The following is a 288,358-nucleotide window of genomic DNA, read 5'->3' as shown; positions in this document are numbered from 1 at the left end:
AGGAGTTCCTACTTGTCAATTGCTGGTCTTAATTCCTGGGCAAATGGAATCCTATTTAGCATCTTTTGTAGGGTGCTGCCTGTATTTTCTTTTTTTTTAAATTTATTTATTTTTTATTGAAAATCTCCACCCCCTCTCCTCCTCCCACTTTCTTCCACTCCCCCACCCCTCCCTCTCAATTCCAAGGAGCAGTCAGGGTTCCCTACCCTCTGGGTAGTCCAAGGTCCTCCCCCCTCCACCCAGGTCCAGGAAGGTGAGCATCCAAACAGACTAGGCTCCCACAAAGCCCGTCCATGCGGTAGACTCAAAACCTAGCGCCATTGTCCTTGACTTCTCTGTCAGCCTCCACCATCAGCCACATTCAGAGAGTCCGGTTTGATCACATGCTCCATCAGTTCCAGTTTAACTGGCCTTGGTGAGCTCCCATTAGATCAGTCCCGCTGTCTCATGGATGGACGCTCCCCTCGCGGTCCTGTCTTCCTTGCTCAAGTTCTCCCTCCTTCTACTCTTCCTATGGACGGTGGGAGCTCAGTCCAGTGCTCCAATGTGGGTTTCTGTCTCTATCCCCATCTGTCGCTGGATGAAGGTTCTGTGGTGTATGCAAGATATTCATCAGTGTGGCCAGTTCAGGCACCCTCTCCTCTGCTGCCCAAGGAACAAGCTGGGGACATCTCCTTGGACACGTGGGAACCCCTCCAGAATCAAGTCTCTTGTCAACCTTAAAATGGCTCCCTTAATTAAGATATCTACTTCCCTGCTCCCTCATCCACCCCTCCTCCATCCCAACCATCCCATTCTCTCAAGCTCTCCTCATCCTCCCCTTCTCCCTTCTCTCTCCCCATCTCCCCTTATCCCCACCCCACCCCCATGCTCCCAACCCCTGTCCCGCAATCTTGTCCATTTCTAATATCCAGGAGGACAACTATATGTTATTCTTTAGATTTACCTTCTTATTTACCTTCTCTAGAATCACGAATTATAGGCTCAGTGATGCTGCCTGTATTTTCATCTGTCAGGTTTTGTGTTTCAGGTTTCCCATTGAGGTCTTTGATCTACCTTGGAGCTGATTTTGTGAACTGTGATGGATATTATCCTAATTCCATTATTATAAAAGTACACATTCAGTTTTCCTAATACTATTTGTCAAATTATTCCATTTTGTAGCTAATATGATAACATACGACATTGCAAAATTCCACCAGAATATTTTTTTTAGGATTGATCAACAATTTCATCACAGCACCAGATTACAAAATCTATTTATAAAAATTAGTGGCATTTCTTTATATTAACAACAAACAGGTTGTGCAAGAGATCATGGAGACACATTCACAATAGCCTCAAAAATGTCTAGGAATAAACTGAACCAAGGGGCTGAAAGTACTACAATGAAAAATTTAAATCTCTGAAGCAAGAGATAGCAGAAGACACTGGAGATGGGAAGACCTCCATATTCGCGGGTTATAGAATTTTTGTGGTAAAATTGTCCATTCTACCAAAAGCAGTTTACGGGTTTCAATGTCATCCCAATCCAAATCCCCTTGTTTACATTCAATCTGAATAGAGATGTTTTTCTCAATTAAGATTCCTTTGCCCCAGTATATCTAGGTTTCTGTTAACAAAAATCCAAACAGCATACCAGGTTCTTGAATCCCATGACAAAGAAGTAAACCTGGAACCCATGTTTACAAATAGGAATCAGAACATTTTTCCAGACAGCAACATCATTTCCAAGAATGGTGGCAGGCTAGCAAGCTGAGGGTACAGCTCCCAAAGCCCTGTAGCACTTCTGAAAAGTACCACCGTGTTGTAATATAATATTTAGGACAACCTGAATTTATGTTCCCAAGCCATAGTCATTCATGTTTGCCTTCAAAATAAATTATCTTACATCCCCTTTGAAGCATGAGCTGTGTTTTGTGTTGAAAATAACTTCATGTAAGTTCTCTCTTTGGATTTGCACAGTCACCATATGAGAGTCCTTTCCCTCTGAAGGCAATATCCACCTTAAATCTTTGAATGTTCAAAGGGCCAAAAGAAAAAAAAACAACTAACTGAACATCATAAGTGTTACCAGAAATCTTATGGAGTTCTATTAAAGTAACCATATGATACTGAGATAATTATGATCTCTTTCTAGCATTTTTAGCCTTCTTGATTTAAAAAAAAAGCATTTAAGAATAGATGCAAAAAGAAGTTTGAGGACAAACAAGAAACACCAGGGTACACAAGCTGTAGATCTTGGCAGTTGCCAGAGGAGGAAAAAATAAATTAAAAGCCATGCCATTTAATTTAAGCCAGCATGAAAGTCAGCCACATGGCAGACAATCATCAGGAGAAGAATTAGAGAGAGACTGGGGGACAAAAGCCTAAAGTACCAGAAAACACAAACTTAGGCTTTTCTTTGAACTCAAACCAAAAAGACAGGTAGGGAGAAAAGCAAAGGTTCTGAGTGTTGGACAGTGAAAATTCTGGGAAGGAAAAATACATTATATTATTAAAGGGACAATTATTCTGCATATCTCTTTAGCACAGCTTAAGGTAAACTTGCTTTCCTAAGGAGTGATGTAAGGGACTAGGGTTTGGCTGAAGCTCAGGCAGTATTGATCAGAATACCAAGAGGCAAGTATGTATCCATGCAAAGCCTAGAGATAAAAAAAAGGTTGGAAAGATTAGTTCATAGCCCTGGTTTTCTAAGCAAGGCTAGATCTTGCAGGTTAGGAAAAGGCTTAGATTGTTGAAGTTAGGGCTTTTCACTATATTAGAATCTGGAAGAGGATATGTGAAGTCAGGACACCAAGAAGAATGGTAGAAATGATGCAAAACGGCCATGAATGAGGTTATGGGGAGGGTCATTCTGACTGAATCCCACAGCTTATCTGACACACATGTGGTCATGGTCAGACGAGGTGGGTGTTAACAATCATCTCTTTTCCCCAAACTCTTCTGTGCCTAACCAAGATAGAAGAAATTCCTAAGCCCTCATCTCCTCACAAACACCAACAGTATGAGAGATCAAGTCAGCACCTCCACTCCAAACCCTACCAGTCTTGCAGAAATGCATGGCAGCAAGAATTACATAAATGAACTCCAACACAGAAGTTAAAGAACAACCATAATCTTCATTAAATGATTCAAGGAAAACACAAAGATACAGCTCAATAAAATTAAGGAGACTAAACACCTAACTGTTGCCTAAGAAAACACAAACATAACACAGTTGTGGATGAAAGGATAATCCAAGACTAACGAACAGAATCCAGTCAGTATGTAGAAGCATAAAGACTCAAGCTGAAATAAAGATGGAATTGAAAAACCCAATAAGTGAACTAGAAATTTCAAAGAAAAGCTTTACAAGTATATTGAATCAGCAGATATAGAATATAAGGACTCAAAGATAGAGGGTCTAAAACAAATATGCAAATAAAGTGAAAAAGAAGTACAAAAATTCCATTTATAAGCTCCCCACCCTTTAAGCCTTCAGAATCCTAATTACCTCTGAAGGATCTACAATTTATTTATTTGTTTGTTACTTCATTTATTTTATTATTTATACAGGATTTCATTATCAAGCTTCAGTGGCCTAGACCTCACTAAGTAAACCAAGCTCACTGCCTTGAGTGAATAAACTTCTCTTATCTTTGACTCAGGAGTGCTGGGGGATTAGAGGTGAGCTTACCACACACTTGGAGGTCCCTTATAATGCCATCTCATCAGTGAGTTGGGCACAACTCTGAACTTTAAAAACACCAATACACTATAACAATCCTTTACATGGAACAAAAACTATCTCAGCTCCTAGCATTCTGGATTCTGAGGCTGAGGGTATGTGGAGGGGATTGGTGACTAAGGAGACACAGACACTTGAGGAAGGCCCACAATACCAAGGAGCATTGGCAACAGAGAACCTGCCTGAGGCAGACAGCTAGAGGGAACAGCATGTGACAATCCTCCTCTGTGACTGAGAAGCAAGTGCTGGGGGACGGGTGTCTCTTCAGATACTGTGGGCAGCAGATCACACACCCAAGCTCCTTCTGGCTTCAGTGGCTCCCCCATTCTTACTGGGGCAGGCTTGCTGTTGATCCCTGACACAGTATAAGGAGAGGGTATTGGTCGCAGAGGCAGATGGAACCCGGTTGCGGAGGCAGACCGAGGACGCCCCCCGAAGCCAGTAGGGACCAGCTGGGACCCGAGCGGCAGCAGAGGACACAGGACGCAGGTGGCGGGAACTGTCATGGTAGCAGATACAGGCTGCAGGGACCGCACACCGAGACCGGATCGCCCCACTACAATTAAATCAAAAAGGTAGGCCTTTGGTTGGCAAAGTCCCTGGCAAAGGAGGAGCCAGGCCCTATTACTGAAGATCCTTCTGAGGGGTGAGAGGGAACTTTCCCCCACTCCACCCCCCACAGGAACCAGGAAACAGCTCAAGGGCATTTTGTAAGAGGAGCTCCTGGCCAGCAGGGAAATCTGAACCAGTTATAAAAGGCTCATTAGATAGCATCCATAGGAGGAGATGGGCAGTGCCAAGGCAAGAATTCACACAATAATCCGAAAAACAGCATAAAAACACCAAAACCCAACGATCTTACAACAGGATGTCTTCACACCCTAACAGAGAAGAAGTGGAAAAAATGACTTTATGAATGTAATAGAGTCCCTTAAACAACATGTGAAAAATGCCCTCATAGAAATGGATGAAGAAGTATAACCAAAAGTTTGATGAAATGAGTAAATATGTACATAATACCCTGGGAAACCAAGAAAGAATGATCGAACAGGTAATGGAAACAGTTCAAGAAATGAAAACTGTAATGGAAGCAAGGAAGAAAACACAAACGGAGGACCTGCTGGATATGGAAAATCTAGGTCAACGAGCAGAGCCTACAGAAACAAGCATAATCAATAGAATACAAGAAATAGAAGACAGAATCTCAGATTCTGAGGACAAAATAGAGAAAATAGATTCGATGGTCAAAGAAAACTGCAAAGCCAACAAATTCTCATCACAAAACATTCAGGAATTATGGGACACAATAAAAAGACCAAACCTAAGAATAATAGGAATAGAAGAAGGAGAAGAGTCACAGCTCAAAGGGCCAGAAATAATTTTTTTTTATCAGAAGAAACAATAAGTGTATTTATTTGGGAACTGGGTGGCAGACCCCTTAAAGACAAAGAGTATAAAACAACCCACTCCAGAAGCTGAGTCCTTACTATCACATCTCTTTAACTACAGCCGGCAAGGGGATTTTATAGCTTTTTTTTCTTTCTTTTTTTTTTAAATTTTTTTATTGATAAAAGGAGAATAAAGAAAAGAAAAAAAAAACAAATTTCCACCTCCTCCCACCAGCCTCCCATTTCCCTCCCCCTCCTCCCACTCTTCTCCCCCTCCTCCCACTCTTCTCCCCCTCCTCCCACCCCTCTCCCCTTCCCCCCACTCCTCTCCCCCTCTCTCTCCAGTCCAAAGAGCTGTCAGGGTTCCCTGCCCTGTGGTAAGTCCTAGGTCCTCCCCCCTCCATCCATATCTAGGAAGGTGAACATCCAGACTGGCTAGGCTCCCACCAAGCCAGCAGATTGTGTAGGATCAAAACCGTGTGCCATTGTCCTTGGCGTCTCATCAGCCCTCATTGTTCGCCATGTTCCGAGAGTCCAGTTTTATCCCATGCTTTTTTTTGGTAACAGTCCAGCTGGCCTTGGTGAGCTCCCAGTAAATCATCTCCACTGTCTCAGTGGGTGGGTGCACCCCTCGTGGTCCCGACTTCTTTGCTCATGTTCTCACTCCTTCTGCTCCTCATTGGGACCTTGGGAGCTCAGTCCAGTGCTCCAGTGTGGGTCTCTGTCTCTATCTCCATCCATCGCCAGATGAAGGTTCTATGATGATATGCAATATATTAGTCAGTATTGCTCTAGGGTAGGGTCATTTCAGGTTCCCTATCCTCAGCTGCCCAGGGAACTAACTGGGGACCTCAGCTTGGGCACCTGGGAGCCCCTCTAGGGTCAAGTCTCCTGCCCACCCTAAAGTGGGTCCCTTAACTAAGAATTGTGGTTCCGTGCTCCCCTATCCAACCTTCCTTTATCCCGATACTCCTGTTTCCCCAAGTCCCGCCTCCTTCCCTTCTACCTTTTCTCTCCCCATCTCCCCTAACCCCCATCCCACCCCACCCCAAAGATCCCACTTTTCTCCCCGGCAATTTTGTCTACTTCCCTTATCCAAGAGGATAACTATATGTTTTTCCTTGGGTTCACCTTCTTACTTAGCTTCTTTAGATTCGCCTATTGTAGACTCCATGAACCCTATTTATGGCTAGAAACCAATTATGAGTGAGTACATCCCATGTTCATCTTTTTGGGTCTGGGATACCTCACTCAGGATAGTGTTTTCTATTTCCATCCATTTGCATGCAAAATTCGAGAAGTCATTGTTTTTTACCGCAGCGTAGTACTCTAGTGTGTATATATTCCATACTTTCTTCATCCATTCTTCCATTGAAGGGCATCTAGGTTGTTTCCAGGTTCTGGCTATTACAAATAATACTGCTATGAACATAGTTGAACAAATGCTTTTGACATGTGATAGAGCATCTCTTGGGTAAATTCCCAAGAGTGGTATTGCTGGGTCCAGGGGTAGGTTGATCCCGAATTTCCTGAGAAACCGAAACACTGACTTCCACAGTGGTTGCACAAGATTGCATTCCCACCAGCAATGGATGAGGGTACTCCTTCCTCCAAAGCCTCTCCAGCAAAGGCTATCCTTGGTGTTTTTGACTTTAGCCAATCTTACAGGTGTAAGATGATATCTCAAAGTTGTTTTGATTTGCATTTCCCTGATCGCTAAGGAGGTTGAGCATGACCTTAAGTGTCTTTTGGCCATTTGAAGTTCTTCTGTTGAGAATTCTCTGTTCAGTTCAGCGCCCCATTTTTTAATTGGGTTAATTAGCATTTTAAAGTCTAGTTTCTTGAGTTCTCTATATATTTTGGAGATCAGACCTTTGTCTGTTGTGGGGTTGGTGAAGATCTTCTCCCAGTCAGTAGGTTGCCTTTGTGTCTTAGTGACAGTGTCCTTTGCTTTACAGAAGCTTCTCAGTTTTAGTAGGTCCCATTTATTCAATGTTTCCCTTAATGTCTGTGCTTCTGGGGTTATACCTAAGAAGCGATCACCTGTGCCCATCTGTTGTAGGGTATTTCCCACTTTCTCTTCTATCAGATTTGGTGTTTTCGGGCTGATATTGAGGTCTTTAATCCATTTGGACTTGAGTTTTGTGCACGGTGATAGATATGGGTCTATTTTCATTCTTCTACAGGTTGACATCCAGTTGTGCCAGCACCATTTGTTGAAGATGCTTTCTTTCTTCCAATGTATACTTTTAGCTCCTTTATCGAAAATGAGGTGTTCATAAGTTTGGGGGATAAAATCCAGGTCTTCTATATGAATCCATTGGTCGACTTCTCTGTTTTTATGCCAGTACCACCCTGTTTTCATTACTGTAGCTCTGTAATAGAGTTTGAAGTCAGGGATTGTAATGCCGCCAGAAGATCCTTTATTGTATAGGATTGTTTTGGCTATCCTGGGTTTTTTGTTTTTCCATATAAAGTTGATTATTTTCCTCTCCAGATCTGTAAAGAATTTTGATGGGATCTTGATGGGGATTGCATTGAATCTATAAATTGCCTTTGGTAGAATTGCCATTTTTACTATGTTGATCCTCCCAATCCAAGAGCAAGGGATGTCCATCCATTTTTTGGTATCCTCTTCAATTTCTTTCTTCAATGCCTTAATGTTCTTGTCAAATAGATCTTTCACTTCCTTGGTTAGATTTACCCCAAGATATTTTATGCTGTTTGTGGCTATCGTGAATGGAGAAGCTTCTCTGATTTCCCTCTCTGCTTCCATATCCTTTGAGTATAGGAGGGTGACTGATTTTTTGGAGTTGATCTTGTATCCTGCCACATTACTAAAGCTGTTTATCAGCTGTAAAAGTTCTTTGGTGGAATTTTGGGGGTCGCTTATGTACACTATCATATCATCTGCTAATAACAAAAGTTTAACTTCTTCCCTTCCAATTCGAATCCCCTTGATCCCATTATGCTGTCTTATTGCTATTGCTAGAACTTCCAGCACTATATTGAAGAGGTATGGTGAAAGTGGGCAGCCTTGTCGTGTTCCTGAGTTAAGCGGGATGGCTTTGAGTTTCTCTCCGTTTAATTTGATGTTAGCTGTCGGCTTGCTGTATATAGCTTTTATTATATTTAGGTATGACCCTTGTATCCCTAATCTCTCCAAGACTTTTAACATAAATGGATGTTGAATTTTGTCGAATGCTTTTTCAGCATCTAATGAAATGATCATATGGTTTTTTTCTTTCAGTTTATTTATGTGCTGGATTACATTGATAGATTTTCGTATGTTGAACCAGCCCTGCATTTCAGGAATGAAGCCTACTTGATCATAATGGATAATTTTTCGGATGTGTTCTTGGATTCGGTTTGCCAGTATTTTGTTGAGGATTTTTGCGTCGATATTCATGAGTGAGATCGGCCTGTAATTCTCTTTCCTGGTTGAGTCTTTGTGTGGTTTTGGTATCAGAATAACTGTAGCTTCATAAAAGTAATTAGGTAATGACCCTTCTGTTTCTATATTGTGAAATACATTGAGGAGTATAGGTGTTAGGTCTTCTTGGAAGTTCTGGTAGAATTCCGCATTGAAACCATCTGGCCCTGGGCTTTTTTTGGTAGGGAGGTTTTTGATAACAGCTTCTAGTTCTTCGCGACTGACAGGTCTGTTTAGATTGTTCACCTGGTCCTGATTTAATTTTGGTAAATCGTATTTATCTAAAAAAGCGTCCATTTCTTTTACATTTTCCAGTTTAGTGGCCTACAAGCTTTTGTAGTAAGATCTAATGACTCTCTGAATTTCCTCTGTGTTTGTGGTTATGTCCCCCTTTTCATTTCTGATCTTATTAATTTGCAAATTTTCTCTCTGCCGTTTGACTAGTTTGGATAGGGGTTTGTCAATCTTGTTGATTTTCTCCAGGAACCAGCTTCTTGATTCATTGATTCTTTGGATTGTTTTCTGTGTTTCTATTTTGTTGATTTCAGCCCTCAGTTTGATTATTTCCAGTCTTCTACTCCTCTTAGGTGAGTCTGCTTCTTTTTTTCTAGAGCTTTCAGGTGGGCTGTTAAGTCTCCAATATGTGCTTTCTCTGTTTTCTTTAAGTGGGCACTTAGTGCTATGAACTTTCCTCTTAGGACTGCTTTCATAGTGTCCCATAAGTTCGAGTATGTTGTTTCCTTATTTTCATTGAATTCAAGGAAGACTTTAATTTCTTTCTTTATTTCTTCCTTAATGCAGGTATGGTTCAGTAGTTGACTGTTCAGTTTCCATGAGTTTGTAGGCTTTCTGGGGGTAGCATTGTTGTTGAATTCTAACTTTAATCCATGGTGGTCTGATAAAACACAGGTGGTTAGTAATATTTTTTTGTAGCTGTGTATGTTAGCTTTGTTACCCAGTATGTGGTCAATTTTCGAGAACGTTCCATAAGCTGCAGAGATAAAGGTATATTCTTTCCTCTTTGGGTGGAATATTCTATAGATGTCTGTTAAGTCCATTTGCTTCATTACCTCCATTAATTCTCTAATTTCTCTGTTAGGTTTCTGTCTGATTGACCTGTCCATTGGTGAGAGAGGAGTGTTGAAGTCTCCTACTATTAGTGTGTGCGGTTTGATGGCTGCCTTGAATTTTAGCAATGTTTCTTTTACATACATGGGTGCTTTTATATTAGGGGCATAGATATTCAGGATTGAGACTTCTTCCTGCTGAATTTTTCCTGTTATGAGTATAAAATGTCCCTTTCCATCTCTTCTGAATGAATTAAGTTTGAAGTCAACTTTGTTAGAAATTAGTATGGCCACACCTACTTGTTTCTTAGGTCCATTTGCTTGATAAGCCTTTTCCCAGCCCTTTACTCTGAGTAGGTGCCTGTCTTTGTGGTTGAGGTGTGTTTCTTGTAGACAGCAGAATGTTGGATCCTGTTTTCGTTTCCAGTCTCTTAGCCTGTGCCTTTTTATAGGTGAGTTGAGTCCATTAACATTAAGTGATATTAATGACCAGTGGTTGTTAACTCCGGTCACTTTTTTAGTAGTAGGGTTTGTGTGTTTCCCTTCTTTGAGTTGCGCTGGTGAATGGTCTCTAGATGTCTGAGTTATTGAGGTCTTTGTTGGACTCCTTGGTTAGTCATTTTCCTTCTATTATTTTCTGTAAGGCTGGATTTGTAGCTACGTATTGCTTAAATTTGTTTTTATCCTGGAAAATTTTGTTTTCTCCATTTATGGTGAACAAAAGCTTGGCTGGATATAGTAGTCTGGGCTTGCATCCATGGTCTCTTAGTTTTTGCAGTACATCTATCCACGACCTTCTGGCTTTTAGGGTTTCCATAGAGAAGTCAGGTGCAAGTCTGATAGGTTTACCTTTATAAGTAAATTGGCCTTTTTCCTTTGCGGCTCTTAATATTCTTTCTTTATTCTGTATATTTTGTGTTTTGATTATTATATGGTGAGGGGATGTTTTTTTTTTATCCAGCCTATTTGGGGTTCTGTATGCCTCTTGCACCTTCATAGGTACATCCTTCTTCAGGTTGGGAAAGTTTTCTTCTATAATTTTGTTAAGTATATTTTCTGGACCGTTGAGCTGCACTTCTTCTCCTTCTTCTACTCCAATTATTCTTAGCTAGGTCTTTTTCTTGTGTCCCATATTTTCTGAATGTTTTGTGATGAGAGTTTGTTGGACTTGCTGTTTTCTTTGATCAGTGCGTTTATTTTCTCTATGTTATCCTCAGACTCTGAGATTCTTTCTTCTATCTCTTGTATTCTGCTGGTTATGCTTGTTTCTGTAGTCTCTATTCGTTTACCTAGATTTTCCATGTCCAGCCGGCACTCTGTGTTTTCTTCTTTGCCTCCATTTCATTTTTCAAATCCTGAACTGTTTCCATTATCTGCTTGATTGTTTTTCCTTGCTTTCCTAGGGTATCATTCACTGATTTACTCAATTCCTCGAACTTTCTGTTATACTTCTCATCCTTTTCTATAAGCACGTTTTTAATATGCTGTTTAAGGGCCTCTATCACTTTCATAAAGTCAGTTTTTTCTACTTCTTGATTAAGGTGTTCATGTCCTCCTGTTGTGAGGTCGCTGGCTTCTGGTGGTTTCGTGTTGTTTTTCAGATTGTTGGGTGAATTCTTGCATTGGCGTCTCCCCATCTCTTACTCCCAACATTCTACACTGGATCTTCTTTTACAGGATCAAGTCTTCTTGCCAACTGATGTACCTTCCCAGTGATGTCACTCCCCCTTGATGTTTGTCCTGGAGTCCAGTTCGGATCTCCTTGCTGCTTGGTTAGCTCACAAACAAAGGGCCCACCCTGCTTGCTGCAGGCAGGTTATGGAGACAAAGGAGCTACCACCTTCCCCTTTGCACTCACCTTCGGGTTCAGTCCCAGTGCCCAGGCAGGCTGAGCAGGGAGGCGCTCTGCCCCAAGAAGGGACGGATGAAGGGAGACAGGGGGTAGGGAGATCTGGATGTAAGCTGGATGGGATAGGAAGAGAGAGGAGGTACAGGGCAGTGTAGCCCTGTAGGTTGATCAGGAAGTGTAGGCGGGCTCTTCCCGGGTGCCGCAGCACTCACTCACCACAATGATGTATCACTGTGTGCCCTGATCGCAAATCCGTGCTGCTTGGTTCGCTCGCAGACAAAGGGCCCACCGTGCTTGCTGCAGGCGGGCTCACAATGAGACATCATTGTGAACAGAAATTATTTTTAACAAAATTATGGAAGAAAACTTTCCCAACATACAGAAAAATATTCCTTTGAATATTCAAAAAGCATACAGAACACCAAACAGATTGGATCAAAGAAAAACATCCCCTCGCCATATATTAACCAAAACACAAAATATACAGATTAAAGAGAGAATGTTAAGAGCTGCAAAGGAAAAAGGCCACGTAACTTATAAAGTAAACCGATCAGACTTACACCTGACTTCTCTATGGAAACAATGAAAGCCAGAAGGTCCTGGATAGAAGTACTGCAAAAGCTAAGAGACCATGGATGCAAGCCCAGACTACTATACCCAGCCAAGCTTTCATTCACTATAAATGGAGAAAAAAAGACATTCCAGGATAAGAACAAATTTAAGCAATACATAGCCACAAAGGCAGCCATACAGAAAGTAATAGAAGGAAAATCGCAACCCAAGGAATCCAACATTGCCAACACTGCCTACAATAACTGAGGCATCTAGCGACCCTTCACCAGCACAACTCAAAGAAGGAAGACACACAAATTCTACTTCCAAAAACAATAAGAATATCCGGAGTAAACAAAAACAGGTCATTAATATCACTTAATATTAATGGTCTCAATTCACCTATAAAACAGCACAGGCTAAGAGATTGGATAAAAAAACAGGATCCAACATTCTGCTGTTTACAAGAAACACATCTCAACCATGTGGGGAGCCGTTCCCACATACTCCATTGCAAGATGGCACTATCAGCCCCACCAAGCCAGTGCGCATGTGCATGGTAAATGACAGCTTACCTTGTCAAGCCAGGGCGCATGCAAATAGTAACTTTCCATCCCTTGCTCTTTGCTTCTCCCAAGGCATCATAGGGTTTGAAAGGCTGCAGCCAGTCAGAGTTTGACACGTCCGAGGCGAGGACTGTTAAGGCATATAAGGGCCGGGTTTTCGACCCTTGAAGTCTTCGCTCTATATATTTATGCTCTCCCTCTCAAGACACATAAAGCTTTTCTGCAGAAGGATCCTGAATATGCTGCATCATTCTTGCTGGCGAGACAGTAGCACGGGACATCTGGGGCCGAAATCCCAGGAATCTTAACATCATCAGCACCGCCAGAGACCCCTTGGACTCAAGGAGGATTCAGAACTGCAGGTGAGTACGTTCAGAGAGGCATGTCTTTTTTGGATTTCAGATTGGACCTTTCATCGCCCTGAAGAGTAGCGTGGAGGCCTTAGTGATCTTCTGAGAGCACTTTTGATCATCGTTTTGGGACCACCGTTATAACTGTTAGGTACGGTAAGTCCAACGTAGATAAGCGGCAGTACCTTACTGTGCGCTTCAGTCTCTTGTAGATAAAAGAGGCGCATGCAGATACTTTCGTTTTTGGATACTTTCATTTTCGCCACACTTGTAAGATGGACGTAGATAAGCCGCGGGTGCCTGCTTGTCATCATGGGCTCCTTGCAGTCCATTATCACAGCACTAGAGCCGGTGTTATAACAAAGAGACATAAAAATTGCCCATCGGACGATGAAAAACTTCTTAAAAGAGATTGATCGAGGGGTTCCCTGGTATGTTTGCTCCGCATCATTCACTCTTGCCTCGTGAAACAAACTAGGTAAAGACCTCGATAAAAAACTAATTGAGGGAGACTTAAGGCAAGGAACAAAGGCCAATTGGAAGTTGGTTAAAACTCTCTGGAGGATGTGCCACGTCGTTCTTGCTGGCGAGATGGTAGCGCAGGACACAACCACAAAGACAGACATCTACTTAGAGTAAAATGTTGGATAAAGGTCTTTAAAGCAAATGGTCCTAAGAAAAAAGCTGGTGTGGCCATATTAATTTCTAACAAAACTGACTTCAAACTAAAATCAATCAGAAGAGATCAAGATGGACACTTTATACTCATAACAGGAACAATTCGTCAGGATGACGTCTCAATCCTGAATATCTACACCTCTAATATAAAGGCTCCCACATATGTAAAAGAAATATTACTAAAACTCAAGCAGACATCACACTACACACACTAGTAGTAGGAGACTTCAATACAATTCTCTCAGCAATGGACAGGTCAATCAGACAGAAACCTAGTAGAGAATTAAGAGAATTACTGGAGGTAATGAAGCAAATGGACTTAACAGACATCTATAGAACATTCCACCCAAATAGGAAAGAATATACCTTCTTCTCTGCAGCTCATGGAAAATTCTCAAAAATTTACCACATACAACGAAACAAAGGAAACCTCCACAGATACAAAAAAATATTACTAACCACCTGTGTCTTATCAGATCAACACGGATTAAAGTTAGAAGGCAACAACCACGCTTGTTACGGGAGGTCCTCCCACTCCTCCAGCCTATCACCGCCGATATACCAGCCCATTGGGGCGTGGTCTCTCTCACTTTAAAAAAGCGGCCACTTCCCTCTCCTCACACTCTTCACTTCCTGCTCCGCCAGCGACTAGACTTCCTTCCTGTTTTCACAGAGGGCTGACGGTGATCTGTAAGTTTTTTTCCCCTTTAAATAAATACGACCCTATTAATCATAATTCCAAACTGGTGTGGCATTGTTTATGACTTACGTCTTCAATTGGCACCCAACGTTTGGTTTTAGAACCTCTCCTTTCCCCGCTCGGCTGACGGCCGCGGCTTGTCGGGAGCCCTCCCTTCCTCAGCCTCCGCCTGTGCCTTGCAGCGGTGGCCTTGGCCTCCCCATGTGGATTTAAACTCCACAGGCCTGCTTAGAGTCTGCCCGCGTAGTTTGCTCTTTTCTGAGTCGTTTTTAAATCTCCCTTGCAAGCACAGCTCTTAAGTGGCGTGAACCAGAGTTCGTGGTTGCTGAAAGCTGCAACCCCTCAGGGTGACTCTGTCACGTGGAGGCATAAGTGGCTTCCAGGTTGCTCTTCTCTACCCCTGGATTCTGGTTTCTGGTTCCATCTCTGGAATTGATCTAATTACACTTACTTTGTTGAGCAACTTACATTTTCCAGTTTTTAACAAATACTAGGCGGACTCTGAAACAGGAACCTGTTTTCATCGAGACTTGGCAACAGTGCCACTTGCTGGATAATAGGTAATATGGCAGTTCTCGTTTCCAACACGAATTTTACTGTTCGGGTTACTAATACAATGGGTTATATCATGCAAGGTTTATATGACTATGGGGATAACTTAATTTACTGGTTACTAGGTTTCAGTATTCTTTTGAATATCCTATCATTTAGGAAGATCATGGCACTCCAAAGAACCATACAATCTTTACTAGAAACTCATGCAGGTCAGGAGATTCAGGATTCAAAAGAGACAATAATAAAGACAATAATAAGAAGACTTGAAATGATTGAAGAAATGATTGGAGCTGGTGAACAGAGTAATAAGGCACAAGGACAGGATACAATGCCAACACCAGCTATTAGAACTGGCTTACCCAAGGTTTTAGCGGCATACGCTATACTTAATTCTGACAAAGCGTCAACTTCTAAAGGCTCAAAGGGAGTCAGAGAAGCTAGATGGATGCCAATAGCAATGAATGATCTAAAAGAAATTAAGCAAGCTATTGTTAATTTTGGCTTGCACTCTGCATATGTAAAGGAAATGATAAGGACTTGGGCTTCTAATGCTAGAGCTACCCCCCATGATTTCCATCAGTTAGTGTCTGCAGTTTTAGATAATGGACCTTCCTTGATGTTTGGAATTTATTTCAGAGAAGAATCCAAACATATGGAACAGCAAGGAAGAGCAAAAGATATTGAGGTTTCCCAAGATCAAGTTCTTGGTGCAGAAGAATATGCTGATCCACAGGTCCAAGCTCTTTATGACGATGAAGTACTGTGTCTATGTCACCAAGCAGCTTTAAATGCTTGGAATAGGATACAAGATCCAGCAAAAAGGGTTGAATCATATACCAGAATTAGGCAGGGACAGAGAGAACCCTTTATTGACTTTTTGCAAAGATTAATTAAGGCTCTGGACATAGGGGTAACAGACCCAGAAGCTAGACGAATACTTCTTGAATCTCTAGCTTCTGAGAATGCAAACATAGAATGCAAAAAGATAATTGTGCCTTACAGTCTAGATTAGCACCTATGGATGAATGGATTCAGCATACGATGAGTGTTGAGACGTTTAGCTATAACGATGAAACTTGGGTAGGAGAAGCAATTTCCACAGCAATGAGGAGACATCAAACTGCCAGGTGTTTTAATTGTGGTAAATTAGGACATCTAAAAAGGGATTGCAGGCAAAAATTTCTAGGAATAATATCTCCTATGGGAATGACAAAAATAGGAGACCTAGGCCTTCAGATATATGTAGGAGATGCGGTAAAGGCCGACATTGGTCCAACGAATTTGGGTCAACAACAGACAAACAAGGCAACCCGATACCGTCGGGAAACTCCTTGACGGGCCTATCGCAGGCCCCCAAGCCAACAGTGGCCCAGTCATTCCCAGTCACAGTGGAGAATGTGCCTCACCAAGAAAATTAAAAGCTCCAATTTCTGCTGTAAAAAGTAATACTGGTTTAAATGATGAAATCCGCGTGGAGGTTGAGTCCAAAAACCTAGTTGGACAGAGTAAACGTATATTTTGGCAGACTTCTATTAAAGATCAAAGACCAACGCTAAGAGTCTGTATAAATGGCACTTTTATTGAAGGCTTATTAGACACAGGTGTGGATGTAAGTATCATTACGCCAGAATCTTGGCATCCAAATTGGCCTCTTCAAGAGGTAGACGTGAGTCCTCCCGGCGCCCGGGCGGGCTCCACTGCCTTTGTTTCTGTGGCCTGCCTGCACCAAGGAGGGTAGGCGCTATGTTTGTGAGCTGCCCAACCAGCGCGGAGGCCTGATCTCTCGGCCCCAGGAGAACCAGGGTTGGGGTGAGTTTCTGGCCCGCGGTGCCAGCCAGGGACGGGGATCTCGGGGGTCCCTTGGCCTCCTGTCTTTCTTGGGCTCTCTGCAGGACCTCTATTCCCTGGTTACTGCCTCTTTCTTCCTGGCCCACCCAGCTTCTGTCCAGAGCCCTCCCCACTTGGGCCCCCCGCCCTCTTTTGGCGCGAGGCATTGGGAGCTGGGTCCCAGTCCTCCCGGCGCCCGGGCAGGCTCCACTGCCTTTGTTTCTGTGGCCTGCCTGCACCAAGGAGGGTAGGCGCTTTGTTTGCGAGCTGCCCAACCAGCACGGAGGCCTGATCTCTCGGCCCCAGGAGAACCAGCGTTGGGGTGAGTTTCTGGCCCGCGGTGCCAGCCAGGGACAGGGATCTCGGGGGTCCCTTGGCCTCCTGTCTTTCTTGGGCTCTCTGCAGGACCTCTATTCCCTGGTTACTGCCTCTTTCTTCCTGGCCCACCCAGCTTCCGTCCAGAGCCCTCCCCACTTGGGCCCCCCGCCCTCTTTTGGCGTGTGGCATTGATAGCTGGATCCCAGTCCTTGGGGCACCCGGGCGGGCTCCACTGCCTTTGTTTCTATGGCCTGCCTGCACCAAGGAGAGTAGGCGCTTTGTTTGCGAGCTGCCCAACCAGCACGGAGGCCTGATCTCTCGGCCCCAGGAGAACCAGCGTTGGGCTTCCGTCCAGAGCCCTCCCCACTTGGGCCCCCCGCCCGCTTTTGGCGCGAGGCATTGGGAGCTGGGTCCCAGTCCTCCCGGCGCCCGGGCGGGCTCCACTGCCTTTGTTTCTGTGGCCTGCCTGCACCAAGGAGGGTAGGCGCTTTGTTTGCGAGCTGCCTAACCAGCAGGGAGGCCTGATCTCTCGGCCCCAGGAGAACCAGCATTGGGGTGAGTTTCTGGCCCACGGCGCCAGCCAGGGACGGGGATCTAGGGGGTCCCTTGGCCTCCTGTCTTTCTTGGGCTCTCTGCAGGACCTCTATTCCCTGGTTACTGCCTCTTTCTTCCTGGCCCACCCAGCTTCCGTCCAGAGCCCTCCCCACTTGGGCCCCCCCGCCCTCTTTTGGCGTGTGGCATTGGGAGCTGGATCCCAGTCCTCGGGGCGCCCGGGCGGGCCCCACTGCCTTTGTTTCTATGGCCTGCCTGCACCAAGGAGAGTAGGCACTTTGTTTGCGAGCTGCCCAACCAGCACGGAGGCCTGATCTCTCGGCCCCAGGAGAACCAGCGTTGGGGAGAACCAGCATTGGGGAGAACCAGCGTTGGGACAAGCCAGGGTTGGGCACGGAGACCTGATCCCTTGTTGCCAGGAGAGCCAACATTGGGGAGACCGCGTTGGGTAGGCAAGGAGACCTGATCTGGTAAAAGAAGACCCATAAGGGAGTATTTGGAAGAAGAGATGGGCAGACGCCAAGGCAAGAATTCGCCCAACAAACTGAAAAGCAACATGAAGCCACCAGAATCCAGCGACCTCACAACGGAAGGACATGAACACCTTAATCAAGAAGGAGAAAAGTTTGACTTCATGAAAGTGATTGACGCCCTTAAACAACATGTAAAAAATGCCCTTATAGAAATGGATGAGAAATATAACAGAAAGTTTGAAGAATTGAATAAATCAGTGAATGATACCCTAGAAAACCAAGGAAAAACAATCAAACAGATAATGGAAACAGTTCAAGACTTGAAAACTGAAATAGAGGCAAAGAAGAAAACACAAACAGAGGGCCAGCTGGACATGGAAAATCTAGGTAAACGAATAGAGACTACAGAAACAAGCATAACCAGCAGAATACAAGAGATAGAAGAAAGACTCTCAGATTCTGAAGATACCATAGAGAAAATAAACACTATGATCAAAGAAAACAGCAAGTCCAACAATCTCTCATCACAAAACATTCAGGAAATATGGGACACAATAAAAAGACCAAACCTAAGAATAATAGGAGTAGAAGAAGGAGAAGAAGTGCAGCTCAATGGTCCAGAAAATATATTTAATAAAATTATAGAAGAAAACTTTCCCAACCTAAAGAAAGATATACCTATGAAGGTGCAAGAAGCATACAGAACACCGAATAGGCTGGATCAAAAAAAAACATCCCCTCGCCATATAATTATCAAAACACAAAGCATTCAGAATAAGGAAAAAATATTAAGAGCGGCAAAGGAAAAAGGCCAAATTACTTACAAAGGTAAACCTATCAGACTTACACCTGACTTTTCCATGGAAACCATGAAAGCAAGAAGGTCCTGGATAGATGTACTGCAGAAACTGAGAGACCATGGATGCAAGCCCAGATTACTATACCCAGCCAAGCTTTCGTTCACTATAAATGGAGAAAATAAAATTTTCCAGGATAAAAACAAATTCAAACAATATGCAGCCACAAATCCAGCCTTACAGAAAGTAATAGAAGGAAAATCACTAACCAAGGAATCCAATAATGAACACAATAACTCAGACATCTAGAGACCCTTCATCAACACAAACCAAAGAAGGGATACACACAAACTCTACGACTAAAAAAAAAATGACCGGAGTTAACAACCACTGGTCATTAATATCACTTAATGTCAATGGTCTCAACTCACCTATAAAAAGGCACAGGCTAAGAGATTGGATAAGAAAACAGGATCCAACATTCTGCTGTTTACAAGAAACACACCTCACCCACAAAGACAGGCACCTACTCAGAGTAAAGGGTTGGGAAAAGGCCTATCAAGCAAATGGACCTAAGAAACAAGCAGGTGTGGCCATACTAATCTCTAACAAAGTTGACTTCAAACTTAAATCAATCAGAAGAGATGGAGAGGGGCATTTTATATTCATAACAGGAACAGTTCATCAGGATGAAGTCTCAATCCTGAACATCTATGCCCCTAATATAAAAGCACCCACGTACATAAAAGAAACATTGCTAAAATTCAAGGCAGCCATCAAACCGCACACACTAATAGTAGGAGATTTCAACACTCCTCTCTCACCAATGGACAGGTCAATCAGACAGAAACCTAACAGAGAAATAAGACAACTAATGGAGGTAATGAAACAAATGGACTTAACAGACATCTATAGAACATTCCACCCAAATAGGAAAGAATACACCTTCTTCTCTGCAGCTCATGGAACCTTCTCGAAAATCGACCACATAGTCGGTAACAAAGCAAACATCCACAGTTACAAAAAATTATTACTAACCACCTGTGTCTTATCAGATCACCAGGGATTAAAGTTAGAATTCAACAACAAGGCTACCCCCGGAAAGCCCACAAAGTCATGGAAACTGAACATCCAACTACTGAACGACACCTGGATTAAGGAAGAAATAAAGAAAGAAATTAAAGTCTTCCTGGAATTCAATGAAAATAAAGAAACAACATACTCAAACTTATGGGACACTATTAAAGCAGTCCTAAGAGGAAAGTTCATAGCACTAAGTGCCCACTTAAAGAAAACAGAGAAAGCTCACATTGGAGACTTAACAGCCCACCTGAAAGCTCTAGAAAAAAAAGAAGCAGACTCACCTAGGAGGAGTAGGAGACTGGAAATAATCAAACTGAGGGCTGAAATCAACAAAATAGAAACACAGAGAACAATCCAAAGAATCAATGAAACAAAAAGCTGGTTCCTGGAGAAAATCAACAAGATTGACAAACCCCTATCCAAACTAATCAAACGGCAGAGAGAGAATTTGCAAATTAATAAGATCAGAAATGAAAAGGGGGACATAACCACAGACACAGAGGAAATTCAGAGAATCATTAGATCTTACTACAAAAGCCTATATGCCACAAAACAGGAAAATGTAAAGGAAATGGATACTTTCTTAGATAAATATCATTTACCAAAGTTAAATCAGGACCAGGTGAACAATCTAAATAGACCTGTTAGTCGAGAAGAATTAGAAGAGGTTATCAAAAACCTCCCTACCAAAAAAAGCCCAGGACCAGATGGTTTCAATGCGGAATTCTACCAGAACTTCCAAGAAGTGTATTTCACAATATAGAAACAGAAGGGTCATTACCAAATTCCTTTTATGAAGCTACAGTTACTCTGATACCAAAACCACACAAAGACTCAACCAGGAAAGAGAATTACAGGCCGATCTCACTCATGAATATCGATGCAAAAATCCTCAACAAAATACTGGCAAACCGAATCCAAGAACACATCCGAAAAATTATCCATTATGATCAAGTAGGCTTCATTCCTGAGATGCAGGGCTGGTTCAACATACGAAAATCTATCAATGTAATCCAGCATATAAATAAACTGAAAGAAAAAAAACATATGATCATTTCATTAGATGCTGAAAAAGCATTCGACAAAATTCAACATCCATTTATGTTAAAAGTCTTGGAGAGATTAGGGATACAAGGGTCATACCTAAATATAATAAAAGCTATATACAGCAAGCCGACTGCTAACATCAAATTAAACGGAGAGAAACTCAAAGCCATCCCGCTTAACTCAGGAACACGACAAGGCTGTCCACTTTCGCCATACCTCTTCAATATAGTGCTGGAAGTTCTAGCAATAGCAATAAGACAGCATAATGGGATCAAGGGGATTCGAATTGGAAAGGAAGAAGTTAAACTTTCGTTATTCGCAGATGATATGATAGTGTACATAAGCGATCCCCAAAACTCCACCAAAGAACTTTTACAGCTGATAAACAGCTTTAGTAATGTGGCAGGATACAAGATCAACTCCAAAAAATCAGTCGCCCTCTTATACACAAAGGATATGGAAGCAGAGAGGGAAATCAGAGAAGCTTCTCCATTCACGATAGCCACAAACAGCATAAAATATCTTGGGGTAAATCTAACCAAGGAAGTGAAAGATCTATTTGACAAGAACTTTAAGGCATTGAAGAAAGAAATTGATGAGGATACCAAAAAATGGATGGACATCCCTTGCTCTTGGATTGGGAGGATCAACATAGTAAAAATGGCAATTCTACCTAAGGCAATTTATAGATTCAATGCAATCCCCATCAAGATCCCATCAAAATTCTTCACAGATCTGGAGAGGACAATAATCAACTTTATATGGAAAAGCAAAAAACCCAGGATAGCCAAAACAATCCTATACAATAAAGGATCTTCTGGAGGCATTACCATCCCTGACTTCAAACTCTATTACAGAGCTACAGTAATGAAAACAGGGTGGTACTGGCATAAAAACAGAGAAGTCGACCAATGGAATCGTATAGAAGACCCGGATTTTACCCCACAAACCTATGAACACCTCATTTTCGATAAAGGAGCTAAAAGTATACAATGGAAGAAAGAAAGCATCTTCAACAAATGGTGCTGGCACAACTGGATGTCAACCTGTAGAAGAATGAAAATAGACCCATATCTATCACCGTGCACAAAACTCAAGTCCAAATGGATTAAAGACCTCATTATCAGCCCGAAAACACTGAACCTGATAGAAGAGAAAGTGGGAAATACCCTACAACAGATGGGCACAGGTGATCGCTTCTTAGGTATAACCCCAGAAGCACAGGCATTAAGGGCAACATTGAATAAATGGGACCTACTAAAACTGAGAAGCTTCTGTAAAGCAAAGGACACTGTCACTAAGACACAAAGGGAACCTACTGACTGGGAGAAGATCTTCACCAACCCCGCAACAGACAAAGGTCTGATCAAAATATATAGAGAACTCAAGAAACTAGACTTTAAAATGCTAATTAACCCAATTAAAAAATGGGGCACTAAACTGAACAGAGAATTCTCAACAGAAGAACTTCAAATGGCCAAAAGATACTTAAGGTCGTGCTCAATTTCGTTAGCAATCAGGGAAATGCAAATCAAAACAACTTTGAGATACCATCTTACACCTGTCAGAATGGCTAAAGTCAAAAACAACAAGGATAGCCTTTGCTGGAGAGGCTGTGGAGGAAGGGGTACCCTCATCCATTGCTGGTGGGAATGCAATCTTGTGCAACCACTGTGGAAGTCAGTGTTTCGGTTTCTCAGGAAATTCGGGATCAACCTACCCCTGGACCCAGCAATACCACTCTTGGGAATTTACCCAAGAGATGCTCTATCACATGTCAAAAGCATTTGTTCAACTATGTTCATAGCAGTATTATTTGTAATAGCCAGAACCTGGAAACAACCTAGATGCCCTTCAATGGAAGAATGGATGAAGAAAGTATGGAATATATACACACTAGATTACTACGCTGCGTGAAAAAACAATGACTTCTCGAATTTTGCATGCAAATGGATGGAAATAGAAAACACTATCCTGAGTGAGGTATCCCAGACCCAAAAAGAAGAACATGGGATGTACTCACTCATAATTGGTTTCTAGCCATAAATAGGGGTCACAGAATCTACAATTGGCGAACCTAAAGAAGCTTAGTAAGAAGGTGAACACAAGGAAAAACATATCGTTATCGTCTTGGTTAAGGGAAGTAGACAAAATTGCCGGGGAGAAAAGTGGGATCTTGGGGGTGGGGTGGGAAGGGGGTAAGGGGAGAAGGGGAGAGAAAAGGTAGAAGGGAAGGAGGGGGGACTTGGGGAAATAGGAGGATCGGGATAAAGGAAGGTTGGATAGGGGAGCACGGAACCACAATCCTTAGTTAAGGGACCCACTTTAGGGTGGGCAGGAGAATTGACCCTAGAGGGGCTCCCAGGTGCCCAAGCTGAGGTCCCCAGTTAGTTCCCTGGGCAGCTGAGGATAGGGAACCTGAAATGACCCCATCCTAGCGCAATACTGACGAATATCTTGCATATCATCTTAGAACTTTCATCTGGGGAGGGATGGAGATAGAGACAGAGACCCACACTGGAGCACTGGACTGAGCTCCCAAGGTCCCAATGAGGAGCAGAAGGAGGGAGAACATGAGCAAAGAAGTCGGGACCACGAGGGGTGCACCCACCCACTGAGACAGTGGAGATGATTTACTGGGAGCTCACCAAGGCCAGCTGAACTATTACCAAAAAAAGCATGGGATAAAACTGAACTCTCTGATCATGACGAACAATGAGGGCTGATGAGACGCCAAGGACAATGGCACGCAGTTTTGATCCTACGCAATCTGCTGGCTTTGTGGGAGCCTAGCCAGTTTGGATGTTCACCTTCCTAGATATGGACGGAGGGGGGAGGACCTAGGACTTACCACAGGGCAGGGAACCCTGACTGCTCTTTGGACTGGAGATAGAGGGGGAGAGGAGTGGGGGGAAGGGGAGAGGGGTGGGAGGAGGGGGAGAAGAGTGGGAGGAGGGGGAGGGAAAGGGGAGGCTGGGAGGAGGTGGAAATTTGTTTTTTTTGCCTTTATTCTTTTATCAATAAAAAAAAATAAAAAAAAAGAGGTAGACGTTCAGTTCCTGGGAATTGGAACCCTATCTCGTGTAAAACAAAGTACAAGTTGGGTGAATGCATAGGGCCTGAAGGGCAAATAGGAAGACTAAGGCCATATATAGCCAATATTGTCATAAATTTACGGGGCCGTGACCTGCTATAGCAATGGAATATTCAGATTAACATTCCTGTAGTTCCAGGAACTCATAATTCTGGGAGGGATATGATGAGGTATTATGGAAAAAGGTCACCAGCCATTCAGGCTGTACAAGAACATACAGCAAATACCAAACCTTTAGAGGTACCAACAGCCCTACCTTTAAAATGGCTAACTGAGAAGCCAATATGAATCAAACAGTGGCCTCTAGCTGAAGATAAACTACAGGCATTGGAACAGCTGGTGCAGGAGCAACTAGATGCTCACCACATTGAAGAATCAACCAGCCCTTGGAATTCTCCTGTGTTTGTTGTAAAAAAGAAATCTGTTAAATGGAGAATGGTGACAGATCTAAGAGCTGTCAACAAAGTAATTCAACCTATGGGTCCACTACAGTCTGGAATTCCTTTGCCTTCTCTGTTAACAAAAGGATGGCCTCTTATAGTTATTGATTTGAAAGTTTATTTTTTCACTATAGCGTTACAAGAAAAGGATAGAGAAAAATTTGCCTTCACAGTGCCTACTTATAATAATTCTCAGCCTAATAAGAGATATCAGTGGACTGTCCTCCCACAGGATATGCTCAATAGTCCTACACTGTGCCAATATTTTGTAAGTAAGCCATTGGAAATAATTCGTAAACAATTCCCCAAGTCCATCATTTATCATTACATGGATGACATCTTGTTATCTGATTAAAATAAAGATACTTTAGAAAGGATGTTTGAAGAAGTAAAGAAAGTCTTGCTTAGGTGGGGATTACAAATTGCCCCTGAAAAGATTCAAAGAGGAAATTCTATTAATTACCTAGGTTACAGAATAGGGTTAGAGAAAATTAAAACGCAAAAGGCACAAATTAGGAGAGACCGGTTAAAGACTCTTAATGACTTCCAAAGATTGTTAGGAGACATTTCCAGTCTACGACCAGCTGTTGGGATAACACCTGATCTAATAGTTCATTTAAACAAAACATTAGATGGTGATAAAGATTTGAATAGTCTAAGAGAACTGACAGCTGCAGCAGAAAAGGAACTGACAATGATTGAGGAAAAATTACAGGAGGCACATGTGGATAGGGTGAACCCAAACCTTAGCTGCATCCTAGTCACATTGCCTTCCAGAATTTCTCCTACAGGGATTCTAATGCAGAGGGAAGTTATTATTTTAGAGTGGATATTTATACCTAGTAAACCAAGTAAAAAATTAAAAACTTATGTGGAAAAAGTCTCTGAATTAATTATAAAAGGTAAGCTGAGACTTCGTCAACTAGCAGGTATAGACCCAGCAGAAATTATAGTGCCTTTTACTACTGAAGAAATAAAAAAAGTTATGGGAAGACACTGAACCGTGGCAAAGAGCTTGTGCTAATTGTTTGGGAGAAATTAATAGCAACTATCCCAAAAGTGGTAGACAACCTTATAAAAAGAACTTCTTTGATTCTTCCTAGAATTGTACGTGATGCTCCAATAACTGGAGGCCGTACGTTCTATACTGATGCAAATAAATCAGGGAAAGCAGGTTACAAGTCAGATGAATTGAGTAAGGTGGAACAAAGCCCTTATAATTCTGTCCAGAAGGCAGAATTATATGCCATTCTTATGGCGCTAAGGGATTTTAAAGAACCTCTTATTATAGTTACAGATTCACAATATGCAGAAAGAGTTATCTTGCATATTGAAACCTCTGAATTTATACCAGATGAAACAGAGTTGACTTCATTGTTTATCCAGGTACAAGACATAATCAGGAACAGGCTTTGTCTTATGTACATAACACACATCCGTTCCCATACAGGTCTGCCTGGTCCTCTAGCCCAAGGCAACGCTGAAATTGATCAATTATTGATTGGAAGTGTGTTGCAGGCCTCAGAATTTCATAAGAAGCATCATGTCAATAGGAAAGGCCTAAAGAAAGAATTTTCCATTACTTGGCAACAAGCTAAGGACATTATAAAGAGATGTCCTACTTGTTCTTTCTATAATCAAACACCGTTGCATACAGGGAGTAACCCAAAGGGCACTAAGAGAAATGAAATCTGGCAGATGGATGTGTTCCACTTTATGGAATTTGGTAAATTAAAATATGTACACCACACCATAGACACATATTCAGGTTTTCAATGGGCTACTGCCCTGAGCTCAGAAAAGGCTGATTCAGTAATCACACATTTATTGGAAGTTATGGCCATCATGGGTATACCTGAACAAATAAAGACAGATAATGGTCAGGCATATGTATCTAAGAAAATGAAACGCTTTTTTGATTATTATAATATAAAACACATTACAGGTATAACAAATAATCCTACAGGTCAGGCAGTTATAGAAAGATCAAATCGTACTATAAAGGATATGCTGAACAAACAGAAAGGGACCGAAAATACCCCCAGACATAGATTACATAATGCTTTATTAACCTTGAATTTTCTTAACGCTAATGAGAAAGGAACGACCGCAGCAGAAAGACATTAGATAATGGAAAAGTCTGCTGAACTAAATCAACCAATTTATTTCAAAGATGTGCTGACCTCTCAGTGGAAGCCAGGAGATGTGCTACGTTGGGGAAGGGGTTTTGCTCTTGTTTCCACAGGAGAAGAAAATTTATGGATACCATCAAAATTAATAAAGTTTCGATTTGAAGAGGAGAAACCTCTTGGAAAGGAGAAATGACAACTCATCCACAATGATGATATTCATACAGGTGGTAAGAAAAACATATAGAATGGGGGCAGGGTTCTGTTCTTATCTCCACAGGAAAACACTCATCTTTGAGAAATTCAAGGGACCCTGGATGTTTGGATACTGACAGATGGAAAAATACCTGCCCAATATCAAGAAAACTGAATGGGTTGTGTAAGTAATATTAAACCATATTTCTAAATTTATAAAGCTGGTTTTGAAGTTGGACTCTGGCTCAGTCCCTCTTCAATTCCAAGCCTGTTAGTAAGATAAAATCCCAGGGTTTCTGGAGTTTCTGTCTCATGTCAAGGGCCATGATATGGGACAGAAAGAAATATGAGTTTAGAAAACATCTTTGCTTTTCTTCATATTATCATACTTTTCATTGAACATATCTATCATGCCTTTTGGTGAATATGTATATATATGTCTATATGATTAATGTTTAAGTTTTTCACAATGAACAATGAGTTTTTCCTGAAGTGGCATTTGAAGTTTCCAGGAAGAAGATGGGGCCCCATAACAACAACTCCACCTGGTTGATATGATGTCATGATACTGATAGCGCTACTACAAGACCTGCTTTGGGTACCAGCTGCACAAGACAGTTCCAACTTGGTTAGCTGAAATGGTGAACATCTTATACAACATTTTGGCCAGACCTGCACAAAATACTCAGAGACTATTGGCAGTTTTAAAAGACATTGATCTTGAAATTTAACCATCATTTTACTTTCACAGGATCCCCCAGAAAGAACGTCTCCCCCATGACAGCTGAAAGTAATTCTAGAGGATGACGTCCCCTCTCCCAGTAAAGTTTGCCCTTGTGTTTAGGGACATCATTTAGGGGTTGATTATAATTAGTATACAATTGAGGGTTGGGGGATGAATTTTATAAGCTCAGGGATCATTTTGAAAAAAAAGAGGGATGATGGGATAATAGATTTGTAATTGTGAGTTACTGTTTTTAGACAAATATATTGGTATAGATTCTTGTATATTGATACAAAGTTAAATTATATTGACTATTGTATGCATGCATGTTTCTACCTTGTTTAAAACATTTTTATGTATTGACATATATTGTATTGTATATATTTAGCATATTGCAGTGTACATTTCTACCTCTGATTAAGATACTTATATAATGTTTGTGTATTGATATATATTTACCCACTGCCATGTATATTTGTACATTGTTTGTATTTGGAGGTCATTGTCCTCATTTGTTTCACAGTTGTTTATTGTCTTAATATTTAAGTTAGATAGATATTGAGAATTATATAGACTAATAGTCATCTAAGTTTGTCATTTATAATTAGACTAATCAGGTTCTTTAGATATATAGAGATTATACTCAGAATAGATAGATAATCTTCAACTTCTTCAAAGAGCTGTAGAAAATGGCCTTTAATCTAACTCAGAGTTTTGTGGTAGTGAGACACAATTGCTCCTGGCAACACCACTCTATTCCCGAGAGAATGTTGAGCACCAAAGACACTCCACCTGGAGCCTTTCTTTTTGGCAGAACTGGCCTTGGGGCAAAGAAATGCCCGTACCTCAACCACTGACAAAGATACAGAACATGCATCAATGGATAAAACAGGACAGTCATATCCTGCCAAGACAGGGTAAGATAGTTTTGAAAAGTTGATTGACTTTGAAAATGGTATGTCAGTTATGTTAGGCCTTAGCCAAAGTTGGTTGTTTCAACGCTGCTAAAGTGACTTTGGGTGATTGCCTAGGTAGCTAGTTGTCTCTGTGATCTGTTGCATGTTTTGGAAGTTGTTTTACTGAACTTCTTAATTAACCAGGTAACATTATTTCCCTTCTCAGATCTTTGATGGGGTTGAAGACTATATAGATGTAGTTACTTTTCTCTCATGACTTGGCCAAGTTATTTATTATACAAGACCTAAGCTAGTTAGAATAGGATATTTGTACTTATTGTATATAATTTCATAGTAGGTTTAGAACTCTCTTATTTAAACAAAAAGGATGAGGTGTTACGGGAGGTCCTCCCACTCCTCCAGCCTATCACTGCTGAGATACCAGTCCATTGGGGCGTGGTCTCTCTCCCTTTAAAAAAGCAGCCACTTCCCTCTCCTCGCACTCTTCACTTCCTGCTCTGCCAGCGACTAGACTTCCTTCCTGGTTGCGCAGAGGGCTGACGGTGATTTGTAAGTTTTTTCCCCTTTAAATAAATACGACCCTATTAATCATAATTCCAAACTGGTGTGGCATTGTTTATGACTTACGTCTTCACACGCTACCCCCTGAAAACCGACAAACTCATGGAAACTGAACAATCAACTTCTGAACCACATCAGGGTCAAGTAAGAAATCAAGTAAGAAATTAAAGTCTTCCTTGAATTTAATGAAAATAAAGGGACAACATACTCAAACCTATGGGACACCATGAAAGCAGTCCTGAGAGGACAGTTCATAGCACTAAGTGCCCACTTAAAGAAAATGGAGAAAGCATACATTGGAGACTTAACAGCACACCTGAAAGCTTTAGAAAAAAAGAAGCAGATGCACCCAGGAGGAGTAGGAGACTGGAAATAATCAAACTGAAGGCTGAAATCAACAAAATAGAAACACAGAAAACAATCCAAAGAATCAATGAAACAAAAAGTTGGTTCCTGGAGAAAATCAACAAGATTGACATACACCTATCCAAACTAATTAAACGACAGAGAGAGAACACGCAAATAAATAAGATCAGAAATGAAAAGGGGGACATAACCACAGACACAGAGGAAATTCAGAGACTCATTACATTTTACTACGAAAGGCTGTATGCCACAAAACTAGAAAATACAAAAGAAATGGACATTGTTTAGATAAGTAACATATACCAAAGCTAAACCAAGACCAGGTGAACGATCTAAATAGACCGGTTAGTCGCAAAGAACTAGAAACTTATGAAAAATCTCCCCTCCTAAAAGAGCCCAGGACCAGACGGTTTCAATGCGGGATTCTACCGGAACTTCCAAGAAGATTGACAAACCCCTATCCAAACTAATCAAATGGCAGAGAGAGAATATGCAAATTAATAAGATCAGAAATGAAAAGGGGGACATAACCACAGACACTGAGGAAATTCAGAGAATCATTAGATCTTACTACAAAAGCCTATATGCCACAAAACTGGAAAATGTAAAGGAAATGGATACTTTCTTAGATAAATATCATTTACCAAAGTTAAATCAGGACCAGGTGAACAATCTAAATAGACCTGTTAGTCGAGAAGAATTAGAAGAGGTTATCAAAAACCTCCCTACCAAAAAAAGCCCAGGACCAGATGGTTTCAATGCGGAATTCTACCAGAACTTCCAAGAAGACCTAATACCTATACTCCTTAATGTATTTCACAATATAGAAACAGAAGGGTCATTACCAAATTCCTTTTATGAAGCTACAGTTACTCTGATACCAAAACCACACAAAGACTCAACCAGGAAAGAGAATTACAGGCCGATCTCACTCATGAATATCGATGCAAAAATCCTCAACAAAATACTGGCAAACCGAATCCAAGAACACATCCGAAAAATTATCCATTATGATCAAGTAGGCTTCATTCCTGAGATGCAGGGCTGGTTCAACATACGAAAATCTATCAATGTAATCCAGCATATAAATAAACTGAAAGAAAAAAAACATATGATCATTTCATTAGATGCTGAAAAAGCATTCGACAAAATTCAACATCCATTTATGTTAAAAGTCTTGGAGAGATTAGGGATACAAGGGTCATACCTAAATATAATAAAAGCTATATACAGCAAGCCGACAGCTAACATCAAATTAAACGGAGAGAAACTCAAAGCCATCCCGCTTAACTCAGGAACACGACAAGGCTGTCCACTTTCGCCATACCTCTTCAATATAGTGCTGGAAGTTCTAGCAATAGCAATAAGACCACATAATGGGATCAAGGGGATTCGAATTGGAAAGGAAGAAGTTAAACTTTCGTTATTCGCAGATGATATGATAGTGTACATAAGCGACCCCCAAAACTCCACCAAAGAACTTTTACAGCTGATAAACAGCTTTAGTAATGTGGCAGGATACAAGATCAACTCCAAAAAATCAGTCGCCCTCTTATACACAAAGGATATGGAAGCAGAGAGGGAAATCAGAGAAGCTTCTCCATTCACGATAGCCACAAACAGCATAAAATATCTTAGGGTAAACCTAACCAAGGAAGTGAAAGATCTATTTGACAAGAACTTTAAGGCATTGAAGAAAGAAATTGATGAGGATATTAAAAAATGGATGGACATCCCTTGCTCTTGGATTGGGAGGATCAACATAGTAAAAATGGCAATTCTACAAAAGGCAATTTATAGATTCAATGCAATCCCCATCAAGATCCCATCAAAATTCTTTACAGATCTGGAGAGGACAATAATCAACTTTATATGGAAAAACAAAAAACCCAGGATAGCCAAAACAATCCTATACAATAAAGGATCTTCTGGAGGCATTACCATCCCTGACTTCAAACTCTATTACAGAGCTACAGTAATGAAAACAGGGTGGTACTGGCATAAAAACAGAGAAGTCGACCAATGGAATCGTATAGAAGACCCGGATTTTACCCCACAAACCTATGAACACCTCATTTTCGATAAAGGAGCTAAAAGTATACAATGGAAGAAAGAAAGCATCTTCAACAAATGGTGCTGGCACAACTGGATGTCAACCTGTAGAAGAATGAAAATAGACCCATATCTATCACCGTGCACAAAACTCAAGTCCAAATGGATTAAAGACCTCATTATCAGCCCGAAAACACTGAACCTGATAGAAGAGAAAGTGGGAAATACCCTACAACAGATGGGCACAGGTGATCGCTTCTTAGGTATAACCCCAGAAGCACAGGCATTAAGGGCAACATTGAATAAATGGGACCTACTAAAACTGAGAAGCTTCTGTAAAGCAAAGGACACTGTCACTAAGACACAAAGGGAACCTACTGACTGGGAGAAGATCTTCACCAACCCCGCAACAGACAAAGGTCTGATCTCCAAAATATATAGAGAACTCAAGAACCTAGACTTTAAAATGCTAATTAACCCAATTAAAAAATGGGGCACTGAACTGAACAGAGAATTCTCAACAGAAGAACTTCAAATGGCCAAAAGATACTTAAGGTCGTGCTCAATTTCGTTAGCAATCAGGGAAATGCAAATCAAAACAACTTTGAGATACCATCTTACACCTGTCAGAATGGCTAAAGTCAAAAACAACAAGGATAGCCTTTGCTGGAGAGGCTGTGGAGGAAGGGGTACCCTCATCCATTGCTGGTGGGAATGCAATCTTGTGCAACCACTGTGGAAGTCAGTGTTTCGGTTTCTCAGGAAATTCGGGATCAACCTACCCCTGGACCCAGCAATACCACTCTTGGGAATTTACCCAAGAGATGCTCTATCACATGTCAAAAGCATTTGTTCAACTATGTTCATAGCAGTATTATTTGTAATAGCCAGAACCTGGAAACAACCTAGATGCCCTTCAATGGAAGAATGGATGAAGAAAGTATGGAATATATACACACTAGAGTACTACGCTGCGGTAAAAAACAATGACTTCTCGAATTTTGCATGCAAATGGATGGAAATAGAAAACACTATCCTGAGTGAGGTATCCCAGACCCAAAAAGAAGAACATGGGATGTACTCACTCATAATTGGTTTCTAGCCATAAATAGGGGTCACAGAATCTACAATTGGCGAACCTAAAGAAGCTAAGTAAGAAGGTGAACACAAGGAAAAACATATCGTTATCCTCTTGAATAAGGGAAGTAGACAAAATTGCCGGGGAGAAAAGTGGGATCTTGGGGGTGGGGTGGGAAGGGGGTAAGGGGAGAAGGGGAGAGAAAAGGTAGAAGGGAAGGAGGGGGGACTTGGGGAAATAGGAGGATCGGGATAAAGGAAGGTTGGATAGGGGAGCACGGAACCACAATCCTTAGTTAAGGGACCCACTTTAGGGTGGGCAGGAGAATTGACCCTAGAGGGGCTCCCAGGTGCCCAAGCTGAGGTCCCCAGTTAGTTCCCTGGGCAGCTGAGGATAGGGAACCTGAAATGACCCCATCCTAGCGCAATACTGACGAATATCTTGCATATCATCTTAGAACTTTCATCTGGGGAGGGATGGAGATAGAGACAGAGACCCACACTGGAACACTGGACTGAGCTCCCAAGGTCCCAATGAGGAGCAGAAGGAGGGAGAACATGAGCAAAGAAGTCGGGACCACGAGGGGTGCACCCACCCACTGAGACAGTGGAGATGATCTACTGGGAGCTCACCAAGGCCAGCTGAACTATTACCAAAAAAAGCATGGGATAAAACTGAACTCTCTGATCATGACGAACAATGAGGGCTGATGAGACGCCAAGGACAATGGCACGCAGTTTTGATCCTACGCAATCTGCTGGCTTGGTGGGAGCCTAGCCAGTTTGGATGTTCACCTTCCTAGATATGGACGGAGTGGGGAGTACCTAGGACTTACCACATGGCAGGGAACCCTGACTGCTCTTTGGACTGGAGATAAAGGGGGAGAGGAGTGGGGGGAAGGGGAGAGGGGTGGGAGGAGGGGGAGAAGAGTGGGAGGAGGGGGAGAAGAGTGGGAGGAGGGGGAGGGAAAGGGGAGGCTGGGAGGAGGTGGAAATTTGTTTTTTTTTTCTTTATTCTTTTATCAATAAAAAAATGTTTAAAAAAAATTTAAAAATGAGAGTGTATTAAGGAAATCATACGTGCTATTGTTCTGAGCAGTAGTCAGAATGCTGGCACCAGCAGAGCTGTCACCATGGTTACCGTGAGATTGCTTTCTATCAGGAGAAGAGTGACTCATGTAGTGAATTCTGTAGATGTCAGTGGGCACATCGTGCTCCATAAGGAACTCTGGCAGATTTGTCTTTAGGATCTGGGTATTGATTGTCATTAACAAGCTGTTAATGACTGGTGTGCACAGACCAGTCAAATCTTCAGTAGACTGCAAGTACTGCTGTACACACCCCGGGAGGATTCCAGGTTCTGGGGCATTGGCCATGCCTTTCGCACCTTAGGAACCCAGTGATTGGATTTGTAGGTAGTCTTTTTTCCTGCCAGTCAGTTCCCAAATAACCACACAGAGACTTATTATTAATTATAAATGCACGGCCAATAGCTCAGTTCCTTGCTAACTCTTACATTTTAAATTAACCTATATTTATCATCTAGGCTCTGCCACATGTCTCAGCACCTTTTCTCAGTTTGGTAATTTTATTTTCTGCTTCCTCTGCATCTCCTCCTGAATTCCAAGACTACTCTTCTTCTTCTTCACCCTCTCTTATTGTCTACCAGTCCTGCCTAAACTCTCCCTGTCCAGCTACTGGTTGGTCAACTTTTTTATTGCACCAATTATAGTGACATATATTTACACAGTGTAAATGAGTATTCTACATTTGCCCTTTATTATCTAATTAAAAGGAAGGTTTTAACTTTACCGTAGTAAAATTATATGCAACAAAACCAATTATCAAGTAAGAATTACAGTTACAATACCTAGTCCTTTTGTATTAGGCAAATTTGGAGAAAATATTATTTATCTTATTTCTATGAGCCTAAAGATTTTAACCTAATATAAACCTTTCTCCTATAACTACAGAAAACTTTAAGTGTAATTATTTCGTCCTTAATTCCCTCAAAGACACCATTAGTGTCTGATGTTACCTAACAGGGAAATCTGGATACCAGGACAGTCACCAAAATTTCTTCTGTAATGTTGGGGCATCCAACTTTGGAATTCATGCCTAGTATACCTGACAGACATTTTTGATAGAAAACCAACAACAGGACAAAGTACAGATAACACCAATGTCCAAGTTAGTGAATCAATGAGTTTTATTGCAGTTTCTTACAGAAATACTAGTGAGGGGACGCTTACCAGAGCAGAAATGACTCAAAGACACAGCTGTATCCACATAGCCTATTCCACCATGAGTGACTGACTGCTTACAAAAGTGCTGGGATATCTGGAGCACACTGCACAGCTTGCCGGAAGCTCAAAGGCATAGAAAGTGTTCTTTCCAAGGGACTCAGTTGGTCTCAAGTTCTACCAACTAGTTTTGCTGATCTCTGGTTTTTCCAGGCATCTGGTCTTATCTCAGAGTCTTTTTGGATAAAAGTAGGCTTTTCAGAGAGTAACTCACAGAATTCTTTGTTGTTTACTCTTGGGAGAGAGCGGCCTAGTGGATCTGGTCAGCTTCTGGGACTTAAACTATTTGACGTTATTTACTTATGATTTAAGAAGGTCCTCTGCAGGATTAAATGTTTCAATCCCTGAGGACCTGCTACACAAAAAGATCCGAGTTGTATTTGGATTGAGGCATGAACCAAACAGAGATCAAGACTATACAAAAGAAAGGAAATTTCTTTAGTGATTCTAGGGTTTGTGACTTGGGAGACTGGCTGGAAAACTATCTGGGAAAGTTTTTTAAATCTCAGGCACAAGAAGGAAATGGAAATTTGGAGCAGGGTGTGGATCAGGAGTGAGGTTGTGGAAGAGCTGATGAGCTTCCATTAGCTCAAGTACACTGTTTCAGTGAATGTCCCCATTATAGTCCTCACCTCTTTGCTCATATTCTCACTCCTCCCACTCTTCTACTGGGCTTTAGGACCCCAGCTCAGTGCTCCACTGTGGATCTTTGCCTCTGTATCCATTAGTGGCTAAATGAAGATTCTTTAGTGACATTTAAGACATTTAAGATATTCTGAATCTGACAAGGCCAGTTTGGGTACCCTCTCCACTATTGCTTAGGGTGCTCGCTGGGGTCATGCTTGTGGATTCCTGGGAATTTCTCTCATGTCAGGTTTTTTGCTTAACCCCATAATGGCTCCCTCAATCAGAATATCTCTTCCCTTGCTCTGATCTTTGTCCTTCCCCCATCTCGACCATTCCATTCCCTCAAGTTCTCCTCACCCCTCGCCTTCTCCCCTACTTTTCCCCTTCTGCTCTCACTTCTCTTTCCAACCCCATGCCCCAAATTGTGGCAGTCAATATTGTCTATTTTCCCTTTCCAGGTGAATCTGTATATTCTTTCCTTATGGTTGACGTTGTTACTTAGCTTCTCTAGGGTCATGGTCTATAGGCTTGTTACTCTTTGCTTTACAGAGAGTATCTTCTGGGTCTGGCTTACCTCACTCAGGATGTTTTTTTTTCTAGTTCTGTCCATTTGCATGCAATTTTCATTGTTTTTTCCTGCTGAGTAGTACTCCATTGTACAAATATAGCACATTTCCTATATCCATTTTTGTGTTGAGGGGCATATAAGTTGTTTCCAGATTCTCCCAATTACAAATAATGCTGCTATGATCATACTTGAACAAATATCCTTGTAGTATGGTTGAATATCCTTTAGATATTGTTGAGTCCTGAGGTGGTGTGAGACAATTCTGTATTTTGTCAATTAAGTTTTAAATAAACACTGATTGACCAGTAGCCAGTCTGGAAGTATAGGCGGGACAACCAGACAGGAAGTAGAGGTAGTTCAATACTAACAGGAGAATTCTGGGAAGGAGGAAGCCCTTTTCTCCCCAGTCCTGTCCAGACACCAAAGAAGCAAGATGTGATCCACCCTGCTGAAAAAGGTACTGAGCCATGTGGCTAACACATACTAGAATAATGGGTGAAGCAGTGTTTAATAAATACAGTTTCTGTGTTATTATTTCGGGGCTAAACTAGCCCAGTGGCCAGAACAAACAAGCAGACCCTCATGTTACAATGAGTAAGGTGATTCCCAATTAGCTGACTAGTTGCATACCAATTTGCATAGTGTTTGTACAAGTTTGCATTCCCACCTGCAATGCAGGACTGTTGCTCTTACTTCACATCCTCTCCAACACAAACTATCATTGGTGGTTTTGATCTTAACCATTCTGACTGTTGTAAGATGAAATCTCAGGGTTTTTTTGATTTGCGTTTCCATGATGGCTAAGGATGTTGAACATTTCTTTAGGTGTCTTTCAGCAAGTTAAGATTCTTCTGTTGAGAATTCTGTTTAGTTTTGTACCCCATATTTTCATTGGATTATGTGGAATTTTGATGTCTAATTACTTGGGTTCTTTATATATTTTGGAGATCAGTCCTCTGTCTGATGTGGGGTTGGTGAAGATATTTTCCCATTTAGTATTCTGCCTTTTTGTCTTATTGACTGTGTTCTTGGCTTTACACAAGCTTCTCAGTTTCAGGAGGTCCCATTTATTTATTGTTGTTCTCAGTGTCTGTGCTTCTGGGGTTATATTTAGGAAGTGGTCTCCTGTGCACATACATTGAAGGCTACATCCCCCTTTCTCTTCTATGAGTTTCAGTTGGATTTATATTAGGTCTTTAATCTATTTGGATTTGAGTTTTGTGCATGGAGAAAGATATGGATCTATTTGCATTCTTCTACATGATGACATCAAGTTATGCCAGCACCATTTGTTGAATATGCTTTCTTTTTTTCTATTGTATAATTTTAGCTTCTTTATAAAAAATCAGGTGTTCATAGGTGTGTGGGTTAATAATTGGGTCTTCAGTTCCATTGGTCAACCTGTTTATTTTTATGCCAATATCAAGCTGCTTTCATTACTGTAACTCTAAAATAGAGTTTAATGTCAGAGATGGTGATAACTCTGGAAGTTCCTTTATTGTACAAGATTGTTTTGGCTATCCTTGTTTTTTTGTTTTTTCTTATGAAGTTGATAATTGTTTTTTCAAGGTCTGTGAAGAACTGTGTTGGGATTTTGATGAGAACTGCATTGAATCTATAGATTGCTTTTGGTTGGATTGCCATTTTTATTATGTTGATTCTATGTATCCAAGAGCATGGGAGATCCTTCCATTTTCTGGTATCTTCTTCAATTTCTTTTTTGAAAACTTAACATTTTTGTCAAATGGGACTTTCACTTCCGTGGTTAGTGTTGCCCTAAGATTTTTTATGTTATTTGTGGCTATTGTGAAAGGTGATGTTTCTCTGATTTCCCTCTCAGCTTCTTTATCATTTGTGTATAAGGGTGCTACTGGGTTTTTTTGTTTTGCTTTGCTTTTGTTTAGTTGATCTTGCATCCTTCAACATTACTGAAGGTATTTAGTAGCTGTAGGAGTTTTCTGGTAGGATTTTTTAGGTCACTATCATATCATCTGCAAATAGCAAATATTCAGCTTCTTCTTTTCCAATTTTTATCCCCTTGATCTCCTTTTGTTGTCTTATTACTCTAGCCAGAACTTCAAGAATTATGTTGAATAGATATGGAGACAGTGGACAGCCTTGTCTTGTGCCTGATTTTGGTGGGTTCACTTTGGGTTTCTTTGTTACAGAGTGTGTAGTCAATTTTAGAGAAGATTTCATGAGGTGCCGATTAGAAGATATTTTTTGTGTGTGTGTTTGGGTGAAATGTTCTGTAGATTTCTGTTAAGTCCGTTTGAGGCTTCCTTGGGTTGAGGTTTTCATTCTACTACTTTCTGTAAGGCTGGGTTTGTGGCTACATATTGTTTAAATCTTTTTTTTTGCCCCAGAATATCTTGTTTTCTCCATCAATGATGAAAGAAACCTTCACTGGGTCTAGTAGTCAGAGATTGTATTCATGGTATCTTATTTTCTGTAGCACTTCTGGCTTTCATCGTTTCCAATGGGAAGTCAGGTGTAATTCTGTTAAGTCTGCCTTTATATGTTACTTGGGATTTTTCCTTTGCAGTTCTTAATATTCTTTCTTTATTCTGTATGTTTCACATTTTGATTATTATATCTTGAGGGGACTTTTTTTTTGTCCAGTCTATTTGGTGATCTGTAAGCTTCTTGTACCTTTATAGGATATCCTTCTTTAGGTTGGGAAAGTTTTCTTCTATGATTTTGTTGAATATATATTCGGTACCTTTGAGATGTAGTTCTTTTTCTATCCACATTATACTTTGGGTTTTTTTTTCATGATGTCCCAGATTTCCTGGGTGTTTTGTCTTAAGAATTTGTTGGATTTAATGTTTTCTTTGACTAATGAATCTATTTCTTCTATAGTATCTTCAGTGCTTGAGATTCTCTTTTCCATCTCTTGTATTTTTTTTTTTTTGGTTATGATTGCCTCTGTAGATCTCATTCCTTTACCCAGATTTTCCATTTCCAGAATTCCCTTGGTTTGTGAATTCTTTATTTTCCCCCTTTTCAGTCTTTAAGTCTTGCATATTTTGAACTGTTTGCTTTACATGTTTGATTGCTTTTTCTTGAGTTTCTTTAAGTGATTTGTTGATTTCTTCCAATTTTTGGTTTGTCTTTTCCTCCATTTCTTTAAGGAAATTTTTCATTTCATCTTTAATGGTCTCCATCATCCTCATAAAGTTACATTTAAAATCATTTACTTCTGCTTCTTATGGGCTAGGATGATCAAGTCTTCCTGTTGTATGACGACTGAGTTCTGTTGTTACCATGTTGCTTTTTAGGTTGTTGGATGAATTCTTGCATTGGCACCAACCCATCTCTTCCTTCATTGATGCTGTCAGTGTCTTTGTCTCATGGTCCAATCCTCGAAGTTGCTGTATGAGTCTTTGGGAACTGTTCTTGGTCTGCCCAGTGCTATTGTTGTCTTTGTCTCACAGAGTTTCTGAGGTCTCTCTTGACCAGCTAGCTCTCTTGGTCCACTTCTTTTGTTCTGCTTTCTTGGTCTGCTCTATTGGTCCTCTCTGTGCAGTCACAGCCTGTGCTTCAGAGATCCTCTAAGGCAGTGGGGGATAGGAGGGTTTGGGGGCAAAATGTGACTTGTAGCTTGCAGGGTCCAATGAATGGGATGGGGTATTGGAGCAGCCTACCTGTAGGAGGCCAGCTGACTGAATAGAGAAGTTGAGACAGGTGGAGGAAGGGCCTTGGGTTTTGCCCTAGTATGGAGGGCCTGAAGAGTGGGGTGCCTTGCTGAGTGGGTGATCTCTTACCCCTTGGTTGTCTCTGGGTGGTTCCAGCCTGTGATTCAGCATCCCTTTGAGGTCAGGCAGGGAACATGGGGTTTTGAAGACAGAGTGGGACCTGAAGCTTGCAAGGTCCAAATGATGGGATAAGTGTGTTGGAACAGCCTATCTGCAGGAGGCATGCATGCTGGCTGGCTAGAGAAGCTGATACAGGTGGAGGAGAGGCCCTAGGTTTTGCTCTGCTATGGAGGACATAGAGAGTGGAGTGCCCCACCAAGTTGGTGGGTGGTAACCAACTTCTTGGTCCTCTCTGTGCAGTTGCAGCCTGTGTTTCAGAATTCCTCTGTGGTTGCAGGGGATAGGAGGGTTTGGGGGCAAAGTGTGACTTGTAACTTACAGGGTCTGATCAATAGGATGGGGAATGCGAACAGCTTATCTGCAGGAAGCTTGCCTGCTGACTGGCTAGAGAAGATGACACAGGTGGGTGAGGGGTCCTCGGTTTTGCCTTCCTATGGAGGGACTAGAAAGTGGGGTGCCCACCTGGATGAGTGATCACTCACCTTTTGGTCCTCCTATGTGTTGTTTTTATTGGTTGATGAATAAAATTGTTTGGGCCAATGGCTTAGCAAACCAAGGTCAGGCAGGAAACCTGAACAGATAGAGAGAAAGAGTAGGCAGAGTCAGGAAGATGCCATTTAGCTGCTGAAGTAGAAGGATGCCTGAGAGAACCTTACTGGTAGTCCCCAGGCTCGTGGTGATACATAGATTAACAGAAATGGTTTAAGAAACAAGAGTTAGCTAGAAATATGCATGATCCAGTGGCCAAATGTTGTTGTAATTAATAGTTTGTATGTGCACATTCAGGTCTGGGCTGCCAGGAAACAAATGAACAATCTCCATTTACACACATGCAGACTAAACGACTTAGGCTTATTATGCTATTTTATATTATCAATCCTTTCTTCTTATGGACATCTAGGAATCAGGGTATAAACCTGTCCTTGTGCTTGTACAAGGAAATGTCAATAAAATACACTATATTTCCTTCAAGTAATGGACAGTATATGTTTTGAGTATATTATCACAAATATGTTAAGGTGATCAATATGTTAAATTGACTTCATTTAACTATTTCATATTGTATCCACATTTCAATCCATATATGCAAACAATTTTAAACAATACCAAAACAAGTAAAAGATAATAGTTTGATATTTGAAAATGGGGTGAAATTTGAGTTACTGATGCCACAAACAATATCTGACAAACACTGAATTCCTTGCTCATTTTGTGATAGTCAGTAAATAGACAAAAACCATTGTGTAAAAATAACTTGAGCATTTGTCATTGCGCATGCCTATCACTAAGAGATTGGTGGGCTTTGAGAAGTCATGACAGACACCGCACCAGATAAGAAGGCCCAACTCACACAATCTGCATGTAAAAAGGATGAAAAACATGACAGAGTCTATCCTGTATGGGTGTGGGCCTGACATGGCCCATACCGCCAACTTTCAAAGACAGTCTTTGGTAAATTTTATTGTATTAATGTCTGCATTTACTGTATGTATACATGAAGATAGACGAAACTTCTTCTGTTTGAAAAAAATAAACTGGCTTATACTCTCTTGTAAAATGCCCTGTCATTTTAAAATATGAGAACCTACTAAGTGATAAAATATGTTAATATTTAGTTATCAAAAACTAGTTCAATGTTACTATTAAGATTAATCAAGGAAACATTGAGAGCTATTTGTCTCATTTTAGTTGATGGAGAGTTCTTTTCTGAGACATGAAAACAATTAAGTAAAATCTACCTGGTTTTGAAAGAACTGCAGTTTATTTAAAATAGTTCCATAGTCATTTGATAAACAAAGGCAAATCTGTAAAACAAAAACATAAAACTTGCATACATATACACATTAATAAAATAACTGGATGTATAAGGAACCTTAAGTATACAAAATATTTTTAAATTAATACAGACAAGGCAAAGCATACACAGAAATTTTGGGTATATATACTATTACATACATGAAAGCAATACTCTTCTTTTAGAATAATCAAAACTGACTAATAAAATAAGCAATAAGAGTGGCTACCATTTGAATTGCTAAGAGCTGTTGGTAAATATTACATCAATACTACTGACAGGAAGTGATCTATCGCACCCCAGGGGTGGAAGTTGGAATATGTACAATCTTTAACACTCATCATGATAGCTTTGACATGGTCATTATCTTTATGGAAAAGAAGATTCGACTTAAAAGACTGAGGCAGGTGATTTTGACTATTTGAGTGAGGTCACCTTCAACACTATAGTGTGACTCGTTTAGAAACCATGGAAGAAAAGGAGGGGGCAGAGGAAAGGAGAAGGAGAATGGGGAAAGGAAAAGAAGAAAGGAAAGAAAGAAGAAAATTAGGTAGAAGGGAAGGGAGGGAAGGAGGATAGGAGAGAGGAAGGAGAAGGAGGGAAGCTGAAGAAGGGGAGAAGCTAAATTACACTTCATAGTTTTAAAGGGGCCTGTTACCAGAGGGCGGGGCCACTGCTCCAGAAGGGCAATTGTAGACAATGATTAATGAGTGCCTGTCTGCTCTGTGACGTTTGAGCCTGAGCTAGAGAAATTCAGTTAGCCAAGGCAGTACTGGCTGACACAGACCTTTCAGCAATGCCATGGCAGATAAGCTTCTGCGAGTCTCTTTGAGAGGTGCTGGGTGACTTCATCAATGGGGCTTCTAAACAGCCACAGCAGTTTGAGAAGCAGTGATTCCGGCTTGGCAGAGTCAGCTCAGCCAGAAAACAACGCAGGACCAGGTCCCAGTTACATCTCTGGCAGTCGGAAGCGCAAATGGGGCATTTGGGACTGTGTGGCACCAACCCCTAACATCCACGGATCTCGGAACCAGGCAGTCAACCTACAGCAACTTTTTGGCATCGTCTACAGGAAAAAACCGAAGCTATCATCTAAGTATGCATACGAAAATTTATTTTTGGACGGGAAGGATACCGACATTCGAATCCGTGCACTTGAAGTAGAATGGCCTCTACACAAATCATTTTTGTGTCAGTCGGCCTTCTTTGCTAAGATGCTAAAAGATACTTGGAAAGAATCCAACAGCGGTGTTGTTGACCTGCAGATTAAGAACAAGGATATAGATGTCGGCTCCTTGCACTTTGTGTTTGGGTCATTTTACAGGGACGAGGACTTGCCAATAACACCCCATCGAGCTCCTCACATTTTGGCAGCAGCATGCCTGCTTCAGGTGGAGCATGTCATCCGACAATGTAAAGAGATCATGAACAGCAGCATCACTAGGGAAACCGTGTGCTCATACTACACAGCAGCAGAAACATATGGACTGAAATCTGTAAAGACACGCTGCTTTGACTGGCTTCTCTGCAACGTGATGACTCATCCAACTGTTGAACTTTACAGGGATATTGATACAAAGCTCATGTATCTTCTTATTTGTTCAGCTGATTTACTAGTTTTGCAAAAGGAAATGGACATCTACACCGCCCTGAAAGAGTGGATATTTCTTTGTCTTAATCCCTCCTGGAAAGGTCCAGTGAAGAACATCTTAATTAGTGCCAACAGGTGGCTTTCCAAGCACATGGAACACATTGATAGCATCAGTTTTCTTGAAAGTGAAGAAGGACTAATATATCAAGGGGTCTTTAAAAAACTGAGGTTCCAACATATCATCTGTGATGTGGGTGACACAACTACTCTTGAACGAGATCGTCTAATACCTTTAGAATGGTTGACACCCATTTATAAACAGCAATTGCTGGCTTTGCTTCAAGAACAAGAACACACGGACATAGGGCCACGAATCATCAGTGAAGAACTCAAAGACTGCGGTATGAGATGTGGTACAATGATTAGGAGAGATGGTAAATACTCCTGGAGGTGGTCAGATTTTAGGTTTAGTTTCCCTATAACAGTCACCTTTACCAACCGTCACATCATTTTTCGGCAAAGTCGTCAGGGGTATGATGGATGTTGTTTAAAACATGTACGAAACGTAGTGTTCAAAATAACTTTGGTGTGTTTTGATTCCAACGGGAAAGTAACATTCAGTAAAACAACTGGTCACAAAATTGTTACCTTCGAACATAACGAGGAACAAATTGTAATGAAGTTAGATGGTATAGTTTTAAGCTTCCCCTTATATATATTCTTCAATTTTCTGTTTTAATCATCAGAAAATACAGAATATGTGTGATCTTGTCAATTATTAGACCATAGGAGCAGCTTACAAACATTGATTGATTCATTCATTCACTTGAAGCCTGTGCTGTAAATGTAGTCAAGATGACCGACAACAAAATGAAAATTCTTAGGAGTCTAGCACCACCACAGAGGACTCAATTCCATCTGCACTTTATTTTAATACATTTCCGAAGAAAAATTCCACATCCAACAAGAATTTGTCAAAGCAAATCAGAAGAAACTGGTCTTTTGATTTTTATTTACCATCAACGATCAAGCTTCGAATGGCAATAAGAGACGTATTTGCAATGAAAATCAGCAAAATGAACTTGTTGAGTAGATTTGATGACAGCCAAGGTGAGACAGAATAAAAAAAATTTTCCTCATTGCTCAAACTGTTGTGAATTGTAGCTTATTTATATGTGTATAAGATATAAGTCGTTGGTTAAGAAAATAATTGAGATTAGTCACTATTGATTATGCTTTCAAATAACCAAATAGTGTCAGGGTTTTCCAGATAGTGTAACATATAACATGTTGGTATTTTAAAATTGGTTTTCAGATCAGTTTACATGATTTGGATAACTTTTACTGCTGATTATCTTTATTTATGCACAAAATGGATATTTATCTCATAATCAAACATGCCATCTGCTATGTAAACCAGTATATTATATATTCAGTGTGTGTACATAGAAGTATCTATGTTTACATACATATGTGTATATGTTTATGTCACTGTAAGTAGCAAAGAATGCAAGTTTTGAAAGGGATAAACAAGCCAGGAAATGGAACATGGATCTTCATGATTCCAGTCTTATGGCTAACAAGAAAGAGTTATTTCACTTTCCCTGCCTTCGTTTCTTTCCCGATTGCTGTGATAGAACTCCCTTAGGAGAACAACTTAAGGGAGAGGGTTTATTTCATCTCAAGCTTCAAGGGGATGGTCCATCACCGCAGGACTTTGCCGCAGCTCGTCACATAACATCCACAATATTAAAAAGAGATGAGTGCAGTGCAAGTCCTCAGCTTTCTCCATTGCCAAGCTGATAGCTCTAGCTGTCACAACTCTGCTCTTTGTCCACATGACGCCCAATCATACCACTGTTCAGCCACAACCTTCAATCCCTTCATCCTCATGGGCTCACCACCATGTCGTGGTATAAAATGCATTCATGTACTCACTCATAGGTGGTTTTTAAACATAAAGCAAAGAAAACCAGCCTACAAACCACAATCCCAGAGAACCTAGACAACAATGAGGACACTAAGAAGACTTACATAGATCTAATCTACATGGGAAACAGAAAAAGAAAAGATTTCCTGAGTATATTGGGAGCTTGGGGACCTTGATGGAGGATTGAAAGAGGAAGTGGAGAGGCAGGGAGGGGAGCAGAAAAAAATGTAAAGCTCAATAAAAAAGAAGAGAAAAGAAAAAATGCATTTAGTCCATCTTTAGACGTCCCCATAAACCTTTCCAACAAAGTCTTTGTATGAATTATCTTTATTGGTTTTCTTTCATACATGAACATATTTTGTTTCTATACTCACTAACTCCCACCAGCTATTGGGTCTATCTTCTCACATCCCCTCCCAGCTTCATTTGTGCTTATATAATCTACTGAGCTCAACTTGCCATTCATATGGACATGGTTGTAGGTCTGAGATCAACTTGTTGTCCATATTTCCATGGCTGTAGGGCTGTCAACTGTATATGGATAACCTACTCTGAAGAAAACTGGCTTTCTCTCTCCTGGCAGTTCTCAACTGTCCGGAGCTTATCAACCAACTGTAGTGAGCTTCTCCACCAACTATGCTGGAATAGTGATGAGGCAGTTCGTGTGCAAGACCTGTATATTGTGTATGCAATATGGCTGTAGAAAATTGAGTGTCATTTCCTGTCATGTGTAAAGACATACTTTTGTAACGGTCTTCCCTGTCTTCTGTATCTTAACAAGCTTTCTGCCACCCTATTCTTCAATATTCCCTGAACCTTTGGAGGAAGAGTTGCAATGTGTGGGGTGACCATCCCCAAAGAGTTTCAAATATTTGAAACTCGGAAGTTTCTTAATTGTGAACATACAAAATAAAAAATAAGTTATATACTTCTAGGGAAAACTCTCTTGGGCAGTTCCCTTTTAAAGAAAATAAGGTCTTTCACTTTGATGTTCTCTCTTTAAATGGAGTAGGCTCACCACATCATGGAGGCTCCAAGGACTTGTGCTTTGCCCTCAGAACACATTCCCTATGGCCCCAGGGAAGCACAGATTTCCCCTCAGTAGTGCTGATCTCTGTAACAGTTCCAATTGCTTCCTCAGAACAAGCCTGAATACTCACCTGTTTTTAAATTTATCTTACTTATGTATGTGGGTATTTTACCTGCATGTATGCCTGTATACTACTTGTGTGTTTGGTGTTCAAAAAGGCCAGAAACGAGCATTGGACCCCTGGGATTGAAGTTGCAGAGGTTGTGAGCAGCCATGTGAGGGATGGGAATTGAATTTAGATACCCGGGAAGAGCAGTCAGTACTCTTAACCACTGAGCCATCTCTCCAGCCTATGCTTGCCTGTCTTGAAATTTCCTCTGCAAAACAAACCAGCCCATTATCTTTAAATGGAACTTTATTCGGGATGTCAGATTATAGAGAGAATGAAGACAGATTCTTGGGCAAAATATCAGGATAGAGTTCCTTTTGAAACCTCATGTGTTGCCACTAGTGTCCACATGTCTCTCAGAGTTCTTGTCTTTGAGCTTCTACTAGAATTGCGCATTACCGTCTCCCTCCAGCTTGTTAAAGCTTTTCTAGTCCAGAGTACCAAACTCCTGCACACTTCAGCCTAAAACCGGTAAGCAGAGGGAGGCCAAAGAATCACTTATGGTCTACAAAGCAACAGCCCCACTTCTCTACCAATTTATGTCTTAATTTCTTTTTCTGTTGCTGTGCTAAAAGTCGTCTCCTAAAGCAACTTAAGAGGGAAAACTTAAGGGTTCACAGGAGCAATAGGAGCTTGAAGTAGCTAGTCACATTGTGGCCACAACCATCCCAGGGTAAATGCTCTCTTAGCTCCCAGCTTGCTTCCTTTATTTTATACAGTCTAGGAGTGTCCAAACAGGAAACTACACCACCTATAGTGGGCAGAGCTTCCTATCTCAATGAACATAATTAACATACCCCACACAGGCATGCCGCCATTCTTGCGTGATTATAGATTCAAGAAGACAAGACTAAGAATCACACTCTACTTCTGCTATTTGGTCTTTTATATTTATTTAAATCTTCATTTTTTTCTAATTTCCAAAATTTATTTTCTTTAAACCAATTACAAGAATGATTTTGAATACACTACAGATGGAGAGGGCAGATCACTTTCTTAGTATAGAAAAAAGACACTTAGATTTTACCCAGTAGTATAGAAGCAATCAATTATTACTAAAGTCATTTTTTTTTATTTTTCCATTCAAAAATTTACACTTCCTTCCCTCCTCCCATTCCCTTCTGCTCCCCCATTTACCCACCTTCCTCCTCCTGCCTCCTTAAGAGAGGGTAGGAAACCCTGCCCTGTGGGAAGTCCAAGGCCCTTCCCCCTACATTCAGGCCTAGGAAAGTGTGCATCCAAATAGACTAGGGTCCCAAAAAGCCAGCACATGAAGTAGAAACAAGTCTCAGTGCCTTTATCTATGGCTTCTCAGTCAGCCCCCAATTGTCATCCACTATCAGAGAGTCTGGTTTGATCACATGTTCGTTCAGTTCCGGTCCAGCTGGATTTGGTGAGCTTCCATTAGAACAGGCACACTGCCTCAGTGGGTGGACCAACCCCTCCTGGTCCTGACTTCCTTGCTCATCCTCTCCCTCCTTCTGCTTTTCAGCTGGACCTTGGGAGCTCAGACCATTGCTCTGATGAGGGTCTCTGTTTCTTCATCGCTGGATGAAGATTCTGTGGTGATATTGGAGATAATCATCAGTGTGATAGTGGGGCAAAGACAGTTCAGGCACCCTCTGCTCTGCTGCCCAAGGACCTAGCTGGGGACATCCCCATGGACACCTGGGATCTCCTCTAGAGCCAAGTCTCTTGCCAACTTTAAAATGGATCCCTTAATGTAGATATCTTCTTCCCTGCTCCTATATCCTCCCTTCCTCCATCTCCACCCTCCCACCCCCCCAGTCTTTCCTTTCTCCCTTCTCTCTCCCCTTCTCCCCTTCCCCCAACCCTATCCACATCCCTACCTCCACCCCCATCCGTACCCCCACTCCCATGCTCCCAACTTTTACCCGGCGATCTTGTTTGCTTCCAATTTCCAGAAAGATGTCTTTATGTTTTTTTTAATCTTCAATTTTTCAATTTTTTTTTATTTTTCATTGGTCAATGTCTATTGCAAATATTGTTAGGTGTCATGAAGACAGGTTAAGTACTAGGACATTACCATATCCACTATCCAAACCCTTCCTTTTTTCAGTTTCTTCATTTTTCCTCCTGCTAATCTCTTTCCTACTTTCTTTTTCTGCTTTCATGTCACATTTTTGTTATATAAAATGTGTAATATTTTATACAAAATAGAGGTTCCATAAATAAATGAAAATACAATCTTTGTTTTTCTGAGTCTCAGTTTGCTTAATATGGTGATATCCAACTTGCATCCATTTTCCCAGAAACAATATTATCTCATTCATTTTTTAAATTTCCTCATTCTTATTATGTTTTCCAACAATACATTGCAATCAGATTATTTCCCCTTCCCTGACTCCTCCTAGATCCTCCTCACTTCTCTTCCCACATAGATTCATGTTCACTCCCTCTCTATCTCTTTCTCTCTCAAACACACACACACACACACACACACACACACACACACACACACACACCAAAAAAAAATAAACTAACACCCACCCCCATAAAGGATATATTTTAGGAAATTTCTACAGTAGAAGGCTTCCATATGGCTTTTCAAAAGCCCTTTGCCTTAGTTGTCCCTCAGCACAGCCCCCTTTACTTGCTTTCCCATGCCTCTCCCTATTTAATCCTATTTAGTCCAGTTTCCCTAAGTCTTTTTATCACATTTTCTCTCCCTTCCTGGGAAGATCCCCTCCTCCATTCCAATACTTCCTTAGTTACTGGACCTCTATTGTTATTTGAACAGAAAGACACATATCTAACCATAAAAGCTAACATCCACAAAAAAGAGAAAATGTGCAGTATTTATTTCTCCATGTCTGGGTTATCTCACTCTGGATGGTTGTTTCAGCCTCCATCCATTTACCTGAAAATTTCATAGTTTTAACCTTCTTAAAAGCTGATTAATATTGCATTGCATAGTTTTACCATATTTACCTTTCCTGTTCATTACCTGCTGATCATCTAAGCTGTTTCCAATTTCTGGATATTATGAATAGAGTAAGAAAGAACATGGATGAGCACATGTCTCTGTAGTAGAAGGTAGAATTGATTGTGTTCAAGAGGGTATGGTTGGATCTTATGGTAGATCAGTTTTCGGCTTTCTGAGAAACCTCAGTGATTTCCATATGGGTTATACCAGTTGGCACTCCCACCAGCAATGAATAAATGTTCATCTTTCCTTATTCTCAACAGCATGTGCTGTCCTTTGATTTCTTGATCTGGGCCAATCTGACTGGAGTAAGATGGAGGCTTAAAGTAGTTTTAATTTTCATTTCCCTGATGGGTAGAGATGTTGAGTGATTTTTAAATGTTTCCCAGCCATTTTTGCTTCATCTTTTGAGAACTCTCTGTTTAGTTTTATTCTGCCTCGTTTTTAACTAGGTGATTTGCTTTCTTGACTTCTTTTGGTTCTGTATATATTCTAGACACTAATTCTCTCTCAGATATATAACCAATGTTTTCCCATTCTGTAGGCTGCCTATATCTGAATGATTGTGTCCTTAGCCATGCAGAAGCTTTTCAATTTCATGAGGTCCCATTTATTAATTGTTGTTCTTAGTATCTATGTGTGTCCTATTTAGAAGGTCTTTTCCTGTTCCAATGAGCTCATGGCTATTCCCTACTTCTCTTCTATCAAATTCAGTGTATGTGGCCTTATACTTCATTTGGAGCTGAATCTGTTTTTTTGTTTGTTTGTGTGTGTGTTTGTTTTTGCAGGGCAATAAACATGACTAAATTTTCAATCCTCTACATGCAGACATCTACTGTGATCAGTATCATTGGTGAAGATATCTTTTTATCTCCAGTGTTAAATTTTGGCTTCTTTGTCAAATATCACGTCTCTGAATTTATTTGATTCTTCTATTAGATTCCATTGATGACAGAGTCTAGTTTTTTCCTCACATACCATGCTGTTTTTATTATTATAGCTTTGTATATAACATGACATTAGAATGGCAAGACCTCCAGCAGTTCTTCTTCTTTTTCTGTTTTTAAATTCAGGATTGATTTAGCTCTCCTTGACTTTTTTTTGTTTTGTTTCCATATGAAACTTAAAATTGTCCTTTCAAGATTTGTGCAGAAATATATAGAAATTTTGATGGGGATTACATTGAATCAGTAGATTTATTTTGTTAAGTTGGACATTTTTATTATATTAATACTAACAATGCATGAGAAATCTCTCCATCTTCTGGTGTTTTCTTCAACTTTCTTCACTGTCTTAAAGAGATTTTACTATGTTAGTCTTTCACTTAATTGATTAATGTTGCCCCAAGAAATTTCTTGAGATTGTTGGGAAAGGTACTGTTCTCTTGAGGCTACTATTCTCTCTCTCTCTCTCTCTCTCTCTCTCTCTCTCTCTCTCTCTCTCTCTCTCTCTCTCTTGTCCTACACTTATTGAAGCAGTAGAGTTTCCCAGTTAAGGGGAGTCAATAGACCATGTTAGAGAATTGCAAGTTTGGTGTTCAAGACATGCTGGTAATGGTGGTTGGAATGAGAATGTTCCCCAATTATTATAGATTTGAATTTTTGGTCTCCAGGGAATGAGACTATTGAAATAAGTCTATTATTATACGATGTATCTTTATTGGAGAAGTGTGTCATTGAGGTTTGCTTTGAAGTTTCAAAGAGGCCATTCTTAGAGGATCTACAAGTCTACACAGTATATCAGCTGGTATTTAGAAGAAAATCCATCAGAGATTAACATATCTGATGGAGGTTATATTCACCTAGGCATGTCTTATAAAAAATATTGTCTCTACAAATCTTTGTATGATAGATAACATGTTCCCATTCTAACTTAGCTTTGGGAATCTTAAGCTTTCCTTATATGTCAGGCACAGTCTTCCTGTATTCTAGTAGTAGAATAACTTTTTCCCCAAACTGTGCATCCTGACAAATAAAATAAAACAGCCAATCATTTAGCCCTAAACTGCAAGTAGAAAAAAAGATAAAGAAAGAGAAAAAAATGAAAGAAAGAAAGACAAAGAATGATAGAAAGCCTTAGCAACCTGTTCTCTATAAATAACTACCTGACAGCATGATTGGATTTGGCCAGACAGAAGTCCTTGAAGAATGATTACAGGAGGAAACTTTCACAAAGAGAAATTGCAGGTGTCTGGCCTTGCTAGATCTAAGTCCTTCAAATATATATGATGAATTAGAACCGTATTGCAGGTGTCTGTCCTTGTTATTCCTTAGTCCTTCAACAGTTCAACAGCACCTAACTGACTAACCATGTCCAGATTATATTAATCACACTTAATAACAGTAAAATGGAATTTTCTCAGTTTCAGAAGATCCAATTTATTAATTGTAGCTTTAAGAGTCTGTGCTACTGGGGATATATTTAAGAAGAGGTTTCCTGTGCCAATGTTTTAATGTGTACTTCCCCTTCCTTTTTTATGAGGTTCAGTATCGATAGTGTTATGTTGGGGTCTTTGATCCATTGGAGTTGAGATTGTGTATGGTCGTAGATATATATCTATTTTCATTCTTTTACATGTTAATATCCAGTTATACAAGCATCATTTTCTGAATACACTTTCTTTTTCAATTTTATATTTTTTGCTTCTTTGTAAAATATCAGGACTTGGTAGGTGTGTGTATTAATATCCATGATTTGATTCATTTCCATTGGCCTCCTGTCTGTATTTATGGCAATACCAGGCTGTTTTCAGTACTGTAGAACTGTAGCAGAGTTTGAAGTCAGGAAATGGGATGCCTCCTAAAGTTCCTTTATTGTACAGAATTGTTTTGGTTATCCTGGGCTTTTAGCTTTTCAATAGTTTGTTGAGTATTGTTCTTTAATGGTCAGTGAAGAATTTTGCTGGGATTTTGATGGGCATTGAATTGAATCTGTAGATTGCTTTCGGTAAGATTGTCATTTTATTATGTTTATTCTACCTACCCAAGAACATCAGAGACTGAGAAGCTTCTGTAAAGCAAAAGACAAAACAGCAGCCTACAGAATGCGAAAAGATCTTCACCCAACACATAACATATGGGGACTGAACTCCAAAACACATAAAGCACTCAAGAAATTGGTCATGAAAAGAACCAATAATGTAATAAAAATGGGGTATAGACCTAAACACAGAACTCTTAACAAATAAATCTCAAATGGCTGAGAGACACTGAAGGAAATGTTCAACATCTATAAGATGCAATATTAAAACTGTCAGAGTAGCCAAGATCAAAACACTGAGGCAAACTTATACTGGTGAATCCATGGGGTAAAGAGAATATTCCTAAAATGCTTATGGGAGTGCAAGCTGGTAGAGTCACTTTGGAAATCTGTATGACAATTTCACAGAAAATTAGGAAACAACATACCTCAACACCCAACAGTGATATTTTTGGATATAAACACAGAGGATGTTCAATCATACCACATTGACAGGTGCTCAACTATGTTAATAGTGGCATTACTTGTTATAGCCAGAACCTGGAAATAACGTAAATGCCCTTAGGCTGAAGAGTGGATAAAAAAGATGTGGTACATTTACACAACGGAGTACTACAGAGTGGAAAAAATAATGACATCTTGAAATTTAATGGCAAATGGTTAGATCTAGAAAACACCATATTGAGCGAGGTAACCCCGACCCAGAAAGACAAATATCACATGAATTCATGCATAAGTGACATTTATTTATTTTTTATTTAATTAAAATTTCTACCACCTCCCTTCCTCCCACTTTCCTCCTGCTACCCCCTTGTCAATACCCCTCCCTCTCCAGTCCAAAGAGCAGTCGTGATTCCCTGCTCTATGGAGAGTTTAAGGTCCTCCCCCCTCCATCCTTGATGAGGAAGATGAGCATCCAAACAGACTAGGCTCCCACAAATTAATTACATGCAGTAGGATCAAAACCCAGTACCATTGTCCTTGGCTTCTAAATCAGCCCTCCTTGTGAGCCACATTCAGGGAGTCTGGTTTGATCACATGCTGTATCATCTAGCTGGCCTTGGTGAGCTCCATTTAGGGCAGCCCCACTGTCTCTGTGGGTGGGTGCAGCAATCACGGTCCTAACTTCCTTGCTCATGTTCTCCCTCCTTCTGCCCCTCACTTGGACCTTAGGAGCTCAGTCCAGTTTTTCAATGTGGGTCTCTGTGTCTAGCTTCATCCATCACAGGATGAAGTTCCTACGGTGATATGAAAGATATTCATCTATATGGCTAAAGGATAGAGCCATTTCTGGCTCTCTCTCCTCAACTGCCCAGCCAATAGGATTAACCAGGCTAGCTTTAATATCAGCTTTTTTAAGGAGAAGAAAGGGATAGCTTACAAAACCAGTGTTCCAGCGATGATCAGGAAACAAAAAGGGGCAAACAGGAGCACATGGATGGTTTTATAGGCTATTTGGGGCCCACGGCAAACACCCCCCATACAAAGTGATTTGTTGAGATTCCCCATCAATTGCCATAGGCTCCATAAGAAATGTGCTCAACAAATCAGAAAGCTCCTGTCTGTGGTGATGACATTATTAGTGTCTTGCTGAAAAGGAGGACACCCTCATGGTCATCTGCTGCTCTCACCAATCTAAATGCATCTCACCTTAGCAGAGACTGTTTTTTGTTTTATCATAAAAAGAATTCCACTTTACTGCCTTAAAAAAAAAACTTAATGAAGATCAGTCAAAAAGAATGGGAAACAAGTAAAAATGGTTACCAGGTGGAATAGATTTCCTAAGATAAACCTGAACGTTTAGAGTGTCCCTTCAGAATCTCCTTTTTAATACCATCCTGCATCTGGAAGGCCACAGAGCTCTCTATTAAGCCATATTTAGAGATATTTTCAAGGGAAAAATCTGCATACAGAAAATATGCACAGGATCTAGAATATAGTTTCTTTCTTCTCCATTATGCTTGAAAAACTATTTCATGTTTCATTTTATTTGAAGCACAAAATATAGGATTAACTGTATTAAAATGAATACTTGAACTTCCTTTTGTCCCCGGATCATTGGGCTACCAGGATGCCCTGTTTAGGTGCTGAGGAGTTCCATCTGGATGGGTGAGTGTATGCTATCCAATGGCAGATTGTCCTGGAAGAGAGGACAAACCCCCCTCTTCCAGCTCCTTCTGCAGGGCTGTCTTTCTTAAGCACGACCCAGCCCACAAGCAACCCCCCCAACCCTGCCCTGCTGTATGCTAGGACCAGTGCTCAAGAACAGTTTTAAGCTCCTAAACTAAGGCTACCCACCCAGAGCGGTGAGTTCCTGCCTATTGGGCAGGCCTCTAGTCCCCGGTAAGGGAGCCCGGGCACCTTCAGCTTGCACTTCAGGGTCTCCTGGATCCCGCCATTCTTGCCCCATTCTGTTAATCCTTTTGTCCCCGGATCACCCTCTTTAGGTGCTGCGGAGTTCTACCTGGACGGGTGAGTGTGTGCTATCCAGTGGAGGATTGTCCCGAAAGAGAGTACAAACCCCCCTCCCCCAGCTCCTTCTTCAGGCCTGTCTTTCTTACACACAACCCCACACACACACAAGCCTGCGTTTTCTGCAATGTCCTTTGCTCAGGAACAGTTTTCTGCTCCTACACTAAGGCTACCCACCAAGAGCAATGAGTGCTTGCCTACCGGGCAGGCCCCAAGGACCCCTGTAAGAGAGCACCCACACCATCAGCTTGTGCAGCAGGGTCTCCTCTGTTCTACTCATCCCTGCCCTGCCCCGCAAGTTCCTCCTTTTGTCCACGGGTCATTGGAATACCAGGCGTCCATGTTTTGGTGCTGAGGAGTTCCATCTAGATGGGACGGTTCCTGCTTCTACATTGAAGAGATACAACCAGAGAGTCAGTCACAGAAAAGACTGGACCAAGACACCAGGTCTCTCCTGGCTCCATTTGAAGGAAGAGATAGGAAGGTGCCAAGGCAAGAATTCCTCCAACAACTTGAAAAGCAACATGACATCACCAGAATCCAGGGATCCCGAAATAAGAAGAATTGTACACCCTACTACAGAAGAATAGAAGAAATTGACTCAAAAGTGAATTATATGAAAATAATAGAAGACCTTAAACAGGAGGTGAAAAACTGCCATAAACAATAAGAGATTACAAACAAAAAGGTAGAGGAAATGAATAAATCGCTCAAAGGTACCCAAGAAAACCAAGAGAAACAAGAAAAAGAAATCAAACAGGTAAGGGAAGCGGTTCAAGACTTGAAGAATGAAATGGAAGTAATGAAGAAAACACAAACCGAGGGAAGGATGGAGATGGAAAATCTGGGTAAACGAACAGGAACTACAGAGACAAGTACTACCACCAGATTACAAGAGACAGAAGAAAAAATGTCAGAAACTGAAGATACCATAGAGAAAATAAACACACTGATCAAAGAAAACAGGAAAACCAACAAATTCTCATCACAAAACATTCAGGAAATCTGAGACACTATAAAAAGACCATACATAAGAATAATTGGCACAGAAGAAGGAGAAGAAGTACAGCTCAACGGTCCAGAATATATATTTATTAAAATTATAGAAGAAAACTTTCCCAACCTAAAGAAAGATATTCCTTTGAAGGTTCAAGAAGCATACAGATCTCTGATTAGGCTGGCAAAAAAAAATATCTCTTTGCCATATAATAATCAAAACACAAAACATACAGAATAAAGAAAGAATATTAAGATCTGCAAAGAAATAAGGCCAAGTTACTTATGAAGGTAAACCTACCAGACTTACACCTGACTTCTCTATAGAAACCATGAAAGCCAGAATGTTTGAATAGATATACTGCAGAAACTAAGAGAACATGGATGCAAGCCCAGATTACTATACCCAGCCAAGTTTTCATTCACTATAAATGGAGAAAACAAAATTTTCCAGGATAAAAACAAATTTAAACAATACGTAGCCACAAATCCAGCCTTACAGAAAATAATAGAAAGAAAATCACAAACCAGGAGTCCAATAATGACCACAATAACTCAAACATCTAGAGACCCTTCACCAGCACAACTCAAAGAACGGAAACACACAAACTCTACTACTAAAAAAGTGACTGGAGTTAACAACCACTGGACATTAATATCACTTAATGTCAATGGGCTCAACTCACCTATAAAAAGGCACAGGCTAAGAGATTGGATACGAAAACAGGATCCAACATTCTGCTGTTTACAAGAAACACACCTCAACCACAAAGACAGGCACCTACTCAGAGTAAAAGGCTGGGAAAAGGCTTATCAAGCAAATGGACCTAAGAAACAATCAGGTGTGGCCATACTAATTTCTAACAAAGTGGACTTCAAACTTAAATCAATCAGAAAAGATGGAGAGGGACATTTTATACTCATAACAGGAACAATTCATCAGGATGAAGTCTCAATCCTGAATATCTATCCCCCTAATATAAAAGCACCCATGTAAGTAAAAGAAACATCGCTAAAATTCAAGGCAGCCATCAAACCACACACACACACTAATAGTAGGAGACTTCAACACTCCTCTCTCACCAATGGACAGGTCAATCAGACAGAAACCTAACAGAGAAATAAGAGAATTAATGGAGGTTATGAATCAAATGGACTTAACAGACATCTATAGAACATTCCACCCAAATAGGAAAGAATATACCTTCCTCTCAGCAGCTCATGGAACCTTCTCGAAAATTGAACACATACTCGGTAATAAAGCAAACTTCCACAATTACAAAAAAATAAATTCATAACCTCCTGTGTCTTATCAGATCATCATGGATTAAAGTTATAATTCAACAACAGTGCTACCCCCAGAATGCCTACAAACTCATGGAAACTGTACAGTCAACTATGGGACACTATAAAAGCAGTTATAAGAGGAAAGCTCATAGCAATAAGTGCCCACTTAAAGAAAATGGAGACTTAACAGCCCACCTGAAAGCTCTAGAAGAAAAAGAAGCAGACTCACCTAGGAGGAGTAGAAGACTGGAAATAATCAAATTGAGGGCTGAAATCAACATAATAGAATCACAAAAAACAATTCAAAGAGTCAATGAAACAAAAAGCTGGTTCCTGGAGAAAATCAACAAGATTGATAAAGCCCTATCCAAACTAATCAAACGGCAGAGAGAGAATACGCAAATTAATAAGTTCAGAAATGAAAAGGGGGACATAACCACAGACACAGAGGAAATTCAGAAAAATCATTAGATCTTATTACAAAAGCCTGTATGCCACAAAACTGGAAAATGTAAAAGAAATGGACACTTTTTTAGATAAATACCGTATACCAAAGTTAAACCAGGGACAGATGAACAATCTAAATCGACCTGTTAGTCGTGAAGAATTAGAAGAGTTTATCAAAAACCTCCCTACCAAAAAAGGCCAAGGACCAGACGGTTTCAATACAGAAGTTCTACCAGAACTTCCAAGAAGACCTAATACCTATACTCCTTAATGTATTTCACAATATGGAAACAGAAGAGTCATTGCCAAATTCCTTTTATGAAGCTATAGTCACTCTGACACCAAATCCACACAGACTCAACCAAGAAAGAGAATTACAGGCCAATCTCACTCATGAACATCGACACAAAAATCCTTAACAAAATGCTGACAAACTGAATCCAAGAACACATTAGAAAAATTATCCATTATGATCAAGTAGGCTTCATCCCAGAGAGGCACGGCTGGTTCAACATACGAAAATCTATCAATGTAATCCATCATATAAATAAACTTGAAGAATAAAACCATATGATCATTTCATTAGATGCTGAAAAGGCTTTTGACAAAATTCAACATCCCTTTATGATAAAAGTCTTGGAGAGATTAGGGATTCAAGGGTCATACCTAAATATAATAAAAGCTATTTACAGCAAACAGACAGCTACCATCAAACTAAATGGAGAGAAACTCAAAGCCATCCCACTAAAATCAGGAACATGACCAGGCTGTTCACTCTCTCCATATCTTTTAAATATGGTGCTTGAAGTTGTAGCAATAGCAATAAGACAACATAAGGGGATCAAGGAGATATGAATTGGAAAGGAAGAAGTTAAACTTTCATTATTTGCAGATGATATGATAGTCTACATAAGCGACCCCAAAAACTCCAGCAAAGAACTCTTACCGCTGATAAACACCTTTATTTTAGATCAACTCCAAAAAATCAGTCGACGATGCAAAAGCATGAGGATTTTATTAATTTATTAATATTTATTAATTCTGTCATGACAGGGTCCCCCAGCATTCGGGAATCCGACCGACCTCGAATAGCTGGTACAGTCTACTTTTAATGGGGCCACAGAAGCAAGGGTGGTTGTTCTTTGACTATTCTGATTGGCTTATTCGAAAGGGCTATTACCAATAATTGACTGGAGAGCTGATGCCAGATCAGATGAGGTAAGAGGTCATTTTGACCCCGTTTCCCAGGGGACTGAACCAAAACATACGTATATGAGTAATTGTTCAGGAACTGAGTACATGCGTGTGTAGCTGTTAGGTCCTTGGTTCCCAGGGAAGGAGGGGAAGCACTATGGCACAGAGGCTAAGAGGATTCAGAATTGTCAAAAATGGCTTCAGGATTGTCTTACACTCCCACCTATGTTTTAACCTATGAAGCCAAGCAGTTTCTTTATTACTTAACCAATAACCTTCCTCCATCATTTCTCCTTTTTCTGTTTAAACAAAAAGGAAAGGCTTTAACTTTAACATAGCAAAATTACACATAACAAAACAGTTATCAAGTAAAAGTTACAATATTTACATCTATTTTATTTTTTTTTCATAACTAAGGAAAACTATAATTATCTATATATTCTTTAACTCTATCAAAGACTCCAGAAGGATATAATATTACCTAAGCAAACAAGAAATCCAAAACTCTAGAAATGACAGAGACATCTCGCTGCCTGGACAGTCACCCAAAGTTTTTCTGTACCATTGGGTCATCCATCTATGGGCTACAGGGCCGTAGTTTCCAGCAGACATTTCCATGAAGCAGGAAATTTCAAAGACAGTTCAGTCACTATCTGTTGTGTCCTGCAGAATGTCTCGCTGACTCTTTCATGAATCAGGAACACCGAAAGACCATCTCACCTTTAGGCAAGTTCAGAAGTACTCTCTCTGAGGGTTCTCTGTGTTCAGTTTATACAATAGTCAAGGCAAGAGCAGTTTCTTTCCCAAATGGCTATCAAACTCCATAAGGATCCTCTTCGATGCCCATCTTCATCTTTAAGTAGATTGGTGCTGCCAGGAGCAGTTGTGTCTCATTGTCATGGAAAGCCCTAAGTTATTAAAACATTTAAAATGCCATATTCTATATTCTTTGAAAGATATAAAGAATGCATATCTAAAATATATCTTGTACATCTAGAAAATCTTAACTAACATGACTACAAACTTGACTATTACGATTATCTATTAACAACGTATATACATTACATTTTTACATAAACTGCACAATCACAATACCATAAACAAGAGCAGAAATACATATACGTATAACAAAATTGACCTTAAATTTATATTACTAAAGCAAAATCCGTATCAATGCAAATTATTCATACCTATATCATATCCCCCTTTAAATTTAAAAGAACATTTATAAACAATATTTGGGAATATGGCTGCAGTTATTTCTCTCCAAACTGCTTCCTGCTGAATGGGGGTGCTGTTATGTAGTTTTTCTTATGGGGTAACATGTTTGCTAGTTTCATCTCAGTTGGCAGTTGAGTGAAGAAATTTTTGAAGGTGTTCACAGCAACCCTTCAGGAGGCCATGATCCATGATACCATTATGGGATAGAAGCAATCCACAGACTATCACCATCTGTGAAAACAAAATAAGAAACTCCTTTCCAAAGCATCAGGTCCTTAGATCCAAAATTCAAAGTCAAGGCATTTTCAAAATATCTATGTTGGATTAGTTCAGCAGCGTTTATAAACAAATATCTTTTAGCAACTGTTGTTCTTTTCTCAGCATTCAAACAATTCAAAGAGAACAAAATAGCATACAGTGTCAAGATGCTCTGTGTATTTTCCATTTTTCTGTATTTTATTTTAACCTCTATTTTGTTTTTGTTTTTTATTTTTTGCCTCTTGAGACAGGTTCTCTGTATCTTATATTTTTAATTGAGAAAAGGAAAAAAAAAAGAAGTTTCCGCCTCCTCCCAGCCTCCCATTTCCCTCCCTCTCCTCCCACCCCTCTCCCACTCCTCCCACCCTTGTCCCCCTCCCCCTACTCTTCTTTCCCTCCCTCTCCAGTCCAAAGAGGAGTCAATATTCCCTGCCCTGTGAAACGTCCAAGGTCCTCCACCCTCCGAACATATCTAAGAAGGTGAACATACAAACTGGCTAGGGTGCCACAAAGCCAGCACATTAAGTAGGATCAAAATCGTGTGTCATTGTCCTTGGCTTCTCATCAGCCCTCAATGTTCGCCATGTTCAGAGATCCAGTATAATTCCATGCTTTTTCAGTCACAGTGCAGCTGGCCTTGGTGAGCATGACCTAAAGTGTCTTTTGGCCATTTGAACTTCTGTTGAGAATTCTCTGTTCAGTTCAGTGCCCCATTTTTTAATTGGGTTAATTAGCATTTTACAGTCTAGTTTCCTGAGTTCTCTATATATTTTGGAGATCAGACCTTTTTCTGTTGCGGGGTTTGTGAAGATATTCTCCCAGTCAGTAGGTTGCCTTTTTGTCTTAGTGACAGTGTCCTTTGCTTTACAGAAGCTTCTCAGTTTTAGTAGGTCCCATTTATTCAATGCTGCCCTTGTTGTCTGTGCTTCTGGGGTTATACATAGGAAGTGATCTCATGTGCCCATCTGTTGTAGGGTACCTCCCACTTTCTCTTCTATCAGGTCCAGTGTGTTCAGATTGATATTGAGGTCTTTAATCCATTTGGACTTGAGTTTTGTGCACGGTGATAGATATGGGTCTATTTTCATTCTTCTACAGGTTGACATCCAGTTGTGCCAGCTCCATTTGTTGAAGATGCTTTCTTTTTTCCATTGTATACTTTTCGCTTGTTTGTGAAAATGAGGTGTTCATAGGTTTGTGGGTTAAAATCCGGATCTTCTATACAATTCCATTGGTCGACTTCTCTGTTTCTATGCCAATACCACACTGTTTTCATTACTGTAGCTCTGTAATAGAGTTTGAAGTCAGGGATGGTAATGCCTCCAGACAATCCTTTATTGTATACGATTGTTTTGTCTATTCTGGGTTTTTTGTTTTTCCATATAAAGTTGATTATTGTCCTCTCAAGATCTGTGAAGAATTTTGTTGGGATTTTGATGGGGATTGCATTTAATCTATTGATTGCTTTTGGTAGAATTGCCATGAGACTATGTTGATCCTCACAATCCAAGAGCAAGGGAGATACTTCCACTCTCTGGTATCTTCTTCAATTTCTTGCTTCAAAGACTTAAAGTTCTTGCAAATAGATCTTTCAGTTTTTTGGTTACAGTCACCCCAAGATACTTTATGCTATTTGTGGCTATCGTGAAAGGTGATGCTTCCGTGATTTCCCTCTCTGCTTTCCTATCCTTTCTGTATAGGGAGGCAACTGATTTTTTGGAGTTGAATATGTATCCTGCCACATTACCAAAGTGTTTATCAGCTATATGAGTTCCTTGGTGGAGTTTTTGGGGCCGCTTACGTACATTATCATATCATCTGCAAATAATGAAAGTTTGACTTCTTCCTTTCCAATTTGAATCCTCTTGATCTCCTTATGCTGTCTTATCACTATTGCTAGAACTTAAAGCTCTATATTGAAGATGTATGGAGAGAGTGGACAACCTTGTCGTGTTCTAGATTTTAGTGGGATGTTTTGAGTTTCTCCCCATTTAATTCAATGTTAGCTGTCACCTTGCTGTATATTGCTTTTAATATATTTAGGTATGACCCTTGTATCCCTAATCTCTCCAAGACTTTTAATATGAATGGATGTTGAATTTTGTCAAATGCTTTTTCAGCATCTAATGAAATGATCATATGGTTTTTTTCTTTCAGTTTATTTATATGCTGGATTACATTGATAGATTTTTGTATGTTGAACCAGCCGTGCCTCTCTGGGATGAAGCCTACTTGATCATAATGTTTAATTTTTCTAATATGTTCTTGGATTTGGTTTGCCAGTATTTTATTGAGAATTTTTGTATCGATGTTTATGAGTGAGATTGGTCTATAGTTCTCCTTCTCGGTTAAGTCTTTGTGTGGTTTCGGTATCTGGTTGACTGTGGCTTTATAAAAGAAGTTTCTCAATGACTCTTTCTATATTGTGAAATACGTTAAGGAGTATAGGTATTAGGTCTTGGAATTTCAGATAGAACTTCTGTATTGAAATCGACTGGACCTGGGCTTTTTTTGGTAGGTGGTTTTCTGATGACAGGTTCTAAATTTCATGACTAACAGGTCTATTTAGATAGTTCACCTGGTTCTGGTTTAACTTTGGTATATAGTACTTATCTAAAAATGTCCATTTCTTTTACATTTTCCAATTATGATGCATACAGGCTTTGGTAGTAAGAACAAATGATTCTCTGAATTTCCTCTGTTTCTGTGGTTATGTCCCACATACATTTCGAATCTTGTGGGGGTTTTTTTTTTGTATTTCATTTATTTTTCATTTTTTTAATGACAAAAAAATTCTACTTCCTCCCAGCCTCCCATTTCACTCACCCTCCTCCTATTCCTCTCCCCTTTCCCCTACTCCTCTCCTCCTCCCTCTCCAGTCTGAAGAGCAGTCAGTGTTCCTTGCTCTGTGGAAAGTCCAAAGTCCTCCCCGCTCCATTCTGGTCTAGGAAAGTGAACATAAAACTGGCTAGGCTCCCACAAAGCCAGAACATGAAGTAGGATCAAAACCAAGTGCCATTGTCCTTGGCTTCTCAGCAGCCCTCAATGTCCCCCATATTCAGAGAGTCCAGTTTTATCCCATGCTTTTTCAGTCAGAGTCCAGCTGGCCTTGGTGAGCTCCCAATAGATCAGCCCCACTGTCTCAGTGGGTGGGTGCACCCCCCGTGGTCCTGACTTCTTTGTTCATGTTCTCCCTCCTTCTGCTCCTCATTGGGACATTGGGAGCTCAGTCCAGTGCTCCAGTGTGGGTCTCTGTCTCTATCTCCATCCATCGCCAGATGAAGGTTCTATGGTGATATGTAAGATATTCATCATTATGGCTATAGGATAGGGTGATTTCAGGATCCCTATCCTCAGCTGCGCAAGAAACAAACTGGGGACATCACCTTGGGCTCCTGGGAGCCAGTCTAGGATCAAATCTCTTGCAAACCTTAAGGTGGCTTCCTTAATTAAGATATGTGCTTCCCTGCTCCCCTATCCAACCTTCCTTTATCCCAATCATCCCGTTTCCCCAAGTTCTTCCTATCCTCCCCTTCACACTCTTCTCTCCCCATCTCTCCTCACCCCTCTCCAAACCCACCTCCAAGACCCCAATTTTTTGCTCGGCAATCTTGTATACTTCCCATAATCAGGAGGATAGCTATATGTTTTTCATTGGGTTCATTTTTTTATTTAGCTTCTTTAGGATCACAAATTATAGACTCAGTGAACTTTATTTATGGCTAGAAATCAATTATGAGTGAGCACATCCCATGTTCCTCTTTTTGGGTCTGGGTTACCTCACTCAGGATAGTATTTTCTATTTATATCTATGTGCATGCAAAATACACGAAGTCATTGTTTTTTACCGCTGAGTAGTACTCTAATGTGTATCTTTTCCACACTTTCTTCAACCATCCTTCCATTGAAGGACATCTAGGTTGGTTCCAAGTTCTGGATATTACAAATATCACTGCTATGAACATTGTTGAACAAATGCTTTTGTCATATGAACGGGCATCTCTTGGGTATATTCCCAAGAGTGGCATTGCTGGGTCGAGGGGTAGGTTGATCCTGAATATCCTGAGAAACAAAAACACTGATTTCCAAAGTGGTTGCACAAGTTTCCATTCCCACCAGCAATGGATGAGTGTTCCCCTTCCTCCAGAACCTCTCCAGCAAAGGCTATCATTGGTGTTTTTGATTTTAGCCATTCTGACAGGTGTAAGATGATATCTCAATGTTGTTTTGATTTGCATTTCCCTGATTGCTAAGGAGGTTGAGCATGACCTTAGGTGTCTTTTGGCCATTTGAACTTCTTCTGTTGAGAATTCTCTATTCAGATCAATGCCCCATTTTTTAATTGGGTTAATTAGCATTTTAAAGTCTAGTTTCTTGAGTTCTCTATATATTTTGGAGATCAGATCTTTGTCTGTTGCGGGGTTGGTGAAGACCTTCTCCCAGTCAGTAGGTTCCCTTTTTGTCTTAGTGACAGTGTCCTTTGCTTTACAGAAGCTTCTCAGTTTCAGTAGGTCCCATTTATTCAATGTTTCCCTTCCTGTCTGTGCTGCTGGGGTTATACGTAGGAAGCGATCACCTGTGCCCATCTGTTGTAGAGTACTTCCCACTTTCTCTTCTAGCAGGTTCAGTGTGTTCAGAATGATATTGAGGTCTTTAATCCATTTTGACTTGAGTTTTGTGCATGGTGATAGATATGGGTCTATTTTCATTCTTCTACAGGTTGACATCCAGTTGTGTCAGCACCATTTGTTGAAGATGCTTTCTTTCTACCATTGTATACTTTTAGCTCTTTAATCAAAAAAGCAGTTTTCATAGGTTTGTGGGTTAAAATCCAGGTCTTTTATACGATTCCATTTGATGACTTCTCTGTTTTTATGCCAATACCATACTGTTTTCATTACTGTACCTCTGTAATGGAGTTTGAAGTCAGGGATGGTAATTCCTCCAGAAGTTCCTTTATTGTATACGATTGTTTTGTCTATCCTGGGTTTTTTGTTTTTCCCTATAAAGTTGATTATTGTCCTCTCAAGATCTGTGAAGAATTTCGATGGGACCTTGAAGGGGATTGCATTTAATCTATAAATGATCATATGGTTTATTTCTTTCAGTTTATTTATATGATGGATTACATTGATAGGTTTTCATGTGTTGAACTAGCCCTGCATCTCTGGGATGAAGCCTACTTGATCATAATGTATAATTCTCTAATGTGTTCTTGGATTCGGTTTGTATTTTGTTGAGGCTTTTGCGTCGATGTTCATGAGTGAGATTGGTCTGTAATTCTCTTTTTTGGTTGTGTCTTTGTGTGGTTTTGGTATCAGAGTTACAGTAGCTTCATAAAAGGAATTTGGCAATGACTCTTCTGTTTCTATATTGTGAAATACATTAAGGAGTATAGGTAATAGGTCTTCTTGGAAGTTCTGGTAGAATTCCTCATTGAAACCATCTGGTCCTGGGCTTTTTTTTTTGTAGGGAGATTTTTGATAACAGCTTCTAATTCTTTGCTACTAACAGGTCTATTTAGATTGTTCACCTGGTCTATGTCCATACCACCCTGAATGCGCCCGATCTCGTCTATATTGTTCACTTGGTCCTGTTTTAACTTTGGTATATGGTATTTATCTAAAAATGTGTCCATTTTTTTTTACATTTTCCAGTTTTTTGGCTTACAGGCTTTTGTAGTAAGATCTAATGATTCTCTGAATTTCCTTTGTGTCTGTGGTTATGTCCCCCTTTTCATTTCTGATCTCATTAATTTGCATATTTTCTCTCTGCCGTTTGATTAGTTTGGATAGGGGTTTATCAATCTTGTTGTTTTTTCCAAGTACCAGCTTTTTGTTTCATTGATTCTTTGTATTGTTATCTGTGTTTCAATTTTGTTGTTTTCTGCCATCAGTTCGATTGTTTCCAGTCTTCTACTCCTCCTACGTGAGTCTCCTTCTTTTTTTTCTAGAGCTTTCAGGTGGGCTGTTAAGTCTCCAATGTGTGCTTTCTGTTTTCTTTAAGTGGGCACTTAGTGCTATGAACTTTCCTCTTAGGACTGCTTTCTTAGTGTCCCATATGTTTGAGTATGTTGTTTCTTTATTTTCATTGACTTCAAGGAAGACTTTAATTTCTTTCTTTATTTCTTCCTTGATCCAAGTGTGGTTCAATAGTTGACTGTTCAGTTTCCATGAGTTTGTATGCTTTCTTGGGGTAGAATTGTTGTTGAACTCTAATTTTAATTCATGGTGATCTGATAAAATACAGGAGGTTACAAATATTTTTTGTAACTGTGTAAGTTTGCTTTGTTACCGAGTATGTGGTCAATTTTCGAGAAGGTTCTATGAGCTGCAGAGAAGAAGGTATATTCTTTCCTATTTGGGTGGAATATTCTATAGATATCTGTAAAGTCCTTTTGATTCATTACCTCCATTTATTCTCTTATTCCTCTGTTAGGTTTCTGTCTGATTGACCTGTCCTTTGGTGAGAGAGGGGTGTTCAAGTCTCCTACTATTAGTGTGTGTGTGTGTGGTTTGATGGCTGCCTTGAATTTTAGCGATGTTTCTTTTACTTACATGGGTGCTTTTATATTAGGGGGATAGATATTCAGGATTGAGACTTCATCCTGATGAATTGTTCCTGTTATGAGTATAAAATGTCCCTCTCCATCTTTTCTGATTGATTTAAGTTTGAAGTCCACTTTGTTAGAAATTAGTATGGCCACACCTGATTGTTTCTTAGGTCCATTTGCTTGATAAGCCTTTTCCCAGCCTTTTACTCTGAGTAGGTGCCTGTCTTTGTGGTTGAGGTGTGTTTCTTGTAAACAGCAGAATGTTGGATCCTGTTTTCGTATCCAATCTCTTAGCCTGTGCCTTTTTATAGGCGAGTTGAGCCCATTGACATTAAGTGATATTAATGACCAGTGGTTGTTAACTCCGGACACATTTTAGTAGTAGAGTTTGTGTGTATCCTTTCTTTGAGTAGTGTTGTTGAAGGGTCTTTTGATGTTTGAGTTATTGTGGTCATTGTTGGACTCCTTGGATTGTGATTTTCCTTCTATTATTTTCTGTAATGCTGGATTTGTGGCTACGTATTGTTTAAATTTGTTTTTATCCTGGAAAATTTTGTTTTCTCCATTTATACTGAAAGAAAGCTTGGCTGGGTATAGTAATCTGGGCTTGCATCCATGTTCTCTTAGTTTCTACAGTACATCTATCCAAACCTTCTGGCTTTCATGGTTTCCATAGAGAAGTCAGGTGTAAGTCTTATAGTTTTACCTTTGTAAGTATCTTGACCTTTTTCCATTGCAGATCATAATATTTCTTCTTTCTTCTTTATGTTTTGTGTTTTGATTATTATATGGCGATGAGATAATTTTTTTTTGTCCAGACTATTTGGTATTCTGTATGCTTCTTGAACCTTCAAAGGAATATCTTTTTTTTTAGGTTGGGGAGGATTTCTTCTATAATTTTATTAAATGTATTTTCTGGACTGTTAAGCTGTACTTCTCCTTCTTTTATCCCAATTATTCTTATGTTTGGTCTTTTTATAGTGTCTCAGATTTCCTGAATGTTTTGTGATGAGAATTTGTTGGTTTTGCTGTTTTCTTTGATCAGTGTGTTTATTTTCTCTATGGTATCTTCAGTGTCTGACATTCTCTCTTCTATCTCTTGTAATCTGTTGGTCATACTTGTCTCTGTAGTTCCTGTTCATTTACCCAGATTTTCCATCTCCATCCTTCCCTCGGTTTGTGTTTTCTTCATTACTTCCATTTCATTCTTCAAATCTTGAACCGCTTCCCTTACCTGTTTGATTTCTTTTTCTTGTTTCTCTTGGTTTTCTTGCATATCTTTGAGCGATTTATTCATTTCTTCTACCTTTTTGTTTGTAATCTCTAATTGTTTATGGCAGTTTTTCACCTCCTGTTTAAGATCTTCTATTATTTTCATATAATTTACTCTTGAGTTGATTTCTTCTAATTCTTCTGTCGTAGCGAGTACAATTCCTCTTATTTCGGGATCCCTGGATTCTGGTGGTGTCATGTTGCCTTTTAGGTTGTTGGAGGAATTCTTGCATTGGCGCCTTCCCATCTCTTCCTTCAAATGGAGCCAGGAGAGGCCTGGTGTCTTGGTCCAGTTTTTGTTGTGACTGACTCTTTGGTTGTATCTCTTCAATGTAGAAGCAGGAACCGTCACATCTAGATGGAACTCCTCAGCACCAAAACATGGACGCCTTGTATTCCATTGACCTGTGGACAAAAGGGGGAACTTGGGGGGCAGGGCAGGCACGAATAGAACACAGGAGACCCTGCTGCACAAGCTGAAGGTGCACGTGCTCCCTTTCGGGGGTCCTTGAGGCCTGCCCGGTAGGCAGGCACTCACCGCTCTTGGTGGATAGCCTTAGTGTAGGAGCTTAAAACTGTTCTTGAGTGCTGGTCCTAGCATACAGCAGGGCAGGGTTAGGGGGTGCTGGGGGGCTTGTCATGCGTAAGAAAGACAGCCCTGCAGAAGGATCTGGGGGAGGGGGGTTTGTGCTCTCTTCCGGGACAGTCTGCCCCTGGATTGCACACACTCACCCATCCAGATGGAACCCCTCAGCACCTAAACAGGGCCGCCTGGTAGCCCAATGTTCCGGGGACAAAAGGAAGAACAGTGCAGGCAGGGTGGGATCCAGGAGAGCACAGGAGACCCTGGAGCACAAGCTGAAGGTGCTCGGGCTCCCTTACAGGGGACCTTGAATCCTGCCTGTTAGGCAGGCACTCACTGCTCCATTTCTGGTCTTGTTAATTTGCATATTCTCTCTCCACTATTTGATTAGTTTGGATAGGGTTTTATTGTTCTATTGATTTTTCTCCCGGAACCAGCTTTTTGTTTCATTGATTGTTTGGATTGTTATCTGTGTTTCTATTTTGTTGATTTCATCCCTCAGTTTGATTATATCCAGTCTTCTACTCCTCCTACGTGAGTCTGCTTCTTTTTTTTTCTAAAGCTTTCAGGTGGGATGTTAAGTCTCCAGTGTATGCTTTCTCTGTTTTCTATAAGTGGGCATTTAGTGCTATGAACTTTCCTCTTAGCACTTCTTTTATCGTGTCCCATAGGTTATAATATGTTGAGTCTTTATTTTCATCGAATTCAAGAAAGACTTTAATTTCTTTCTTTATTTCTTCCTTGATCCAGTGTGGTTCAGTAGTTGACTCTCCAGTTTCCATGAGCTTGTAGGCTTTCTGGGGGTAGCATTGTTGTTGAATTCTAACTTTAATCCATGGTGATCTATTAAGACATAGGTGGTTACCAGTATTTTTTTTTTTTTGATTTTTCGAGACAAGGTTTCTTCTTACCTTTTGGTTCCTGTCCTGGAACCAGCTCTTGTAGACCAGGCTGGCCTCGAACAATATTTTTTTGTAACTGTGGAAGTTTGCTTTGTTAAAGAGTATGTGGTCAATTTTCGAGAAGTTTCCATGAGCGTCGGAGAAGAAGGTATATTCTTTCCTCTTTGGGTAGACTTCTATAGAAGTCTGTTAAGTCCATTTGATTCATTACCTCTATTAATTTTCTTATTTCTCTGTTAGGGTTCTGTCTGACTTACCTGTCCATTGGTGAGAGAGGAGTGTTGAAGTCTCCTTCTATTTGTGTGTTTGGTTTGATGACTGCCTTGAGTTCTAGTAATGTTTCTTTTACATAAGTGGATGCTTTTATATTAGGAGCATAGATATTCAGGATTGAGACTTTGTCCTGATGAATTTTTCCTGTTATGAGTATAAAGTGTCCATCTTGATCTCTTCTGATAGATTTTAGTTTGAAGTCAACATTGTTAGAAATTAGTACAGCCATACCTGCTTGTTTCTTTTTTTTCCATTTTTTTATTGATAAAAGGAGAATAAAGAAAAGAAAGAAAAAAAACAAATTTCCACCTCCTCCCAGCCTCCCATTTCCCTCCCCCTCCTCCCATTCTTCTCCCCCTCCTCCCACCCCTCTCCCTTTCCCCCCTCTTTTCTCCCCCTCCCTCTCCAGTCCAAAGAGCACTCAGGGTTCCCTGCCCTGTGGAAAGTCCTAGGTCCTCCCCCCTCCGTCCATATCTAGGAAGGTGAACATCCAAACTGGCTAGGCTCCCACCAAGCCAGTACATTGCGTTGGATCAAAACCGCGTGCCATTGTCCTTGGCGTCTCATCAGCCCTCATTGTTCGTCATGTTCAGAGAGTCCAGTTTTATCCCATGCTTTTTTTTGGTAACAGTCCAGCTGGCCTTGGTGAGCTCCCAGTAGATCAGCTCCACTGTCTCAGTGGGTGGGTGCACCCCTCGTGGTCCCGACTTCTTTGCTCATGTTCTCCCTCCTTCTGCTCCTCCTTGGGACCTTGGGAGCTCTATCCAGTGTTCCAGTGTGGGTCTCTGTCTCTTTCTCCATCCATCGCCAGATGAAAGTTCTAGGATGATATGCATGATATTCGTCAGTAGGTCCATTTGCTTGATAAACCTTTTCCCAGCCCTTTACCCTGAGTAGGTACCCGTCTTTGTGGTTGAGGTGTGTTTCTTGTAAACAGCAGAATGTTGGATCTTGTTTTTGTATCCTTTCTCTTAACCTGTGCCTTTTTATGGGTGAATTGAGTCCATTGATATTAAGTGATATTATTGACCAGTGGTTGTTAACTCCGGTTCTTTTTTCTGGTGGTAGTGTTTGTGTGCTTCCCTTCTTTGAATTGTGCTGGTGGAGGATTGTCAGATGCTTGTGTTATTCTTTATTTGACTTTATTCTAGTGAATGTATAGGATACTTTTGTTCGGGGTTTTATTTTGTAGGCCCCTCGTTAATGGATAAGTAACATGGCACGTCTTCTCATATACTTATTTGGTACATGTTTTCATACTGGCCCAATGTAAGCTTTTGAGTACATAGTTTGTAAACTTTTTCATTTTTTATAAACCTTTTTATTGTTTTATTTTATATGGATGAATGTTTAGCTTGCATATATGTGCATACTGTATGCCTAGTGCTTTCAGAGGACAGAAACAAGTAGTATTTCTCTTGGAACTGGCCAGTAGTAAAGCTTCTGTTTAGATGCTGGAAATCAACCCTTGATTTTCTGTAAGAACAGCCACTGCTCTTAACTGCGGAACCATCTTTCCAGCCTTTCCTTTTGTTATTTAAAAGCAATTAGAACTGGACTGCAGTGGCACAGGCCTTTAATCCCAGCATTCAGGAGGCTGAAACAGGGGGATCTCTGAGTCCAAAACTAGCCTAGTCTACAGAGGGAGGTCCAGCACAGCCAGGGCTGTTACACTGAGAAATCCTCTCTTGAAAAATGGGAAAAAACAAACAAAACTACCCTGATTGAATTTAATCACCCTGGTTCAATGCAGTTTATACATAATATAAATAATGAAAAGGGAAAGCCATTCTTTAACAATGACCTTCTTGCAAGAAAATAGGTATGTTCCTCAGTCTTTCTATAGAACAGATTTAAGCCAGTACCAAAACAGACAGATACGTTGCTCTCGATCTATAGAACAGATTTAAACTAATAACAGAAAGTTACCCTGCCTTAATTTAATGAAAACTTTTTAGTTTTATTAGCAAGACAAACCATAAGAAAACAATAAGATTGTCATGAAATTTTTACATAGGCTGTTTAAATGATTACTCATAGACAACAAAAGTAAGAATTTATAAGATATAATAAATAATCAGCACTATGGAGATAATGGATACATAAGTGTGCATATTTTATCTTTTTTTTTTTCTTTTCCACTTTTGGTCCAGTACTTGTCTAGGATCACATTATTTCCTTTTTGGTGTTTTGTTTTATTTTTTATGGATGTTTATTGAGCTCTACATTTTTCTCTGCTCCCCTACCTTTTTCTTTCCCGCCCCCCCCCTCCTTAAACTCTCTCCCCAGGTCATTATGTTCCCAGTTTATTCAGGAGATCTTATCTTTTTCTGCTTTCTACTTCCCATGTAGATTAGATTTATTTAAATCTCTCTTAGTGTCTTCATTGTTTCCCTTCTTTGAGATGTGCTGGTGGAGGATTGTCAGATGCTTGTGTTATTATGGGTGTTGTTGGCTTCCTTGATTTGTGATTTTCCTTCTAGTATTTTTGATAAGGCTGGGTTTGTTGCTATGTATTGTTTAAATCTGTTTTTGTCTTGGCATATCTTGGTTTCTCCATCGATGGTGAATGCAAGCTTTGCTGGGCATAGTATTCTGTGCTTGCATCCATGGTCTCTTAGTGTCTGCAGCACATCTATCCAGGACCTTCTGGCTTTCATGGTTTCCATTGAGAAGTCAGGTGTAATTCTGATAGGTTTTCCTTTATATGTTACTTGACCTTTTTCCCTCGCAGCTCTTAATATTTGTTCTTTTTTTTCTGTATGTTCTTTGTTATGATTATTATATGGTGAGGGATGTGGTGTTTTTTTTTTTTCATCCAGTCTATTTGGTGTTCTGTATGCTTCTTGTACCTTCATAGGAATATCCTTCTTTAGGTTGGGAAAGTTTTCTTCTATAATTTGGTTAAATATATTTTCTGGGACTTTGAGCTGTGATTCTTCTCTTTCTTTTACACCTGTATTCATAGGTTTGTTCTTTTCATGGTGTCTCAGATTTTCTGGATGTTTTGTGTTAAGAATTTGTTGGATTTGTTTTGTTCTTTAACCAATGAGTTTATTTCCTCTATAGTATCTTCAGTATCTTCAGAGTCTTTCTTCTATCTCTTGTATTCTGTTGGTTATATTGTTCGTTTACCCAGATTTTCCATATCTAGCCTTTCCTCGGTTTGTGTTTTCTTTATTACCTTCATTTTATTTTTCAAGTCTTAAACTGTTTCCCTTACCTGTTTGATTGCTTTTTTCTTGGTTTTCTTGGGTATCTTTGAGAGTTTTATTCATTTCCTCTACCTTTTGGTTTGTCATCTCTGTTATCGTTTTCGTCTCTTTAAGACACAAGCCGTGCTCGCTCCCACACCCCTTGCCCTCCTCTGCCATCTTAGATTCTGTCTGTCTTTCTTGGTGCGCGCATGTCTCTCTCTCAGGTCTTTCCCTGTCTCTCTCCTTTCTCTTCTCTCTTCCCTTTCTCTCTCTTTCTTTTATCTTCCCCACTTTAAGTAATAATAAATATGCAATTCTACTCTAATGATGTGTCTGCCTATGTTCCTTCTTCCCGCCTCCTGCTCACACCTGCCAGCCCGCTGAGATAGCCCAGCGCTGCATGGCTGGGCCCTCCCCCATGCTTGGGACTGGGCACCAGGACCCACCTGCCTCCCGGTCCCCCACGAGCTGCTCACGGTGGGTCCGCCAGGGATCTCGCCGTATTTTTAAAAAATCTCCATTTCTTATGGCAGTTTTTCACGTCCTGTTTAAGGTCGTCTATTATTTTCATAGTGTTCCGTTTAAAGTTGATTTCCTCTACTTCTCCTGGAGTAGGGTGTTCAAGTCTTCTTGTTGTGTGATCCCTGAATTCTGGTGATGTCACGGTGCCTCTCGGGTTGTTGGAGGAATTCTTGCATTGGCACCTGCCCATCTGTTTTTTCTAATGCATCCAGGAGAGTCTTGGCATCTTGGTCCAATTTTTGCTGTGACTGACTCTCTGGGTGGATCTCCTCAGTGCAAGAGCAGGAACTGTTCTTGGGCCCAGGACCAGTCTGGATGGATTTCCTCAGCACAGGAACTGGGACTCCTGGCAGTCCAAGGACCCCCACAGACAAAAGGGCGAACTTGGGGGGGGGGGGAGGGCGGGGTTCTGTGGAACAAAAAAGACCCTGCAGCCAAAGCTGAAGGTTCCCTGCACTCCCTTGCAGGAGACCTTCAGGCCTGCCAGGCCTGTAGACACTCGCCCCTCTTGGTGGATAGCCTTAGTGCAGGAGCAGGAACTATTCCTGGGCCAAGGATCTTGCAGACAATAGGGCAGGCTTGGGCAGATGCAGGGTCCTGTGTAACAAAGAAGCCCTTGCAGCAGGAGGTGAGGGGGGCTGTGCTCCCTTCCCAGACTCTCCGCCCCAGGGATGGCACACACTCACCCATCTGGATGGAACTCCTTAGCACAGCCACTGGGACTCCTGGCAGTCCAAGGACCCCTGCAGACAAAAGGGCGAACTTGGGGGGAGGGCGGGGTCCTGTGGAACAAAGAAGACCCTGCAGCCAAAGCTGAAGGTTCCCTGCACTCCCTTGCAGGAGACCTTCAGGCCTGCCAGGCCTGTAGACACTCGCCCCTCTTGGTGGATAGCCTTAGTGCAGGAGCAGGAACTATTCCTGGGCCAAGGACCTTGCAGACAATAGGGCAGGCTTGGGCGGATGCAGGGTCGTGTGTAACAAAGAAGCCCCTGCAGCAGGAGCAGAGGGGGGCTGTGCTCCCTTCTGGGACAGTTCGCCCCGGGGATGGCACACACTCAGCCTCCTGCTGTTCTTCCAAAGGACCTGGGTTCAGTTCCTAGCAACCACCTGGTAGCTTAGAACTGCCTGTAACTACACCTTCAGGGAGTCTGGCGCCCTCATACAGACACACATGCAGACAATACACCAGTGCATATTAAATTAAAAAAATTAATGTAATAAAAAGAAAACCAGAAAACTGTCCTCAAAATGGTAATCAGTCATTTTCGTCAATCATCGATATTAAAATTATACAGAGGCAGGCGGATCTCTGTGAGTTCGAGGCCAGCCTGGACTACAAGAGCTAGTTCCAGGACAGGAACCAAAAAAGCTACGGAGAAACCCTGTCTCGAAAAATCAAAAAAAAAAAAAATGAAATTATACATGTATGCGAGCAGTCTCAGGGCCTTATGGACAACTATGAAATTTGATCACTCCGACCACGTAAAATTTTCCCAGCACAAAGTCAAGTTTCAGGTAGTGCCTAAGCGCCCTGTTTTCCCTGAACCCGCTATAGGTAAGTAGGAACTTAAGTGTCATTTTTCCTCCAGTTTCTGACCGAACCATTTATTAGGTACTGGTGCTGGAAATGGGGGAACGGAAGAAGAAAGGTAAGGACCACGGCATGTAGGAAGGAGCCGCTTTGAAGTACATAAGGGAAGGCTTACGGGGGCGTGGCTTTCCGTGCGTCACGATCCCTTGAGCCTTTGCGTGGCGCAAAGACTGTTGGGAGTTTTCGCTTTTGCTGGTAGCTACCGTTAGTGTGTGGAGGATCACTCGATCCGCCATGTTGGTATATTAAAAGGACCTAAAATTCCCTTTCCCCTGTTTCCTGTGGCTTGGTTACGCCAAGAACAGTGATCAAAGAAAAGTGTACCCATAATCGCCGGAGAAATCGGAGGTGACGCCAGGAAAACGCCCGGAGTTACAGAAACGGAATTCCGCGGTTAGAGCATTCGGCTCCCGGACAGAGAAGCAAAGGTAAGAAGCTCTTTTTTTTTTTTTTCTGTGGGGAGAAGCCGGGATAGTAGCCTAGGTTTCTGTGGTAAGGCACACTCTTGCCACAGGCAGTAATTTGTTGAAATTTGCTTCTTGATTCTTGAGGCGGCCACTACACTTGTGGCCTCAGAAGAGACGAAGCACTACTGAGTGGAATTCAGACAGGATCGGAGAATGAAGCAGTGGCTTGTAGATCTATCACTCTTAGTTTACGCTCTCTGTCACGTGTTTTAAAAAGGCGGGCTATTGCGAATAGTTAACGTTTGCGTATGGCGAGAAAATGGCTGACCCTCCCCTCCCCTTTCCGGTTATTTTGAGGACTGAGTGCGGAAAGAGCTTGGTCCTTGTTTAAAGCTTCGCGTCTTGTTTTTTGTACACCCGAGGGTTGGTCCAAATGTCATTCCTGACAATGAATATTTTACAGTCAAGCTAAGCCTCGGGTACTGCTTTTGGCCAAGCGACATTTGCCTACCCACTTCCGGTATGTACGTGGCGTCTTCTCCAGAGAAATAAACATTTTTGCCCTTCCTGAGGCTGCTGAGGTTGAACATACCTCGAAGGATGTTTTAATGAAAAAGTCCTTCCTAAGCTGGCCTTGGTCTGCCACTTTATCTGGTTTTCTCTGTTCAAGAAAGAAAAATCTGGCTTAGTTAGTGGTGGATCTGATTTTTGTGATGTTTCATAAATGTGTTTTTCTATTGCCGTACCAATTCAAAGGATGCAAAACTAGGTTTTATGATGTATTTATAAAAGCGTTACGTACATAACTGACGTAATGGAAACAAGTTAGAATTTGTGTGGTTTTTGCTTACACTTTGAAATTTTTGTTTAACTTTTTAACTCAAGGATTCCTAAATACTCGAGCTGTAATTTTTAATGAGACATTGCTTGTTCATCTTGTAAATCTAACTAACGTTTGTCAATTATTTGAGGTGTTTTGATTACTTTTTTTTACATCTTTACAAAATGAATTAGGGTATTTTGGTTACAAAGTTTCAGTGTCTTGAGGCTAATTATCAATAAGTTTATATGATAAAAGGGTTAACTGTACTACTGTTGATAATTGCAATCCATATCTTGAAAAGCTGAAAGAACCTTAAACTGCATTTCCTTGGTATGTTAATTAGCTGATAGTTGGGCATATGTGAATATGAAGGTATCTTTGTTTACTCTTAATTCAAAGATCATTCATGTGATTTTACTTTTAACATCTTAAACTTTATGTTTTCCAGTGTGGGAAGAATGAAAGCTTGAATTTATTTGGTGAGTTCAGAATGATTCTTCTTGTTTGTTTGCTTCTGGCTTTAAAATAAGTTGGATAGATTTACTTGTTTTCTTTACTATTCCTAAGCAGCATTAAGATGAATGAATGTTCAGTCTGTTTCCTCCAATCCCTAGAGAAGTAATTTTTAAGAGGTTTTTATGAGTTATATAAATGAATACTTAGCTTCTAGAAGAGTGGAATTTAAACTACAATATACAAAATGCACAAACTTAGGTTACCATTTGTGCAAATCAACTTTTGATTAACCTGAATGATAATTGTTTCAACTCCAGAAACCTTTTTCTTTTGACAGTGCTGAGCCTCAAACCTAATCCTGAAAACATGCTAAGCACACTCTCCCACTCAGCTCTATCAGCAGCCTGATATTGGAAACAAAATATTGTTTTGTTTTCTAAAGTGTGTTTCTTAGAGAGTCCTATCTCAGAACTTGTGGGACTGAAATTGAGGACCATGGGTTTGAGTGTAGAGTGAGATACATAGCAAATTGCAAGCTAGTGTGAACTCTATCATGACACTATCTCAAAAACAGAAAAAAGGAAAGTTTCTTATTTTGATTTCTTTGCAACAGGCTATAGATAAATAATATTATTTTCATAATTGTGCTGATTAACTTAATAGTGTCACAAAGATATTTACATATAAAATTTTTCCTGTTTTATGTACAAATCTGATTTTCAATAAATTGTGTTTATAGAATTCTGAAAGCTATCTCAATCTAATGTAGCCCATTCTTAGGCAAACAATAATGTTTGCTTCTTTTCTACTTCTAGCTCCAGATAATTTCTAATAGGTGATTTTTCATCATTAATTTTTAATTTTCAAGTGTCACACATAAAGCAAACACATAATCTGATTTTTATTTATTTATTTATTTATTTATTTATTTATTTATTTATTTGGAGACAGGCTTCCTCTGTATAACAACCCTAGCTGTCCTGAAACTAACTATGTAGACCAGACTGGCCTTGAACTCATAGAGCTCTGCCTGCCTCTGCCTCTGCCTCCTGCAGTGCTAGGATTAAAGGCAAGTGCCACTGCCACCTGGGTAATATGTAATCTTCGGGTATAGCTTTTTCCCCCTGTTTTTGAAATTAATGTTATATTATGCAATAGTGTACATTTTAAATTATTGGTATTTATATGGCATACTAATGGTATTCCATTATATATGCACAAACCACTTTACTCGTTTGTTGGTTAACATTTGGGTTGTTTTTACTTTGAGACTATTAAATTGACAGAAAAGAACTTAATTTTGCAGAATCAGTTTTTCAATTATGTTTTGATTGGCTTGTGGATATAAAATTGTTGAATGTTAATTTAAATAATAGTTGAATTTATGTTTATTTAAATAGTAGTATTCCAGATAACTTTCCTTTTCTGTTCCTATGAGCAGCTGTTGAGCTTTCAATTCCTTCATTCTTTATTTGACTTTATTCTAGTGAATGTATAGGATACTCTTGTTCGGGGTTTTATTTTGTAGGCCCCTCGTTAATGGATAAGTAACATGGCACGTCTTCTCATATACTTATTTGGTACATGTTTTCATACTGGCCCAATGTAAGCTTTTGAGTACATAGTTTGTAAACTTTTTCATTTTTTATAAACCTTTTTATTGTTTTATTTTATATGGATGAATGTTTAGCTTGCATATATGTGCATACTGTATGCCTAGTGCTTTCAGAGGACAGAAACAAGTAGTATTTCTCTTGGAACTGGCCAGTAGTAAAGCTTCTGTTTAGATGCTGGAAATCAACCCTTGATTTTCTGTAAGAACAGCCACTGCTCTTAACTGCGGAACCATCTTTCCAGCCTTTCCTTTTGTTATTTAAAAGCAATTAGAACTGGACTGCAGTGGCACAGGCCTTTAATCCCAGCATTCAGGAGGCTGAAACAGGGGGATCTCTGAGTCCAAAACTAGCCTAGTCTACAGAGGGAGGTCCAGCACAGCCAGGGCTGTTACACTGAGAAATCCTCTCTTGAAAAATGGGAAAAAACAAACAAAACTACCCTGATTGAATTTAATCACCCTGGTTCAATGCAGTTTATACATAATATAAATAATGAAAAGGGAAAGCCATTCTTTAACAATGACCTTCTTGCAAGAAAATAGGTATGTTCCTCAGTCTTTCTATAGAACAGATTTAAGCCAGTACCAAAACAGACAGATACGTTGCTCTCGATCTATAGAACAGATTTAAACTAATAACAGAAAGTTACCCTGCCTTAATTTAATGAAAACTTTTTAGTTTTATTAGCAAGACAAACCATAAGAAAACAATAAGATTGTCATGAAATTTTTACATAGGCTGTTTAAATGATTACTCATAGACAACAAAAGTAAGAATTTATAAGATATAATAAATAATCAGCACTATGGAGATAATGGATACATAAGTGTGCATATTTTATCTTTTTTTTTTCTTTTCCACTTTTGGTCCAGTACTTGTCTAGGATCACATTATTTCCTTTTTGGTGTTTTGTTTTATTTTTTATGGATGTTTATTGAGCTCTACATTTTTCTCTGCTCCCCTACCTTTTTCTTTCCCGCCCCCCCCCCTCCTTAAACTCTCTCCCCAGGTCATTATGTTCCCAGTTTATTCAGGAGATCTTATCTTTTTCTGCTTTCTACTTCCCATGTAGATTAGATTTATTTAAATCTCTCTTAGTGTCTTCATTGTTATCTAAGTTCTCTGGGGTTGGGGTTTGTAGACTGGCTTTCTTTACTTTATGTTTAAAACCCACCTATAAGTGAGTACGTGTGATAAATGTCTTTCTGTGTCTGGGTTACCTCACTCAAAATAATGTTTTCTAGCTCCATCCATTTTCCTGCAGAATTCAAGCTGTTGTAATTTTTTTCTGCTGTGTAGTTCTCCATTATGTAAAATGTACCACATTTTCCTTATCCATTCTTCTATGGAGGGGCATTTAGGTTGTTTCGAGGTTCTGGCTGTGAGAAACAAAGCTGCTATGAACATAGTTGAGCACAAGTTCTTGTGGCATGATTGAGCATCCTTTGGATAAATCCTCCAAAGTGGTATTACTGGGCCTTGAGGGAGATTTGTTCCCTAATTTTCTGAAAAACCACCACACTGATTTCCATAGTGGTTGCACAAGTTGGCATTCCCACCAGCAATGGATGAGGGTACCCCTTACTCCACATCTTCTCCAGCAAAGGCTATCATTGATGTTTTTGATTCTAGGCACTCTGACAGTTGTAAGATGATATCTCAGAGTTGTTTTGATTTTCATTTCCCTGATTACTAAGGAGGTTGAGCATGACCTTAAGTGTCTTTTGGCCATTTGAACTTCTTCTGTTGAGAATTCTCTGTTCAGATCAGTGCCCCATTTTTTAATTGGATTAATTAGTATTTTAAAGTCTAGTTTCTTGAATTCTTTATATATTTTGGAGATCAGACCTTTGTCTGTTGCGGGGTTTGTGAAGATCTTCTCCCAGTTAGTAGGTGGCCTTTTTGTCTTAGTGACAGTGTCCTTTGCTTTATAGAAGCTTCTCAGTTTAAGTAGGTCTCATTTATTCAATGTTGCCCTTAATGTCTGTGCTGCCGGGATTTAACCTAGGAAGCTATCACCTGTGCCCATATGTTGTAGGGTACCTCACACTTTCTCTTCTATCAGGTTCAGTGTGTTCAGATTGATATTGAGATCTTTAATCCATTTTGACTTGAGTTTTGTGCATGGTGATAGATATGGGTCTATTTTCATTCTTCTACAGGTTGACATCCAGTTGTGCCAGCTCCATTTGTTGAAGATGCTTTCTTTCTTCTGTTGTATACTTTTAGTTCCTTAATCAAAAATAATGTGTTCATATGTTTGCGGGTTAAAATCCGGGTGTTCTATAGGATTCCATTGGTCGACTTCTTTGTTTTCATGCCAATACCATACTGTTTTCATTACTGTAGCTCTGTAATAGAGTTTGAAGTCAGAGATGGTAATGCCTCCAGAAGATCCTTTATTGTATAGGATTGTTTTGTCCATCCTGGGTTTTTTGTTTTTCCATATAATGTTGATTATTGTCCTCTCAAGATCGGTGAAGAATTTCAATGGGATTTTAATGGGGATTGCATTGAATCTATAGATTGCTTTTGTTAGAATTGCCATTTTTACTATGATGATCCTCCCAATCCAAGAGCAAGGGATGTCCATCCATTTTCTGGTTTCCTCTTCAATTTCTTTCTTCAATGCCTTAAATTCTTGTCAAATAGATCATTCACTTCCTTGGTTAGATTTACCCCAAGATATTTTATGCTGTTTGCGACTATCGTGAAGGGTGATGCTTCTCTGATTTCCCTCTCTGCTTCCATATCCTTGGTGTATAGGAGGGCGACTGACTTTTTTAGAGTTGATCTTGTATCCTGCCTCATTACTAAAGGTGTTTATCAGCTGTAGGAGTTCTTTGGTGGAGTTTTTGGGGTCGATTATGTACAGTATCATATCATCTGCAAATAATGAAAGTTTAACCTCTTTCTTTCCAATTCGAATCCCTTTGATCCTATTATGTTGTCTTATTGCTATTGCTAAAATTTCAAGCACTATATTGAAGAGGTATGGAGAGAGTGGTCAGCTGTGTCGTGTTCCTGATTTTAGTGGGATGGCTTTGAGATTCTCTCCGTTTAGTTTGGTGTTAGCTGTCGGTTTGCTGTAAATAGCTTTTATTATATTTAGGTATGACGCTTTTATCACTAATCTCTCCAAGACTTTTATCATAATGGGATGTTGAATTTTGTCAAAAGATTTTTCAGCATCTAATTAAATGATCATATGGTTTTTAATCTTTCAGTTTATTCATATGATGGATTACATTGATAGGTTTTTGTATGTTGAACCAGCCCTGCATCTCTGGGATGAAGCCTACTTGATCATAATGGATAATTTTTCCAATATGTTCTTGGATTCGGTTTGCCAGTATTTTGTTGAGGATTTTGCGTCGATGTTCATGAGTGAGATTGGCCTGTAATTCTCTTTCTTGGTTGAGTCTTTGTGTGGTTTTGGTATCAGAGTGACTGTAGCTTCATAAAAGGAATTTGGCAATGACTCTTCTGTTTCTATATTGTGAAATACATTAAGGAGTATAGGTATTAGGTCTTCTTGGAAGTTCTGGTAGAATTTCAATTAAAACCATCTGGTCCTGGGCTTTTTTTGGTAGGGAGGATTTTGATAACAGCTTCTAATTCTTTGCGACTAACAGGTCTATTTAGATTGTTCACCTGGTCTATGGCCATACCACCCTGAATGCGCCGGATCTCGTCTATATTGTTCACTTGGTCCTTTTTTAACTTTGGTATATGGTATTTATCTAAAAAAGTGTCTGTTTCTTTAATATTTTCCAATTTTATGGTATATAGGCTTTTGTAGTAAGATCTAATGATTCTCTGATTTTCCTCTGTGTCTGTGGTTATGTCCCCCTTTTCATTTCTGATCTTATTAATTTGCGCATTCTCTCTCTGCCGTTTTATTAGTTTGGATAGGGGTTTATCAATCTTGTTGATTTTCTCCAGGAACCAGCTTTTTGTTTCATTGATCTTTGGATTGTTATCTGTGTTTCTATTTTGTTGTTTTCCGCCCTCAGTTTGATTATTTCCCGTCTTGTACTCCTCCTAGGTGAGTCTGCTTCTTTTTTTTCTAGAGCTTTCAGATGAAATGTTAAGTCTCCAGTGTGTGCTTTCTCTGTTTTCTTTAAGTGGGCACTTAGTGCTATGAACTTTCCTCTTAGGAGTGCTTTCATAGTGTCCCATAAGTTTGAGTAGGTTGTTTCTTTATTTTCATTGAATTTAAGGAAGACTTTAATTTCTTTTTTTATTTCTTCCTTAATCCAGGTGTGGTTCAGTAGTTGACTGTTCAGTTTCCATGAGTTTGCAGGCTTTCTGGGGGTGGCATTGTTGTTGAATTCTAACTTTAATCTCTGGTGATCTGATAAGACACAGGAGGTTACTAAATTGTTTTGTAAGTGTGGAAGCTTGCTTTGTTACCGAGCATGTGGTCAATTTTTGAGAAGGTTCTATGAGCTGCAGAGAAGAAGGTATATTCTTTCCTGTTTGGGTGGAATGTTCTATAGATATCTGTAAAGCCCATTTGATTCATTACCTCCATTAATTCTCTTATTTCTCTGTTAGGTTTCTGTCTGATTGACCTGTCCATTGGTGAGAGAGGAGTTTTGAAATCTCCTACTATTAGTGTGTGCGGTGTGATGACTGCCTTGAGTTTTAGTAATATTTCTTTTACATAAGTGGGCGCTTTTATATTAGGGGCATAGATATTAGGATTGAGTCTTTATCTTGATGAATTGTTCCTGTTATGAGTATAAAATTTCCCTCTCCATCTTTTCTGATTGATTTAAGTTTGAAGTCAACTTTGTTAGAAATTAGTATGGCCACACCTGCTTGTTCCTTGGGTCCATTTGCTTGATAGGCCTTTTCCCAGCCCTTTACTCTGAGTAGGAGCCTGTCTTTGTGGTTGAGGTGTGTTTCTTGTAAACAGCAGAATGTTGGATCCTGTATTCGTATCCAATCCCTTAGCCTGTGCCTTTTTATAGGTTAGTTGAGCCCATTGACATTAAGTGATATTAATGACCAGTGGTTGTTAATTCTGGTCACTTTTTTAGTAGTAGAGTTTGTGTGTTTCCTTTTTTGAGTAGTGCTGTTGAAGGGTCTTTAGATGTGTGAGTTATTGTGGTCATTGTTGGACTCCTTGGTTTGTGATTTTCCTTCTATTACTTTCTGTAAGGCTTGATTTGTGACTACGTATTGTTTAAATGTGTTTTTATCCTGGAAAATTTTGTTTTCTTTGTTTGTACTGAATGAAATTTGGGCTGGGTATAGTAGTCTGGGCTTGCATCCATGTTCTCTTACTCTCTGCAGTGCATCTATCCAAACCTTGTGGCTTTTGTGCTTTCCATAGAGAAGTGAGGTGTATGTCTGATAGGTTTACCTTCATAAGTAACTTGGCCTTTTCCCTTTGCAGCTCTAAATATTCTTTCTTTATTCTGTATGCTTTGTGTTTTGATTATTATATGGCGAGGAGATATTTTTTTGATCCATTCTATTTGGTGTTCTGTATTCTTCTTGAACCTTTATAGGTATATCTTTCTTTTGGTTGGGAAAGTTTTCTTCCATAATTTTATTAAGTATATTTTCTGTACCTTGAGCTGTACTTCTTCACCTTCTTCTACCCCTGTTATTCTTATGTTTGGTCTTTTTATTGTGTCTCATATTTCCTTAATGTTTTGTAATGAGAATTTGTTGGATTTGCTGTTGCTTTGATCAGTGTGTTTATTTTCTCTATTTTATCTTCAGAATCCGAGAATTATTCTTCTATATTTTGTATTCTGTTGGTAGTAATTGTCTCTGTAGTTCCTGTTCGTTTACCCAGATATTCCATATCTAGCTTTCCCTCGGTTTGTGTTTTCTTCATTACCTCCATTTCATTCTTCAAGTGTTGAACCGTTTCCCTTACCTGTTTGATTGCTTCTTCTTTTTTTCCTTTTTTTCCTTTTTTCCTTGGGTATCTTTGAGAGATTTATTCATTTCCTCTACCTTTTTGTTTGTCATCTCTATTTCTTTATGGCAGTTTTTACCTCTGGTTTAAAGTCGTCTATTATTTTCATATAGTTCAGTTTAGAGTCGATTTCTTCTGGAATAGGGTGTTCAATTCTTCTTGTTTCGGGATCTCTGGATTCTGGTGATATCATGTTGCCTTTCAGGTTGTTGGAGGAATTCTTGCATTAGCGCCTGCCCATCTCTTCCTTCAAATGGAGGCAGGAGAGTCCTGGTGTCTTGGTCCAGACTTTGCTGTAACTGACTCTGGGTGGATCTCCTCAGTGTAGAAGCAGGAACTGTTCCTGTCTGGATGGAACTCCTCAGCACTGAAACAGGGATGCCCGGTATCCCTTCTGGGTTGATAGCCCTTCAGGATAAAACTCCTCAGCACTGAAACAGGAATGCCTGGTAGCCCAAAGACACCAAGAACAAAAGGGCGAACGTGGGTGGCAGGGCGGGGTCAAGTAGAACACAGGAGACCCTGCAGCAAAAGCTGGAGGTGCCCACGCTACCTTGAGGGGGACCTTTGGGCCTGCCCAGTAGGCAGGCACTCACCCCTCTGGGTGGGTCATCTTTGTGCAGAATCGCAAAACTGTTCGTGAGCCAAGGATCTTGCATACAGCAGGGCAGGCTTGGCCGGTGGGGGCTTGGTTGTGTGTAAGAAAGACAGCCCTGCATCAGGAGCTGGGGGAGGGAAGGTTTTGCTCTCTTCTGGGACAGGCCACCAATGGATAGCACACACTCACCCGTCCAGATGGAACTCCTCAGCACTGAAACAAGGACACCTGGTAGCCCAAGGACCCATGGACAAAATGGCTAACGTGGGGAGCAAGGCGGGGTTTAGTAGAACATAGGAGACCCTGCAGCACAAGCTGAAGGTGCCCGCGCTCCCTTGCGGGGTCCTTCAGGCCTGCTCTGTAGGCTGGCTCTCCAGTAATATTTCTTTGACATCTGTGTGTGCTTTTATATTAGGGACATAGATATTCAGGATTGAGATTTCATCCTGATGAATTGTTCCTGTTGTGAGTATAAAGTGTCCATCTCCATCTCTTCTGATTGATTTTAGTTTTAAGTCAATTTTGTTAGATATTAGTATAGCCACACCTACTTGTTTCTTAGGTCCATTTGATTGAAAAACCTTTTCCCAACCCTTTACTCTGTGTTGTAATAGGAGCAGCGGGGCTGCATCCCCGGCACCCCGGCCACCAGCTAGCTTATGCCCCGAAATAACAACACACAAACTGTATTCTTTTAAACACTGCTTGGCCCATTATGTCTAGCCTCTTCTCGGCTAACTCTCGCACCTGGACTAGCCCATTTCTAATAAACTGTGTAGCATCAGTCTTACCTGGAAAGATTCAACATGTCTGACCTGGCAGCTTTCTTCATGGCGTTTGCCCCCGAGAGCTGAGCTATGGCATTTGTCTGAGGCGTCTTACCTCACTTCCTCTTCCAGCATTCTGTTCTGTTTACTCCTCCCACCTATGTTTTAACCTATGAGGCCAAGCAGTTTCCTTATTACTTAACCAATAACCTTCCTCCATCAACTCTGAGTAGATGTGAGTCTTTGTGGATGAGGTGTGTTTCTTGTAAAGAGCAGAATTTTGGGTCCTGTTTTTGTATCCTTTCTCTTAGCCTGTGCCTTTTTATGGGTGAATTGAGTCCATTGATATTAAGTGATATTATTGACCAGTGGTTGTTAACTCCGGTTCTTTTTTCTGGTGGTAGTGTTTGTGTGTTTCCCTTCTTTGAGATGTGCTGGTGGAGGATTGTCAGATGCTTGTGTTATTATGGGTGTTGTTGGCTTCCTTGATTTGTGATTTTCCTTCTAGTATTTTTGATAAGGCTGGGTTTGTTGCTATGTATTGTTTAAATCTGTTTTTGTCTTGGCATATCTTGGTTTCTCCATCGATGGTGAATGCAAGCTTTGCTGGGCATAGTATTCTGTGCTTGCATCCATGGTCTCTTAGTGTCTGCAGCACATCTATCCAGGACCTTCTGGCTTTCATGGTTTCCATTGAGAAGTCAGGTGTAATTCTGATAGGTTTTCCTTTATATGTTACTTGACCTTTTTCCCTCGCAGCTCTTAATATTTGTTCTTTTTTTTCTGTATGTTCTTTGTTATGATTATTATATGGTGAGGGATGTGGTGTTTTTTTTTTTCATCCAGTCTATTTGGTGTTCTGTATGCTTCTTGTACCTTCATAGGAATATCCTTCTTTAGGTTGGGAAAGTTTTCTTCTATAATTTGGTTAAATATATTTTCTGGGACTTTGAGCTGTGATTCTTCTCTTTCTTTTACACCTGTATTCATAGGTTTGTTCTTTTCATGGTGTCTCAGATTTTCTGGATGTTTTGTGTTAAGAATTTGTTGGATTTGTTTTGTTCTTTAACCAATGAGTTTATTTCCTCTATAGTATCTTCAGTATCTTCAGAGTCTTTCTTCTATCTCTTGTATTCTGTTGGTTATATTGTTCGTTTACCCAGATTTTCCATATCTAGCCTTTCCTCGGTTTGTGTTTTCTTTATTACCTTCATTTTATTTTTCAAGTCTTAAACTGTTTCCCTTACCTGTTTGATTGCTTTTTTCTTGGTTTTCTTGGGTATCTTTGAGAGTTTTATTCATTTCCTCTACCTTTTGGTTTGTCATCTCTGTTATCGTTTTCGTCTCTTTAAGACACAAGCCGTGCTCGCTCCCACACCCCTTGCCCTCCTCTGCCATCTTAGATTCTGTCTGTCTTTCTTGGTGCGCGCATGTCTCTCTCTCAGGTCTTTCCCTGTCTCTCTCCTTTCTCTTCTCTCTTCCCTTTCTCTCTCTTTCTTTTATCTTCCCCACTTTAAGTAATAATAAATATGCAATTCTACTCTAATGATGTGTCTGCCTATGTTCCTTCTTCCCGCCTCCTGCTCACACCTGCCAGCCCGCTGAGATAGCCCAGCGCTGCATGGCTGGGCCCTCCCCCATGCTTGGGACTGGGCACCAGGACCCACCTGCCTCCCGGTCCCCCACGAGCTGCTCACGGTGGGTCCGCCAGGGATCTCGCCGTATTTTTAAAAAATCTCCATTTCTTATGGCAGTTTTTCACGTCCTGTTTAAGGTCGTCTATTATTTTCATAGTGTTCCGTTTAAAGTTGATTTCCTCTACTTCTCCTGGAGTAGGGTGTTCAAGTCTTCTTGTTGTGTGATCCCTGAATTCTGGTGATGTCACGGTGCCTCTCGGGTTGTTGGAGGAATTCTTGCATTGGCACCTGCCCATCTGTTTTTTCTAATGCATCCAGGAGAGTCTTGGCATCTTGGTCCAATTTTTGCTGTGACTGACTCTCTGGGTGGATCTCCTCAGTGCAAGAGCAGGAACTGTTCTTGGGCCCAGGACCAGTCTGGATGGATTTCCTCAGCACAGGAACAGGGACTCCTGGCAGTCCAAGGACCCCTGCAGACAAAAGGGCGAACTTGGGGGGGGAGGGCGGGGTTCTGTGGAACAAAAAAGACCCTGCAGCCAAAGCTGAAGGTTCCCTGCACTCCCTTGCAGGAGACCTTCAGGCCTGCCAGGCCTGTAGACACTCGCCCCTCTTGGTGGATAGCCTTAGTGCAGGAGCAGGAACTATTCCTGGGCCAAGGATCTTGCAGACAATAGGGCAGGCTTGGGCAGATGCAGGGTCCTGTGTAACAAAGAAGCCCTTGCAGCAGGAGGTGAGGGGGGCTGTGCTCCCTTCCCAGACTCTCCGCCCCAGGGATGGCACACACTCACCCATCTGGATGGAACTCCTTAGCACAGCCACTGGGACTCCTGGCAGTCCAAGGACCCCTGCAGACAAAAGGGCGAACTTGGGGGGAGGGCGGGGTCCTGTGGAACAAAGAAGACCCTGCAGCCAAAGCTGAAGGTTCCCTGCACTCCCTTGCAGGAGACCTTCAGGCCTGCCAGGCCTGTAGACACTCGCCCCTCTTGGTGGATAGCCTTAGTGCAGGAGCAGGAACTATTCCTGGGCCAAGGACCTTGCAGACAATAGGGCAGGCTTGGGCGGATGCAGGGTCGTGTGTAACAAAGAAGCCCCTGCAGCAGGAGCAGAGGGGGGCTGTGTTCCCTTCTGGGACAGTTCGCCCCGGGGATGGCACACACTCAGCCTCCTGCTGTTCTTCCAAAGGACCTGGGTTCAGTTCCTAGCAACCACCTGGTAGCTTAGAACTGCCTGTAACTACACCTTCAGGGAGTCTGGCGCCCTCATACAGACACACATGCAGACAATACACCAGTGCATATTAAATTAAAAAAATTAATGTAATAAAAAGAAAACCAGAAAACTGTCCTCAAAATGGTAATCAGTCATTTTCGTCAATCATCGATATTAAAATTATACAGAGGCAGGCGGATCTCTGTGAGTTCGAGGCCAGCCTGGACTACAAGAGCTAGTTCCAGGACAGGAACCAAAAAAGCTACGGAGAAACCCTGTCTCGAAAAATCAAAAAAAAAAAAAATGAAATTATACATGTATGCGAGCAGTCTCAGGGCCTTATGGACAACTATGAAATTTGATCACTCCGACCACGTAAAATTTTCCCAGCACAAAGTCAAGTTTCAGGTAGTGCCTAAGCGCCCTGTTTTCCCTGAACCCGCTATAGGTAAGTAGGAACTTAAGTGTCATTTTTCCTCCAGTTTCTGACCGAACCATTTATTAGGTACTGGTGCTGGAAATGGGGGAACGGAAGAAGAAAGGTAAGGACCACGGCATGTAGGAAGGAGCCGCTTTGAAGTACATAAGGGAAGGCTTACGGGGGCGTGGCTTTCCGTGCGTCACGATCCCTTGAGCCTTTGCGTGGCGCAAAGACTGTTGGGAGTTTTCGCTTTTGCTGGTAGCTACCGTTAGTGTGTGGAGGATCACTCGATCCGCCATGTTGGTATATTAAAAGGACCTAAAATTCCCTTTCCCCTGTTTCCTGTGGCTTGGTTACGCCAAGAACAGTGATCAAAGAAAAGTGTACCCATAATCGCCGGAGAAATCGGAGGTGACGCCAGGAAAACGCCCGGAGTTACAGAAACGGAATTCCGCGGTTAGAGCATTCGGCTCCCGGACAGAGAAGCAAAGGTAAGAAGCTCTTTTTTTTTTTTTTCTGTGGGGAGAAGCCGGGATAGTAGCCTAGGTTTCTGTGGTAAGGCACACTCTTGCCACAGGCAGTAATTTGTTGAAATTTGCTTCTTGATTCTTGAGGCGGCCACTACACTTGTGGCCTCAGAAGAGACGAAGCACTACTGAGTGGAATTCAGACAGGATCGGAGAATGAAGCAGTGGCTTGTAGATCTATCACTCTTAGTTTACGCTCTCTGTCACGTGTTTTAAAAAGGCGGGCTATTGCGAATAGTTAACGTTTGCGTATGGCGAGAAAATGGCTGACCCTCCCCTCCCCTTTCCGGTTATTTTGAGGACTGAGTGCGGAAAGAGCTTGGTCCTTGTTTAAAGCTTCGCGTCTTGTTTTTTGTACACCCGAGGGTTGGTCCAAATGTCATTCCTGACAATGAATATTTTACAGTCAAGCTAAGCCTCGGGTACTGCTTTTGGCCAAGCGACATTTGCCTACCCACTTCCGGTATGTACGTGGCGTCTTCTCCAGAGAAATAAACATTTTTGCCCTTCCTGAGGCTGCTGAGGTTGAACATACCTCGAAGGATGTTTTAATGAAAAAGTCCTTCCTAAGCTGGCCTTGGTCTGCCACTTTATCTGGTTTTCTCTGTTCAAGAAAGAAAAATCTGGCTTAGTTAGTGGTGGATCTGATTTTTGTGATGTTTCATAAATGTGTTTTTCTATTGCCGTACCAATTCAAAGGATGCAAAACTAGGTTTTATGATGTATTTATAAAAGCGTTACGTACATAACTGACGTAATGGAAACAAGTTAGAATTTGTGTGGTTTTTGCTTACACTTTGAAATTTTTGTTTAACTTTTTAACTCAAGGATTCCTAAATACTCGAGCTGTAATTTTTAATGAGACATTGCTTGTTCATCTTGTAAATCTAACTAACGTTTGTCAATTATTTGAGGTGTTTTGATTACTTTTTTTTACATCTTTACAAAATGAATTAGGGTATTTTGGTTACAAAGTTTCAGTGTCTTGAGGCTAATTATCAATAAGTTTATATGATAAAAGGGTTAACTGTACTACTGTTGATAATTGCAATCCATATCTTGAAAAGCTGAAAGAACCTTAAACTGCATTTCCTTGGTATGTTAATTAGCTGATAGTTGGGCATATGTGAATATGAAGGTATCTTTGTTTACTCTTAATTCAAAGATCATTCATGTGATTTTACTTTTAACATCTTAAACTTTATGTTTTCCAGTGTGGGAAGAATGAAAGCTTGAATTTATTTGGTGAGTTCAGAATGATTCTTCTTGTTTGTTTGCTTCTGGCTTTAAAATAAGTTGGATAGATTTACTTGTTTTCTTTACTATTCCTAAGCAGCATTAAGATGAATGAATGTTCAGTCTGTTTCCTCCAATCCCTAGAGAAGTAATTTTTAAGAGGTTTTTATGAGTTATATAAATGAATACTTAGCTTCTAGAAGAGTGGAATTTAAACTACAATATACAAAATGCACAAACTTAGGTTACCATTTGTGCAAATCAACTTTTGATTAACCTGAATGATAATTGTTTCAACTCCAGAAACCTTTTTCTTTTGACAGTGCTGAGCCTCAAACCTAATCCTGAAAACATGCTAAGCACACTCTCCCACTCAGCTCTATCAGCAGCCTGATATTGGAAACAAAATATTGTTTTGTTTTCTAAAGTGTGTTTCTTAGAGAGTCCTATCTCAGAACTTGTGGGACTGAAATTGAGGACCATGGGTTTGAGTGTAGAGTGAGATACATAGCAAATTGCAAGCTAGTGTGAACTCTATCATGACACTATCTCAAAAACAGAAAAAAGGAAAGTTTCTTATTTTGATTTCTTTGCAACAGGCTATAGATAAATAATATTATTTTCATAATTGTGCTGATTAACTTAATAGTGTCACAAAGATATTTACATATAAAATTTTTCCTGTTTTATGTACAAATCTGATTTTCAATAAATTGTGTTTATAGAATTCTGAAAGCTATCTCAATCTAATGTAGCCCATTCTTAGGCAAACAATAATGTTTGCTTCTTTTCTACTTCTAGCTCCAGATAATTTCTAATAGGTGATTTTTCATCATTAATTTTTAATTTTCAAGTGTCACACATAAAGCAAACACATAATCTGATTTTTATTTATTTATTTATTTATTTATTTATTTATTTATTTATTTGGAGACAGGCTTCCTCTGTATAACAACCCTAGCTGTCCTGAAACTAACTATGTAGACCAGACTGGCCTTGAACTCATAGAGCTCTGCCTGCCTCTGCCTCTGCCTCCTGCAGTGCTAGGATTAAAGGCAAGTGCCACTGCCACCTGGGTAATATGTAATCTTCGGGTATAGCTTTTTCCCCCTGTTTTTGAAATTAATGTTATATTATGCAATAGTGTACATTTTAAATTATTGGTATTTATATGGCATACTAATGGTATTCCATTATATATGCACAAACCACTTTACTCGTTTGTTGGTTAACATTTGGGTTGTTTTTACTTTGAGACTATTAAATTGACAGAAAAGAACTTAATTTTGCAGAATCAGTTTTTCAATTATGTTTTGATTGGCTTGTGGATATAAAATTGTTGAATGTTAATTTAAATAATAGTTGAATTTATGTTTATTTAAATAGTAGTATTCCAGATAACTTTCCTTTTCTGTTCCTATGAGCAGCTGTTGAGCTTTCAATTCCTTCATTCTTTATTTGACTTTATTCTAGTGAATGTATAGGATACTCTTGTTCGGGGTTTTATTTTGTAGGCCCCTCGTTAATGGATAAGTAACATGGCACGTCTTCTCATATACTTATTTGGTACATGTTTTCATACTGGCCCAATGTAAGCTTTTGAGTACATAGTTTGTAAACTTTTTCATTTTTTATAAACCTTTTTATTGTTTTATTTTATATGGATGAATGTTTAGCTTGCATATATGTGCATACTGTATGCCTAGTGCTTTCAGAGGACAGAAACAAGTAGTATTTCTCTTGGAACTGGCCAGTAGTAAAGCTTCTGTTTAGATGCTGGAAATCAACCCTTGATTTTCTGTAAGAACAGCCACTGCTCTTAACTGCGGAACCATCTTTCCAGCCTTTCCTTTTGTTATTTAAAAGCAATTAGAACTGGACTGCAGTGGCACAGGCCTTTAATCCCAGCATTCAGGAGGCTGAAACAGGGGGATCTCTGAGTCCAAAACTAGCCTAGTCTACAGAGGGAGGTCCAGCACAGCCAGGGCTGTTACACTGAGAAATCCTCTCTTGAAAAATGGGAAAAAACAAACAAAACTACCCTGATTGAATTTAATCACCCTGGTTCAATGCAGTTTATACATAATATAAATAATGAAAAGGGAAAGCCATTCTTTAACAATGACCTTCTTGCAAGAAAATAGGTATGTTCCTCAGTCTTTCTATAGAACAGATTTAAGCCAGTACCAAAACAGACAGATACGTTGCTCTCGATCTATAGAACAGATTTAAACTAATAACAGAAAGTTACCCTGCCTTAATTTAATGAAAACTTTTTAGTTTTATTAGCAAGACAAACCATAAGAAAACAATAAGATTGTCATGAAATTTTTACATAGGCTGTTTAAATGATTACTCATAGACAACAAAAGTAAGAATTTATAAGATATAATAAATAATCAGCACTATGGAGATAATGGATACATAAGTGTGCATATTTTATCTTTTTTTTTTTCTTTTCCACTTTTGGTCCAGTACTTGTCTAGGATCACATTATTTCCTTTTTGGTGTTTTGTTTTATTTTTTATGGATGTTTATTGAGCTCTACATTTTTCTCTGCTCCCCTACCTTTTTCTTTCCCGCCCCCCCCCCTCCTTAAACTCTCTCCCCAGGTCATTATGTTCCCAGTTTATTCAGGAGATCTTATCTTTTTCTGCTTTCTACTTCCCATGTAGATTAGATTTATTTAAATCTCTCTTAGTGTCTTCATTGTTATCTAAGTTCTCTGGGGTTGGGGTTTGTAGACTGGCTTTCTTTACTTTATGTTTAAAACCCACCTATAAGTGAGTACGTGTGATAAATGTCTTTTCTGTGTCTGGGTTACTTCACTCAAAATAATGTTTTCTAGCTCCATCCATTTTCCTGCAGAATTCAAGCTGTTGTAATTTTTTTCTGCTGTGTAGTTCTCCATTATGTAAAATGTACCACATTTTCCTTATCCATTCTTCTATGGAGGGGCATTTAGGTTGTTTCGAGGTTCTGGCTGTGAGAAACAAAGCTGCTATTAACATAGTTGAGCACATGTCCTTGTGGAAAGATTGAGCATCCTTTGGGTATATACCCAAAAGTGGTATTGCTGGGTCTTGATGAAGGTTTGTTCTATAATTTTCTGAAAAACCACCACACTGATTTCCATAGTGGTTGCACAAGTTGGCATTCCCACCAGCAATGGATGAGGGTACCCCTTACTCCACATCTTCTCCAGCAAAGGCTATCATTGATGTTTTTGATTTTAGCCACTCTGACAGGTGTAAGATGATATCTCAGAGTTGTTTTGATTTTCATTTCCCTGATTGCTAAGGAGGTTGAGCATGACCTTAAGTGTCTTTTGGCTATTTTAGATTCCTCTGTTGAGAGTTCTCTGTTTAGGTCTGTACTCCATTTTTTTTATTGGATTTTGTGATCTTTTGGTGTCCAATTTCTCAAGTTCTTTGTACATTTTGGAGATCAGACTTCTGTGTGATGTGAGGTTAGTGAAGATCTTTTCCCATTCTGTAGACCTTCGTTTTGTCTTGTTGACTGTGTCCTTCGCTCTACAGAAGCTTTTTTGTTTCAGGAGGTCTCTTTTATTAATTGTTTTTCTCAGTGTCTGTGCTTCTGGACTTATATTTAGAAAGTGGTACTGTGTGCCAATGTATTCAAGTGTATTCCCCACTTTCTCTTCTGTACGGTTCAGTGTTGCTGGCTTTATGTTGAGGTCTTTGATCCATTTGGACGTTAGTTTTGTATATGGTGATAGGTCACATTATTTCTTGCCAATTGTCATTTTGTATTTAAGAAAATTCATGTTTGTCCTCACCATAATGATGCTTAATATCTAAAAAATTTAGTAAATTTTTCGGTCAAAAATTAACTTTTATTGGTTTCCTTTGTTTATGGTTATTACTAAAGTTTATAGTACTTTAACTTATTCTAAAATTAGACTTTAGGTTATGATTATATTTTGCTTACTTAATATTTACATGAAAATGAGCTTTTTTCCTTTTGTGCCTCTTTATTCATAAAAAATGTAATCATTTTGTATATGAGAAAAATTAATCCACAAGAAAGACTACATTATTATTATAAAACCGTTATTATTAAATTATTTTACCTATGTATTGGTAACTGATCAATTACCAATATGATCAAACAATTCCTGTGGTTATTCAGTTTTCACTCTATCTAGCTTGCTTTTTGTGATCATGACTTCTTTTAGCTGGAGACGGCTCTTGTGATTATTTCAGGTAAATGTCAGATTATTCCTTTTTACTTTATTTGACTTCCGACACTTGGCTCTTCGTGTGAAACTTGGTTTTCACTTATATGGCACATTATTTTCTTAGAGATATTTAACAAATACCAAGTTCTAACCTTAGAAAGGTGGTCTAGTCCTGTCCAGGCCAAAGTCAGGCTTTATTTGCATCCTTAGAAAAGATAGGAAATTTTATTTTCAGATTTATAGCTTTGGTTAAAAATCACTGTCCTAAATATTTTAAATGTTTTAATCAATGCTATTGTGTTATTTTGCAAAAACTCTCGTCATAATGTAATCCTTTGAGTATTCTAGTGTTATACTTTGGCCTTTACTTAACTGGCAAGTCTTGTTGTCTCGGCAAAACATTTTATCAGGGTGAGTAAAAATATTGTTAAAATTTTTTATTACTTTTGTTTCATTTTTATAATCCTGTATTCCAATTATAGAGATCTTGCTTAAATTTGGAGTGGTCGTTAAAGTTGGGTTGATTTCCTATTCGTCTTTTCAATTTTTATTATAGTTTTAGGTTATTAATTTCTGCAGTATTGTTTGCTCTTGAATTAGAGATTTTAGGGATTGGCACATGCTAGTACTTTCTCTCTTATGAGTAGATTATAATTTCTTCTCTTAGGACAACTCCATAAACAGACAAACTAGCGAAGGTCTATTCTTTGGTGATCATGACAGTCATGACTCGTGGCTCTCCAGTAGGAGGGGATGAAAACCAGGGGCAGGCTCCTGATGGGCAGTCTCAGTCTTCTTTCCAAAAGAACCAGGTATGATTATAGTATATTTAAGGGTATTGTAGAAAATTAACAATTGGATAATAGTTCTGAACTTTTAATCAAAAACTTAAGAAAAATGACTAGCTGTTAGTAACAGGAAAAACTTAAATATTATGTATGCTGAAGACTTGTGTTTACTTTGTTTAAAGATAATTATGAATCTGGAGCAAAATTATTAAGTTACTCATTATAGCTGGTCAGAAGCATAGAGTGAAATAAGCTATTTATGTTAAAGTTCCATGCAAGTTACTAAACTTTAAACTTGTTTCCCTTCATTTGTAAAATAAAAGTCAATGAAATATTTGTTTGAAAGTATTAAGATATAGATGAGTATTAAAGTTTTGTTTTGATTTAGATCTCAAAAATTGTTTCTTTTCCTGTCATGGGAGTAAGAATTTTTATTCACAAGTAAGATTTTTGAAAGGACTATTTATCTAATGTTGATAATTTACTTTCATTTTTTGTTATTTATTAACTTATTATGTATGGAAAACAGAAAACATGGAATATGTGGAAGTGCATATTTATTTACTTCCACTATTTATGTCGTTGGGATTTAACTCAGATTATCTGACTTTGTATGCATCTTTAATCTTCCCGACTCCCTCCCTTCTTTTCTTCTTTCATTCCTTTGTGCAAGTGTATGTGTATGCTTACATTATTCCTCCTTTATCTTGAGCCTATATTTCAACATTTCCAAAGCCACATAAAGAGAAGGTGTCTAAACAGATATGTAAGCACTATGTTAAAAATACTATGAAACTGGGAAGTCAGTAAGTGTATATACACTATAGATAAATAAAAGTAATATTTTTGTGAAATAAAAAGAACTAATAACACGGTGCAAAACTTAATCCTGGTACTCAAAGATTTTTATTTAAAAATTTTGATCTGTTATTTCTAGGATTGCCACCTAACATTTAGCAACGAGGCACTGCTTTATCTTGCTTAAAACCATATGAAAAATTTTAGTAATTCTGTTTAGTTTTCATTCTTCTTTCTTCCTAATATATAAGTATCTCACATTTCTGGATATTAGTGTTTTTAATTCTACTTCCTTTTTCACTCTCTGCTTTTCTGTGTTGGAACACTAGTCTATTAACAATCCCGTCCATATTTTCCTTCTTTCTTATTATACTATTTATTGCTAATATTTTATTTTGTTTTTAAAAATTTTCATCTCCTGGTTTTTATTTTTGCTCACCTTGCTGTCTTTATTTGTTAAAACCCTTCATTTTTTAATGGTTATTTTAAATTTACAATTTATTTATTGATTTTACAGTCTCTGCAATTCTGAGGATAATTAAATACTTACTTTCCGGTCAGACTTTCTCTCTCTCCAACATGATCTTCCATATGGCTTGAAATTTGCAGTTGAAATGTGAACATACTGTGTGAAAACAAACTTCTTAATAAATCCTTTGTGATGTAGTGGTGATAAGTTTGTAGGAAAATAGAATAGTGGTTCAGTCTCAGTATTCTGATTTCTGACCATTTGCATTTCTAAGCTTCTTACTGTCCTTTTCTACCCTCTAAGTTGGTTATAGAGAGCTTGCATTCCCACCAGCAATGCAGGAATGTTCCCTTTACCCCATAACCTCTCCAGGATAAGTTGTCATCAGTGTTTTTAATCTTGGCCGTTCTGACGTGTAAGATGTAACCTCAGAGTTGTTTAGATTTTCACTCCTCTGATGACTAAGGATGTTGAACATTTCCTTATCAACTTAATAAATTTTTAGTTATTATCTTCCTTTTACATTTAGAGCATTTTATAAGTATTCACTTACGAATTATTCTAGAAACCTTCAATTTCTGAAAGTCCCCCTCTGTTAATTTAATGCAACCCTTTACAGCTTCATAGTTACTTTGAGTACAGAAATGTTAACTGCCTATTTATAGATGTGTTTTTTCTGAATAGATTGTGTTGGAGACTTCAATTGATTCATGAAGATAATTCAATATAGATAGATAAAGTAATAGCCTTTTATACTAGTGATGTACTTTTTTTCTGTTTGGATTACAGAGTTTTAGGGATCAAACTTCATAGTCTTATTCATTGTTAAATAAATACACTGCTTATGAGCTATAATCCTGTGTTCGGAAATTGTTCATTCTTTTAAGTCATGATACTTAAAACCTTTTTCTAATTTTGTGATTCTCATCCCCTGTTGTATAAACTGGATTTTGTGAGAATGCTAGAAAACTTTACTTCTTTAGAGCACTCCATTCTAGACTTTCTTCATTCAGAAGTACAACACCTGAGCATTCTGAATGTTTCTTTCCCAGAAATAAAATTTGAGTAAAGTTTTGCAGATTATTCATGTGACTTGTCATTGAAGTGAATTTTGATAAATAGTATTAACTGATTTGGTTATTAATTTTTTGATAGCTAATATTAACTATAATTCTTATCTCTATTGTTGACCAAATTGATTTTTTTAACATAACTATTTCTTTTGTTTTTTAAGTATATGGTAGTTGATTAGTATTTTTCTTTTCTTTCTTTTTTTTTTACATTTTTTATTGCTCTACATTTTTCTATGTTCCACTCCCTGCCTCTCCCCTTCCCTCTTCAAACCTTTCCCAAGGTCCCCATGCTTCCAATTTTCTTTCTCAGGAGACCTTGTCTTTTTCTACTTTCTACTTCCCATGTAGATTAGATTTATGTAAGTCTCTCTTAGTGTCTTCATTGTTATCTAAGTTCTCTGGGGTTGGGGTTTATAGACTGGCTTTCTTTGCTTTATGTTTGAAACCCACCTATAAGTGAGTACGTGTGATAAATGTCTTTCTGTGTCTGGGTTATCTCACTCAAAATAATGTTTTCTAGCTCCATCCATTTTCCTGCAAAATTCAAGCTGTTGTAATTTTTTTCTGCTGTGTAGTTCTCCATTATGTAAAATGTACCACATTTTCCTTATCCATTCTTTGGTCGAGGGGCATTTAGGTTGTTTCGAGGTTCTGGCTGTGAGAAACAAAGCTGCTATTAACATAGTTAAGCACATGCCCTTGTGGAAAGATTGAGCATCCTTTGGGTATATACCCAAAAGTGGTATTGCTGGGTCTTGATGAAGGTTTGTTCCATAATTTTCTGAGAAATCGCGACACTGACATCCAGCTTGCATTCCCACCATCAATGCAGAACTGTTCCCTTTTCCCCACAACCTCTCCAGCAAAAGTTGTCATCAGTGTTTTTGATCTTCGCCATTTTTACGTGTGTAAGATGGTATCTCAGAGTTGTTTTGATTTGCATTTCTCTGATGACTAAGGATGTTTGTAGTCATGAGAGCCGCTGGCTGCAGCCCGGCTCTCTGCTAGCTTTACCCGAAATAATTAACCAATGAAAGAAACACATAGAAAGAAGACTCACCTACATCAGTTGTTGAACGTTTCCTGAAGTTTCTTTCAGCCATTTTAGATTCCTCTGTTGAGAGTTCTCTGTTTAGGTCTGTACTCCATTTTTTTATTGGATTTTGTGATCTTTTGGTGTCCAATTTCTTGAGTTCTTTATATATTTTGCAGATCAGACCTCTGTGTGATATGGGGTTAGTGAAGATCTTTTCCCATTCTGTAGACTGTCGTTTTGTCTCGTTGACCGTGTCCTTTGCTTTAAAGAAGCTTTTCTGGTTCAGGAGGTCCCATTTATTAATTGCTTTTCTCAGTTTCTGTGCTGCTATATTTAGGAAGTGGTTCCCTGTGCCAGTGCATTCAAGTGTACTTCAGTTTCTCTTTTGTAAGGTTCAGTGTGGCTGGCTTTATGTGAGGACTTGAGTTTTGTGCATGGTGATGGATATTGGTCTATTTTCATCCTTCTACATGTTGATGATATCCAGTTACGCCAGCACCACTTGTTAAATATGCTTTCTTTTTTCCATTTGATATTTTTTGCTTCTTTATCAAAGATCGGGTGTTCAAAGTTGTGTAGATTGATATCCAGGTCTTCTGTTTGGTTCCATTCGTCTTCCTGTGTGTTTTTATGCCAATACCAGGCTGTTTTCAGTACTGTAGCTCTGTAGTAGAGTTTGAAGTCAGGGATTGTGATGTCTCTAGAAGTTCTTTTATTGTACAGGATTGTTTTGGTTATCCTGGGTCTTTTGTTTTTCCATATAAAGTTGATTATTGTCCTCTCAAGATCTGTGAAGAATTTTGCTGGGCATTGTGTTGAATCTGTAGATTGCTTTTGGTAAGATTGCCATTTTTACTATGTTAATTCTACCTACCCAAGGCGTGGGATATCTTTCTACTTTCTGGTGTCCTTTTCAATTTCTTTCTTCAAAGATTTAAAGTTCTTGTCATATAAGACTTTCACTTGTTTGGTTAGAGTAATTTCAACATATTCTATGCTATTTGGGGCTATTTGTGAAGAGTGTTGATTCTCTGATTTCTTCCACAGCCCTTATTTCATCTTTGTTAAGGAGGGCTACTGATTTTTTTAAAGTTAATTTTGTATCCTGCTACATTGCTGAAAGTATTTATGAGTTGTAGAAGTTCCTTGGTAGAATTTTTGGGATCACTTAAATAAACTTCCGTATCATCAGCAAACAATGAGAGTTTGACTTTTTCTTTTCCAATTTGTAACCCCTTGATCTCCCTTTGGTGTCTTATTGCTGTAGCTAGGACCGTAAGGACTATATTGAATATATATAGAGAGAGTGGACAACCTTGTCTTATTCCTGATTTCAATGGAAGCACTGGGAGTTTCTTTCCATGTAGTTTTATGTTGGCTGTTGGCTTGCTGATTATTGACTTATTTATGTTTAGGTATGTTCCTTGTTTCCTTGCTCTCTCCAAGACCTTTATCATGAATGGGTTTTGTATTTTGTCAAAAGCATGTTTCTAGTTATTAGTTATGTCATGGTATGTGTGTGGTGACAAATGAACGTCTTAAAGTCTTAAAGTTTTTTGAATAAAGTTAACTACAACTATTTATACTAGTAGTAATCATTTTAAAAAGTGTTCTCTAAGTCAGCTTAATTAATACAGTGCTATATAATAATTATTATTTTTAATCTTGTGGGAAATAGCATTCATGATGATGGAAAGGGGCAGAGATCAGTAGTACTACCTCAGATTAATTAAATACAGAGATAATATATATCAGATAATAAGTAATCCTATCCTAGATATATATTGATATGTGAATTGCTAAGTCCTGTACATGTGTTTATAAATAGTTAAGTCTGGGATTTTTTTAACTTTTAATTAAGATCTCATCATCTGACTCTTCCAATGAGAATTCTCCAGTGACTCTTCCAGATGAACAAGGTCAAGGTGATGCTCCACCACAGCATGAAGATGAAGATCTTTCATTTCCCCATGCTGACCTGGCAAAGTTGGAAGATTTGGTCAACAGGTGCATTTATTTTTATCTGTATGCATATTGATGTAATGACTTGAAAGAACAAACTGCTTTTGACCAAAAAATTAATTGGTATTAAATAAGAGGAAAGGGGAGGGTCAGTGGATAACACTAATTTAGGAGATTTTTTTATTCCTTTTCTGTGGTTTTCCCTTTGTGCACACTCTGTTCTACCCATAATACTCTCTTTTATAGTTTTGTTGCTAATTGTACTCTGTTAGTACATTTATTGATACATTAGGTTACTAGAAAATATGCATAACTACAAAAAGAGGAAGCTACATTTGCTATTTAACATGTCTAATAAAATCTGTCAAACTGATACTTAAAGGTCAGGAGTTAAACTTCCTTTTTGTTTGTCTAACACAGCCAACTTGATTTCATTCCACATATTCTTTTAAGTTGTTGAGCATATTTTCTTAGTTTTGACATGTTCCCTGCTTTCCAAACCCCTGGTTCTTAACACCTTTGATTGAGAGAATATACCTCTTTTTCTTGCTCTAATGAAGTAAAGTTCTGCTGCAACGTGTCCCTATATAGAACCTTCTAAGTAAGTTGTCAGGCTGGCCCACTCACCCATTGTTGGTAAGTGAAGTATGTAGCTACATCTTCAAAAATCCCTGATTCCTGAATCAAGTAATAAGGAGATAGATGCCATCATCACATTATCATCAAAAACTGTTATGACAAAAGGCTCCAGATATTCTTGGTAAGTTTTATGGCACATAGCACGCAAGGGCACCCAAAAGACTCACATTCTCTTAACATCCTCTTCCTTTAAAAAAAAAAAATTGAAAGAACACTTTCCTTTCTAACTACAGGTATTAGCAATTGAATTTTGTTTTGTTTTTTATTAAGAATGATGAGTTATTTGTTATTTGATATTATCTTTAAAAGTTTATATAGATTATAATGTATATCTTTAATGCCACGAAAGGAGATGTTTGCAGGATTTTCTTTTAAATCTAAAAGGATTTTGTTTGTCGTTTGTTTCACTCTTTTTCCTACTAAAAGCACTCTACATAACTTAAAGTGTTTGAGTAATGTTCTGAAAAATAATCTTATTTTATAATAATTATTAGACCTCAATGGGTGGTTCCTGTTGTGCCAAAGGGAGAATTAGAAGTACTTTTAGAAGCTTCTATTGATCTTAGTAAAAAAGGTGAGTTTCACATGTTCCCATTCTTTTCATAGTATATGCCTTTTATATATGTAAACCAAATATTTTTGAAGGTTTTGATATTTTTCTATTACAAAGTTAAATATTTGTGATTTTCCGTCAATATCAATAAACTTCCTGGTAAGGCTAAGTTTATGTATATCTGTAACACTTTAGTACAGTTCTTCATATTGTGGTGGCTCCAATCATAAAATATTTTTGTCCTTATTTTATAACCATAAGTTTTTTATGGTTAGGGATCATAATTTCAATTTTCTTGGAGATGGAGGTTTGCCAAAGGGGTTGAGACCCAGAGATAGAAAACTGCTGCTCTGTAGTCATTTTCACATTACATTAGATTAGTCTTAAGGTTGATACATAGAGGTTAAGGCCTATTTAAACATTGGACCATAGGATTTCAAAATGCCAGTAGGAAAATGGCCGGAGGAATTGAATATGGAGTGGATTTTAAAAAATGAATTTTAAAAAACATGAAAAATATTTAACATGATAAATAAAAAGCAATCTGAACTTGTAAAATTTGAAGCAGGATTTTATGTGTACTTAAATGTTTCTAAGAAGGCAATAAAGTTTAATTCACATTCATTTTAAATTATAATACACATTAAGGATTATTTACAATTTAAAAGTTTTGCTTTTTGATAGCTATATAATTTCTTGCATTTTTGGTGAAATATAGATCTAAGGCATTGAGACATTTATTTATAAAATTATTTCAGCAAAAATTACCCAAACATGCTATTTTATTGACTAGAATGCCAGTAAATAAAATTATGTGATAATGAAAGCCCCTGATATTTTTTTGAAAATTGTTTTTCCATTACTACTACATGTATATTTTCTAATAAATTTTCTTACATGTTTGCTTTCTTTAATGAAGAAAAGGAGGTCTTTTGTTTTTCAAAAGGAGCATGGATATTTTGAAATATGGGGTCTTTTGCTGTGAAGCAACCACAGGAAAAGAAATGATAAAATCTAGTTTTTACTTTTGCAGTATAGCTGTAGTTTAGAATAAATTTTTATCTGTGTCTGTACGTACAGGTGAGCATGTGTGTATGATTGTACGTAGAGAGGACAGAGAAGACCTGACATTTGGGAATGTTAGTCTTAGCACTTGTCACATAGTTTAGGGAGCCCCGGGAATCTCCCCCCCCCCCCAGGAATCTTTTTATCCTCTCCAAGCACTGAGATTACATGTTATTTTTGTATAAACGTAGGAATCAAACTTAGGTCTTAGACATATAAGTTAAAGACATTACTAACTGAATTATGTCCTAGATCCTAGAATGGACAGGTTTTTTTTTTCTGTTTTATCATGTCAGGTATTGTGCATTCTTACCACTGATTAGGAATTTGTATAATATTCCTTACTTTTTAAGTCTTCAAAGGCAAACGATAAACCAACTTAATGTAATGATCATTTTTCAAGTCCTTGAAATGAGATGGCATATTTATATATCTTTGGTCCTTGTGTCAATTTTTTCAATCAAATATATACATATGTATATCTGTCTCTATGGGGGAATATGCCTATGACTTGAGGAGTCCATGAAGGCCAGAAGGTATAGGATACCCTGGAGCTAGAGTTACTAGTGTTTTATGAATCTGTGGTGGAAGTGTTGGGACTTAAACAATGTTTTTTCCAAAAACAGTACATTCATTCTTTTAACTGGTGAGGTATCTCTTTAGCAACTGTAGAGAGATCTTCTTAATTCAGAAGATGTCACATACGTACAGGGCATTTTACAGTACAGTGTAAGCTGAACCAGAATTCTAAATGATGCTTGATAATGATTCACTTTCAGTTTATAAGGGCTTTCCCTTATTTTGGGGTATCATGTGAAGCAGAGATGCCTTTCTTTTTAAGTAGTGTTTTAGGTTTAACTGACATCAGAAAATGTTAAGCTACATGATGTTCTGAGACATTTTCAGTTGTTGCAATTCCTTGATGAGTTTTTCATGTAGTTTTTCTGAATTCTATCCTGAGTTTTTATATTAATGCTAATTCTCTCAAACACTATATAATATTCTATGTTGATTAGAAAACACACCAGTTTCTAACACTATGTTATATGTAGTCACAAACTTGGCTATAGGAATGTTTTTTATCTGTTTTATTATACTTTTTCATAGGCCTTGATGCTAAAAGTGAAGCTTGTCAGCGTTTTTTTCGAGATGTTTTAACTGTATCTTTTACCAAAATACTTACGGATGAGGCACTGAGTGGATGGAAATTTGAAATTCATGTGAGTTTTGTATGAGGGAGATTTGGTTTTATATAATGATTTCTATGAGTCTGTTTGAAAAATATTATTGGTAATAATAATAAAGTATCAACTTTATTAATAGGTGTGATATAATTTGGAAGGAGGAGATTTTTTTTTAAGTAAATCTTGCGTGGGGTTTTAAGTACAGTTTTAAATAAAATCTGCCTTTAGGAATTCAAGTATCTTGTAACAATATAGTTTACCAGATGTGTGATAGTATTGATTCTAAGTTATCCACAGTTGTGTTTATTTTTAAAATATATTTCTAAATTGGGTAGTAATGTCTCAATATAGCTGAAACACTAACTGATAATGATAAAATTACTTAGCAGTTTTCATGTAGAAGCAAGCAAAGAAACTTATACTTACCTTGACCCTGGAAGATAAAAGTTTAATTTTCTTTTTGAAATATAAGCCACAAATTAATACTGAAATATTTTGGAAGTTCAAACTTTAATTTTGACACTGAAAAAGTCAAACATAATTTTGTATTCTCAGATGGATTATAGCTTAGAACAGAAATAACTTAAGACTACTATTGATCCATCGTAAGATTTCATTTTTCTTTTTTTTTAATTAATTTATTTTTTTATTGAAAATTTCCACCTCCTTCCCTCCTCCCACAAAATCTCATTATGTGATGGTTGTGAACCACCATGTGGTTGCTGGGAATTGAACTCAGTACCTTGGAAAAGCAGGCAGTGCTCTTAACCACTGAGCCATCTTTTCCTGCATCTCAGTTTTCCTTTAATGACAATATAGAAGTCTTTTTAACAAGTTACTGAATGACAAGGCAGTCATTTATGAACTGCAAGTAACCATAAGTTGTGAAACATACATATTTTTTATGGGCAGAATGTCACTGAAATTTTTCTAAAATGGCCAGGGCCTGCGTGTGTGTGTGTGTGTGTGTGTGTGTGTGTGTGTGTGTGTGTTTTGGTTTTTCGAGACAGGGTTTCTCTGTGGCTTTGGAGCTTGTCCTGGAACTAGCTTTTGTAGACCAGGCTGGTCTCGAACTCACAGAGATCCGCCTGCCTCTGCCTCCCGAGTGCTGGGATTAAAGGCCTGCACCACCATCGCCCGGCTATATGTGTGTTTATGCATATGTGCTGTAAACTTCAGAATTTACTTTTTAATTGTCAGTTAATGCAAAGTTTGGAAGTAATGTTTGAGTTATTAAGACTTAATGTTTGTAGTGAATAAAGAATGTTTAGACTTTTGATTTTTTGCTTCTAGACTACAACATACCAGGGTGAGAAAATACTGTTGCATTTATTTTGTGTACACAGTGCAGTTAGTTATAAGCAATCCATTGCTGATACATCATTAGAAATCTTTTTTAGGTTTTATTTTAATATTCTCAAATGACATAGACTTTTTATATCACTGGGCTCAATATACAGCTTGGACTGGCCTAAAATCTTCCTGTTTATATTTTCTGAGTGCTAAGATTGCAGGTGGTTCTGAAACATAAAATTATACAGTGAATTGAATATTACTATAATGAAAATGTTAATTTGTTCACAGTAGTGCTGTGTAAGAAATTTCACATAATTACTTCAGAAATGAATGAAAAGATGATTAACAAGAATGAAATTTTCTGTATGTGAAATTGTAGTCTGTTCTTGATGTAAACCATATTGTCTCCCTAACTATTACTTGTTTAACAGAGGTGTATTATTCACAATACCCATCGCCTAGTGGAGCTTTGTGTGACGAAGTTGTCTCAGGACTGCTGTCTGTTTCTAGAACTTCTAGCAATGGCCTTAAATCCTCATTGCAAATTTCATATCTGTAATGGTGCACGTCCTTGTGAATCAGTGTCCTCAAGTGTTCAGTTTCCTGAAGATGAACTCTTTGCCTGTTCTCCAGACCTACGTTTACCAAAAGTATGTTGGTTTGTTTTAAAGATCCAGTATTAACTATTTTTAGCATTTGTTATATATAAATACTGCTACAAACTTGCATTTAAATAAAATGTACTGCTTAAAATAACAATAGCCAATATAAATATGTAACCTTGCTTTATGCAATTTTTTTATTTAATGTGTATTGTTGGTTCATAATCATGGAATTCCTGGTAACATTATAACTAAAACCTGAAGAAAACATATAACACACTAACTAATTGATTGATAAGTATGCTTGCTGAAAATTAATTTATATTTTTTCTCAGGGAAAAATGATTCTTTGTATTTATTAATTTTGTGTTTCCTCTGATGTTAGACAATTTAACTACTATAGGACAAATATTGACTGTATGTTGTCTTCTATGTGCTTTAAGTCCGCATGTACATGCATGTGTGTGTTTGTGTGTATATGTTCTTAAAAAACAAAAAATACTTTTTAATAGATGCTGAAAATTCACATTTAAATTTCCATTTTCACTTACCATTAGGCAGTTATTAGAATTTGATTCTCTAAAAGTAAATCTTAGTGTTCATCAAAATGTGAATATTGAATCAAGTAATAATTATTTTATTCTTAACTTGAAATGAAAGTTGTGCTTTATACTAGTAAATCTTATAACATGTTCATTAAGCAAGAAAATAATTTCTCATCTAAAGAACTAAAAATACTAATTAATAGATTTATAGATTTTTTTATGTCTTTTAGTGTCACTTTTAATGGGTTTGTGGTGTCTCAAATATAGTTTAACTGTGTAGAATAACCAACCATTTTTTTTAAAAAAGCTTACAAAGAATAATACAGTTTTATCATGTGAACACATACACAGAAATAAAATCTAAGAGGGAACATAAAGTGATAGAGTACATCTTTTAAAAAGTAGGAAATTTTGTGCCTTGTTTTTTATAACTGTATATCTGTTCTTATATAATATTTGAAACTTAGACATTAATATTATCTTGGCCAGGAAATGTAAAAAATTGGCATTCCTAATCTTAAAAACATTTTGTTTCTACATTGAGTATTACATTAACTTTGATTCTTCTTTAGTGTGACCATTGTTATGTTGAAATAGTTGTTGGGTGCTTAGGTGGTTGGATTTTGCTTGTTACTGGTTTTTGCATTAACAGATTATTTTGGTTTTCTGGTTTTTTATTCTGTTAATGTGATACATCATATTGGTTAGTAGTTAAATATTGAAATATGATTGCCCTCAGGAAGAATACACTTTGGTCCTTGATCATTTTGTTGGAGTTTCTTCCAGCCCATACTGATAGACTATCAATAGTTATGGCCCTGAATCTCATATTGTCTTGTTTCCACTTAATCTGTGGAGGGATCACAGGCTTTTGTTAACACACACACAGCTATTGAGTTCTTAATTACTAATTCAATAATATTCTCTAGTGTAGGATTAGTTTGGATAATTCTAGAAGTTTCTTCTTTTATCCAGTTTATCTAATTCATTACACTAAAGTACTACAATTGTTTTATTTCTGTAGAATTTGTAATGCCTATAATCAGACTTGGCTTTATCCGTTTTTCTTGATGCTTTTCATATTCTTCTCTACATTTATTTCCGTTGTATACATTCAAATGTGTTCCATTTTCTTCCTACTTTGTGTTTGGTTTTTCCTTTTGGTTCATAGTGTGGACCTGGCGGGGGGAGGATGTAATTTATTTGTACAGTGCCTTTCTAGCATGCCCAAAGTTGAATTAAAACATTAGTACTGTAGAAGAAAAGAATAAGATGTGGCTGAGTTGCCGGTTTGAAACCTTTTTTCTCATAATTCTAGACTTTGCATCCTATGTTGTTTTTTTACTTGTTTTAATTATCTTAATTTCAGTTGTTTTTTGCTCTTTGAGAGATAGATTGTTTCTAATGTGTAATTTAATTTCTGTTTTATTTATAATTATGCTTTTTTCTTTTGATTTCTTGTTTCATTGCATTATGTTCTGAAAAACATTCTATTATATTAGTCTTGGATATTATCTTGTGATGTAGTGTAAGCTGATAAATGCTTCATCGGCTCTTGGGAAAGCATCTTCTGCTAATTTGTGGGGGAATGTGTGCCTGTTTTGTAGATTCTCCTGAACTTTTGTATGACTGTTACCCATCATTAAAGTATGGTATTTAATGTTCTGACCACTTCTCCATTCAGTTTGTGAATATTTGTTTCTTACAGTTGGTAGCTCTGCATTTTGGTGCATATTTCGTCTACTATAATATTTTTACTGTGTTGGTATAGGTTTTGGAAGTTTAGAGTAGAATATAGAGGCCCAGAATAAAATGTGGGGAAATTATATCTTGAAAAAGTACCATACAGGTTTATTTTAAATTTGTCTTTCAGATTGTTTTGTTTCATTCTCCTTTCTCTAAAACTTTCAAATATGTAATTAATCCTGATTTGCAGGGTTCCTAATGATAATTCTGAGTTTATATGGATATGCTTCTTTCTTAAGGTTCTTTTCTGGTATCTTAGTTGCTTTTTTTTAATGCTGTAAAATGACACCATGACCATGGCAGCTTATGAAAGAAAGCATTTAATTACAGGCTTTCTTATAGTTTCAGAGATCTAGTCCATGACCATTGTGGTAGGGAGTGTGGGAGCAGGCAGACTGAATCAACAGCTAAAAGCTCACACATCTGATCTGTAAGTTATACACAGAGTGAGACATTTTGCCTGATGTCTTGAAACATCAAAGCCAGTGACACACCCCCAGCAAGGTCACACCTTCTTCAACAAGGCCATACTAACAACCTTTCATAAACAGTTCACCCAGTGGGACCAAGTATTTAGATGTATGTGTCTGTGGGGATCATCTTATTCCAACCACCAAATCTAGTTTCTGTTTCTTGGTCATGATTTCACAGTAATGCATATGAGTTCTTGCTTGTGTCTTCTTAGATTTTTATGACTTCTTAAATTTATATATTTCTGTTCTCAAAATTGGGAAGATCTTTTGTATAGCACTCAAATAAACTCCAACTTTGCCTTTTTTGAACTTTATGTTCCGTATTTTTCTCCATGGGTGGTGATTTATAAATCCTTTGGGATCAATACAGCTTTTTCTTATCTGACTTTAGGAGTTAAAATTACACGTATTAAATTTTTAGTAGTTAAATCTGCCTTGTTCAGACTTACTGTTGAATGTGTTATATTTTTATCTATAATGATAGGTTTTTAAAATTTTTTTGTCCTCACTGGTGTACTCAATTTGCTTATATTTTTTCTAGTTACCTTCAGGTTTTTGTCAGTATTTCTTATAGCTCTTAAGAATGCCTGATATTAATACTTTTCAAATAGGTCTGTCTGATTGTCTGGTTTTCTTTTCACAATCTTAACATTTGTTGAAATTTCACATTTTATAGTATTTTTGAGCTTAGGCAAGAAAAGGAATACTTTTAATGTATGGACATGGACTTAAAGCCTGAAGAGATGACCCACCATATATATTCTTTTCTATGTGCATAGCTGCTTTAAAATTTTTTAATTTTTTTTTTTGTTTTTTGAGACAGGGTTTCTCTGTAGCTTTGGTGTCCATCCCGGAACTAGCTCTTGTAAACCAGGCTGGCCTCGAACTCACAGAGATCCGCCTGCCTCTGCCTCCCGAGTGCTGGGATTAAAGGCGTGCGCCACCACCGCCCGGCTAAAATTTTTTAATTTTTAAATCCTACCTCAGATTGCTTGGATACCTCACTTTTATATTCTTTATTAAGTAATTTGTCTTAGTAGTCTGTCTGCTCTGTAGTTCCAGTATGTTTTCATACCATTCTTCTCTCTTAAGAGTCTTGGCTTAAGACTCTTCTGTCTTAAGCCATTTAACATAAAAGTTAGCACCTCAGGTAGCCTCCAGGCAGGTTACCACAAAATTATTTCTCCTTTTGATTTAACTGGGTTTTTTTGGCACTGTGTTTAATTTATTGTATGTTTAACCAATTTTCAAGGTTTTTATAAAGTTCTAACTCATACGGAGTTTACAAACTGAATTCATTTTTCTTTCAGATAACATTAGGAATTTATAAACAAAAGTGGAAACAACCATAAACCTAATAGTTTTAGTCTTTATTTAGTTTCTCATCTCTTAAAATTAGCAATAGCTTATACTGATTTATTTTTCAAGAATTTGACTTTTCTGTAGCATTGTTTAATGTTGTACTTTTTGTTTTGTTTTGGTGTGTATTTGTGTATGGGAGGGTGATATCTAACTGGAATTGGGTGGCGTGTGTGTCCCGCACAACTACAGGTCAGTGTTAGGTATCCTTCTCAATTGCACTTCATTTTAACTTTTGAGTTAGGAGCTTTCCGTGAACCTGGAGGTCAGTGATAGACATGACAAGGTGACCATCAAGGCCTGGGGATCCTCCCGTCTACATCATCATTGCTGGGAGTACAGTCACTTGCAGCCACACTTATGTTTTTTACATCAGTCTGGCCTGGCAAGCATTTTGCAGACTGAACCTTTTTTGTAGTCCCTTTTCTATATAAATTCAGAAAATATTCCCCCTGCAAGTTCATTATTCTCTCTCCATTACTATTTCTATTTTCTCTTAAAATTGATTTTTAGAACAAAAGACATACAGGCCTTTTTAATTAAACATGTTTATTTTTCCAATTTTTTAATTTTAAAATACACCTTTTTTGTTTTTTATTTTGTTTCTTTTTTTTTTTGAGACAGAGTTTCTCTGTAGCTTTGGAGCCTGGAATTAGCTCTTGTAGACCAGGCTGGTCTCAAACTCACAGAGATCTATCTGTCTACCTCTTCTTCCTGAGTGCTTAGGTTAAAGGCATGTGCCAACACCGACCAGCTAAAACTTACTTCTTAAATGTAGAAAATGTTAGCTGATCAAAGCCCAATAATTTTGCTCGTAATATATATGCAATTTAAAAAGTTAACTCTTAAAAAAAAAGTTAACTCTTTCTGAGCAAAAATATCAAAAGAAACAGTCACTCTTAAAGGGTCTTCCTAAACAGGTAAATCATATATGTGTGATTTCATAACAGAGTTTGGCTTATAATTATATATTGTCTGTTTTAAAACATAAATTTTAGGTAGTAATATCTTAAAGAAGTAATTTAATGCTTATCATTCACTTACAGGGTTGGTTAGTGGATCTTATTAACACATTTGGCATATTAAATGGTTTCCAGATTTTGCATGATCGTTTCATTACTGGATCAGCATTAACAATTCAAACAATTTCAGCTCTAATTAAGTAAGTTATATTTTAAGATATTTCAGCATAATATACAAGTTGCTCTTATTGGAAATAATTGAGTTTTAATTCTTAAATGTTTTTTTTTCTGAATTTAGCATGATTTGCTTGTACGTATTGAAACTAATTTGAAAACTAGACTATAGAAGAAAAATTGGATATTAAAGTTTTGTGTTCCCTCTTTTCAGGCCTTTTGGACAGTGCTATGAGTTTCTCACTCAACACACTTTAAGAAAGTACTTCATCCCAGTTATTGAGGTAGTGCCACAATTATTACAAAAAATAACTGATGAAGAACTGAAACGAGAAGCAAAGACTGAAGTGAAAAACGATGCCATTTCAATGATTATTAAATCTCTAAAGAGTTTAGCCTCAAGAATTCCAGGACAAGAAGAAACTATTAGAAATTTAGACATTCTTAGGTTAAAAATGATACTCAGGTGAGATACTTTTTACCTATAGTTACTGTTACTGTGATTTATGTTGTTGCCTATTCGGTGATTGCATATTGAATTTAGGATCCTGTATGATAGGCAGCCATTTTACCAATTTGAAAAAAAAAATGGTTTGTTTGGATTTGGGTTTTTATTGTTTGTTTTGGGGTTGTAACAGTCTATGCTGGCTATGAATTCACTGTGTAACCATGGCTTTCATTTTGTGATACTCCCACTTCAGTCTTTAGAGTTGCTTTTGTGTTATGTATGTGGCACTAGCCTTTGCTATTTGTTGTATTTAGGGCGGCGGGGCTGCGTCCCCAGCATCCTGGCCGCCTGCTCGGCTAGCTTATGCCCCGAAATAATTACACAGAAACTGTATTCTTTTAAACACCACTTGGCCCATTTCTATCTAGCCTCTTCTAGGCTAGCTCTTGCACCTGGACTAGCCCATTTCTAATAATCTGCTTTAGCCCACGAGCTGGCTTACCAGGAATGATCTTAACCTGTGTCTGTCTGGAGTGGGAAAATCATGGCAACTCTCTGACTCAGCTTCTTTCTCCCAGCCTTCTGTTCTGTTTACTTCTCCCACCTAAGTTTTAACCTATCAAATGGGCCTAGCAGTTTCTTTATTGCTTAACCAATGAAATCAACAGATTGATATATGACACTCCCACATCACTTCCCCTTTTTCTGTTTAAACAAAAAAGAAAGTCTTTAACTTTAACATAGTAAAATTACATATAACAAAAAGTTATCAAGCAAGAATTATAGTTATAATATTTATATCTATTTTATCTTTTATCATAACTAAGGAAAACTATCACTATCTATTCATTCTTCAACCCCACCAAAGACCCCAGAAGGATATAATACTACCTAACAAGAAATAAAAAAAACTCTAGAAATGACAGAGACATCTTGCTTCCTGGACAGTCACCCAAAGTTCTTTTGTACCGTTGGGGCATCCATCTTCAGCCTTCAGGCCCAAAGTATCCAGCAGACATTTCTATGAAGCAGGAAATTCCAAAGACAGTTCAGTCACTATCTGCTGTGTCCTGCAGAATGTCTCGCAGGCTCTTGCATCAGTCAGGAACCCCGAAAGACCATCTCACCTTAGGCAAGTTCAGCAGTCCTCTCTCTGCTGGTTCTCTTTGTCCAGTTTATGCAACAGTCCAGGCAAGAACAGTTTCTTGCCCAAATGGCTATCAAACTCCATAAGGATCCTCTTCAATGCCCATCTTACTCTTGAAGTAGATTGGTGCTGCCAGGAGCAGACGTGTCTCATTGTCACGAAAAGCCCTAAGTTATTAAAACATTTAAAATGCCATATTCTGCAGTCTTTGAAAGATATGAAGAATGCCTATTTAACTGAAATATATCTCTATATATCTAGAAAATCTAAGTAACATGACTACAAACTTGACTATTATTTATGATTATCCATCAACAACCTATATTTCCTAATTATACATTACATTTTAAAAATGAACTACACAATCACAACACTTTATTCAAGATCAGAAATACATATAACAAAATTGACCTTAAAATCCATACCAATGCAAATTATTCATACCTTTATCATTTCTCCCTTTAAATGTAAAAGAACATTTATAAACCATATTTGGGAACATGGGCGCAGTTTTTTCTCTCCAAACTGCTTCCTGCTGAATGGGGGCGTTGTTAATCAGATCATTTAGGGTGTAACCTGTGTGCCAGGTTTATCTCAGTTGGCAGTTGAGTGAAGTAATTTTTTGAGGGTGTTCACAGGAACTTTTCGGGAGGTCGTGGTCTATCATACCAAATTGGAATAGAAGAAATCCACAGGGTCTGGTCCTCTGTGAAAACAAAAGAAGACCCTCTCCAAAGCATCATATCCTTAGACCCAAATTTTGAAATCGTAATACCCTTATATCCATTCTGGTTTAGCTTGGCAGCCCATGTAATGAAATGTCTCTCTGTATTTAGCTCCTTCACAGTCAAAAATTTTAAAGAAAACACAATAATACAAAGAATCCAGACTCTCTGTGAATTTTCCATTTTTACGTGGCTTATTTTTCTTTATTTCTTTAAATCTAGAACTATCTGTATTCTGTCTCTTTAAAGACTTTACCCTTTTTTTAAAAACCATTAACTTTATCTCTATATTCTTTTTCTTTTCTTTCTCAAGCCTACGTACATTCATCCAACAGTGTGGGCTTTTATGTCTGAAGCTGTTTATTGTGAATCTGTAACATTTTTACTATCCAGGAGCATTTCTTAAAGTGTTAAGCAGTTCTTAAAACTGAAGTTGCACCATGTACAGGTAATACGGCAATAAGGTACAGCCAGTTTCCGGAGGAGTCTAAACCTTAACTGCGCTGTTTTTATGGTAATTACGGTAGTTCCTGCCTGAGACCAGCACAGTTCATCATGGTGGAGCCAAGCAGCTCCTGCCTCAGATCCATTTGGTGTTCCTGAGCCAGACACAATGTTCCAGGCACACAGTAGTCCACATTGCCATCAACCAAGCCATAGAGCTTTTCTCCAAATGCTCCATTCAAAAGCTCTGTCTCCCACAGGAGCCAGACAGAGATCGCAATGGCGGCACAGTCTAGAAAGCAGGCTTTTTTCCTGTTGCGGCTGCTGAGTCAGGAAATTCTCTCTGCAGCACGCCACCCACAAGCCACAAAAAAACTGTGTTAAACTCTCTCTCTCCTTTTTAAAGCCCTCTCAGGTTTTTAAGTGGATTTAGGCCATCACGTCTGGGCGCCACTCTGTTGTATTTAGGGCGGCAGGGCTGCGTCCCCAGCACCCCGGCCGCCTGCTAGGCTAGCTTATGCCCCGAAATAATTACACAGAAACTGTATTCTTTTAAACACCACTTGGCCCATTTCTGTCTAGCCTCTTCTAGGCTAGCTCTCGCACCTGGACTAGCCCATTTCTAATAATCTGCTTTAGCCCACGAGCTGGCTTACTAGGAATGATCTTAACCTGCGTTTTTCTGGAGTGGGAAAATCATGGCAACTCTCTGACTCAGCTTCTTTCTCCCAGCATTGTGTTCTGTTTACTCCTCCCACCTAAGTTTTAACCAATCAAATGGGCCTAGCAGTTTCTTTATTGCTTAACCAATGAAATCAACAGATTGATATATGACACTCCCACATCAGCTATTCCTATGAATCATGAAAAATTATTATTGATTACAATTTTTATAGATTGCTGCAGATATCTTCTTTTAATGGAAAGATGAATGCACTGAATGAAATTAACAAGATGCTGTCAAGTGTATCATATTATGCATATCAACATGGTAATTCTGAGGAAGAATGGCTAACCGCTGAACAAATGGCAGTAAGCTCCATTTTTTTATATAATCGAAACATACTTGCCTATTTATTTATTTGTTTATTTATTGTGTATAGGGCTGGAATTTCTGAGGACAGTTTATGAGACTCAGTTCTCTGCCTGTCAATCTGGGATCTAATGACCAAACTTGGCAGCAAACTCAAAGTGTTTATTACTTCTACCACAAAACAAAAAAATAATAAGGCCTGGAGAGATGACTTAATGGCTTAGAGCACATTTGTTGTGCTTCCAGAGCCATTGGTTTCCAATTGCCGCAAATATCTCTAATTCTAATTTGAGGGACTCACACACCCTCTTTTAGACAACCAGGGAATGCTTCACACATAATATACACATGGTTCACTAACATCTGATAAAAACACACTGTATACACAAATAAGTAAACTCTTAAAATTAAAACTGCTGAACTTTTTAAGTTGATAAACAATGGATTGGTAAGAATGCTAAGTAACTGACTGTATCTTTTGTGAATGTGTATCTGAATATAGGTGACTTGTTTAAATTAAAGAGAAAACTTCTGGAATCTAGTGAATGAGTATTCTATGGAATCACTTAAAACATTTTAATTTGAAGTGAATAGCAGTTATAAAAACTTGAATTATAATTTTAAATGAGTACTGTTTATACATATTTGAGAAGAATAATCATTGTCTTACAAGAGTCTTAATTACCAGATTGTGTCAGAACTTTGAGAGCTTTTTTTCTTAACTATTGTGTAAATAGTATATACCTAAGAGAAAGACTTTGACTAAGGATTTATTTAAGCTCAGATTTTATGTTTATATCCATAAATTAAATTAGCATCTCTCAACAATGCAAAGAAGAAGTATTTTTTGTTATAAATTAATGTGACATTTTTGAGGTATTTGAATACATTTTACAAGAGAATGTTCTAAAACATACTGGAAATATAAAAGTCATTATGCTCATACATTATAACTAAAATATGTGATACTGCTGCTCATAGATGAGGAATTTCTCTATATTTCAGAATTAAATTACATGCAGTTAGTAATTACCCATTAAGGCAGCAGTTGTGTTATCTTAATGGGTACATTTTACATGCAGAATTTAATTCTATAAAATTACTTGTTTTAATATTTAGTAACTGCATTAAAGATTGATTTTACTTGTGTCATCTGTATAAGTGAAAAATTTTATTTTGGTTTTTGGAATTTTTTTATTTTCTACAGTTAAACAATATTTGTGCTGTTTTAAATTTAGGAGTGGATACAACAAAATAATATCTTATCCATAGTCTTACAAGATAGTCTTCATCAGCTACAGTATGTGGAAAAGCTAGAGAAGATTCTGCGTTTTGTCATTAAAGAAAAGGCTCTTACTTTACAGGATCTTAATAATATCTGGGCAGCACAGGTAAGAAATTTTCTTAAGATAGTAAAAATTTAATAAAATTACAGGTTTGACTAGTGACTTGAGTAACAGATTTTTATTACTACAATTTCAGTAAGCTATTTTATTTAGATATCTGGTCAGGAATTCTTTTCTTAAAAGATATCCATATATTTATGTAGTAAGGATATAGATGATTTTATATTACAAAACCATCTAGTGAAGCAATTTTGGAAGGAATAATGGTGGAAAAAGTATAAAGAATTTAGTAATTGGAAGAAGTTTTTCTTATAGTCTTTGAAGATGGAAGTGTGAAAAATTTGGAAAAAAACTTATTACTATATCAGTTCCAAAAACCTATGATTGCTATGTTACATTGGAACTTTTAGTAATAAGTTACCTTATTGTGCTAGAAAATACTGTGTAATTTTTTAATGATAGTTTTGTTTTGGTTTTGGTTTTTTTTTTTCTCACAGAAAACTTGTGCAGTGTTACATCTACATATCTAAGTTACAGAGTTGTTTATAGGGTTTTCTTAATTGGCAGTTTAAATTTTTCCCTCATGCTGTATTTTCATAATCATATAGTTTATTTTCTTACCTCCAACTCTTTAACTTCTCTATGCAACTTCCATTTTCATTTTATATCTTAAAAATAACAAAAGAAATGAAAACAACTTTAAAACAAAGAAAAATTATATAGCAACAAATTTTTTTTATTTTTTGTGCTATTTATTAATTTATTTTTTTGTATTCTTTTTTTTTTTATTGAGAAAAGGAAAAAAAGTATCCGCCTCCTCCCAGCCTCCCATTTCCCTCCCCCAAACTCCTCTCCTCCTCCATCTCCAGTCCATAGAGCAGTCAGGGTTCCCTGCCCTGTGGAAAGTCCTAGGTCCGCCCCCCCCCTCCGTCCATGTCTAGGAAGGTGAACATCCAAATTGGCTAGGCTCCCACAAAGCCAGAATATGAAGTAGGGTCAAAACCCCGTGCCATTGTCCTTGGCTTTTCATCAGCCCTCATTGTCTGCCATGTTCAGAGAGTTCAGTTTTATCCCCTGCTTTTTCAGTCCCAGTCCAGCTGGCCTTGGTGAGCTCCCACTAGATCAACCCCCTTGTCTCAGTGGGTGGGTGCACCCCTCGTGGTCATGACTTCCTTGCTCATCTTCTCCCTCCTTCCGCTCCTCATTTGGACCTTGGGAGCTCAGACCTGTGCTCCAGTGTGGGTCTCTGTCTCTATCTCCATCCATCACCAGATGAAGGTTCTATGGTGGTATGCAAGATATTCATCAGTATTGCTCTAGGATAGGGTCGTTTCAGGTTCCCTATCCTCAGCTGCCCAAGGGACTAACTGGGGACATCACCATGGGCTCCTGGGTCAAGTCTCTTGCCAACACTAAAGTGGCTCCCTTAACTAAGAATTGTGGTTCCGTGCTCCCCTGTCCAACCTTCCTTTATCCCAATCCTCCTGTTTCCCCAAGTTCCCCCCTCCTTCCCTTCTAACTTTTCTCTCCCCTTCTCCCCTTACCCCCATTCCACCCCACCCCCAAGATCCCAATTTTCTCCCCGGCAACTATGTCTACTTCCCATAGCCAAGAGGATAACTATATGTTTTTCCTTGGGTTCACCTTCTTATTTAGTTTCTTTAGGTTCACCAATTGTAGTCTCCGTGACCCTTATTTATGTCTAGAAACCAATTATGAGTGAGTACATCCCATGTTCATCTTTTTGGGTATGGGTTACCTCACTCAAGATAGTGTTTTCTATTTCCATCCATTTGCATGCAAAATTCGAGAAGTCATTGTTTTTTACCGCAGCGTAGTACTCTAGTGTGTATATATTCCACACTTTCTCCATCCATTCTTCCATTGAAGGACATCTAGGTTGTTTCCAGGTTCTGGCTATTACAAATAATACTGCTATGAACATAGTTGAACAAATGCTTTTGTCATATGATCGGGCATCTCTTGGGTATATTCCCAAGAGTGGTATGGCTGGGTCCAGGGGTAGGTTGATCCCGAATTTCCTGAGAAACCGAAACACTGATTTCCAAAGTGGTTGCACAAGTTTGCATTCCCACCAGCAATGAATGAGGGTACCCCTTACTCCACAGCCTCTCCAGCAAAGGCTATCATTGGTGTTTTTGACTTTATCCATTCTAGAAACAAATTTTTAAGGCACTCACAAAGTAATCATATCAATTTTCTGTTGATCAGCTATTCCTGAGCATGGGCAAAAGAGTGTAGTTGATTGATGTAGTGTCACTCCATTTGAGAAAACTGTATTTACCTTTCCAGCAGCTGTCAGTTACAAATATCTTTTGGCTGTTGTTGGGACTTTGTGCCCACTTTTCTATGGGTTGAGATTTTGTCTAGTTTGTACACATGTGGGTCTTGTGTGCCCTTGTTTTGTCTTAAAGACATTGTTTTCTCAAGAGTCATCTACCACCTCCGGATCTTACATTCTTTCTGTATCCTATAATCGTCTCTGATCCCTGAAACGAGGGAATAGATAGAGATATCCCGTGTAGTACTGAATTCTGCAAAATCTTAACTCTGCACATTGTCTCATTATTACAGGTAAATTCTCTGAAGAGGTTGAGCAGTACTCAACCTGGTTGTGGTTTGTGGGAGTAGCACTATGTTAATGGGTGTAATTTTATTGCTGGGTTCATTTAGCAGAAGAAGAGAACTAGATTTTTCTCTAGGGCTCCTGATCTATCTGGGTTCAGATTCTTGGCCCTTTCATAGTGCAAGATAGTTGTTGCATCTCATGAAGTGAGCATTAATTTGTCATAAAGTAGATATTCCCATAATAATTGTGCCAGAAGAATAACAGTAAATTTTATAGGCAAGTTTAGCTGGGTGATATTGACTGCATTTATACTCTGGTATAAAGTTTAGTATCTATAGGCATCATGAACTCTAGTCAGTAGGAGTGAACCTTCAAATTGGTCAATTCCTCCATGTTCCTTGACAGAGTCAGTTGTTTCCATCAGTCATGCTTTACTCTCATTTTGTGTATCGTAACCAATAGCATTGGCAATAGTCTGAATGGTTTTTCTGAAAGTGGGTAGGTAATCTTTGTGACTCTTTCCTTTAACCAACAACTTAACAGGATAAAAACCGTTCCTGAACTGTTTGTATACATGCATAGTTGGTGCATTCTCTTAAATTACGTGTTAACTCCATTTAGATTCATTTCATGTTTATGCATATACTTTAAGATACTTCTACAGTTGTGGGTTTTCATGTAGTTTTTCAAATGACGTTTTTATTTTAGTTGCCTATCTTCATATTCCTTGCTTTACTCTTCTCATCTACCTCTGTCTCTGTTTACTCTGTTTCTAGTTAACACCTTTAATCCTTATGAGACTATTCTTATTCCCCTTCTTGAGAAACCCTTCTCTTCCCCCAGGTACCTTAGCAGGTACCAAACTTCTGTAGAATGTCTCAGTAAAACAAATGTATAAAGTTTAAAAGCCAAAGTCTACATAAGAGAAAACATGATTTTTTTTGTCAGTTTGGTGTAGGGTTACATTACTTTTGATAATTGTTTCTAGCCATGTCCATTTACGTGTAAATCACATAATTTTTTTTGTAAGAGCTAATAATATTGCATTGTGTAAATTAGCATATTTTCATCATCTCTTTGTCAATAGATGGACTTCTAGGTTGTTGCAGTTTCTAGCTATTACTAGTTGAGCAGTAATGAACATGGATGAACAGATATCTCTGTAATAAGATACAATCTTAAAGTGATATAGCTCAATTGTGTTGTAGACTGATTTCCATAGTGGCTGAACCAGATTGCACTTTGACCAGCAATGAATAAGTTCCCATTTTCCAAAATGCTCATTCACATGTGCTTTCATTTTTATTACTAATTTTGGCCTTTTTTACTGGAGTAAGATGAAGTCTCAAAATTGTTTTAAATTGCACTTACTTGATGACTAAGAATATTGGCCTATTTTTAAACTGTTTCTTTTTGTTGTTTTGTTTTACTAGACAGTTTCTCTGTGTAGCACTAGTTGACTGGGAACTTGTTATGTAGTCCATGCTGGCCACCTGCCTCTGCTCGTATTAAGGGTTTATACTTGACTTTTAACCATTAGTGCCTCATCTTTTTAGAACTCTTTACTTTTATACCCTATTTTAATTGGGTTGTTTTCCTGATGTTTCATTATTTAAATTCCTTGTATGTCTAAATATGAACCATCTGGCACACGTTTAATTGGTAAATATTTGTCCTGTATACTGCCATTTTACTCAAAAGACTGTGTTCTTTACTGTACAGGAGCTTTTTAAATAACCTTCATTATTAGGTCCTAGTTATTAATTCTGGTCCTATTTGATTTTTATAAAATTTATAAATAATATCAATCAAAATTTCTACTTCCTCCGCTCCTCCCACTTCCCTTCTGCTCCCCTCCAGTCCTAAGAGAGGGCAGGGTACCCTGCCCTGTGGGAAGTCCAATCCTTTCCCCCTCCATCCGGGCTTAGGAAGGTATGCATCCAAATAGAATAGGATCCAAAAAGCCAAAACACGCAGTGGTCAAATCCCAGTGCCATTATCATTGGCTTCTCAGTCTGCCCCAATTGTCGGCTACATTCAGAGAGTCCAGTTTTAAATAACTAAATTAATTAAAAAATATTTTTATCTAAGAAATCTTCTTTAGCCCGGGACTTAGGTTCTAATTGTTGTTATTATTGACCAAAACGATGTTTAACAATACATACATTTTCAACTAATTGTAAAATAAAGTGATAAGTTTAAAGGGAAAAAAATTAATTCTTGTCCTTGTACCTGCACTATAGGTGACTTGTGTTGATGGGATCAAGTGGATTCCTTATTTTCTCCTCTGTCAGATTTAGTGTATCTGGTCTTACATTTTTTGATCATTTGCAGTTTAGTTTTATAGTCATTTGAAGTTTAGGTTTGAACAGAGGCTGGTTAATTTGGATGTATATTATAATTATCGTTAAAGCTTCAATCCAGTTTTTAGCTGAATTATTTCTTTTATTTATTTTTTGTTGAAAAAATTTCCGCCTCCTCCCAGACTCTCACTCCCTTTCCCCCACTGCTCTCCCCCTTCCCCCTCACCATTCCCCATCCCTCTCAAGAATGAAGAGCAGTCTGGATTCCCTGCCCTGTGGGAAGTCCAAGGTCCTACCCACTCCATTCAGGCCCAGGAAGGTGAGCATCCAAACATAGCCAGTTCATGTAGTAGGATCAAAACCCCCTGCGATTGTCTTTGGCTTCTCAACAGCCATCATTGTCTACCATGTTCAGAAAGTCTGGTTTTATCACATGCTTAATCAGTCCCAGTCCAGCTGGCCTTGGTGAGCTCCCAATAGATCAGCCCCACTGTCACAGTGGGTGGGTGCCCCCCTCGTGGTCCCAACTTCTTTGCTCATGTTCTCCCTCCTTCCGCTCCTCATTGGGACCTTGGGAGCTCAGTCCAGTGCTCCAGTGTGGGTCTCTGTCTCTATCTCCATCCATCGCCAGATGACGGTTCTATGATTATATGCAAGATATTCGTCAGTACAGCTGTAGGATAGGATCATTTCAGGTTCCCTATCCCCAGCTGCCCCAGGAACTAACTGGGGACCTCGCCTTGGGCACCTGGAAGCCCCTCTAGGTCCAAGTCTCTTCCCAACCCTAAGATGGCTCCCTTAATTAAGATATGTGCTTCCCTGCTCCCCTATCCAACCTTCCTTTATCCCAATCATCCTGTTTCCCCAAGGCCCCCCTCCTACCCTTCTCACTTTACTCTCCCCATCTCACCTTACCCCCCTCCCACCCCACCCTTAAGATCCCGATTTTTTTGCCTGGCAATCTTGTCTACTTCCCCTACCCAGGATGATAGCTATATGTTTTTCTTTGGGTTCACCTTCTTATTTAGCTTCTTTAGGATATCCAATTATAGACTCACTGACCTTTATTTAAGGCTAGAAACCCCTTATGAGTGAATACATCCCATGTTCATCTTTTTGGGTCTGGGTTACCTCACTCAGGATAGTATTTTCTATTTCCATCCATTGGCATGCAAAAGTCAAGATGTCATTGTTTTTTACTGCTGAGTAGTATGCTAATATGTATATATTTCACACTTTCTTCATCCACTCTTGCATTGAAGGGCATCTAGGTTGTTTCCAGGTTCTGGCTATTACAAATAATGCTGCTATGAACATAGTTGAACAAATGCTTTTGTCATATGATCGGGCATCTCTTGGGTATATTCCCAAGAGCGGTATTGCTGGGTCCAGGGGTAGGTGTATCCCGAATTTCCCTAGTAACTGCCACACTGATTTCCAAAGTGGTTGCACAAGTTTGCATTCCCACCAGCAATGAATGAGGGTACCCCTTCCTCCACAACGTCTCCAGCAAAGAGAAGGTGTTTTTGATTTTAGCCATTCTGACAGGTGTAAGATGGTATCTCAAAGGTGTTTTGATTTGCATTTCCCTGATCGCTAAGGAGGTTGAGCATGACCTTAAGTGTCTTTTGGCCATTTGAACTTCTTCTGTTGAGAATTTTCTGTTCAGTTCAGTGCCCCATTTTTTAATTGAGTTAATTAGCATTTTAAAGTCTAGTTTCTTGAGTTCTTTATATATTTTGGAGATAAGACCTTTGTCAGTTGCAGGGTTGGTGAAGATCTTCTCCCAGTCAGTGGGTTGCCTTTGTGTCTTAGTGACAGTGTCTATGCTTTAGAAGCTTCTCAGTTTCAGGAGGTCCCATTTATTCAATGTTGCCCATAATGCCTGTGCTGCTGGGGTTATATGTAGGAAGTGATTTTCTGTGCCCATAAGTTGTAGAGTACTTCCCACTTTCTCTTCTATCAGTTTCAGTGTGTACAGATTGATATTGAGGTCTTTGATCCATTTGGACTTGAGTTTTGTGCATGGTGAAAGATATGGGTCTATTTTCATTCTTCTACAGGTTGACATCTGGTTGTGCCAGCACCTGGATTTGTTGAAGATGCTTTCTTTCTTCCATTGTAAACTTTTAGCTCCTTTATGGAAAATCAGGTGTTCATAGGATTGAGGGTTAAAATCCAGGTCTTCTATTTGATTCCATTGGTCGACTTCTCGGCTTTTATTCCAATACTAAGCTGTTTTCAATACCATAGCTCTGTAATAGAGTTTGATGTCAGGGACGGTAATGCCTCAAGAAGATCCTTTATTGTATAAGATCGTTTTGGCTCTCCTGGGTTTTTTGTATTTCCATATAAAGTTGATTATTGTCCTCTCAAGGTCTGTGAAGAATTTTTGTGGGACCATGATGGGGATTGCATTGAATCTATAAATTTCTTTAGGTAGAATTGCCATTTTTACTATGTTGATGCTCCCAATCCAAGAGCAAGGGATATCCTTCCATTTTCTGGTATCCTCTTCAATTTCTTTCTTCAATGCCTTAAAGTTCTTGTCAAATAGATCTTTCACTTCCTTGGTTAGAGTATCTCAAGCCCTAAAAGTCTTTTTTTTTCTTTTATGCTAATGATGTGTCTTACCCTCTGAGCTTACATGGTAAGATTTTGATTTTTGAACTTTATTTTGGTTCACCTTTTCTTTACCAGTTCTATTTTTTCTTCATCTATACTTTCATATCTTGAATTTTTATTTCATTCAACTTTGTTTTTTTATCATTTTAAGTTTTTTATCATGTTTATAAATGCTATTTTGAAATCCTAGTGCTTCTAATATGTCTTCCAATAAACAAATAAATATGTGCTTCCAAAAAATTACTTTTTCATACCTCAAACAGTAGTGTTGCTATGTTCTAGGAGAAGCCATATTGTCTTTGTTATTCATGTTGTGTTTACACTGACTCTGCTTATCTGTAGTTATGGTGTTTATTGGAATAGAGCTTTGTTGAATCTATTACTCCAATCTGACAGTTGATTGGCCAGAAGAATGATGCTTGGATCTCAGTTTTTACAGGTCAGTTCTGAAACCTGATTAGAGTTGGGGTATAGACCCCAACCATGTCCAAGTTGTTGTAGTGATGGGGTTGGGTGATACGCTATCGGACCTCCAACGGCAACCAATCCTGGAGTTTTTTCAAGGTCTTTAAATCAGAAGCAGGACTAGGCTTACTATTAAGGATGTGAATGTGTACAAAGAAGATGGAATAGGTAGAGGTTGAGGAGGAGCTGAGATGGACAGGTAGCAGAAAGTCTAAGAGTACTCTCCAGAAACCAGAATGAAAGAGGGTAAGGTATGCACAGTTAGACTACCTAGGTTCCAGACAAGTGTGGCACCTCTAGGGTCCCTAGTAGATAGTGGGTCACCAGTCAAACAAAAGGAGATGGTCTCAGAAGAATTACTGAAACTGACAGCATGGAACAACTATAGAGATGCTGCCAAGTTTTTTGTTCAGACAAAATATTTTATCTTTCCTTCATTAAACATTTAGGTTCCTTTTTCTCTTTTTTTAACAGAGCAAAGGACTTTATTCATTATTTCTTTAAATTATATATATATATATAATATCACAGATACATATGAAACATTAAATAAAAATACACAGCATAACAATTATACCAGTAACATATAAGTATATAGTACCAAGTAGATAATAAGCTGGTGGTGGTGGCACACACATTTAATCCCAGAACTTGGGAGATAGGGGCAGGCAGATATCTGGATTTAAAGCTATCTTGGTGTACAGAGTGAGTTCCAGGACAGCCAGGAACTCTTGTCTCAAAACAAACGGACAGAGAGAGAGAGAAATTGGATAATATAACATTTAGGCACTCAGACTAAAAGACTGCGAGATAATGAATATACTGACTTGATTGACACCAATCGTTGTTTCTAAATATATGACTATTAAGGCAGAATTTCATAAGTCTTAAATATGATTTAAAATTTTTAATTACTTAAAACAACTTAAGTTTAATTATAATTTGATTCTACCCAAGTCTTTCCAGATCATTTCTTCCTCCCTGTCTATCCACCCAAATTTTAAGTTCTTTCTCAAACAAAAGGAAGTATAACAACAAACCCAGGAAACAAAGTACAAAAACAAACCTCAAACTTTAGCTAAATAACAGCACACAAAAAATTGTGGAATCTAATCTTTTTTTTTGTTCCTGGAACTAACCTTGTAGACCATGCCAGCTTTGAACTCCCAGAGATCCACCTGCTTCTGCCTCCTAAGTACTGGAATTAAAGGCATGTGCCACTACTGCTCAGAATCTATTATTCATTGTTCAACTACTGCTAAACATTAGGCCTCTCCTGGAGTAGTTATTAATCCCTGTAGGTATTATAGTGTCTAGGTTTCATTCATTCATTAAATCTTTTATAACAGTGTAAAATGCAAGATAAAACAAAAGCAACCACATTGAGTCTGATCAAGGCAACTCAACAGAAGGAAAAGAGCCCAAGAGAAGGCACAAGAATCAGAGAACCACTACTTTGCACATTCAGTAATCCCATAAAAACATTTAAACTGGAAGTCATTATATATTCATAGAGGACCTGATGTAGGCCCTGTACATGCTGCTTCAGTCTCTTTGCTCAGTTGGTTTAGAGGCCTTTATTCTCGTTCTGGCTCTTTTGTGCCTCCTTTTCCATGGGGTTCCCTGGACTATGAGTTGGGGGAATTTGATGGAGACATCCATTTAGGGCTGAGTGCTCCAAGATCGCTCACTTTCTGCCTACTGTTTGATGACAGGCCTCTCTGTATTTGTTTCCATCTGCTGCAGGGGAAAGTTTCTCTTCTGATGATTGAGTAAAGAAGGCACTGATCTGTAATGTAATACCATCAGGAGTCATTTATTCACTATATTTTAATAGACCAGTCTTACTTGGTTTTGCCCTAGGCCTCTGGACTATCTAGTCTTAGGAGCTTTTAAACACAGGGGCTGGAGAGATGGCTCAGAGGTTAAGAGCATTGCCTGCTCTTCCAAATGTCCTGAGTTCAATTCCCAGCAACCACATGGTGGCTTACAACCATCTGTAATGGGGTCTGGTGCCTTCTTCTGGTCTGCAGGCATACACATAGACAGAATATTGTATACATAATAAATAAATATTTAAGAAAAACACAGGTAGGGTAGGGTATGGTTTCTGTGAAGTAGACATTAAGTCGTTATATTGGTTGATTACTCCCACAAGCTTTGTGCCACCATTGCCCTGTCATATCTTTTAGGCAGTCTATATTCTCCATAGGATGAACTGTCTCTTCTGTTACTCAGCATGAGCGGTCACTTGTCACAAGGCATTCTGTCAGGTGTAAAATGAACTATCAGAATTGTTTTGATTGGTATTTCCCTCATTGCTGAAAGATGTTGGCCATTTAAGTATCCCCAGTCACTGAATTTCCTCTATTTAGAATTCTCTGTTTATATCTGTACCCATTGTTTGTTTGTTTCCTTGATAGTTTCTTGAGTTCTTTATTTATTTTGGATATTAGCTCTATTGGATTGGAGTTGGTGAAACATCTTTTCCCATTCTGTAGGATGCCACTTTGAATAATGTGCCTTTTGCCTTGCGGAAACATCTTCAATTCATGAGATCCTACTTATTAGTTATTGATCTTTTAAATATTTTTTATTATGTATACAATATTCTGTCTGCAGACCAGAAGAGGGCACCAGACCCCATTACAGGTGGACACCAGACCCAATTACAGGTGGCTGTGAGCCACTATGTGGTTGCTGGGAATTGAACTCAGGACCTTTGAAAGAGCAGGCAATGCTCTTAACCTCTGATCCATCTCTCCAGTCCCTTGATCTTACTGCCTGTACTATTCTTGTCTATTTCTATGTCAGTGAGTTCAAGACTATTGTCATTTTCTCTTCTATGTGGTTCAGTGTAAGTGGTTTTATGTTGGGGTCTTTCATCTATTTGCAGTGTTTTTTTCAGGGTAATAATTATAAATCTATTCTCAGCCTTCTACAGTTTGACTGACCTTTCAAGATTTGTTAAGAATTGTGTTGGGATTTTCATGAAAGTGGCGTTGGTTCTGTAGATAGCTTTTAGTAGCATGGCCATTTTTACTATTTTATCCTACTGATCCATGAGCACAGACAGGTTTTTCAGTGTACTGGTGGTGTCTTCTTCAGTTTATTTCTTCATGACTTTAAGTTTTCATACAGGTCTTTTTTTTTGCTTAGTTCAAAATACCCAGGTTATTTATATTTGAAGCTTTTATAAAAGGTGTTTTTCTTTCCCAGACTGCTTGTCATTTGAATATAGGAAGGCTCCTGATATTTGTGAGTTAATTTTGTGTGCAGATCCTTTGCTGAAAGTGTTACCAGCTATAGAAATTTCCTGGTGGAATTAGTCTTCGGTAACTTGTGTATGTTACCATATTATTTGTAAATAAATATATTTTAACTTCTTCCTTTTCAATTTTTAACCCTTTGATCTCCTGTTGTCTTATTACTCTAGCTAAGACATCAAATCTTGAATAGATGTGGAGAGTGGACAACCTTGTCTTGTTCCTCATTCTAGTGAAGTGTCTAGAGTTTCTTTTCTCTCCATTCAAGATGCTGTTGGCTATAATCTTTCCGGAAACTGCCTTTGTTATGTTGTTGAGATATCCCTAATCCCTCTAGGACTTTTATCATGAAGATATCTTGGATTTTGCCAGAGACTATTTCTTAATCTAACGATTTGATTATGTGTTTTTTTTCTTTCAGTTAATTTTCATTTTATTTATTTTTGATTTTTTGAGACAGTTTCTTGAAATAGTTTTCAAGACAGTGTGGCTTAGGAGCCTGTCCTGGACTTTCTCTGTAGATAATACTGGCTCTGAACTGACGGGGCGTAAACGACCGGCAAATAGGATTAATCAGGCTAGCTTTAATATCAGCTTTATTAAGGGGAAGAAGGGGATAGCTAACAAAACCAAGGTTCCAACAAAGAGCGGGAAACAGAAGGGAAGACTGGGGAGTACACCAGCAAGATTTATAAGTAAATATTAGCCTAAGGGGATCCTGCCCTTCAAGCAAGGTGATTGGCTTGGCTTCCCCTACATCTCCCCCTTTTGTCTAAATAAGACAGAACCAAACCAAATACAACTATATACAATAAGAACAAATAATAAATATAAAATTAACAAACAATATTGAGCAAGAAACCTGTAACAAAAGTTTTACTAAACATTCTATTTCAAGGAGTCTAAATAATGTAGAAAGTAATTGCAATTATCTAATCTTCAACTCGGTCAAAGATCTGAGAAGGGAAGTAATATTACTTAAGCAACCAGGAAGAACAAACGAGAAATTTCCAAAATCTGGGACAAATGACAGAGACCTGGGCAATCACCCAAAGTCTCGTTAGCAATGTTGAGTCAGCCAACTTTGGCTAAGGCCTAACATAACTGGCAGACCATTATCAAAGGCAAGAAACTTTGTTAGAACTATCCTACCCTGTCTTGGCAAGATAGGACAATCCTGTTTTATCCACTTATGGATATTTTGTATCTTTTTCAGTAGTTGAGGTATGGGCTTTTCTTTTGCCCGAAGGCCAGTTGTGCCAAGAAGAAGACAAGCTCCCAGTGGAGTGTCTTTGGTGCTCAACATTCTCTCAGGAGTAGAGCGGTATTGCCAGGAGCGATTGTGTCTCATTGGCACGGAATTCCTAGGTTAGATTAAAGGCCATTTTCTACAGCTCTTCGAAGAGGTTGAAGATTATACTATCTATACTAAATATAATCTTTATGTATCTAAAAAACCTGATTATCCTAATATAAATATGACAAAGATATAATTTTCAATACCTATCTAGCTTTAAGACTAAGAGAATAAACAACTGTGCAATATATGAGGACAATGATCCCCAACTGTAAACAGTGTCATTATATAAATAATATCAGAGGTAGAAATGTACATTGTGATATGGTAAATATATTAATACAATATAAACAGGTATAAGCATACTCTTATACAAGAAATAGAGGTAGAAGCATACGCACATTTAATACTCTGTATATCAATATACAAGAATCCCCTCAACCCTGTATCAATCACTAAATGATGTCCCTAAACCTGAGGGTAAACTCTGCTGGGAGAGGGGACGTCGTCCTGTAATAGGGCTTTAAGCTGACATGGGGGCGACGTTCTTCTAAGGGGTCCTGTGAAAGCAAATGATGGTAAAATTCCCATAATAACATTTGGCCTAAGAAAATTGTAACTAGCCTCTGAGTGTTTCGAGGAGGTCTGGCTCAAAACTGGAAGTTAAACCACAGACTGTGTGCTGTGTGAATTAGAGTATGGCTGTAAACAGCAGTGGGAGCGTGGATGGCGCTGCCTGAGAGGTTAGAGTGATTGGGGGGAGCTCGCTCGGATGGACTCACGTGCCCTGTGGTGCCCCTGCCTTACTGCAGCGCTGGCGGTAACAGCTGGCCAGAACTGCAGTAAGGTTGTGCTCGTTCAGCCACGGCTGTACTGCTGCCAACCAAGCTCGAATGCTGGGAAACTCAGCCGAGACAGGCGGGAGGGGTTAGCGCGCTGGGCTTCCCCTACACTGAGCTCAGAGATCTGCCTGCCTCTGCCTCTCCAGTGCTGGGATTAACGGTGTACACCACTATTGCTGGGCCTTTATGTTTATTTATGTATTTTGAATTATCCCTGCATCTTTAGGATGGAGCCTGTTTGAGCATTGTGGTTGATTTTTTTTTTTTGAATACTTGGGTTTCTTTTTTATTTTCTTTGACAGGTGTAGTTAACTCTATTGATGGTATTCAAGAGAGTAGGGCTTCCTAAGCTCTTCCTGCTACTCTGGGGGTCTGGGATGGAAACTGAGGAAGATGCTCAGTGTCAAGGGTTGAGTTAGGATAGAGACTACTCAGCAGCTGAGGGCGCCTCTCTTTTGCTGTGTCCTTGCTGGGATGGGGGTCCTGGGCAGGCTTCTTATTCCTTGGAGGCCATGTAGGCTATGAGGTCCGCCACCCTGTTGCTGTAGCCAAATTCATTGTGGTACCAGGAAATGAGCTTTACAAAGTTGTCATTGAGAGCAATGCCAGCCCCAGCATCGAAGGTGAAAGAGTGGGAGTCACTGTTAAAGTCACAGGAGACAACTTGGTTTTCAGCGTAGCCCAGGATGCCCTTTAGTGGACCCCCAGATGCCTGCTTCACCACCTTCTTGATGTCGTTATACTTGGCAGCTTTCTCCAGGGGGCATGTCAGATCCACAATGGACACATTGGGGGTAGGAACATGGAAGGCCATGCATGTGAGCTTCCAGTTCAGCTCTGGGATGACTTTGCCCACAGCCTTGGCAGCGCCAGTGGATGCAGGGATGATGCTCTGGGCAGCGCCACGGCCATCTCACCACATCTTGCTAGAGGGGCCATTCACAGTCTTCTGCATGGCTGTGATGGCATGGACTGGGGTCATTAGTCCTTCCACGATGCCAAAGTTGTCATGGATGACCTTGGCCATGGCAGCTAAGGAGCTGGTGGTGCAGGAAGCATTGCTGACAATCTTGAGGGAATTGTCATACATGCCATAGTTCACACCCATCACAAACATGGGGGCTTTCGCAGAAGGTGTAGATGATGACCTGTTTGGCCCCACCCATCATGTGGGCCCCAGCTTTCTCCATGGTGGTGAAGACACCAGTTGACTCCACAACATAACTCGGCACCGGCTTCGCCCCATTTTATGCTGGCAGGATCTCCCTCCTGGAAGACGGTGCTGGCCTTCCTGTTGATGATAAGCTTCCCATTCTCAGCCTTAACTGTGCCTTTGAACTTGCCATGGGTGTAGTCATACTGGAACATGTAGACCATGTAGTTGAGATCGATGGCAACAATGTCCACTTTGCCAGAAGTGAAGGCAACCCTGGTAACCAGGCATCCAATACGGCCAAATTCGTTCCCTCTGACCTTCACCATTGTGTCTCTGGAACAAGTCTGGTACTGCATGAAAAGAAGCTCCCTAGAACAGCGAGGAGCAGAGAGCCTACTAGGGTTTCTAATTTTGAAAAAGTTTACTATATTTTATAGACTAAGTTTTTTTTCCTGAATATTATTGGTGTTTTAATTTTTAATTCTTTAATTAATTTAATAAGTTAAATTAATAATTTCTTTTTTATTAAGTACTTTAAGTGGAAAAACTAAGTGGCTTTAGTTTCAGTGGAAATTGTTTTATGTTAAGGGCTATTCTTACACTTTCAGGTGAAAAGGTAACTAAGGGTTATCCAGGTCATAATACAGTGGTTTATATTTACTTTTACCTTTTTTTGTTTTCTTTCTTTGAAGGCAGGAAAGCATGAAGCCATTGTGAAGAATGTACATGACCTACTAGCAAAATTAGCTTGGGATTTTTCTCCTGAACAACTTGATCATCTTTTTGATTGTTTTAAGGTAAAAGTTCAAATAATAAAATATTGCTATTATTTAATTTGGTCTTCTTTGCTCTTATGTGCCTTTGGAAAAAAACATTGATCATTGGATAGTTACTTTTTCTTCTAATTAGAACTTATAAGTGGTTTATATAATAATTTCTGTCATGTGTATGCACTTGTAACCATTTTAATTCTGCTTAGTTCTTTGACTTTAGTCTTTTCTGGAATTTTTAATGTTTATGGTAAAATATCTTACATAAATATAATGAAGGGTGGGATGATGAGAAGAAAATACCTAACTGCTCAACCATGATAAAATAATAAGAAATATTATTTTGTACATACTCTGTAATGTGTATTTGCATTTGTATTGATGGAATTGTTTAAGTATTAAGTATTCTTTTTCTGTGTATTTGGTTAGAAAGTTGACTAATCAAAAGTTAGAACCCTGTTACAGTATTAGTGTACAAATATTCTAGTTACCATTGACTTTAGCTATACAAGATTTCTTGTTTAAGATCATTATTACATTTCTGGCAATAACTTTTACTAGGCCCTGAAGATAAAGTATTTGTTTGATAATTTTCATTAAAATGTGAAGAATTATATTCTATATCCCAATTGCTGTTAATGCCAGCTATTCCCTGGAGAAATTCATAGTATATACTGTAGGATGCCTGTTCAGCATTTTAACAGTTGTAGTTTTATAGGCCCCAAACCGAAATTAAATGTGTCTAAATTATAGAAGGATACAGTAGAAGATACTCTCATTAAAATGACAAAAACCAATATATTAGAACCATTTTATATATAGGTGGAGCTATCTGAGGGAAAGAAATGAAGTGATATTCTAAAAAGTAAAGTTGTTTGATATTGTGAATACTACTGGCATGTTTATGTATATTTTTTTTACTGATTTTTATTGAGCTCTACATTTTTCTCTGCTCCCCTCCTTGCCTCTCCATTCCCTATCAACCCTCTCTTAAGAAACCCATGTTCCTAATTAACTCAGCAGATCTTCTATTTTTCTGCAATCTATGTATGTCTCTCTTAGGGTCCTCGTTGTTGTCTGGGTTCACTGGATTTATGATTTGTAGGCTGGTTTTCTTTGCTTTATATTTTAAACCACATATGAGTGAGTCCATATGATAATTGTCATTCTGCGTCTGGATTGCCTCACTTAAAATGATGTTTTCTAGCTCCATCAATTTGCCTGCAAATTTGAAGATGGTCATAATTTTTTTTTCTGCTGTGTAGTGCTCCATTGTGTAAATGTACCACATTTTCCATATCCATTCTTCAGTCGAGGTGCATTTAGGTTGTTTCCAGATTCTGTTTATGACAAATAATGCTGCTATGAACATAGTTGAGTACATGTCTTTGTGGCATGATTGAGCATCCCTTGTGATATATACCCAAAAGTGGTACTACTGGGTCTTGAGGGAGGCTGTTTCTTAATTTTCTGAGAAGTTGCCACACTAATATTGAAAGGGGTTGTATCAGCTTGCATTCATACTAGCAGTGTAGAAGTGTTCCCTTTACCGCACAGCCTCTCCAGTACAAGTTGTCGTCAGTGCTTTTGTTCTTGGCCATTCTTACAGGTGTAAGATGGAATCTCAGAGTTGTTTTGATTTGCATTTCTCTGATGACTAAGAATGTTGAACATTTCCTTAAGTGTCTTTCAGCCATTTTAGATTCCTCTGTTGAGAGTTCTCTGTTTAGGTCTCTACTCCATTTGTTTTTATTGGATGATTTGTTCTTTTGATGACGAATTTCTTGAGTTCTAGTATATTTTGGAGATCAGACCCCTGTCTGATGTAGGGATAGTGAAGATCTTTTCCTGTCTGTAGGCTGTCATTTTATCTTGTTAACTGTGTCCTTTGCTTTATAGAAGCTTTTCAGTTTCAGGAGGTCCCGTTTATTAATTGTTTCTCTCAGTGTCTGTACTGCTGGGGTTGTATTTAGGAAGTGGTTCCCTGTGCCAATGCGTTCAAGTGAACTTGCCACTTTCTCTTCTATAAAGTTCATGGCTTTATGCTGAGGTCTTTGATCCATTTAGACTTGAGTTTTGTGCATGGTGATAGATATAGATCTATTTTCATTCTTTTACATGTTAATATTCAGTTATGCCAGTCCATTTGTTAAATATGTTTTCTATTTTCCATTTGTTTTTTTTTTTTGCTTCTTTGTCTAAATCGGGTGTTATATTTCAAAGGATTAATATCCGGGTCTTCAGTTTGGTTCCTTATATTTTACAGGATTGTTTTGTCTATCCTAGGTTTTTTGCTTTTTCATTTGAAGTTGAGTACATTGCTTTCAGGGTCTGTGAAGAATTTTGCTGAGATTTTGATGGGCATTGCATTGGATCTGTATATTGCTTTTGGTAAAATTGCCATTTTTACTATGTTAATTCTGCCTACCCAAGAGCGTGGTATACCTTCCACTTTCTGGTGTCTTCTTCAGTTTCTTTCTTCAAAGCTTTAAAGTTCTTTTTTTTTTTTTTTTTTGGTTTTTCGAGACAAGGTTTCTCTGTAGCTTTGGTGCCTGTCCCAGAACTAGCTCTTGTAGACCAGGCTGGCCTCTAACTCCCAGAGATCCACCTGCCCCTGCCTCCCGAGTGCTGGGATTAAAGCCATGTGCCGCCACCGCCCGGCCTTAAAGTTCTTGTCATACAAGACTTTCACTTGTTTGGTTAGAGTTATTTCAAGGTATTTTATGCTGTTTGTGACTATTTGTGAAGAGTATTGATTCTTTTATTTCTTCCCCAGACTTTTTATCATTTGTGTACAGGAGGGCTACTGATTGTTTTTGAGTTAATCTTGTATCCTGCTACATTGCTGAAAGTTTTTATGTGTTGTAGAAGATCGTTGGTAGAATTTTTGGGGTCACTTATGTAAACTATTATATCATCAGCAAACAATGAGAGTTTGACTTCTTTTGCAATTTGTATCCTTTGATCTCCTTTTGTTGTCTTTGTCTTATTGCTGTAGCTAAGACCTCTAGAACTATATTGAATAGATATGGAGAGAGTGTACAACCTTGTCTTGTTCCTGATTTTAGTAGGATCTCTGTGAGTTTCTTTACAGTTAGTTTGATGTTGGCTGTTGGCGTGCTGTATTTATTTAGGTCTATTCCTTGTATCCCTGCTCTTTCCAAGACTTTTATCATGAAGGAATGTTGTTGAAAACTTTTTTCAACATCTAATGAGATGTGGTTTTATATTTTAGTTTGTTGATATGGTGGATTACGTTGACAGACTTTCATACAGGGAACCATCCATCCCTGCATCTCTGGAATGAAGCCAACTTTATCGTGGTGGATGATGGTTCTGTTTTGTTCTTGGATTTGATTTGCCAGTATTTTATTTGGTAGTTTTGCATCAGTGTTCATGAATGAGATTGGTTTGTAATTCTTTTTTTTTAGTGTGGTTTTTCTTTATGTGGATTGGGTAATTGTAGCCTCATAAAAAGATTTCAGCAATATTTCTTTTGTTTTTTGTATTGAACAATTTGAGGAATGTTGGTATTAGTTCTTTAAATCTTGTATAATTCTGAGCTGAAACCATCTGCTCCTGGCTTTTTTTTGTTTGGGAGACTTTTGATGACTGCTTCTATTTCTTCAGCAGTTGTAGGTCTGTGTAATTTGTTTATCTGGTCTTGATTTAATTTTGGTAAGTGATATTTATCCAGAAACTTGTCCATTTCCTTTAAGTTTTTCAATTTTGTGGAGTACAGGTTTTTGAAATGTGACCTGGATTTCCTCCTTGTATGTTGTTATGTCCCCTCTTTCGTTTCTGATTTTGTTAATTTGGATATTCTCTCTCTGCCTTTTGGTTAGTTTGGATGAAGGTTTGTCTATTTTGTTGATTTTTCTCAAAGAACCAACTCTTTGTCTCATTGATTCTTTGTATTGTTTTTTTGTTTCTACTTGTTGATGTCAGCTATCAATTTGATTATTTCCTGCTAATTCTCCTGGGTGAGTTTTCTCCTGTTGGTTCTAAAGTTTTCAAATGTTCTGTTAATTCACTAGTGTGGGATTTTCCAGCTTCTTTATGTAAGAATTTAATAGCTTTCTTCTTAACACTGCTCTCACTGTTTCCCATAAATTTGGGTATGTTGTTTGGTCATTTTCATTGAATTTTAAGAAGTCTTTAATTTCTCCCTTTATTTCTTCTTTTACCCATTGATAATTCAGGTGAGCATTGTTAAATTTCTATGTGTTTGTGGGCTTTCTGGAATTAGTATTGCTTTTGAATTCTAGTTTTAAGCCATAGTGATCTAATAAGATACTTGGCGTTCTTCCAGTTTTTCTGTATTTGTTGAGGTTTGTTTTGTTACCACGTATGTGGTCAGTTTTTCAGAAGGGTTCCATGAGGTACTGAAAAGAATGTATATGTTCTTTCATATTTGGTTGGAATATGCTTTAGGTGTTTGTTAAGTCCATTTGAGTCTTAAAATCTGTTAGTTCCTTTATTTCTCTGTTCATTTTTTGTTTGACTGACCTGTCCAGTGGTGAGAGGGGAGTGTGTTGAAGTCTCCCACTATTAGCGTGTGGGGCTTCATGTATGATTTGAGCTTTAGAAGTGCTTCTTTTACATGAGGGTGCTTTTGTATTTGGGCCCTAGGTGTCCAATATTGAGAGTTTCTTTTGATGGATTTTTCCTGTGACTAATATGAAATGTACTTCTTTGTCTCTTGGTTGATTTTAGTTTGAAGTCTATTTTGTCAGGTATTAGAATAGCTACACCAGGTTGTTTCTTAGGTTCATTTGACTAGATATTTTACCCTTTACTGTGAGGCTATGTCTGTTTTTGTTGTTGCTGTTGTTAATTTGTGTGTTTTTCCCTTCTTTGGGACTTGCTGCTTTGAAATCATCAATTGTTGTGGTATGAGGGCTGCTTGTCAGGATTTCTGTCCTGCCTGGCTCCCACAGTCTTTAGGTCCTAAAGAAAATCACACCGAGGTCTCCATAAGTTATAAACTGATTGGCCCATTAGCTCAGGCTTCGTATTAGCTCTTATATATTAACCCATTATTCTTATCTATGTTAGCCACATTGCTCTGTACCTTTCTTAGCCATGCAGATCACATCCTGTTTCTTCTGTGGTCTGGGCAGGACTCGGGAAAGAGCTTCCTTCTTCCCAGAATACTCCTGTTTTCATTGCCTGCCTCTGCTTCCTTTCTGGTTGACCTGCCTATACTTCCTGCCTGGCCAATCAGCGTTTATTTAAAACATGATTGACAGAATACAGACAATTCTCCTGCACCACTTTCCCCTTTTATTTTTTTAAACAAAGGAAAACATCCTTAGTCCATTTTTTGGGAATGTGGGCACTGTATTCCATGCTACTTCCAGCTGGTTGGGAGCGCTGATAATCTTATGGGGAGCTACAGAAAATGTAGAATTATGATCAAGTCCTGAATGGAGTATCCTGTGAGTCTTGATCATCTCAGGCGGCAGTCTTGAATCTGTTCTGGATGTAGAACTCAGACATCTGGGCTGTCTGTTCCTATCAGAGATTTCTCAGCTGGTCTTCCTTGATCAAACCAGATTTTTCTTAACTCAGAATGAATCCACAGCCCGAGGAAAAAGCAAAATCTCTTCTCCAAAGTAACATACCTCTTGACTTCAATTTTGAAATCAAGGTATTTTCAAAGTACCTATCTTGGGTTAATTTAGCAGCATTTATAAGCACATATCTTTTAGCAGCTATTGCTCCTTCCTCAGCATTCAAACAATTCAGAGAGAGCATAATAACATACAGTGTCCAGATTCTCTATGTGTTTTCCATCTTTATGCAGTTTTATTTTAAACTATATTTTTTAATTTTTTGAGACAGGGTTTCTGTGTATCTTATCCTGGAACTCACTCTGTAAACCAGGCTATCCTTGAACTCACAGAGATTCACCTACCTCTGCCTCCCAAGTGCTGGGATTAAAGCTGTGTGCTACTACACCCTGAACTCACAGAGATCTGTCTGCCTCAGCCTCCCAAGCTTTGGGATTAAAGACGTGTGCCACTATGCCTTGAACTCACAGAGGTCCATCGACCTCTGCCTCCCAAGTGTTGGTATTAAAGGTGTGTACCACCACACCCAACTATTCTCTTCTTTTTTTAAGGACTTTAACTGCTTTCTTTTCCCTCCCAAACGAGCATATATTTTTAACACAGAGTAAACCATTAAGAGGTTTTTTTTAATCTCTCTTTACTGTATATCTCTTTTTCTGACTACACAAGTCTTTAATTTACCAAGCAATATGAGTAGGATTAAACCATGGCTTTGATGTCTGGATTCAGCTCATTCCTTGACTTTCTGCGATGCCAGCATCATGGCAGAGGTACTGGCTGTTGCCATGTTTATTGCCACAACTCTGTGGTGTTTCAAGGTTCCTGCCAGCAAGCAAGCTGCAGCAGTGTGCTCACAAACCACACTCCAATGCCCCATAGTCAGACCGCTTGACTGAAAGAGTCAGAGTTTGCCCTGGCAGGATGGCCCAGAAAGCCAGCATTTTAAAACAGCACAGCTTTTTTCCTGCTAAGTCTGAAAACCGAAAAGCGTGCAGTCAGCTTTTTATCAACACTATTTAAATGTTCCTTGGCAGGACCTCTTAAAAGAGCTGCAGTTTTACAGCTAAAGCTGAGTCAGGAAGCTTCTCTTAGATGAGAGCACTTGCTTGACTCTAGCAAGCAGAGCAGACCCGAAAAATTGTGGCTACCAAGAAAACATGCTTTACTTTATTCTTTCCCAAGCTTTCTCAGGTGTTCTATCGATGCAGTTATCCACGTGGGTGCCATTCTTAGTAGGATCCAAGATTCAGTGGTTTTTCCTCATAGTACAGTCAGTGTTACAATTGTAGTTACCCCATTGGTCACTCTGTGCTCTGCTCCAGTAGATTTTGCTGTGTCACTCCTATTCTGGTCTAGGTTGCAGGCTAAGACCTGTTTCCATAAATGTCCCTGTTCTGGATCCGCTACTGCATAGGTCCCTTGCTTGTGGTTGGTCCTGCTAAGGTCTCTGGCTCCTATCTACTCCCTTGGAGGTCTGAGACTCGGGTGCAACCAGACCCACAGAGGACCTGGCTCAGGCCCACTCCCTAAGAGGTCCCAGACTCATGCCTGGACCCACAGAAATCTCTGGTTCCTGCCTATCCCCTTGGAGGTTTCAGACCCACAGAGGCCCTAGTTCCATGGTGATCCCAGAATTAAGACCAGAACCACAGGGGTCTTGTCTCAGGTCTACTCCCTTGAAGGTCCCAGATTCACACCCAGACCAGTGGTGCTTTCTGTCTCTGGCCTACTTGCTCAGCAGTTGCTCGCCTGTACCTACTCCTGTGGAGTTCACTGTCTCAGCTCTGCTCCAGCCCAGGTCACTGACTCAGTCCTGCCCCCACAAATGTCCCTGGTCTGAATCTGCTTCTGCTTCCATTGAGCTTGCCTTCTCAGGCCTGCTCTGGACCAGGTTGCTGGCCTCCTGATTCTGTGGAGATCAGCTGTCTACTGCCATGTTTTTAGTGAAATATTCTGTATATATTCTTGTTGTGGTATAGTATTTGTATTTTGATAAATAAATCTTGCTCGAAGACCAGAGATAAAGCTAAAGCCTTTAGAATTCAGGCCGTGGTGACACACAACTTTAATTCCAGGATCTGAGAGACAGAGTCAGGCATATCTCTGTGATTTAAAAGCAACCCTGGGCTACACAAGATCAGTGCAGAAACAAATCCGTGTGGTAGTGACCTACACCTTTAATCCCAATGCCTTTAATCACATGCCTTTAATTACAGCAATAAAGGGACTATAAAATGGGAGGAGAGAGTCTTTGTTGCTTAGTTTATGGTCACCCAGCCTTGGTAGAGGTAAGACTTCCCTGGTGACTTGGCTGCTTTGCTTTTCTGGTTTTTGGGTTGAACCCTAATTTCTATCTTTGGGTTTTTATTATTCGTGCTACATATCCTAATAATTGACTAGTCATTTCTTGACCTCTATTCAGTTCCCTCAGGTTGTATATTTTGAACTGTAACTCTTACACATTGACACTAAGTTAGAATTACTTAAAAACAAAAAATAGAATTTTTATGAGTGACAATATTTCTTTGGTTTTATACATGAAGCTCTTTGTAGTAGTAGAGTTGTCCAGTGTACCTTGCCCTTCTAGTATGAATATTTTCAGAATACAGGTGCTAATTGTTTCTCAGAAGATCTGGATGTCTTAGTGAGTTCACCTGACTTTCTTGCAAGTATCTCTATCACTGTTTCTATCTCTTTGGCGATTGTAAAACTGTTTTGATCCTCTTGATTTAGTTTTGCCAGAGCACATGTATCTAAGAATTTGTTCATTTTCTGTAGAGTTGAACCAGCCTTGCCTCTCTGGCATGAAGCCTACTTGATCATGATGATTGATTTTTTTCGATGTATTCGATTCGGTTTGCCAGTATTTTATTGAGAATTTTGCATCGATGTTCATGACTGAGTTAGATTGGTCTGTAATTCTCTTTCTTGGTGGAGTCTTTGTGCCGTTTTGGTATCAGGGTAACTGTAGCCTCATAAAAAGTTTGACAATGACCCTTCTGTTTCTATTATGTGGAACACTTTGAGGAATATAGGTATTAACTCTTCTTGAAAGTTCTGGTAGAATTCTGCACTAAAACCATCCTGACCTGGGCTTATTTTGGTTGGGAGGTTTTTGTTGATAGCTTCTATTTCTTTGCAGCTTATAGGCCTATTCAAATTGCTCACCTGGTATTTATTTAATTTCGGTACATGGTATCTATCTAAAAAAATGTCCATTTCTTTTAACATTTTCCAATTTTGTGGATTACAAGTTTTGTAGTAAGACCCAATGATTCTCTGAATTTCCTCAGTGTCTATTGTTATGTTCCCCCTTTTTGTTTCTGATCTTGTTAATTTGAGTGTTCTCTCTCTGCCTTTTGATTAGTTTAGATTGGGGTTGTCAATCTTGTTGATTTCCTCAAAGAACCAGCTCTTTGTTTCATTGATTTTTTTTTGTATTGTTTTCTTTGTTTCTATTTTGTTGATTTCAGCCCTCGGTTTGATTATTTCCAGTCTTCTACTCCTCCTGGGTTAGTCTGCTTTTTTTCATAGAGTGTTCACATATGCTGTTAAGTATCTAATGTGAACTTTCTCTGTTTTCTTCATGTGGGCACTTAGTGCTATGAACTTTCCTCTTAGCACTGCTTTCATAGTGTCCCATAGGTTTGAGTATGTTGTGTTTTCATTTTTGTTGAATTCAAGGAAGACTTTATTTATTTCTTCCTTGACCCAGGGGTGGTTCAGTAGTTGACTGTTCAGTTTCCATGAGTTTGTAAGCTTTCTGGGGGTGGAGTTGTTATTAAATTCTAACTTTACAACATGGTAATCCATAAGACAGATGATAACCCCAATTTTTTTTGTATCTGTGGATGGTTTGCTTTGTTACCGAGTATGTGATCAGTTTTTGAGAAGGCACCATGAGATGCTGAGAAGAAGGTATATTCTTTCCTGTGATGGTGGAATGTTCTATAGATGCCTGTTAAGTACATTTGATTCATTACATCTGTTAGTTCTCTTATTTCTCTGTTAACTTTCTGCCTGGTTGACCTGTCCATTGGTGAGAGAGGAGTGTTGAAATCTCCTACTATTAGTGTGTGCGGTGTGATGTGTGCTTTGAGTTCTAGTAATGTTTCTTTTACATATGTGGGTGCTTTTATATTAGGGGCATAAATATTCAGGATTGAGACTTCATCTTGATGAATTGTTATTGTTATGAATATAAAGAGCCTATCTCTTTCTCTTCTGATTGATTTTAGTTTGAAATCAGCTTTGTTAGGTATTAGGATAGCCAGCTCCGCTTGTTTATTAGGTCTGTTTGCTTGGAAAACGGACTGAGTTGTGTTTCTTGTAAACAGCAGAGGCTGGGTCCTGTTTTTGTATCCATTCTCTAGCCTGTGTCTTTTTATAGGTGAATTGATTCCTTTGACATTAAGCAATATTAATCACCAGTGGTTGTTAACACCAGTTGTTTTTTCGATAGTAGTGTTTGTGTGTTTCTTTTTTTGGGATTATGCTCATAGGGAGTTAAAAGATGTCTGTGTTATTGTGGGTGTAGTTAGCTTTGGGTTGAGGTTTTTCTTCTAGTACTTTCTGTAAGGCTGGGTTTGTGGATATGTATTGTGTAAATCTTGGAGTTCCTTGTTTTCTCCATTGATGTGAATGAAAGCTTTGCTGGGTATACTAGTCTGGGCTTCTATCGGTGGCCTTTTAATGTCTGCACAAATTCATCCAAGACCTCTTGGCTCTCATTATTTCCATTGAGTAGTCAGGTGTAAGTCTGATAAGTTTACCTTTATATGTTACTTGACCTTTTTCCCTTGCTGTAGTAACAGGAGTGGCGCGGGGCTGTGTCCCCAACCCCCAGCCGCCTGCGCGGCTAGCTTATGCCCCGAAATAACTACACAGACACTGTATTCTTTTAAACACTGCTTTGGCCCATTTCTATCTAGCCTCTTCTAGGCTAATTCTCACATATTAATTTAGCCCATTTCTAATCATCTGTGTAGCGCCCCTAGGTGCGCTTACCGGGAAGATTCTAGCCTAAGTCCATCCTGGGTCGGAGCTTCATCACGTGCGTCTGCCTGGGAGCTGGGCATGGCATCTCTCTGAAGCATCTGCTCCAGAGAGGAGAGCTGCGGAGTCTGCCCTCACTTCCTCTTCCTCCCGGCATTCTGTTCTGTTTACTCCTCCCACCTAAGGGTGGGCCTATCAAATGGGCCTAGCAGTTTCTTTATTGCTTAACCAATGAAATCAACAGATTGATATATGACACTCCCCCATCACCTTGCAACTCTTTTTTTTCCTTTTTTTCATTTTATTGAGAAAGGGGGAAAATAAAAAAACAAGTTTCCACCTCCTCCCTGCCTCCCATTTCCCTCCGCCTTTTCCCACCCTGCTCCCCCTACCCAACTTCTTTCCCCCTCCATCTCCAGTCCAAAGAGCAGTCAGGGTTCCCTGTCCTGTGTTAAGTACTAGGTCCCCCCCCTCCGTCCATATCTAGGAAGGTGAACATCCAAACTGGCTAGGCTCCCACAAAGCCAGCACATTCCATAGGATCAAAACCCCTTGCCATTGTCCTTTGCATCTCATCAGCCCTCATTGTTCACCATGTTCAGAGAGTCCAGTTTTATCCCATGCTTTTTCAGTCACAGTCCAGCTGGCCTTGGTGAGCTCCCAATAGATCAGCTCCATTGTCTCAGTGGGTGGGTGCACCCCTCATAGTCCTGACTTCTTTGCTCATGTTCTCCCTCCTTCTGCTCCTCGTTGGGACCTTGGGAGCTCAGTCCAGTGCTCCAGTGTGGGTCTCTGTCTCTATCTCCATCCATCACCAGATGAAAGTTCTAAGATGATATGCAAGATATTCGTCAGTATTGCGCTAGGATGGGGTCATTTCAGGTTCCCTATCCTCAGCTGCCCAAGGAACTAACTGGGGACCTCAGCTTGGGCACCTGGGAGCCCCTCTAGGTTCAAGTCTCTTGCCAACCCTAAAGTGGCTCCCTTAACTAACATATATGCTTCCCTGCTCCCCGATCCAACCTTCCTTTATCCCAATCATCCTGTTTCCCCAAGTCCCCCCCTCCTTCCCTTGTACCTTTTCTCTCCCCATCTCCACTTGCCCCCATCCCACCCCCAAGTACCAATTTTCTCCCCGGCAATTTTGTCTACTTCCCTTAGCCAAGAGGATAACTATATGTTTTTCCTTGGGTTCCCCTTCTTACTTAGCTTCTTTAGATTCACCTATTGTAGACTCTGTGACCCATATTTATGGCTAGAAACCAATTATGAGTGAGTACATGCCATGTTCCTCTTTTTGGGTCTAGGTTACCTCACTCAGGATAGTGGTTTCTATTTCCATCCATTTGCATGCAAAATTCGAGAAATCATTGTTTTTTACCGCAGCGTAGAACTCTAGTGTGTATATATTCCATACTTTCTTCATCCATTCTTCCATTGAAGGGCATCTAGGTTGTTTCCAGGTTCTGGCTATTACAAATAATGCTGCTATGAACATAGTTGAACAAATGCTTTTGTCATATGATCGGGCATCTCTTGGGTATATTCCCAAGAGTGGTATTGCTGGGTCCAGGGGTAGGTTGATCCCGAATTTCCTGAGAAACCAAAACACTGACTTTCACAGTAGTTGCACAAGATTGCATTCCCACCAGCAATGGATGAGGGTACCCCTTACTCCACAGCCTCTCCAGCAAAGGCTATCATTGGTGTTTTTGATTTTAGCCATTCTGAGAGGTGTAAGATGGTATCTCAAAGTTGTTTTCATTTGCATTTCCCTGATTGCTAAGGAAATTGAGCACGACCTTAAGTGTCTTTTGGCCATTTGAACTTCTTCTGTTGAGAATTCTCTGTTCAGTTCAGTGCCCCATTTTTTAATTGGGTTAATTAGCATTTTAAAGTCTAGTTTCTTGAGTTCTCTATATATTTTGGAGATCAGATCTTTGTCTGTTGCGGGTTGGTGAAGATCTTCTCCCAGTCAGTAGGTTGCCTTTTTGTCTTAGTGACAGTGTCCTTTGCTTTACAGAAGCTTCTCAATTTTAGTAGGTCCGATTTATTCAATGTTGCCCTTAATGCCTGTGCTTCTGGGGTTATACATAGGAAGCGATCTCCTGTGCCCATCTGTTGTCGGGTATTTCCCACTTTCTCTTCTATCAGGTTCTGTGTTTTCGGGCTGATAATGAGGTGTTTAATCCATTTGGACTTGAGTTTTGTGCACGGTGATAGATATGGGTCTATTTTCATTCTTCTACAGGTTGACATCCAGTTGTGCCAGCACAATTTGTTGAAGATGCTTTCTTTCTTCCATTGTATACTTTTTAGCTCCTTTATCAAAAAGGAGGTGTTCATAGATTTGTGGGTTATAATCCGGGTCTTCTATACGATTCCATTGGTCGACTTCTCGGCTTTTTGCCAGTACCACACTGTTTTCATTACTGTAGCTCTGTAATAGTGTTTGAAGTAAGGGATGGTAATGCCTCCAGAAGATCCTTTATTGTATAGGATTGTTTTGTCTATCCTGGGTTTTTTGTTTTCCCATATAAAGTTGATTATTGTCCTCTCCAGATCTGTGAAGAATTTTGATGGGATCTTGATGGGGATTGCATTGAATCTATAAATTCCCTTAGGTAGAATTGCCATTTTTACTATGTTGATCCTCCCAATCCAAGAGCAAGGGAGGTACATCCATTTTTTGGTATCCTCTTCAATTTTTTCCTTCAATGCCTTAAAGTTCTTGTCAAATAGATCTTTCACTTCCTTGGTTAGAGTTACCCCAAGATATTTTATGCTGTTTGTGGCTATCATGAATGGAGAAGCTTCTCTGATTTCCCTCTCTGCTTCCATATCCTTTGTGTATAAGAGGGCGACTGATTTTTTGGAGTTGATCTTGTATCCTGCCACATTACTAAAGCTGTTTATCAGCTGTAAAAGTTCTTTGGTGCAGTTGGGGGTCGCTTAAGTACACTATCATATCATCTGCAAATAACGAAAGTTTAACTTCTTCCTTTCCAATTTGAATCCCCTTGATCCCATTATGTTGTCTTATTGCTATTGCTAGAATTCAAGCACTATATTGAAGAGGTATGGCGAGAGTGGACAGCCTTGTCGTGTTCCTGAGTTAAGCGGGATGGCTTTGAGTTTCTCTTTGTTTAATTTGATGTTAGCTGTCGGCTTGCTGTATATAGCTTTTATTATATTTAGGTATGACCCTTGGATCCCTAATCTCTCCAAGACTTTTAACATGAATGGATGTTGAATTTTGTAAAATGCTTTTTCAGCATCTAATGAAATGATCATGTGATTTTTTTCTTTCAGTTTATTTATATGCTGGATTGCATAGATAGATTTTCGTATGTTGAACCAGCCCTGCATCTCAGGAATGAAGCCTACTTGATCATAATGGATAATTTTTCTAATGTGTTTTTGGATTCAGTTTGCCAGTATTTTGTTGAGGATTTTGCGTCGATGTTCATGAGTGAGATTGTCCTGTAATTCTCTTTTTTGGTTGAGTCTTTGTGTGGTTTTGGTATCAGAGTAACTGTAGCTTCAAAAAAGGAATTAGGTAATGACCCTTCTGTTTCTATATTGTGGAATACATTAAGGAGTATAGGTATTAGCTCTTCTTGGAAGTTTTGCTAGAATTCTGCATTGAAACCATCTGGTCCTGGGCTTTTTTTGATAGGGAGGTTTTTGATAAGAGCCTCTAATTCTTCGCAACCAACAGGTCTGTTTAGATTGTTCACCTGGTCCTGGTGTAACTTTGGTATATGGTATTTATCTAAAAAATGTCCATTTCTTTTACATTTTCCAGTTTTGTGTTATACAGGCTTTTGTAATAAGATCTAATGATTCTCTGAATTTCCTCTGTGTCTGTGGTTATGTCCCCCTTTTCATTTTTGATCTTATTAATTTGCGTATTCTCTCTCTGCCGTTTGATTAGTTTGGATAGGGGTTTATGAATCCTGTTGATTTTCTCCAGGAACCAGCTTTTTGTTTCATTGATTCTGTGGAATGTTTTCTGTGTTTCTATTTTGTTGATTTCAGCCCTCAGTTTGATTATTTCCAGTCTTCTACTCCTCCTAGGTGAGTCTGCTTCTTTTTTTTCTAGAGCTTTCAGGTAGGCTGTTAAGTCTTCAGTATGTGCTTTCTCTGTTTTCTTTAAGTGGGCACTTAGTGCGATGAACTTTCCTCTTAGCACTGCTTTCATAGTGTCCCATAAGTTTGAGTATGTTGTTTCTTTATTTTCATTGAATTCAAGGAAGACTTTAATTTCTTTCTTTATTTCTTCCCTAATCCAGGTATGGTTCAGTATTTGACTGTTCAGTTTCCATGAGTTTGTAGGCTTTCGGGGTCTAGCATTGTTGTTGAATTCTAACTTTCATCCCTGGTGATCTGATAGGACACAGGTTTTTACTAATATTTTTTTGTAACTGTGGATGCTTGCTTTGTTACCGAGTATGTGGTCAATTTTCGAGAAGGTTCTATGAGCTGCAGACAAGAAGGTATATTCTTTCATGTTTGGGTGGAATGTTCTATAGATGTCTGTTAAGTCCATTTGATTCATTACCTTCATTAATTCTCTTATTTCTCTATTAGGTTTCTGTCTGATTGACCTGTCCATTGGTGAGAGAGGAGTGTTGAAGTCTCCTACTATTAGTGTGTGTGGTTTGATGGCTTCCTTAAGTTTTAGTAATGGTTCTTTTGCATACGTGGCCGCTTTTATATTAGGGGCATAGATATTCACGATTGAGACTTCATCCTGATGAATTGTTCCTGTTATGAGTATAAAATGTCCCTCTCCATCTCTTCTGATTGATTTAAGTTTGAAGTCCACTTTGTTAGAAATTAGTTTGGCCACACCTGCTTGTTTCGTAGGTCCATTTGCTTGATAAGCCTTTTCCCAGACCTTTACTCTGAGTAAGTGCCTGTCTTGGTGGTCGAGGTGTGTTTCTTGTATACAGTGTGTTTCTGTTTTCATATCCAATCTCTTAGCCTGTGCCTTTTTATAGGTGAGTTGAGCCCATTGACATTAAGTGATATTAATGACCAGTGGTTGTTAACTCCGACCACTTTTTTAGTAGTAGTGTTTGTGTGTTTCCCTTCTTTGAGGTGCGCTGGTGAAAGGTCTCTAGATGTCTGAGTTATTGTGGGCATTGTTGGACTCCTTGGTCAGTGATTTTCCTTCTATTATTTTCTGTAAGGCTGGATTTGTGGCTACATATTGTTTAAATTTGTTTTTATCCTGGAAAATTTTGTTTTCTCCATTAATAGTCAAAAAAAGCTTGGCTCGATATAGTAGTCTGGGCTTGCATCCATGGTCTCTTAGTTTTTGCAGTACATCAATCCAGGACCTTCTGGCTTTCATGGTTTCCATAGAGAAGTCAGGTGTAAGTCTGATAGTTTTACCTTTATAAGTAACTTGGCCTTTTTCCTTTGCGGATCTTAATATTCTTTCTTTATTCTGTATATTTTGTGTTTTGATTATTATATTGGCGAGGGGATGTTTTTTTTTTTTTTGATCCAGCCTATTTTGTGTTCTGTATGCTTCTTGAACCTTCATAGGTACATCCTTCTTTACTTTGGGAAAGTTTTCTTCTATAATTTTATTAAGTATATTTTCTGGACCATTGAGTTGCACTTCTTCTCCTTCTTCTACTCCAATTATTCTTAGGTTTGGTCTTTTTATTGTGTCCCATATTTCCTGAATGTTTTGTGATGAGAATTTGTTGGTTTTTCTGTTTTCTTTCATCAGTGTGTTTATTTTCTCTATGGTATCTTCAGTGTCTGACATTCTCTCTTCTATCTCTTGTAATCTGTTGTTAGTACTTGTCTCTGTAGTTCCTGTTCGTTTACCCAGATTTTCCATCTCCATTCTTCCCTCGGTTTGTGCTTTCTTTATTGCTTCCATTTCATTCTTCAAGTCTTGAACCGCTTCCCTAGCGTGTTTGATTGCTTTTTCTTGTTTCTCTTGGTTTTCTTGTGTGTCTTTGAGCGATTTATTCATTTCCTCTACAGTTTTTTTTGTAATCTCTAATTGTTTATGGCAGTTTTTCACCTCCTGTTTAAGGTCCTCTATTATTTTCATATAGTTCATTTTGAATCGATTTCTTCTATTTCTTCAGGAGTAGGGTGTACAATTCTTCTTATTTCGGGATCCCTGGTTTCTGGTGGTGTCATGTTGCCTTTCAGGTTGTTGGAGGAATTCTTGCATTGGCGCCTTCCCATCTCTTCCTTCAAATGGAGCCAGGAGAGGCCTGGTGTTTTGGTCCAGTCTTTGCTGTGATTGACTCTCTGGGTATATCTCTTCAGTGTAGAAGCAGGAACCGTTCCCGTCCAGCAACTAAACAGGGCCGCTGGTAGCCCAATGATCCAGGGCCAAAAGAATGAATGGAACATGGGGTGGTGTGGGAGCGTACAGGAAGCCTGGAGCGGGATCTGAAGGTGCCCGGGCTCCCTTACAGGGGACCCTGAGGCCTGCCCAGTAGGCAGGCACTCACCGCTCTAGGTAGGTAGCCTTAGTGTAGGAGCTTAAAACTGTTCTTGAGCACTGGTCCTAGCATACAGCAGGGCAGGGTTGGGAGGGGTGCTGGGGGGGCTGGGTAGTGCAAAAGAAAGACAGCCCTGCAGAAGGAGCTTGGGGAGGGGGGTTTGTGCTCTCTTCCGGGACAGTCCGCCCCTGGATAGCACACACTCAACCTGTTCTGATGGGATTCCTCAGCAACTCTCCCTTGCAACTCTTGGGGAGAGGGGATATTTTTTTTTTGATCAAGTCTATTTGGTGCTTGGTAAGCTTCTTACACCTCCATTGGGATATTCTTCTTTAGGTTGGGAAAGTTTTCTCCTATAATTTAGTTGAATATATTTTCTCTCTCTTTGAGTTGGAGTTGTTCTCATTCTATTATTCTTAGTTTTGATCTTTTCATGGTGTTCCAGATTTCCTGAATGTTTTGTGTTAAGAATTAGTTTGATTTAATGTTTTCTTTGCCCAATGAGTTTATTTCCTCTATAGTATCTTCAGCACCTGAGATTCTTCTATCTCTTCTGTTCTGTTTCTTATACATGTCTCTCTCTTAATATTCTTTCTCCTATATGTCTTGTGTTTTGACTATTATATGGTGAGCGTGTTTTTTTTTTTTTTGGATCCACTTTATCTGGTGTTCTGTAATCTTCTGATACCTTCATGAGTGTGTGATATTCTCTTAGGTTAGGAATGTTTTTTTCTGTGATTTTTTTAAAATATATTTTCTGTGCCTTTGAGGTGAAGTTCTTCTGTCCTTATTATTCTATGGTGTCCCAGGTTTCCTCCATGCTTTGTGCTCACAATTTGTTGGATTTAGTTTTGTCTTTGAAGAATGAATCAATTTCCTCTAATATGTATAACCCCTGAGATGTTCTCTTCTATCTCTTGTATTCTGTTGCTTATGCTTGCCATTGTATTTTCTTTTTGTTTTACTCACATTTTCCATCACCAGAATTCCCTTGGTTCTATGTTTTCTTTATTGCCTCTATTTCAGTCTTCAAGTCTTTAACTTTTTGTTTCATCTGTTTGATCCTTTTAACTCTTTTTGTTTGGTTTCTTTGAGCAGTTTATTCCTTTTTTGCCTTTTTATTCCATTTATTTATGGGATTTTTAAATTTCCGTTTAAAGGTCTCTCCATCATCCTCATAAAGTTACACTTAAAACTGTTTTCTTCTGCTTCCTATGGTTTAGGATGATCAAATCTTCCTGTTGTATGACAATTGGGTTCTAGTGTTACCATGCTGATTTTTAGGTTGTTGAGTTGATTATTGCATTCAAACCTACCCATCTCTTACTCCAGGCAGTGTCTTTGCCTCTTGATCCTATTTTTACAGTGACTGTCTATGTCTTTTGGAGCTGTTCTTGGTCTGTTCTGTACTGTCACTGTCTGTGTCTCAGGGAGCCACTGAGGTCTCTCCTGGCCCTCTCTCTTAGCCTGCTCTCTTGGTCTCCTCTCTTGGCTTCCTCCTTTGGTCTACTCTGTGCAGTCACAGCTTGTGCTTCAGAGTTCTTCTCTTCATCTTCTCTGTATAATTGCAGCTTATGTTTTAGCATTCCTCTCATGGTCCTCTCTGTGTAGTAGCAGGCTGTGTTGCAGAGTTCCACTGTCATTGTGAGGCACTTCTCTTACTCATTAACCTTCAAATATTTACTGTGAATTATGTTTTTGCTTGTAGGTAGAGATCAGAAGGGAGTTATTAAATTACATGTAGTTAAGAAATAAACATGATGGCTTAATACAAATAAATATTTAAAATATAAGTATTTAAATATTTTTAGGCAAGTTGGACAAATGCAAGTAAGAAACAACGTCAAAAGCTTCTTCAACTGATTCGTCGCCTTGCAGAAGATGACAAGGATGGTGTAATGGCACACAAAGTATTGACTCTTCTGTGGAATCTAGCCCACAATGATGATGTACCTGTAGATATCATGGATCTCGCTCTCAGTGCCCACATAAAAATACTCGATTATAGTTGTTCCCAGGTTAGGAAGTGCTTCATTACTTTGTTTGTTAACTTTTTTATTTTGTTAAGTATGATGTCTTAGTTGGAGGACAGTTGCATTTTATTCCATAACTTTTTGTTTTCAAAGACATTTTTAATTATTAGTTGAATTTTATTATAGAATCCTCTTTTTCAGTTAAATCTTTTTCAGTTAAAGATTTAGTAGGTATGATGTATTCTGTTTTGAAACAAAAGTTTAAAAGGTGTAGGTAGAGGTTTCTTTATGTTTTACTCATTTGAATAAATCAGGTCAATAAAAATCAAAGTTAGGTGTTCAGAGGCCTGAAATATAGGTCATCAGGAATAGGTGGTTGCAATGCAGACCTGATGACTTTGTTTTAATCTTTGGATCCTACATAAAAATAGGAGACAACAGACTTTATGAATTTTTCCTCTTGCCTCTACACTTTGAACTACTGCTTAATGCGTGCACATATATTTTTTCAAAATTAAATTGGTCATAGTTATGAAAATGTATTGCCGATGTTTTGACAGTACTTACAGAACTATCTTTATCAAAATACTCTTAAAATCTCTTATGTGTTAATTGTTATCCTTATATGTGTAAATAAGAGAATATTCTTAGGCTTGAATACTTTTTAAAAAGACAGTCATAGTCTAGACTACATACTTATTCACATAGCTGAAGGTTTGTTTCGATTCTGAAGAAGATACAAATAAAAATTTATCTTAGCCGTTGCCTTCTAAGTTAGATAAAAATACAGTAGTTTTGGATTTTCAGAGGCATGAGGAGGAAATCAATCTGAATCAAGTTACTTATTCAGATCATGGTATATTATGTATTTGATAATGACATTTTACTAAGCATTTAAAATTGTTAATAAGGTTCTTACGAACAAATAATATTTTATCAAATAGAAAAGCATTGTAAGTAATCAAAATAATTATTATAAATGCTCATCTAGCACTTGCTTATTCATATTACTGCTTGGGATACTATCTTGAATTTGGCCAGATTATTGGTTATTATAGTCATTACGATAGTAAAATTTTCTTTTTCAAATTCAGCCTTTATCTCTTGTTATTTTGAAAATATTCCTAGGCTTCCCATTGGAGACTTGAAAAGTAGTGACAAATTTAGCAATCATAGTATTTTCTTTAAATATTCTTTATGGAGTTGAAATAACTCAGTCTCTGAAGTTCTTGTTAGGCAAAAACTAGGGCCCAAATGTGAGCTAAAAGTACAAAAGAGGTAGCAATTAGATAATCCCTGAGGCTTGTTGGTCAGACAATCTTGAAGAATGAACTCTGCAGTCAGTCAGACACCTTAAGTGAAAAATTCAAATGAAGAATGATTAAGGCAAATAACAAATGCTGACCTCTGTTACACAAACACACACACACACACACACACACACTACTTTTCCTTACATATTTAATATTTCCTATTATTGTTCTCCAAATCTGCACAGAAACGCCACTAATAAACTAAACCTAAAATTCTGATTGCCAGCAAAGTCCTGTACGATATTAAGAAAAGTAACCGTGGCAGAATATTTAAAGTGAGCTCACTACAGTTTTTAATTTTCTCAAGATTAACACTTGTGCCTATTTTGCTGATTTTTTTTGTTTTTGTTGAATTTTATAATGATGTAGAATGAGCAAAACACTAAATAATACACAAAGCCCAAATTTAGATACTTTAAAAACCATGTTTCTTGTGCATATATGGGAAAATACTTAAAATATATTAGAAACATGTAACATTGAGTGTATTGTAATATTTTATATTATAGAGCATTTGGTTTGATTAAATTCAGTTCAATTACTATTATATGAAGTTTAAATTCTTTTTCTATTTTGAAAGTTTCAGCAACCTTAAAGAGAGACATGTTGAATTTTATTAATCTATATTAAATGCTGAATTCTATATAGTTATCATGAGTTATGCCAGAACTTAAGTAATTTTTTTTATATGTAAGGATCGAGATTTACAAAAAATCCAGTGGATAGATCACTTTATAGAAGAACTTCGAACAAATAACAAATGGGTTATCCCTGCACTGAAACAAATAAAAGAGATTTGTAGTTTGTTTAATGAAGCACCTCCAAATTTAAGGTAAGGTTTTTATACAGTTTCCTTGCTATTTATGATTGTGTTGAAATTAGTCTATGAGTATTAGCAAACTGTAAAGAAAGGAAAGTGGCAAAATTAGAGAAAGAGATCTTTCTATTTGAGTTTAGTTTTTGTATTGTAAGACAGGATCTCTGTATACATTCCTAGCTGTCCTGAAACTCATTCTGTAGAGTACACTGCAGTGGTGGGATTAAAGTCAAGTACTGCTACACGTGGCCGTTTTTTGTTGTTATTGTTGTTGTTTGTATGTTCTTTTGTTTGCAATATGCTAAATATTAGTTATTTTCTATTCCTTTTTTATTGAATTAGATGCGTTGAAGAAGATACTATTGATTGTTGCTCTAATTCTAATTGGTCTTCATAATAAAAGCCCAGAGTCAGTTATTAGTGGGTAAAAGTTGAAAGATAGGAGAAGCGGAGGAGCCAGACACTAGTTTTACATCTACAAAATCTTCAGACCAAATAGGGTATCCTGTCTCTATAAGTCCTCAGACTGAATATTTTGCTTCTACTTCCTCCTGCTTTATATTGCTTTGTTCGCCCAGCCATATCATTTCCTGTCTCCACCTCCCTAGTATTAAAGATGTGAGCCATCACTGCTTGGCTTTATTTCTCTTTTAGATTGATTATCTCTTGTAACCCAGGGTATCCTTGAACTCACAGAGATTCATCTGCCTCTTTCTCCCTAGTGCTGGGTTTAAAGGTGTATGCCACCACTGCATGGTGTCTGTGGCTAACTAGTGTGACTAGCTCCACATTCTGATCTTCAGACAAATTTTGTCAGAACACAAACAGAATACCACATTTTTCCTTTCTGTCTAAAATAAAAAGGGTTATAGCTAATATAAGAAAAACTACGTACAACAACTACAATAACTATATATAATATAGATGGGCAATAAATATATCAACAATGTCTAGTTCATTTGCATTTGACAAATTCAGAGAAAATACTCTATTATATAACCTATCTTAGTGAATCCAATGTCTTGTTCCTAATTCACCCCCCCTTTTTTTATTTTTGAGACAGGGTTTTTCTGTAGCTTTGGGGCCAGTCATGGAACTAGCTCTTGTACACTAGGTTGGCCTCCAACTCACAGAGCTCTTCCTTCCTCTGCCTCCCAGCCCAAGAGCTGGATTAAAGGCCTGTGCCCTCCACTGCCTGGTTCCTTCATTTTTTTTTCCTTCACTTTTTAGTAATACATTTGTAATGAATTTTATGAAAAATTTCCCTTCGTGAAAAATGTGTGTTGTCACCAAAACATTTGCAGTGCAATAATGATTTCTAGGGATTCTGAGAAGTGTACTAGCTAAATAAAATGTTTTAGAAAGGAACGTCCATCTGTTTTAAATAGTTTCCTATGTTTATGATAATCAGCAAAATCCTTTCTATCTCGGTCTGGTATGATTATGACGTAACATAGAATTCTTATATAAGTAGGAATGTAAGGTATCTTTTATGTGCTTTGACTTTTTTTCAAGAGGAATTTTAACTTATTTTTCTAGTACTAGAAAATCGTATATAATCACAGAATTTCATGGAGATAAGCAATGGAGAAATTAAATAACCTTGATTAACAATCTATTTTGATTACATATGATCCAACCTTTTTTCATTTATAAAATACATTCATACTGTTTTCAGGTAAATGTATTAGTACTATCCTAAAGTTAGTAATTTTATTAGTATTAGAAGAACAATGTAGGCTAAAAAACATAGCTCAGTTCTTGGTGAGCATACGTGAAAGCCTGGGATCTGACCTTAATACTGAATTAAGAAAAAAATAACAAAGGCCTATATATATATATATGTATGTATGTATGTATGTATGTATAGTCACAGCACTGAGGAGGTGGAAACAAAAGCATTGGAAGTTCATGGCCAGGAAGGATTGTGTCTCCATAATATTGAGAAACTGAGTGTTTTCATTAGAATAGCAACAACAACAAAATGAAATAGAAGCTAGGTAACTTTACTTCCAGAAACAGAACATGTTGCAAATGCAGTATTTTAATAATGTACCTTTGTTGTCTAATGTTTGAGTCATGTAAACACTTGTGCTCTAGTAGTAAATTGGAAAAAAAGACTGATACCTTTTACGTAAAAATGGAAATAAATGGTACGTGGCATTATAGATCGTTCTTACTGTTACATTTATTATTATTAAGAGAAGACTACTGGCCATATTTTGCCTTAATTTTTTAGCATTTTACATGTAGTGGCTAAATTTAATTTTCTGCTAACAGTGATAGTAATGTTAATGCCCAATTTTTAATTTCAGTCTAACTCATCAAAGTCCTCATGTATTTTATCGTCGTGATTTAATCAGGCAGCTTGAACATAATCATACTTTAGTTACTTTGGTAACAGAAAATCTTGCAACTTACATGAACACCATAAGATTATATGCTAGAGGTATGTATGCTAACCTAAAGTTAACTTTTAGGAATCTGTTTTAGAAAAAATTTCCTGACTATATTTTGATTTAGTAGAATGTTAATGTTTTCAGAAATGAGATTTATTTTTATTGGTGAAAAATATCTGTTAGTGTCATGAATTGTAAAATTCTGTTAAACTGTAGGATTCCAGTACCATCATCCAGATAAAGGGCATTAATTATTTAAATTTTTTGTAATAAAGTACATTAGCACTGCATATAATGAATATACTAATAAGATTCTTATTTATGTTTATGTCAGTGGATGTTTTGTACTCTTGCGTGTCTTATCCTTCCCATGTATGTATCTGGTGTTCTCAAGGCAAGGAGAGAGTGTCAGACCCACCATAACTAAAGTTCTATATGGCTGTCAGCCACCATGTAGGTTCTGGAAATATAGCTCTTATTCTTTGCAAAAGAAGCATGTGTTTCCAGCTGTTGAATAACAGCTAGTATCTCCATATGTTTTAATAAGGTTGAGTTATGTCTACTAATAATAACTGATAAATCATAATAACTATAAATAGCATAATAGTATGTTGATTATATGATGACAAGAGAGAACTCAGTACGGATGTAGGTTTTTCATTTGAGTGAGTTTTCAATCTAAAGTTGTAGAACACTGTAAAATGGAGGACTACTTTTTCTTTATATTTTATATCACCATAAATTGTATACAATTTGAATTCTAGACTAATTTTCAGTGTCTTTTGACTATAGCCAGTTTTGTTTTTGTTGTTTATATTTTTAAGTCATTAGCCCCCTGTTAGATGTGGTATTGTTAAAGTTCTTTCCCATTGTATACTTTGACATTTTATGTGCATGATGCTATCCCTTGCCATACAGAAGCTTTTTAAAGTTTGTTCTTATTTGTCTGGATTTCCTCAGTGTTTGTTGTGTTGTCCCATTTTTATCTCTGATTTTTTTTAATTTGGATCTTCTCTTTCTTTATTTTATTTTTTTATTTTGTTTTTATTTTTTATTCAAAAAAATAATTTCCGCCTCCTCCCAACCTCCCATTTCCCTCCCCCTCCTCCGGCCCCTCTCCCCCTCCACCCACTCCTCTCTCCCTCCCTGTCCGGTCCAAAGAGCAGTCAGGGTTCCCTGCGCGGTGGAAAGTCCAAGGTCCTCCACCCTCCGTCCAGGTCCAGGAGGTGAACATCCAAACTGGCTAGGCTCCCACAAAGCTACAACATGAAGTAGGATCAAAATCCAGTGCCATTGTCCTTGGCTTCTCATCAGCCCTCATTGTCTGCCATGTTCAGAGAGTCCGGTTTTATCCCATGCTTTTTCAGTCACAGTCCAGCTGGCCTTGGTGAGCTCCCACTAGATCAGCCCCACTGTCACAGTGGGTGGGTGCCCCCTCGTCGTCATGACTTTCTTGCTCATGTTCTCCCTCCTTCTGCCCCTCATTGGGACCTTGGGAGCTCAGTCCAGTGCTCCAGTGTGGGTCTCTGTCTCTATCTCCATCCATCACCAGATGAAGGTTCTATGATTATATGCAAGATATTCGTCGGTATTGTTATAGGCTAGGGTCATTTCAGGTTCCCTATCCTCAGCTGCCCAAGGAACTAACTGGGGACATCACCCTGGGCACCTGGGACCCACTCTAGGTTCAAGTCTCTTGCCAACCCTAAGGTGGCTCCCTTAACTAAGATATATGCTTCCCTGCTCCCCGATCCAACCTTCCTTAATCCCAATCATCCTGTTTCCCCATGTTCCCCCCATCCTCTCCTTCTCACATTTCTCTCCCCATCTCCCCTAGGCCCAAACCTACCCCACCCCCAAGAACCAATTTTTTGCCCTGCAATCTTGTCTACTTCCCATATCCAGGCAGGTGACTATATGTTTTTCTTTGGGTTCACCTTCTTATTTAACTTCATTAGGATCACAAATTATAGGCTCAGTGACCTTTATTTATGGCTAGAAACCAATTATGAGTGAGTACATGCCATGTTCCTCTTTTTGGGTCTGGGTTACCTCACTCAGGATAGTGTTTTCTATTTCTATCCATTTGCATGCAAAATTCGAGAAGTCATTGTTTTTTACCACAGCGTAGTATTCTAATGTGTATATATTCCACACTTTCTTCATCCATTCTTCCATTGAAGGACATCTAGGTTGTTTCCAGGTTCTGGCTATTACAAATAATGCTGCTATGAACATAGTTGAACAGATGCTTTTGTCATATGATAGGGCATCTCTTGGGTATATTCCCAAGAGCGGCATTGCTGGGTCCAGGGGTAGGTTGATCCCAAATTTCCTGAGAAACAGTCACACTGCTTTCCAAAGTGGTTGCACAAGTTTGCATTCCCACCAGCAATGGATGAGGGTTCCCTTTCCTTCCTTTGAGTTGCGCTGGTGAAGGGTCTCTAGATGTCTGAGTTATTGTGATCATTGTTGGACTCCTTGGTTAGTGATTTTCCTTCTATTACTTTCTATAAGGCTGGATTTGTGGCTACGTATTGTTTAAATTTGTTTTTATCCTGGAAAATTTTGTTTTCCCCATTTATAGTGAATGAAAGCTTGGCTGGGTTAGTAGTCTGGGCTTGCATCCATGGTCTCTTATTTTCTGCAGTACATATATCAAGGACCTTCTGGCTTTCATGTTTTCCATTGAGGTCAGGTGTAAGTCTGATAGGTTTATCTTTATAAGTAACTTGGCCATTTTCCTTTGCAGCTCTTAATATTCTTTCTTTATTCTGTATGCTTTGTGTTTTGATTATTATATGGCGAGGGAAAGTTTTTTATCCAGCCTATTCTGTGTTCTGTATGCTTCTTGATCCTTCATAATTATATCTTTCTTTACGTTGGGAAAGTTTTCTTCTATAATTTTATTAAATATATTTTCTGGACCATTGAGCTGCACTTCTTCTCCTTCTTCTACTTTTATTATTCTTAGTTGTGGTCTTTTTATTCTGTTTCCTATTTCCTGAATGTTTTGTGGTGACAGTTTGTTGGACTTGCTGTTTTCTTTGATCAGTGCTTTTATTTTCTCTATTGTATCTTCACAATCCGAGATTCTTTCTTCTATCTCTTGTATTCTGTTGGTTATGCTTGTTTCTATAGTCTCTATTCGTTTACCTAGATTTTCCATGTCCAGCCGGCCCTCTGTTTGTGTTTCCTTCTTTGCCTCCATTTCAATTTTCAAGTCTTGAACTGTTTCCATTATCTGTTTGATTGTTTTTCCTTAGTTTCCCAGGGTATCATTCACTGATTCATTCAATTCTACCAACTTTCTGTTATACTTCTCATACATTTCTATAAGGGCATTTTTTTACATGCTGTTTAAGGGCATCATTCACTTTCATAAAGTCAGTTTTTTCTAGTTCTTTTTGATTAAGATGTTCATGTCTTCCTGTTGTGAGGTCGCTGGGCTCTGGTGGTTTCATGTTGTTTTTCAGAGTGTTGGGTGAATCCTTGCATTGGTGCCTGCCCATCTCTTCCTCCGAATTGTCCCCTATGGATCTTCTTTTACAGGATCAGGTCTCCTTGCCCACTGATGTACCTTCCCAGTGTTGGGACTCCCCAGTGATGACTCTCCTTTTGCTCCAGTGATGATCTCCGTGCTGGTTGGGTAGCTCGTAAACAAAGCGCCTACCTTGCTTGCTGCATTCAGGCTATTGAAACAAAGGAGCTCCTGCCTGCCTGGTTGCCCTCAGGATTCGGCCCCAGCGCCCAGACAGGCTGAGCTGGGTGATTTTATGTGCCAGAAGAGGGAATGGAGGCAGAAGCGGGAGGGTTCTGGATGCAAGCCCAATGATGGCTCTCCTGGTGCCGAGATGGATCTTCTCTTTCTTAATTTTGCTCATGGTCTATCTTAATGAATTCTCTCAAAGAACTACATCTTCCTTTTACTTTTTGGGAGGTGGGGTATTGTTTTTGTTGTTATTTTATTGATTTCAATCCTGATCTTTTTTCCCCTTGCTTTCTACTCTTTTTGACTGTTATTTCTTATTTTTGTTATAGTGCTTTCAGGAATGTTTTTAAGCTTCCGTGAGACATCTCCTAGTTTTATTATGTTGACCTTGTCTTAGGTTACTATTGTTTTGATGAAATACCTAACCAAAAGAAAACTGGGGAGAAAAGATCTTAATTAGCCTTCACTTCCGAATCATTGTTCATCACTGAAGGAAGTCAGGACAGAAACTTGGGGACAGGTACTGGTGTAGAGGCATGGAGGGAGCTGTTTACTGGCTTTTCAGCCCCCTTTCCTCATCCCAGGGCCACCAGCTCACAAATGGGCTTGTGTCCCGTCCCCCCCCCCAACACCCCAGTATTAGTTTAGAAAATGCCTACAGGCAGATGTTATGGAGGCATTTTTCAACAGAGGCTTTCTTCCAAATGACTGTCACTGTGCCAAGAGTCAGAGCAGGTACTTAGGACTCTAAACTTTTCTCTTAGAACTGTTTTTATTGTTTCTAATGGATTTTAGTATATTTTGATTTTCTTTTCATTTAATTTCTGCTTTTAATTTCCTTATTTATTTTTTTCTTGACTTTATTCTGTAGTGAGTCAGTTTCCATGAGTTTGTTTTTTTGTTTGTTTGTTTGGTTTTTTTTTGTTACTGTTGATATTGATATCCGGCGTAAGCCACTGTCAGACAGGATTTTGGAGTGTTGTTTCATTCTTCTTGTATCTGTTGCTTTGTGTCCAGATATGTGGTTAATTTTGGGAAAACTTTCGTGATACAGTGAGAACAATATACATGTGTGTGTACTGTATAACTGGTATTTGGATGAATTGTTCTATAGATATCTGCTAAATCTATATGGTGTTATTTAACTCCAGGATTTCTCTGTTTAGTTTTTGTTTGAGAGACATGTTTATTGCTGAGATTGGCATTTTGAAGTCATGCACTATCACTGCATGAAACTCAATGTGTGGTTTTAAATGTAGTAGTGTTTCTTTTATGAACTTGGGTGCCCTTATGTTTGACGCATAGATGGTAAGAATTGCAGTATCCTCTTGATTTTTTTCCTTTGAATCTGTTGTGTCCTTTTGCATCTCTTCTGATTAAGTTTTGTTTGAAGTCTATTTTGTTAGATATTGAAATGGTTGCAGCAACTTGTTTCATGGATTAAATTCATTGGAATAAATTTTCTTTTATTCTAATGTGATCTCTCACCTTTCAAGTAAGATGCATTTCTTTGACGCTGTAACAACATGTATCTTATTTGCTAATCCAGTCTCTTAGTGTGTGTCTTTTTATTTGGAAATTGAGATCATTAATACTGAGTTATCAAGGAGCAGTACTAACTGATTCTGGTATTTTAATGTTATGACTTTTTTTTCCTTTTTACCTCACTTAATATTCTGATAAGAAATTATTTATTCTTTCTGGTTTTTTTTTTTTGTCAGTGAGAACTTCAGGTTTTCTTCTAGTGCTTTCTGTGTGGTTAAATTTGGAATATAGAACAACCATGCAGACCCTCTGCTTCTTACGAGTCTTCACTGACAAGTCAGGTGTTATTCTGATAGGTCTGCATTTATATGTTACTTTTCCTTTTTCCTTTAACCTTTTAACATTCTTTGTTCTGTACATTTGGTGTTTAAATTATTGTGTATTGTGGAGAATTTTTTATGGCCCTTTATTCTTGTACCCTGAAAGGCACCTTTATTTTCAAATCAGAAAATTTTTCTTCTGTGATTTTCATGAAAATGTTTTCTGTACTTTTGATCTGGGTTTCTTCTGTTTTTCTCTTGTTTGTAAATTGGGTCTTTTGTGGTATCTCAGATTTTCTGTATGTTTTATGCCTGAATATATTTATACTTAACATTTTCCTTGGCTGTTGTTTCTGTTTCTTCTTACCATTCTTCAGTGCCTTAGATTCTGTCTTCCATGTTTTGTTCTGTGTTGGAGAGGCTTTCCTCTGAAGTTTTTGTCTGCCTTCCAAATTTTAATTATTAGTTTTATTTCAGTTTGCCTTGCCTTCATTGATTCTGCTTCTACTTTCTTGTCTTGAGCTATATTCATTATTTCATCCTATTGTTTGTGTTTTCACAGACTTTATTAAGGGAATGATTCTTATCACCTTTAAGGTTCTTGTACATGTTCATAATTGTACATGTTCACAATTCTCCCTTCTTTTTTCCTTTTTTCCTTCCTTTCTTTTTTCTTTCTTCTCCTCTTACTCTTCCTCCTTTTTCCTTTTTTTCTTCCAAGAGTTTCTTTGTACAGTACTATCTGTCATAGAACTAGATTTGTAGACCAGATGGGCCTTGAACTCGCAAAGATCTGCCACCTGTCCCTGCCTCCTGGAGTGCTAGGATTAAAGATGTGTTCCACTATCCTCAACTCATAATTTTTCTTTTGAAATTTATGTCTTATGCTTCAACTATAACTGGACTACATTTAACTATACAATGGTAGTGCATTTTAATGCCCTGTTGTAGTACTAGGTTTTTGATGGACGCATGTTCTCTTGAGTGTTAATATGTCCTTTTGTGATGTTGTGTAGACATCTGGGTTTGGAGTGATTTAGGTGATTCTAGGTGTTGATACCTGCTCTTGTCTTTGTTAGTGGATTTGTACCTTGTTTTCTTTCTGGATATTAACAACATATGGTGGCTGTGGAATACCTGGTAGAGAGTACTTTTCCAGGTTAGTGGATAACAGAGGGAAATAAAGATGGGCTAAGATAAAAGGCTGAGATAAATTTTGGGAAGGAACTTAGAGGATCCTACAAGTTGGCTCTTAAAGACAAAAGAATAATTCAGAAAGATGAGTCGAAAGGGCTAGGTAGACGCTATCATTTATAAAGAGTGTATTCTCCAGTGAATGCATTTGATATGGGAGGAATGGCACCTGTAAACTTGGTGTTACTTGACTGAGGTGAGAATGAGGAAGTCATAGTGGAGGACAGGGAGGATTGGGCCTTTGCCAAGTTGACCATGGAGTTACTGTTTCTGTAAAATGAGAGCTCTAATACACACAGAATTTCTAGGTACTGTGTTTCTAGGTATTGGAGTTTGACCCAAAGGAATGGGACTGGACTAGAAGGGAAGACTGAGAATGTCCACAGGAAAGAGGAAAGTAGGTGGTTCTTGAGAATGGAAGTAGAGTGGGAAGGATCCCCTTCAGACTGTCTACTCCAGGGTTGGAAATGAGACTAGATATTGCAGTGGTGTACAGAAAGGAGAGTAAGAATTCTGCATCCTCTTCTGTTTTTCCACAGATAAATTCTTTTCTCCCATTAAAGAACTTATAAAAGCAAATTCAAATGACCAGTGCCATAGAAAGGTTCTCAGTGGATTGCTTGAAAAAGCAAGGCAACATATGCATTAAAACCTTGTAGCATATTTCTTTTGAAAAGGAACAGTTAGACAAGTGAAAGTTTACATGTGTTTCTCTTAGTCTGTTACCTCAAACCTACTTGAGTATAAAGAGCCCTCAAAATGCTAACAAAGTTCCTTCTGAAAAGTAGACTATTTTTGACCTTTTTTTTCCCTATGATTTCATTTCTAATGTCTTGTCAGGAAGTGAAGGTTTCCAAGATAGTCTGGAAAAAGGCCATGTATGTATTTCAAAGCCAATGTAATTCTCTCTGCTTTATAATCAGATTCTGTTCCCATTACTGGTTCATCCCTCCTGATCATAAAAATGTTCACATTTTTATTTTTCTATATTCTTTTTGTTTCGATAAATTCAGAGCTCTGGTGCAGATTTAATCCTTTTCCCACTGAACAGCTAAGAACCATGGAAGTTATTTCAAGCATTATTATGGTTTTTACATTTATAGAATAATAACATACTTGCATTGTAGATAAATTACGTGTTAAAACAGAGGTAATATCAGAATATTTGCTTCATTTCATTAGTATACATTTGTCCCAGATAGATGTCCTTGGTCTCCACTGGAGTTTCTAAAAATTTAATTTTATCTTTCTCATCTGTTATAATCATTGATGCATTCCTGTAATCTAAGATTAATAAATTAGCATGGTCATTATTTTTTAATCATAGTAGATACTTTAGTTTTTGTCAGAATGACTTTCAGGGGAGCTTGATAGGTTCAGTCGCATTTGATTGGAGTTTTCATATAGTCTGTCACTGTATAGCTATGGATAGCTTAGAACTTGCTGTGTAGATCAATCTGGAATTGAGCTCCCAGATAGCAGTCTACAACTATCTCCTGCGTGCTGGTAATAAAGATATGTCACCATGCCTACCCCTTTAGAATTTTTACTATGCATTTTTTCTTTTAATAGACACTAGAGATATATGTGATGCTGTTAATAAAAGAAATCCATACTGTTGATTTTATTCTTAAGAAAAAGAAAGTATTTCAGTCTGTCTTAGGTCTAGTTACTAATGCATGTGTCAATAATCATAACAGGAAGAATAACATTAATATTTGATCCATGCTTAATGCTCATACCCTTGTGACAAATATAATTATGGTAATTTCATAAAATTTAATGCCTTCTTTTCTTACTGTACCTTTTGGAGTGAATGAAATAATACCATATTTTACACTAAATATTTTATATAAATTTCTAAATTATAATAGCATAATAAAATGTGGTGGGAAGTGTAACTGTGCACAGAAGGAAAGAATGATTACAGAGAAAAAATGATTTTTATAACATTTGACGATTAGGCAGGTTAAAGTTCAAGTCTTTCTTCTCAACACTCTGGTGGTAAAGGCAAGCCTCTCTCTAGTCTACACGTCTTGAATTCCTTGTCAGCAAGGGCTGCATAGCAAGACCTTCACTCAGAAAACAAAAATTAAAAAAAAAAACTTGGCAGTTTATACTTTGACAAATTAAAAATCTTTGGCTTTCTGTCTACACATAGAAATATTATGAAGTATTACATCTTCCTTATTAAGTAAAGTGATTATTTCTGTATTTTTGCTAAATTCAGCAGTGGATGCATGTAATTTCACGGTATTTTTTTTCACGGGTTTTTTAATATGCAGATTATGAAGACTATGACCCACAAACTGTAAGACTAGGAAGTAGATACAGTCATATTCAAGAAGTCCAAGAACGACTTAATTTCCTCAGGTTTGTTTTGATCAATACTGCTGTTCTCGTTAATGCACAGATAAAAGATTTCAATTTGCCAAATCTTCATTAGGTGACTAGCTGGCTACCATAGCAAGATATTGTCCCCCCAAAAGGACATTTTCAAAGTTCACATATCATTTTGCTTTATAGTCATTATTATTAAGTACTTTTTAATATGTAGTATATATGTGCCTATGATTAGAGTCCAGTAAGCCTTCTCCATTACTCTGATCTTTTTGCTTTTTGTTTTTCTTAGGATTTTTACTAAACATTTCTTTTTTATCTGAGATCTGTCTGTGTCTGTTCCCCCACTAACAGTGTTACAGGCCTGAATCATTACATTTAACTTTTGGTCCACACATAGACCCTGATGTATGTACACAAAGTGCTTTACCTATTGCCATAAATGTTCGTAAGATTGTTTGTGGTAATTTAGCTTAAGACATTTTAAAATTAAAAAAAAACAGGTTTAAATTTTAATTTAAATTTTAAATATCAGAATACATCTTATTTCGTATGTGTGGGAAATTGGTTTATTGTTTTAAAATATTTTAAAATGACATGGTAAGGCCCTATAATGCTAAAAAACACTTATTAGGTTTACTTTGACTTTATTAAAAGTGTTTGCTTTTCTGTCTATACATAGATACTATATGAGCACTACCTTTTAGTAAGGTACTAAGCATCAGAAAAATGAATTAAAAATATCAGCTCTATAAAGTTAAGAATCAGAAGACATTCCTTTGTGGCAGCTCTATAAACTGTTAACAGTATAATTAATTCAAAAGAAAATAAACTAAGAGTTAATGCCTTTTATTGATGTGTCATCATAGCATCTTTGTAAGGCAGGTGTTGCTTATTTTGATTTTTAAGAAAATGTAATACTCATTGAGAAATACTGAGAATAGGTTAAGAATTTAAGGAAGTGTTTAGTAAACTTTTAAAATAATGATTACCATTATTTTTTAGTCTTGAAACTAAAAATGTTCTTCTCGGCTAATTAAATTTTGAGCGTAAAAGGATAATCATAGAAATAAGTTAAAATTATAGGTAAATAATTTTGTTTAATATGACTGAGTAGTAGCTAAAGAATTTCAACAATGTAAAGATTGCTAAAATAGCTTTAATTTTTTCTTCTGACACAGTTTCTTTGTGTAACCGTGGCTGTCCTGGAACTCCTGTAGACCAGGCTGTCCTCATACTCACAGAGATCCGCCTGCCTCTGCCTCGCAAGTGCTGGGATTAAAGGTGCACCCTGACTGTCATGCGTTAAAGCAGATTTAAGTCATAAGAACTATTTGTTGTTAAACTCAAACCTACATCAGTTTAGGTATCTAACTTGTTTCAAAAGCTGTAATATTTTAAAATAAAGCAGAAGTCTTTTTGAGTCATGTAGATAGGTAAAGTTTCTGGTTGTATTCATTAAATATGTGGAAAAAATAGAATGTAAGTTTAGATGTATTACTTTTAAAGAATGTATGGTCTTCAAGATATTTTACTATGTGTTCTGTGTATCAAAACAGTGTACTGATGAGAATAAAGTCATTTTGAACCTAATTAGTTTCTTATATGTTTTTCAAGATTTTTGTTGAAGGATGGTCAACTTTGGCTCTATGCTGTCCAAGCCAAACAAATATGGAACTGCTTAGCAGAGAATGCAGTTTTCTGTAGTGATCGAGAAGCCTGTTTTATGTGGTTTTCCAAGTTAATGGGAGACGATCCAGACCTAGATCCTGATATTATTCAGGATTTTTTTGAAAGTAATGTGCTTCAACTTGATCCAACTCTATTAACCGAAAGTGGAATAAAGTGTTTTGAAAGATTTTTCAAGGCTGTCAATTGTCGAGAGGGGAAATTAATGATAAAAAGAAGAGTCTATATGATGGATGATTTAGACCTAATAGGATTAGATTACCTTTGGGAGGTAAGTAAAACAGGAGAAATTATGGCAAAAGTAACTAAAGTAGTTTTTTACAATTGCAGATGTTTTTATAGATTTTCTTCTGTATATTTATACGGATTGGATATATGTCCTAGAAATTAAAGGACTTAGTTTATGTCTGACACAGGTGATTCTTTGGCATTCACATTAAATATATTCTTTTCAAAGGTTTCATGTAAATGTAACTTTCCTCGCAAACATATTTTGCCTGTTGTCATCCATGAAAGTTAGTCTCTCCGGTTTTTATATAAGATGGATACATATTTAAGTACCATAATTAATGATAGAGCAGAAAAATGATTTACTAGGAAATGTGAATAATAAAACCTTTATATAAATTGTTTCACTTGAAATCAATAGTAAGTATCTGAAAAATGTTTTATGCTCTAATGCTGACTTTGCAATTTTGATATAGTGTGTTTATTTCAGTCTTAGACTCTCTTATTGTAGCTTAGTTTCATTGGGGATTTAATCACTCATTTCTTAAGCAAATTTTAAGTATAGTCATGTTTTTAAGGATCGTTCATACATTCGGGTTAATTGTTTAAATTTTCTTCTGACTGCAATCTGCAAATGGAACCTAATGATAAAAAGGAAAAGAAAATGAGGAAAGAAAATCAGAACATGTTTTTGCTCTTTTCCTTTTCCAATTTTTATTTATAATTCATGAAAAAAATCTCTGAAGCCAGGGAATCTACAGTATATTTTAATAAAGTCATTTTTAATAAATAATATCAGAAATTCTGGGAGCGAGTTTTCTGTAGTGACTTATTGATAACTTGAAACGTCTTAGTTCAGCAACAAAATTGCCAGTATAATACTATTGTAATTTTTCTAATTGTTTCATCTGAAAATCTTTTGTGTTATTTCCTTTTTTAAACTTGAATTTATATCACATTAATGTAAGCTTTTATTTATTGGAAAGGAGAATATTCTAAATGGCAAGTTATATCTTCAATGGCATTTATTTTATTATTTTAAAAATTAGGTTGTGATAAAGAGTAATGACAATATTTCGAACAGAGCAATAGATCTTCTAAAAGAAATACACACAAATCTCGGTCCCAGATTACAGGCAAATAAGGTAAGGATTGAAGTACTGAAAGAACTTCACAGATTAAAATAGCATTAGTAATAATACCATTTTAAACTTAAAATGAATTAGGAATTGGTTATTTTATTTGTACGATATTAACTAAAGACATATTTCTACGATCGTTTTTGTTGCTTTTTTATTTTGTTTTTGTTTTGGGGAATTGCTTTGGTGAGAGAAAGATTCACATAATGTATGTAGCCCAGACTGGTCTGGAATTATTGAATTCATGGTATTCCTCTTTCCTCAGCCTTCTGGATCCTGGGACTGTAGTGATATGAAGGAACCCTAGCTTAGTTTTTTATTATTATTTTTAACTATACATTTTATTTTTGTGCTTATTTCTGTGTGTGTATATGTATACATGCATGTTTCTCAGTGTGAGTGTGAAAGAAAGATTCAGTTTTTTAATGAGAATATTAATGTGTTCCCTACTTGGTTTCATATTAAGGCTTTTTTTTAAAAAAAAAAAACAACTTGTATTTATTGTGATTAGTTATAATTGTAATTGAGAATTGCTTTTAAGTTATTTTTTTCTTTTTGTTGTTATGTTTGGTGATTTTTTTTTTACAAGCAACTATTGTTTTCTGTTTGACACATTTGCAGGTAGCTATCCATGAAGATTTTATTCAGACTTGCTTTGATCGCTTGAAAGCCTCATATGGCATGTTGTGTGTTTTGGATAGTGAAGAAGACACTATTAGTTGTACAAGACAGGAAGCCATTCAGATGGTTCGTGTACTAATGGTTTTAAGAGAGTACATAAGTGAATGTGACAGTGGTTATCATGGGGAACGAATTATTCTTCCTTTGTCAAGGTTTGTAAACTTGATCTAAGAGTAACTTGCAACTAATATTTTCTTACAGTGTTATTTAGCAAAATGTGAATGCCATTTACATTTTAATGTATTTTACTTTTTTAAAAGTGTGAACTTTGAGGAAATATTTTATATCTAGTTATAGTCTAATAAAACACTCATCCCTTCACTAGAATTTTTTTATTTTGTTTTTCCAAGTTGTTACTACCTGTTAAGTGTAACAGTTAATCTATTTTGAAGTTCGTTCCTCACTACTCCCCCATGTTTTTATGATACAGACTGCTGTTTGCTTGGCTAGTCTTTAACTCTATAATGTAGTTAAGGCCAGCTTATAAACTGATCCCAGAGTGCGTTGACTACAATCATGGGACCTTCATTTGATGGGATATTATATTGTCAAAAGTCTCTTCTGTTTTTATCCTTTTATTGAAAATATTTTTTTTCACATAATAGATTCTGATATGAGTGTTTCCTACCTCTGCTCTTGGTTCTGCACCTCACAATCCATCGTGATTCATTAAGAAAGAAAGAGGTCTCTAAGAGATAATAATACAATACATTATGATAAACTAAACAAAACCAACACATCAGGATTGAACAAAAGAAGCAGAAGGAAACTAACCCAGGAAGATAAAAAAAAGCAGAGACAGATTCATACATACTCTTACTTGTTAATCCCACAAAATAATGTAAAGGACATAGTGCACACCACCGCAGGCCCTGTAAAATGCTGCTCCACTCTTGAGTTCATTTGAACTTTGGTCATGTTGATTTAGAGGTCCTTGTTCTGGTATCCTCCTTCCCCTCTGACTCTTAACACTTCCCACCTCCTTTTCCTAGGAGATACGTGTGGATAAAATCTTTTTACATTATATAGGCTGCCTCTTTGATCAAATGGCAGTGCCCCTGGCAGTGTAGAAGCTTCTCAGCTTCAGAAGGTCCCATTTATTAATTGTTGATCTTAAGAGTCTGTGTTAACAGTGTTCTTTCTGTTCAAGAAGTCTTTTTTTGTGTGTGCCATGAGTTCAAGGCTATTCCCCCATTTTCTCTTCTTTGAGGTTCAGGGAATACAGTTTAATCTTTCATCTTTTTGATGTTTGAGTTTTGTTCATGGTGTTATGTATGGATCTATTTGCATTTTTTTGCATGCAGCCATTCAGTTCCATCAGCACTCTTTGTTGAAGGTGCAGTTTGTTTGGTTTTTTTTTTTTCTAGTGTATGTTTCTAGCTTCTTTATTAAAAATCAGGTGTCTGTGGGTTTTTTTTCATTCTCATGTTGGCCTTCGGTTTGGTCCACTGGTCAACGTATATGTTTCGTGCAAATGCCTTTTCATTTTTTATTACTTAAAAGTCTGTAATAAACTTGAAATCTGGGATGGTGATAGCTCAGGCAGTTCTTTCTTATTTTATTAAATAAAAAGCTGTCTTTTTTTTTTTCGTTTTACCTAACAATCCAAGTTTCCACTTTTCAGAGAGTGTAAGACGCATTGTTTTGAGGAAGAACATAAGAATTCCACTACTGTATCTAGATTGAAAAAGGTCTCCCTCCTATGAGAATGGGTTCCAAACAACCAATACAAACAATAGGGATAAATTCTGGTCCTACTGTCACTGACCCTACAGTCTGCCCCATCCTTAAAACAGTCACCCACATTCTGAAGGCCTAGTTTTGTTGTATGCTGGTGCCTTCCCTGTTCTGAGCAGAGTGGATGAGCTCTCATTAAGTTAGGTAAGCAGTTTCACTGGTTATTCCACTCATGGTCTTGACATTTTTGCTCATATTCACACTCCTTCCGCTCTTCAGCTGGACTTTGGGAGCTCAGCCCAGCGCTCTGCTGTGGTTCTCCTCATCTGCTCCCATCAGTTGCTGGATGGAAGTTCTGTGGTGACATTTATGACATTTAAGATCATCATTAATCTGACTACAAGGCAAGGCCAGTTCAGGCACCCTGTTCAATAATGCACAGGGTCTTACCTGGGATCATTCTTGTGGATCCTGGAATCTAGTGCTAGTTTTCTTGCTATCCCCATAATGGCTCCTTCAATTAAGATATCTCTTACCTTGCCCTCTGTCTCTTTCCTTCCCCCATCTTGACTATTGAGTTCCCTCAAAATCTTCTTCCCATTCCCTTTCTCTCCTCCTTCCCTTCTGCCCTCCCCTTTTTCTCCCATCCCCATGCTTTCAGTTTTCTCAGATCTTATTTATTTCTCCTTCCCAGGCCAGAGCAGGGCCAGGGGTTTTATTGAGGTACTGAAGGCTTACAGAGTGGGATGTCCAGCTGTGTGTGAGTGATTACTCACTTTTTGGTCCTCTCTCTTGGCAGTTCTTTTATTATTCAGAATTATCATAACTTCCTGGGATTTTTATGTTTCCTTTTGAGGATTATCTTTTCCATATTTGTGAAGAATTATTTTGGAATTTTGATGGGATTACATTAAATCTGTAGATTGCTTTTATTATGATGCTTTTTACACTGTTATCTTCTGGATCCATGCACATGAGACCTTTCCATCTCCTGATATCTTTTTCAGTTTCTTTCTTCCATGTCTTTTTTAAGTTTTTATCATACAAATTTTTACTTGCTTGGTTAAGTGCTACCCTAGAATATTTTATGTTCACAAGGCTGTTGTGAAAGATGCTGGAGATCTGTTTTTGGATGAGCTGAAGATGGGGATTATTAGAGGGATGATGGATTATATTTGGAGGAAGTGAGCAAAGGGTCCTTTAGGTAATTAATCTACCTTCTTCACTGGATTGAGTTTAAAAGTCTAATCTTAAAAATGTTTATTCATACTTCAGTGTTTGTCATATTTTAATAATCATAAGTGTCATAAAATAATCTATAATATATAGTTTTAGTTGTCTCAGATTTAAAATTAAGGAAGCTGGTTGCCATTTCTAAGTGTAAGGTGTTTATCGCCTATAAATAAAAGATTTTCATTCTGAATAGTATTTATTTTTTTTAGATCTTACTTATGATGACAGGATATGTGATAATTTGTCAAGCTTTTGATCAAGTTCTGGTAGTTTAAAAACCATTGAATTGAAATATATATTTTAGAAGGTTGCCTTCACAAATTGAGATACAAGTTTTTTCAAATTTTGAATTCACGTACATGATACTACAAAAAGAAAACTCTTTATGTTAGTGATTCTCTACTTTTTTAGGACTCCCAACGAACAAATTATTTTGTTGCTTCTTAACAAATTTATTTTTGTTATTATTATTAATTGTGATTGCAAACACTAATGTTACCTTTAGGCTTGAGTAACCTATTTGCATATGGTTAATGTAAAGTGTGTGAAATTTAGAGACTGAGAAGTTATTTAAGGAGTTGAGAACACTAAGTGCTCTTCCAAAGGTTCTAGGTTCAATACTCATCCTTTTTGAGATAACTGACATTCTTCATAATTACATATTCAGGGCATCTAGTACCCTCATCTATCCTCTACAGGTAACAGAGACACATGGTGCACGGACATACATGCGTGCACACAGAATACCCATACACATATGGTTTTAAATAAATGTTTTAAAATGTGAAGGAAACTAAGTGAATTTTGATTAGAATTCAATTACATCTCTAAAATAGCTCATTCTATATATGAATTTTTTTTTTGATTTTTCGAGACAGGGTTTCTCTGTGGTTTTGGAGCCTGTCCTGGAACTAGCTCTTGTAGACCAGGCTGGCCTCAAACTCACAGAGATCCGCCTGCCTCTGCCTCCCGAGTGCTGGGATGAAAGGCATGTGCCACCACCGCCCGGCAATATGAAAATATTTTTAAAAATCACATACTGTGCATACACTTACGTAACCTACATATAATGCATGTATGTGTATATGAAACTACACTTTTAACACTCATACTTGTAAATATTTTTGCCAAAACATACTTTCAGCTGAAATAGTCTTAATGTAGATTTTTGAGAAAAGACTCAATCGTTAAGGTCACTTGTTTTTCAAGAAATTCAATTTTTAGCATAACATGACAACTCAACAATCATTTGTGACTCTAGTATCTCTAGTGGAAGATGATCTGACATTCTCTTCTTGCTTTTTTTTTTTCATACAAAAACCAACTATTTTTTAAAAATCATTAACACCTCAAAAGAATTAAATATAGTTTTAATAAATTAAGCTTTTTGAGGTGTTTTGTGATTATGCCTCATCACACTTAGGAGACTTTTGTTACCATGAGAATGCTAGTTGATTAACTAATCAAGTTACTTTGTAATTCAAAAGTCATAATATTTCTCACAATAAACTTAAAATAAGTTAACTACTACTTTTTAAATAAGGAACAAATTCATATCTTCCTATTTTTAACTATTTGTTGAATATTTCTGAGACTCTTTTTCAGTTTTTAATTTAATGTTTTTCTCCCCAGGGCATTTCGTGGGAAACACTTGTCTCTTATAGTTCACTTCCCAAAGCAAGGGAGACAAGTTGATGATATAGACATATTGTCTCATACAAATGATACCATCGGTTCTGTGCGACGCTGCATTCTCAGTCGTATTAATGCCAATGTAGCCCATACAAAAATTGAACTGTTTGTAGGTGGTGAGTTGATAGAGCCGGAAGATGACAGAAAACTAGTTGAACAATTAAATTTGAAAGATAAATCAGTAAGTAAATATAATTCTCAAATATTTCTCTAATTTCAGTATTTGTGCCATTTATTATTGGTCAAGTTTATTGAACATTATTTAGTGTGCATGTTTTTGTGGCAATCGTGTAGACAGAGACTGCTTGTTCATTTCCTGGCTGCTTAGACCTGAATATTAGCACAGGAACTATATAAATTAAAGCATTGCTTGGTTTATTAGCTCAGCTTTTTTATTAGCTAACTTTTACATCTTAAATTAACCCATTTCTATTATTTTATGTATTGCCATGAGGCTTGAGGTTAACCTGTAAGGTTCCAGTGTCTGTCTCCTTCGACAGCTTCTTGGCATCTCTCACTCCGGCTTCTTTCTCCCAGCCTTCAGTTTAGTCTTTCTGCATAGCTTTTTTTCTGCCCTGCCACAGGCCAAAGCAGCTTCTTTATTAACCAATGGTAATAAAACGTATTTGTGGCACACAGAGGAAAATCCCACATCAAGTTATCTTACAAATAACCAGGTAGCTACTAATGTGATATTGCACACTTTAATTCCATCATGTGGTAGACTGAGGTTAATCTGCTTACCGAGTGGATCTCTATTTATGCTAGCCTGGTTTATATACTAAATTACAGGCCTGTCAGACCTACAGAGTGAGGTTATTTCTCAAAAAGTAATTAAATTCAATATAAAAGGAGAGATGTCAGAGGACTTTAGATAAAGGAAATAAACTATGATCTTCCTGATAGGTCCAAGAATTACATACAAGAAAATAATTTCATGCCTACTGATCATTTGCAGATGTTCTTCTTTTCACAGTCCACCAAACTATATATTTATAAATTTTATATATCATTTGCATTGCATTCTGTTATATAAATAATCTAAAGATATTATAGACTTTTCAAGAGGTATACTGATGATAGATGACTTTACGATTTATGGAATTTAATATATAACAGTATTCTGCAGACAGTTTTCCAAGCATAGGAAAAGTTCATATTATTATAATTTTTTAATGTGCTCTCAAAAATAATCTTGAAAGAATAGCCTTTTTTATTTCTTGGTTCTGTATTTTGTACAAAAAATCATCTTCATTATTGAATATATTATTATTTTCAGGTAATTACTGCCAAGCTTATACAAATAAATTCCAACATGCCTTCAAGTCCTGATAGCTCATCCGATTCTTCTACTGGATCTCCTGGAATCTACTGTCGTAACTACAGTGATGTTCCCATTCCAGAGATGGAAAGTTGTTTACCTAGTGTGGTAAGTAATTACTATATAAAGAGGAAATTTTCTTTTAGGGAGATGATGTAAAATATTCCTGTTTCGAAGTTTAAAGTTTTACATGTAGGTGAAAAAAATTAAAGATTATAAAGTTGATAACTTTTAATTAATTCTAGAAATTAATGATTATAATTTAGTTGTAATACCTTCTGCAGGTCTTTTTAGTCACTGCATTCTCAAGAATACGTATGCACACACATATGCACATAATTAAGTCTCAAAGTATGTACCAATATTTTTAGTCTTTGAATTAGTACTGTTTCAAAGAATAAAATACATGCTCAAATTAAATCTTAGCTGTAAATATGTTTTACTAAGGTTGTAAATAATTACTTAGTTATGACAAAAGAAATGTGTCCTGCTTTTAAATTAGCTCTTTTCATCCTTTTTTTAAAAATTAGTATCTCTAATTTTTTTACCAACTTGGTTGTTGTTTGTACTCCTGTTGAACATATGAATGTATTTTAGTTACTCTTCTGCCTCCCTGTCAAAAGCACCCATGATCAAAGCAACTTGCAGAGTTTATTTGAGGCGTACATCCCAGAGGATACATAATAGTTGTGGTGGCAAGCGTGGTACTATAGCACACATCTTGAGGCACAACTCAGGCACAAGGGCTAACTGGGAATGAATAGAGTTGGGAAACCTTGGTGTCGGTCCTCAGTAACACATCGTTATAAAAAAAAAAAGTCACACCTCTTATAATGACATATTTAAGTCTATAGGGAATATTCTGATTGAAACCTCCACAGTAAGCAAAATTTCCTTTGCATTAGAGTGGCATAAGATACAATAATTTACAAAATAATAGATTATCATAGAAAAATTACTATATGAAAACACTGTGAATGAAGCATACTTTTTGTATTATAAACAACCAGAGGATAATGACTGAGCTTTGTACAACACATTTTAACTCAAACACTGGGAGGACAAAGTTATACCTTTGAGTTAGAGGCCAGTGTAGTCAACACATTATTTATTTTAGGCCTAAAAGGGCTAACTAAATTTTTTTAAGAACCAGATTTATAAAACTGAAAAGATTAAGGAAGAACATCCTCAAACTGAGTAACCACTTTCAAATGAAAATTTAGTTTCTGCTAGGAAAGTGAAGAAACCTCTTATGGGCGGATGACATGCCCAGTGTTACAAGACAAACAGAAAAGCAGTTCAGCATCATCTTAGGAAGTTCCTTTTCCTACAGTATTGTGTCAGGGCTTTTTTCTTATGTGTTTTGTTGTTGTTGTTTGTTTTATTTTTGGTTATTGTTAATGATGATGATGATGATTTGGTTTTTTTAATATTATCCTTTTTAAAGTATTTTTTCTTTTTTTTGTTTTTATTTACCCTGCATGTCTTTTTGTGTATAGATAATTGATTCTTGTTTTTCATTTTTATAGGATTCCTTTATGAATGATTGGGACTCTGTGTCTGTATCTCTTTCTCGAGCCTTTCCTTGGTTTCTGCTTGATTGTTTTGTCTTATTCCAATATATTTTTGTTTCTTCATATTTTATCACTATATCTTAGGCTCCTGTTGCTTTCTAATCAGAGACAGAAAGTGGGTGGAGACAGATGGGAAAAGAGTTGGAGAAAAACTGTGATCAGGATATATTGTGTGAAATCTATCTTCAATCAAATAATTTAAAAAAGAGATTGTTTCAGTAAGATATGTACTAGGTGCAAATATAAGTTTTAAGAACACTTAGTAGTTAACTTGTTAATAAAAGCCTTATAGTGTCTGATTTATCCAGCTATATATTTTATTTGTTCCATTTTCTAGATAATGTCACTGCAGCCCAGATATATATATTTCCTTTGGCAAGTTGCAGACTTAGGTAGTGCGTTGAATATGCCAGCTCTTAGAGATGGAGCCAGAATACTCATGAAACTTATGCCACCAGGTAAATAAACAATCCAGTCAGCAAGAGTACTTATGAAACTTATGCCACCATATAAGTAATCAATCCATCCAGTGATATTCATGACTACCAAATAACTAATAGATAAAAAGGAAAATATCAAACTCTGTTAATTTGTATTGTGTGTAGTGTTACATGTGTGTTTCTACATAATTGTTCTTGAATAGTTCATTGGGTTGAAAAATGATTTGGGACCCTATCATTTTATATCTACTATTTTGTAAAATATTTTCGCTAGTTTAGGAATTACAGCCTGTTCGTAGACCCAAGATGAATGACTTATTACCTTCCATTATTATCTCAAAGGAAAACAACTTTCAAACTTTAGTTCTTTTTCTTTCTAAACATTTATTCTTTTAAGATAGATTTCTCTTTTATTTTGAGATTAAAATTACATTATTTCTTCATTTCATTTCTTTGACCCATAAGTTCCCAAACAAGCCACCTTGTTCTCTTTCAAATTCTTGGCCTTTTGTTTTTTTTTTAAATTGCTACATACATATTTTTAAGTTGCTACATACATATGTGTGAGTTTGGAGGGGGGGGTAGGGATGTGGAGCATTTGTACATATTCCTAAATATAACCTGCTCAATCTCTATAATGTTACTTGTATGCTTGTTTTCCAGACTGATTTTTACTGGTGTTGGATAATGAAATACTTTGTTCTTCCTTGGGGAAGGAAGCACTGGGGGCACAAAAGCAGTTGACTCTTTTGAGTTAGAAGCCAACCTAAGACAGTATATTAAGTTTTTTAGGCCTACTGATGTAGATGTTGCTTTCATTGGTTAATTAATAAACTGCCTTGGCCCTGATAGGACAGAAAATTAGGTAGACGGAGTAGACAGAACAGAATGCTGGGAGAAAGAAGCCTAGTCAGGCAGTTGCCATGATTCTCCTCTCGGAGGCAGACACAGGTTAAGAATCTCCCTGGTAAGCCACCAGCTCGTGGTGCTACACAGATTATTAGAAATGGGTTAATTAAGATGTGAGAGTTAGTCAATAAGAGGCTAGAACTAATGGGCCAAGCAGTGTTTAAAAGAATACAGTTTCGGTGTAATTATTTCGGGTAAAGCTAGCCGGGTGGCAGGAAGCGCCCTGCTGCTCCTTCTACAGCCTACAGTGGTTAATTTAATTTTTTAGGAACATATTTATAAAACTGAAAAGATTAAGAAGAGAGATAACCAAACTGATAACCACTTCCATATGAAAATTTAGTTTCCTCTAAGATAGTCTCACTGGTGAAGCAAACAACTCAAGTGTGGATTGTGTATTTCTCCATTCTCAGCCTTCCTCAGTTTACTTTAGTTCTTTGTGTATGAGCGAGGACTCATGGGCTTTCCCCTATGTTCTTTGGTATTTTCCTTGTTTAGCTCATATTTAGGGAGTTATTATGGTGAGACTTTGAGTATTCCTGGAAGAAGAAGAAGACTCGCAACAAATATGCTATTCCTCTGGCTCCTTTTCTACAATTGTCCTTAGCCTTAGGTTTGAAGTAGTGTTGTAAATGTATTTTTGGGAACTGTCTTTACATCTCTGCATTTTGACTTGTAATTTTCTATAGTGGTCTCCATCGTTTGCAAACATAAATTTCCTTGTTGGGGCTGGGAACTGCACAGTTTTAAAGATTTTATTTTTCTATATAAATACTGTTCCATGGTATATAATGTACCACAGTTGTTCTCCTTTAATCAGTTGCAAGGCACTCATGTGTTTCCATTTTCTAGTTGTGAATAGAGCGGCAGTAACAGGGCTGAGCAAGCATTTGTTACTTCCTTTGGGCATATACCAAGGAATGGTAAATCTGGGTCATATAGTAGATTTATTTCTAACTTTTTGAGAATTTACGACAGTGATTTCCAGAGAGGCTGGACCAGTTTGTGGCTCCACAAACTGTAAATGAGTGGAATATATTTTGTATTTGCCAACTAATACTGGGAATCTTCTTCTACATTGGTGTATGGTAGATATATTTGATTATATTCCATTGAAGAAAATGATTTTTTTTCTTTGTCAGTGTTAAGAATATTTCCTAATGCCAGCTCTCTGCCAATGCAAAAATCCCAATCAAGCCAAAGTAAAGGATAACCAGGTTTAATGGGATTTCTGCTCTCTCAGGTGTCCCTAGAGGAACTGGGAAGCCACCAGTTCAACCATGGGAGTCGCGGGGGAGAGGGGTGACACCACAGAGGGACTCTCTATGGAGCAGTTTAAATAGACTGGGAGGTTTGGTGGGTTGCCTTCACACTCCTCTGGGGATGGGCAAAGGCTTGGCAAGCAATCTTGACCCTCCTCAGGGGAGGGGTCAAGGTTTTGGCAGGCTGCCTTGACACTCCTCCAGGGAGGGTTCAAGGTTTGGCAGGCAACTTAAAGTCAACTGACATCCATTCCAAATAGCATCTTGGTTTTAGGTGTTGGATTCCAGCTGGCTTGAATTTGTGCAGGTCTTGTACATGCTGCCACACTCTGAGAGTTTCTATCTGGGCCAGTTAAAGTATATCTGCAAAACAGTGCTTCATTGGAGTTGTTTATCACCTTTGGCTCAGAATTTTTCTGCATTGTCCAATGGTGGATGTCATTGTTAATTCCCATCTACTGCAAAAAGAATCTCCTTTAACCAGGGTTGATCAAGACACTGACCTATGAATATACCAGTTATAGTAGTCATCTTATTAATAAGTTCCCTCTAGCACAATAATGTTAGTTTTTTTTTTATCTAGTCTATCTAGTCTCATGTTCATGTCCATTTGAGCTGGGTTCAGGTCTGAGTACCTACATGGTGGCTTTTAGTATCTATAGCTCTTGCACGGTAAGTGCGAGATGATGTTCTCTTCTGGACTCCTGAATACCAAGTGCAGATGCAGTGCCCTTTAGTACATGTAGGCAAAGCATACACATAAAATTAAATCTAAAAATTTTGTTTTATGTTAAATAAAAGTATAACAATCCAACATAAAGTATCAGGAATTTATGAATTGCATTTTGTCCTTTTTTTTTTACAGATAGCACAACTATAGAAAAATTGAGAGCTGTGTGTTCAAAACATTCGAATCTTAGAGAAAACCAACTTGGTCAGTCTCTTGACTCGCTTTTCTTTGGTTCTTCTGCCTCCCAAGTTCTATACTTAACAGAGGTTTGTTTTTCTTTGCGAAAAAATATTTTGTAGACTATTATGAAATTAAGAGGACACCTAAGATTGTAAAGCAACATTTTAATCAAGTGCAAATGTGAGAAGAAATAAATGTAACTAAATTTTTAAAAATATATAACTTGTAATACTTTTTCCTCCCTTCCTGTAGGTAATTTATACCTTGTTAATGCCTGCTGGTGCCGCTCTTGCTGAGATTTCCTTGGATTTTCAGTTTCACTTCTTGAAAAGTGGTGGCTTACACCTTGTACTGAGAATGCTGATAGAAAATAACTTCTTGCCAAATACAGATGTTGAAACTCGTAGAGATGCTTACTTCAGTGCCCTTAAAATAGCCAAACTATTGTTAACTACAGTTGGCTATGGCCATGTCCAGGCTATAGCAGAAGCTTGCCAGCCTGTTGCAGATGGTACAGATCCTAAAACACCGGTAATATATTTTAACAAATAATATGTTACTTATCCTACATCTTTAATTCTTGAAGATAAATTCACTGACTAGGTATAATAAAGACTTTTGTCTATTTAGTTCTTAATACTAAAAGTCCAAATAGTAGTATGTCATATTTCTAGTTTCTCTGCTTCTCATTTTTTACTTATTTAAAGTTTCAAGTAACCCGAAACCTAACTTTTTAAACACATACCTCAATTAAGTCTAAAAATAAATCTTATTAAAAGACTGGAGAGGGAGGGCGAAAGGAGTGGGGGGAGGGGGAGAAGGGTGGGAGGAGGGGGAGAACGGTGGGAGGAGAGGGAGGGAAATGGGAGGCTGGGAGGAGGTGGAAACTTGGGTTTTTTTCTCATTTTCTCAATAAAAAATTTAAAAAAAAAAGATTTAAATATAAAAACATTTTAGATCTGTTGTAAACGTTGAGCTGAAGTTAAAATTGAGCTCATGCACTTAAATTGTAAATTACTAATGCATTGATGATTAGAAATAAAGTAGATATCATTTTTAAACATGTTTAGAAATATCCCTATATATGTGAAAAATGTTAATCAGAAAAGTTTGAGCAATAAGTAGAAGTCTAATACTTGAAATTTTACTCTAATTTATTCCAACATAAAATGTCATTTTATTCAAAATAAGGCAAATAACATAACAGCTGTGATAGGCTTCAGAATAATATTTCTGGGACAGTATTAGCAAAATTGTCCGAGCATTCATGAAATAATATTCTTACCAGTAATCACTGAAAATACTAATAGGTAACATGTTTATTCTTTCATGTGGATTTATATATTTTGAAACAGTTTCTCTTTAAAAAGTAAAACCAGTGTGAATTATACTTTCATATATACTAAACATTAATTAAGGCTTTTTCCGTTGTAAGGTTAAATTCTTTAATTTTGAAGTTCATATATATTTCTACCCAAATAAAATGTACCTTTTTTTTGTTTTTCATAATTTTAGCCACAGGATATTTAAAGATCCATAAAGGCAGTTCTGTGTATCTTTACAAGATACAATTTTATTATATCTTTTTCTTGTTGTATATTGAAAATTATACCACAGGCTGGTAAAGACGGCTCTGCAAGTACAGGTATTTTTTTTGCCAAAGCTTATAAGGACCCAAGTTCAGTCTCCTCAGAGATTGGGTGAAAAGAAACGACCTATGTTTCTGCTCTCCCAACATACACACATGCATACGTTGGTATAATTTAAAATAAATAATTATACAACAAAGACTGAGGAATTACCAACCTACAATCACACTGTCTGTGTTCTATTAGAGAGCTAAAAGCAATGACAGGTTTGTAATTATTTACTTATTGCCAAACCACTTACTTGGTTTGCAATAGACAGATGAATAGAAGATTATTGATAGATAAAAAAGTAAATAATTTTTTTCCCTAAATTTTAATTTTTAAGTAAAACATTTATGTACTTAGTTTCTTTTTGAGTTTCAAAACTAGGGGTTTTTTGGTTTGGTTTTGTTGTTGTTGTTGTTGTTCGGTAAGTTTTTGAGTGTCAGTCATCTTGTGTATCTCACTAAGACATTCAGACAACCTTGAATGGTTGGAAGTTCCTATTTTCTGATGCAGTAGAAATGAGCTAAGATTTTTCAATGAAATATGCTATACTTTAAAATCTGTACCGGATGGATTTTTAATACAACAGATCCTCATAGATAGGCTGAAGTATCAAAACTTTACTGTGTATGGAACTTTGTATATGTAAAATATTTTTAGCTTCTCTAGTTAAAGAATTTGTGAGTACTAGACTTTTGTATTTGTTTTGCCTACTTAATTAGTACAGTATGTACACACTCTAAATTTATTTAAGACAGTTATTAAAATATTCTTAGCACACATATCCATATGCCTGTAATGGCAGCTCTTGGGAACCTCAGGCAGGAAAATTACAAGTCCAAACTCACCTTGGGCTATATCAGGAATTCAAGGCCAGCCTGGGACAAACAGCCAGACCCTGTCTGTAAAATAACAGCAAAAAAAAAGCAATATGACTTTTAGAAAAATTTTACAGTGAAAGTAATATTTATAGAGCGTTAGACTTTGAGAAATTTTGTTTCTTAGTAGTTATGATTACAAGAGTACACGTAGTCATGAATATAAGAAATGTTATAAACAAAGTTAATTATCACAATAGGTAAAAGTATAAGATTTCAGGAATCAAAGGATTTTTACAGTGTGTATGTGTAACACATGTATATTCATGTTTATATGTATATATGTGGGTATTCATGTGGAAACTAGAGGTTGACATTCGGTGTTTTTGTTGACAACTCCACCTTAAGTAGAGGTCAGATCTGCCACTTGAACTCAGCAATCGCCATTTAGCCAGTCTGTATAACTGGCTTTCTGGGGATTTTCTGTATGCTTTTTGTGTAGACTAGGCTACCACGTCATCCAGGATTTATGTAGGTCCTGGGTATCTATAGACACTATTATTTTTCGGCAAGCACATTACATTGAACCATGTTTTTGACCCTGAAGGACTTTATCTGCTAACCTTCAGCCTTCTCTAAATAGGCATAACCATCTGTTGAAAACTGAAGGCCTGGGAGAAGAGGCAGCCCAGAGATGTGTCAAATGTTAGTTCAGAGTTGTACTTTTTAAACCTTGCCATGGTAATTAAGCTGAAATGTAGGCACAATATATTTGTTTTATCTAAAATTGAAATTTATAGAGGTTTTTATTAAAATGACAGGCAACTTAGAAAGGAAATGCATAATATTGACAGACTTAAATGCTTTTATTTAAGTAACCTTAAATTCTAGCAAATAGAATTCTTAAGAAGTGGTGATAGTTGAATACTTGATTTGGGAATATTACATACAAATTTTTGAATTTTTTTCTCCCAGATTAACCAGGTTACTCATGATCAAGCTGTGGTGCTGCAAAATGCCCTTCAGAGCATTCCTAATCCTTCTTCTGGATGCATGCTTAGAAATGTATCAATCCGTCTTGCTCAACAAATACCTGATGTGGTTAGTATCAAACTTTAAAATTGCTAGGATTGAGGAGGGCCTTATACTCATGAATGAATAAAACTTAAACAACTTCAAAGTGTTCTGAAATATAACATTTTTACCTCTGTCTTGTTTTTTTATCTGAAATTTCATATTCATAATTTTATCGATTAATTTTGTAAAATTTTAAGTAAAGCATCTTGAGATCCCATTTACTTGTTTTTGTTTTCTGAGTCAGGGTTTCTCTGTGTGGTCCAGGCTGACCTCAAAAATCACAGCAGTCCAGCTGCCTCTGCATCCCGAATACTGGGATTAAAGCCATGTACCACCACTGCCTGGCTGAGATATAGTTTGTAATTCATGAAATAAAGTTTTAGTGGTTATCTAAGTTTCTGATATCATCAAAAAACTTAACATTTCTGTTATTCCCAAGTTTCTTTTGTGATATTTCTGTAATCATGTGTACTCATAGCATTGTAATCATCTTAAACTTAAATAGCTGGATAATTTAGTTTTAGAATATTGAATTTTTATTTTTTTAACTCTTATAAGGAAAACATTTAATTGGGGAGGCTCACTTATAGTTTCAAAAGTTCAGTTCATTATCATTATGGGGAACATGGAAGCATGCATGCAGGCATAGTGCTGACTGTATCTTGATATGCAGGCCATTGGAAGACCACTGAAACACTGGGCTACTGTCTCGAGCATAGGATGCCTCAGAGCCCACATCCACAGTGACACACTTCCTTCAAAAAGGTCATATGCACTCCAACAAAGCCATACTTCCTAACAGTACTACTTCCTTTGAAATTATGGGGGCCAATTACATTCAGACTACCACATTCCACTCCTGGCCCTCATAAGCTTGTAACAATATCATAATGCAAAATTGATTTAGTTCAGTTTCAAAAGTCCCCATTATATGGAGGGAGTCCCTTGTTTGTTTGGGCCGCCCAGCTAGCTTATACCTGAAATAACCACACAGAAACTGTATTAGTTAAAACACTGCTTGACCATTAGCTCTAACTTCTAATTGGCTAACTCTTTTTTTTATGGTTTTTAAATTTATTTATTTAACATTTCCACCTCCTATCCTCCCTTCCCCCTCCGACTCCTCCCTCACCCCCTCCTCCTCACTCTCCAGTCCTAAGAGAGGTCAGGGTGTCCTGCCTTGTGGGAAATCCAAGCCCCCCCCCCAATCCAGGTATAGTAAGGTGTGCATCCAAACAGACTAGGGTCCCAAAAAGCCAGTAGATGCTGTAGAATCAAAATCCAGTGTCATTATCATTGGCTTCTCAGTCTACCCTCGTTGTCAGCACATTCAGAGAGTCCAGTTTGATCACATGCTCGTTCAGAACTCTTACATATTAGTTTAACCCATCTCTATTAATCTGTGTATCGCCAAGTGGCAGTGGCTTAATCGAGATTCTAACCGGCGTCAATCTCAGGCAGAGGATCCATGGCTTCTCTGACTCTACCTTCTTCCTCCCAGGATTCAGTTCTGTGTTCTCTGCCTACCTATGTCCTGCCCTATCAACCAGGCCAAGCCCGTTTCTTTATTCATTAACCAGTGAAAGCTACACACAAACAGAAGGAACTCCTACACCACCCCATATTCTATCACAGTCTCAACAAGGTTTTAAAATCCAAAGTTCAAAGTCTCTTCTGAGATTCATGCAGTCTCTTAACAGTAATCACAAAATGAAAATCAAAATGCAGATCACAGCTGGGTGGCGGTGGCTTACACCTTTAATCTCAGTACTCAGGAGGCAGAGGCAGGATGATCTCTGAGTTCTAGGCCAGCCTGGTTTACAAGAGCTAGCTCCAGGACAGGCACCAAACCTACAGAGAAACCTTGTCTTGAAATCCCCCCCCCAAAAAAAGGCAGATCACATCTTTCCAACATAAAATGGCACAGGATATACATTACCATTCCAAACATAGGGAGGAGAGCATAGTAAGTAAATACTTGGCCAAAGCATGGCCAAAAACCAGCCAGGCCAACTCCTAACTTGGCATCTCCATGTTTGTGGTCAAATGATCTTCAGATCTCCAACTCTTTCTCAGCTTTGTTGACTACAACACACACTTTCTCTTGGGCTTGTTTCACTCCCTATTAGCAGCCTTACTCAACAGGTATTCCACAGCTCTGGCATTTCTAACACATTGGGTCCTCCACGGCAACTCAGGCTTCAACTTCACAGCTGCACAAAATGGCCTTTCTGGGCCTCCCTCCATTCAGGGACATAACCTAGACACATGCCTGGCCTCAGCAGCTTTCTTTAAGTACAGACATAAATTCTGTAATCCATTTCTTCCATCCTTAAATCTAAAGCCAGACCCCATGTTGCCAAGGCTGCCAAATTCTGCTGCTTGCTAGGTCTGGAACATGGCCCTCTCATTCAATTACATCTTCACCGCCTTTTGTCCTTCACTGTCTAAACTTGGCTGTACTGAAACTGGATCTTTAGACCTGGTTGGCTTCTAACTCAGAGATCTTCCCTCAAGTATTGAAGTTTTAAAACTAGGAATTTCAAATATAAGTAATATGTTTGCATCATTCACCTTTTTTCTACTTTCTTTAATTCCTATTATGTCTCTTCCTCATGCCTTCTCAAATTCATGGGTTCTTAGTCTTTAAGTGTGTGTGTGTGTGTGTGTGTGTGTGTGTGTGTGTGTGTGTGTGTTGATACAGTACAACTTGCTGGAATTATTTTTGCCAATTTTTTGGTTAACCTAATGACACTCGTTCATGCAAAATACTGGCTTGCCCCACTCAGAAACTATTATCGCCTGTAGCGTGTTTGCAAGGGATTAAGTCTGTAAGAACTGTCCTCATCCACATTGGCATGTGAATTGGTGTTGTCTTTTTTTTCTTTGTCGGCTGTTGTTGAGATCTCTTGGGAGGAGCTTCTTTGTCATCCATAAAAGTCTATCTCACAATAGACACCCCCATTTATTTTTTCTGGCACTAAGAATTCTTTAGATTACCTCATTTTTAATTTCTCCTGAGCCTTAGGTACAAGGATCATATTATAAATGTATCAGTTGGGGTTGACCACACTACTATCACCATTAATGTAGCCCATCATGTATTTTTATGTTTTTGAAGCTCATTTCTGTTTTGACAATGGAAAAGATTTTTTTATTCTGGTTATTTCACTTTATTGTTATGGTTAATATACTTAGTACTCATTGTTTTGCAGGCCTCAAGATATATACCTGACATACATGCTATTAGAGCTATACAAAGAATTGCCTGGGCATCAGGATGTGGATCATTAGAGCTAATATTTAGTCTAAATGAAGATATCACAAAAACTTATGAAATGGTAAGAATTAGAACAAAAACAACAGTCCTTTTAAGAAATACTACATAGCCAGGCTTTGGAGGCACACGCCTTTAATCCCATCCCAGGCAGGTGGTTCTGTGCGTTCGAGGCCAGCTTGGTCAACAAGAATGCTGCATAATTTTCACTTTAGTTAAATCTCTGTTATATATATTATATTTGAAAACCAAGTCACTTGTTTATTTTATTTTTCCTTTTTTGTTGTTGTTGTTTGTTTGTTTTTTGTTTTTCAAGACAGGATTTCTCTGTAGCTTTTGGAGCCTGTCCTGGAACTATATCTTGTATACCAGGCTGGTCTCACAACTCACAGAGATCTGCCTGCCTCTGCCTCCTGAGTGCTGGATTTAAGGCGTGCACCACCACAGCCCTGCCTATTGTTTATTTAGGCTATTATGTGAGGTTTTTATTGTCATATAGCATTTAAATATTGTCTTAATTGTTTCTATCATTATTTACATGTTATCTTTAGGCCTGTTATCAACAAATTAGCCTCTTGGTAAATAAATTGTGTGTTTCTGGAAATTGTTTTGCTCTGGTTGTAATTACCTGCCCAATTGGTACTTCTGATAATTTTTAATAAATGTTATTTTCAAATAAATTTATTTTTGTATTGAATACATTTTGGTGGTTAGTAGCAAATAAAACCTTTTTGCTGTTTATCTTAGGTTTCAGAACTCTTTATGGTCTCCTCAATATTTTTTTTAGTGAAAACGGCATTCTGGGTAGGCTGTACAACCCTCTTTAGTGTTCTAATTTTCTGAAAAGAGTTATGATTGACACAAAAGTACATCACTTCATTTTTTGGAAAAAAGAAATTGAATAAATGGATATCACTGATTATGCTTAATTTCATTTAATAGAGCAACACATTAAATATACCAACACTTCAGTAGATACAAGTGAGAAGTAAAAGCTTGTATGTTATACATAGAGAACCAAACTAAAACTTTGATTACGTTTTTATAAATGGACCTTATTAATTTGCTCATGACTAAAATTTTACAGACCACCAGTACAATTAGTAACCTAGAAGTGGAGGATGAACAGCTTTGCTGTGAAGCTTTGGAAGTGATGACATTATGTTTTGCTTTAATTCCAACGGCTTTGGATTCACTTACTAAAGAAAAGTCCTGGCAATCATTTGTCATTGACCTACTATTGTACTGCCCTAGCAAGTAAGTATTCTTAAACTTAATTTAAAGAAAGAGTGATACTATTTAAAATACATTTTGAGGACATATTAAAGGGGTCAGTGATTTTTCATTTTACTTTTTAATTTTTGAGATTGTATTAATTTCATCATTTCTTCAGTTCTTTTCCTTTCCAACCTCCTGTGTACCATTCCTTTTTGTCTTTCAAATTCATGGCCTCATTTGGTGAATTTATATTCCTAAATATAACCTCCTCAGTCTGTATCATTTTTATTCATTTATATATTTTCTGGGCTAATCAGAAAGACTATTCACTCAGCATTTTTTAGTTACTTGTATTTCTTTTTATATGATATATTGTGGGCTTTACTCAGTCAACTTGATATGTCTGTTGTTCTTACTCAACTCATTTGTAGGCAGTCATTGTGTTGAGCATAGCTTCTTATATTACTGGGAGGGAGAAACAGTCTCATAGTAGACTCCCTGATTCATCTGGTGTTTAAAAATCTTTTTGCCCCCTCTTCTGCAGTGTTCTCTGAGGTTATTCAGGAATAGTCTTGTTGATTTATCCACAAAACCATTTTTGCTTTTAAGTACAAAAAGCTAGAAACTGATATATGTTCTTCCTTTGCGAAACCTGTCATTGTCAGTAGATTATTTTCATGTTTTTTTTTGTTAAAAGCACATAATTGTGTATGTAAATATTAGCGTATTAGTCTCTTAAGTTGACAGTGAAGACTTTTAAGTTTTTTTCAATGTTGTGTCTTAAGAACTACAAGCAAAATCTTATCATTAAAAAATCATTTAAATAGCCGTGCGGTGGTTGCGCACGCCTTTAATTCCAGCGCTCAGGAGGCAGAGGCAGGAGGATCTCTTGAGTTCGAGGCCAGCCTGGACTACAAGAGCTAGTTCCAGGACAGGAACCAAAAGCTACGGACAAACCCTGTCTCAAAAAATTTAAAAAAAAATCTTTTATGTAATTTTTTAATGTGTCCTTAGGTTGTGATTACTAGTCGTAGTGAGAATTTTTGCATTTCTTTTTAAGGGATATTTGTTTACTGGTTTCGTTGTTGGGTCTTTATATAATTTAGAGTAAGTGTAGCCTCATAAAAAGAATTAGGCAGTATTTCTGTTTCAGACCAGTTTGAGGAAAATTGCTGTTAATTTTTCTTTCAATATCTACTAGAATCTTGCAGTGTAAATACCTTGTCATGGGTTGCTTCTGTATTTTTTTTTTCTCTTGAGAGACTTAATTAGAATTACAACCAGCATAAACAATATCAAGCAAGAAACGTGATGAATATTTTAATAATTATCCTATCCTAATGAGTTTAAGTCTTGTATAATAAATAACTTGCCAAGTCATGAGAAGAAAGTAACAACAACTAGTCTTCAACCCCAATGAAGACCCTAGAAGGGAAATAATATTGCTTGACTAAGCCTGAAGTGCAGTCAAGAAACTTTCAAAATGTGCAACAAATGACAGAGACAACTGGATACTTGGACAATCACCCAAAGTCTCATTTGCAACCTTGGAGCAACCAACTTAGGCTAAGGCCGAGTGTAACTGACAGACCATTTTCAGAGGCAGGAAAATTTTCAAACCCGTCTTACCCCATCTTGGCAAGATTTGACAGTCTATTTTCCTTTATCCTGCTTGTCCTGTCCAGACATTGTGCATTTTTTCAGTGGTTGATGCATGGGAAGATTCTTGCCCAAAGTCCAGTGTTTCCATGAAGAAACCAAGCTCCAAGTAGAGTGTCTTCACTGCTCATTTTTCTCTTGGGAATGGATCAGTGTTGCCAGGAACAGTCGTGTCTCACATCAACAGAACCCTAAGTTATTTAAATGACATATTGTACAGCTCTTTAAAGTGCTTGAAGACTACCTGTTTATGCAGAATACAATCTCTAAGTATCTAAATAACCTGATCAGTCTATCTATAAGTATGACCAACATAGATGACTATTGATCTATAATTCTTAATACCTATATAACTTAAAGTCTAAGAATTCATATTAGAATATTATACAATAAACAGTGGTGCAACAAATGAGAACAATGACCTCAAAATGACCTAAAATTGTATCAATATACAAAATGTCTTAAGCAGAGGTAGAAGCTTGCATGCATAAAATATTACAAAATAACTTTGCATAGGTATACAAATATTCTGGATGAAAATTGGGAACATATTCAATATAATTTAAGTTTGTACATGTTCTTTACAGTGACTGGGATTGATTGGACTATTTTTGGGTGAGGGCCTGGGAGAGGCGCCCTCCCCTCCCCGAAAGAGTTTCCTGATGGTATCAGGTTGCCTTGTCTGTCTTTTGTTGATCTGCATCCATTGGTCCAATGTCAGCCTTTGCCATACCTTCTATATATACCGGAAAGCTGAGTCCTCCAATTACTAGAGGAGATACTATTCCTAGGAATTTTTTACTTTCAGTTCCTTCTCAGATGTCCTATTCTACCACAATTAAAACATTTGGCATTAATTTATTAAGTACTCATCTACCATCTGGCTCTGTCACTCCTGTATGTACAGTTTTAGTTAATCTTTGGGAAATGTCACTAAAGGGTTCTCTCTGGCCCTGTTTGACTCTGATATATGATTCAAATTTTTTCCTAGTTCTTTTTTTTTTCTTGGAAAAAAATTTCTGCCTTCTTATATCCTCCCATTTCCCTCCCCTTCCTCCCACTCCACTCCCCCTCTCCCCACTCCTTTCCCCCTTCCTCTCCAGACCGAAGTGCAGTCAGGTGGAAAGTCCAAGGTCTTCCCCCTCCAACTAGGTCTAGGAAGGTAAGCATCCAAACTGGCTAGGCTCCCACAAAGCCACAACATGAAGTAGGATCAAAACCCAGTGCCATTGTCTTTGGCTTCTCATCAGTCCTCATTGTTCAGAGAGTCCGGTTTTATCCCATGCTTTTTCAGTCACAGTCCAGCTGGCCTTGGTGAGCTCCCAATAGATCAGCCTCACTGTCACAGTGGGTGGGTGCACCCCTCCCGGTCCTAACTTCCTCGCTCATGTTCTCCCTCCATCTGCTCCTCTTTGGGACCTTGGGAGCTCAGTCCAGTGCTCAAGTGTGGTTCTCTGTCTCTACCTCCAACCATCAGCAGATGAAGGTTCTATGATGATATGCAAGATATTCGTCAGTATTGCTCTAGGATAGGGTCATTTCAGGTTCCCTATCCTAAGCTGCCCAAGGAACTAACTGGGGACATTTCCCTGGGCACCTGGGAGCCCCTCTAGGTTCAGGTCTCTTGCCCACCCTAAGCGGGATCCCTTAATTAAGATATATGCTTCCCTGCTCCCATATCCATCCTTCCTTAATCTCAACCATCCCAATTCCCCAAGTTCCCCCCATCCTCCCCTTCTCACATTTCTCTCCCCCATCGCCGCTTACCCCTATCCCACCCCACCCTCAAGATCCCAATTTTTGCTTAGCAATCTTGTCTACTTCCCATATCCAGGAGGAAAACTATATGTTTTTCTTTGGGTTCACCTTCTTATTTACCTTATTTAGGATCACAAAGTATAGACTCAATGTCGTTTATTTATACCTAGAAACCAATTTTGAGTAAGTACATCCCATATTCATCTTTTTGGGTCTGGACACCTCACTCAGGATAGTGTTTTCTATTTCGATCCATTTGCATGCAAAATTTGAGAAGTCATTGTTTTTTGGCCACAGAGTAGTACTCTAATGTGTATATACTCCATACTTTCTTCAACCATTCTTCCATTAAAGTACATCTAGGTTGTACCCAGGTTCTGGCTATTACAAATAATGCTGCTATGAACATAGTTGAACAGATGCTTTTGTCATATGATAGGGCATCTCTTGGATATATTCCCGAGTGGTATAGCTCGTTCCTGGGTTAGGTGTATCCCGAATTTCCTGAGAAACCGCCCCACTGCTTTCCAAAGTGGTTGGACAAGTTTGCATTCCAACCAGCAATGGAAGAGTGTATCCCTTTCTCCACAACATCTCCAGCAAAGGCTATCATTGGTGTTTTTGATTTTAGCCATTCTGACAGGTGTAAGATGATATCTCAGAGTTGTTTTGATTTACGTTTCCCTGATCGCTAAGGAGGTTGAGCATGACCTTAGGTGTCTTTTGGCCATTTGAACTTCTTCTGTTGAGAATTCTCTGTTCAGTTCAGTGCCCCATTTTTTAATTGGGTTAATTAGAATTTTAAAGTCTAGTTTCTTGAGTTCTTTATATATTTTGGAGATCAGACCTTTGTCTGTTGCGGGTTGGTAAAGATCTTCTCCCAGTCAGTGGGTTGCCTTTTTGTCTTAGTGACAGTGTCCTTTGCTTTACAGAAGCTTCTCAGTTTCAATAGGTCCCATTTATTCAGTGTTGCCCTTAATGTCTATGCTGCTGAAGTTATTACATAGGAAGCGAGATCCTGTGCCCATATGTTGTAGGGTACCTCCCACTTTCTCTTCTATTAGGTTTAGTGTGTTCAGACTGATATTGAGGTTTTTGATGCATTTGGACTTGAGTTTTGTGCTTGGTGAAAGATAAGGGTCTATTTTCATTCTTCAACAGGTTGACATCCAGTTGTGCCAGCACCATTTGTTGAAGATGCATTCTTTCTTCCATTGTATACTTTTAGCTCCTTTATCGAAAATGAGGTGTTCATAGGTTTGTGGGTTAAAAACCGGGTCTTCTATATGATTTCATTGGTCGACTTCTCTGTTTTTATGAGAGTACCACGCTTTTTAATTACTGTACCACTGTAATAGAGTGTGAAAACTATTATCTATGTTAATGCCTCCAGAAGTTCCTTTATTGTATGAGATTGTTTTGGCTATCCTGGGTTTTTTGTATTTCCATGTAAAGTTGATTATTGTCCTCTCAAGATCTGTGAAGAATTTTGATGGGACCTTGATGGGGATTGCATTGAATCTATAAATTTCCTTCGATAGAATTGCCATTTTTACTATGTTGATCCTCCCAATCCAAGAGCACGGGAGGTCTTCTGGTATCTTCTTCAATTTCTTTCTTCAATGCCTTTAAAGTTCTTGTCAAATAGATCTTTCTGTTCCTTGGTTAGAGTTACCCCAAGATATTTTATGCTGTTTGTGGCTATCGTGAAAGATGAAGCTTCTCTGATTTCCCTCCTTGCTTCCACATCCTTTGTGTATAGGAGGGCAACTGATTTTTTGGAGTTGATTTTTTATCCTGCCATATTACTAAAGGTGTTTATCAACTGTAGGAGTTCTTTGGTGGAGTTTTTGGGGACGCTTATGTACACTATCATATCATCTGCAAATAACGCAAGTTTAACTCTTTCCTTTCCAATTCGAATCTCCTTGGTCCCCTTATGTTGTCTTATTGCTATTGCTAAAACTTCAGGCACTATATTGAAGAGGTATGGAGAGAGTGGTCAGCTGTGTCGTGTTCCTGATTTTAGGGGGATGGCTTTGAGTTTCTCTCCATTTAGTTTGATGTTAGCTGTCGGTTTGCTGTAAATAGCTTTTATTATATTTAGGTATGACCCTTGTATCCCTAATCTCTCCAAGACTTTTATCATAAAGGGATGTTGAATTTTGTCAAAAGCTTTTTCAGCATCTAATGAAATGATCATATGATTTTTTTCTTTCAGTTTATTTATATGCTGGATTACATTGATAGATTTTCGTATGTTGAACCAGCCCTGCATCTCTGGGATGAAGCCTACTTGATCATAATGGATAATTTTTCTAATGTGTTCTTGGATACGGTTTGCCAGTATTTTGTTGAGGATTTTTGCGTCGATGTTCATGAGTGAGATTGGCCTGTAATTCTCTTTCTTGGTTGAGTCTTTGTGTGGTTTTGGTATGAGAGTGACTGTAGCTACATAAAAGGAATTTGGCAATGCCTCCTCTGTTTCTATATTGTGAAATACATTAAGGAGTATAGGTATTACGTCTTCTTGGATGTTCTGGTAGAATTCCGCATTGAAACCATCTGGTCCTGGGCTTTTTTTGGTAGGGAAGTTTTTGATGACAGCTTCTAATTCTTCGCGACTAACAGGTCTATTTAGATTGTTCACCTGGTCCTGGTTTAGCTTTGGTATATGGTATTTATCTAAAAACGTGTCCATTCCTTTTATATTTTCCAGTTTTGTGGCATACAGGCTTTTGTAGTAAGATCTAATGATACTTTGAATTTCCTCTGTGTCTGTGGTTATGTCCCCCTTTTCATTTATGATTTCACTAATTTGCATATTCTCTCTCTGCCATTTGATTAGTTTGGATAGGGGTTTATCAATTTTGTTGATTTTTTTTCTCCAGGAACCAGCTTTTTGTTTCATTGATTCTTTGGATTATTTTCTGTGTTTCTATTTTGTTGATTTCAGCCCTCAGTTTGATTATTTCAAGTCTTCTAGTCCTCCTAGGTGAGTCTGCTTCTTTTTTTCTAGAGCTTTCAGGTGGGCTGTTAAGTCTCCAATATGTGCTTTCTCTGTTTTCTTTAAGTGGGCACTTAGTGCTATGAACTTTCCTCTTAGGACTGCCTTCGTAGTGTCCCATAAGTTCGAGTATGTTGCTTCTTTATTTTCATTGAATTCAAGGAAGACTTTGATTTCTTTCTTTATTTCTTTCTTGATCCAGGTGTGGTTCAGAAGTTGACTGTTCAGTTTCCATGAGTTTATAGGCTTTCTGGGGGTCGCATTGTTGTTGAATTCTAACTTTAATCCATGGTGGTCTGATAAGACGCAGGAAGTTATGAATATTTTTTTGTAACTATATGGAAGTTTGCTTTCTTACCGAGTATGTGGTCAATTCTTGAGAAGGTTCCATGAGCTGCAGACAAGAAGGTTTATTCTTTCCTGTTTGGGTGGAATGTTCTATAGATGTCTGTTAAGTCCATTTGATTCATTACCTCCATTAATTCTCTTATTTCTCTGTTAGGTTTCTGTCTGATTGAACTGTCCATTGGTGAGAGAGGAGTGTTGAAGTCTCCTACTATTAGTGTGTGCCATTTGATGGCAGCCTACAGTTTTAGTAATGTTTCTTTTACGTGCGTGGGTGCATTTATGTTAGGGGGATAGATATTCAGGATTGAGACTTCATACTGATGAATTGTTCCTCTTATGAGTATAAAATGTCCCTCTCCATTTTTTTGATTGATTTTAGTTTGAAGTCAACTTTGTTAGAGATTAGTATGGCCACACCTGCTTGTTTCTTAGGTCCATTTGCTTGATCAGCCTTTTGCCAGCCCTTTACTCTGAGTAAGTGCCTGTCTTTGTGGTTGAGGTGTGTTTCTTGTAAACAGCAGAATGTTGGATCCTGTTTTCGTATCCAATCTTTTAGCCTGTGCCTTTTTATTGGTGAGTTGAGTCCATTGACATTAAGTGACATTAATGACTAGTGATTGTTAACTCCGGTCACTTTTTTGGTAGTAGAGTTTCTGTGTTTCCCTTCCTCGGGTTGTGTTGGTGAAGGGTCTCTAGATTTCTGAGTTATTGTGGAGTCCTTGGTTAGTGATTTTCCTTCTATTACTTTCTGTAAGGCTGGATTTGTGGCTACGTATTGTTTAAATTTGTTTTTATCCTGGAAAATTTTGTTTTCTCCATTTATAGTGAATGAAAGCTTGGCTGGCTATCGTAGTCTGGGCTTGCATCCATGGTCTCTTATTTTCTGCAGTACATATATCAAGGACCTTCTGGCTTTCATGGTTTCGTGTCAGGTGTGAGTCTGATAGGTTTACCTTTATAAGTAACTTGGCCTTTTTCCTTTGCAGCTCTTAATATTCTTTCTTTATTCTGTATGCTTTGTGTTTTGATTATTATATGGTGAGGGGATTTTTTTTATTTTGATACAGCCTATTTTGTGTTTTGTATGCTTCTTGAACCTTCATAGGAATATCTTTCTTTAGGTTGGGCATGTTTTATTCTATAATTTTATTAAATGTATTTTCTGGACCTTTGAGCTGCACTTCTTCTTTTTCTTCTACTCCTATTATTCTTACGTTTGGTCTTTTTATTGTGTCCCAGATTTCCTGAATGTTTTGTAATGAGAGTTTGTTGGATTTGCTGTTTTCTTTGATCAGTGTGTTTATTTTCTCCATGGTATCTTCAGAATCTGAGATTCTTTCTTCTATCTCTTGAATTCTGCTGGTTATGCTTGTTTCTGTAGTCTCTATTTATTTATCTAGATTTTTCATGTCCAGCCGGCCCTCTGTTTGTGTTTTCTTCTTTGCCTCCATGTCAGTTTTCAAGTCTTGAACTGTTTCCATTATCTGCTTGATTGTTTTTCCTTGGTTTCCTAGGGTATCATTCACTGATTTACTCAATTCTTCAAACTTTCTGTTATACTGCTCATCCATTTCTATAAAGGCATTTTTTACATGCTGTTTAAGGGCCTCTATCACTTTCATAAAGTCAGTTTTTTCTACTTCTTGATTAAGGCGTTCATGTCCTCCTGTTGTGAGGTCGCTGGGTTCTGGTGGTGTCATGTTGTTTTTCAGATTGTTGGGTGAATCCTTGCATTGGCGCCTGCCCATCTCTTCCTCCGAATGCTCCCCTATGGATCTTCTTTTACAGGATCAGGTCTCCTTGCCCAGTGATGTCACTCCCCACTGATGGCTTTACTGGTGCCTAGATCGGATCTCCGTGCTGCTTGGGTAGCTCGTACACAAAGGGCCTACCTCGCTTGCTGCAGGCAGGCTCTTGAGACAAAGGATCTACCGCCCTCCCTCTTATCCTCCCGCTTCAGATTTGTTTCTAGGGCCCTAACAGGCTGAGCTGGGAGATGTTATATGGCCATAGAGGGGAGGTAGGCAGAAGGCTGAGGGTTCTGGATGCAAGCTGGGTGGGATAGGAAGAGAGAGGAGGTATCGGGCAGTATATCCCCTGCAGGAAGACCAGGAAGTGTAGGAGGGATGAGGAACGTCTGAGTTCCCTGTCCCGGGCTGCTGCCACAGGTCAGAAACTCACTCACCCCAATGATTGCTCTCCTGGTGCCCATATCGGATCTCCATCCATGCTGCTTGGGTAGCTCGTACACAAAGGGCCCCCGTTGCTTGCTGCAGGCAGGCTATTGAGACAAAGGAACTACCACCCTCCCGGTTGCCCTCCCGCTTTGGATTCGGTCCCAGCGCCCGAACAGGCTGAGCTGGGAGATGTTATGTGGCCAAAGAGCTTTTTCCTAGTTTTTAAATCCTGTTCCAAGCATTTAAGGCTGCTTTGTGGCATAGGAACAAAATTTTTTCATCATAAAGAGCTTGAGCCTGTGGGTCAGCATAAGTGACCTCACCAAGAATTTGATCTTTGGAAGTCTCAAGTCCTTTTGCTTTTCCCTGCTGTTCTAAAATTTGAGCCTCTTCCCTAAAATAACATTTGAACATCATTTGAGGCCCGTCATCCAGGACTGCTGAAAATAACTGAAGCCAGTCATGGGGCATCTAATGCTGGAAGCCCATGTCTTTACCAGCTCCGTAACAAATGTGGAATGTAAGCTATAAGTTACTATGGCTTGCTTGATTTCTTTTAGATCATTCATTCCTATAGGTATCCGTCTTATCTTCTTTGGATGCTTTGGACCTTTAGAACTTGCAGGGTAGGAAGCTTAAATCCAGGGTAAGTCATGTCTGATGACTACTGGCAATGTTGCACCCTGTCCTTGTGTCTTCTTTCCCAGCTCATCAGCTCCAATAATTTCCTTAATTGTTTCAAATCTTTTTACTATTGTCTTTTGTAATGCCTGAATCCTGTGTATATTTCTAGTCGTTTCATTGAGGCACCTAGCCTTGGTCCTCATTCTTCACATGTGATTCTAAGGTCTGAAATTTTGCTTTATTTAAAGATAACATCTCTTCCTTGGACATCATTTGGATAGCATGCAGATTGTTTTCTTGGAGAATTACTCTATCTGCTAACCATAACCATAACTTGTTAACAAATTTTGATTGTCAAATTCAACAGTATTAATTCTTTCAGATAATTTTTTAGTACCCTTTTACATGGATTCAATTTTGTCAAATTAATGTTAACCTTTTCAAGAGTTTTTTTCTCAGGTAACTTTTGATTTTCAATGGTATTAATCCTGTCAGCTAGCTGTTCGTTATTAGTCTATAGACAGTATCATTTCTAAAAGTGCCTCATTCTTGGCTCCGTTATCAAATCATTTTCTTTAGGATATAATATGAAGAAGAAAACTGAGTCTCAACATCCAATAAATGGATGTATCACAATAACCATATAAGCCTTGCAGAATACAATCCATAGTATAAGCAAAAAAGATAGTAAAATTTTACATGGTAATGTCTTTCATTATATGTTTATTTATTAATTACCTATTATGAGGTCCATTAAATTATTTTAGGTGTGATAATCTTTATTGTCCAGCAGGTGTCATGGTTGCAGAATCACTCTTAGCGGTGCAACCTGGTGCTCTGAACTGTCCTGAGTGGTTTTTTTTTTTTCACTTTGGTGCTGGTGAAATACTGAGAAATATGCTTTGCTTGACAAATTAAAAGCAATTAATACTGTAAATGGAGCAAGAAGCCCAGAACTCAGGAGCTGGGAGCACAAACTAAAAGTTAGGCAAGTTGTTACACAGTGGGGTGAGGGGAGGCATTCGAGCTTGGGAAGATTCCAAGTCACCAAATGTAGTTAGCTCCACTCTGTCTGGGTTTAAAAAAAGACGTTTAGGTTAAAAAAAAAGCAAGCCAAACTGGTAGGGGTGCAAGACTTTCTGGGCTCTGAACTGGTTAGACCATTAAACCAGTCCATGTGGGGTACCAGATGAAGACAGATGGTTAAAAGAAATCCCATAGTAGCTATGAATTGAGAATACAGAGTTATTTATTTAAGAGTAGACTCAACAGATTATAGTCTTCTGCTCGAACAGGTATCAGCAGTAGAATCCCACATCAGGAAGAGAGGCTAGACACCTGCTTTACATTAGCATTTATAGTATAAGAGGCCATGCCCAAGTGGGCAGGTAACTGAAAGGCTACTTACTGGCAGTGGGAATTCCTATAGCAATTGTCTGCATCTTTTCTATCTCTTTAATTTTCTTTCTGTTTTCTTAGTTATTACTCAGGTTTTCTTTTTTTTTTTAATTGAGTTATTTTGTTGTGTCTTTAAATTTCTTGAATTATTTGAGTAAGTTTACAATACTTTAAAATTTTGTAAAAACAAAAAAAATAAAATTTTGTGTTCTAGAATTTAGGAAATTCTTTTTGACAGCATTTTGGTTTTGGAGAGGAGACACTGGCTTTTTCTTTCATATTGTTATTTATGTGATGAGATCTAGGTATATTGATTTTCTTTGTCAGCTCTGCATTTGTTGTAGTCAGAACAGGCTGGGAAAGAAGAGTTGTGGACCTCAGTTGGGTCTGAACATTAAAGCTTGGATGAAATAAAATCATATAGACAGAAGATCACTGGGCTGTTATATACAGTACGCTTCTAGCTCCATCCAGAGGGTGGGTGTATATAGGTCTGAGTGGAAATGTTGTTAATAATGTGGGAGCGTCCTGTGAATTTGTGGATCTTTGGGGTGAATCTTGAGATTTTTTTTTATTATGAAGGACAAACAAGGATAGTACACTGATTCTGAGACCCAGATTATTATAACACATTGGTCTTATTGAAGGTACTCATTAATACCACCCTTCCAAACTCACAATGACAAGCACAAACTTTCCAGATTTTATATAAAGATGCATTTATAGATATAGTACCATCTATTTTATACAATATCAATTAAAGATACACACCATGTCATCTACAGTCAATATAAATATCACCACCATGCTTTTTTAATTGATATTTATTGAGCTCTACATTTCTCTGTGCTCCCCTCCCTGCCTTTCCCCTCCTTCTTCAACCTTTCCTCTTAGGTCCCCATGCTTCCTATTAACTCAGGAGATACTGTATTTTTCTAGTTTCTATTTCCCATGTAGATTAGATCTATGTAAGTCTCTCTTAGTGTCCTCATTGTTCTCTGGAATTGATGTTGGTAATTCGGCTTTCTTTTTATGTTTAAAAGCCACCTGTGAGTGGGTACATGTGATAATTGTCTATCTTTTTCTGCGTCACCTCACTCAAAATAATGTTTTCTAGTTCCATCCATTTTCCTGCAAATTTCAAGATGTCGTATTTTTTTTTCTGCTGTGTAGTACTCCATTGTATATATTGTCTTTATTACGTTTAGGTATGTTCCTTGTATCTCTGCTCTCTCCAAGACCTTTGTCATGAAGGGTTGTTGTATTTTGTCAAATGCTTTTTCGGCATCAAATGAGATGACTGTGGTTTTTATTGTTCAGTTGTTTATGTGGTGGATTATGTTGATAGTTTTTCATATGTTGAGCCATTCCTGCATCTGTGGGATGAATCCGACTTTGTCATGGTGGATGATGGTTCTGATGTGTTCTTGGGTTGGATTTGGCAGTGTTTTGTTTAGTATTTTTGCATCAATGTTCATGAGTGAGATTGGTCTGTAATTCTCTTTCTTAGTAATGTCTTTGTGTGATTTGGGTATCAGGGTAATTGTGGATCCATAAAAAGAGTTTGGCGATGTTCGTTCTGTTTCTATTGTGTGGAATAATCTGAGGAGTATTGGTTCTTCTTTGAAAGTCTTGTAGAATTCTGACCTGAAACCATCTGGTCCTGGGCTTGTTTTTTGGTTGGAAGACTTTTGATGACTGTTTCTATTTTTTTTTTAGCAGTTTTAGGTCTGTTTAATTTGCTTATCTGGTCTTGATTTAATTTTGGTAAGGAATATTTATCCAGAAAGTTTCTCTTTCCTTTAAGTTTTCCAATTTTGTGGAGTACAGGCTTTCGAAATACGGCCTGATGATTCTCTGTATTTACTCTGTTTCTGTTGTTATGTCCCCCTTTTCATTTCTGATTTTTTTAATTTGGATATTCTCTCTCTGCCTTTTGGTTAGTTTGGATAAGGGTTTGTCAATTTTGTTGATTTTTCTTGAAAAACCAGCTCTTTGTCTCACTGATTCTTTGTATCGTTTTTTTGTTTGTTTGTTTGTTTTTATTTTAGCTCTCATTATTTCCTGCCATCTAGTTCAGTTTAGTGAGTTCACTTCTTTTTGTTCTAAAGTTTTCAAATGTTCTATTAATTCTCTAGTGTGAGATTTTTCTAGCTTCTTTATGTTGGCATTTAGTGCTATGAACTTTCCTCTTAACACTGCTTTCATTGTGTCCCATAAATTTGGGTATGCTGTTTGGTCATTTTCATTGAATTTTAAGAAGTCTTTAATTTCTTTCTTTATTTCTTCCTTGACCCATTGATGATTCAGGTGAGCATTGTTTAACTTCTATTATTGTGAGTTTTCTGGAATTAGTATTGGTTTTGACTTCTAGTTTAAACCATGATTATCTGATAAGGTACATTGGGTTATTCCAATTTTTTGTATTTCTATAGGTTTGTTTTGTTACTGTGGTCTATTTTTGAGAAGGTTCCATTAGGTTCAGAGAAGAAGGTATATTTTATGTTTGGATGGAATAGTCTTAAATATCTGTTAAGTTCATTTGTGTCATAATATCTGTTAGTTCTGTTATTTCTCGGTTCGTTTTTTTTTTTTGTTTGATTGATCTGCTTAGTGGTGAGAGTGGAGTGTTGAAGTCTCCCACTATTACTGTGTAGGATTTGATGTATGATTTAAACTTTAGATGGGTTTCTTTCACATATCAGGGTGCCCTTGTAATCAGGGCGTAGATGTTCAGTATTGAGATTTCCTCTTGATGGATTTTTCCTGTGACTAATATGAAATGACCTTCTTTGTCTCTTTTGACTGATTTTAGCTTGAAGTCTATTTTGTTACATAACAGGATAGCTACAAATGCTTGTTTCTTAGGACCATTTTATTGGTATATTTTTTCCCAACCCTTTACTGTGAGACAAGGTCTGTCTTTGAGGTTGAGATGTGTTCCTTATATGCAGAGAAGGATGGATTCTGTTTTTGTATCCAATCTGTTAGCCTGTGCCTTTTTATAGGTGAGTTGAGTCCATTTACATTAAGGAATTTTAATGACCGATGATTGCCATCTTCCTTGGGTTGAAGTTTTCCTTCTCGTATTTTGTGTAAGGGCTGGGTTTGTCACTAGGTATTGGTGAAATCAAGATTTTTTAATGGAATATCTTGTTTTGTTCTTCTATGGTGATTTATAGTTTTGGTGGGTATAATAGTCTGGTCTCTTAATGTCTGCATAACACTTTCATTGTCTCCAGTGAGAAGTCAGGTGTAATTCTGATAGGTCTGCCTTTATATGTTACTTTGTAACATATTTGTAGTTCTTAATATTCTTTACTCTCATGTTTAGTGTTTTGATTATTATGAGGCGACAGGACTTTTTTTGGATCCAGTCTTTTTGGTGTTCTGTAAGCTTCTTCTATCTTCATAGGCATATCTTTTTTTTTTAGGCATATCTTTCTTGAGGTTGGGAAAGTTTTCTTCTATGATTTTGTTAAATCAATTTTATGTGCCTTTGAGTTGAATATTTTTTTCTTTCTTCTGTACCTGTTATTCTAAGATTTGGCCTTTTTATGGTGTCTTATATTTCCTGAACATTTTGGGTTAAGCTTTTGTTAGATTTAATGTTTTCTTTAACTGATGAGTCTATTTCCTCTATTGTTTCTTCAGCAGTTGAGATTCTCTCTTCCATCTCTTGTATTCTGCTGTTCATGCTTGCGTTTGTGTTTTCTGATCTTTTTCTCATGATTTTTCTTTCTATAATTCCTTCAGCTTGTGTTTTCTTTATTGTTTCAATTTCAGTTTTCAAATCCTGAATAGTTTCTTTCACATGTTTGATTTCTTTTTCTTGCATTTCTTTAAGTGATTTGCTGATATCTTCCAATTTTTTGTTTGTCTTTTCCTCGATTTCTTTAAGGGAATTTCTCATTTCCTTTTTAAGAATTTCAAACATTCTCTTGAAGTTATTTTTTTAGGTTATTTTTTCTGGTTTATCTATATTTGGTTGTTTAGGTCTTGCTGCTGTAGGGTCTGTAGGTTTTACTGGTGTTGTGTTGTAGCGTGTGATCTTACCTTTTCTACTGATCTTTTCCTCTAGTACGTGTGGTTGGAGATGTCTGAGATTCTGTTGAATAATCGTCTAGGTGCCTTTGAGTCCAAAGCTTAGGTGGTTGTTCCTCGTGGTACAGTCAGAGTCACAGTTCTAGTTACCCTATTGGTTACTTGGTGTTCCTGGAGATAGCTCAGTGCTCCTGTGCTTTTTTTCTGCTCCCTTGGAGTTTTCTGTCTCAGGCCTTCTTTGGCATACGTTGCTGGCTTTGACCTGCTTCTGTAAATCCTGGTCTGGATCCCCTCCTGCAGAAGTCCCTGGTTTGCAGTTGTACCTGTTCTGTTGGAGATGGCTGTCTCTGGGTCAGATTGCTAGCTCAATCTTGGTCTGCCAATGTCCCAGGACTGGATTTTCTCCGGTGGAGCTTGTTCGCTTTCTGTCCTAGCAGGTGGTTCTGTCCCACTCTGGGTCTGGTGAAGATTGCTTCCTCTGGGTCAGGTTGTTTCTTAATGAAATAAAATCTATTCATACTCTTTGGTGCCTCTCTTTAATATAATTCTACACCATCCTTGACTTGTAATACTTATATTTTAATAGATTGTAAGTTGTAAATTATCACAGTATTTATCTCTTATATAAATGTTAGGAGATTTAACTCTGAAAATATCTTAAACTCATTATTTGCTACTAATTAAGGGTTAATGTATATTTGTTGCCTTATATTATTACAGAACTGTACGGCAGTTGGCACAGGAGCAGTTCTTCTTAATGTGTACCAGATGTTGCATGGGACATAAACCTCTGCTGTTCTTCATTACTCTACTATTTACCATTTTGGGGGTGAGACAATTTTGGTGGAACTGTCAATATATTTATTCTTAAAAATGAGAGATATTCAAAGATAAAATACAACTTTTATTTCATTTAGTTCATGTTCCATAGGAATAGATATGATACTACAAACATTAAGAGTTTTTTTGACAAATAAGTCATTAATGATCACAGTTTTAGTTTGTGTTTGTTAATATTTCAGAGTGTCACAACAGAGAGGGGGAAATATTCAGAAGAATACTTCACACTTTTGAGGCGTCTTCTCACTCATGCTTACAGCTGCAGTGTTCTTGTACCCAATGCTGATGTTCTTCTTAGTGATGAAATTGACTGGCTCAAAAGGGTTAGGGTAAGATGAATAATATTCAGATTGTTTTATTATTAAATTAACTTTAAAGGAAGGATATGTTAGCTTTTTGTAATGAAAGCAGAATGTGTTTGCTATGAAAATTAGGGAGGAATCGATGAGTTTTGGTCACCATTTTAGAAATTTCAGTTGAAGTGTGCCACAGTCATTCATTTTCTTGTGTCTGAGACAAGATGAACTACTGTGTTAGTATGAGTATGTTGCATAGCCCACACATCTACTGGTGGCTTTAAAGCAGAGAAAGTGTCTGTTTGTGGATTTCTTGTTTCTGCACTTATTTCATTCAGTCTTCTATCCTGTAGAATGTTAAAGTTGTTATTCAGGACATACTTTCTTCTATGCAAAACCTCACACTTTTGGACACTTCTGAATCCAAGAAAATTGATAACGAAGATTAACCATTTCAGAGGTTTTAAAACTTTGAGATTTTATTCTGCTTTGAAGATAAAAGTGAACAAACTAGACATGATCATATTCTCTTTAATTTCAACACTCAAAAGTAGGAAATAAGTATGAGCATTATGAAATACTATCTAAAATATCCAACAAAAATTTTACAAAGACAAACTGTTGTTTCTTGGAGTTGACTTACAGAAAACACATCTTATGTTGCTTAAATGAATTTGAAACTTGTTAGTTTGCTGTTTGATTATATCTATTTTGGTATTACTGACCTGTTTTGCGAATTACAGTGCTACCATTTAGGGCATATGTTGGTTCTTAGGTTTGATAGGGGTGTTTTTCTTTTAAGGCAAGATCTTACAACAATTCCCAGATGCTATTTAAACCTAATGCTTTACACTGATTAAAAGTTACACTGAATTTTTTATGTTGCTGGTATTATTCTTAGTTTATTTTTATTCAGAATGTTAAATTTACCAAATTATATATTTTATATAATCTGTAGTTCAAAATTTTGTCATTAAAATAGGCATTATTCTATTAGTATGTAAAGCCTTAAAATGCTGAAAGATAACTGAACCAGCATTATTTTGTTTGGTACTAGATAACCCATTTTCGTTATCTAGCTGCCCTGTTTATATTTTATAATATTAAAGGACAGTTGCGACCTCAAAATCTAGTTGTTGCCATAGAAAGTTCTCTTTCCCTGGGATTGTAACAAAATAACTATCTGTACAGAGAAATTATACATGCATTCTTAGAGCTTTTTTTTATTGTGACTTCCTGCCCCTTTGTTTATCCTCATAGGTTAGACTGGTATTATTTTTTTTCTTTGGTAGGATTGTGTTAAAGACTCAGGTGAAGCAGGTGTTGAAGATCCGATCTTGGAAGGCCATCTTGGAGTAACAAAAGAGTTACTAGCCTTTCAAACTCCAGAGAAAAAATACCATATTGGTTGTGAAAAAGGAGGTACTAATCTTGTTAAAGTAAGTTCTAAATTCAACTGCTTTTGTGTGTGTTTGTATGAATAAGTGCAGGTGTGTGCATACTGGGGTAGATGTGTAGCCTTCCACCTTGTTTGAAATTGAGACTCCTTGTTATTCGCCACCAAATACACCACATTAGATGACCTACAAGCTTCCTGGAGTTGTCCTCTTCTGCGTGTCCATGCTTTAGTAAAACTTGGATTGTAGATGCTTAATATTGCGCCCATTTTTACATGGGTTCTAGGGTTTTGAAATCAGACTATTTTTACCTACTAAACCATGTTCTTCAACTCCTTATTTTTAAATTGTAATTCTGAACTATTCACCAACATGAGGACACATATGCTTCTTTCTAGGATTCCAGAGGCTAAGGTAGGCAAGTTTCCGTGTCATCCAAAAGGATACACAAGTGAGTTCTTTATCCAAAGGAAGAAAAAGCAAACTGTTGAAACATTTCATATGTTACCATGTTTTTGATAAAACTCATTAATAGGCTATATCTTTGAAAATAATATTTTTTGTTAAGCTGAAGTTTAAGCCAGCTTTTATTATTTTTCTCTTATTAAAATCGTTTTGCATATTTTGATTATTTCCCTGCTTTCTGTCCACCCATGTTTGTTATTTCTCTTTCCCTTCCACTCCCCTTCTCTTCTCCCCCTCTTCCTCTTTTCATCTCTCCTTCTCTTTTTCTCTTTAAAAAATTCTTGTAAAAAGCCTATCTTTTTAAAAACTTTATCTTAATAAAATCCTTAATTTTTAAAGTTTTGAATTACTTTGCAGTTTTTTTAAATCTTTTATTCTTCGATAGTTTCATTCCTGTATACAGTGTATTTACTCCAAACTTTCTTGTTCAACCCCCAAATGGACCATCATTATCATTTGGGTGCCTCTGTGTTCTCCTTTTCCAAAAATGTGCTGTGATTTTTTTTTTTTCATTTAATGACTATCTTCTGGGGACATATGGGAAACAGGGTTAGTGATGTCATGGATTTTATCACACACAGTTTTCAGTGACTCTTGGTTTGTTCTTTCCCAAGACCTTTGCTGCAAGAGATGATAATAAAAAGGGTGCTCATAACTGTTAATAAACATAATTATACAAAAGAATACAGATAGAATATAGGATCACTAAGCAGCTGTATAAGATTTGCTGTTTGCTACATCTGAATTCTTGCCAGGATTGTGTTGACAGTGAGAATTTCTTAAAATACTTGTTTTGTTTTTTTGGGTTTTGGTGATCTTTTTTTTTGCTTTGTATAACTGGGATGTATTTTGTTGATATTTAAAATGAACTTAAAGTTAGTATGTGATTCGTCACTTGTTTTGTCTAGAAAATTGGTATTCATTAATTACTTTGTTTTATTAATGTTTTGTTAGGATTTCTGAAACTGCTTTTTGAGTTAAGTAGTTAAATGTCAAATTACAAAAGTAATTTCTTAGAAGAGATTTGTTTTTCTAAAAATATATTTATAATGTAATAAATATAAAATATAATATAATGGACAATGTCTTTTTTTAACTCCTTAGGAACTAATTGATGATTTCATCTTTCCTGCATCTAAAGCTTACCTCCAATATATCAGTAGTGGAGAACTGCCAGCCAAGCAAGCTGTTCCAGTCTGTGGTTCACCAACTACAGTTAATGCTGGGTTGGAACTACTCGTAGCCTTGGCTTTTGGCTGTGTAAGGAATCTTAATCAGATAGTAAATTGTTTGACTGAAATGTATTATTTAAGCACAACAAGAACAAGTAAGTAAAATGTAAAGATTTTTTATTGTTTCTTAGTATTGCAGTGTTTAAAATTAAAATGTCTGCAAACAGAAAAATTACATTATTGAAAATATCTCAAGTGTTGTATGTAATTTAATAATAAAGTTTAACAATAAATGCCACAGATATAAATATTTTTACACAAGATATTGGAAAGAATTTCATACCCTACTATGGAGGTCTTTTAATGTTTCTTGAGTTCTGAGAATAGGCTTATTTTTAAGGTTCAAAGAGAATATTTAGGTGACTTATTATGCTTTCCATGCCCTCAGAGTTCCATGAAGTGACTCTGCAGATTTTATAAGAGTTTTAAACTTAAAAGGAAAGTCAGGCTAAACTTAGAGCTGCATACCAATAATCCTAAGACTGGGAAGAGTGGAGGAAAAGGATGAATTTGAGGCCAGCCACAGTGCTATCCACAGGAAGTTAAAGGAGGCCACTCGGCAGTATAGCAAGCTGTCTGTTTTGAATCATGTGGAATGGAGCATGGGGCTAGATAATTTTAATTATAATGAAAACATGAACTCATTTTAGTAGAAAAGCATGATATTTTATTAAATTTGTAACATTATTTAACAGAAATTTAAGACCTGAAATTCTGTTATAGTATCTTATACCTTTTGTTCTTATATTATTAAATAAATGCTGAAATTCTTTGTTGTGGTCAACTTATAATGAACTTGTAATGAAAAACTTATTTGTCAGAATTTGTTTTTTCCTCTGATACTTGTTGACAGAGGTTTCTGTCCTTCCTGGTCCCACAGCTGTTCAGTCCCATAAAACACACAGAGGTCTACATTAATTATAAACTGATTGGCAAATTAGCTCAGGCTTTGTAATAACTAATTCTTACATTGTACAGTAACCCATAATTCTTTTCTGTGTTAGCCATACACCTTGGTACTTTTTTCAGTGAGGCATTCTCATTTACTTGCTCTGTGTCTGTTGACAACTGCAGACTGACTTTTCATCTTCCCAGAATTCTCCTGTTCTCATTGTCCCACCTCTATTTTCAGCCTGGTCACACCACCTATGTTTCCTGTCTTGCTACTGGCCAATCAGCATTTTATTAAACAAGTACAAGAAACAAATCTTTATGGGTAAAACCATTGCTGCACAGAAAATGCTTTTGCATTGCTAGTTTTCAAAGATACCAAAATGCATACAAAAACTGTTAACTTCCCATGTATTCCATATTCCTGTTTTAGTAATGGGGATATGCAAGTTGTACATATACTAGATGTATACATACAGATAGCCACACACACACACACACACACACACACACACACACACGTATACATTATATCTGCTTAGGTTGATTTTTCCCGCCCCATATAAGTAGAGATGTAGTAAATGCAATATTCTCAACTTTATTTTATAGTTAATATATTTATCAGCATCTTGATGTCTGATTCTTGTTGGTTTGGTTTTGTTGGTGTTTTTCTTGAGACAGGGTCTAAGTAGGCCTGGTACTTACTAATAGGCCATGTTGACCTTGAACTCCTAGAGCTCAATATGCCTCTGCCCAGGTATTGAAATTAAAGGTGTGCATAAGCTCAGCTAGAGGTCTGATTATAACTATTAATGGTATGAATTTCAATTTAATATATTTTAATTTTTGTAATTTACAGATTTTTGATGATTTTTAAATTGCTTTTGGATTTTTGCTTAGTATAGGACATATAAAATAATAGTTCTCACAGTAATTTCAGTTTTACTATCTACTTCCCTTGTTATAAAGCTAGATCTAAACCAGTGGTTCTCAACCTGTGGGTCAGGACCCCATTATGGATCAAATGCTCCTTTTCCAGAGGTTTCATAAAACTTCCAGAAAACACAGACACTTAAAATTCACAAGCATAGCAAAATCACATTATGACACAGCAATGAAATAGTTGAGGCAGTTACCACTGAACTAAATAAAGGGTATCAGCATTGGGAATGTTGAGGGCCACTACTCCAGAGAGCAAAATAAATTTTTCACTTTATTATGAGGAACAGTAAATATTTATGTGGAAGAACCTTTTTTTTTTTAATGAGTAGAACTGTGGCTTGAAGTTAAGTGATTTTATATTTAAAACTAAGACGTTTGGACTGTTTCTGTATAGTTCTGTTCATACTAAATTGACCATACTAAGGTTTGTTTGGGGTGTGTTTTGTTTGGTTTCGGTTTGGTTTGTTTGGTCTGTTTTTGTTTGGTATTTTGAGACGGAGTTTCTTTGTAGCTTTTGAGGCTATTTTGGAACTAAATTTGTAGAGTAGGCGGGCCTCAAATTCACAAAGATCCACCTGCCTCTGCATCCCGAGTGCTGGGATTAAAGGTGTGCACCAAAACCATTCTGTGAGCATACTAATTTTTAAAAGTACAAACTATTTTTAATGTTTATTCTTTAAATTATTGTCTTACTAAATTACAGAAATTTAGTATATAGTCCTAATTAGTGTTATGCAGTATAAATTTATTATATAACACTAAATTATTAAAATATTAAATAATATGCAATCCTATCTTATACTAATATTTCTAAGAAATATAGAAGTAATGTCAGTAAAATATGAAATCAGTTTGACTCATTGCTAAAGGAAAAGTTTAGTATTCCAAATCTTGTGCTTTAAAATAAAAAGTTCCTAATAGTAATTTCTTAGCCTAAAAGAGCTGTAAATTAGAAGCATCACTTTCTTGCTGTAAACATTTTATTTTCTTCTCTCAGCTTGTGAAGCACTTACTGAGTGGGAATATCTACCACCTGTTGGACCGCGCCCACCCAAAGGATTTGTGGGACTCAAAAATGCTGGTGCTACTTGTTATATGAACTCAGTGATCCAGCAACTATACATGATTCCTCTTATCAGGAATAGCATTCTTTCAATTGAAAACATAGGGAGTAATATAAATGATGATACATTCAAGGATGAAAAGCAGGACAGTAAGGTAAGTTTCAGTCAGTTTCTGTATTATTTTTCCAAATCCTAAAACCAGGTATTCCCAGTTCTCTCTCAGGTTGTTATACTTTTAATAGTATCCTCTACTGTCTTTGATGCTGGTGGTAGAATAATGTCTGACTTGGTATGTCTAGGGTATTATAGTACCCCATTATATACTACAGATTGGAAAGTACAATAGAAAATTTTACTTGTTTTATTTATGTTCTTCCCTCAAACAAATACAGTTGATGTATTCCTGTTTTCTGTGATGTCTTAAGTATAATTAGTTTTTTAGCTATTTTCGGCAATTATCCTTACTGTGTACCCAATCTATTGTAAAGCTTTCCTGCTATTTTTTTTTATAAACTATCCTTTTTCATAGCGTTCCCTTAGTGTTTTAATCAAATCTTAGTTCCTTTTGATGGAACAGAGCTGTTTCTTCAGCAATACTATGTAATTCACCGATAACATTAACAAACATTAGCAGATAATCAGTACCTTGCTGCATGATTATTAAAAACGCAGAAACAGAAATTGGGGTTCAACCTGAAGGTCAGAAAAGCAGAACAACCAGCCAACTGGCTCTTACCTTTACCTCAGTCTTAAATGGCAATCCTGCCTCGAGAATCCTCAGAATACTGTGAGAGCTATCTCCTTTCATTTTGTTTTTCTCTCTAGTGCTGGGATTAAAGGTGTGTACCACTGCTACCCGGTTTCTATGGCAACTAGTTTGACTACTGGGATAGAAGGTGTGTGTCACCACTGCCTGGTGTATAAGCATGATCAGTGCAGCTATTTTACTCTCTAAACTTTATTAAAATACAAATGAAATATTACACAGTACCCACTGAATGTACTCAAATGAAGCAAAAGTGGACAGAAGTTAAGTTATAATAAAAATATTTATAACTAGCATGATTCTGTTTACGCTTTTATTAAAATATAATTATCATTTCCTGTTTTCTCCCACCACCACCTTTCTTTGATGAAGGTATAAGGAAAAATATTTAGAACCCAATTTTGAGATACACTGGCTTATTAATGTGTCAGTAGTAAATTCTTTATTAAGATCCATGATCTAATTAGCACCAAGTAGTTAGGCTGGGTTTCCAGTACCAGGCATGATTTCCCTCCTGTTAATTGGTTAAGTCCAAGTGGAGAGCTATGTCAGTGCTGATATTTCACCTTTACGGGTGTCTAGTCACACTGGTTTTTGTTGTGGTTCATAGTCAAAACAGCTCGATTTGATTGTTTCCCTTCCTTTCTATGAAAACTAGTGTACTTATCAATTAGGCTTCCAGGCCCAATCCAGGTTGGACCCTCCATATGTTTTCTTATGCAATAAAGACATACACCCAAACTCTGGGAGACAACCAAGGGAAACAGCAGTTGCCCAAATTGTTTTTGAGAGTCTGTTGAGCATCCTGGACAACTCAAAAGGGATTGTCTCATGAATCTTTCTGGGATTTTGCTAGTAATATAGCTCTTGTGAAGAGCATTGCCAGGTCAAATTAAGCATAACTTAACATAAACTATACACACACTTATTAAAAATAAAGATTCTTACAGCTTTTACTTTTTCTGGTTTCTGCATTACTCGCAGTAACTTACTCACATCTGACAATTTGCAGCAAGGAACCCCAGTTGAGAGAATGTGTATGTAGCCTTTGTCTTTTTGAGTCTAGGTTAAGTCAATCAATATGATGTCTATCTGCTGATTACATTTTAGGTTTTCGTACAGCTGAATAGTATTTTATAGTAGATATGTCATATTTTAATTAGCTATTTGTTGGTTAAATGTTGTTTCCATTTTCTGGCTATCATCAGTAGGGTAGAAATTAATGGATCAGGGTATTGTTCTTTGGGCATTTGGCACAGAAAACTGGATTGCATGTTAAATTTATTTTTAACTTTTTGAGGTTTCTCCATACTGATTTCCAGAGTGGCTGGACCAATTTGTAAGCCTGCCAACAATAAAGGAATATGCCCCCTTTTCTACATCTTGTTCATCTTTAATTTTTGATCATTTTGTTGATTTTTTTGCCATTCTGACTGATGTCAGATGAAGTTTCAACATTGTTAGGATTCCATATTTCCATAATTCCTAAGACTAGTGAATGGTTGTAATTTTTTTGTTTGTCAGTTGCTTGGTTTGTCTGTTTTTAGATACTTCTTACCCATTTTTATGTCTTTTGGGATTCTACTCATATGCATAGCCCATATCTGTATCATTTGTTTCCTTGACTTTTTTGAGGGATGTCTGTATATATTTGGATATTCTGTATCATATGTACAGCTGGCAAAGTTTCCCATTCTGTGGGTTCCTTTTTTACCATTTTTTCTTGTTGTCTTGTTGTTTTTTTTAGCTGTGTAGAAGCTTTTTTTCATTTTATGAAGTCCCACTTGTCAATTATTGGCCTTAATTCTTGGAAAATCATAAGCAGGAAATCAAATCATTTCTTTATCTATATATGTAAGGTATTACCAGTGTTTTTGTTCAGTGTTAACAGGTTTCAAGGTAAAATTAGGTCCATGTGGAGTTATTTTTGTGCAGGATGATAGGTTTACAGGCCTGATTTTATGATTCTTCATGGGGACATCCCGATTTTTAAGCACTTTTTTTCTTCACTGTGTGTTTTTACATCTTTGTCAGAGATTAAATTGATGGAGTTATGTATATTCATTTGACTCTTCCTTGCTTAAATGCCATCGTATCTGTTTTATGCCAGTACCATTTGTTTTTATTTCTGTAGCTAGGTAATAAATCTTAAAATCTGGAATTGACAATCTCTAGCCTTGTTCTTTCTACTCAAATTTTTTTTTCTATCTGAGTCCATTTATGTTTCCAAATGGATGCTCTGTCACATGATTTTAGGATAGGTTTTTGTTTTGTGTCTTGGTTTTTGTTTTGATTTTGGTTCTATTAAACTTTTATTTTGTGTATTTGAGTTTTTCCTGCATGTATGTGTGTGTACATACATATACTCTGTGTGTGTGTGTGTATGTGCACGCGCGTGTGTGCGTGCATGCCACAGGAATGTACCACAGTGCCTGCAAAAACGAGAAGAGTGTATTAGATTCTCTGAACTTCAGTGATAGACTATTACTATCCGCCCTTTGGGTACTAAGAACCAAACCTGTGTCTTATGCAGAAGAAAGCATGGTTATTGTACCTAATATATGAGACCTGTGTATGTTTTCTCTTTTGGATTTGGGTTATACATGGCCATTTGAACTTCGAGATTCTAGTAGATCATGCTACTTGTAGATTGTTGATTCAGTGCTGATAAAGATATCTAATTATGCTAACTACAAGTAAATGATACAAACAATATATAAAAATTGAAATTAAATGTTTCACTTTTGTGATTTGTTATGTTGTGTTTCATGTTGTCTGTACTACCATATATTGCCTGCTTGTGTGCTTTCGTCTCTACCAAGATTATGAATACTCCTTTATATTATGAACTTTAGGTGCAGGACAAAGCATATAAAAAGATGCTTAGTTTTCCAATAAACAGCTAAGTTGTATAACCACTGAATTCTGCCCACATAACTACAAAGGGACTATATCATTTAGAACAATTGTGGTGGGTTCCTCTTAAATATTCTAATATTAGGTGTTAGTAGTTCTCATGTCATAGAAATATAAAGCACAGATAAAGTATTGCTTCCTTAAAATGATACTGAATACTATAAATTTTATAATCTGCACGTGTTCATTTGTTTCCTTTCTAGTCTAATTGACTAAAATTTAGACTGTTAATCAATGTTATTACTTTTTTAGTAACTCTGTGTGTTCTGGTGGGGTGGATTGCTATGCATGCACATGCAGAAGCCAGATGATGAAAAGTTTCTTCCTCTACCTCACTTTACGTTGCTCCCTTGAGTCAGGATTTTTCACTAAGTAGAAATTTTATTAGTTCTGCTATTTAAAATAACAAGAGAGTTGTCATGGTCTGGTCTACCTTTCTCTGCCTCCTAGTGCTGGGATTACAAGGCATATCCAGCTATATTCACCTTGTACTGGTAACATCAAGTTATCTTACCCACTATACCATTTCCCCAATTGTATTTTATTACATCTAAAATGGTTCATAACAGCCCACCTGGAAATAAATAATCGTATAAATTGAAATGTGTTTTACAAACAGGAAATTCAGTGTAATGTTAAGACACCACTAATGTATTCCCTACGTAGTTTCTATTTAAACTTATTTTGTTGTATTTGAAAATGTAGGTTAGCTCATTATTATTTTGTGTTTTTGCTAATCCCTAGAGTCATGTTGATCCCAGAGATATATTTGGATATCCTCTTCAGTTTGAAGACAAACCCACATTAAGTAAAGTAGAAGATAGAAAAGAGTACAACATTGGTGTTTTAAAACACCTTCAGATAATCTTTGGACATTTAGCTTCTTCTCAACTACAATACTATGTGCCCAGAGGATTCTGGCAACAATTCAGGTAAATTATGTGTGAATTTTATTTATGTTTTTATATAATTTATTTATGCTTTTAAAGATAAAGATTGGGATATTTGTTGTAATGTTTAAATAATGGTAGCTTTCCAGATGTCCTTTTTACTCTGTTTTTTTTCTTATTCTATTGTCACGAATAGTAAGTATAAAAATTGAGATAACAAATAATCCCTATTCTTCAAAATATAGAACTCTTGTATTTTTGTTTTATCTTGCTTTTATTTTCTAATTCATAAAATGACATACTAATTTATAGTTATTTGAAACCAATACTTTTCAACTAAAGCAAATATCAAGCTTATTTCATCATCAGTCTCTGTGTTTGTAAGATTATGGATGAGAATTTCCTTTTTGGTGTGTTTTCTTGTTTGTCTTTGGTTTGTTTACTTTTTAGACAAGAATTTGTCTGGCGCACACTAACATTCAATACTGCAACCATGCCAAGTTTTCAAATTTTTATTTTTGGTTTACTGAGACAGTTTCTCTGTGTAGCTTTGGAGCCTGTCCTTGAACCAGCTCTGCAAACCAAACTGGCATTGAACTCGGAGAGATCTGCCTACCTCTGCCTTCCACGTTCTGGAATTAAAGGCGAGCACCACCACCGCCTGGTCAAATTTTCCTTTTTAAATAAGCATGATTATCATCCATGTTTTACTATCAGTAAACATTTCACTACTCATTATTTTGTTTATTTTTTTTCCGTATGAGTTTTAAGAAGCATACTTTCGGGTTCATTACATACAGGTGCTGTTTTTCATTTTTTAATATTTTCTGAGTTTAGGATTTGTTCTTTGCCCTTTTTTTGAAGTGTTTTTAATTTTGACATTAGTTCCCTCACTTTTTATGTGTAAGTTACATTACATTTCTTTTTCCTTTTTAGGAAAAGAGCTCTAATATTTAAGAAGTATCTTAATTAGGGTTTCTATTGCTTTGATAAAACACCATAAACAATTTGAGGAGGAAAACTTTGTTTCTTATAACTCTCGATCATATTCCAGTGCTGAGGAGTCTGGGCAGTAACATGAATGCAAGAATCTGAAATATGTCTTGCTCTTCATGCGTTCCTCATATACCGATGCGGCCATCCCAGAGGTGGCACCAAATATATAGAGTCAGTCATCAATTAAAGAAAATGCTCCATAGGCTAGTCTCGTAGGATCTTTTTCTCAGTTGAAGTTCCTCTTCTAAAATAAACCAGCTTGGGTCAAGCTGACCACAAAACTAGCCAGAACAACAAGAATGTAAAGTTCTTTTATCCAGGCACTTCACTGCTCATTTAAAGATTATTTGAAACAGGGCTCTTCTAACTTGTGACCACTTATTTCTTTTCTACTTACTACAATTTCTTTTAATGTGTCATTTTATTTTTCCTTTACAGTTGGATATTTATAGTACAATGACTCAATTTGTGTGTTTCAGTATAAATTTAATTCCATTCAGATGAACCGCTACTGTAGTCAGTCGTCGCTCATTTGTTCCCGGCTGCCCAGAACACAAAATAATCAATCATTCAGAACCTATATTATTTGTAATAGTGTTTGGCCAATAGCTTAATCATATTTCTGGGTAATTCTTACATCTTAAATTAGCCCATTTTTATTACAACCCATGTATCTGCCATGTGGCTGTGGCTTACCTTCAGGGTTCCAGCGCATCTGTCCCGGGTGGCAGCTGCATGGCATCTCTTTGACTCTCTTTCTTTCTCCTAGCATTCAGTTTAGTTTTTCCGTGTAGCTCTATTCTGCCAAGCCACTGGCCAAACACCTTTAATAACCAATAAAAGCAACATATTTAAAAGACTTCCCACCCACATCATGCTGTTGTAGATCATAATGGTATTTATATGTAATACCACATTGGTTGATTGTGTAGGGTAAGCTATGCTTTGTTCTTACCCGTTTCTGCTATTTCTTTTTGCTATTTTATTCCCAGATGTGCCAAAAGGTTTGCTTTTCTAGGCAATATTTCTAGTTTTGTTCTTCCATATTACTACAATTTTCAGGTTTTCTCCAAAAGTACTCTACCACTAAGTTATGTATTATTTGCATGATAACCGTAGTATCCCACTGAATAATTGTACATATTACAATTGAGGAAGAAAACAAAACATATATATTTCTCTAAAACTATGGATTGCCTTTTATAATAATATGTATTAAAATGTATTAAAATATAAGATATTTTTAATTGAGTAAAATATATTTGTGGCCTCCCACATACCTTTTTATGATATTGATACTAGCAGTGCCATAACTATCCATTCATACTATTCATATTCTAGACATACAATACGTTTTAGTGTGCTTTTGTATCATAAAATTCAAATGATAAAAATATTATAATAGTATTATTTTTAAAGATTTTATTTTGATTTTATGTATATTAGTGTTTTGCCTCCCATGTGTGCTGGGGCCTATGTAGGCCAGAAGATAGAATCAGTTCCTCAGAACTGAATGTTACAGGTGGTTATAAACCACCATGTTGTTGCTAGCATCCAAACCCAGATCTTCTGCAAAGGCATCAGGTTCCTCTTTTATTGTTTTGGATTTTAATATAAATTAAAGCATTTTCCCCTTTACTTTCCTTCCTTTCAACGCCCCTATACCTCTCCCACCTTTGAAATTCGTGACCACATTTTCTATGTTACTGCCGATGTTTGTTTTCAAAATTTGCCATTTGGTAGTCAACAATAGATGTGTTCTTCTCTGAGACTATTTCTCATACCTGAGAGCAATCCTTAGTTGCTTTTTGCTGCTTTGTGTAGACTTGAGACCTTATGGGCTCTCTAGTTTGACATGTTAATTGGTGTCTTCGTTCAGTTCATATTTTGACATTCCCATTGATAAGACTTCATGGATGTGGTTTCTGATATTACTAGGAGGAAAATTCTCTTATCAAACTTTCTGATCTTTTGGTTCTTGAAAATTCGTTGCAAAAGGTAGTAACTTTTTTCTGCGGTGCTCCCTGAACCATTTCTGCTGTATTCTGCCCTGCCGTATGCCAAAGCAGCTTCTTTATTAGCCAATAGTAATAAAAGACATAATCACAGCATATAGAAGGGGAATGCCACATCATGTATCCCATGGGACTGGACTTCACAATTCTATACTTTGAATGCTTTTGGTTTTCTTTTTTAATTAAAAAGAAAAACAACACTATCTTTTTTCATTTCACATACCAATCCCAGTTCTCTTTCCCTCTCCTCCTCCCATCCTTCCACCCTACCCCCATTCCACCCCCATCTGCTCCTCAAAGAGGGTAAACACATTGCTCTGAGGAAGGAGCAAAGCCCTCCCTGTTATATCTAGGTTGAGCAAGGTATCCTAGTCAATACATAAAATAGAGAGAAATCCTAATGCCAGTAGCCTGGCAGTCTGTCTCAGTCATTCAACTATCACCCACATTCAGAGGGTCTAGTTTAGTCCTATGCTAGTTCCTTCCCTATCTGGCCAGAGTTGGTGAGCTCGTATTAAGTCAGGTACACTGTTTCAGTGGGTATCCCCATCATGGTCTTGACCTCTTTGCTCATATTCTTACTCCTCCTACTACTCTTCAACTGGAATTTTGGAGCTCAGAGCAGTGCTGCACTGTGGTGCTCTGCCTATGCTTCCGTCAGTTGATGAATGAAGGTTCTATGGTGACATTTAAGATAGTCATCAATCTGGCTACAGGGCAAAGCCAGTTCATTCACCTTTCCACCATTGATTAGGGTCATTCTTGTGGATCCTAGGAATTTCTCTAGTGCCAGGTTTCTTGCTAGCCCCATAGTGGCTCCCTAAATCAAGATACCTCCTTTCTTGCTCTCCTTCTCTGTCCTTCCCCCATCTTGATTATCCCATTTCCTTGAGTTCTCCCCTCCCCTTCTCCATTCCTCCTGTTTTGCCTTTCCTTCTCCTCCCACCCCTATTCTTCCAATTTTCTCAGGAGATTGTGTCTATTTCCCTTTTCCAAGGGAATCTATATATGTTTCTCTTAGGGTTCACCTTGTCTCTTAGCTTCTCTGGGAACGATATATAGGCTCATTACTTTACAGTTAGTATCCCTTATGAGTGAGTACTACCATGATCATCTTCCTGGGTCTGGGTTAACTCACTCAGGATGGGTTTTTGCTTCTACCATTACGTAGGGATCTCTGTTGAAAAGAGAAATTTTCTTGATGAGGAGTGAAGACTACATTTTTTGTGAGTATAAACACAAATGATTATAGGTTGTTGCTAAGTATTATGTGCTAAACTAGAGATTTTAGATTCTCTTATAACCGTGATTTGATTAGCACTGAATAAGCTATATTTCCAGCACTGGACATGGTTTCTCTCTTCTGGTCTTAAGTACAATTAGGAGAGTTTTTTATTACCACCAAGTTGTGTAACACTACTGCACCATAGGGTTACCATGTCATATTTCTCCTTAATGTTGTTCATAGCCATCATTATCTTTGTGTAGGATTTTGTAAGCTTTTTGGGCTTTTTGGCTCATAAAAGCTGGTCCTCAAAGAGAGATCATTCAGGTCAGTTACAGCACTGGGTCCTGTTTTTGAGGTGCATGGAGTCTACAGCAGTAGAGACTTAGTTACTATTTATGGAAATAACCAAAGGCAGTAGCAGTATGTTGTATGCTTGGAAGAGTCTTTTGGGCAGCTCTAGCCGATAACTCAAAAGAGGGCTTCTTGTGCCGGGTATTGTGGTTTTGTCTTTTGATATAGGGTTATGTTGTCCTAGAACTCAAGAATGATCTTTCTTTCCATGATTTCCAAGTGCTGGGGTTAAAAGTATATTTCACCATAATCCACTGAAGGTGTAGTACCTACGATAAGCAATCTTAGAAGTGTACAGAATTTGTTCATAAGCTTGATTAGTGACTTTAAAGATAAACATGTATATTAAATCAAATGTATTCTTTAAATAATCTAGTTATCTCTGTTTATATATTTCTTAAAGCATTTGATTTCTGGTCACTGTAAAAGACTGATAACAGACTTCCACAAGGTTTTTTCATAAGTATATGAAAAGGTAGATATGCCCTTTTCTCCCTCCCCTTTATTTATATTATGTAAATGAGTGGTTTGCCTTAATATATGTTTATGAACCACATGCCTGCATTGCCAACAGAAGCCTACAAAGGGTTGATTCCCTGGGATTGGAGTTAAAGGTTTTTGTTGAGATATCAAGTAATTCCTCATATTGAACCTCTGCCAAAGCAGCCAGTACTTTTGTTTGTGTATCTATATATTGGCATACTTCCATTTAATTTGAGGGGAAAAAGAAAAAAGAAATCTCAGGAAAAGCTTTTTTAAAAGCTTAAATACTCATGTTATCCATTTTTCAGACTTCTTTCAAAGTTAGTAAGACATTCCAACAGTGAAAATTTGGAAAGAACCAATAATAAATACAATGGGAGACTCAGAAATTAATGTGTGCTATTAAGCTTGTTGGATTTTGACCCCCCAAAAAAATGAAACATAAAATTTTAAAAAGCTCATACCGTTCCCGATTAGCTCTCTCTATCTCATGGTTTAAGATATAAACTCTGGGGTTTCAACACCGTGCCTGTCTTCCATTGCCATTCTTCCTCCATGGTAGTCATGGATTCTAACCTCTGGACCTACCTCCTTTCTGTCTCTTATTAGAAAAGAACAGACTTTTAAGACATAATAACCCCACATTGCAAAAATAAAACATAAGATGAAGTAAATACTATTGTATCAAAGTTTGACATAACTCAGCAAAAGAAAAAAGGCTCCAAGAGTGGGCAAAATAGTCAGATACCCACTCATTCTCATAGTCAGAAGTCTCATAAAAATATTAAGCTAAAAGATGGGCATGGTGGCACGCACCTGTAGTTCCAGCCCTCAGGACACAGTGGCAGTCAGATCTCTGCAAGATTGAGGCCAGCCTGATCTACAAAGCAAGTTCCAGAACAGCCAGAACTATTATACAGAGAAACCCTGTCTCAAAGAAACAGCTGTATAATGTACACACACAAGATGTTGTGCAGACCCATGTAGTCTGTTGAAATTCTACACTAAAACATTTGGTCCCTGGGGCTTCAGGGGGAGGGTGAATTTTCTTGATGGCTCTATTTGCTTAGAGGTTTTAGGTCTCTTTACATTGTTCATCTGATCTTGATTTAAATTTAGTAAGTAGTGTCTATCTAGAAAATTAATGTTTCTTTTAAAATTTTCAATTTGGTGGAGTACATGTTTTTAAATGTATGTCCTTAAAATTTTCTGGATTTCTTCAGTATCTGTTGTTATGTCTCCCTTTCCATCTCTAATTTTGTAAATTTGGATATTTTTCTGTAAGCGTTTATATATTTTCCTGATTTTTCTCAAAGAACCAGTTCTTTATTCAGTTGATTCTTTGTATTTTCTGTTTAAATTTTACTGATTTCAACCCTCAGATTAATTATTTTTTGCTGTCTATTCTTTGGTATGCTTGGTTATTTTTGTTCTAGAACTTTCAGGTGTGTTTCTAAGTTTCTAGATCTTTCAAGTTTTTTATTTTGAATTTTCTTAGAACCAGTTTCATATATCCCATAAGTTTAGGTATGCTATATATTCATTTTAATTCTATTCTAGTAATTAAATTTTTTTATTTATATTTATTGAGCTCTACATTTTTCTCTGCTCCCCTCCATCTTCAGCCCTCCCCCAAGGTCCCCATTCTCCAATTTACTCAGGAGATCTTGTCTTTTTTTACTTTCTACTTCCCATGTAGATTAGATATATGTAAGTCTCTCTTAGTACCTCATTGTTGTATAAGTTCTCTGGGTTGTAGTTTGTAGGCTGGCTTTCTCTGTTTTATGTTTAAAAACCACCTATGAGTGAGTACATGTAATAATTGTCTTTCTGTGTCTGAATTACCTCACTCAAAATAATGTTTTCTAGCTCCATCCATTTTCCTGCAAAATTCAAGATGTTGTTATTTTTTTCTGCTATGTAGTACCCCATTGTGTAACTGTGCCACATTTTCCTTATCCATTCTTCAGTTGAGTGGCATTCCGATTGTTCCCAGGTTCTGGCTATGACAAACAAATCTGCTATGAACATAGTTAGGCACATGTTCTTGTGGCACGATTGAGCATCCTTTGGATATATACCCAAAAGTGGTGTTACTAGGTCTTGAGGAAGATTGTTTCCTAATTTTCTGAGAAATCGCCACACTGACATCCAAAGGGTTTGTACTAGCTTGCATGCATTCCTCTCAGCAATGAATATGTGGGTGGCGGGGGGACAGTCTGTAGTTGGTGTTTTGTTGAAGGTCTAGGGATGAGTCTCAGAGATTGAGTCTCAGAGAACAGACAGGAAAAAATATATGTGGAAATAGTTTTTCATACATATTCTGATCATGGTTTCCCTTCTTCCAGATATTACCTATCCATCCAAGTCCATGCCTCCTCCTTCTCTTTAAAAATCAAATAGGCAAATTAAAAGGGGGAAAAGTTATTTTTTAAATTCTATTGAATTGTTTTCTGTTGGCTGTCTGCTGCTGGGCATGGAGTCTCCCTTAAGTGTGGTTTGTATACTCCACATAGGGGATATTTTTTTCCTTTACAAGCAGTTTTCAGTTGGAGATTGGTTCTGGGTTAAGGGATCATGTCCACTTTCCCTCATGAGCCCTGGGACTGATCTGACTTGAGTCCCTCTCTGTGAGTTCATATGTGCATCAGTAATGTTTATGTTATGTCTTGAACATTGTTTCCTTTGTGACATTCATATCCTCTATAAGGCCCACCATAGGAGATAGGTCTGGTGGCTAAGAACTTAAGACCGTGTAAGTTATAGGCCAAGGTGAAAACTAAATCCTACTGTTCTAACTGATGTAGTAGTAAAATAACCACTAATGACATTTTGATGTTCTCACAGATCAGTGTTTTACTCAGCTATCATCAGAGAAGCTCTTAGAATCTTTATATCCCCTCTCCTGAATTCTATGAGACCTGAGGGAGGGGATTTGATGAAGATATCCCATTTGGAACCGTGTATTCCAGTGTCTCTTTAATCTCTGCATATTCTCCACATGTGGATCTTTGTTAGTTCCCATCTGCTACAGGAAAAAAAAACCTTCTTTGGTTATAACTCATTAGCTTTGGTAGAACAGCACATGTCAGCTCCTAGGCCATCTCTCTAGCCTTATACCCAATTTCTGTTGTAATTGGTTGAATGCAGTATCATGACTACTTAAGTGCAGTATGCACTTGGTTTCTTTTGTCTCTTCTATAGGTATAGAGTTTCGGCTTATATTTTGTTTTTAATTATTTCTTTCAGCTTACATTGTTATTTTTATTTGTTTTACAGAAATTAAATGCATCTGGTACTTTCTTGTATTGATTAACCTATGTATTTGTTAACAGGCTTTGGGGTGAACCTATTAATCTTCGTGAACAACATGATGCATTAGAGTTTTTTAATTCTTTGGTGGATAGTTTAGATGAAGCTTTTAAAGCTTTAGGACATCCAGCCATGATAAGTAATGTCCTTGGAGGATCCTTTGCTGATCAGAAGATTTGCCAAGGATGCCCACATAAGTAAGTGCCAATATTTTTTGTTGTTGTTGTTTTTTTTCTTTTTGTTTTTGCAGAAGTGTCAATAAAACCTTTACTAGTTGTTGGAGGAGGGGCCGCTTGTTCATTCCCAGCTGCCTGGCTAGCTTTAACCCAAAATAATCACACAGAAACTACATTATTTAAACCACTGCTTGTCCCACTAGCTCTGTCTTCTTATTTGCTAACTCTTACATCTTAATTTAACCCATCTCTATTAATCTGTATGTCACCACATGGCAGTGGCTTACCAGCAAAGTTTCGGCATGCTGCGGCTCCATGGCCTCTCTGCCCTTCTTTCTCCCAGCATTCAGTGTAGGTTTCCCCACCTACCTCTATTCTACACTGTCAGGCCAAGCCAGTTTTCTTTATTCATTAAGCAAGGCAGAAGGACCTCCTACATCATTTCCCCTTTTCTGTGTAAATAAAAAGGAAAGCTTTAAATTTAGCATAGTAAAATTACATATAACAAAGCAGGTATCAAGCAAAAAATAATAGTTACAATATTTATATCTACTTTATCTTTTATAATATCTAAGGAAAAAATGTAACTATAACCATTTATTCCTCAACTCCATCAAAGACTCCAGAAAGATACAATATTACCTAAGTAAACAGGAAGTGCAGTGTAAGCAACTTGCAAAATTCTAGAATTGACAGAGACATCTCACTGCCTGGACAATAATCCAAAGTTCTTCTGTACCATTGGCGCATCCATCTTCAACCTACAGGCCCATAATATCTGGCAGACTTTTCTGTAAAGCAGGAAATTTCAAAGATAGGTCTGCCTGGATTGGCAGTTTGTCAGTCACTTCTTCTGTGTTCTGCAGACTCTTTCATGTAGCAGGAACTCCGAAGAATCGTCTCACCTTTAGGCAAGTTCAGCAGTCATTTCTCTGTGGGTCCTGCATGTCCAGTTAAGCAGTCCAGCCAAGAGTAGTTTTTTACCCAAATGGCTAACCAACTCCATAAGTAGCCTCTTCAATGCCCATTACCCTTGGGAGTAGCTTGGTGTGCCAGGAGCTGATGTGCCTCACCGTCATGAAAAGTTAAACCGGAAGTTCAATTAATTATAGAAAATGGTTCTTTATCATATTGCTTCTCGTTTTCTTGATATTTTGCTTCCTTTTCATGCATTATGATTTTTCTGGGTTACATCAGGAGATGATATTTTCTGCAAGTCTACAATTACCTAGGTCTTTTATTTCTCTTATGAAAACAATGTGTCTTAATATAGATGTATAAAATGACTATCATTTTATAACATTTTAATACAGAGTAAATTCTTCATTAAGAATAGTCTTAAGTTTTCAGCTTCAAAGAGAATGGATAGAATATGAATCATAAGTGAAAATCACCATATTAATGTTTATTTAGGAAGGTCAGATAGGACCACAAATACGTGCCCAGATAAATGTTTTGTTTGAGGATTATTTTCTTTTTTTATTAAGTTATTTTCGTGAACTATATTCCTATCACAGTTTTTCCTAGATCATCCCCAGCCTTTTTCTCTGCTTAAAAAAAGAAACACATACCAAAAAAAAAAAAAACTCCAATAGGACATCAGTAAGACAAAAAGTACATAAACTCAGCATCCATTAGAGAAAAACATCTACAGAAATGCTATTCAGTTCTGTTTGTGTTAATGGGCTACACTATGCTTGGGGCTGGGGACCTATTCTAAAGTTAAGTTAATGAGACTCAATTGGAGAAAGCTATTTTTCTTTCAAAGAAGTTACAGTGAGCTTTTATTATTTTTCTTTTTCTCCTTTTTTTTTTTAGATAAAGCCATTTTAGTGGATTTGGACAAGGGGGGCTTGGGTGACGAGGTGCTATGCAAATGCCTGGTCCAGAACAAACTCTCAAGAAAGTTCACGAATTACGGAGGGACATTGCATTTTTGGTGGCTGAATGAAGGCTGTCAATTTGTGTTCCAGCTCAGACTCCTCAGCAGCCACCAGAACTTGAACCAAGCTCTAGTTCCCTAAACTACATGAGCAAGGCTACCTAGCCAGCTAAGTAGAGAAGGCCTCTGCTGTGATGGTGTCCTGGGCCATGGCATCCATCCACACCTCCAGTCTGTCCCCAACACAAGTGATCCCTAGAACAGAGAGCTTCTTGATCAATCAGTGTTGTGACCTCGTGCCCACTTTCCCTCTGTCAGTTTGTCAGAGGCTGTGTAGCTCTTCTATGTTCTGCCATAGTTTTGGTCAGTTCATATGTACATCAGTCCTATTGAGTCCGGAATTCAGTGCATTCAAGTCATCTATCAAATCTGACTCCAATATCTGTCTAGTTGCACTTGGTTAGGCATCTCTCTATAAGTATAATAGAATTTAATTAAGAGTTACTTTATTGCTACACTCCTTTTTCAGAATATGGGCTTTTCCCCTGTCTGTTGCCTTTTTAGTTTGTTTCTTAGACACCTGGGAAGTGTCAGCATTGGGTTCTGTCTCACGAGTGGGTCTTATATCCAATCAGAATTGCACTATTGTGTACCACCATAATTTTATGATATAAGTTCATGTCCTATTTCTCCTACTTGGGAGACCCTCTAATCCTACCTAGTCCCCTTCTAGGTATCTAACCACTATGATTAGCATAGATATCAAAGGCTTAAAAAGATACATCCACACTTAAGAAAAAAGATGTTGTGATTATCATTTGAGTCTTCATTACCTTGCCTCATTGAAGATTTTTTTTAGCTGATACAATTGCCTGTAAATTTTATTATTATTATTATTTTATTTTATTACTTAAAAAATACCAATCGAAATTCCCACTCCCCTCCTACTCACTCCACAGATTTTCTTTCCCACACCCTCCAATCTTAAGAGAGGGTAAGGCACCCTGCCCTGTGGAAAGTCCAAGGCCCTCCCCGCTACATCCAGGTTGAGCAAGGTATACATCCAAAGAGAATAAAATCCCAAAAAGTCAGTACATGCAGTAGAGACAAATTCCAGTGCCATTGTCATTGGACCCTCAGTCTGCTCCAGCTGTCAACTACATTCAGAGGGACTAGTTCGTTCCATGCTCATTCATTCGCAGTCCAGTTGGGGTTGTGAACTCCCACTAGCTCAGGTACATTGTCTCAGTGGGTGAAGCTGTCATGGTCTTGATTTCCTTGTTCATACTCTCCCCCACTTCCACTCTTAAACTGGACCTTGGGAGCTCAGTCCAGTGCTCCGATGTGGGTCTCTGTCTCGATTCCATCAGTTACTGGATAAATGTTCTATGGTGATATTTAAGATAATCATCAGTCTGACTACAGGGCAAGGCCAGTTCAGGCACCCTCTCCTCTATTGCTTAGAGTCTTAGGTGGAGTCATCCTTGTGGATTCCTGGGAATATTTCTAGAGCCAGATTTCTTGCTAACCCCAAAATAGCTTCCTCAATCAAGATATCTCTTTCCTTGTTCTCATATCTGTCCTTCCTCCATCTCCATTCCCTCAAGCTCTCCTCTTCTCCCCTCTTCCCCCTTTCTTCTACTCCCCCCCCCACCTCCATACCCCAAATTTTGTCAGGCGATCTTGTCTGCTTCCAATTTTCAGGTGAATCTATATATATATATATATATATATTTTCTTTGGCTTCACCGTATTACTTAGCTTCTCTAGGATCATGAACTATAGGCTCAAAGTCCTTTGTTTATGGCTAGTATCCACTGATGTGTGAGTACATACAATATTCATGTATTTGGGTCTTTTATCTAACTCAGGATAGTGTTTTCAAATTCCATCCTTTTGCGTGCAAAATTCAAGATGTCATTGTTTTTTACCACTGAGTAGTACTCTAATGTATAGATGTGTCACAATATCTTTATCCATTCTTTCGTTGAGGAGTATCTAGGTTGTCTCCAGGTTCTGGCTACTACAAATAATGCTTTTATGAACATAGTCAAACGAATGCTTTTGTAGTATGATTGAGCATCTTTTTGGTATATTCCCAAGAGTGGTATTACTGGTTCCTGAGGTAGGTTGATTCCAGATTTTCTGAGAAACTGCCACACTGATTTCCAAAGTGATTGCACAAGTTTGCATTCCCACCAGCAGTGGATGAGAGTTGCCCTTCCTCTCCAGCCTAAGCTATCATTAGTGTTTTCATTTTAGCCATTCTGACAGGTGTAAGATGGTATCTCAAAGTTGTTTTGATTTGCATTTCCCTGACATCTAAGGAAGATGAACATATCCTTAAGTATCTTTTGACCATTTGAAACTTTTCTGTAGAGAAATCTCTGTTTAGTTCAGTACACCATTTTTAATTGGGTTACTTAGAATTTTAATGTTTAATTTCTTGAGTTCTTTATATGTTTTGGAGATCAGACCTTTGTCTGGTGTGAATTTGGTGAAGATCTCCTGCCATTCAATAGGTTGCCTTTTTGTCTTAACTGTGTCATTTGATTTAAAGAAGCTTCTCAGTTTCAAGAGGTCCCATTTATTCACTGTTGCTCTTATTGTCTGTGCTACTGAGGTTATACTTAGAAAGTGGTCTCCTGTGCTCATGTGTTGTAGACTACTTCCCACTTTCTCTTCTGTCAGGTTCAGTGTGTTCAGATTAATATTAATCCATTTGGACTTGAGTTTTGTGCATGGTGAGAGATATGGATCTATTTTCATTCTTCTGTAGGGTGACATCCAGTTATACCAGCACCATTTGTTGAAGATGCTTTCTTTTTTCCATTGTATACTTTTAGCTTGTTTGTCAAAAGTCAGAGGTTCATAGGTTTGTGGGCTAATAGCCGGGTCTTCATTTAGATTCCATTGGTCAACATCTCTGTTTTTATGTGACTACCAAGCTGTTTTCATTACTGTAGCTCTGTAATAGAGCTTGATGTCAAACATAGTAATCCTTCTGGGATTTCCTTTATTGTATAGGATTGTTTTGGCTATTCTGGGTTCTTTGTTTTTTCATATAAAGTTGATTATTATCCTCTCAAGATCTGTGAAGAATTGTGTTGGGATTTTGATGGAGATTTCATTGAATCTTTAGATTGCTTTTGGTAGAATTGCCATTTTTTTACTATGTTGATCCTTATGCAAGAGCATGGGAGATCTTTCCATTTTCTGGTATCTTCTTCAGTTTCCTTCTTCAAAGACTTAAAGTTTTTGTCAAATAGGTCATTCACTTCCTTGGTTAGAGTTACCCCAAGATACTTTATGTGATTTGTGACTATTGTCAAAGGTAATGTTTCTCTAATTTCCCTCTCAGCTTCTTTATCCTTTGGATATAGAGGGATAATTTTTTTTTAGTTAATCTTGTATGCTGTCACATCACTGAAGATATTTATCAGCTGTAGGAGTTCTCTGGTACAGAGTTTTGGAGGTCACTTATGTACACTATTATATTGTCTGCAAATAATGAAAGTTTGACTTCTTCCTTTCCAATTTAAATCATCTTGATCTCTTGCATTGTCTTATTGCTATTGCTAGAACTTCAAGTACTGTATTGAAGAGATATGGAGAAAGTGGACAGCCTTGTCGTGTTCCTGATTTTAGTAGAATGTTTTTGAGTTTCTCTCCATTTAATATGATGTTAGCTGTTGGCTTGCTGTATGTTGCTTTTATTATATTTAGATATGATCCTTGTATCCCTAACCTCTCCAAGACCTTTATCATGAAGAGGTGCTGAATTTTGTCAAAAGCTTTTTCAGCATCTAATGATCTTACGGGTTTTTTTTCTTTGAATTTATTTATTTGATGGAGTACACTGATAGATTTTCATATGTTGAACCTGCCCTTCATCTTTGTGGTGAAGCCTGGTTGATCATGATGGATGATTTTTTTGATGTGTTCTTGGATTGAGTTTGCCAGTATTTTATTGGGAATTTTTGCATGAGTGAGATTGGTCTGTAATTCTCTTTCTTGGTTGAGTCTTTGTATGGTAACTGTAACTGTGGTAACTGTAGCCTCAAAAAAAAAAGTTCGGCAATGACCCTTCTGTATTTATTGTGTGTAACACATTAAAAAGTATAGGTATTAACTCATGGATTTTCTGGTATAATTCTACACTAAACACATCCAGTCCTGGGCGCTTTTTTGGCTGGGAGGTTTTTGATGACAGCTTCTTTTTTTTTTATTGAGAAAAAAAATTTCCGCCTCCTCCCTGCCTCCCACTCCTCCCCCATCCTCTCCCCATGCCCCCACTCCTTCTGCTCCTCATTGGGACCTTGGGAGCTCAGTCCAGTGCTCCAGTGTGGGTCTCTGTCTCTATCTCCATCCATCGCCAGATGACGGTTCTATGGTGATATGCAAAATATTCATCAGTACGGCTATAGGATAGGATCATTTCAGGTTCCCTATCCCCAGCTGCCCCAGGAACTAACTGGGGACCTCGCCTTGGGCACCTGGAAGCCCCTCTAGGTCCAAGTCTCTTCCCAACCCTAAGATGGCTCCCTTAATTAAGATATGTGCTTCCCTGCTCCCCTATCCAACCTTCCTTTATCCCAATCATCCTGTTTCCCCAAGGCCCCCCTCCTACCCTTCTCACTTTACTCTCCCCATCTCACCTTACCCCCCTCCCACCCCACCCTTAAGATCCCGATTTTTTTGCCTGGCAATCTTGTCTACTTCCCCTACCCAGGATGATAGCTATATGTTTTTCTTTGGGTTCACCTTCTTATTTAGCTTCTTTAGGATATCCAATTATAGACTCACTGACCTTTATTTAAGGCTAGAAACCCCTTATGAGTGAATACATCCCATGTTCATCTTTTTGGGTCTGGGTTACCTCACTCAGGATAGTATTTTCTATTTCCATCCATTTGCATGCAAAATTTGAGAAGTCATTGTTTTTTACCGCTGAGTAGTACTCTAATGTGTATATATTTCACACTTTCTCCATCCATTCTTCCATTGAAGGACATCTAGGGTGTTTCCAGGTTCTGGCTATTAAAAATAATGCTGCTATGAACATAGTTGAACAAATGCCCTTGTCATATGATCGGGCATCTCTTGGGTATATTCCCAAGAGAGGTATTGCTGGGTCCAGGGGCAGGTTGATCCCGAATTTCCTGAGAAACCGTCACACAGCTTTCCAAAGTGGTTGCACAAGATTGCATTCCCACCAGCAATGGATGAGGGAACCCCTTCCTCCACAACGTCTCCAGCAGAGGCTATCATTGGTATTTTTGATTTTAGCCAATCTGACAGGTGTAAGATGATATCTCAGAGTTGTTTTGATTTGCATTTCCCTGATCGCTAAGGAGGTTGAGCATGACCTTAAGTGTCTTTTGGCCATTTGAACTTCCTCTGCTGAGAATTCTCTGTTCAGTTCAGTGCCCCATTTTTTAATTGGGTTAATTAGCATTTTAAAGTCTAGTTTGTTGAGTTCTCTATATATTTTGGAGATCAGACCTTTGTCTGTTGCGGGTAGGTGAAGATCTTCTCCCAGTCAGTGGGTTGCGTTTTTGTCTTAGTGACAGTGTCCTTTGCTTTACAGAAGCTTGTCAGTTTTAGTAGGTCCCATTTATTCAATGTTGCCCTTACTGTCTGTGCTGCCGGGGTTATATATAGGAAGCGATCGCTTGTGCCCATCTGTTGTAGGGTACCTCCCACTTTCTCTTCTATCAGGTTCAGTGTGCTTGGAATGATATTGAGGTCTTTGATCCGTTTGGACATGAGTTTTGTGCATGGAGATAGATATGGGTCAATTTTCATTCTTCTACAGGTTGACATCCACTTGTGCCAGCACCTGGATTTGTTGAAGATGCTTTCTTTCTTCCATTGTATACTTTTGGCTCCTTTATCGAAAATGAGGTGTTCATAGGTTTGTGGGTTAAAATCCGGGTCTTCTATGCGATTCGATTGGTCGACTTCTCTGTGTTTATACCAATACCAAGCTGTTTTCAATACTGTAGCTCTGTAGTAGAGTTTGAAGTCAGGGATGGTAATGCCTCCAGAAGTTCCTTTATTATATAAGATTGTTTTGGCTATCCTGAGTTTTTTGTTTTTCCATATAAAGTTGATTATTGTCCTCTCCAGATCTGTGAAGAATTTTGATGGGACCTTGATGGGGATTGCATTGAATCTATAAATTGCCTTTGGTAGAATTGCCATTTTTACTATGTTGATCCTCCCAATCCAAGAGCTAGGGAGATCTTTCCACTTTTTGGTATCCTCTTCAATTTCTTTCTTCAATGCCTTAAAGTTCTTGTCAAATAGATCTTTCTCTTCCTTGGTTAGAGTTACCCCAAGATTTTTTATGCTATTTGTGGCTATCGTGAAAGGTGATGCTTCTCTGATTTCCCTCTCTGCTTCCATATCCTTTGTGTATAAGAGGGCGACTGATTTTTTGGAGTTGATCTTGTATCCTGCCACATTACTAAAGGTGTTTATCAGCTGTAAGAGTTCTTTGGTGGAGTTTTGGGGGTCGATTATGTACACTATCATATCATCTGCAAATAATGAAAGTTTAACTTCTTCCTTTCCAATTCGAATCCACTTGATGCCATTATGTTGTCTTATTGCTAATGCTAAAACTTCAAGCACTATATTGAAGAGATATGGAGAGAGTGGACATCCTTGTCGTGTTCCTGATTTTAGTTGGATGGTTTTAAGTTTCTCTCCGTTTAGTTTGATGTTAGCTGTCGGTTTGCTGTAAATAGCTTTTATTATATTTAGGTATGACCCTTGTATCCCTAATCTCTCCAAGACTTTTATCATAAAGGGATGTTGAATTTTGTCAAAAGCTTTTTCAGCATCTAATGAAATGATCATATGATTTTTTTCTTTCAGTTTATTTATATGCTGGATTACATTGATAGATTTTCATGTGTTGAACCAGCCCTGCATCTCTGGGATGAAGCCTACTTGATCTTAATGGATAATGTTTCTAATGTGTTCTTGGATACGGTTTGCCAGTATTTTGTTGAGGATTTTTGCGTCGATGTTCATGAGTGAGATTTGCCTGTAATTCCCTTTCTTGGTTGAGTCTTTGTGTGGTTTTGGTATCAGAGTGACTGTAGCTTCATAAAAGGAATTAGGTAATGACCCTTCTGTTTCTATATTGTGAAATATATTAAGTAATATAGGTATTACGTCTTCTTGGATGTTCTGGTAGAATTCTGCATTGAAACCATCTGGTCCTGGGCTTTTTTGGTAGGGAGGTTTTTGATGACAGCTTCTAATTCTTCGCGACTAACAGCTCTATTTAGCTTTGGTATATGGTATTTATCTAAAAACGTGTCCATTTCTTTTACATTTTCCAGTTTTGTGGCATAAAAGCTTTTGTAGTAAGATCTAACGATTCTTTGAATTTCCTCTGTGTCTGTGGTTATGTCTCCCTTTTCTTTTCTGAACTTATTAATTTGCATATTCTCTCTCTGCCGTTTGATTAGATTGGATAGGGGTTCAACAGTTTTGTTGATTTTTTTTCTAGGAACCAGCTTTTTGTTTCATTGATTCTTTGGATTGTTTTCTGTGTTTCTATTTTGTTGATTTCAGCCCTCAGTTTGATTATTTCCAGTCTTCTACTCCTCCTAGGTGAGTCTGCTTTTTTTTTTTTCTAAAGCTTTCAGGTGGGCTGTTAAGTCTCCAATATGTGCTTTCTCTGTTTTCTTTAAGTGGGCACTTAGTGCTATGAACTTTCCTCTTAGGACTGCTTTCATAGTGTCCCATAAGTTCGAGTATGTTGTTTGTTTATTTTCATTGAATTCAAGGAAGACAGTAATTTCTTTCTTTATTTCTTCTTGATCCAGGTATGGTTCAGAAGTTGACTGTTCAGTTTCCATGAGTTTGTAGGCTTTCTGGGGGTAGCATTGTTGTTGAATTCTAACTTTAATCCATGGTGGTCTGATAAGACGCAGGAGGTTACAAATATTTTTTTGTACCTGTGGAAGTTTGCTTTGTTACCGAGTATGTGGTCAATTTTCGAGAAGGTTCCATGAGCTGCAGAGAAGAAGGTATATTCTTTCCTATTTGGGTGGAATGTTCTATAGATGTCTGTTAAGTCCATTTGATTCATTACCTTCATTAATTCTCTTATTGCTCTGTTAGGTTTCTGTCTGATTGACCTGTCCATTGGTGAGAGAGGAGTGTTGAAGTCTCCTACTATTAGTGTGTGCCGTTTGATGGCAGCCTTGAGTTTTAGTAATGTTTCTTTTACGTACGTGGGTGCTTTTATATTAGGGGCATAGATATTCATGATTGAGACTTCATCCTGATGAATTGTTCCTGTTATGAGTATAAAATGTCCCTCTCCATCTCTTCTGCTTGATTTAAGTTTGCAGTCAACTTTGTTAGAAATTAGTATGGCCACACCTGCTTGTTTCTTGGGTCCATTTGCTTGATAAGCCTTTTCCCAGCCCTTTACTCTGAATAAGTGCCTGTCTTTGTGGTTGAGGTGTGTTTCTTGTAGACAGCAGAATGTTGGATCCTGTTTTCGTATCCAATCTTTTATCCTGTGCCTTTTTATAGGTGAGTTGAGTCCATTGACATTAAGTGATATTAATGACCAGTGGTTGTTAACTCTGGTCACTTTTTTAGTAGTAGAGTTTTTGTGTTTCCCTTCTCTGAGTTATGCTGGTGAAGGGTCTCTAGATGTTTGAGTTATTGTGGTCATTGTTGGACTCCTTGGTTAGTGATTTACTTCTATTACTTTCTGTAAGGCTGGATTTGTGGCTATGTATTGTTTAAATTTGTTTTTATCCTGGAAAATTTTGTTTTCTCCATTTATAGTGAACGAAAGCTTGGCTGGGTATAGTAGTCTGGGCTTGCATCCATGGTCTCTTAGTTTCTGAAGTACATCTATCCAGGACCTTCTGGCTTTCATGGTTTCCATAGAGAAGTCAGGTGTAAGTCTGATAGGTTTTCCCTTATAAGTAACTTGACCCTCTTTCTTTGCAGCTCTTAATATTCCTTTTTTATTCTTTATGTTTTCTGTTTTGATTATTATATGGCGAGGAGGTGGGTTTTTTTTTTTTTGGTCCAGTCTATTCGGTGTTCTGTATGCTTCTTGAACCTTCAAAGGAATATCTTTCTTTAGGTTGGGAAAGTTTTCTTCTATAATTTTATTAAATATATTTTCTGGACCGTTGAGCTTACTTCTCCTTCTTCTATCCATATTATTCTTAGGTTTGGTCTTTTTATTGTGTCCCATATTTCCTGAATGTTTTGTGATGAGAGTTTGTTGTACTTGCTGTTTTCTTTGATCAGTGGGTTTATTTTCTCTATGGTATCATCAGTTTCTGACATTCTTTCTTCTATCTCTTGTAATCTGTTGTTAGTACTTGTCTCTGTAGTTCCTGTTTGTTTACCCAGATTTTCCATCTCCATCCTTCTCTCGGTTTGTGTTTTCTTCATTGCTTCCATTTCATTCTTCAAGTCTTGCACCACTTCCCATACCTGTTTGATTGCTTTTTCTTGTTTCTCTTGGTTTTCTTGGGTATCTTTGAGCGATTGATTCATTTCCTCTACCTTTTTGTTTGTAATCTCTAATTGTTTATGGCAGTTTTTCACCTCCTGTTTAAGGTCCTCTATTATTTTCATATAGTTCACTTTTGAGTCGATTTCTTCTATTTCTTCTGGAGTAGGGTGTACAATTCTTATTTCGGGATCCCTGGATTCTGGTGGTGTCATGTTGCCTTTCAGGTTGTAGGAGGAATTCTTGCATTGGCGCCTTCCAATCTCTTCCTTCAAATGGAGCCAGGAGAGGCCTGGTGTCTTGGTCCAGTCTTTGCTGTGATCGACTCTCTGGGTGTATCTCTTCAGTGCAGAAGCAGGAAACATTCCTGTCCAGATGAGATTCCTCAGCCACTTAACAGGGCCGCTTGGTAGCCCAATGATCTGGGGCAAAAGGATGAACCGAGCATGGGGGGGGGGGGGACGGTATCCAGAAGAGCACAGGAAGCCTGGCGCAGGAGCTGAAGGTGCCCAAGATCCCTAACAGGGTACTTGGCTACCCAGTCTGGGTGGGTAGCCTTAGTGTAGGAGCTTAAAACTGTTCTTGAGCACTGGTCCTAGCATACAGCAGGGCAGGGTTAGGGGGTCCTGGGGGGCTGGGTCGTGCGAAAGAAAGACAGCCCTGCAGAAGGAGCTGGGGGAGGTGGTTTGTGCTCTCTTCCAGGACAGTCCGCCCCTGGATAGCTCACACTCACCTATCCAGATGGAATTCCTCAGCAACTAAACAGGGCCGCCGGTAGCCCAATGATCCAGGGACAAAAGGATGAATTGGTGACAGCTTCTATTTCCTCGTGACTTATAGTTCTGTTTAAATTGCTTACCTAGTCTTGATTTAATTTGGGTATATGGTATCTATGTAAAAAAATGTCCTTTCTTTTACATTTTTCAATTTTGTGGAGTACAGGCTTTTATAGTAAGACCTAATAATGTTCAGAATTTCCTCGGTTTGTTACGTCCCCCTTTTTTTTTCATTTCTGATCTTTTTAATTGGGTTGCACGCTCTCTCTCTCTCTCTCTCTCTCTCTCTCTCTCTCTCTCTCTCTCTCTGCCTTTTGATTAGTTTGGATAGGTTTTGTCAGTCTGGTTTACTTTCTCAAAGAACCAGCTCTTTGTTTCATTGATTCTTTTTATTGTTTTCTCTGTTTCTGTTTTGTTGATTTCAGCCCTCAGTTTGATTATTTCCAGTCTTCTACTCCTCCTAGGTGAGTCTGCTTCTTTTTTTTCTAGAGCTTTCAGGTGGGCTGTTAAATCTCCAATATGTGCTTTCTCTGTTTTCTTTAAGTGGGCACTTGGTGCTATGATCTTTCCTCTTAGCACTGCTTTCATAGTGTCCCATAGGTTTGGGTATGTTGTGCCTTCATTTTTGTTGAATTCAAGGAAGACATTAATTTCTTTATTTTCTCCTTGACTTGGGAGTAGTTCGGTAGTTCAGTTTTAGTGAGTTTGTAGACTCTCTGGGGGTAGTATTGTTGTTAAATTTTAACTTTACTCCTTGGCAATCTGATAAGACACAGGTAGTTGCTCCAATTTCTTTGCGTCTAGGATGTGTACTTTGATAACAAGTATGTGATCAATTTTAGAGAAGGTTCCATGAGGTGCCGAGAAGAAGGTATATTCTTTTCTCTTTGGGTGGAATGTTCTATAGATGTCTGTTAAGTCCATTTGATCCATTACATCTGTTAATTCTCTTATTTCTCTTTTAAGTTTCTGTCTGGTTGACCTGTCCATTGGCGAGATAAGAGTGTTGATATCTTTTACTATTAGTGTGTTGGGTTTTATATGTGATTTAAGTTTTAGTGGGTTTTTTTTTTTTTACATATGTGGGTGCTCTTATATTACATACGTAGGTATTCAGGATTGAGACTTCATCTTAATGAGTTGTTCCTGTTATAAAGTATCCTTCTCCATCTCTTATTACTGATTTTAGTTTGAAATCCATTTTGTTGATATTAGGATAGCCACATCTTAGCACGTTTTGTGTTAAGAATTTGTTCGATTTAATGTTTTCTTTGGCCAGTGAGTCTATTTCCTCTATAGTATATTCAGCGCCTGCAATTCTTTCTCCTGTCTCTTGTATTCTCTTGGTTATACTTGTCTCTGTAGTTCCTGTTTGTGAGCCATTGGGGGCAGGGTGGTTTGGGGGAAAGCCCAGCAGCAGGAACACACCCTGCTGACTGTCCAGAAAAGCTTAGAGAGTTTGGGAGGGGCTCCAAGGTTGTGTCCCAATGGGAAGGTCCCAGAGCGGAGCGTGGGGCATCCCTCTGTCTGGGCTTGTGGGTGCTGTAGCAGGCTGTGTTGCAGGGTTCCAAGGACCATGTAGGCGAAAAGGCGTGCTTGGGGACAGGGTGGGTTGTCCCTGCAAATTTTATAATTTCATTTTTACCAGCTGAATAATATTCCATTGAATAAATAAATATACCAAATTTTCTATTTATTTCTTCATGGGTATCTAGATGGCTCTAACATATAGATATTATGAATATTATATAAAGCAGCAGTGAACATGGATGAAGAAGTGTCTTGGGATTTAGCATCACTTGGGACTATACCAACAGTAGTATAGCTGGATCCTGAGATAAATTGATTCCCATCTTCCCAAGGAACCACCATATTGATTTCCATAGTGGCTGTACAAGTTTGTATGACTTACTCCACATCCTCAGTAATGTGAGCCATTATTTGTTTTATTGATATTTCATTGTTACTGGTGTAAGATGAGTATCAAAGTCTTGAGGTGAATATTGCTGATTTGCGGGGGTGGGATTGAGACAGGGATTCTCCGTTTGTTTATTCCTGTCCTAATACTCATTCTATAGACCAGGCTGACCTTGAACCAGATATCTGCCTGCCTCTGTCTCTAGAGTGCTGACCTACCAAACTTGGCAGCTGACTGCAGATATTAACATTTTTATTTATATTCTTACGCATTTTACTTCTGTATCTGTCTTTAATTGATTTTTGTTTGTTTTCTTTGTGTCTTTTTCTGGTTATTTATGTATTTTAGATATTGACCTTTTGTAGTACAAATTTAATTGATCTTAATTAATCAAAACCGAGAGTCAGATACAGGAGTTAAAGCACAAGATCAGAGAAGCAGAGCAGTAAGCCACTAGAGAGACCTTTTACCTCTGCTAATGCTCAGACCAAAGGGACAGTCCTCGGACTGGCTAGACTGCACAGTGTTTGTACCAAACCACAGGCTCCAGTGAGTTCTTGTCATTTCCTCATGTACCTCTCTCTGTCCTACCGTATCACTCCTGTCTCGATATGCCTCCGTTTCTGGAACTAAAGGCATGAGATCCCAAGTGTGTGTGATCCCAGCACTTAGGATCACATCTTGCAATGCTGACATCCTGTTTCACCAGCACTGTTTGGTGAAGGTGCGAGTTTTTTCCTTCAGTTTGTGTTTCTGACTTCTTAATTAAAGACCAGATGTCTGTGAGTGTTTGAATTTTCATCTTGACCTTCAGTTTGATTCCATTAGTCAATGTTTCTTGTGGGTGTGGGGTGGGGGTGGTTAATACCATGCCTTAAAACAGGGATGGTGATAACTTTTACAGTTCTTTTATTATTCAGGATTGTCTATCCTGAGTTTTTATGTTTGCATACGAAGCTGTCCTTTTGAGAGCTATGAAGAACTGTGTTGGAATTTTGATGAGGATTAAAGGGAACCTATAGATTTCCTTTAAGTAGAATGGTCATTTTTACTGTTAATTCAACCACCCCATAAACATGGGAGATCTTTTTAACTTCTGACACTTGAAGGTTTTTATCATACGAGTCTTTCGCTTCCTTAGTTAGATTTACCCCAAAATTTATTTTTTTGTTTGGAGCAATTATTAAGGGTATTGTTTCCCTGATTTTTCCCCAGTCCGCCATTTGTCCACTACTCAGTTCTCTGTGTTAATTTTGTGCCATGTTTGTTTTATGGAAGTGTTTATCAGTTATAGGATTTCCCCAGTAGAACTTTTAGGATTTTTTTATATATACTGTCATATCATATGCAAATCAAGATAATTTGACTCATTCCTTTCCCATTTGTTTCCCTCAGTCCCGTATGGTTATGTATACAATTAGACAATCCTGCGTAGCAGTATTATACTACAAAATTGCAGCTATGAAATAACAACATAAATTTTTTTGAGATGGGGGGAGGTTGAGGCAGGGTTTCTCCGTGTCACTGCCCTGACTGTCCTGGAACTAGCTCTTGTAGACCACGCTGGCCTCAAACTCAAAGAGATCCACCTGCCTCTACCTCCTGGGATTAAAGGCGTGTATCACTACCGCCTGGCAACAAGAATTGTTTTATCAGTGTGGGTCACCACAACATGAAGAACTGTATTAAAGGGTCCAGCATTAGGAAAGTTGAGAAACACTGTTTGAGACCTTCATGCATATATTGTTACTTAATATGAGATATCTCTCCAATTTCATGTTACAGAACCATTTCTACTGTATCTCATGGGTTTGGGCAGGTTATGTTTTCATTTTCATTCAATTCTAAAATACTTTTAATTTTCTTCTTGATTTCTGAATTAACCTATTTATTACTCAGTAATGAGGTGTTTGGTTTTTATGGGTTTCTATTCTTTCATTTGTTGATTTGCAACTTTAATCCATGGAGGCTAATAACTTGCTGTATGTTTGAGTAAATATTCAGTTTTAGAGGAAGTTTATTGAGCCTCTGAGAAGAAGGTATAGTCCTTTGTGTTTGACTATTCTGCAAGTATTAGTCAGGTCTTTTTGGTTTAAGATGTGACTTAGTGCCAGAATTTCTGTTTAGTTTTTGTCTAAATGACCTGTCTATTGGAGAGAGTGGAGTATAGAAGTTTCCCACTATCAGTGAGGGTCAATAATTATGTTATCTGTAATTAATATGTATTTAAGTGGTTTGTGGGGTTTTTTGTATTTTTGTTTGGTGGACTTTTTTGTTGTTTGAATTTATTTTTTTATTTATTTTTTGTTGTTGTTGCACAGGTATTAAGAATTCTAGTGTCCTCATGGTGGGCTTTTTTTTTCTTTGATGACTATGTAGTGTTCCTTCTGTCTCTTCTGCTAAGTTGTTGTTCAAAGCCTATATTGTCAGATATTAAAATGGCTACATGGCTTGTTCTATGGGTCCCTTTGCTTGTAAATGTTTTCCCATCCTTTACCCTGAGGTGATTTCTGTCCTTAATGGTAAGGTGTAATTTGTGGATACAGTAGGAGGGATCCTGTTTTCTAATCCAGTCTACTAGTCTATGTCTTTCTATTGGCAAATTGAAGGCATTAAAATTGGGGGTCATTAATAGGTAGCGTTTCTTGGTCCTTTTATTTTATTCCATAGTGTGGTCCTCTCACTCCTACCCTTATTACTATACTATGGGATTATTTGTGTCTTTTGGGGTATGGTTAACATTTACAGACTGATGTTTCCTTCTACTGTCTTCTGTAAAACTTGATTATTAGATAAATACTGATTAAATTTGGTTTTATCATGGAATAATTTTCTTTTCAAATCTTTTGTTGGCTAATAGCTTCGCTGGATAGTTTATTCAAGGCTGACTCATAGGAGTTTTTAGAGCACTTGTCCAGACCCTGGAAGGGGTGATACAGAGGTACACAGAGTTTTTAAAAAGAATTCAGTAATCACTTATTCTCAACACCTTCAGTTAGATACTAATTTATCTTTCTTTTCAAATGATGTGCTTAAAGCGTTATTTGTATTGCCTGTTTACCAAGGATTTAACTTCTTTGCTACTTGGGGCTAACAACTTGGAGAAATTGCTTGAGTTGGGTATAACTGTGCACACATTTAATCCCAGTATTTGGGAGGCAGGACAGATGTATCATTGTTAGTTAAAGGCTAGCCTAGTCTACATGGCAAGAACTGACATAGCCAGGACTAGTAGAAAGACCCTGTCTGAAAATAAAATAAACAGAAATAGGGGTCATTGCCCTTAACACTCTTTTGACTACTAGGTTGTAGAATGCCTTATGGATGCTGAATTGAAAGAGGTCTTCTCCAAAAGAAACTAATATTCTTAACTGCTAAGCCTGATCATTAATAATTTTCTTGTTTTATTTTCATTTTTACTTATTTATTTTGGGGCTTGATCTTACTATCTAGTGTGCTGGCCTAGACCTTACTTACATAGACCAGGCTTGCTTCAAGTTCACCGGCATTTGTCTGCTCAATGCTGGGATTAATGGCTTTGAGGTTTCGGAAGCCCAAGCCAGACCCAGTGCCATCTCACTTTCTCAGCCTGTGGACCAGAAAGAGCTTTCAGCTATGCACCAGTGCCATGTATGCTGCCATGTTCATTCACAACACTGGACTATGCCTCTGAACTTAAACAAACCCAATAAATGTGTTATTTTTTTAAGAACTGATTTGGTCATGGTGTCTTTTCACTGAAGTAGAATAGTGGCCGAGACTAAAAGATTTTAAACTTAAATTCCTTTGTTTCCTGATATTTTTAGGTATGAATGTGAAGAATCTTTTACAACTCTGAATGTAGACATTAGAAATCACCAAAATCTTCTTGATTCTTTGGAACAGTATATCAAGGGAGATTTATTAGAAGGTGCAAATGCATATCATTGTGAAAAATGTGATAAAAAGGTATGTTTTATAGCTTTCAAGGTTATTACAGTATGTAACAAAACCAGAAGGCTTTGGAGTTGCTTGTAGTTTTCTTTAAAATTAACTTCTGTCTCGTGTTTGAGTGAATGGTTGCATTGGTTGACTGCCTGATTGATATATTAGTCACTTTTCTATTGCTGTGATACAGCAACATTGCCAAGGCAATTTATAGAAGGAAGAGTTAATTTGGGCTTATGGTACCGTAGGGATAACAGTTCGTCGCTATCCCAGGGAAGTAGGGCATGTGCTGCCTGGAACAGCAAGATAAGAATTCACATCTTAAATTTCAAGTTCAAAGCAAAAAGAGCAAAGCAGAAGTAGGCAAGTTTTTTTTTTCTCTCAAAGCCCTCACCCCTAGTGATAAACTTGCTCCAAGATGACCATAATTTTTCCAAATAGCACCACCCCTGTGAACATTTGCTTAGTTGGGGAAAACTTGTTACTTGGGCTGGACTAGAACTACATAGCCGAGACTGGCTTTGAACTTAGACTCCTGCTTCAGGAGTTACCTGTACTGGTATTTCAGGTATGAACAACTGTGCCTAGTGCTGTTATGTCTTTAATTTCCATTAATGGTCCCATAAAAGAAATTAGCATTCTAGCTTATGTAGAGATTCGTCAGCAAAACAGTATCATGACAAGGTGTGGCACACCCTGCTTTTAAGAAGCACAGACAGGTACAACTCTGTGAGTCCATACTCAACCTGGTTTACGTAGAGCATCATGCCAGGTAGGAATACACAGTCCCCATCTTTCTCCCCCATCCATCTCCCTCCAACCCCATCCCAAAAATAGAAAGAATTTGTAGATTTGGGGGAGATGGTTGCTACCCAATGCGAATACTGGAGTTCAGGTTCCTAGAACTCACATTAAAAACTAGGTGGGCGTGACCGCCTATTTATAATCCCACTGTGTAGAAGACAGAAACAAGGAATTATGGACCAAACTGCTAGACTAAATAGGGAGAATGATGAGTTCTAGGTTCAATAAGAGATCCTTTCTTGATATATAAGGAAGAAAGTGAAGAAGCATCAACTTTGAGCCTTTGTGCATAGGCATCTATCTACACATACACATGCCCTCACAGATACAAAAGCCCACAAAGACATACTAATACATATATAATAAGTAATAGTTAACTGTGGTACATACTTCAATCCCAGAACTAGCTAATTAATTTTAACTACATAGTGAGATCCTGACTCTGTAGTAATAGTTTAAAATAGTGTTTACTCCAGATTACTCACCAAGTCAAGTACATTTGATTGTACCAGATTTTCACAACTCCTTTATTTTATGTACATTTATGGTTATTACATTCAGTCAATTACCTGTGAGCTTTTAGATTGTAGAATATAAAAATAGACTATGTTTAAATATAGTATGCAGTAAATAATACACCTATTTCTTGACCCACATACCTCTTTAAGCTGTCTGTATTGTAGTAGGTTGGTTACGTGTGTAACATGAGGGGTCTGCTTGTTTGTGTTTCTGTCCCACCCTTTACCCCACAACTGTTTGGCCCCAAAGAAAATCACACATAGGTCGCCATAAATTATAAGATGATTGACCCATTAGCTCTAGCCTCTCACTGGCTAACTCTCACATCTTGATTAACCCTTTTTTCTGATCTGTTAGCCATGTGACTCAGTACCTTTTTTCAGTGGAGCAGATCACATCAGTGCTGCTTCGGTGGTCTGGGCAGGAGTGGGAGGAATCAACTTCCTCCTTCCCAGAATTGTCTTGTTCTCATTACATCATTTCTACTTCCTGTCTGGTTTTCCCACCTGAACTTCCTGCCTGGCCAATCAGCATTTATTTAAAACATGATTGACAGAGTACAGGCAATTCTCCCGCAGCATACGTGACAGTGCCTCATGTAGGAAATACGATTTTAAATTCCCGATCCACCTTGAAGGGGTGATTGGATAACAGTGACAATATGGAATCTCTTCAGGAATATCTATTTTGCATCTTATAAGAAGAGGCATACTTATTTAAATGTTTTGCAAATATTGTTGAAAAATGACATTAATTATATTCCATATTTGTAACATATGTAAATTTAGATGATTGATTTTTAAATTTTATGTATTGGATTTATATTTTCTGTTTTAGGTTGATACAGTAAAGCGCTTACTGATTAAAAAACTCCCTACTGTTCTTGCTATCCAACTGAAACGATTTGACTATGACTGGGAAAGAGAATGTGCAATCAAATTCAATGATTACTTTGAATTCCCAAGAGAACTGGATATGGAACCTTACACAGTAGCAGGCGTCACAAGACTGGAAGCTGATAGTGTAAATCCATTGACTCATTTAATTCAGCAGAATGAGCAATGTGAAAGTGTGATAGCAGGAAGCACAAAGTATAGACTTGTTGGTGTCCTTGTTCACAGTGGTCAAGCAAATGGTGGACATTATTATTCTTACATCATTCAAAGAAATAGTAAAGACAGTGAGAGGGGTCGCTGGTTCAAATTTGATGACGGGGACGTGACAGAATGTAAGATGGATGATGACGAAGAAATGAAAAATCAGTGCTTTGGTGGAGAGTACATGGGAGAAGAGTTTGACCATATTATGAAACGCATTTCATACAAGCGTCAGAAAAGGTGGTGGAATGCATATATTCTGTTTTATGAACAGATTAATACAACTGATGAAGACAAGATAGTAACACATATATCAAAGCTAACAGTCACAAGACCTCATCAGATTATGTCACCAGCCATTCAGAGGAATGTATGGAAACAAAATGTGCAATTCCTGCATAATCAAATGCAGTATAGCTTAGAATATTTTCAGTTCATTAAAAAACTGCTTACCTGTAATGCTGTGTACTTAAACCCTGCTCCAGGTAAGTTTCCTGGAACTTACATCCTATGAAAGTGGTATCTAGTGAATGATTTGAAGAATTTCTTACCAAATATTACAGTGCTTAAATTTGTCTTTTCTATTTTTACCTTAACATTTGGTGGGGTTTTTGGTTTTTTAAGAACAGTCTCTATTATGTAACTGGCTGTCCTGGAACTCAGTATGTAGACACACACACCTTTGTACATTGATTCACCTGAATCCATTTAATATGTCAGCATTTTCAGTAAGATCTATTTTAAAGTAAAAGTTGTAGAAAATATGGTTCTTGTATTTGTTAACATTGAAATAAAACTTTTATTTTTAACTTGAAATAAAACATGTCTAATTATGTGTTGCTTTTTAACTTAAAGGACAAGATCATTTGCCACCTGAAGCGGAAGATATTACAATGATTAGCATTCAGCTTGCTGCTAGATTCCTTTTTACAACTGGATTTCGTACTAAGAAAATAGTCCGTGGCCCTGCTGATGACTGGTATGAGTATGAATTTCATTTTTTTATGTGTTCTAACATAATTGGTATGTTTACTTTACTGTTTTGGTTCTTTAGGTGTTTTTTTTTTCTTTTTCAATTTTTGCTTAGGGTTTTGTTTCTTTGGTTGTTGGTTTGTTTGTTTGTTTGTTTGTTTTTTTCAGATAGTGTCTCTTATGTATCTGTCTATGGCTGGCTGTCATATGATTCACTATGCACACCTTGCTGGTTTCAAACACCCAGGTCCCCCTGCCTCTGCCTCCTGAGTGTCAGAATTAACATTGCCCAGCTATATGGTGGTGGTGGTGGTGGTGGTGGTGGTGGTGGTGGTGGTGGTGGTGGTGGTGGTGGTGGTGGTGGTGGTTGGATTTTTGGCTTTTGTTTGTTTTTGGTTGGTTGGTTTTGATTTGTTTGGGTTTTGGGGGATTGAGACTTTTTTCATGTGTAGCCTTATACTAAGAACTTGCTTTGTATACTAGACTGGCATTGAACTCATAGAGATCTGCCTGCCTCTACCTCCTGAGTGCTTGGAATAAAGACTTTGGCCACCATTTCCTGCCTGCCTTGTTTGGGTTTTTAATACCTAGTTTCTCTGTGTAGCCCTGACTGTCCTGGTACTCTCTATATAGAGCAAGCTGGTGCTGTGTTATGTGTGTGTGCATGTATGTATGTGTTTAACCGTGACAGGACAATACTAATTTCAAACATCAGAGAAAGATCTTTGGATTGATATGAGGAACGTCTTCCATATTGTTTGTATTTTATGTATACTGTTAAGAAAGACTGTTTTCCCATCATTTATGGGTGTGTAACACATTTCCTAGCATTCATAGATGCCCTAAAACTAGAGTTAACAGATATCTCTGACCCATGATATGGGTATTGGAAATTTAACACTCCATGTCCTATGAAGAGGGGTCTGTCTCTCTTACTCCTGTTGTTTTGAGACAGTCTCACTATGTACTCTGCCTACCCTGGACTTGGCTCTATAGGTCTTGCTTGCCTCTGTTTTCCATAGCTGGGATTAAGATTTATCCTACAACACCTAGACCTCAGAACAATTTTATTAGATTTAGTTTTTCAATAATTGACTATTACATCCAGGCCCAGTGGTAGTGAACACCCTTCATCCCACACTTGAGAGGCAGAGGTATATGGATCTCTGTTAGTTTGAGGGCAGCCTATTCTACATAGGATACCCAGAGAAACTTGTCTCTAAAAAACATGTTATTTTTAATTGTATGTGTCTGGGTCTGTGCTACATATGTCCAGGTGCATGAGAAGGCCAGAAAAGAGCACCAGATTTAATGCTACTAGCAGTTCTGAGCTGTTAGACACGGATGCTAACAACTGAACTACATCCTTTGCAGTAGCTGTATAATTTGTTAACTATTGAGCTTTCTTTCCAGCACAAATGCTTTCTGTTATTTCTTATTCATGGCATATTCTTATGGTCTTTTTCACTGTGAAAAGAGTAAAGCTGTGTCACTTAGTAGATGAAATTTTCTTAGCTGTAATTTTAAATCATTACTAACTATAAAATTACAAAACATATTATCTACCTATAAAAACTCTTTCAACATCATTTATATTAAAGAAGTTGATTTTTACAGAGACTCAACATCATCATTGACTTAACCCATTTGATTACTTTGTGGAACTTGTTATAATACTTTACTGGTTAATATGACATTTGTATCTGAACCAACAATAGCCTCGTTTTTTGTTTCATAAAAAACTTCCTCTTCTGTAGAGAACTCCCAATAAGTATCTTAATAAATCAATACTAATAGATGTTTCTGATTTAGGTGCGATGTGCTGTGTATTCTTCTCCGTCACAGCAAGAATGTACGATTTTGGTTTGCTCACAATGTCCTATTTAATGTATCAAGTCGTTTTTCTGAGTATCTCCTGGAATGTCCAAGTGCAGAAGTGAGAGGTACATTTGCAAAGCTTATCGTATCCATTGCACATTATTCTTTACAAGATGGAGCTTATCCTTCACCCTTCTTATCACCTTTTGCAAGTCCAGCACCTTGTGGTCAGGTAATTGTCAGCTTCTCTGTAATAGTTAATTAGTTAAAAATAAAATTTTGTGTCTTACAATTAAAATAATATTTGTGTGTTGTATTTGAAATATTTACCAATCATCTAAATGTACATTGTAACACTTGCAGGTTTTTAAAATTATTTTATGCTAATGAAAATTTGTCACTGGGCACTTTGATATGGAAATTTCTACTCAGTTATTGACTATATCTTCAGAATGTGTTTAAAGTTTGATCTTATAATCACAATATTTTTGTTAAATACCCTGTTGGGTTTGGTAAAGACAGATCACAATACATAGTTCAGACTTGTCTCGAACTTATATGCAATCAAACCCAGATTTATAAACTGTAACATTCTGTATGGTATGGTAGTGCGTGCCTTTTTATTCTACTATTGAGGAGTCAGAGATAGGCAAGTCTCTGCTAGGTCAGAGCCAGTCTGACTTCCAGAATAGGTAGAGCTACATAGACCTTGTTTCAAAAACAAACCTTAACACCTTGTTAAGTATACTTAACTTTTGTCTTAGCTAGCGTTTCTCTGGCTGTGAAGAGACAGTATGACCATGACACTTACTATAAGGAACACCTTTAATTGGATAGCTGGCCTGTACAGTTGTTTGACTTAGTCCATTATTGGCATGGTGGGAAGCAAAACAAAATGCAGGCAGATGTGATGCTAGAAAAGTAACTGGGAGTTCTTATGTCTTGGCTCGCAGGTAACAAGAGGTGATGTTCTGAGACACTGGGCAGTATCTTGAGCATATATATGACCTCAGTGTGTGTGTGTGTGTGTGTGTGTGTGTGTGTGTGTGTGTGTGTGTGTGTGTGTATCTCCCCAGTGCCACTTCCTTTGTTGGCCTTTTCAAACAACCACGCACATATATTTTTGCTCTTTTATGAACAATACCAAGTGTGAAGGCTTGATGAAGTTCTTTATTTCCTGTTTGATAGACCTGAATTTTTTTCCATATACTGGAATGTAACCATTTTATGCCAACAAAAATACGTCGATGTATGTAGCTGTTGATAGAATGTTTTTTTTTCCAGATACGTGATAATATGAACTTGAGTGATCATTTACTAAAAGCTGTATTAAATCTCTTGAGAAGGGAAGTTTCTGAACATGGGCGACATTTACAGCAATACTTCAGTTTATTTGTAATGTATGCCAGTTTAGGTAAGGAGTATACTTAATTCTTTTAATGATTGTTTCATGCCTATGAAAATGAAACCATAAAGTTAATAATAATTATTCTTTTAAAGTATGTTATCATATCTTTAAAACCAATTGTAAATTTTCTAATTAACATTTTATGGTGCTTTTCATCTTATACCATAAGGTAACTTGTATTTAACCCTTTTAATTAAAAAACTATCTTGTGATAGAATTTATATTAGATTCTATAGCTGATTCATGTTGCCTTTTGAAAGACTAATTCGAGCACTCCAGAGGCAGAGGTAGGCTGATCTTTGTGAGTCCAAGACCAGCCTGGCTTACAGCTAGGACTGCTACCCAGAAAAACCTTGTGTCAAAACCAAGGGGGAAATAAATAAGTAAATAGAGATTTAATAATTCTGTTTCTTTAGTTTCGAGTTAAGAAAATTGAGACAGAAATCAAAGAGGAAAGAAGAGTATAAATACACTTTTTTGGCCAGGCAGTGGTGATGCACACTTTTAATCCCAACACTATGAGGCAGACACAGGTAGAGCTCTGAGTTCAAGGCCAGCTAGGACTTTTACACAGAAAAATCTTGTCTTGAAAAAACAAAACAACAAAAATACTTCTTTACCCAAGGAATTTTTGCACTTAGTGAAAGAGACTGATAGTTCACAAAAAAAAAAAATTTGACTTGCCTTTTAATTTCTCCTTTTTTTCCTCTGCTAGAAAGCTTGTTAATTTCTTTTTTGACCTAGTGTAGTTAAGAAGCTAGTATCTTTGAGGGCTGAAAAGTGGTTAAGGACACTTGTGAGCCTGGTTTGATTCCCGGGACTTACATGTAAACTCATTTCTTCCTTGGGGACTAAACGTGCTTGTTGGTTCACAGAAACAATGCAAGTGAAACTCTCATATTTATAAATAAATGTGAAAAACAAGACACTACTATCATGATAATTTCCTTTTTTAATACTTAGTGTTTAATATCAGTGTTTTCTGTCCACATTCTGCCTGTAGTTACCTATTTCAAAACTAATAGTGAGGATTTTATTCATAACTTACAAAGAACTGTCGTTCAATTCATCCTACTTTTTCTTACAAAATGATCTTCCTTTTTTATAGGTTTGGCAGAAAAAGCTCAGCTTCTAAAACTAAATGTACCTGCTATCTTTATGCTTGTGTCTTTGGATGAAGGGCCAGGTCCTCCAATTAAATACCAGTATGCTGAGTTAGGCAAGTTATACTCAGTAGTATCTCAACTGATACGATGTTGCAGTGTCTCATCAAGAATGCAGTCTTCAATCAGTGGTAAAGTAGAATGCTTTATTGTGTAATAGTTTCAAAGTATTGTTAGCTGTGCATTATACCCCGAGTAATACTGAAAGTTTATAAAATAGAAGTCTGAAGTATGATGCATTTTTCATTATTTTTAGATGATAACTTTTTGGGTTAGTTTATTGTTTAGGAGCAAGTTTTATTGCTTTATTTTTGCACAACCTCTCTCCCCTCCACTCTCTCTCTCCCATGTGTTCCCTTTTTATCACTCTCTCTCTCCCATTTCCCCTTTCCCTCCCTTCCTTCCTCCTCTCTTGCTTAGGCCTAGAATTCACTATATAGTCTTAGTTGTAACTCACAGCAATTCTCTTGACTCAGCTTCTCACATGTTGGAACTACAAGCTTTTAAACAGTACTACCATCAAAAAATGTTAGCTTATTTATGTTTTAAATTGGTTTCTTTTAATCCAGCTACTAATAAATAGCTTTTGGTTTACTATATGTATTCATATATGTGCTATAGCATATGCGTGAAGAAAATCATCAGGATCCTATTCTCTCACCTAATTCATAAAATTAGAATGATAAAAAGATTAGCATGGCCCCTGCTCAGGAAGGACATACAAATTTCTGAAGTATTCCAAGCCTTTTAAAGATTAAAATGAATCAATAGATTGATTTTTCTCACTTCCAGAAACTACCATTTAAGATCTATAATTTGATCACTTTACCGAATGTATACTACTGTGCTTTATAGAGAGTGTAAACATCAGATTTCATTGTTTGGAATAATCTTTTATTACAATTTTGAGGTTTTTCATTAATGACAAATATGTTGCAGGTCATTCCCCTCTTCCAAATCCTTTTGGTGACCCAAATTTGTCACAGCCCATAATGCCAATTCAGCAGAATGTGGATGACATTTTATTTGTAAGAACCACTTATGTGAAGAAAATTATTGAAAACTACAGCAACTCAGAGGAAACAGTCAAGTTACTTTGCTTCTGCTGCTGGGAGAATCCCCAGTTCTCATCTTCTGTTCTCAGCGAACTGCTTTGGCAGGTAAAGCAAAATAAAAATACCTACTTTTATTCATAGTCCTTTAAGTGCAATCTAACTGTGCCTTAAACTATTTTTAGATTGCATATTCATATACATATGAACTTCGGCAACATTTGGATCTACTATTGCAAATTATTCTGATGGAGGATTCCTGGCAAACTCATAGGTATGGTACACCTCTATTCTAACAGCATAATTAGCTTCACAAGTTCTTGGAAAAATTGCACCTGACAGTGAAAAAGTGTACTTCTACTTTTTCCATGTTCAGTTAAGTGGTTATTAAATTTTTATTTACATTTCAGTTACGAAAAATTCTATTGCAATCTTGTTTTTAGATTAGAACTGTTAGATTTCATAAATTATTAGTAGTTTCAAATTGTCACCCAGTTTATCATAAATTTCAATGTGATTGTCAACTGTTTTCAGAACATTACCTAGAATTAATAACAAAAAGCATTCAATAAATCAACTAATGTTAAAGAAATTTCAAGAGCCAAAAAAATAAGTTACCATGAAACAAATGTTGTGAAACTCCTTTCACTAACTTTCCATAATTTTCAGTTGTTTATTTTGGTTGGTGTTACAATTTTTGTTTCTTTTGATTAGCATTGATGGGTTTTACTAATACCACCTACTTTTCAAAAAGAAACTATATTTACCTCAAAAGGATTGATTTATGCACAGAAATCATTTTTAAATTATTGGCTTTGAACAAATGTGGTGATTTGGGAAACAGTGGCAGATAGATCTCTTTGAGTTTAATGCTAGCCTGGTCTGTTAGTGAGATAGAAAGAAAGAGAAAAGTGCATTTCTTCTAGGTGTTACAATTTTGTCTTGTTTTGGGATCTTTTCAGAATTCATAATGCACTTAAAGGAATTCCAAATGATCGAGATGGGCTGTTTGATACAATTCAGCGTTGTAAGAATCACTATCAAAAAAGAGCATATCAGTGTATTAAATGCATGGTAACTCTCTTTAACAGTTGTCCTGTTGCCTACCAAATCTTACAGGTAAAAGTCTTTTTTTTTTAAATAGTTTTATGAAGTTCTGACTCAAAATTTCCAAAGAAAACACGGTTTGGGAGTTCCCATTTTAGGTTGAAATAGTAAATTTAATTTCCTAACGATTTTTGGTTTTTTGATATAGGACTTCTCTTTCTCATGTCCCTAGTTGTCCTGGAGCTCACTCTAGACCAGACTGGCCTTGAATTCTCAGAGATCTGCCTGCCTCTGCCCCCCCCCGAGTGCTGGCATTAAAAGGCGCATACCACCACCGCACAGCTAATTTCTTAATTCTAAACATATTGTTTTGTTTTTCTGTTTAAGGGTAATGGAGATCTTAAGAAGGAATGGACTAGGGCAGTTGAATGGCTCGGAGATGAACTTGAAAGAAGAACATATTCTTGTAATCCTCACTGCACTTACAGCAATTCTTCTCCTCCAATACAAAGCAATGAAACATCAAACGGTTATTTTTTAGAGAGATCTCATAGTGCAAAAATGACACTTGCAAAAGCCTGTGACCTGTTTCCAGAAAAGGTAAGAAATAAGTTAAAAGACATTAGTTGATAAAAGACGTAAAAACATGAATGAGAAGTAACTGATTTATAAGCCAATGTCCATGTATTGTGATTATGTAAAATTTAGATTATCCTATTTGTTTTTCATTAATGGAATTCATACATTAGAACAATTTAGCTAGGTCTAGGGAGAGTTAACATCTGGACACATTACAAGTCCAAGGCCAGCCTGGGAAACATGAAGCAAAGAAAAATTAAAAACAAAAAATAGTTAACTACGGATTGAACAGTTTTATGAGATTTTTTTAGAAAGATTTCAGGAAGAGCCACTTCTGGAAAGACAGTCATAATATTAAGCCAAGAGTGTTATATAGTTCAGTTCTTTTAGGAAAGTCATTCTCAAATGTAATCTAACAGTGGCTTGAAAGTACTTAATTATAACCTTAAAGATTTTATGTTCTGACTCTGTAAATGATGGTGCATGACTGTAGTTTTCATATTTCCCACATACAGCTGTGGAAATATTCTAGCTGAAACCATCCTGATCTACATAGGAAAATTCTTTCTCCAAAACAGACATGTTTGGCAAGTTCTCCAGTGATGCTATAAGAGCCATACTTGGAATGCCTTTATTTTTATCAGAGTTAGACATAGAATAGTCTTAAATGCTTCCTCTCTATAAATATAAAACAAAGAAATTGTTCAAAGATTTATATATACTTACTGTTTCAGATAGGACTTTAACATAGGAATCAGTCTGTAAGTTCTTTGTTTAACAACTACATGAATTTAATAAAACAGGTTGTAGTAACATTTTTAAATCTGCTTTAAAAAGCTTGAACATATGGTTTAAATTTTAAATTGTAATATTTGAAAAGTTTGAGCTGAAAATTTCTTTCCCCTCCTAGAATTATGTACCTGAACAGCCATATTCAAATCGAGGAGCACATCTCTTGAATAACCCTCAGAAAAACGATGAACCACAAGAAACTTATGAAAGCAATGAAGAAATATCTTCACCTCTAACAAAGGATCAGTGACACACAAATAAATAACTGGTTTGTTGTGTCAGTGCATTTTGGCCTTATATGCAGAGCTTTTTCTGTGCCTGCTTAGTATTTAAAACTATAAAAAGCAATACCAAATAAACATGGAGTTGGAAGTATTTGTTGTGTTTATTGTGATTATATAAACCACCTACTGTGAAATATGTATATTTTATGATGAATGCCAGTACTAGTGTGCAAAAGATAAAATGTACAAAATATATTATTTGACATTAATTCTCATTCTCAAAAAAGTAACAACGAATATGCATCTTTTTGCTTTAGTAGAATGTGTAGAAGCATAATAGAACTGTACTTGATATTTTTCTATTGTAGAGGAACTGTACTGATTTTTTTATTATTTTTGTAGAGTTTATTAGATTAGGCTTCTAAACGTGCTTCCTCGGTCTTATAATTAAATGGCTATCATCAGATTCCACAACATTTTGAATTGTCATTTTCCAAAATATCTGGCTTATTTTCTTGTTATCTTCAGTCATTCTTTGAAGCACCGTTTTTCTTTGTCCATTCATAAAATCTGTCATTTTGAGATAGAGGAGAGGCTTCAGTTAAAACAGAAACTACTTAATTAAAATAATTCTGAGCTGTTGTTTCTTATTTAAGACTCTCAGATTAGTACTATTTTTAAAGTGGTAACTTTTTATTATATGTAGTATTTTGGAAGCTCTCTTCAGACTAAATATTTCCACAAGCAATACAACATACTTAATGAAAATTTTGCCGCTTTGTAGAAATTTTGCTGGATTCATAAATAAAGATTGGGAAAATTTATTCTGTTTTATTTCTTGGTGCTTTATTAATATCTACACATTTTCACAGACTATACATTTAATTCTATTCATAGCATGCTCTGGTGTGACACTGACCTAACATTTCAGACACATTAAGCTCTAGTATAAAGATTTGCCCCATTAAAAAAAAACCAAAATTATTACTACTATTTAAATTTCCTTTTGTAATCATACTTTTATATGGTGAATTCTTATTACTAATAACAGTTGTGCAGTTAAAAACTACCATGAACACTGAGTTAGTTAATAGGCATTTTATACAACGAATACTTCAAATGACCATAGTCTTTAACCTGTAACTTGATGTGCCTGTTTGATATAGTTGATATATTCCTTGGCCCATTGTTAAACAGAATGAGCCAGAATGTACCTTAGTCTAAAAAAATGGCAAATTATTGATAAAATTTTTGAAAATATTACCCCCTTTGTTCATGGTCATTTGCAGTTTTCTCCTCTGTTCAGTAATCCAAATAATTCTTAATATTTTGTTTCATTTGGGACAAAAAGGAATATATATCCACATTCAGCCCTTTTGTGTTTCCATGGTACTTTCATGAGATGAAAGGCATCACCACCACCACCAGCAGAGATGTTATTTTTGTTTTATGACTAACAGCTTTGTTTTTCAAGGAAAAAGTTAAGGATATAACTTAGTATGTTGAGACACCATATTCTTGGGAAGTCAAGAGCAGTTACTCACTCTTGATAAAGAAACAGCCACAGACCAAAATAATGAGACCACAAGAGTCTAACTTGGTGAACTGGTGTAGTGCTTTGAGGTTAACTTACACTTAACTACAGAGATTAATTAACTTGTAGTAGCAGAAATGACTTACCCACCCCATCCAAAACCTAGAGCACACTGCACGGCCTGTACTTAGTGTGTCTTCCAGATCATTTAGCTGGTCTAAGCTTCTTTGAGCAGCTTATTTATTTTGAGTGTCTCTTATACATTACTGCTTATACAATTCCTGGAAAACCAGTGTCTAGTTTCACATACCTTGTTTTTTTTTCCCTGACAGATCTACAAATGATTAGCACTGTCTTAGCTACTTTAGCTGTAATCTTTTTTTTCCAATCATTAATTTTTAAGATTAGACTATTTTTGCATAGAGAGGTGTTTTGAACATCCTATCAGCACTGGCTACTAAAGTTTAATTTTAAAAAGAGGGTTCAGTTGTAACAAAGCAAAAGAACAAATCCAATCACCATGTTAAACACTTAAAATTTCTCCTGTCAAAACTTAGAGTTACCAGAGTGCCTGATGTTTATCTAAAATCATTTTTACTGAGACATATTAACTGAGCACTTTCGAACCATCTTGACAGGTAGCCATCATTGAAGATGAAGGCTCATTCTCCTATTAAAATATACAAAAGAATTATAATGGTTCTCAACCTTCTTAATGCTGCAATTCTTTAATACATTCGTTACGTTATGGTGATCCATAACCATAAAAAAATTTTTCATTGTTACTTCAAATTTGCATTTCACTGTTACTTCAAATTTGTTTAAGAGAACCCTGTAAAAGGGTTGTTAACCCACAATGGGGTCATGAGCCACAGGTTGTGAACCACTATTTTAGAAAGTAGTTTATTTGACAGAGCTTAAATCCATGTTTCTTAAGAACTTTTCTGGATGTACTTTTCTGTGTCTTGGTTTTACATTGTAGTAATATGGGCGGCGGGGCTGCGTCCCCAGCACCCCAGCTGCCTGGCAAGCTTATACCCAAAATAACAACACACAAACTGTATTCATTTAATCACTGCTTGGCCCATTTCTATCTAGCCTCTTCTAGGCTAATTCTCACATATTAATTTAGCCCATTTCTAATCATCTGTGTAGCGCCCCTAGGTGCGCTTACCGGGAAGATTCTAACCTATGTCCATCCTGGGTCGGAGCTTCATCGCGTGTGTCTGCCCAGGAGCGGGGCGCATGGTGTCTCTCTGAGGCATCTGCTCCTGAGAGGAGAGCTGTCAAGTCTGAGCTCACTTCCTCTTCCTCCCAGCGTTCTGTTCTGTTTACTCCTCCCACCTATCTTCTAACCAATGAGAGCCAAGCAGTTTCTTTTTATTTAACCAATGAACTTCCTCCATCATTTCCCCTTTTTCGGTTTAAACAAAAAAAAAAAAAGGATTTAACTTTAACATAGCAAAATTACACATAACGAAACAGTTATCAAGTAAAAGTTACAATAATCTTTATCATAACTAAGGAAAACTATAACTATTCTTAACTCCATCAAAGACTCCAGAAAGATACAATACTACCTAAGCAAATAAGAAAAAAGCAACTTTTAAAACTCGAGAAATGACAAAGACATCTCGCTGCCTGGACAGTCCACCCAAAGTTCCTCTGTAGCGTTGTGGCATCCATCTTCAGCCTTCAGGCCCATGGTATCCAGCAGACATTTCCATAAAGCAGGAAAATTCAAAGTCAGTTCAGTCACTATCCGTTGTGTCCTGCAGAATGTCTTGCAGACTCTTTCATGAATCAGCAACCCCGAAAGATCATCTCACCTTAGGCAAGTTCAGCAGTCCTCTCTCTGCGGGTTCTCTGTGTCCAGTTTATGCAATAGTCCAGGCAAGAGCAGTTTCTTGCCCAAATGGCTATCCAACTCCATAACGAGCCTCTTCGATGCCCATCTTCCTCTTGAAGTTGATTGGTGCTGCCAGGAGCAGAGTGTTTCATTGTCATGAAAAGTCCTAAGTTATTAAGACATTTAAAATGCCATATTCTATAATCTTTGAAAAATATGAAGAATGCCTATCTAAAATATATCTACGCACATCTAGAAAATATTAACTAACATGACTACAAACTTGACTATTATTTATGATTATCCATCAACCTATATTTCCTAATTATACATTACATTTTAATAATGAACGACACAATCACAATATCAGAAATACATGTAACAAAATTGACTGTAAATATCAATAAAGCAAAATCTATACTAATGCAAATTATTCATACCTATATCATTTCCCCCTTTAAATGTAAAAGAACATTTGTAAACAATATTTGGGAACATGGGCACAGTTTTTTCTCTCCAAACTGCTTCTGCTGAATGGGGGCGTCATTAATTAGGTCTTTCTTGGTATAACCTGTGTGCTAGTTTCATCTCAGTTGGCAGTTGAGCGAAGCAATTTTCTGAAGCTGTTCACAGCAACCTTTCAGAAGGGTGTGGTCCATCATACCAAATCGGAATAGAAGAAATGAACAGGGTCTCATCCTCTGTGAAAACAAAATAAGAAACTCCTTTCCAAAGCATCATGTCCTTAGATCCAAATTTCAAAGTCAAGGCATCAAAATATCTATGTTGGATTAGTTCAGCAGCATTTATAAATAAATATCTTTTAGCAGCTGTTGCTCTTTCCTCAGCATTCAAATAATTCAAAGAGAGTGTAATAGCGTACAGTATCAAAATTCTCTGTGTATTTTCCATCTTTGTGCGCTTTGTTTTAACCTCTATTTTGTTTATTTTTACTTCCATTTTATATTCTCTGTATATCTTTGACCTGGAATAACTCTGTGAACCAGGCTGTCCTCAAACTCTCAGAGATCCGCCTGTCTCTGCCTCCCAGGCATTGGGATTAAAGGTGTACGCTACTACACCTTGAACTCACAGAGATCTGTTTGTCCCTGCCTTCTAGGCACTGGGATTAAAGGCGTGTGCTACCTCACCTTGAAGGTACAGAGGTCAATCTCCCTCTGCCTTCCAAGTGTTGGGATTAAAGGTGTGTACTACCACACCCAACAAATCTCTATCATTTTTTACTTTTAAGAACTTTTAACTTTTAGCTTGCATATATTTTTAACACACTGTAAACCATTTAGAAATTTTCTTTGTCTTTGAATCTCTCTTTACTCTATATCTTTCTTTTTCTGACCACACAAGTCTTTAATTTACCAAGCAATCTCAGTAGGACTAAAGCCGTGGCTTTGCCAGCTAGATCCAGCCCATTCCTTGGCTTTCCAGCCTCATGGCTGAGGTACTGGCTGTAGCCATTTTTACTGCCACAACTCTATGGCATTTCAAGGTCCCTGCCAGCAAGCGAGCTTCAGCAGCCTGTGCTTGCAAACTGCATGAACCGCCTGCGTAAAAGAGTCAGAGTTTGCCCTGGCAGGACAGCCCAGAAAGCCGGCATTTTTAAACGGCACAGCTTTTTTCCTGCTACGGCTGAAAACCGAAAAGCATGCGTTCAGCTTTTGGTCAACACCATTTAAGTGTTTCGTGGCAGGACCTCTTAATGAGCTGCAGGGTTTTGCAGCTAAAGCTGAGTCAGGAAGCTTCTCTTAGATGTGAGCGCTTGCTGGCCTCTAGCAAGCAGAGTGCCACAAATGCTTTAGAGCCAGAGTTCATGCTGGCAGCACAGCCCCAAGAAGCTGCGCTTTGAAATGACACAGCGTTTTTTCTGCTGCTGTTGCCGAATCAGGAAATCTCTCTACAGCACGCCACCAACAAACAGCAAAAATCTGTGTTAAACTCTCTCTCCCTTATGTTTAAGCCTTCTCAGGTTTTTTAAGTGGGTTTAGTCCATCACGTCAGGCGCCATTTGTAGTAATATGGGCGGCGGGGCTGCGTCCCCAGCACCCCAGCTGCCTGGCAAGCTTATACCCAAAATAACAACACACAAACTGTATTCATTTAATCACTGCTTGGCCCATTTCTATCTAGCCTCTTCTAGGCTAATTCTCACATATTAATTTAGCCCATTTCTAATCATCTGTGTAGCGCCCCTAGGTGCGCTTACCGGGAAGATTCTAACCTATGTCCATCCTGGGTCGGAGCTTCATCGCGTGTGTCTGCCCAGGAGCGGGGAGCATGGTGTCTCTCTGAGGCATCTGCTCCTGAGAGGAGAGCTGTCAAGTCTGAGCTCACTTCCTCTTCCTCCCAGCGTTCTGTTCTGTTTACTCCTCCCACCTATCTTCTAACCAATGAGAGCCAAGCAGTTTCTTTTTATTTAACCAATGAACTTCCTCCATCATTTCCCCTTTTTCGGTTTAAACAAAAAAAAAAAAAGGATTTAACTTTAACATAGCAAAATTACACATAACGAAACAGTTATCAAGTAAAAGTTACAATAATCTTTATCATAACTAAGGAAAACTATAACTATTCTTAACTCCATCAAAGACTCCAGAAAGATACAATACTACCTAAGCAAATAAGAAAAAAGCAACTTTTAAAACTCGAGAAATGACAAAGACATCTCGCTGCCTGGACAGTCCACCCAAAGTTCCTCTGTAGCGTTGTGGCATCCATCTTCAGCCTTCAGGCCCATGGTATCCAGCAGACATTTCCATAAAGCAGGAAAATTCAAAGTCAGTTCAGTCACTATCCGTTGTGTCCTGCAGAATGTCTTGCAGACTCTTTCATGAATCAGCAACCCCGAAAGATCATCTCACCTTAGGCAAGTTCAGCAGTCCTCTCTCTGCGGGTTCTCTGTGTCCAGTTTATGCAATAGTCCAGGCAAGAGCAGTTTCTTGCCCAAATGGCTATCCAACTCCATAACGAGCCTCTTCGATGCCCATCTTCCTCTTGAAGTTGATTGGTGCTGCCAGGAGCAGAGTGTTTCATTGTCATGAAAAGTCCTAAGTTATTAAAACATTTAAAATGCCATATTCTATAATCTTTGAAAAATATGAAGAATGCCTATCTAAAATATATCTACGCACATCTAGAAAATATTAACTAACATGACTACAAACTTGACTATTATTTATGATTATCCATCAACCTATATTTCCTAATTATACATTACATTTTAATAATGAACGACACAATCACAATATCAGAAATACATGTAACAAAATTGACTGTAAATATCAATAAAGCAAAATCTATACTAATGCAAATTATTCATACCTATATCATTTCCCCCTTTAAATGTAAAAGAACATTTGTAAACAATATTTGGGAACATGGGCACAGTTTTTTCTCTCCAAACTGCTTCTGCTGAATGGGGGCGTCATTAATTAGGTCTTTCTTGGTATAACCTGTGTGCTAGTTTCATCTCAGTTGGCAGTTGAGCGAAGCAATTTTCTGAAGCTGTTCACAGCAACCTTTCAGAAGGGTGTGGTCCATCATACCAAATCGGAATAGAAGAAATGAACAGGGTCTCATCCTCTGTGAAAACAAAATAAGAAACTCCTTTCCAAAGCATCATGTCCTTAGATCCAAATTTCAAAGTCAAGGCATCAAAATATCTATGTTGGATTAGTTCAGCAGCATTTATAAATAAATATCTTTTAGCAGCTGTTGCTCTTTCCTCAGCATTCAAATAATTCAAAGAGAGTGTAATAGCGTACAGTATCAAAATTCTCTGTGTATTTTCCATCTTTGTGCGCTTTGTTTTAACCTCTATTTTGTTTATTTTTACTTCCATTTTATATTCTCTGTATATCTTTGACCTGGAATAACTCTGTGAACCAGGCTGTCCTCAAACTCTCAGAGATCCGCCTGTCTCTGCCTCCCAGGCATTGGGATTAAAGGTGTACGCTACTACACCTTGAACTCACAGAGATCTGTTTGTCCCTGCCTTCTAGGCACTGGGATTAAAGGCGTGTGCTACCTCACCTTGAAGGTACAGAGGTCAATCTCCCTCTGCCTTCCAAGTGTTGGGATTAAAGGTGTGTACTACCACACCCAACAAATCTCTATCATTTTTTACTTTTAAGAACTTTTAACTTTTAGCTTGCATATATTTTTAACACACTGTAAACCATTTAGAAATTTTCTTTGTCTTTGAATCTCTCTTTACTCTATATCTTTCTTTTTCTGACCACACAAGTCTTTAATTTACCAAGCAATCTCAGTAGGACTAAAGCCGTGGCTTTGCCAGCTAGATCCAGCCCATTCCTTGGCTTTCCAGCCTCATGGCTGAGGTACTGGCTGTAGCCATTTTTACTGCCACAACTCTATGGCATTTCAAGGTCCCTGCCAGCAAGCGAGCTTCAGCAGCCTGTGCTTGCAAACTGCATGAACCGCCTGCGTAAAAGAGTCAGAGTTTGCCCTGGCAGGACAGCCCAGAAAGCCGGCATTTTTAAACGGCACAGCTTTTTTCCTGCTACGGCTGAAAACCGAAAAGCATGCGTTCAGCTTTTGGTCAACACCATTTAAGTGTTTCGTGGCAGGACCTCTTAATGAGCTGCAGGGTTTTGCAGCTAAAGCTGAGTCAGGAAGCTTCTCTTAGATGTGAGCGCTTGCTGGCCTCTAGCAAGCAGAGTGCCACAAATGCTTTAGAGCCAGAGTTCATGCTGGCAGCACAGCCCCAAGAAGCTGCGCTTTGAAATGACACAGCGTTTTTTCTGCTGCTGTTGCCGAATCAGGAAATCTCTCTACAGCACGCCACCAACAAACAGCAAAAATCTGTGTTAAACTCTCTCTCCCTTATGTTTAAGCCTTCTCAGGTTTTTTAAGTGGGTTTAGTCCATCACGTCAGGCGCCATTTGTAGTAATATGGGCGGCGGGGCTGCGTCCCCAGCACCCCAGCTGCCTGGCAAGCTTATACCCAAAATAACAACACACAAACTGTATTCATTTAATCACTGCTTGGCCCATTTCTATCTAGCCTCTTCTAGGCTAATTCTCACATATTAATTTAGCCCATTTCTAATCATCTGTGTAGCGCCCCTAGGTGCGCTTACCGGGAAGATTCTAACCTATGTCCATCCTGGGTCGGAGCTTCATCGCGTGTGTCTGCCCAGGAGCGGGGCGCATGGTGTCTCTCTGAGGCATCTGCTCCTGAGAGGAGAGCTGTCAAGTCTGAGCTCACTTCCTCTTCCTCCCAGCGTTCTGTTCTGTTTACTCCTCCCACCTATCTTCTAACCAATGAGAGCCAAGCAGTTTCTTTTTATTTAACCAATGAACTTCCTCCATCATTTCCCCTTTTTCGGTTTAAACAAAAAAAAAAAAAGGATTTAACTTTAACATAGCAAAATTACACATAACGAAACAGTTATCAAGTAAAAGTTACAATAATCTTTATCATAACTAAGGAAAACTATAACTATTCTTAACTCCATCAAAGACTCCAGAAAGATACAATACTACCTAAGCAAATAAGAAAAAAGCAACTTTTAAAACTCGAGAAATGACAAAGACATCTCGCTGCCTGGACAGTCCACCCAAAGTTCCTCTGTAGCGTTGTGGCATCCATCTTCAGCCTTCAGGCCCATGGTATCCAGCAGACATTTCCATAAAGCAGGAAAATTCAAAGTCAGTTCAGTCACTATCCGTTGTGTCCTGCAGAATGTCTTGCAGACTCTTTCATGAATCAGCAACCCCAAAAGATCATCTCACCTTAGGCAAGTTCAGCAGTCCTCTCTCTGCGGGTTCTCTGTGTCCAGTTTATGCAATAGTCCAGGCAAGAGCAGTTTCTTGCCCAAATGGCTATCCAACTCCATAACGAGCCTCTTCGATGCCCATCTTCCTCTTGAAGTTGATTGGTGCTGCCAGGAGCAGAGTGTTTCATTGTCATGAAAAGTCCTAAGTTATTAAGACATTTAAAATGCCATATTCTATAATCTTTGAAAAATATGAAGAATGCCTATCTAAAATATATCTACGCACATCTAGAAAATATTAACTAACATGACTACAAACTTGACTATTATTTATGATTATCCATCAACCTATATTTCCTAATTATACATTACATTTTAATAATGAACGACACAATCACAATATCAGAAATACATGTAACAAAATTGACTGTAAATATCAATAAAGCAAAATCTATACTAATGCAAATTATTCATACCTATATCATTTCCCCCTTTAAATGTAAAAGAACATTTGTAAACAATATTTGGGAACATGGGCACAGTTTTTTCTCTCCAAACTGCTTCTGCTGAATGGGGGCGTCATTAATTAGGTCTTTCTTGGTATAACCTGTGTGCTAGTTTCATCTCAGTTGGCAGTTGAGCGAAGCAATTTTCTGAAGCTGTTCACAGCAACCTTTCAGAAGGGTGTGGTCCATCATACCAAATCGGAATAGAAGAAATGAACAGGGTCTCATCCTCTGTGAAAACAAAATAAGAAACTCCTTTCCAAAGCATCATGTCCTTAGATCCAAATTTCAAAGTCAAGGCATCAAAATATCTATGTTGGATTAGTTCAGCAGCATTTATAAATAAATATCTTTTAGCAGCTGTTGCTCTTTCCTCAGCATTCAAATAATTCAAAGAGAGTGTAATAGCGTACAGTATCAAAATTCTCTGTGTATTTTCCATCTTTGTGCGCTTTGTTTTAACCTCTATTTTGTTTATTTTTACTTCCATTTTATATTCTCTGTATATCTTTGACCTGGAATAACTCTGTGAACCAGGCTGTCCTCAAACTCTCAGAGATCCGCCTGTCTCTGCCTCCCAGGCATTGGGATTAAAGGTGTACGCTACTACACCTTGAACTCACAGAGATCTGTTTGTCCCTGCCTTCTAGGCACTGGGATTAAAGGCGTGTGCTACCTCACCTTGAAGGTACAGAGGTCAATCTCCCTCTGCCTTCCAAGTGTTGGGATTAAAGGTGTGTACTACCACACCCAACAAATCTCTATCATTTTTTACTTTTAAGAACTTTTAACTTTTAGCTTGCATATATTTTTAACACACTGTAAACCATTTAGAAATTTTCTTTGTCTTTGAATCTCTCTTTACTCTATATCTTTCTTTTTCTGACCACACAAGTCTTTAATTTACCAAGCAATCTCAGTAGGACTAAAGCCGTGGCTTTGCCAGCTAGATCCAGCCCATTCCTTGGCTTTCCAGCCTCATGGCTGAGGTACTGGCTGTAGCCATTTTTACTGCCACAACTCTATGGCATTTCAAGGTCCCTGCCAGCAAGCGAGCTTCAGCAGCCTGTGCTTGCAAACTGCATGAACCGCCTGCGTAAAAGAGTCAGAGTTTGCCCTGGCAGGACAGCCCAGAAAGCCGGCATTTTTAAACGGCACAGCTTTTTTCCTGCTACGGCTGAAAACCGAAAAGCATGCGTTCAGCTTTTGGTCAACACCATTTAAGTGTTTCGTGGCAGGACCTCTTAATGAGCTGCAGGGTTTTGCAGCTAAAGCTGAGTCAGGAAGCTTCTCTTAGATGTGAGCGCTTGCTGGCCTCTAGCAAGCAGAGTGCCACAAATGCTTTAGAGCCAGAGTTCATGCTGGCAGCACAGCCCCAAGAAGCTGCGCTTTGAAATGACACAGCGTTTTTTCTGCTGCTGTTGCCGAATCAGGAAATCTCTCTACAGCACGCCACCAACAAACAGCAAAAATCTGTGTTAAACTCTCTCTCCCTTATGTTTAAGCCTTCTCAGGTTTTTTAAGTGGGTTTAGTCCATCACGTCAGGCGCCATTTGTAGTAATATGGGCGGCGGGGCTGCGTCCCCAGCACCCCAGCTGCCTGGCAAGCTTATACCCAAAATAACAACACACAAACTGTATTCATTTAATCACTGCTTGGCCCATTTCTATCTAGCCTCTTCTAGGCTAATTCTCACATATTAATTTAGCCCATTTCTAATCATCTGCGTAGCGCCCCTAGGTGCGCTTACCGGGAAGATTCTAACCTATGTCCATCCTGGGTCGGAGCTTCATCGCGTGTGTCTGCCCAGGAGCGGGGAGCATGGTGTCTCTCTGAGGCATCTGCTCCTGAGAGGAGAGCTGTCAAGTCTGAGCTCACTTCCTCTTCCTCCCAGCGTTCTGTTCTGTTTACTCCTCCCACCTATCTTCTAACCAATGAGAGCCAAGCAGTTTCTTTTTATTTAACCAATGAACTTCCTCCATCATTTCCCCTTTTTCGGTTTAAACAAAAAAAAAAAAGGATTTAACTTTAACATAGCAAAATTACACATAACGAAACAGTTATCAAGTAAAAGTTACAATAATCTTTATCATAACTAAGGAAAACTATAACTATTCTTAACTCCATCAAAGACTCCAGAAAGATACAATACTACCTAAGCAAATAAGAAAAAAGCAACTTTTAAAACTCGAGAAATGACAAAGACATCTCGCTGCCTGGACAGTCCACCCAAAGTTCCTCTGTAGCGTTGTGGCATCCATCTTCAGCCTTCAGGCCCATGGTATCCAGCAGACATTTCCATAAAGCAGGAAAATTCAAAGTCAGTTCAGTCACTATCCGTTGTGTCCTGCAGAATGTCTTGCAGACTCTTTCATGAATCAGCAACCCCGAAAGATCATCTCACCTTAGGCAAGTTCAGCAGTCCTCTCTCTGCGGGTTCTCTGTGTCCAGTTTATGCAATAGTCCAGGCAAGAGCAGTTTCTTGCCCAAATGGCTATCCAACTCCATAACGAGCCTCTTCGATGCCCATCTTCCTCTTGAAGTTGATTGGTGCTGCCAGGAGCAGAGTGTTTCATTGTCATGAAAAGTCCTAAGTTATTAAGACATTTAAAATGCCATATTCTATAATCTTTGAAAAATATGAAGAATGCCTATCTAAAATATATCTACGCACATCTAGAAAATATTAACTAACATGACTACAAACTTGACTATTATTTATGATTATCCATCAACCTATATTTCCTAATTATACATTACATTTTAATAATGAACGACACAATCACAATATCAGAAATACATGTAACAAAATTGACTGTAAATATCAATAAAGCAAAATCTATACTAATGCAAATTATTCATACCTATATCATTTCCCCCTTTAAATGTAAAAGAACATTTGTAAACAATATTTGGGAACATGGGCACAGTTTTTTCTCTCCAAACTGCTTCTGCTGAATGGGGGCGTCATTAATTAGGTCTTTCTTGGTATAACCTGTGTGCTAGTTTCATCTCAGTTGGCAGTTGAGCGAAGCAATTTTCTGAAGCTGTTCACAGCAACCTTTCAGAAGGGTGTGGTCCATCATACCAAATCGGAATAGAAGAAATGAACAGGGTCTCATCCTCTGTGAAAACAAAATAAGAAACTCCTTTCCAAAGCATCATGTCCTTAGATCCAAATTTCAAAGTCAAGGCATCAAAATATCTATGTTGGATTAGTTCAGCAGCATTTATAAATAAATATCTTTTAGCAGCTGTTGCTCTTTCCTCAGCATTCAAATAATTCAAAGAGAGTGTAATAGCGTACAGTATCAAAATTCTCTGTGTATTTTCCATCTTTGTGCGCTTTGTTTTAACCTCTATTTTGTTTATTTTTACTTCCATTTTATATTCTCTGTATATCTTTGACCTGGAATAACTCTGTGAACCAGGCTGTCCTCAAACTCTCAGAGATCCGCCTGTCTCTGCCTCCCAGGCATTGGGATTAAAGGTGTACGCTACTACACCTTGAACTCACAGAGATCTGTTTGTCCCTGCCTTCTAGGCACTGGGATTAAAGGCGTGTGCTACCTCACCTTGAAGGTACAGAGGTCAATCTCCCTCTGCCTTCCAAGTGTTGGGATTAAAGGTGTGTACTACCACACCCAACAAATCTCTATCATTTTTTACTTTTAAGAACTTTTAACTTTTAGCTTGCATATATTTTTAACACACTGTAAACCATTTAGAAATTTTCTTTGTCTTTGAATCTCTCTTTACTCTATATCTTTCTTTTTCTGACCACACAAGTCTTTAATTTACCAAGCAATCTCAGTAGGACTAAAGCCGTGGCTTTGCCAGCTAGATCCAGCCCATTCCTTGGCTTTCCAGCCTCATGGCTGAGGTACTGGCTGTAGCCATTTTTACTGCCACAACTCTATGGCATTTCAAGGTCCCTGCCAGCAAGCGAGCTTCAGCAGCCTGTGCTTGCAAACTGCATGAACCGCCTGCGTAAAACAGTCAGAGTTTGCCCTGGCAGGACAGCCCAGAAAGCCGGCATTTTTAAACGGCACAGCTTTTTTCCTGCTACGGCTGAAAACCGAAAAGCATGCGTTCAGCTTTTGGTCAACACCATTTAAGTGTTTCGTGGCAGGACCTCTTAATGAGCTGCAGGGTTTTGCAGCTAAAGCTGAGTCAGGAAGCTTCTCTTAGATGTGAGCGCTTGCTGGCCTCTAGCAAGCAGAGTGCCACAAATGCTTTAGAGCCAGAGTTCATGCTGGCAGCACAGCCCCAAGAAGCTGCGCTTTGAAATGACACAGCGTTTTTTCTGCTGCTGTTGCCGAATCAGGAAATCTCTCTACAGCACGCCACCAACAAACAGCAAAAATCTGTGTTAAACTCTCTCTCCCTTATGTTTAAGCCTTCTCAGGTTTTTTAAGTGGGTTTAGTCCATCACGTCAGGCGCCATTTGTAGTAATATGGGCGGCGGGGCTGCGTCCCCAGCACCCCAGCTGCCTGGCAAGCTTATACCCAAAATAACAACACACAAACTGTATTCATTTAATCACTGCTTGGCCCATTTCTATCTAGCCTCTTCTAGGCTAATTCTCACATATTAATTTAGCCCATTTCTAATCATCTGCGTAGCGCCCCTAGGTGCGCTTACCGGGAAGATTCTAACCTATGTCCATCCTGGGTCGGAGCTTCATCGCGTGTGTCTGCCCAGGAGCGGGGAGCATGGTGTCTCTCTGAGGCATCTGCTCCTGAGAGGAGAGCTGTCAAGTCTGAGCTCACTTCCTCTTCCTCCCAGCGTTCTGTTCTGTTTACTCCTCCCACCTATCTTCTAACCAATGAGAGCCAAGCAGTTTCTTTTTATTTAACCAATGAACTTCCTCCATCATTTCCCCTTTTTCGGTTTAAACAAAAAAAAAAAAGGATTTAACTTTAACATAGCAAAATTACACATAACGAAACAGTTATCAAGTAAAAGTTACAATAATCTTTATCATAACTAAGGAAAACTATAACTATTCTTAACTCCATCAAAGACTCCAGAAAGATACAATACTACCTAAGCAAATAAGAAAAAAGCAACTTTTAAAACTCGAGAAATGACAAAGACATCTCGCTGCCTGGACAGTCCACCCAAAGTTCCTCTGTAGCGTTGTGGCATCCATCTTCAGCCTTCAGGCCCATGGTATCCAGCAGACATTTCCATAAAGCAGGAAAATTCAAAGTCAGTTCAGTCACTATCCGTTGTGTCCTGCAGAATGTCTTGCAGACTCTTTCATGAATCAGCAACCCCGAAAGATCATCTCACCTTAGGCAAGTTCAGCAGTCCTCTCTCTGCGGGTTCTCTGTGTCCAGTTTATGCAATAGTCCAGGCAAGAGCAGTTTCTTGCCCAAATGGCTATCCAACTCCATAACGAGCCTCTTCGATGCCCATCTTCCTCTTGAAGTTGATTGGTGCTGCCAGGAGCAGAGTGTTTCATTGTCATGAAAAGTCCTAAGTTATTAAGACATTTAAAATGCCATATTCTATAATCTTTGAAAAATATGAAGAATGCCTATCTAAAATATATCTACGCACATCTAGAAAATATTAACTAACATGACTACAAACTTGACTATTATTTATGATTATCCATCAACCTATATTTCCTAATTATACATTACATTTTAATAATGAACGACACAATCACAATATCAGAAATACATGTAACAAAATTGACTGTAAATATCAATAAAGCAAAATCTATACTAATGCAAATTATTCATACCTATATCATTTCCCCCTTTAAATGTAAAAGAACATTTGTAAACAATATTTGGGAACATGGGCACAGTTTTTTCTCTCCAAACTGCTTCTGCTGAATGGGGGCGTCATTAATTAGGTCTTTCTTGGTATAACCTGTGTGCTAGTTTCATCTCAGTTGGCAGTTGAGCGAAGCAATTTTCTGAAGCTGTTCACAGCAACCTTTCAGAAGGGTGTGGTCCATCATACCAAATCGGAATAGAAGAAATGAACAGGGTCTCATCCTCTGTGAAAACAAAATAAGAAACTCCTTTCCAAAGCATCATGTCCTTAGATCCAAATTTCAAAGTCAAGGCATCAAAATATCTATGTTGGATTAGTTCAGCAGCATTTATAAATAAATATCTTTTAGCAGCTGTTGCTCTTTCCTCAGCATTCAAATAATTCAAAGAGAGTGTAATAGCGTACAGTATCAAAATTCTCTGTGTATTTTCCATCTTTGTGCGCTTTGTTTTAACCTCTATTTTGTTTATTTTTACTTCCATTTTATATTCTCTGTATATCTTTGACCTGGAATAACTCTGTGAACCAGGCTGTCCTCAAACTCTCAGAGATCCGCCTGTCTCTGCCTCCCAGGCATTGGGATTAAAGGTGTACGCTACTACACCTTGAACTCACAGAGATCTGTTTGTCCCTGCCTTCTAGGCACTGGGATTAAAGGCGTGTGCTACCTCACCTTGAAGGTACAGAGGTCAATCTCCCTCTGCCTTCCAAGTGTTGGGATTAAAGGTGTGTACTACCACACCCAACAAATCTCTATCATTTTTTACTTTTAAGAACTTTTAACTTTTAGCTTGCATATATTTTTAACACACTGTAAACCATTTAGAAATTTTCTTTGTCTTTGAATCTCTCTTTACTCTATATCTTTCTTTTTCTGACCACACAAGTCTTTAATTTACCAAGCAATCTCAGTAGGACTAAAGCCGTGGCTTTGCCAGCTAGATCCAGCCCATTCCTTGGCTTTCCAGCCTCATGGCTGAGGTACTGGCTGTAGCCATTTTTACTGCCACAACTCTATGGCATTTCAAGGTCCCTGCCAGCAAGCGAGCTTCAGCAGCCTGTGCTTGCAAACTGCATGAACCGCCTGCGTAAAACAGTCAGAGTTTGCCCTGGCAGGACAGCCCAGAAAGCCGGCATTTTTAAACGGCACAGCTTTTTTCCTGCTACGGCTGAAAACCGAAAAGCATGCGTTCAGCTTTTGGTCAACACCATTTAAGTGTTTCGTGGCAGGACCTCTTAATGAGCTGCAGGGTTTTGCAGCTAAAGCTGAGTCAGGAAGCTTCTCTTAGATGTGAGCGCTTGCTGGCCTCTAGCAAGCAGAGTGCCACAAATGCTTTAGAGCCAGAGTTCATGCTGGCAGCACAGCCCCAAGAAGCTGCGCTTTGAAATGACACAGCGTTTTTTCTGCTGCTGTTGCCGAATCAGGAAATCTCTCTACAGCACGCCACCAACAAACAGCAAAAATCTGTGTTAAACTCTCTCTCCCTTATGTTTAAGCCTTCTCAGGTTTTTTAAGTGGGTTTAGTCCATCACGTCAGGCGCCATTTGTAGTAATATGGGCGGCGGGGCTGCGTCCCCAGCACCCCAGCTGCCTGGCAAGCTTATACCCAAAATAACAACACACAAACTGTATTCATTTAATCACTGCTTGGCCCATTTCTATCTAGCCTCTTCTAGGCTAATTCTCACATATTAATTTAGCCCATTTCTAATCATCTGCGTAGCGCCCCTAGGTGCGCTTACCGGGAAGATTCTAACCTATGTCCATCCTGGGTCGGAGCTTCATCGCGTGTGTCTGCCCAGGAGCGGGGAGCATGGTGTCTCTCTGAGGCATCTGCTCCTGAGAGGAGAGCTGTCAAGTCTGAGCTCACTTCCTCTTCCTCCCAGCGTTCTGTTCTGTTTACTCCTCCCACCTATCTTCTAACCAATGAGAGCCAAGCAGTTTCTTTATATTTAACCAATGAACTTCCTCCATCATTTCCCCTTTTTCGGTTTAAACAAAAAAAAAAGGATTTAACTTTAACATAGCAAAATTACATATAACGAAACAGTTATCAAGTAAAAGTTACAATAATCTTTATCATAAATAAGGAAAACTATAACTATTCTTAACTCCATCAAAGACTCCAGAAAGATACAATACTACCTAAGCAAATAGGAAAAAAGCAACTTTTAAAACTCGAGAAATGACAAAGACATCTCGCTGCCTGGACAGTCCACCCAAAGTTCCTCTGTAGCTTTGTGGCATCCATCTTCAGACTTCAGGCCCATGGTATCCAGCAGACATTTCCATAAAGCAGGAAAATTCAAAGTCAGTTCAGTCACTATCCGTTGTGTCCTGCAGAATGTCTTGCAGACTCTTTCATGAATCAGCAACCCCGAAAGATCATCTCACCTTAGGCAAGTTCAGCAGTCCTCTCTCTGCGGGTTCTCTGTGTCCAGTTTATGCAATAGTCCAGGCAAGAGCAGTTTCTTGCCCAAATGGCTATCCAACTCCATAACGAGCCTCTTCGATGCCCATCTTCCTCTTGAAGTTGATTGGTGCTGCCAGGAGCAGAGTGTTTCATTGTCATGAAAAGTCCTAAGTTATTAAGACATTTAAAATGCCATATTCTATAATCTTTGAAAAATATGAAGAATGCCTATCTAAAATATATCTACGCACATCTAGAAAATATTAACTAACATGACTACAAACTTGACTATTATTTATGATTATCCATCAACCTATATTTCCTAATTATACATTACATTTTAATAATGAACGACACAATCACAATATCAGAAATACATGTAACAAAATTGACTGTAAATATCAATAAAGCAAAATCTATACTAATGCAAATTATTCATACCTATATCATTTCCCCCTTTAAATGTAAAAGAACATTTGTAAACAATATTTGGGAACATGGGCACAGTTTTTTCTCTCCAAACTGCTTCTGCTGAATGGGGGCGTCATTAATTAGGTCTTTCTTGGTATAACCTGTGTGCTAGTTTCATCTCAGTTGGCAGTTGAGCGAAGCAATTTTCTGAAGCTGTTCACAGCAACCTTTCAGAAGGGTGTGGTCCATCATACCAAATCGGAATAGAAGAAATGAACAGGGTCTCATCCTCTGTGAAAACAAAATAAGAAACTCCTTTCCAAAGCATCATGTCCTTAGATCCAAATTTCAAAGTCAAGGCATCAAAATATCTATGTTGGATTAGTTCAGCAGCATTTATAAATAAATATCTTTTAGCAGCTGTTGCTCTTTCCTCAGCATTCAAATAATTCAAAGAGAGTGTAATAGCGTACAGTATCAAAATTCTCTGTGTATTTTCCATCTTTGTGCGCTTTGTTTTAACCTCTATTTTGTTTATTTTTACTTCCATTTTATATTCTCTGTATATCTTTGACCTGGAATAACTCTGTGAACCAGGCTGTCCTCAAACTCTCAGAGATCCGCCTGTCTCTGCCTCCCAGGCATTGGGATTAAAGGTGTACGCTACTACACCTTGAACTCACAGAGATCTGTTTGTCCCTGCCTTCTAGGCACTGGGATTAAAGGCGTGTGCTACCTCACCTTGAAGGTACAGAGGTCAATCTCCCTCTGCCTTCCAAGTGTTGGGATTAAAGGTGTGTACTACCATACCCAACAAATCTCTATCATTTTTTTACTTTTAAGAACTTTTAACTTTTAGCTTGCATATATTTTTAACACACTGTAAACCATTTAGAAATTTTCTTTGTCTTTGAATCTCTCTTTACTCTATATCTTTCTTTTTCTGACCACACAAGTCTTTAATTTACCAAGCAATCTCAGTAGGACTAAAGCCGTGGCTTTGCCAGCTAGATCCAGCCCATTCCTTGGCTTTCCAGCCTCATGGCTGAGGTACTGGCTGTAGCCATTTTTACTGCCACAACTCTATGGCATTTCAAGGTCCCTGCCAGCAAGCGAGCTTCAGCAGCCTGTGCTTGCAAACTGCATGAACCGCCTGCGTAAAAGAGTCAGAGTTTGCCCTGGCAGGACAGCCCAGAAAGCCGGCATTTTTAAACGGCACAGCTTTTTTCCTGCTACGGCTGAAAACCGAAAAGCATGCGTTCAGCTTTTGGTCAACACCATTTAAGTGTTTCGTGGCAGGACCTCTTAATGAGCTGCAGGGTTTTGCAGCTAAAGCTGAGTCAGGAAGCTTCTCTTAGATGTGAGCGCTTGCTGGCCTCTAGCAAGCAGAGTGCCACAAATGCTTTAGAGCCAGAGTTCATGCTGGCAGCACAGCCCCAAGAAGCTGCGCTTTGAAATGACACAGCGTTTTTTCTGCTGCTGTTGCCGAATCAGGAAATCTCTCTACAGCACGCCACCAACAAACAGCAAAAATCTGTGTTAAACTCTCTCTCCCTTATGTTTAAGCCTTCTCAGGTTTTTTAAGTGGGTTTAGTCCATCACGTCAGGCGCCATTTGTAGTAATATGGGCGGCGGGGCTGCGTCCCCAGCACCCCAGCTGCCTGGCAAGCTTATACCCAAAATAACAACACACAAACTGTATTCATTTAATCACTGCTTGGCCCATTTCTATCTAGCCTCTTCTAGGCTAATTCTCACATATTAATTTAGCCCATTTCTAATCATCTGTGTAGCGCCCCTAGGTGCGCTTACCGGGAAGATTCTAACCTATGTCCATCCTGGGTCGGAGCTTCATCGCGTGTGTCTGCCCAGGAGCGGGGAGCATGGTGTCTCTCTGAGGCATCTGCTCCTGAGAGGAGAGCTGTCAAGTCTGAGCTCACTTCCTCTTCCTCCCAGCGTTCTGTTCTGTTTACTCCTCCCACCTATCTTCTAACCAATGAGAGCCAAGCAGTTTCTTTTTATTTAACCAATGAACTTCCTCCATCATTTCCCCTTTTTCGGTTTAAACAAAAAAAAAAAGGATTTAACTTTAACATAGCAAAATTACATATAACGAAACAGTTATCAAGTAAAAGTTACAATAATCTTTATCATAAATAAGGAAAACTATAACTATTCTTAACTCCATCAAAGACTCCAGAAAGATACAATACTACCTAAGCAAATAGGAAAAAAGCAACTTTTAAAACTCGAGAAATGACAAAGACATCTCGCTGCCTGGACAGTCCACCCAAAGTTCCTCTGTAGCGTTGTGGCATCCATCTTCAGCCTTCAGGCCCATGGTATCCAGCAGACATTTCCATAAAGCAGGAAAATTCAAAGTCAGTTCAGTCACTATCCGTTGTGTCCTGCAGAATGTCTTGCAGACTCTTTCATGAATCAGCAACCCCGAAAGATCATCTCACCTTAGGCAAGTTCAGCAGTCCTCTCTCTGCGGGTTCTCTGTGTCCAGTTTATGCAATAGTCCAGGCAAGAGCAGTTTCTTGCCCAAATGGCTATCCAACTCCATAACGAGCCTCTTCGATGCCCATCTTCCTCTTGAAGTTGATTGGTGCTGCCAGGAGCAGAGTGTTTCATTGTCATGAAAAGTCCTAAGTTATTAAGACATTTAAAATGCCATATTCTATAATCTTTGAAAAATATGAAGAATGCCTATCTAAAATATATCTACGCACATCTAGAAAATATTAACTAACATGACTACAAACTTGACTATTATTTATGATTATCCATCAACCTATATTTCCTAATTATACATTACATTTTAATAATGAACGACACAATCACAATATCAGAAATACATGTAACAAAATTGACTGTAAATATCAATAAAGCAAAATCTATACTAATGCAAATTATTCATACCTATATCATTTCCCCCTTTAAATGTAAAAGAACATTTGTAAACAATATTTGGGAACATGGGCACAGTTTTTTCTCTCCAAACTGCTTCTGCTGAATGGGGGCGTCATTAATTAGGTCTTTCTTGGTATAACCTGTGTGCTAGTTTCATCTCAGTTGGCAGTTGAGCGAAGCAATTTTCTGAAGCTGTTCACAGCAACCTTTCAGAAGGGTGTGGTCCATCATACCAAATCGGAATAGAAGAAATGAACAGGGTCTCATCCTCTGTGAAAACAAAATAAGAAACTCCTTTCCAAAGCATCATGTCCTTAGATCCAAATTTCAAAGTCAAGGCATCAAAATATCTATGTTGGATTAGTTCAGCAGCATTTATAAATAAATATCTTTTAGCAGCTGTTGCTCTTTCCTCAGCATTCAAATAATTCAAAGAGAGTGTAATAGCGTACAGTATCAAAATTCTCTGTGTATTTTCCATCTTTGTGCGCTTTGTTTTAACCTCTATTTTGTTTATTTTTACTTCCATTTTATATTCTCTGTATATCTTTGACCTGGAATAACTCTGTGAACCAGGCTGTCCTCAAACTCTCAGAGATCCGCCTGTCTCTGCCTCCCAGGCATTGGGATTAAAGGTGTACGCTACTACACCTTGAACTCACAGAGATCTGTTTGTCCCTGCCTTCTAGGCACTGGGATTAAAGGCGTGTGCTACCTCACCTTGAAGGTACAGAGGTCAATCTCCCTCTGCCTTCCAAGTGTTGGGATTAAAGGTGTGTACTACCACACCCAACAAATCTCTATCATTTTTTACTTTTAAGAACTTTTAACTTTTAGCTTGCATATATTTTTAACACACTGTAAACCATTTAGAAATTTTCTTTGTCTTTGAATCTCTCTTTACTCTATATCTTTCTTTTTCTGACCACACAAGTCTTTAATTTACCAAGCAATCTCAGTAGGACTAAAGCCGTGGCTTTGCCAGCTAGATCCAGCCCATTCCTTGGCTTTCCAGCCTCATGGCTGAGGTACTGGCTGTAGCCATTTTTACTGCCACAACTCTATGGCATTTCAAGGTCCCTGCCAGCAAGCGAGCTTCAGCAGCCTGTGCTTGCAAACTGCATGAACCGCCTGCGTAAAACAGTCAGAGTTTGCCCTGGCAGGACAGCCCAGAAAGCCGGCATTTTTAAACGGCACAGCTTTTTTCCTGCTACGGCTGAAAACCGAAAAGCATGCGTTCAGCTTTTGGTCAACACCATTTAAGTGTTTCGTGGCAGGACCTCTTAATGAGCTGCAGGGTTTTGCAGCTAAAGCTGAGTCAGGAAGCTTCTCTTAGATGTGAGCGCTTGCTGGCCTCTAGCAAGCAGAGTGCCACAAATGCTTTAGAGCCAGAGTTCATGCTGGCAGCACAGCCCCAAGAAGCTGCGCTTTGAAATGACACAGCGTTTTTTCTGCTGCTGTTGCCGAATCAGGAAATCTCTCTACAGCACGCCACCAACAAACAGCAAAAATCTGTGTTAAACTCTCTCTCCCTTATGTTTAAGCCTTCTCAGGTTTTTTAAGTGGGTTTAGTCCATCACGTCAGGCGCCATTTGTAGTAATATGGGCGGCGGGGCTGCGTCCCCAGCACCCCAGCTGCCTGGCAAGCTTATACCCAAAATAACAACACACAAACTGTATTCATTTAATCACTGCTTGGCCCATTTCTATCTAGCCTCTTCTAGGCTAATTCTCACATATTAATTTAGCCCATTTCTAATCATCTGCGTAGCGCCCCTAGGTGCGCTTACCGGGAAGATTCTAACCTATGTCCATCCTGGGTCGGAGCTTCATCGCGTGTGTCTGCCCAGGAGCGGGGAGCATGGTGTCTCTCTGAGGCATCTGCTCCTGAGAGGAGAGCTGTCAAGTCTGAGCTCACTTCCTCTTCCTCCCAGCGTTCTGTTCTGTTTACTCCTCCCACCTATCTTCTAACCAATGAGAGCCAAGCAGTTTCTTTATATTTAACCAATGAACTTCCTCCATCATTTCCCCTTTTTCGGTTTAAACAAAAAAAAAAGGATTTAACTTTAACATAGCAAAATTACATATAACGAAACAGTTATCAAGTAAAAGTTACAATAATCTTTATCATAAATAAGGAAAACTATAACTATTCTTAACTCCATCAAAGACTCCAGAAAGATACAATACTACCTAAGCAAATAGGAAAAAAGCAACTTTTAAAACTCGAGAAATGACAAAGACATCTCGCTGCCTGGACAGTCCACCCAAAGTTCCTCTGTAGCTTTGTGGCATCCATCTTCAGACTTCAGGCCCATGGTATCCAGCAGACATTTCCATAAAGCAGGAAAATTCAAAGTCAGTTCAGTCACTATCCGTTGTGTCCTGCAGAATGTCTTGCAGACTCTTTCATGAATCAGCAACCCCGAAAGATCATCTCACCTTAGGCAAGTTCAGCAGTCCTCTCTCTGCGGGTTCTCTGTGTCCAGTTTATGCAATAGTCCAGGCAAGAGCAGTTTCTTGCCCAAATGGCTATCCAACTCCATAACGAGCCTCTTCGATGCCCATCTTCCTCTTGAAGTTGATTGGTGCTGCCAGGAGCAGAGTGTTTCATTGTCATGAAAAGTCCTAAGTTATTAAGACATTTAAAATGCCATATTCTATAATCTTTGAAAAATATGAAGAATGCCTATCTAAAATATATCTACGCACATCTAGAAAATATTAACTAACATGACTACAAACTTGACTATTATTTATGATTATCCATCAACCTATATTTCCTAATTATACATTACATTTTAATAATGAACGACACAATCACAATATCAGAAATACATGTAACAAAATTGACTGTAAATATCAATAAAGCAAAATCTATACTAATGCAAATTATTCATACCTATATCATTTCCCCCTTTAAATGTAAAAGAACATTTGTAAACAATATTTGGGAACATGGGCACAGTTTTTTCTCTCCAAACTGCTTCTGCTGAATGGGGGCGTCATTAATTAGGTCTTTCTTGGTATAACCTGTGTGCTAGTTTCATCTCAGTTGGCAGTTGAGCGAAGCAATTTTCTGAAGCTGTTCACAGCAACCTTTCAGAAGGGTGTGGTCCATCATACCAAATCGGAATAGAAGAAATGAACAGGGTCTCATCCTCTGTGAAAACAAAATAAGAAACTCCTTTCCAAAGCATCATGTCCTTAGATCCAAATTTCAAAGTCAAGGCATCAAAATATCTATGTTGGATTAGTTCAGCAGCATTTATAAATAAATATCTTTTAGCAGCTGTTGCTCTTTCCTCAGCATTCAAATAATTCAAAGAGAGTGTAATAGCGTACAGTATCAAAATTCTCTGTGTATTTTCCATCTTTGTGCGCTTTGTTTTAACCTCTATTTTGTTTATTTTTACTTCCATTTTATATTCTCTGTATATCTTTGACCTGGAATAACTCTGTGAACCAGGCTGTCCTCAAACTCTCAGAGATCCGCCTGTCTCTGCCTCCCAGGCATTGGGATTAAAGGTGTACGCTACTACACCTTGAACTCACAGAGATCTGTTTGTCCCTGCCTTCTAGGCACTGGGATTAAAGGCGTGTGCTACCTCACCTTGAAGGTACAGAGGTCAATCTCCCTCTGCCTTCCAAGTGTTGGGATTAAAGGTGTGTACTACCATACCCAACAAATCTCTATCATTTTTTTACTTTTAAGAACTTTTAACTTTTAGCTTGCATATATTTTTAACACACTGTAAACCATTTAGAAATTTTCTTTGTCTTTGAATCTCTCTTTACTCTATATCTTTCTTTTTCTGACCACACAAGTCTTTAATTTACCAAGCAATCTCAGTAGGACTAAAGCCGTGGCTTTGCCAGCTAGATCCAGCCCATTCCTTGGCTTTCCAGCCTCATGGCTGAGGTACTGGCTGTAGCCATTTTTACTGCCACAACTCTATGGCATTTCAAGGTCCCTGCCAGCAAGCGAGCTTCAGCAGCCTGTGCTTGCAAACTGCATGAACCGCCTGCGTAAAAGAGTCAGAGTTTGCCCTGGCAGGACAGCCCAGAAAGCCGGCATTTTTAAACGGCACAGCTTTTTTCCTGCTACGGCTGAAAACCGAAAAGCATGCGTTCAGCTTTTGGTCAACACCATTTAAGTGTTTCGTGGCAGGACCTCTTAATGAGCTGCAGGGTTTTGCAGCTAAAGCTGAGTCAGGAAGCTTCTCTTAGATGTGAGCGCTTGCTGGCCTCTAGCAAGCAGAGTGCCACAAATGCTTTAGAGCCAGAGTTCATGCTGGCAGCACAGCCCCAAGAAGCTGCGCTTTGAAATGACACAGCGTTTTTTCTGCTGCTGTTGCCGAATCAGGAAATCTCTCTACAGCACGCCACCAACAAACAGCAAAAATCTGTGTTAAACTCTCTCTCCCTTATGTTTAAGCCTTCTCAGGTTTTTTAAGTGGGTTTAGTCCATCACGTCAGGCGCCATTTGTAGTAATATGGGCGGCGGGGCTGCGTCCCCAGCACCCCAGCTGCCTGGCAAGCTTATACCCAAAATAACAACACACAAACTGTATTCATTTAATCACTGCTTGGCCCATTTCTATCTAGCCTCTTCTAGGCTAATTCTCACATATTAATTTAGCCCATTTCTAATCATCTGTGTAGCGCCCCTAGGTGCGCTTACCGGGAAGATTCTAACCTATGTCCATCCTGGGTCGGAGCTTCATCGCGTGTGTCTGCCCAGGAGCGGGGAGCATGGTGTCTCTCTGAGGCATCTGCTCCTGAGAGGAGAGCTGTCAAGTCTGAGCTCACTTCCTCTTCCTCCCAGCGTTCTGTTCTGTTTACTCCTCCCACCTATCTTCTAACCAATGAGAGCCAAGCAGTTTCTTTTTATTTAACCAATGAACTTCCTCCATCATTTCCCCTTTTTCGGTTTAAACAAAAAAAAAAAAGGATTTAACTTTAACATAGCAAAATTACACATAACGAAACAGTTATCAAGTAAAAGTTACAATAATCTTTATCATAACTAAGGAAAACTATAACTATTCTTAACTCCATCAAAGACTCCAGAAAGATACAATACTACCTAAGCAAATAAGAAAAAAGCAACTTTTAAAACTCGAGAAATGACAAAGACATCTCGCTGCCTGGACAGTCCACCCAAAGTTCCTCTGTAGCGTTGTGGCATCCATCTTCAGCCTTCAGGCCCATGGTATCCAGCAGACATTTCCATAAAGCAGGAAAATTCAAAGTCAGTTCAGTCACTATCCGTTGTGTCCTGCAGAATGTCTTGCAGACTCTTTCATGAATCAGCAACCCCGAAAGATCATCTCACCTTAGGCAAGTTCAGCAGTCCTCTCTCTGCGGGTTCTCTGTGTCCAGTTTATGCAATAGTCCAGGCAAGAGCAGTTTCTTGCCCAAATGGCTATCCAACTCCATAACGAGCCTCTTCGATGCCCATCTTCCTCTTGAAGTTGATTGGTGCTGCCAGGAGCAGAGTGTTTCATTGTCATGAAAAGTCCTAAGTTATTAAGACATTTAAAATGCCATATTCTATAATCTTTGAAAAATATGAAGAATGCCTATCTAAAATATATCTACGCACATCTAGAAAATATTAACTAACATGACTACAAACTTGACTATTATTTATGATTATCCATCAACCTATATTTCCTAATTATACATTACATTTTAATAATGAACGACACAATCACAATATCAGAAATACATGTAACAAAATTGACTGTAAATATCAATAAAGCAAAATCTATACTAATGCAAATTATTCATACCTATATCATTTCCCCCTTTAAATGTAAAAGAACATTTGTAAACAATATTTGGGAACATGGGCACAGTTTTTTCTCTCCAAACTGCTTCTGCTGAATGGGGGCGTCATTAATTAGGTCTTTCTTGGTATAACCTGTGTGCTAGTTTCATCTCAGTTGGCAGTTGAGCGAAGCAATTTTCTGAAGCTGTTCACAGCAACCTTTCAGAAGGGTGTGGTCCATCATACCAAATCGGAATAGAAGAAATGAACAGGGTCTCATCCTCTGTGAAAACAAAATAAGAAACTCCTTTCCAAAGCATCATGTCCTTAGATCCAAATTTCAAAGTCAAGGCATCAAAATATCTATGTTGGATTAGTTCAGCAGCATTTATAAATAAATATCTTTTAGCAGCTGTTGCTCTTTCCTCAGCATTCAAATAATTCAAAGAGAGTGTAATAGCGTACAGTATCAAAATTCTCTGTGTATTTTCCATCTTTGTGCGCTTTGTTTTAACCTCTATTTTGTTTATTTTTACTTCCATTTTATATTCTCTGTATATCTTTGACCTGGAATAACTCTGTGAACCAGGCTGTCCTCAAACTCTCAGAGATCCGCCTGTCTCTGCCTCCCAGGCATTGGGATTAAAGGTGTACGCTACTACACCTTGAACTCACAGAGATCTGTTTGTCCCTGCCTTCTAGGCACTGGGATTAAAGGCGTGTGCTACCTCACCTTGAAGGTACAGAGGTCAATCTCCCTCTGCCTTCCAAGTGTTGGGATTAAAGGTGTGTACTACCACACCCAACAAATCTCTATCATTTTTTTACTTTTAAGAACTTTTAACTTTTAGCTTGCATATATTTTTAACACACTGTAAACCATTTAGAAATTTTCTTTGTCTTTGAATCTCTCTTTACTCTATATCTTTCTTTTTCTGACCACACAAGTCTTTAATTTACCAAGCAATCTCAGTAGGACTAAAGCCGTGGCTTTGCCAGCTAGATCCAGCCCATTCCTTGGCTTTCCAGCCTCATGGCTGAGGTACTGGCTGTAGCCATTTTTACTGCCACAACTCTATGGCATTTCAAGGTCCCTGCCAGCAAGCGAGCTTCAGCAGCCTGTGCTTGCAAACTGCATGAACCGCCTGCGTAAAAGAGTCAGAGTTTGCCCTGGCAGGACAGCCCAGAAAGCCGGCATTTTTAAACGGCACAGCTTTTTTCCTGCTACGGCTGAAAACCGAAAAGCATGCGTTCAGCTTTTGGTCAACACCATTTAAGTGTTTCGTGGCAGGACCTCTTAATGAGCTGCAGGGTTTTGCAGCTAAAGCTGAGTCAGGAAGCTTCTCTTAGATGTGAGCGCTTGCTGGCCTCTAGCAAGCAGAGTGCCACAAATGCTTTAGAGCCAGAGTTCATGCTGGCAGCACAGCCCCAAGAAGCTGCGCTTTGAAATGACACAGCGTTTTTTCTGCTGCTGTTGCCGAATCAGGAAATCTCTCTACAGCACGCCACCAACAAACAGCAAAAATCTGTGTTAAACTCTCTCTCCCTTATGTTTAAGCCTTCTCAGGTTTTTTAAGTGGGTTTAGTCCATCACGTCAGGCGCCATTTGTAGTAATATGGGCGGCGGGGCTGCGTCCCCAGCACCCCAGCTGCCTGGCAAGCTTATACCCAAAATAACAACACACAAACTGTATTCATTTAATCACTGCTTGGCCCATTTCTATCTAGCCTCTTCTAGGCTAATTCTCACATATTAATTTAGCCCATTTCTAATCATCTGTGTAGCGCCCCTAGGTGCGCTTACCGGGAAGATTCTAACCTATGTCCATCCTGGGTCGGAGCTTCATCGCGTGTGTCTGCCCAGGAGCGGGGAGCATGGTGTCTCTCTGAGGCATCTGCTCCTGAGAGGAGAGCTGTCAAGTCTGAGCTCACTTCCTCTTCCTCCCAGCGTTCTGTTCTGTTTACTCCTCCCACCTATCTTCTAACCAATGAGAGCCAAGCAGTTTCTTTTTATTTAACCAATGAACTTCCTCCATCATTTCCCCTTTTTCGGTTTAAACAAAAAAAAAAAGGATTTAACTTTAACATAGCAAAATTACATATAACGAAACAGTTATCAAGTAAAAGTTACAATAATCTTTATCATAAATAAGGAAAACTATAACTATTCTTAACTCCATCAAAGACTCCAGAAAGATACAATACTACCTAAGCAAATAGGAAAAAAGCAACTTTTAAAACTCGAGAAATGACAAAGACATCTCGCTGCCTGGACAGTCCACCCAAAGTTCCTCTGTAGCGTTGTGGCATCCATCTTCAGCCTTCAGGCCCATGGTATCCAGCAGACATTTCCATAAAGCAGGAAAATTCAAAGTCAGTTCAGTCACTATCCGTTGTGTCCTGCAGAATGTCTTGCAGACTCTTTCATGAATCAGCAACCCCGAAAGATCATCTCACCTTAGGCAAGTTCAGCAGTCCTCTCTCTGCGGGTTCTCTGTGTCCAGTTTATGCAATAGTCCAGGCAAGAGCAGTTTCTTGCCCAAATGGCTATCCAACTCCATAACGAGCCTCTTCGATGCCCATCTTCCTCTTGAAGTTGATTGGTGCTGCCAGGAGCAGAGTGTTTCATTGTCATGAAAAGTCCTAAGTTATTAAGACATTTAAAATGCCATATTCTATAATCTTTGAAAAATATGAAGAATGCCTATCTAAAATATATCTACGCACATCTAGAAAATATTAACTAACATGACTACAAACTTGACTATTATTTATGATTATCCATCAACCTATATTTCCTAATTATACATTACATTTTAATAATGAACGACACAATCACAATATCAGAAATACATGTAACAAAATTGACTGTAAATATCAATAAAGCAAAATCTATACTAATGCAAATTATTCATACCTATATCATTTCCCCCTTTAAATGTAAAAGAACATTTGTAAACAATATTTGGGAACATGGGCACAGTTTTTTCTCTCCAAACTGCTTCTGCTGAATGGGGGCGTCATTAATTAGGTCTTTCTTGGTATAACCTGTGTGCTAGTTTCATCTCAGTTGGCAGTTGAGCGAAGCAATTTTCTGAAGCTGTTCACAGCAACCTTTCAGAAGGGTGTGGTCCATCATACCAAATCGGAATAGAAGAAATGAACAGGGTCTCATCCTCTGTGAAAACAAAATAAGAAACTCCTTTCCAAAGCATCATGTCCTTAGATCCAAATTTCAAAGTCAAGGCATCAAAATATCTATGTTGGATTAGTTCAGCAGCATTTATAAATAAATATCTTTTAGCAGCTGTTGCTCTTTCCTCAGCATTCAAATAATTCAAAGAGAGTGTAATAGCGTACAGTATCAAAATTCTCTGTGTATTTTCCATCTTTGTGCGCTTTGTTTTAACCTCTATTTTGTTTATTTTTACTTCCATTTTATATTCTCTGTATATCTTTGACCTGGAATAACTCTGTGAACCAGGCTGTCCTCAAACTCTCAGAGATCCGCCTGTCTCTGCCTCCCAGGCATTGGGATTAAAGGTGTACGCTACTACACCTTGAACTCACAGAGATCTGTTTGTCCCTGCCTTCTAGGCACTGGGATTAAAGGCGTGTGCTACCTCACCTTGAAGGTACAGAGGTCAATCTCCCTCTGCCTTCCAAGTGTTGGGATTAAAGGTGTGTACTACCACACCCAACAAATCTCTATCATTTTTTACTTTTAAGAACTTTTAACTTTTAGCTTGCATATATTTTTAACACACTGTAAACCATTTAGAAATTTTCTTTGTCTTTGAATCTCTCTTTACTCTATATCTTTCTTTTTCTGACCACACAAGTCTTTAATTTACCAAGCAATCTCAGTAGGACTAAAGCCGTGGCTTTGCCAGCTAGATCCAGCCCATTCCTTGGCTTTCCAGCCTCATGGCTGAGGTACTGGCTGTAGCCATTTTTACTGCCACAACTCTATGGCATTTCAAGGTCCCTGCCAGCAAGCGAGCTTCAGCAGCCTGTGCTTGCAAACTGCATGAACCGCCTGCGTAAAAGAGTCAGAGTTTGCCCTGGCAGGACAGCCCAGAAAGCCGGCATTTTTAAACGGCACAGCTTTTTTCCTGCTACGGCTGAAAACCGAAAAGCATGCGTTCAGCTTTTGGTCAACACCATTTAAGTGTTTCGTGGCAGGACCTCTTAATGAGCTGCAGGGTTTTGCAGCTAAAGCTGAGTCAGGAAGCTTCTCTTAGATGTGAGCGCTTGCTGGCCTCTAGCAAGCAGAGTGCCACAAATGCTTTAGAGCCAGAGTTCATGCTGGCAGCACAGCCCCAAGAAGCTGCGCTTTGAAATGACACAGCGTTTTTTCTGCTGCTGTTGCCGAATCAGGAAATCTCTCTACAGCACGCCACCAACAAACAGCAAAAATCTGTGTTAAACTCTCTCTCCCTTATGTTTAAGCCTTCTCAGGTTTTTTAAGTGGGTTTAGTCCATCACGTCAGGCGCCATTTGTAGTAATATGGGCGGCGGGGCTGCGTCCCCAGCACCCCAGCTGCCTGGCAAGCTTATACCCAAAATAACAACACACAAACTGTATTCATTTAATCACTGCTTGGCCCATTTCTATCTAGCCTCTTCTAGGCTAATTCTCACATATTAATTTAGCCCATTTCTAATCATCTGCGTAGCGCCCCTAGGTGCGCTTACCGGGAAGATTCTAACCTATGTCCATCCTGGGTCGGAGCTTCATCGCGTGTGTCTGCCCAGGAGCGGGGAGCATGGTGTCTCTCTGAGGCATCTGCTCCTGAGAGGAGAGCTGTCAAGTCTGAGCTCACTTCCTCTTCCTCCCAGCGTTCTGTTCTGTTTACTCCTCCCACCTATCTTCTAACCAATGAGAGCCAAGCAGTTTCTTTTTATTTAACCAATGAACTTCCTCCATCATTTCCCCTTTTTCGGTTTAAACAAAAAAAAAAGGATTTAACTTTAACATAGCAAAATTACATATAACGAAACAGTTATCAAGTAAAAGTTACAATAATCTTTATCATAAATAAGGAAAACTATAACTATTCTTAACTCCATCAAAGACTCCAGAAAGATACAATACTACCTAAGCAAATAGGAAAAAAGCAACTTTTAAAACTCGAGAAATGACAAAGACATCTCGCTGCCTGGACAGTCCACCCAAAGTTCCTCTGTAGCTTTGTGGCATCCATCTTCAGACTTCAGGCCCATGGTATCCAGCAGACATTTCCATAAAGCAGGAAAATTCAAAGTCAGTTCAGTCACTATCCGTTGTGTCCTGCAGAATGTCTTGCAGACTCTTTCATGAATCAGCAACCCCGAAAGATCATCTCACCTTAGGCAAGTTCAGCAGTCCTCTCTCTGCGGGTTCTCTGTGTCCAGTTTATGCAATAGTCCAGGCAAGAGCAGTTTCTTGCCCAAATGGCTATCCAACTCCATAACGAGCCTCTTCGATGCCTATCTTCCTCTTGAAGTTGATTGGTGCTGCCAGGAGCAGAGTGTTTCATTGTCATGAAAAGTCCTAAGTTATTAAGACATTTAAAATGCCATATTCTATAATCTTTGAAAAATATGAAGAATGCCTATCTAAAATATATCTACGCACATCTAGAAAATATTAACTAACATGACTACAAACTTGACTATTATTTATGATTATCCATCAACCTATATTTCCTAATTATACATTACATTTTAATAATGAACGACACAATCACAATATCAGAAATACATGTAACAAAATTGACTGTAAATATCAATAAAGCAAAATCTATACTAATGCAAATTATTCATACCTATATCATTTCCCCCTTTAAATGTAAAAGAACATTTGTAAACAATATTTGGGAACATGGGCACAGTTTTTTCTCTCCAAACTGCTTCTGCTGAATGGGGGCGTCATTAATTAGGTCTTTCTTGGTATAACCTGTGTGCTAGTTTCATCTCAGTTGGCAGTTGAGCGAAGCAATTTTCTGAAGCTGTTCACAGCAACCTTTCAGAAGGGTGTGGTCCATCATACCAAATCGGAATAGAAGAAATGAACAGGGTCTCATCCTCTGTGAAAACAAAATAAGAAACTCCTTTCCAAAGCATCATGTCCTTAGATCCAAATTTCAAAGTCAAGGCATCAAAATATCTATGTTGGATTAGTTCAGCAGCATTTATAAATAAATATCTTTTAGCAGCTGTTGCTCTTTCCTCAGCATTCAAATAATTCAAAGAGAGTGTAATAGCGTACAGTATCAAAATTCTCTGTGTATTTTCCATCTTTGTGCGCTTTGTTTTAACCTCTATTTTGTTTATTTTTACTTCCATTTTATATTCTCTGTATATCTTTGACCTGGAATAACTCTGTGAACCAGGCTGTCCTCAAACTCTCAGAGATCCGCCTGTCTCTGCCTCCCAGGCATTGGGATTAAAGGTGTACGCTACTACACCTTGAACTCACAGAGATCTGTTTGTCCCTGCCTTCTAGGCACTGGGATTAAAGGCGTGTGCTACCTCACCTTGAAGGTACAGAGGTCAATCTCCCTCTGCCTTCCAAGTGTTGGGATTAAAGGTGTGTACTACCATACCCAACAAATCTCTATCATTTTTTTACTTTTAAGAACTTTTAACTTTTAGCTTGCATATATTTTTAACACACTGTAAACCATTTAGAAATTTTCTTTGTCTTTGAATCTCTCTTTACTCTATATCTTTCTTTTTCTGACCACACAAGTCTTTAATTTACCAAGCAATCTCAGTAGGACTAAAGCCGTGGCTTTGCCAGCTAGATCCAGCCCATTCCTTGGCTTTCCAGCCTCATGGCTGAGGTACTGGCTGTAGCCATTTTTACTGCCACAACTCTATGGCATTTCAAGGTCCCTGCCAGCAAGCGAGCTTCAGCAGCCTGTGCTTGCAAACTGCATGAACCGCCTGCGTAAAAGAGTCAGAGTTTGCCCTGGCAGGACAGCCCAGAAAGCCGGCATTTTTAAACGGCACAGCTTTTTTCCTGCTACGGCTGAAAACCGAAAAGCATGCGTTCAGCTTTTGGTCAACACCATTTAAGTGTTTCGTGGCAGGACCTCTTAATGAGCTGCAGGGTTTTGCAGCTAAAGCTGAGTCAGGAAGCTTCTCTTAGATGTGAGCGCTTGCTGGCCTCTAGCAAGCAGAGTGCCACAAATGCTTTAGAGCCAGAGTTCATGCTGGCAGCACAGCCCCAAGAAGCTGCGCTTTGAAATGACACAGCGTTTTTTCTGCTGCTGTTGCCGAATCAGGAAATCTCTCTACAGCACGCCACCAACAAACAGCAAAAATCTGTGTTAAACTCTCTCTCCCTTATGTTTAAGCCTTCTCAGGTTTTTTAAGTGGGTTTAGTCCATCACGTCAGGCGCCATTTGTAGTAATATGGGCGGCGGGGCTGCGTCCCCAGCACCCCAGCTGCCTGGCAAGCTTATACCCAAAATAACAACACACAAACTGTATTCATTTAATCACTGCTTGGCCCATTTCTATCTAGCCTCTTCTAGGCTAATTCTCACATATTAATTTAGCCCATTTCTAATCATCTGTGTAGCGCCCCTAGGTGCGCTTACCGGGAAGATTCTAACCTATGTCCATCCTGGGTCGGAGCTTCATCGCGTGTGTCTGCCCAGGAGCGGGGAGCATGGTGTCTCTCTGAGGCATCTGCTCCTGAGAGGAGAGCTGTCAAGTCTGAGCTCACTTCCTCTTCCTCCCAGCGTTCTGTTCTGTTTACTCCTCCCACCTATCTTCTAACCAATGAGAGCCAAGCAGTTTCTTTTTATTTAACCAATGAACTTCCTCCATCATTTCCCCTTTTTCGGTTTAAACAAAAATAAAAGGATTTAACTTTAACATAGCAAAATTACATATAACGAAACAGTTATCAAGTAAAAGTTACAATAATCTTTATCATAAATAAGGAAAACTATAACTATTCTTAACTCCATCAAAGACTCCAGAAAGATACAATACTACCTAAGCAAATAGGAAAAAAGCAACTTTTAAAACTCGAGAAATGACAAAGACATCTCGCTGCCTGGACAGTCCACCCAAAGTTCCTCTGTAGCGTTGTGGCATCCATCTTCAGACTTCAGGCCCATGGTATCCAGCAGACATTTCCATAAAGCAGGAAAATTCAAAGTCAGTTCAGTCACTATCCGTTGTGTCCTGCAGAATGTCTTGCAGACTCTTTCATGAATCAGCAACCCCGAAAGATCATCTCACCTTAGGCAAGTTCAGCAGTCCTCTCTCTGCGGGTTCTCTGTGTCCAGTTTATGCAATAGTCCAGGCAAGAGCAGTTTCTTGCCCAAATGGCTATCCAACTCCATAACGAGCCTCTTCGATGCCTATCTTCCTCTTGAAGTTGATTGGTGCTGCCAGGAGCAGAGTGTTTCATTGTCATGAAAAGTCCTAAGTTATTAAGACATTTAAAATGCCATATTCTATAATCTTTGAAAAATATGAAGAATGCCTATCTAAAATATATCTACGCACATCTAGAAAATATTAACTAACATGACTACAAACTTGACTATTATTTATGATTATCCATCAACCTATATTTCCTAATTATACATTACATTTTAATAATGAACGACACAATCACAATATCAGAAATACATGTAACAAAATTGACTGTAAATATCAATAAAGCAAAATCTATACTAATGCAAATTATTCATACCTATATCATTTCCCCCTTTAAATGTAAAAGAACATTTGTAAACAATATTTGGGAACATGGGCACAGTTTTTTCTCTCCAAACTGCTTCTGCTGAATGGGGGCGTCATTAATTAGGTCTTTCTTGGTATAACCTGTGTGCTAGTTTCATCTCAGTTGGCAGTTGAGCGAAGCAATTTTCTGAAGCTGTTCACAGCAACCTTTCAGAAGGGTGTGGTCCATCATACCAAATCGGAATAGAAGAAATGAACAGGGTCTCATCCTCTGTGAAAACAAAATAAGAAACTCCTTTCCAAAGCATCATGTCCTTAGATCCAAATTTCAAAGTCAAGGCATCAAAATATCTATGTTGGATTAGTTCAGCAGCATTTATAAATAAATATCTTTTAGCAGCTGTTGCTCTTTCCTCAGCATTCAAATAATTCAAAGAGAGTGTAATAGCGTACAGTATCAAAATTCTCTGTGTATTTTCCATCTTTG

General features: G+C 38.1%; 2 protein-coding genes and 1 non-coding gene across 3 annotated transcripts; all 3 read left to right on the top strand.

The window, feature by feature from the left end:
* Positions 1-42,485: 42,485 nt before the first annotated feature.
* Positions 42,486-43,961, top strand: LOC142842010 (germ cell-less protein-like 2). Its single transcript, XM_075958997.1, has one exon. It carries the CDS (start codon positions 42,486-42,488, stop codon positions 43,959-43,961), a length of 1,476 nt encoding a protein of 491 aa, XP_075815112.1.
* A 51,639-nt stretch (positions 43,962-95,600) lies between these two features.
* Positions 95,601-252,243, top strand: LOC142841991 (ubiquitin carboxyl-terminal hydrolase 9Y-like). Its single transcript, XM_075958972.1, has 43 exons — positions 95,601-95,696; positions 100,910-101,055; positions 102,144-102,223; positions 104,375-104,487; positions 106,179-106,397; positions 111,519-111,634; positions 111,823-112,074; positions 115,269-115,404; positions 116,644-116,796; positions 131,988-132,092; positions 150,933-151,139; positions 153,103-153,239; positions 155,540-155,673; positions 164,620-164,707; positions 166,292-166,634; positions 167,641-167,736; positions 168,352-168,563; positions 172,954-173,194; positions 174,293-174,442; positions 176,246-176,366; positions 179,385-179,515; positions 179,682-179,960; positions 182,857-182,982; positions 186,174-186,299; positions 187,323-187,492; positions 203,189-203,297; positions 203,491-203,637; positions 204,897-205,043; positions 206,571-206,793; positions 209,529-209,749; positions 214,022-214,209; positions 222,576-222,749; positions 240,622-240,763; positions 242,903-243,647; positions 244,018-244,141; positions 245,947-246,184; positions 247,237-247,366; positions 248,469-248,654; positions 249,463-249,683; positions 249,761-249,849; positions 250,538-250,694; positions 251,010-251,222; positions 252,112-252,243. Exons 1-43 carry the CDS (start codon positions 95,601-95,603, stop codon positions 252,241-252,243), a joined length of 7,563 nt encoding a protein of 2,520 aa, XP_075815087.1.
* Positions 249,167-249,271, top strand: LOC142842068 (U6 spliceosomal RNA). The gene has a single exon (XR_012909173.1). It is a non-coding gene; the product is annotated as a U6 spliceosomal RNA (small nuclear RNA).
* Positions 252,244-288,358: the final 36,115 nt, after the last annotated feature.

The sequence above is a fragment of the Microtus pennsylvanicus genome, chromosome Y (assembly GCF_037038515.1).
Source record: "Microtus pennsylvanicus isolate mMicPen1 chromosome Y, mMicPen1.hap1, whole genome shotgun sequence".
Taxonomy (NCBI): Eukaryota; Metazoa; Chordata; class Mammalia; order Rodentia; family Cricetidae; genus Microtus; species Microtus pennsylvanicus.
This window is presented reverse-complemented; position numbering and strand designations above follow the sequence as displayed.

What these genes read in the sequence shown, in the direction of transcription:
- LOC142842010 (XM_075958997.1), top strand. Translation starts at nt 42,486, where the DNA reads ATGGGGCTTCTAAACAGCCACAGCAGTTTGAGAAGCAGTGATTCCGGC.
- LOC142841991 (XM_075958972.1), top strand. Translation starts at nt 95,601, where the DNA reads ATGACAGTCATGACTCGTGGCTCTCCAGTAGGAGGGGATGAAAACCAG. An exon ending in CAGACCTACGTTTACCAAAA is followed by an intron (nt 106,398 to 111,518) that starts GTATGTTGGTTT and finishes ATTCACTTACAG; the next exon opens with GGTTGGTTAGTGGATCTTAT. An exon ending in TGCCAAGGATGCCCACATAA is followed by an intron (nt 222,750 to 240,621) that starts GTAAGTGCCAAT and finishes TGATATTTTTAG; the next exon opens with GTATGAATGTGAAGAATCTT.